Source organism: Apus apus, chromosome 17 (assembly GCF_020740795.1).
Source record: "Apus apus isolate bApuApu2 chromosome 17, bApuApu2.pri.cur, whole genome shotgun sequence".
NCBI classification, from domain to species: domain Eukaryota; kingdom Metazoa; phylum Chordata; class Aves; order Apodiformes; family Apodidae; genus Apus; species Apus apus.
Window position 1 is genome coordinate 8,285,878 of NC_067298.1, and position 251,687 is coordinate 8,537,564.

Here is a 251,687-nt window from a genome sequence, read left to right on the forward strand (position 1 = left end):
CCGCTGCTGCTCCGAGCTGGCCCGGTCCCGCTCCCTCCCGTCCCCATCCCCGTCCCTCCCATCCCTGTGCCCGGTCCCTCCCATCCCTGTGCCCGCTCCCTCCCGTCCCGGTCCCGTCTCGCGCCGCTCGCGCCCGCCTCGCGCTCCCCTCAGGGCAGCGCCCCCTGGCGGCCCCGCCCCTGCCAGGCGCGCGTTCCCGCCTCCCTCTCCCTCCCTCCCTCCCTGCCTCTCCCTCCCTGCCTCTCCCTCCCCATCCTCCAGCTCTGCCCTATTGTTCTCCCTTCCCTCGCGTCCTCCCTCCGCTCGCCTCCATCCCTCCCTCCTCCTCTTCGCCGTCCCTCCCGCCGGGCTCCCCGGAGCTGATGTCACGCTCCCGCTGAAGGCGCGGGCGATCATGGCTGCTGCGGCCGTGGCCGTGCCGCCGGCCTCCAGCTAATGCCTGCGATGGAGCCGGCGAGCCTGCTGCGGTTCCTGCGGAAGCTCAAGGAGGTTTTCGATGTGTGCGACGAGGATGCGGACGGCTTCATCCGGGTGGAGCACTTCGTCGCCCTGGGGCTGCAGTTCGGCCAAGGCGATGAGGTGAGTGGGGCGACCCCGGCCCGGCCCGTTCCTGCCCGCCCCTTTCACCTGCGGGTCCCTTCGTGCGGGCAGCGGGCCACGGCCAGACCCCAGCTGGGCCACCCGGACCCCTCCGTCACCCGTCTTCCCTCATCGCGGCCCAGACCGCTCCCTCAGGGCGGCTGGGGCTGCCCGCGTCCCTCGGGGGTCCCAGAGCCTTTCCTAGGCCGGCCTGCAGCCCCTTCCCTCAGGGCCAGCCAGTCGCCTTCCCCCCTTCCCTGAGTCCTCCCTAAAGACACCCCAGATGCCTTATTCTCTCAAGGGGTCCCGGAGCCTCCCCCTTCCCTCAGGGAGGCCCAGACCCCCCGGGCTGAGCTGGCTCCCCTGGGGTAGCGGGACCTGTCCCTCCCCAGTCTCCTCCCCTGGGCCGTCCCGGTACCGGGCATGCCCAAGGATCACCAACATTTCGGGGGGCTGTGTTTATTCTGGTAGCAACATGAGTTTTCTGCGTTCTGGCTGAGCTCCGTCCTCACCGGGGTACCGGGTTCTGTGGGGGTTCGGGAGAAAAGCCCCGGGCTGAGGGAACTGCAGCTGAGCTCCGGCTGGGGCCGTCACCGTGCAGTGCTGGGGTGTCACGGAAGGACCAGCCCAGGTGCACCCTAAACCCTTCAGGTGATTTTTTGGAAGTGGGGACCCCATCCTAGCCCTTCAGTGACACAGTGTAAGCCTGGAGTCACTTCTCACTGGTCTCACTGGAGCCGTTGCGTCAGCGGGACCACAGTCAATCTGTGACATCAGTGGAAATGAGAGTGGGCTTCTGGCCAGCGCCTGTGAGGGTCATGGCATGTGTTTGGTTTGAAACAGTTCCCTTAAGTGATTCAATCAAGGGCTGCAGCTCCAACAAAATGCAGCAGCAAGAAACACTTCCTTTCCCTAGGAGAACTCCTAGGGTTGGGACTAGGATAGGACTCAGAAAACCAGTATCAGCTGACCTTTCAAAGTACAACAAAACAAATTAAAGTGAGGAACCAAAAAACGGTAGTGTATAAAGGAATGCCAAAGAGGCAGCAAAACCAGAGTGAATTCACAGTAATTGTCAGAGCAAATTATTTTTGCCTTACTGCTGGTAATAATGAAACACAGCTGAATGAAATCAGAAGACCAGGAGACAGAAGGCTTAATGCTTGCATATAGTCGCAGGTTTGTTAAACATTTTCATAATGACAAGCTGGAGTTTCTCATTTTAAGGAGAAAAATAAGGAGGATAAATTATTAATAGTAGAGAGCTTTATTGATTTCTGGTTTTCTTTGTGTCTTGGTAATTGTATAATTTTATGTAAACTGATATTTTTAAATCCTTACTGCCAGATACACTGCATCAGAATTGCTTTTTGCACTACTGTGTCTATTTGGAGGCAGATCAGTGTTTTCACTTGCAGCACTGAGGAAGACTGGTCAGATTCCACCAGATGCTTTGCAGCAAGATGGCATTAATGATCATTACAATCCTTTTTGGTTTTAGACATTTCTAAGCTTACGAGAGGCGAGAAGGTTCTGTAGGATGCAGAGGAGGATTCAGGTGGTGATCTCATAAGCTTAGCATGGAGTGTATTAATTGGAAAATAGTTGAATGGAATGGAATGGAAAGGAAAACTGGAAATCTCAACAGAGATGGCAGCATAAAAGTACTGGTTATCAGTGGTAGTATCCAGGTTTCAGGATGGGCTGGCTGCTGGGCAGGCATGGGAGTGATAACCAGTGATGAGAAATGCATCCTTTGTGTTTTGTTTAGTTGTAACTGGCAGTGTTCAAATAAGATATTTGCAAAACTGGGACATAAAAGTCTTTGTCTATCTATCTAGCTATCTATCAGGGCTATAACAGAACATGTTCTGGTTTGCTTCCCTGTGTCTGTTGGCTACTAGTCCCTTCACTTCAGAGCAGCATGTGTTAGCTTAGTAAACGGGATTTGTAAATCACCAAAGAGGCTTGCTAGGGAAATACAGAATCAATGTTCCAAGTGCAGATTTACTGTAGAACAACCACTGCAAGGGAGCTAGTGTGGTTTTAAGTCTTGTTAAAAATGAACTTTATGTATGATCAATCACAATTGATGTTTGGGGATGATGAGAATGCATTCTCCCATACAGCAGAGTGCTTTCAACCTTGCGTCTGCAGGAATCTAGTAAGCTCTGTGCAGGAATGCATCTCATGAAATTAAACTGAGGAGACATTGCTAGAGAGCAGTTCCTTTTAACACATGACATCATATTTACTGTCATTGAAAATTAATTATACATTTCAACATGCTATGCTTCTTGGGCCTGATCCACCTCAGCTCTCTTTACATTCAAAATAAATGAAGATGAAAAATTGATTTTCCCTCATGTATAAGTTATTTACTCCTGTTTACATAGTTCATCTGCCCACAGGGAGGATCCTGTTCTGTAGCATAGTGGCCTGTGTTACCACAGAATCACAGAATTTTTTGAGTTGGAAGGGACCTTAAAGATCATCGAGTTCCAACCCCCCTGCATGGGCAGGGACACCTGCCACTAGAACAGGCTGCTCAGAGCCCCATCCAACCTGCACTTGAGCACCTCCAGGATGGAGCCCCGACAACATCTCTGGGCAGCCTGTTCCAGTGTTTCACCACCTTTACGCTGAAGAATTTACATCTGATCTGTAACCTAAATCTCTCTTCTTTCAGCTTAAAACCATTACCAACAGTAGCCCTGGGTCACGTTTATGAAATGAGAGAGTATCTGTCCCTTCAGTTGTGCCAGCCTGATACACACAGCCTTGCACTTCTTCTTTACCTCCTCAGAGACACCACCATCCAATGTTTGGAGTCTATAAATTCTTAATACTAACTTCATTAGGGTTCATGGCTTGGACTGTGTAGGGCATTTAGCCTTTTCTGGGTTTTTTGTTTGGTTTGGTGGTGGTTGGTTGGTTGTTTTTTGTGGTTTTTGTTTGTTTGGTTTTGTTTTTGTTGGTTTTCTTTGTTTTCTTTCTTTTCATTTCCTTTATCTTTCTTCATGGGGTGTGTGTGAGTCAACATGCTGAAATTCATCATTCCTGAAAGATAACTCTGTGACAACTGCCCCAAGGGAAAATGTTGCAGCAAGGCAGCAGCTTTCTCTTCAAGCAAAGCAGTCCTTATCTGCAGTCAAAATAATAAATGCTAACGTTTCTGAATAACTTTTCCTGTTTTACTTTGAGTGGGCTTTTGAGGTCTCGGTTTATAATAGCTTGACGCATTTTCTTCTTTAAAACTGCACCATTACTACTGTCCCTCATTCCATTCTGCCTTTCCCTTGCACACCAAAATCCTCTTCTTGCCGTGCAGTCATTGAGAGCCCCGTGCAGCAGGACACCAGTTGCCCGAGGGCAGCTCTTCAGGAAGGTGTTTGTTTGTGTAAGCGCTTCTATGAAGTTTGCCTTAAAAGGCGTGTGGTTCAACTAGAGGAAGGAAACAACCTGGCCGTGCTAATTTGGCACAGCCAGGGCCAGAAACATGTCTCTAAATTCCTGCGATGGTGCCTGAGTTAACGGCAGAGCAGGGCAGCTGCTGAGCACTGCTTGTCTGTACAAACAGCTGCAAAACTGATGCTTTTAAGTGGCACCTTGGCCTCTGTTTGTCCCATCTGCCTGTAGGCATTTAACTGAGTTGTCTAAATCTTCCTCGGTGGTCATTATTGAGCAATTGAACACTCAGAGGGTGTAACAGGACCCAAGGATGAAATAATTCACTCAGAGGTGCTTATCTCCACTGACAACAGAAACTCCTAGCTGAGACTTTCGATTGGTGCTTAAAAATCACAGGCTTAGGCTTTGCTTTCCTGCTGAGTGATCTCATGGCTCTTTGTGGAGAAATCTGAAGGAAGAAGTGAAGGGCTGTTTCCAAAGTGACTTCACTAGATGTGATGTACTCACTAGCTGAAGAAACACTTCACATAACATTGAAAAATGCCAAGAGTCACTTGCCATCTGGTTCCCTTTCACTGGGAAGATAGTTGCACTAGCATCCGAGTGTCTAGGAGCTTTTGAATGACATGTTCAGCAAGCCCCAGTTCTGGCAGTGGATTGATTGTGTGAATGTGTATTTCAAGGTAGTGCCAGTTGATGTTTCATTATGCCAGATTCTACTTAAACTCTACATTCAGTTTTCAGCAACAAGTGAAACAGGCTGAATGTGCTGACGACTTCTTTTTGAGATATGTAATTACCTTTTGGAGGTGTGCAAACCATACATGTGCTTAAACAGTAATCTTGGTCATGATAAAATCAACGGATGCTCATCAACTTGAAGCAGTGACACACTTCAGAGGAAACTTGACCAGCTAATCAAATCTATAGGCAAATATAAATTATTCTTGTAAGTGGACCATAATTCACTTGAAGTCAGAAGTCAACGGTTTACTAGTGGTGTAGAAGAGAAGTAACTGAAAACAAGTTAATGTATTTTATGTGAACAAATGAAACTTTCTGGCCAAAAGAAACTACTGAAATAGGGAGATGTTTGTTGCTAATTTTAGCTGCTTCCATTTGATGACCATTTCCATTCTGGGCTGAAATTAAAGGCATTAAGCTCAAGTGTTGCCCAGGTAGTAGACTGTGGCTGCTGGCTGAGTTTAATGACAGTCCTAATGCTCCATTTTGACTTGTCAGATGTCTCCCCAGGGACACCTGATGGATTCATGCTGTAAACACAGCCCTTCTATTGCAACAACACGTAACCACTTTGTCCTGTAAAGAGCAGGAGTGTAATTTCATTGCATGACACCGTGGAGTCTTTCTGAATGATTGGGGTGACTTTCAGGCTCCTAGCTGTAGTTTAGAATTGCATCCAGAAATTAATGGAATCACTGCAAATTTTTATCAGTGCTCATGATGACAGAGACTAGTTCATGCCGTCCTGATAATGTGCAGTATGCTCTGGAGTTACCTGCAGCCATGAGAAAAACAGACTTTGGCACTGAGACATGGCTTCTTCTCTGCTTTTCCTGGAAATAATTACTGAAAGAAAAAATAAATGTTTGCCTAGATGTAACAAGGATGCAAAGAGCTCTCCTATGTGAAATTGTTCTCTAGGTAGCAGCAAGGCTGCCACACATTTAGACGCCTTAAAACTATATTTGCTGGTGACCCAGATATTTCATATAATTTACAGTGACTTAGAAAAAATGCAGTTCTGAAATAGCACAGTGGTGTACTTAGTTTATGGATTAGTCAAGGTACAGTCACTGTAGCCTTCCTAATTCAATGCAAACTAGCAGTGAATATGTTTAAAATAGCCTTTTGGTATATCCTGAAACTAAACGTGTTTTTTAACACCTGACGTAATGCAAGCGTAGCCCTTACTGTTAATGAAACCTTTTCTGAAGCACTGTTCTCAAGAGAGAAGCTGTAGGGTTGCTGTGTGCTCATGGGTTTAATTCGTTGTGTAATATGTTGATGTTTCAAAGGTAAGAGCTCCAAGGGGGTTATCTATATGGAGTTAAGAACTGATTGTTGCTGTATTTTGCAATACAAGTCAGTGATCTGAAATAGTAAATTCTGGATGCCTAAAGGAAAGGCAAACCATTTCAGTAGCAATTCTTGATATCTAAATTACTGTGATTTATAGCTACTTCCGTGTTTGCATTTAGTACAGGTACAGTGATATGGTCTTACTAAATGCAAAAGTAAAGAAAAAAGTTAGCATCTTCTGTGTACAGTAGGGAAGGTAGCATATGTAACTGGTGAAGTTAAAGCATTCAGCTGCCTACCAAGACCAGGTATTTTCTGTGTAACTTTTTCTCCCTCTTCCTCCCTCTCCATGCCTGATTCAATCCATGCTGTTAAGTTGTAAAATTGGTATTCTTTGTCTGTGCCATGTGTGCATGTTCTCCAGAAATTTGCTCTGAAGGGAGGATTTCAGGTTTCTAGCACATACTGATTTTATTCCTCTAATATGGTTAAGCTTTCAGAAGTGGCTTACACAAAGTTGGTGCAAGGGGGGGGAAGTCTTGGAGGGGGAAAAAGCCACTGCCATGTAGTATTTGTGGGAGTGATCCCCAATACATACGTTTTCTTAGTTTCTAAATTGCATTGTTACCTACAGTTTAGCAGAATTGACTCGTGCTCAGCAGCAGTTCTTTTATAGCAGCAAAGTGGAAAGAGTAACGTGCCTTATAACATTTATATATGTGAGATGGTTTTTGTTTTCTGTGTAGTTGGCAATATTGTTTCCTATTAATTTGATCTGATTTTAATGCTAATATTCACAACCATTTAAAATCCCTGCTTTGATTTTTGTGTCAGGCTGTCTGCTCCAAAGCTAGAGATGAAGTTCTAACAGTTCTTAAAATATGCAGTACTTCAGGAGACACACGTGAGCTCAGACCTAGATACTTGCGCAGGCTGCTGCATAAATACCCACCCGTGTGCTGAACCTCGTTAACTCAGCGCAGGGTGTGATTAAGTACATGAATGATAAAAGAGAGCATCAGACACAATCACTAGTACTATGACATATGGTTTTACAACAGCAGTGTAAACCAAGCACTCTGTAATAGATCTCAGTTCCTTTTTACTCAAGATATAATTGAAGAGCATCAGTTGGAGAGAACACAAGTGTTTCTGTTTATCTATGAATGCTGTTTTCACATTTTGTGTGCTCATTTGGAGTCTATCAGCATCTCAGCACTACAGAGCAGTGTAACTGTCCCAGCTGAAGCTGATGTTTTCTTACTCTTTTCTTTGGCAAGTAACATCTAAACCCCATATCTGGTTTGTGTGTGAAGAGTGGAAAAAAAAAAAATCCTAAAATTTCAGAGTAGTATGGCAGATTATTTTTTCCTTACAAAAGTAGGAATCCATGCCTCTGGCAGGGAGGTGGAACTAGATTATCTTTAAAGTGCCTTCCAACTCAAACCATTATATGATAACTTCACATTTTGGGTATTTTCTTAAGTATGATATCTTAATTGTTTCCATTGAAGATCGATTTTGTTGACAAAATTGAAATTTATTTGGCAAACAACAAGTGAAAATAATCTCAAACATAGTATTTTGCTTAACACAAAGCATTATTTTCTGTTTTCTTCTGTGAAACCAGAAAAAGAAAAAAAAATGTTTTGATTTCCTTTACTTGGCAATAAAGCTGAAAAATCAATTATTTAGCAAGTTATCTGTTGAGCAAGTGCAGAGACTTTGTGAATGTAGGAGGAAGAGAAAACATGTTATTCAGTACATTTCTGCCTCATTGAAATCATGTTCAGTTTGCAGTTATCTAGTGCTGTAGTGAAAATAAAGCAATAGGTAAAGCAAAACCATGGATAATGCCAAGCTGTGTAAGGGTATAGAAGAATGTCATCTTTAGGAAAAGAAAATCAGTGAATTTGTGCAGGAAACAGGAATAGCTAAAAGGGTGGAATAAGATAACATGAGTATTTGTTTCTTTAGCTATTGGTTTTCACAGCTTGTGAGCACAGTTGCCTGCTCATTCCCAAATTTCCAGCAAATGAAGTCTGACTTCATTTACTACAGCCAAACATCGGTGAAACTTGGGAATTTTAGCCTCCAGCGTGAAGAGTAAATTGCATGTTTCATGCCTCAGTTCTCCTAGGGATTGTTTGAAAATAAAGAATTGAAGAATGTTTCGAGTCACATCTTCAAAGGTGCTTTGATAATGTCAGTTTTGCTCTTCTTACTGAGCAATTACAAAGCATGGAAGTTTCCACTGAGAAAAACTGCATCTTGCCTTCTCATCTGGGAATTGTGTGCCCTTTGCCAAATGCAAGCTCTTCTGCACAGTTGGATGCAGTTACTGGAAAGTGCTGTGATATTTGCTCTCCATCAGACAGTCTAAGGTGCCTTGTTCAGAGAATTAAATTGGTTTGAAGTCCGCTGTTGACAACTATCATTTAGGAAAGTGAAATTTGGAGGTGAGTACCTCTATAACTGCCAGGTAACCTCAGGAAAAGGTTAAAATATTCACAAACTACTTTGATTTTTGCCAAAAGTACAAGGCACAGATTGCTTTTTCTTTTTACATAGGCCCATGTGATTTCTCTTACTGTATTTTTCTTGTAAACCTGCTATGACTATTTTGAACTACATTTCTTCTCCCAGCAACAGTTTTCTTTCCCCCAGGGCATCCTAAATGCGTTTTGAGAAACTTGACAGTTCTGGTGTGTGGAAGCATTCGCTTGGTACTTCTGGCTTGTGCTCGGCTCAAAGGAGCCATGAGCGAGTGGAGCAGCTGGTAGAGATTGGTGATCTGTATCAGTTGTTCCTTTGGGGTGGGCACTGAATATTCTGTGCATTGGCACAGGATGGGCCAAATTGCTGCTCTCAGTCTGCTGCCTGGGGCCACCAAATGGCACCAGGAGGAGGAGGCACCATGCAACAGGGATATTTAATGCATGAGAATCAATGATGCCTCCAGGGACACATCATCACAGCTCTGCCTGGATGCAGTTGTTTTCAGGAGAATATTTGAAGTAATGCACGGTATTTTGGCCTTACTATGTTATTCTGCTGGTTTCTTCCTGCCTTCTTCAGGGACAGCTTAAGTTTTGGGCTCTTCATTGCTTGTGCTTTTGGGGGGTGGCTTCTGTTCAGGTGATGATGGTCAGTTAGCTCTAGCTGTGCTACAGTAAAATAGCACCTGTTTGGAAGGGAATGGAGCTTTGGAGGAGCTGGTCTAAGTGGTTATAAACACAAATCATTTACACAACATTTCAGGTGAAAAGCTTGCTTGCTTAAGGTGGTGGAATAATGCAGCTATAAATTCCCTGTGGGTTTATTGCAGTTGGCTGCTGCGGTGGCTCTTTAGCAGTATGTTCTGTTCAGTGGCACTTCTCCTAACTCGGTGCTTGCCATTCCTTGCATTTTGTAGATGTTGTGATGTTCTGTAACACTGATTCCCTGGATTTACAGTACAGGGTGAAAAGAGTAGGAGTGTAGACTCTCCTCTCATAGCAAGAAATTGCTAATGTCTCTATTTTGGGGAAGATGTGTGAAGAGACATGTTTAAAATACCTTTTATACAGGAGGAAGGGTTGCCATGGATAATAGCTGTGAAACATTGGGTCTGATTTCTCCAGCCCCCTTTACTTTTTCTGTGCTATGAGAATCAGGTTCATCTTCCAGACTTCTGTATGGCACAGGATGGCTGAAAGGACACTTGTGTTGTTGGCTTCACCAGAGCCAACAACAGTGGCTGAGCCCACAAGGACACCAAGCAGAGCATCCTCTGGAGCACCTTCTGCAGAGGCACAGATGCAAAACTGGCCTTTTATTTGAAGGATTTTGTATGAAGAAGTAAGACTCCAGAAGGGTGTTCTTGGCATGAATTGGGCAGAAGGTTCCTAAATGGAAGGGGGAGCCTCTCTTGGCCCTTAGATATTAGGAGGAAATTCTTCACTCTGCATGTGGTGAAACACTGGAACAGGTTGCCCAGAGAAGTTGTGGAAGCCCCATCCCTGGAAGTGTTCAAGGCCAAGTTGAATGGGGCTCTGAGCAACTTGCTCTGGTGGGAGGTGTCCCTGCACATGCAGGGGGGTTGGGTCTAGATGATCTTTAAGGTCCCTTCCAACCTGAAGCATTCTGTGATTCTTTGTTCTCTTCAAGCTGATTGATTACAAACAGGTGGACAGCAGTGAATGAAAATAAAGGAAATACAGGTAAAAGACATGAGTCTGTGAAACAGGGTATCAGTGTTTGCACTGTTTGAATATATATGTGTGTATTCCTTAATACCCACATGGAAGAACTGGTTTACAGGAGTAAACTGGCAGCCTGGAGTGGAAATAGATTTTAAGGCCCAAAAGTACATGCTCAAGTGCTCACTGTAATTAGACTGTGATGGCAATTTCAATACAGGACTGAACTTTAACCTTCCAAAACCTCTTATTTCCTTCAGGAGCTTGTGGGGCTATTTATGATATCAGTGATGTCATAGGCTATCAGATGGGGAGGAGAAGAGAAGCTGTCAAAGATTACATTTTGATGGCATTTTAAATGTAAACCCCCAGACTGTGTTTGAGGCTTCACTAATTCTGCTGAAAGTCAGTGACTCTGAAAAGCTCCAGTCATTAAAAAAAATGTGGCTATATTTCCTAAGTACAGCAGAGGCTTATCAAAAATTTACCTTGGCACTAGGGAAAGACTCCAGAGGTGCTAGATGCAATAACACATTGTTCTCAACTGAGCAATTTTCCCCACTACTGGAACTGGCTATTGTGCTTTCTGTTATTAATGAGGGAGTTTCGTTCCCTTTAGTTGAGGTATCCATCATATTTGCGGCTTGGCACTTCAGAGACTCGTATAAAGGGAGAGCTGATGTGAATTCCCATGAACATTTTGTGAAGTCTTTGTTAAATGGGTCACTACATGCCAGATAAGATAAGCAGCATCTGCACCACTTCTTAGGAAGAGCAGAAGGGCAGGTTAAGTGCAATGCTGAGCTCTGTGTCAGCCACTGCTTGAAATCAACACCACACACAATTCTAAAATACTCACCTTTGTTCAGTTAATATTACAAAAATAAAAAAGGTTTGATTTTTTTTTTTTTGTGCTGGATTAGTAGATTTAGGTCACAGGCTGTAAATGAGTGTGACTCAGCTATGTGAATACATCAGTTCGTTTGATTGTGGGATGAATTTACACTTTCAAAGCTTTTAATAGGTAATGAATATTCAGGGTCTGCCACATGGTAGGAGGTCTAAAACGAAGGCTTACATTGCTACAGCTTTAGCTCTCACTCAGCAAGTGTTGCTACAAAAGAATGTCTTGGACTGGCACATAGCAGTGCTGTTCTGATCCCTCTTTGCTGTTGCTAACAGGAATGCAGTAGTGCCGTACACTAACTGGGGGCTCTAGAAGACAGGTTTTATCCTGCTGTATTAATGCTCAGAGGGTGTTGTCCTCTTAGCACTATTTGTAGACATCAAATGGAGTTGCATTGGTGTCAGAGAAGGGGATCTGAAATCTCTCAGTGGCTTGCAGAAGAATCTGGGAGCAATTACTCACCCCTGCTCTATAGGCAGAGAGGCAGCACCAGAGTCTGTTTTTCTTCTAGGCACTTCTTCAGCACTCCTGATACTGACTTATTTTAAATGTCTTTGTTAAGCATACCCAGAATTGCAAATGACTTCTGAGAAACTCAATAAACTCAGGATTTTGTCTCCTCTTGGGTATAGTCTTCCTGTATATGAGCCAAGGGCTACCTCTTCAAGAGATAACTCTAAGGGAGCGAGGCTAGGAAATAGAAAATGGGGAACCAGAAGCTTGTTTTGTCATTAAGAAGATTTGAACCTGCATCTAAGCACATGCTTGGCTGAGTGTGTGAGTAGCACTGATTTCAATAGGACTATTTGTGGCCTTTTTCAGAAAATTGTCCTATTAGGTGGTTGGGAATAGGTGTGAACACATGAGATCATTTCTTCCTTTGCAGCACACGCTCTGCAGATGTGCTCAACTGGCAATAGGCCTCTCAGCATTCCTGCAAGGTGAAATTCTGAATAGCAGAGCAGGACTGGGAAAGAAATTAGGTTGCTGATCAAGATGTTCCAAAGTATATCTTCAAGGCAGGTCTGAGTCAACACTTGGAGATAATGCTGTCAGACTAAATGATAACACAAAATACTCTGACAACCAATTTGGTCTGGAAACAAACACTGTCTGTTCTTTGGCAGTGATCTCTGATTAAGCTCAGGCTGTAGTTGCCAACAGCTTGATGCTAGCCACTGTGACTCAAGCCATTGACTCCTCTTGTTTGCCATAAAACATTCAAATATTTAAATTAAATAAATTAAAGTGCAAGATAGGAATAATCTTTTTATTTGGAAAAATAAACTGCTTTATATCCATATTAAGGATCTCTGAAGATCCACCAGAATCACAGACAGCAGTGAGGACACTCAGATACATGTGCCACAAAATAAAATATATAAGAGAAGACTTTTGATAGGAGTACCCTCCGTCTACAGTGTGCAATTATATCTGACCTTTGAAAATAACCCAGGTGCAGAAAAGGTGCTTGAATACATCGCACCTAAGATGAGCTTCATATATACTTCCTGGTTTCCTGAGAGCTGTGCACTTCGAAGTAAAGAGCAATCAGATTAATCAAAATAAGGGAGAAAAAGGAAAATATATGCAGGAAATTCTCTGCTGACTCACCCAAGTAGACAGATTGTATACTTTTTTTGTAAAGTATCGCAAACTTTAAGGACAGAGACCTAAGACACTAAGCAATCTTACTGGTGTCTGTGCAGCATTTCACACAGTCAGTGAAAAGCACATGCTAAATGTTGCTCATCTTTTCCTTCATGTTTTGTTTCCTCTCCTGAGTAATTTTTTTCTTTTGCTACCTATAGCCCTACTTTGAGGCCCTTGGCAGGATTTATGTTCTGTTGTCTTATGCTTTTCTGCCCTTAAAACTTGCTTAGCTGTGCAGGTTCAGTGCTCTTTGTGAAGTTCCCTTCTTCTGTGGGATTTCAGAGGGAGCTCAGACCCTGGAGTTCAAAAACATGAACGGCTTTGTTTATCCAAAGCTGAAAAAGCATCTCTACCATCTAGATAGAATCCTCAAATTGGGGCCTTATCTGCATGTTGGGTAATCTGTGCACTGGGAACAAAAGGACATATGCAATTCCATCAAGCTGAATGACAGTAGGAGGATTAATGATAAAATAAACAGGTTCCTATTCACTACATGAAGATCTGTCAACATATTTTGACATTCTGTTACAGTGGTGCATTAGTCAGCACAAGAGCATATCGTGAAATTGTCATAGCTGTATCTGGCAGGAAATTGGCCGAATTACCTATAACTCTCATGACTCTTACTATCTTTAAATAGCTTTTTCTTATATGCCTTATATATCTTCCTAAATCAAAGATGGGATGTTGTCAGAAGCTGAAGCCTGAGCTGTGGCATCTCATTTTCTCCTGATCTAAAAAGACCGAATGTACATTACTGAAGTGTACGTAAAGTTGCTTTTCCATTTCACTGTCCAGTCTGAGTGTTTGTGAGCAAAGCTTCACCAATTGCCTGGAAACCAGATGGTATGGTCATCCACATCAGTCTTCCCTATTGCTCTTTATGTGTATGTTGCTCAGGCCAAGAGAGCAAACCCAACCCTTATGTGGAGTCAGACCATACCCTACACTGCTGTTCAGGGTTAAGTTTGTGTTTGCTTTCCATGGAAAGACTGAGGAGGATGTGTCAATGTGGCTGAGTATGACACAGTCCATTGAAGTTTAGATGTATCTGAGTGTTACCTTGATCTGCAGGGGCTCCTCTCTGAATGCTTGAAGTTAAAATGACAGTGCAATTGCAAAACCTTGCATCACTTGGCACCTCTGTGGAGCTCCACTGACTTTAGGAGGGCTCCCTGTGTCCCCAGAGGATGGCTACATCAGAGGCTAAGCTAAAAGCTACAAGAACCTTGAAGAGGAGGGGAAAAGGATTGGCCGTATATTGAGAAGAGCATCTTTTATCAAGGGTGGTAAGAACAGAGCTAAAAACTAGTGCAAAGAAAATGAATAAGCCTCAGAATCATTGGGATAGAATGGAAAAGAATAAGATACCTTTCCTAGTGTCTTTTCAGTATGTTTAAAATTGACTTGCATTTTTAAATTATGGAACAGATTCAGCAAACAATCAGTCCTGACACTTTCAAATCAGCTAAAGGGATCAGCAGGAATGCTAGTGGGTGACTTGTAGTGAATGCAGAAGGGAAAAGGATGTTCCTGCTCTTAATTTCTTGCTCAGGAAGAATAAAAACTTACTCCTAGCTCATGTCTACAGAAAGAGTAGACAGATCTTTACAGAAAGAGTAGATGTGTCTATGGCAGCAAGGGAAGATACCATTCTGATTGTATGCAAGATTCATAATTTTGTCTGAACTGTGCTTAGCCAAACCTGGACCAAAATGCCTGTGAGCTTTTAAATGCAAACTGAGCACTTGTTTCAATCTTTTCAGTGTCTTTGTCCTTGTGATAAGATATCACTGAACGTTTCAAACAAAAGCAAGGATGTTTCATCTTTGACTATTTTTGGTCTTTACAGCTGGAAATCCCAGAAGCTGCATACTCTGTTTTTTATTGGCATAAAAGAGAGAAGAGCAGGGAGAAGCTGTCTGTCCTGTGACACTCTTGAGAACACGAATAAAAGAAAACAGAGATGTTAGTGACCTCTTGGAAAACCACCTGGAATTAAATGAGAAAAATCCATTTGGAACTTTTATTCCCTTAGATTGAAGGACAGTTCAAGGGTCGAACTCTGTTCTCTGTTACTCTATCACTGGTGTAACTGTCTGAGCTGTAATGAAATTCTGATTGATGCCACTCTGAGATTGGAACAGGGCCTGAAGTGGTTCTGTTACAGCAAAAGGAGCTGTACCAGTTTATGCTTTAAAATCAGGAGCCCTCTTCCCAAAGCTGTTATGTAACAATTATACAGAAGAAACAAGTAGGTGATTAATAATTGCTGTTTTAAATATTTAAAGATCCCTTTATCTTGCTTCTTAGAGATGCAGGTACATACAGCCATAGTGGAAGAACTGCCGAAGCTCTTTGCCTGACCAGGAATTTCCTCCTTTTGTGCACAGGTGACAGTGAAAGGGGTGGATGGCAGCCCAGCTGAGAGCTGCTGTGCTACGCAGAAGTCCCTAAGCAGCTGGCTTCAGCCTCACTGCCCTGTGCAGAAAAAGCAGTGTGTGTCAGCCATCCTTTGCAAACCTTCAGTAATCAGTATAATTTTGGTCACATTCTGGTCTACTTCTGCCCCGGCTGTGGGTCCAGAGCTTCACTTCGTTCATACATTCATTGCTTTTCTGACTATGCATGAAAGTAGCAGAGCCAAAGGAGCAACTCCAGGGAACATCTGAGATGGCCTCTGAGATCACTGAGTCCAACCATCAACACAAACAAAAACTACAAACAACCACACACACTCCACTGGAAAACACCCACAAAAAAACCCTAACCCAACAACCTTGGCTACTAGAGCATGCTCTGAAGTGCCAAATCTACACATTTCTTGAATGCTCAACGTGCTTTCTCCCATCTTTTGTGAATTCTGGACATAGCTTACTACACATGTAGGTTGGACTCCAGAGCCAGGGCTTAAAGGCTGATGAACTGCCATACTAACATCACTTCTGAAAGAGGTTTTCTGTGCACATGGCAGCTCACTGGCTGTCCATGGAGTTGCAGACTTAAAAATGAGAGTACTCTTCTCTGGACTGCCATGGAGAGTGGGGAGCACTGGTGTGATCAGCTCTTCTGCTGGGTGAGCAGAAGCAGTAACATCTGGCTAAGGGACAGTGACAGACAGTTATGGTCTGCCCTTGCTCACTCAGTATTCAGACTGCAGCAGCAGTCCCAGGCTTTAGGAATATTCAGCTATTTTAAGGCCGTGTATCATTTTTTTCCACTTCTGAGAGTAAACATTTTATGTTGGTTCCATGGTTTTAGTGTCACTGCTCCTTGTTTGTGCTCAGCTTCAGTGGCCCCTGCTTAAAGTCTTTTCACTTGTTCCAAATCTTTACTAGTAAGTTATTAGCACAGGATTTGCTGCTGCCTTTTTTCCTGCTGTCAGAATTTGAACTTGCTGGCTCTGCTCTGTGCTAAGCAGTGATTTCTTTGGCATATTTCCTTTCTTCTTTTGGCAGGTCCTCAGTTTGTTCCATTCTCTTTATGAAGTGAAGTGAAAAATGCTCAGCAGAATTTGCAGTGACTTTGTCTTTTATTTAATCAGTTCTTTATCTTGACATTGTCTAGTGTGTAAATTTTGTCCTTTTGAAGACCAAAACTAGTTGATGTATGGCAGTTTTGTCACTGGGCTGAGCTGGCTGTAGATACCTATCTGCTCAGCAATTGGTATGTGACACAAGTTTATTTCTGGGGTGGGAAAATGGAATCAGAACTACAATTTACTGAGAGTATCTGATAAATTGTTCTGTTCAATAGTAATATGAAGTGTGATGTTTTATTGCTGCCACCTGACCTTCTGAATATTCCATTCTTGGGTTCTTACGCTTCATTATTTCCCCTGAACAGACCATGCATTTGCAATATCCTGTGCCTCTGCTTCCCTGTCTTATTTGCAAAAGCTGTAAAGGGCAAAATCCACGTCATTGGTGAGCTCACATACAGAGCACATAGCTTTCACTGGACAGTTCAGGTGCTGCCTGAGGATGTTGGTCTAACATTTTGGATAAGTATGTGGCATTAATCTGCCATATGGTGTGATACTCTGGAGAGCCACTGTTGAGCACCCAGTGATCAAAGCTCACAGGGACTTTTCAGGAGCCTGTGAAATGACAGATCCCATCAGCTGCAAGAGCAGAGATAAATAGTGTTTGCTGTATCATATAAGCCAAACTATCTTTATTGTATGCCATCGTGAGATGAAATTAAACCAAATGGTGTAATTCCAGCATTTATGACTGCATGATTTGCAGCTTCTGTGTGTTTGATTGTATTTTCTTGTGAATGGAGTATTGCAGAGACCTGTGTATCTCAGTGGACCATCCATGTACTGGGTATCAGAAGAAGCACAGTGCAGTTTACCCTGCACAGTCTGCCTGTGTCCTGGGTTGAAGTATGCATAAATCCTATCCACATACTAGGGGAAAAATAACACAAGAAGTCTGAGAAAACCTTTGATTATAGGGAAGGAAGTAAAATTTGTTGTTGTTGCTTGCTCTTATCCTAACTACCCAACTGTTAAATCTTGCATCTGATATAATTGCACACAGTGCTGGGAGCGTTGCTGTTGTGTTTCAAGTCTTATTACTCTAGTGGGTGGCTGGAGGAGATATGCACACCTAGCCAGGCTGCTCTCCCTGTGTTTTGCTACATCAGGGCACACTCAGTTTGCAAGGGCAGAGTTTGGGATGCAGTACATCTGTGCTGGCATTAGTGATATCTTGTGCCTGATCTGCTCTCCTCCTATCTGCCCATCTCTCAGCAGTAACCTGAAGTCAATGTCAGTGATAAAATACAAGGTAATTGAAAATGATAGATGAAATCTGTGTGTTACATCTGCTTGCACATTGTTACCAGGTAGTGTATAAACTTAGCTTTGCTACTTAGTGCAAAATGTGCTCTGTGTGCTGGGACCATTAATCTTCATAGACCAATTATATTGATTTATTCACTTTTCCTAGGACTTTACAGGAAGCCTTTTTCACTTATGCAGTAGTTGTGCACCAGTTGTGCAAGAATTGGAACATGTTGTAATTAAATGAGAATGGGTATGGGAAAAGGGAAAGAGCACCATTTCTCCCAGCATGCCATAAACTTGTTACAGGACCCCTGACTCAAATCTGAACCCTGGGATAACAGTCCAGCAGAGGAGGAAAGCTTGCACCCAAGACTTTGACTTTGCACTGGCTTCAGCAGAGTAGTTTGTTCTGAGGAAGCAGAGGGTAACATGTGAGTGTGATTTTTTTACTTTTTTTTTTAATCTAATTTTGCAGCTCATATAAGAGACCTCTAGCTAACAGGCTGGGGACTGGATTCCTGTTCCTGAATTAGCAGTTATGTGTAATTTACTTAGCATCAGGGTGATGCCCTACATCAGTTCACTGGCATTTTGTCTTATGTCAGAGCTCTCTTTCGTGTGATTATTGACAATTTCTGGCCTGTCCTCAGAGTGAAAAACATCCCTTCTTGCATGTTTTAGATATGTATTTAGGCCATGGTAAGTTTCTGTATATGGCCTGTCACCAAGACATTGAGGAGTGCAGGGTTCCTAGCAGAGCAGGACTGGAACCAAGCATTCCCTGGGCATTGTGAGCTGTTGGCCAGGCTGAAGAAACACTTTCTTCCTCATCCCTCTCTCCCTTTCCCTGCACTGGCTATTTTTAGAGTCTTTCCACCTCGATATGTCAGTTGTGAGAGCTGTGTTGCAGTAGATGAGAGTAAAGGCCAAATAGGTGCAAACCAGCCTGGCTTGGTGTTTCTAATGGGTTTTATGTAACACTGACATTTGCTGCTCACCCTATGTCCATGATACATACCACCTGCCCACTGTAGTATTGTTCCAATTTCTGAAGTGGAATAACATTTTATTTTTCAGTAATGAGACTCCTTCACACAGGACCCATTTGAATAGATCTAGGGACAGAGAAGCATTTACTTGACCTCTTAGGAGTTCTTGGAGGGCTGTAATTGCCTCAAGTCCTGAAGTGAATGTATGCAGACCTACGTATGTACTCACATTTGCATTCATTGCAGTAATGTCTAAGCATCTCAGTCAGTATGTACTTACTTTCACTGTCCTGGGGGCTTGGGGAGTGGACATGCAACAAAATTAATGACCTGTCCATGAGGAAAACACTGAGTCTGTGGCAGAGTTGGTAATTTACCCAGGTCTGCTGAAAGCTGAGCTGCTCTTTCAAGAACTGAGACTTATTTTGTATGGAAGGAGGTGCTGGGATGAGTGTGTATGTGTGCACCATCCGGACCATTTCAGCACAGAATTAGCCTTACTAATAACTTTCTCTTCTTCCTTAATTGAGTATTTACTTAACATTTGACCTCTTTTAATGTACTCAAGCAGTCTGAGTTGGCTTTCCCTAGGATTCAGTCTGCAGCTCTTTATTCAGGCAGAATTCCCTTTGTACTAGTTACGCTGACTCTGGAGCAGGGCCAGTAGCTCCTACCCAGGCTAAACCATGGCCTTTTAGACAAGGAGCAGATTTTTCCCAGCCTTGCCATTAGATGTTTTATGTGCACTTTTAGAGTTTTGCTTCAGTGAGGACAACAGCAGCATCTTGGAAAAAAAAAATAGAAGTCTATTTGTATAAATGACGTATGTTTGTTGTTAAGTTCAGCAGGGACAGAGAAAAACACATCAGGAAAATTCTTATTCTCTGGAGATATTTTTCCAGTGTCAGAGATTAAAGAAGCTTGGAGTACCCAGCTGTATGGTTGCTGACTTGACACAGGCAGTGTGAGTGCAGATGAGATCCGACTGCACTTTGTGTTGCTGTGTCTTTTTAGGGAGAGAAATTCCTCTCCCCTTCCCAATTTATTTCTCATCCCTTTTCTCTAAAGCTTCAGAGTCTCATCTTTCCTCTAGGGGCAGCTTCCTGGCTTTGTGGACTTGAGTGATGCTTCCAGTCTCTTGTGAAAGAAGTTGCTGGTGTTGCTGTGGTTTTGTGTCTGCCCTGTCTCTGGGGCAGTAAATGTTTCCATCATGTTTGCAGCATTCCACAGATGAGCCATCAGTGTCTGCAGCTTAAACGACCATGAAAGTAAAAGAGGAAGAGAGTGTATTTTTTTGAGAATAGCAATATTCTTCTCTGAGCAGATAATTTATTCAAGGAGTGACAGATTGTCTAGTCTGTCTGAGGCACTGGCCTGTGACTTGGATCTAGCTGTGGTTGCCACAGATTCCCTTTACTGTCAATATGTCATGTATCCAAGCATAAAATGAACCGTGCTGTGTTGGGTTTTAACTGCTAGGATGAGAGAGGCTATTGTCTGCACCTGAACACAGACACTCTTAAGGCTTTGGGCTGCAAGGCTTTAATTCAGCACTGAAAAGGTGAGTCTGCAGTTTGCTGCTTCTTCCTTTCACGTGGCAAAACTATTGGCAGATCTCTATAAAGCTGCTGATCTCTATCAAATCTCTTGAGAAGTCTCACTTCTCCTGCTGAGGGCTGTTGCTTGTGAGAAGGTTGACCAAGGGTGGAAAGGGGCTTGCTATTAATTAGCTTGTCCTGCACACTGACCAGAAGGTAGTTGGGTCCGCTGAAAGGTTCCTCTGTACTTCTTTGAGCTCTGGCCCTGCATCACAGCTGGCCTACACACAGTTACACTTGTGTTGCTGTGTTCCAGGACTCATGATTGTCCCTGGAATATGTCCTGTCTGCTATAGTGTCCCCCAGCAGAGCAGTCAAGGCCTAGTGTGGATCTTTTAACCCGTAGAAGGTTTGGTCATCTTCCTCTGGTGCCAACACTGAAGGCACTGGTGAGGTGGGCAGCACTTGCTTAAAAGGCCTTGCCATGGTTATCTGCAAGTGCAGCAGTAATTCAGTTATTGCAGTTATTGCAGCTTTCCATAATTCTCATCCGTGCAGCAGTGTAAATAAAGAGGGAGCAGTGAGACACATGATGGGAGCCAAAAGCAATTTAACCAGAAGAGCTTATCATCAAGATACAAAACACCCTGGAGCAGGGGAATCATCTCCTTTGCCAGCTCACAGCTCTCTGACTCCTGGCCAAATAGGTGGTGCCCTTTTTTTTCACTGACAAAATTTTCCTTTCTGCAGAGCCTTGGTGCTCCCCCCCTGATCTCATTGCTGGATGCAAACTACATGAAAGAGGTGTGCTGGTGCTGTTCTAAAGAGATGTGGAGCTTCCCTGTAGGCGAGGAGGGTTCAACAGGAGACCAAAAACTCTGCACAGAGAGTTTTATTGGCCAGGCTCTGGTTTGGTGGCTGTGTTTTGAGAGGAGTTTTCAAGGATTTTATGATGGCCCCTTTTAAAGAGGGATTCGTATTGCAGTGAAGAACAAAACAATTTTGTAAACTCTAGGCAAGAAATTATGTGTCGTGTTCTGTGGCTTCTCATCCCATTTAATTCTGCAGAGCAATGGAGGTGATGAACTCCTGTTTCCTGATATATGTGGAAAGATGCCCCTTGTATGCAGGTTTGGAACAGTCTAAGATGATAGTCCAAAACAAAGCGTGCACTGGGCAAAAACACCCAGCTGCTGAGACCAGCAAGTATGAAGGTTCAAAACAGGTGCCCATTTCTAATTCTCAACACTTCACTTTTGTACTGGTCCTGCCTAATGAGGTTTTGACAAACCTGGCTGTAAAGAGATTCATTCTGGACCAATGAAAGTGGTTTATATCATGTAATACAGGCAGTCCTGACTGCTGGACCATATCTGAATGATGGTGCCACTGGAAAATAAGATCCATATGGAGAGGTTAAAGTCCTGATATGAGACAAGTTTAAGTCCCATATCATAATGATGCCTTCCAGCATCTCTCAACTAAGGGGCTGTTTGCCAAGGCTTAGAAATGTTATGCAAAATCACTTTTCAGAGTTAAATTTCCCTGTGATTTTGGTGATTTATAGATTTCATGGCCATTAAGTTCTTCTAGGATGACTTTCATTGTATAATATAGTACAAGTGATTCCTGCATCAAGCCCCTTGGCTCTGGCTTTGTTCAAGGTCAGGTTTAGTATGGTGCTAAGGGAGCTGTTTCTCATTCCTCTCTACTTCCCTCACCCTGTTAACACTGTCTGGTGTGATGGGAGCTTTTAATTATGTGATGGCTCTTTGGCTGCCTCACTACCTCTATACCTCTTCCCTACCCGGTTAGCATTTGGTCATATAATAAAAAAATGCATCAATCTTTATTTGTGAGAAATGGGAATTCACACCTAGAAAGAACAGCAAGGCTGAGTTGTCATCAAGTGCCACATTTCATTGTGACTTAACCTAGACCATACTTGAATGGCAGTTGCCCTGTTGTAGATCACCTTTGGTCCAAACTGCTCCCAGAACACCCCAAAGCATCTCCAGGACCACTGCCACATTTGGCAGGCTGTGCAGCTCCAGCCCACTTCAGTTACACAGAGAATTTGCAGGAGCTATCCAGCTGGTGGGTTACACAGTGCAATTTGTCCAGGACACTGTGTTTGTCTCTAGTCCCTCCAAGAGTCAGCATTGGCAGGATGCCCATCTCTGTAATATCTGTACACCTCAGCCACAGGATTGTTATTCCTCCTGTTACAGAAAGTGGATGGATCCTGTCCAAACCAGAGCTATGGCAGCTGCTGGCTGTTCTGCAGGTCAGTCTGCAGGGTGAGGTGCTGCAGTGGGGGTAGGAGTGCCTCCCTGCTGCTCCTGAGGCACCAGCACTGCATCTTAGCACCACTTTATTTTTCCTTTGGCATTTCCCCTCATATATTGACCAAGATGCAGCCCTGAGGTTCCGTACCCAGACTCAGGGTCTTCACAGGGAGATTTTAAGAAAAGATGTACAAAAAAGGCATCTAGTCCATGAACATGTTAGGCAGAATCAGTTCATTAGTCCCCTCTCTGGGGAGTCCTCACACGTCAGGCCACAATCATAAAGACCTCTTGTAGGAGCTCCAATCAAAAGGTGAAAGAATGCAGAAATCACAATAGATTTATCCTGCAAGGCCCTCACCCAAATGCATCTCACTGCATCATGTTGGGTCTCAGAAGCCAGTCAACCACTAACAGCAAGACACGTACCAGCTACATCCCTAGTAAAAGCTGGTTGACAGGGACAGCACAGCTGGTGCACACTGACCCAGATGCACAGCACATTGACAAGGGCACATATGCACACACATACCCTGATTCTATAAGCAGTGATGCCACGATCCAGCTCATATTTCTGCTCAGGAAAATAGGGTTTTTTCTCTAGCTAAATCTCTTTCAAAATCTGCTGTTCCGACTTAGTCCCTGAGCCCAGCACTCTTTACAGTCCGTCTCCTTTCTGGGTATGAAGAGAAGGTAAAATCACTTGCCAGCAGAGAAAATTACCTTTGTGTCAGATATTATCTTTTCAATAGTGTGTTCATTGAGCAGAGAATACTGAGCTCAGTCCCTCCTTGAGATTCTTACAATACCAGTACTAATTGATAGCAGGTGAATTGGTCACATGCTAAAAGACAAAAATAAAATTCCATTGTAGCTGTGCACCTTTGTTTCCTTTCTCTTTGTGTTAGGTTTTGGATCTTGCTTCCAGTCAGCCTTCTAATGATTAAGAAGTTCTAATATTGCCCACACTGTGAAGGCTAATAGGGATGTATAGTATAAGAAATACTGTAGAGCTTCTAAGGCTGGAAAGACCTTTCATTTTCTATGCACACAGGCTTAGTATTTCATCTGTCCCTTTCTACACAAAAATGCTGGCTAATTATCGTTCCTTCCAATGTCTTTCCCAGTGTAGATCAAAGAGCAGCGTGGATTTCTACATGTGATTTTATACAGTGAAAATTTCCTTCTTTGCAGTTTGAGTGATGCATTTCTGTAAAGGGGAATTGTCCATGACAGGGGAACAAGATATGAGGGGATTTCTGGACTATTGCAATGCCTGGAGCTGGCAGTTGCCACAAGGCACAGGGGAGTTAAAAAGGTTAACACTGATGACTCTGAGTGCTGTGGGCAAGATCTGTCTGCCTGTGTGAGCTGACGCAGCAAGGACACCCTCCTTCTCTCAGCCCCTCATAGCTTTGCTCTTGGTGGGGTTCCTGCCATCCTCTCTCAGCATTAGCAGTCCTGACTCTGCCACTGCTGTCACAGCCTGCTTATCTGTGCTTCCCTTGTCTTGACGTCAGAGGAGTCAGCTGCTGTTCAGACCTGTCAGCTTCATTTCAGACTTGGTAATTATCCCACCATAGCGAGTGGTACTTACTGCACATTTCATCTTCTGTTTCTTTGGGAAGGACGTTCTCTCCCAGCCATGCTGTTCTGATATCTTTCATTCCATAATCATACCTTTCTACCCGATATTAGTGATCTTAACTAATGTATCTCCCTGTGCTGGATTCATCCAATACTCGTTCCTCCCAGGATTTGTGTCAAGGCATTAATTTGCCCTGAAATTTCTGTCGTTCTGTTTAATTTCAGAATGGGTACTCAGGTGTTTGTGTTTGCAGTCAGATCTCAAGACCTACAGTTCATCCTCTCTATCTGTGAGCACACTAAAATCCAAGCACATTCCCCTTTAACACTGGGGTTCAAAACTGGTATCAGGAGACCAGGCTGAGAGAGCTGAGGATGCCCAAATTGTGCTACCCTGGGCAGGCCACTGGCCAGCTCTCTGCCTGGCTCTCAGACCAGAATCTAAATTGTTTTTGAAAGCAGGTGTGAGTGAAATACAGCCCTGTGTTTTGGTTGCATATTGTTTAGTTAGTTTTATGCATTAAGGAGAGCAAGTAACAATGAAAGCACACAGGTGACTAAGTGTAACACTTGCTATGTATCTCTGAGGCTAAAAACCCAACCTGTAAGGACGTTGCTGACAAAGCTGGGTGACATGGTATCTCAGGAGTCTGTCATTGCACGTAGCCGTGTTTTTGACCTGTGAATCAGAGATGAACAAGTGGAGTGGCATCATATGGCTGGCAGATTGTTCTGGTCTTGCATAAGCTACACAGTCTGGAGTCATTGCCTGTGGTTCAGCACAAGCCTGGAGCAGTGACACTAGTTTTAGGCTCCGGTTTGGTGAATTTTCTGCAACTTCTGTTTGGCTTTTGGCACTGGGTTTTCACTGGTTTAGGGGATGTGTGAGCTGTGTGCTGTGACCTACCTACGAGTCATGGTTCAGACACGCTCTGTCCTCCCCACCCTCCCCGGCCTCTTCCTGCTGGTCTTTGGTATTTTGTTTGTTCTTTGCGTATGATAACACCTCAGTTAAAATGTGGCTGCAGATGTGTCAGCAAGGAAGGCACTGAGAAAGTGTTGCCTGATGAGCTGGCACTGTGTGCCCCACCTCTCTCTCTAGTTTTACTTCAAAAAATGATAATTATTCTTGGACTAGATCCCATTTGACTGATGTCTCACAACTGGAAGCCATGAAAACCATTATTCTTTGCAAGCTCCCTTTATGTTCTGCCAAGAATGATCACACACACTGCAAGCTGCAGAGGGGAAGAATATTTTCTCTGAAATTAATCCATGCTATATCACTTGTAAGTAAGCCTGACGTTACCCAAACATGGTCCTTCTTGTTGTTTAAAGGCGAAGTATGCTGCACACACACAACCAATTGCCTACTGCACCTTTTGAGAGCTGACTTTTGTAAGCTATGTTTGACTTACACAAATGAACGAGATGATAAAGGGCAGTGCTTCACTTGAGCTTGTTGCAGCCTTTGCTGAAAAGCCTTCTTTACTGGAAGCCTTGGTTTCAGTTCTGGTAGAAGTGGAGGAGAGGGTGTTAATGCAGCCCTGCTTATTTTAGCAAGTGAGTGAATCAGTGGTTTTAGGGAAACAGTTCAACACATTAACCCTTTGCTTCTAGAGCAACAACAACAACAAAGTTACTGTAGAATGAACAGATGGCTCTGGCAAATTTTTAGCTTTGCTCTCTGTTCCCACAGTGTTCCAGACTGTGTGGGATTCCCCATAGACTGTTGTGAGATTGGTGGGCCCAGACAGATGTCCTGTTTTGCAACACAGCATCAGAGGGAAGGAGGGAAACGGAATCCTGTTCAGTTAATCTCTGTTTAACTTTAAATGAGATGTTCTCACATATGAGATCATGGATGGTGAGGGAGTGTAGACAGATGTTAGTCTTGTGATTCTGGTGTTTGCTCTTTGTCAGCTGCTACATTACATTAGGAGGGACAAAATAAATTAGGAGTACTGTTCTAATGGTGTCTGTATAGGCCACTGATCTAAAGGCGTAGATAGCAGAGGAAAAATTCATCAGGATTTTGGTGGTCTCTGGCTTGCAGATAGGATATGGGGAAGTAGTTTCTGAGGCTGTGAACAGTCTCTTTGGGATGTGTACAGTTAAAGCAGAAAGTGAATTAATTGTTTCTGTTTACAGAAAACTTACAGACAAGCCAAATTTTCAGACTCGAAGCCTGCTGACCGAGTACCAAGGGACAATGACCGATGCTTGAAATAAAAATTCAAAGTAAATTCAAAGCCACTGTTTCCAGCAATGATGTATGTTCCTGCTTGTTTTGAGATCAGACAGCAGCTGATGGCAATTCATGGTGCTGTTTGCAGTGTTATGAATTATTTACAATTGATAGTCTGCCAGAACTGAATGGTGAGGGCAGGCTGTTTGCTGGGTTTGTGATTCCTAAATGCTGGCCTTCCACGTGTGACAAGGAACATAGTGCTTCGTGTGCTCTAGGGTCAAGTTCAGGGAGAGCATCAGGTCATGTAGTGTGATGTTCTGAAATGGTGACAGCACAGCTTTTAATCCACTTGTTCCAGATGGCTGTGGAGTGAAGTAGTGGAGGACCAGGAGCTGCAGAGAAAAGGGAAAGTGGGCTGAGGGAGAGAAGGGTGACACTTTTTGAGTGTGAAGGAATTACTGAGCCACAGCAGCGAGAGTCCCTCTTCATTTGTTACTCAAGGCCCTAGGATTGGGACCGGGGATGAAACAAACTGTCCTGTGCAACAGTGAGGGTGACTTAATGGAGAGGACCCTGACTGAAGAGCTCCAGCTTTCTGGATCACATGGATGCTAAGAAGGCCTGAAGGAGAGGCTGGTTTAAGAGCTGAGGTTGGTTTTCAGCACACATAGTGGCCACATTACCTGGCACTGCTCAGCTGGCACAAGTCCTGCTGCTGCTTTTCATACCCCAAAGATGTAACCTTATGCTCCTTCCCCAAATGTGGAACAGGCCAGTCTTAAAATCACGGTGAGTGCAGTTCTGCTGCTCCCTGTAAAAATTACATGGGAACCTCTCTAATTTCACACTCCAGCATTTACATATTTCATCTCCTTTTGCTTTTTTTTGACATTTCTTACAAATGCTTCAGGAGATCTGGCCCAAATGTCGCTGCTGCAGCACAGTCTGACCTTTCCTGCAAGTGCTTGTCTTGCCATTCTCACAGCTCCCAGGTGTTTCTTGCTTGCACTTCAGAGTAAGACATGCTCACAGACTCCTGCAGCATGAAGGTGAACCACTGAGACAAGTTGTTTATTTCAAGTGCCATCTTCTGGCTCAGACTTGGATTCTGCTGTAAGATCTCAGTGGATGGAGTAAGTGTGGAATCCCTCAGAATTCAATTACATCTAAATCTATCAATTTTTCTTTGTGTTAACAAAACCTCTTCTGTGCTGGTCAGTTTTTGAAGAAAATTAAGTGAGGTCAATAGAGGCCAGATTTTCTTCTTGCCTGGAAATGGAAGTAGGATTCAGTTCCAGTCAGAAAATCTTTGCTGGAAAAAAATACCTGTTTTGGCAGCATCAGTATGAGAAGTAGCCAGGAGTCCTGAGAGGATTCCTTGGCATGGTGTGCCCCTGTATTGAACTCACTTGCAAGAAAAGATCAGTGTCAATGAAGCTCTTCTGGGGTTTTTCAGTTACCTGTCTTCTGCTCTTCCTCCACTCAGTCTGCTACAAAAATCCTCTCTCTCCTGAACAGTCATTCAGATGCCTGATCACATAGAGCATGTGGTCATACTCTGAGGTACTGAGGATCCTGGGACAGCAGGCATGCTCATTGATGCTGGGAAGGAAATTAGCTTGAGAAAAGGCTAGCAGACATGCCCTTTGCCTCATTAGAGCAGCAGATTGCAGTGACTTCACTCCCCTGCAGTTTTGCTGTATGCCTGTGACTGGCTCCTTGCTCTGTTTCAAGCAGTATCTGAGTTAGTCACAGGATCCTGTTTTGCATCCTTGGCAGGATGGCAGGTGCTTTGATTTAGATGTGAATTTTGTCCCCAGGCAGTATGGCTACAGAGGACTCTGCAAGGCACTCTGGATTTCCTTTCTGCAGTGAAGGCTGGGTCTGTCCCCATATCTGCTGCTCTCATGTGGATGTAGGAGATAGGAGGGGATCTTTCAAAGATTCACTGCAGCAGAGCTGGGAAATGGAAAGTTATCTCCTGCAGTAAATTCAAAGCTACCCCCAACATAGATAGGGGTACCTCTAGCTAGCACAGCAAGAAACTTTGGGCTGAACACACTGAGAAAACACACTTCCTAGTTGCCGAGTTGGGTGACTTTGCCAAACTCAAATCTTTTCCTCATACCCAAATGTCACCAAAATCAAAAAGGTTATAATATTTCAGCAAACTCACGGTCTCTGCCTGCTTCACTCCTCTTGTAATAGTTAAAATGACTAGATGTTCAAAGAAAAATGCCCCCTTCTCTTATAAATTTTAGGACACTTTGAATTCAGTACAAAGACCAAGTCATGAAATAGTCTTCAGGGTTGTGTGGCAGGGCACCATCTGAAACCCCTGTTGAAGGAAATGAGCAAAGGGTAGCACAGCTGACTGTGTCTGTGCACACAGAAATAGTCCAGGATTTAAAACCCTTGCAGGTAGAATTTTGAGCAACCCCTGGGCTGGCTGTGGGTTTGTGCCTTGGCTTTGCTGACACCAGGATTCACCTCTGCTCTCCTCCTGTGTCTGGGCTCAGCTGAGTTACTGATCCTGACAGTCAGCAGATGGTTCTGCAGCAGGCTGGGTCTCCAAGTGTTAAGACTTTGACTCAGTTACTGCTCTCAGTTCTTTCCTGGGTAGAATTCAGTATGGCAGATTTTCTGCTGAGACTCTGTTCACTGTGTTCAGTCTGCATAGAGCTGGGTTGTAAATAATTTATTCATAGCGTTAGAGCTGAGAATCCAGCCTTTCATGGTTCCTGACCTAAGCCAACCTTCCTGCCTATAAAGTGTGTGCCACAGCATCTCAGTTGTTCACTTCTGTGTTGCAGCCAGAACTTCAATTTTGAACCAGGAGCTCTCTGGTAGAAGAATATTCTGCCTCACTTCATTGTCCACTGCTTTATACTGCTAATTTCAGCTCATTAATATGCATCTCTGCCTTGGTCAGTTTTGATTTCAAAATTGTTTCTTCACACTGAACCTTGTCCCTTTATTTTCATTGTAGAGACTCATAAAAGTGTTCCTAGCAGCAGGGGGACAAGTATCTCTTTGCAGCGCACTCAGTACAGCTAGGAAACCCAACCGAGGGGAGGCAAATGCTTTGGCTGAGGAGACTTGTTATTACAATGGAGAAATGTTTGCATTGAAAGGATAATCACCCATTCATCCAAGCAAGTTAAACAACACAGGCGGAGGGTTTGGTTCACTCTGATTCTTTCCCAAAACAAAAATGATTTATGTCTCTTCTCGAGACTGTTGGATGTCTACTGAAGGGTTCATCAGAGAGACCATTGCAGCTACTAAAAGAACCAGCTAGATTATTGAGCCTGCAGTTTATTTTTTTCTGTCCTTGTCCTCTTCCTACAATGAAGAACTAGTTTGCAATCCAGGCCTTGTTTTTGCTGTTCCATGTGATGGGGAGCTGCTCTGTGCAGCAATGCAAATAAAAAGTGTCTGTCACCAGCTCATTGTGGTGGCTTATGATGGTAAGCTGTGGAGCACATGGTACGTTCCCTATGCTGCCTGTAGGTATCAGAACAATCACATGGTCATTTCAGCATGGAATTTTTGTAGCAGTTGGTTTTGCAGTCCTGTGTCCCTTGCAGTGGGATCAGTAGAGCCCAGCACTGCCTAGAGATTTGAGGACTCAGGAGTCTGACTGTGCCCAGGGCTGGCAGTCTGTGTGTTCCATGGGTGCAGAAACAGGCTGCATTGCCCAATCCATTAATGGGGCTGAAGGGGTCCTGCTTCCTCCTTTGCTAGCAGACTAGCCTAGCTGTAAGCCCACGGGGTTGTTAATTGCAGAAAAGGCTTCAATGTCACAAAGCCTGGCAGGCTGACAAGCCCTTAACAATTCCTGAGGCAATAAATAAGCATTACAATTTCTGATTAATTGCTGAGAGCCAACTTTTTCTGAGAAGGAGGAGGGTAGGACATTATTTCTCTACAAAGTGAAGCAGAAAGATGGCTGACAATGTAGACAGCAGAGAAAGTTTAGGAGTAGTGTGATGGCAGTTTATTTGGCCACCGCGTCAAACTGAGCTTACTTTCAAGTAATACTTTCGGTCTTGAATTAACTAGAAAAAGCTTCTTGCCTTATCCCAGAAAGGTACTGGTAAAAATGCATGTGCACTACAGATTCAAAACTCTGCAAATATACAGGGATTTATGCATAATACATGCGTGTATATTAATGCACAAACTCAATGCAAGTATCCACCTAAGGGTAGTCCCAGTTGATCAAAATCCTTGTAGTCCCTGAGCTGTGCCGGGAGCCACATTGATTAGGGCTGACTGAAGATGAAAACACTAGTGGCATAAATTCCATCAGGCTGTTCTGTAAATTCTTCATCTCTTGCACTGGCATCAGTTATTTGTATTATAGAATCTAATGGAAAACCTGCAAAATTAGATTTAGAGGAAACTGGAAACTGAAGCACTTTGCTCTGGTGATAATTTCAGTTACTGTTAAGACATTGCTTAGACCTGAATGTGAACATATTCTGTTCCTCCATAATACACACACCCAGACATATAACATCTTATTTAATTTGACTGAAAAAATTTAATTGTATATGGCTGAGCAACTGGTAGACTAAAATAATTGGATCAACTTTGAGAAATAAACATAATGTGCCATATTCACTGGGAACACCCAGTGATACTCCTGTGTTTTAGCACAATATTAAACAGTGTAGAGGCTACCCAGTTGGCTGCAGGAATCTGTACATTAAAACCTAAAATACAATTTCTTGCCTCTTAGCAAGAGACCTGCAGTAAATAAGATTCTCTAAAGCAACCCTGCAAGCATCTGAAATAGTATTTACTTACATTGCAATGAGGGGAGCTTGCTGTTTGTCAAAGCAAGTTACAGGCTGATCTTGTAACCTAGAAGACTGGTGTCTGATTAGATTTTGTTGCTGTATTGGTGAGGGACAGATGCTCAGCTGGTGGCCACACTGAGGTCTCCATCAAAGCCTCTGGAGCCAGGCTGAGTTACACCAGCTGACCCATCTGCCATGTATTTAAGCTACTACAGTGGTCAGGAAGATTTTCAGCTGTAAAATCTTGCTGCTTCCAGCATCAGTGGCCTGTTTCATTTTGCTGTTTTGAATGCACCCAAAAATAGTTGAAAGAAAGGAATTTGTGCCACCATTTCATCTTTTCCGTTACATGTATTGTTTGTGAAGGTGGGCAGGGTTAACAGTGACCCAGCTTTCCTTTCTCAGCATGTCTTTACTTAATTGGTTTCAGTAAGGATTTCCAGCTAGTTTTGTATGCATTATATGCACACTACAGTGTCTGATGAAGTGGCTGTGCTTTAGAAACAGAAACATGTCTGCTGCTAGAAATTAGTGTGGCTACAGTAATCACTGATGATGCCAGATGTAGGAATTTGACCATGAGTTGCAGAATAGCTGACAGCTGGGTTCCCCTGCTCAGCCCGCAGGACTGGACGGGTTGAAGCCTTCTGCAATAAGAAAGTTTTAAGATTTCTGACTTGTCTTTGACTCTGAACTCATCATTCAGTGCCTTATTTGTCCTACCTACATCAGCTGATTTTTTGTATTTCTAAGAAAAGGAGAGGGGAGAGGACTTGGTGTAAGGATCAAATTGTTCCTTTCTCATCCAACATAGAGTTTTGCATACAAGTAAAAATGTCATTTTCTCATCCAGACTGGCTTGTTCTAAATGAGGCCTTTGGCTGTTCGTGGCATTTATTGGCACAGAGAGAATTTATAAGCACAGAGAGCATCTGAAGGCAGAAGCATCATATGCACATATTAGTGCATTCTCTGCAGGGCTTTAAGAAGCTGCTAGGATTTTGCTAGCACGTAAAAAGCAAAAAAAACAAGCACAAAACCAAACCCACCAGAAAATTGAGAAACTGGGTCATCTGGATTCTTTTGCAGCATATCTTTCCAGCTGGGCTTTTGTTGCTGCTCAGGCTGACATATCTGAGCTCGCACAGTAGTCACCAGGATTGTGCAGCATCCTACGTGCCTGCTGCCCTTGCCTCCAACACTCTCCTTGTTTATATCCCAGGGTGTCTGGAGGGCCCAGATCAAGGTCACAGTTGTGCTGCAGCTGACTGTGAGGTTGCTTACACCAAGAGGCTGCCCCTGCCTCAGTGAGGGTACCTGCTGCATACAATAGGCATGAGGGGACTTACACAATGGCATGCAGCATATTTATCACAGAGAGAACAGCCAGCTGGGGTATCCCAGCACTGTCCCTACCTCCCTGGACTGTTCTGCCTCTGTCCTTATTCTTCTTCAGCTACTTGTTTATCTGTTCCTTTATTCTAGATAACAGCACACTCCTGTCTAAACTGCTTTTCGTCCTCTTCCTCAGAACCCTGCTGAAAAATCTGCCAGACCTTTGGGGCAAATGCCAATTTGGTGGCTGTGTTTAAATTCAGTGTAATCTCATTTTATTTTGAGTAGTGATCAGAAAGGCTAAACCATGAGGATGAGATTATAAAATGAGAGATTAGGTCACAAATTCACCCTTTTTAAGTTCTTGAGATCCACACAGGAGAGTATTAGTGTGTCCCAGCTGTAGAAGTCTTGGTCAGAACACGTGCCTTACTCAACAGCAGATAACTCAACTGTAAGACATGATGTATCCTTCCAGAATGACTTGTTGGCTGATTCAAGTGAACATTACAGGTATTCTTCCACTTGGGGTCTTCAGTGGAAGATACAGACCACCCAAGCAACAGATGATGCACCAAGCTCAACACATTTTATTATCTTTTCTTTTAGGTGGAAAAACTGGCAAAGTACTTGGACCCAAACGATTTGGGAAGAATCAATTTTAAGGACTTCTGTCATGGAGTTTTTGCTATCAAAGGTATGTGCATATTTCTTAAAAATAATCCACTTCAATTCCATTAATGTTTCCCTCTTTGCAGAAAATGTGATGATCAAAGACATCCTCTCTTTTGACTGTGGTTATTTGTAGTGACAGGCAATTCTGGGAACAGGGCCAGTATATTTTTCCTTTCTGTGCATCTCATGTATCAATAGTGAGCAGTGCTAAGAGTTCCTGCATCCACAGGTGCTTGTGTATTAGTTTACTGTTAGTTTTTCAGAATAAATGTGACATGGTTTAAAGACAAATGTAGGAGAAGAAAGAGTAGCTTTGTGGTTAGCAGGAGGTTTCAAAGTCTGATACTTCCAGGTTCTCATCTGATTCTGCTGTTGATTTACCTAAGGGAGTTAGAGAGCCCTTGGGCTTTAGTTTCTCTACTAGGAAATGTAAGACTATTATACACTTCATGAGGTACCTGCAAGGTAAAGTTAATTCATGTTTTCATAGTACCTGGGGACATGTATTGGAATGAAAAGGGTTAATTGCAGGTTGGCCATGCAAGCCCTGAAGATAGAGACCAGGTAAATCAAAGCATCTCCTTTGCAAGGAAACACAGTCTTTGACAGAAGACACAGACGTGATGCTTTATGGCTTAGCCATAGGGCAGCAAAGCAAACAGTGAAGAGATAATTCTGCTGTTCTGCTGCGGCTCGGTTTTCCAGCTTCCCATAGGAAAATAATTCAGCCTGTCCTTTTCTGGACACACAGTATGTCCTTAGGGAAGTGCCAGAGTGCTGTCCCAGCCCAGAGGCTTTACTTCAGGGACAGAGTGAATGTCACAGCGATCCTGTGTGATTCCAGGAGAAGCCTCTGGAGAGTCTGCTATGATGAGATTATTATGAAGCCATAATGATGCAAGAATGTAATGCCAGAGCAATTTTAATTAAAGTTTATGGCAGATGAGGACAGTGTATAATTACATAAAATTACAGTGAGAAGCTGCTCTCAGTCCATGTTCATGGAGACACCTTCCAAAGTGACACTGACGTGTTTGAAGACAAGGCAATGGAAAGCCCAGAAGGAGAGTTAATACATTAGTGTGTAGACACTGAAGTCCATACTAGAGGTTTTCCTTGTCCAGGAAGTGCAGTAGCAAACTGAATTCTGGGTTAAATAAGACACAAGCTCTGTAAATCATCTGGTCTGAAGATGTGCACAGATGCCCAGAACATGATCACAAAGGGATAGATGTGACCCAGAAGAACATATTTTCCGTAATAATTGTGCCTGTGTTCACAGTGGGCAGTGCTCTCAGTGAAGGAGGGTCAGCCCATGCGTATTGACAGTTACTGGGGAGTGATGATGCCTTGGGAGTTTTCATCCTTGCTCACCTTGTGGGAACTGATTTATGTGTTCATATCCTAAGGTCTATTCCTGAAAAGATGTGACTGAATCAGCCGCCTCTCTGGAATACCGTGTACTCCAAGTTTATGAATAGTTTAAAGCCCTTATGTGGAGCATCCTATTGGTAGGGTCCAAATCATATGCTTGATGGATTTTAGTATGTGTAATTGAAACAGATACAGAGAAATCATCCAATTCTGCAGCATCACCTAGAACTCTCTCAGCACATCGTTAGCATTGTCAACACTTACACAGTGTCAGTGTCGAGCATGTGTAACTTCAGGAGCAGTTGTATCTATTTCTGATAAGACATTGTTATGCACATGTTCACCACATCTCTTTAGCAAAACTGGTTCTATTGCTCATCTCGCAGCATGGAAGTTTTATTGACCTTTACCTATCAGGCATGCTTTTCTTAAAAATTAAATTGGTCATATTGAAGTTCAGAAACAATAACTCTTACTGTTCAAAATGGAAAAGCTCCACCATGGTGTTACCTCTCCCTTTTCAGTGCAGCCACATCCCAGGCATAGCAGCAGGCTTGTTATGAGACAAAAGCAATTTGTCTTGGCAGCAACGGATGATAAAAATGATTATTTGACATCTCAGCCTATTGCAATTGCTTGGGGCTATCAGATTAATAGAGAAAAATTATATCCTACAATAAATAAATCCAGTGTTTTGGTTTGGTTTTGGTTTTTTTTCAGTAATGGAGTATGAAGCTGTGTTATTCTTAGCATTGGAAGCCAAATATTTAAATTCAAGCTTTACTATCCTAATATCTTGCAGCATTTCTTATTTATGAGACTTCAAATTAATTTGTCTCATAGGTGTTTGCCTTTGTAGTACACTGAAGAAATTTTTTGCTGCACAGAGATGGCTTTTTGGTGGTTCAGTGCCTTGATTTTTTTAAAGCATTAGGTTGGAAGCATCTAGGATAATAGATTCAAATCTGAGTGGTAAAGAATTGACCTCTGATTATGTCAATTTGAGCATTTCAGATCCAGGTATGGATCTTAGCAAAAAATTAAGTGTTGGAACCTGAAAAAATCCAAGACATCGGTGAGTTCAGAGTCAGCTCTGTAACTGTTTGGTAGCAACTCACCCTGCAAGAAGAAACTCCAAACCCTCAATCTAAAATCTGCAGCTTGGCCTCCATCCTCCACAAACCAGGGCGTTCCTCACTCTTGCATGGTACAATTGAAAAGTGTTGTGTTCCTTTACAAGCAGACATTGAGCCTTGTCTCCTCCTTAATGCTTCTGAGCTGGATAAACCTCATGATATATGAGTCATGTACCTCCACAGCAGCTGTTGGGACTATCAGGTGGAAAAAACAATTCATCATTTTCAGCTGCTGAGTAGCAGGAACTGTGGGGAAGGACATACTGAGGAGTCACACTAACAGCAGGGACTTTTGGAAGTGATGGAGAGGACTTTTTCAAGCGGAGGTATCTATGCTAGAGGGGAGAGGTGTGTTGGAGGAGCTCATTCCCACTGTGTCTCTGGGATGGAATACTGGACAGGCAGGGTGCTTTCTATTTATGGAAAGCTTTGCTTCTTTTTGCTAGTCCTTTCTGGATTAAAGGACTTGGCCTCAGCATCCATGCTGAGCCCCTGCTATCTAGGCTGCTTTCCCCACACAATGAGGCTCTGCCAGAGCCAGGGAGAGGCTTGCCATCAAATTTAAAGCTTTGCAGCAATTTCATTGGAATGCCAGAATATGAAGATTTTAGTCCTGCTGAAGCTGCCCTCTCTGTCTGCTCACTGCATGGCTTTATTTCTAAGAACTATGTCAGTTTGGAGAGCAGTGGCCATGAAATAGCACCTGTACCCTAGTACCTAGAAGCTGTGTCAAAGCCCATACAGCCTAAGGAGTGACACTGCTTACAGCCAGAACATCACTCAAAGGCTGAATTCCCATTGATTACAGCAGAGTCAGTGTGGGATCCATTACTGTTTGCTCAGAGGAGCCAATGGCTGTTTTTCCTGTACTGCATTTATTGTACTGATCCAGTAAATATTTTCTGCCATTTGTGATACTTAAAAGGCTTGCGTGGAACTGTTCTCTCTAATGTGCTGTGCAGGCTGGGAGGTTCCACAGTCAGATGTGTTTGCAGGACCAGGCTCTTGGTATGTTCTGCAGGCTCTAATTAAGTCTGACCTGGTCCTTCTATTTTAAGATTTCTGCTGTCTTTTCAATAGTCCCTCTGCTTTGATTTTCTACTAAAAAAACCCCAAGCTCCGACAAATAAAGGGTGAGCTCCCCCTACTGACCTTAGTGTTGCAGCTCACAGAGATGAGAGGGTACAGCATGAATACAAATTGCAGAATTAGAAGATAAAGGCAAATATATTCCAACTTTACATGGTTAAAACTTTGTTTTAACCATGAAAATAACACTGACCACTGTGTGCTAACGGGAGGGTAATGGCTTTCATAATGGGAGAGGCTGAGCTGTGTTACCACAGAGTCTCTCTGCAATAATGGATCAGAATCACTGTTTTTTCAGATGAAATCATGCAGCCTGTTTTTCTCCTGGACCAAGAGGGTCTTTTCTTAATCTTGTAGAAGTTTTAAGGACATTTAAGTTATGCTCTGATATGATAATTGAAAATACAGAGTTGTAGTTGCTCCTTCATATTCACTAATGCTATGGAAGAGGCACAGCTGTGAATTTATGTGCCTCCCCACCTGCAGCAATAGCAACCTTTGAATCTTCAAAATAGCAGCTCAGGCCATTATGAGCCTTCTAATATCCATCTCTGTGCTTCCCTTCATCTTTAGGCATCTAATTACTGCAGTTGGCTGGAAAGCTTCTAGAAGCAATCTTTATGTGAGCAGATAAAAGTTTAAAAGTAGATAAGTTTTTCCTAGGAATTTTGATGAAAATCCCAAGAATACAGATTTGCCCAAAGCTTTAAAAAATGTTCAAAAAGGGAAGTTGGCTGTTCTGGTAGCTCAGACTGTGACAGGTTATCTGGACTGTGAAAGAATGTGAAAACAATGTAACATGAAATTTAATGTGTTGGGTTTTGTTGTTTGTTTTTTTTTTTGCAAAACAGAGTTTTCCAAAGCAGAATATTTCTAGCCTTCTGTTTCAATTGATATTCTTTTTTAGTATGCTTTTATAGGTTCATTCACATGCTCCAAACAATTTCTTACAAAACCAGTGCTGAGTTTTGACATTCTCTTTTAACTAACTGCGAAGTGCAGTCTTATTCTGAGAAGAGTATTGTGCCAGCTTTGCCCTGAATTTCCAGTCTGGAGTAGGAGAGAGATATGCTACAGTCATGTAAAAGGAGTTTATTTGCCAGACACCCCTATTTGTAATATATCCCAATAGCTAAGACCAGAATAGCTGCAACAGCTCAGGAATTTCAGTAAAGCACAGTATAAAACCTCAAATGAACCCATGTAGGTTCCTAACAATATATCTCAAACTTAACAGGACGTCATAACTGGAGATGATTTGATGAATCTATCCATTCTTTTAAGAATAACTTACTGATAGGAGCAGTACTTGGGATGGCTCTAGGGAGAAGGATTGTCATATAAATGTGAAGAGCTGAGCTGTCCGGTTGTAAAATAAGCTCTATCTGTTTAATGAGCTGAAGTTGGTTACTCTTAAAAGTACTTCAGAGTTTTCTAAGACTCAACTGAATATTACTAAATACAGCCTGAAACCATAAGTGAGTCTAACACACCATTAAAGTTCCAAGGGCAGATGAAGTAAAAAGCTTATTGCTCTTAGGAAAAATGCCTGGAACAACTACATTCAATTAGGTAACCAGATTTGATTTCCTATAGTGTTAAAATTGCTTAATTGCCTGTGAAAATTGCCTAATGCAGTATGGGTTAAATCTCTTTCTTGGAGCATTTGCAGGAAATAACTTTGCTACAGTTGTGTTTATTTGTGGTGAGAATGTCTTTTTGCAAATTGACTGTTTGTTAGAGTGTGAAAACCATTGTTTTAAATTAAACTGAAGGTAAATTTGTAAAATTATCTTATAAGAGAAGTCATGTCTGGTATCCTAAGTGAACTGAAAAAGTTACAGGTTCATGTCTTCCCCTTCAGTCACTTGTAAAACACTTTCATGGTCTTTGCTTAGGACTAAAGATTATTTATCCTGCCTCTGGACAGCCAGAACTGTGTTTTGAGACTTTACTACCCTTTGCCAGGTATTTTCAAGACAGGAAAAATCTTGGTTGGCTGTTTTTGCAGAAAGAAAAGATAAATGACCTAATGGTTTTGTTGCTACTTATAGTTCTTGTTCTGCAGCAGACGTCTTCTGACCTCTTGCCATTTTATTTCACATTGCCCTGCAAAGTGCAAGTAATCCCAAGCTCATATTCTACTCCTTAACCCAGTTATGAACAGTTTGCTTGTGCATTTTTAATATTAGGATAAGTAGTTTTTAACTCAGATGATTTTGAAAGATCAGACTAGAGAGTGACTTAAGGCTTTGCTGAACAAGAGCTGATATTTGTGTGTATATGTCTGAGTGGTGCACAGAAGCTGCCTCTTGCTGGCTCATCAGGTGTCTTTAGCATGAGAAGAAAATCCAGCAGCTTGTGGCCACTCTTATTTTGTGATCTGATATTAAGTTATTTCTCCAGATTAAAGATTGTCCCTGACCTGTGTCCCCCTGCACAGTGACTGATGTAATGCAGAGCCCTTTACCAGAGTGTTCCCTCATAGAGGGCATCCTTCTGCAGAGCTGCAGCAGTAAATGCACAGTCCTGGCTTAGCTCTTTGCCTCCCTCCACTGCCTCACTAGAGTTGCAGTACAGCTAAGTCTCCTTGCCAGGTGCTGCCCAAAAATGGAGATGAGGAAATTTTCCCAACTGTATCAAGGGAGAGAGAACATCAAGCACATTAATATCTTATGATACAAGTAGGCATCCAAATGAAATATTGTGGCTTTCAGTTTTACCATTTCCTGGAAAATGAAGTTATAACAATAATGGGGCATCTGAGTGCAGGAGGCCCTCAAAGTACCCAGGAAGTAATCCTTTCTTTTTTTGCAATGGGTTATTTATGGACATATTCTAGCCTCAGGGGCATACTGCTGCCCAGCTTGAAATACCCATCATGGCAGTTCTGGAAGCCTAGACAAACATGTTTCTTCTCAAGAGTGGTGCTGGTAGCAGAGAGCAGCCTGTGTGTGTTTACTAGACTGCTTCCTGTGCAAATTGTTGTACAGTGCCTTAATATTTCTGTGTTGAGATTTGACAGAGTAAACCTTGATTTTTCATTGTTTTCAGTCTGGACTGTGACACTCTAATTTAGCTCGCTGGCATTTCCCAGGCTGCAATCCAAAACATATTCTGGTAATAAGAAGACACATGCATAGTATTTGAGGTGCTCCACTGTCCCCTCTATATAATGCCTCACTCTTGGAGTATTTGGAAAATGTATTTTATCACTTAGCTGAGGGAAGAGGAAAAAAGTCCTACTGCCTGTTGTCCGTGTGACACTCCTGAGATGCCAATGATTGCTTCATACCATGTGCTGCCTCTTATATATGCGTGTGTGTGGGAGATAGGGACAACACTGATCTCCCAAATGAGGCTTCCTCCATCTGGTCACCTTTCCTGTTCCTTTAAGTACTCATTTCCTTTTTAATGGACTCCCCTCCATAACCTCAAGATATCTTCACCCCTGTAGATGTTATTCCTTTATTTTAAAAACAAAATAGAAGATTAGCTAACAGTAAAAACCCAGGCAGTTCACACTTTCTCACATTACTCTGTTTCTTCAGGCTCACCTGCCTCATGTGTGGGTATCAATGTGTAATGTTGCAGCCAAATGCATTGCCTTAGTGATGTGACAGAAGAGAATAATGCAGCTTCCAAATAGGATAGTGTACAACACATACTGAGAAGGTTTCATGCAGTTTAGGCCCAAGGCTGTAAGCTGTATGTTCTAAAATAACCTGGCCTGATATCACTGCCTCCTGCAGCTCAGCATGTCAAGTGTGGTCACTGGTAATTAATGGGGAATGAGGCATTTGGTGATTTCAGTGTTTCTATATTTATCTCAGGTTTTCAGATAACAGAAAGACTGAAGGAAACCCAGATATTGATTTTTCCAGCTGTTAATGTGCTTGTTAACAAAAGCAAACACAGAAGCTGAAGTTCTCCTGTTGCAGTGCATGGATATTTGCTTGCCAAACACCGTACGCTCTGTGACAGAGCTCTTTTTGAAGGGGAATTAGGAACATTTAGGTATTGCCCTTTTATCACTTAGACCAAGGAGCAGCTCCACTGACTCTGCTCCAATGTGCAGCAGACTCTGGCTCATGCCAAGCCTGCAAATCCAGTGACTGATTTCAGAGTTGTGGATTGGTTGGGAATGAATTTATATCCTGCAGAATAGTTTACCAATGTAAGCCAAGCAGTGTTCAGCTTTCAGTTTCATTGCAGTGTAGTGTGTCCATGCTGAGAGTCAACATTAATGTAATTGCACTCGTTTAAGTGCCACATGCTGAATGTGAGCTGTGCTGAACTCCCAGAGCTGCCTTTCAAGGGTTTGTGCATACAGAGTAGCTGCAAACCTGTGCTTCTCTCTCCATTGTCCGTGCAATCTCCGGGAAGATAAACTGACCATTTGCTCTCATTTCTGTTTGCCAGGCTGTGAAGAGTTACTAAAAGATGTCCTGTCTCCTGAAAACTCTGGTCCTCGACACTATGAGCCACAGTATGTTGATTACTATTACCAGGTAAGAGAAGCCCTAATTCTTTCTCATGGTAGTGGGCTGAGGAAGCCTCTGGAGTGATGTGTAATTGGGTGATTGTAAATGCTGTTGTTCTGCTTGGCCTATTGACTCTTCCTAGATTCATGACTGTTCGTAAGTCTGGTTTAAGCTGCTTCTAACACAGCTGTAAGATGGTGTGAGGGTGTTTAGGACTTGGTTGGCGTTGCTTTTACATGCCTTGGTATTTGCTTAGGTTGAAGGGAGACATTGCATACAAGCTGGCTGGGACCATACGGGTGGAAAATACTGATTTGTATCTAATTAAATCACTCAAAATTTGTAGGTGAACAAGTCCTCAGAGACCTTCTGCAGATAATAAACAGGGACTCAACAGCTGCTGGGAAGCAAAAACAATACAACTTTGGTGACTTTGTATTTTGGGTAGTGGGCATAGCATGTTTCAGATCATTAAAGGTCTGCATTTGTATCATTAATTAGTGTCAGCTCAAGCAAGACAGTGTCAGTTTCCTTTAATCATCTCTTTGTCTCTCCTTCATTTTGTTTTGGTTTTAACCACCTCCACACATGGAAATTCTTAAGATTAAAGGTACAGTTAGTGTTGTACATTCACGTAAGGACTGTATGTCAATGGTGTTAGGAGACTGCAAGTGATCCTGAAATCAGTTAGGGAAACCATTTTACCTTCCCATGTGGTGAAGCGTTAAGAATAATACTTGCATATCGAGGAAAGTTGTGATAAGCATGCTGGTTTTACCCCACTTGGAGCTCTTTTACAAAACGATTTCCACTGTTCATACAGAAAGTATAGAGAAATTTCTTATACCTCAGTGCAAAAGATGTCTGTCACAAGATGGAAGGAGCCTTCCATGACTACTAGCAGGAGGACAGAATTTGTCCTCTTAACTAATTAAGAACTTTCTTAATAAGGAAGAGTTATCTGGGTGATAACTCTTTTTGCTTGGTGAAAATGACAGGCTGGTTTTAGTACCTGGGCTGTGGCAGACTTGCACCAGCATCACTCTGCTTGGTTCTAAAACCCTGCTTTTTTGTAACTGATGACATAGATGTTGCTTGGTTACCTTAATAGATCTCATAAACCAAACTCCCTGTCTTGCAATAGATTATTTAGGCTATAAAATGAAAAGCAGGCTCTCTGCAAACACTAAATGTTCTCCTATTTGTTACACAGACATTGCAGGCTGGTTGTGACACTTTGAAGGCACGTGGCATGGCCACTGGGCCTTTATTCCTCTGGGATTTCACATCTACTGTCACCCAAAGATGTGCTGCTTGAAAACAAGCTGTAAGACGGCTGCAAACTGCACCACCCCTGCCACCCACCCACCAGGGGAGCCTGAGGATGAGAGTTGCAGTTGCAAATTCTGATAGCAGATGATGAGACTCCTGTTTGAGTTCTGGATTTGTGCCTCTGGGAGAGGAAGGGGGCAGAGGGTGACCCTTCCTGGTCAGAAAGAGTTGATCTGGCAGTGCTGTGCTAGAAGCCTTGCTGATCACTCCTGGGTAGGACTTCTTATGTCCACCAGCCACCTCGTATGGTCCCTGCAGAGGTGGCACCATTGCAGTGGAGTCCAGCAGCTGTGTTTGCCCTCTTTAACTGGGCCAATGCAGTTATTTATGCAGCCTCTGAGCAGAAAAAGGTTCTTCCCCACCTGCCCACAGGACACATAAGCGATCATGGTGGGGAGAGGGCAGGAAACCTTGCACATCAGTGTACATACACCCCATGCTTTTCTCACAGCTCCTCTGCCCAGCTGCCCTCCAGAGGGCATCGTTTCATTTACAATCTCCAGGTCTTTCAGCTGCAATGTGGAAGCTGTTCGCTAGATGTCAGCCAAAGACTGGGAAAGGCCTGTGAACAGGCTCTGAACTTGCTTTAAGGATCCTCTGGTATGGCAGAGTTTTCAGGACAGAGGAGAACGGTGGCCTGGGTGGATTTGAGGTTATCACAACTTATGAGATTTGTTCCCTGTTCCCAAGGAAGTACATACTGAAAACACACGAGCTCTTCTTGCATCTCCCATACCCTGTTCAGTGTGAATTCTGGTGATTTGATCAAGTTTATGGGCAGCTCCCAGTGGCACAAATGGTAGTTACATCCCATCGTACCCATTGGATGTCTGTCCAATTCTCAGGTGCAGTCAAATTCTCAGGCAGCAGAAGGACAGAGCTGCTGAGATGGCACAAAGTGATACTTTAAAAGGGAATTTATCTTTCTTATTCCACCCAAGGGGTTTTACTTGCACAAAGGCAGGTACTGAGTTGGTTCATTGTTATGCTGTCTCTGTATTCATAATGTGATTTGCAAGGAGAAGGAGATCTATCCTTGACATGTTATTTCCCTTGTCCCCTGCTTTCACTTTTGTTTCCCCTCCCAAGTGCCCACTTCCTCGATTGTAGTTTTCCAAAGCCAGAAATCTAAAGATGTGAAGGTAATGCCAAGAAGTGGGATGAAGTGGTAGGAGCCATGGTAAAGTGCTGAACTGGTCCAGCTGTTTGTGTGTGTTGAGTCAAATGGGGAAGAAGAAACTGCCCAGCCTCCAGCCTTTAATTGCAACCAACTGGATGCAATTAATTTAAATTGATACATAAAATCTCTTGATACCAGGAGCTTGGGGCATTTCATTTGACATTTTCTAAATGATCTGCTTTTACTTTTTTTTTCCTTCAGTGTAAACAAGAACAAAAGCTGACAAGCTTTTAATGTCCAAAAACTTTGCCCAAAAAGGCAATTGTATATATATTGTATATGCAATTTAAAATGCAAAGACCATTCCATGGAAGGTTTCTAATGTTCTATAATGAGAGGCTGTGTGAGTGATGTTTCAGGTGAATGGAGAGCTCTTCCTTTGAGCTCAAGTCTGTTAAGGTATGATACACAGAAAGCAAAGAGCAGCACTTGGTTACTACAGAACTCTCAGAATAGTGGGAAATTCCCGCAGACTTCCATCAGCATTGAATCAGGCTGCAAAGAGTATGTTAGCACATACAGAGAAAGCTGGTCCAAAAAAACTTAGAAGGATGAGATTGCAGTAAGGAGTTAACAGTTATAGAGCCTCTCTGCTCCGGGACCTACAAATAAACCTTCCCCCTCTGTGAGTTAAGAGTCTGTTGGTTTGGTTAAGGTCTGTGTTGTGCTCTATTTGAGGCACTGCTTCAGTCAAGTACTGGTTATTAGTATAATTTCTGTCTCTTACAGCCTCTAAAGAGGTAATAGAAATACTATGAATTTGCCAGCAGCTAATTTATGGATCCTGAATTTTCTTCTCAGCATTTACTGCTATGGCCTCAGTTTTTGTTTTGGCTCCAGTTTGAAGGGAGACTCACCCTACTTCAGTGTGCAGGATTTGCTTTGTGGCAAGCATCTGCTAGCACTTCAGAGCCCTCAGATAGCCTTTTGGAGATGGTAAGCAACAGAAAGTCCACAGCTGAAGCATGTGTTTGAAAACCCAGACCCAGATTCAGCCAGCTCAAACAAAAGCAAAGTGTATGTGTCTAGTATTTCCAGATGGCTGGCTCTGGGCCTTCTCAGGCACCTAGCCAGCTGGAAGCACTAGCCACAGGACTTCAGAGGGAATTAGGCTGGCTGCATCTGCAGCTCCCTGGCCAAGATTTGCATTGCAGGCCCTGAGAAGCAGTGATCTGGGTCTAGGTGGTCTTCTGTATCAGCCTCTAAGTTTGGGGAAAGGGAATCAGCAACAGGCACTGGATTTTTCAGCTCCTCACTTGCCATATTTTGGCTGTTCAGATTTGAAGGAAGCCTGAGTCAAGATCACCTGGATAGATGACAGAAGCAGAGGCTGAATGGCAGATATTAGAGCCTCTCACCACCAGGTAGCAGGGTACCTACTTGAGTAGCTGCTTGTGAAGAGATAGACTAATTTTACGTGTAACTGTCTTTTCATCTGAAATCAATGCCCAAATGCTATACATGCAAACCCAGTGGAAGAGCGTGTTGTGAGATACAGTAATAGCAGGGTCCTTGTTTTGAACAAGGCTGTTTGCTTCTTATTAGTTGTTGCTGTATTGAGTTGCTGCTTTCCTTTTTTTCTTTTTTTTGCTTCACTGACCTGTACATAAGACAGTGAATCTGCCTCTTGACAAGGTACAGGATGATTGTGGCATGTCAGAGGATGAGCTGCCTTTTCAGTCTGTGTGTGTTCTCCTGCCTGCCAAGTGATTAATTACACTCTATGAACAGCAGAAAAATTGTTGAAACATGACAAATAAATTGTGTTTGCCTCTGGGATGGAGCTGGGGCTACTAGCTGATCTGCTACTTTGAAAATATTTTCAGTAGCAATTAGGGGTCCCCCACTGGCTTCTGAAATAAGTTTTTTTCCCCACTAGCTGCTTGAGGATATCTGCTAAGACCTGTGTCAGAACAGAGGGGGCCTTTCGGCACTGGAAAAAGACTGTGATCCAAAAAGGTTTTTCATCAGGCTGTAGATGTGTGTAGCATTCTGAGACACAGCTGGACTGAGGAAGGGTGAAGGGCCATTTGCATAGGTCTCCTTTGTTAGCTTGGAATTGCAGTTATTATCTCTGATTGAGCTGTCTTGTGCTATTTATTAAAAAGCAAAGCCCAGGAAAGCATAGAATATTTTAATGAACTCAAACTAGGTTATTTTATTCTGGTTGTTTCCACCTTAAATAAAGCTGTCCTTTTTTTTAATTTTTCCCCACTGAGGGGAACGCCTGGGTATAATGTTATAATGTTAGGAACAATAGTATCAAGAAGATCCTCCTGACAAATGAGGTCAATTACTTTGCCCAAGAACACTGGCCATTTGATGGTCAAGGTGGAGCCATTGCTTCAAAACACAGCATTTATGAGATGAAAAATACCAAAACTTCTGGTGTTTCCTACTTGTTAATGCAAAATACATCTTTCTTATGCTTTCTGTGATAACATTACCAGAGACAAAGCATCTTAGCTAAGTATCTTAGCAGAGGCAAAGCAGCTAAGACGTTATTAAGTTGGAACTACCTTCCAAGCAATAGCACTGAGGAAAAAACAGTCTGTGTGGTAAGGAGAAGCAACAACAAAAACAACAAACTGAAGCTTTTTTTTTTTTCCCCTGTTTCTTACCAGCCTCCAGTTTTCTTCACCACCCATGCTCTGTCACTCTTGGCTCCCACTGTGTTTTCAGCCCTGCAGATGATCAGTGTCTGCCTCATGTGTGAGAATTTCCCTCCCTGTGCTTGAGACTCTTGGGGTGTCTGTGCTGCACAGTGATCAGCACAGGCCACGTTTGCAAATTGCCTCCCTTCCCAAGCTGCTGGTGGGCACTCGGGTCCTGCTATTGCCGTGGAACCCACACTGTGATATGAGCTGCTCATCATGTCTTCTTTCCTCAAGAAGCTGGGAGAGAGGCTGCATCTTCAGTCCTGCAACAGTCAAAATCTGGGACATGCATGTCCCCCAGTTCTGCAACTGGAGAATGTTTGGGCTTGAGCCTCTCTTGGGAAGCAGAAGGTTCCCTGGTTTCCCTGGTCAAATCTAGAAGTCTGGTTTATATTTGGAGCTCCTAAATCTGTCAGATTCTCCTTCCCCTCAGCTTCTGCTGTATCCACTGGGAAATGAGTTCACTGAACATCTCCAGGGATGGCCTTTTGGGAGGCCCAGCCTAAGGACTGATCCCAGGCCCTGATGAAATCAGTAGAAAGACTTCTTAGACCCTGGTAGGAGTTAGGTCAACACCTTGTGTTTTCCCTGAGGTGATTTTTGCCTGAATCCCTCACTGGAAGAGGGGGAAGAAAAGCTGGATAAATCTCAGCCGTGCAGGTACAGAAAGAAAAAAGTAGGACTAGGCAGGATTATACACAGGCACTGATGGGAAGTTTATTGTAACCTCTAAGAGCAACACTCTCAGCAATTCATTTTTTCCTATTTTTTTTCCAAGCATCAGGAAGCAATATTAACTACAACTGCTGAGAAACCCCCAGTGAACAATTACCAAGAGCAATGAAGAGCACAGCGTGTCCCCATTTGGGACCAATTTACATGGAAGTTGCCTGCTCTCACCTGGCAATATTCTGAAATCATTTTTTTTATGTTTGTGCATACATGCAAAAATAAGTGTCCTTGGTACAAAACATCTGCATAAAAATACTGTGCCTCTCTGGCTGCTCAGGCTGATTACGAAGTGCTGTCCTGAGAAACTGCTGTACAGAGAACAAGCAGTTCTGCACTTAGGGCAGGGTAGGCATCTTCCAACAAAGTAAATGATGACTCCTCCAGAAACATGCATAAAAAGAGATTAAGGATTATTTTCTTTTTCAAAACCAGTTTGAGTTTTTGATTTGGGGGGAACGTTACACACTGATATTTTTAAAGAGACAATATTTTTTCCCTGACTTGTTTTCGCTCAGTTGTTGTATGAAACAGACGTAAAATACTACAAAAGAAGTGAACATTACAAAAGAATAAAAAATACTTCTTCTCTTTCTCAAAACATGTTTTGGGTTTTCTTTTGAGAGAAATCTGAAGGTTTGACCTCATCCTGAGCAGGGCCAAGAAAATAATTTGAAATCTAAGAGCTGTGAGGCTGGGAGAAATGTTTTCCCAGTCAGTTCTTGCCACAACCCCCCAAATCCAATCCCACTGTCTGAGGCCAGCAGGAGACTGCTCAGGGCTGGAGGGTGACCTGATAGAGATGTTGCTTGAGTTTCCATAGCCCTCAGACTGGAGAATGTCAGTGCAGTAGCATTTAGAATCATAGAATCGTATGTCTTGGGTTGGAATGGACCTCTAAAGGTCATCTGGTCCCACCCCCCTACAATAAGCAGAGACATCTCCAACTAGAGCAGATTGCTCAGAGCCCCATCAAGCCTGACCTTGAATGTCTCTAGGGATGGGACCCCCACCACCTCTCCAAGCAACCTGTTCCAGTGATCCACCACACTCACAGTAAAGAACTTTTTCCTAATGTCCTAGTCAGATCGTGCCATCTTTCTGCAGTTAGAAGCTGAGCTGTATTTGTGTATGTCAGTGGTTTTGCACAAGTTCTGCCAGTTTGCTGGTTTAAAGCACCTGCTCTTGCAGCTGAGCTACTGGCCTCCTGTAATAGAAGCTTAAATCAACAAGGGACCATACATTATTCACTTCCCACAGGGACTTTTCTGAGTCGAATTTTACCCTTTCTTAGGGCTACATTTGGCTGGGTGGTTTGAAACAGGTGAAAGTGTGACTGCCAGTCCAGCCATCCTTGCTGTGACTCGGTGAGAAAGATGAAGTTCCAGACATAGTGTCCTTCCAAACATCTACAGGAAAGTCACCTCATCCACTTACAGTTATCTGTGACTCCTTTTTGAGTATTTATTTCTAATCTGTGGGACAGGTAGTGTTTTGTGTAGCATTCAAAAGCTTTACCATTTGAAAGCCTGACATCAACCTCTTTGACAGAACCTCTTCTTAATAGATATTTTCTGTCATCCCTTTTTTTTCTTTCTGAGGCATTATCTTCAAGCTTTTAATCTGCTGATTTTCTGACTGAGCACAGTTTTGGGGGTGGCTTTTCAGGAATTGTCAGTTGCCATGGCAAAATATTCCTTCTGTTCTTTTCTCTCCATGGATAAACCAATTTAGGCACTGGCTCAGTCTTGGGTAGGGGCTGTGAAATGACTGAAAGCTTAAAGTTGTTCCCTTTCTATTGAGGAAGTTGTATTGCTATTGATTTAATCCTTCAGGTAAGTATGGCTTTGTGGTTTAGTTCTTTTTGCCCTTTGTTTGCTGAACTGAAAATCTATCCACTGTAATTTGTGGCGTGTCTTGAAAACAGCATTCTGAGCAACATAAGGAGAAGAAATGTTATGACAGCACCCACTGCCTACTGTGCTCCCATGAAAGAAATAAAGCTGTTCCAGCAGAGGTGGACTTGACTCTGATACATGGTCTTGTGTGACAAGATAAAGGTATCTTTGCCCTTCCATTCATACAGCTCATAAACTTGAAACTGCCTCTTTATTCAATTTGGGGTTTTGTTTGTTTTTTTATTTCCTATTCTGCTTCATATCTTTTCTTGGATATATCTGCTTGGATAAATTTGTGCTGAATTTATGGAAGATTTTGGGACACAGAGTGTTCTTTTTGAAATATTTTCAGTGGGAAGGCAGTGAAATTGAAATATAGGAATTTTTTTTAAGTAAAAAGCATTAATTTAAGTAGGTTTATCCTTTTTGTTTGTTTTAATCAGAAGAAACTTCTGTAAGACCTAGAAAAGCTGGTTGATAAAGCCAAGATTCCAGAGTATTATGGAACTCTAGAGAGAAAGTCAACCACACAGAGATTTTCTAGCTAAACAAAACCAGCAAAATGCCTCATTGCATAAACAAACCAAAATTATCTGACTGCTTCTTTTCTGCCTTCTACCCTGTCTGACCAAACCAAGAGCAATGTGTTTTTTCAGAGGCAGCTTTTCTCATTTTTCAAAACAAGAGCTGCTCACACTGCTAGGAATTTTCCCACTTACCTAAAAAAAATCCTCCATAGGTGAAATCTTACAGGAATAATTTCAGTCACACAGCTGCCACTAGACTGCCCACAATATTTTAGGGTTGAAATACATTATTTCAGTAGCATTAAGAATTGTCACCCAAGAGACCCATGCAATTCATGAACTTGCTTTTCTTAGTTATGAAAGCTCTAGGATACCTTTCCCACTTCTTTCATTTCACATCCAGCCCTTGCAATATCCAAAATCCCCACAAAACTACATGGACTTTTTCCTGCCCCCCACCAGGTTTTCCCAGCAGTGCTGGGACTTGCTTTGCACAGTGGGAGGTGCTGCGGGGGGGGGGGGGGCAGTTGTGGTGCTGTCCTCTCTCAGAGGCAACTGAGTTGTCTAAAGTTAAATCATTGGACTCAGCTGGACTCAGAGAGCTAAAAATTAGATCTTGGTTGTTTTGTCTATTTTTAGAAGCTGGAGAAGAATAAAAATGTGATTATCTTCTCCTTTTTTTTTTTTTTTTTTACATGCTGCAATAGAGAATGCATTAGTCTGGGTGCAGGCAGGCTTTTCCAGTACTGTCACACATCTGGGCTGTGATAAGCAATTTGTAACTGAACAGGAAGAAAAAGTAGGCCAGCCTACAAGAGAGTATCTAGGAATTACTCCTGAGGGATTTTTGCTACACTGCCTCCAGCAGCTGAAATAACAGCATAAAATTGCAATTACAAATTAAGAAGAGATACAGGCTATTTGACCTTCTTTCAATCAGGGACACAGAGGCCCTGTCTAGAGTAAGGATGCAGAGAATTTCAGCTTCTGTTGAACAACAGCGTGCCAAGAAAAGGCTGCTGAAGTTCATCCTCAGCTCGGAGGAAGAGAGAGATCATTTCTTTCCATTCCGCGTGGTCCTTGCAGAGGCTGGACTGGTTTTGGAGCTGTGTATGCTGGGGCAGTGCCAGCAGGTCCTGGGGCTGCTGCCAGCAGGGCAGTGTTTGGGAGTAGAGTGATGCAGTCCAAGAGCTATGGTCCGAACAGATGAGAAATAGGAAAGAAACTGTCATCTGTTACATTTCTAAGTTTACATAAATCTGGGCAAGATCAATTAGGCCCATGAGAGGCTTTGTTAATTAGGAGTTTTGCTATTTAGCTCACCTTTTTACCCAGACTGTTATTGTAATAACCCAGTTGACAAATCAGTTGGGGAATAATAGGCAACAAGATAATGTAGCCTGTTCAGGTGGATGTGTACACTGGATCCCAGGCTAGTTTTGGTACTTGGCATTATGATCAGCTACTAGGAAGGTTAAATTGGAATTATAATGGAGCCATGGCAATGTTGATACAGAGTTGACACAGATGCTGATGAGCATTTTGGACTGACAATGTGAACCTGGCAGTCTCGTCTCAAACCACGACTACCAGGAGGTGTTTGGAAAGGGATACAGTAGACACAGCAAGGTAAAAAAGGCTTATCAAAAAGTGTGATTCCTTGGAGCTTTTGCCAGCCTTTGTTAATAGGACTGTGATAACAAACAATTTGGTTTTGCGGGGGACTTTGATTTGTTCTTAGTTGTGCAGCCTGAGAGCTTGCAAGGAGACATCCAGACATGCCCAGTGTGACTCCTGTTCATTTGTTGTCTTCTACAAAAGTCTCTGGTCACTCAGCAGTGTTTGGGGCAAAGGCTTTGTCAGTATGTTTGTACAGCACCACGTAGAGCCAAAGCACAGTAATGACTGGAGGAGAGAAAGTTTGCAGGCTCTGCACCCTTTGAGAGATACATCCCAAATGCATAAATATGGGGTAAATATATTTCAGACCTTTGTCCAGCCATTTGTATAGAATAGTGCAATATTTAGGTACACTTTCTTGCCCATGGTAGAAATGTATTTGTAAAGCTGAGTACAAAGCCTCATTGAAAATGAGGGGGATTTCTCAATTTACACATACTGAATACATTACCACCTTCTTCCAGCAGCAGAGGGGACATATTTGGCTTGTTTTGGTCACAGACAGAGCAATAGACAGACCTCAAGTATTTTTATATATTCTCCACAAGAAGTTTCCTATGGTGGTAACTGTTCTGCATTTATTACTGGCATGTGTGTGTTGAAAAAATTAATGGTGTTTGTTGCTCCAATGAGTTTTTCATTTCTGTGTCCTTGAAAGCTATTGTCATTGAGGAGGATTTGTTGGGTTAACTGGGACATGTGTCTTCCATCAGGAGATGGACCATATGCTGACAATGCCCTAAGGCATGCTCATGGTAGACTATGGGAGATGGGAACCTATCCAGAACATGGGGGGCCAGTAAGGAACTGCTAAGAACTGTTGGTCAGATTCTTAGATTATGAAAATCAACCTAAAAGCATGGAAGAAATGAACTTGTGGTGTTTTTTCCCATCTTGTAAGCCTTGTTTTTGGAGTTTCAGAACTTAAAGTGCCTTGTCATTCTAGATCTCTAAAAGGTCTTTCATAAATCTTGGTATTTTAGACTAGTGTATTTCTTGGGATCTTTGCTCCATTGGTTTCTTGTTACACTTTTTGGAATATTTCATAGATGAGTTCTTATGGCAGTGTGTTCAACCACATTTTCTCTCAGTGCATTGTACAATTTCAATTTTTTAAGGAAATCAGTAATGCACAGTATTTTGTGAGACTAATAGAGAAATATTGCCTTTCATAAATATTTGTTTACCTCGGGACTCCTCAACACAAGCATCAACAACCGTCCCTTTGAGAATCACTCTTTGCAGGCTTATCTAGCTGCACATGTTTCTCATCTGGGAAGCTGTCAGTTAAGTGAGAGTAAATCACTGTATTCCTATTTCTGCCGTATTTTGAAACTTCACTTGAAATCTTTCTTTTTGTCTCATTGCCAAGTCAACAGTGAGATATTACAGGGGAGTTATGAAAGGGAGTTTTGTGCAGTAAATTCAGAGTTCACCTGTTGCCTAGTGCAATTCCTTGCCTATAAATTCTGAGTAAGACTTCTCAGATTACTGCACCATGACAAAACTTTACTATCAGGAGACATTCTGTGTCATGTTATGGTACTCAAATCAAAGGGGAAAGAATTTGTTCTCTGATACTACAGAAGATGCCCTGCCAAGAGTGACTGATACCCTGCTGGTTTATAAAGAAAAGTTTTACCAGTGAAATGTACTGAGTAACACTGAGCCATGTGCTTCATGAAGCAAAGTTCCGGGGCTGGGGAAAGTCACAGAGCACTTTCTCTGCAGTGATTGAAAACTACTTCTTTTTTCCCCATGAACAAAATTGTCAAATGTTGTCTGACTTAGGGCCAGGGCATTACTTGCTGTTCTGCTGAGTGACATCCTTCTGCTCTGGCTTGTATGTAGTCTCGTCAGATTACACGACAAGACAGTCTCTCTTGATTGTATTTGTATAGTGGGGGCTCTTGTGGGGCTCTTCCTTCGCCTCTCCCCTGGGAGGACAGGATCACTTCATTTTAGAAGGAAGAGACGGGAAAGGGAAGAAGCCATCACTATTAGGAATACATCAATATTTACTGTACCACACATTCATATTGAGTTTGACTTAGATACTTGCATTCTGTATAGACTTGCCTTTGTGTGTTGTATCTTCTTTCTTATGAAGCAGCTGCTACTCAAGAGAGGAAGGGCTCTCCAGCTCAAACTGCCTTAGGACACCCTCCCTTACCTGCTCTCTTCTCATCTCTGTTAGCACAGCTCCCTGGGACTGGCTTGTGCAGGTCCACTCAGGGGAGGCACAACATCCTTTCCCCACCTTCCACTTTCCGGTAGGCTGGAGCTGCCTTCACACTCCTGCCATTTCCACCAGAGCCAGTGGGTAACAAGAACCACATGGACCACAATCGTTTCTGTTTCCTGAGGTAATTCACCATCTGTAACTGCTTCTTAGATGATGTGGGGTCCCAAAGCTTCCCCCCTGCTGACAGCTCACTGCCTCGTAGGACCTATTTTCTTATGACATCCAAACAGTTCCATGTTGAACATGATTAATTAGAAGGGAGAGGCGAGTGTCAAGGATCAGTGTTTTAAGAGTAAGTCAGTATTTTAATTGATGAGGTTACGGAAATAGGATGTGAAAGGGTAACTGGTAGTTTACTCCCTCCTGAAATGGTAGAGAAACCCACCTCACATTTAGCAGAGGGAGGGGCCCTTCCATGACCTGTTCTTTACAGGACTTGGGGCACTGCAGGCCCCTAGCTAGGCTTGCCCTACAGTCACGGGGTGTCTTGGTTTTGCATGGGTGTTTTCAGCCTTTGCTACTAGTCTTGATGCAGCTGCAGGGCAGAAAACTTCTTCATTGGCTTTGTTTCCTTCTAATATTGTATATTCAGAACTATCTGTCCAGCACCAGGGTCACTGACAATACTGCTGATTACTTCACATCACTATTTAAATAGGATGAAAGACAGGGGATGAGCAACTGGAGATTATACACTTGGGAAAGAAATTGACTTACGGAACAAGCAGTCTGTTGGCTCTGGCAGGCTCTTCCTTAAAAAGCAAGGAAAGTATTCTTGTCACTTTTGGGTTGATCTGATTCAAGGAGCTTGTGCAAAACTATTCTTCTCAGCCTGTGATTGCAGACACCCAACGATGGGGCAGAAATTGATCCTCTGTTAAATTTGGTGTGGGTATGTTGGGAAGTTAAGTAGAGAGACCAGGCCTTCTCGAGCCTAAAGTTCACCATGCCTTAGTGGGACATCACTGAAAGGCCTTGTCTGGGCTGTGCCTTTCAGTCACAGAGGATTGCTCTTGCTTTAGCAAGGGATTTCTGTTCTTCTGTCGGTGTAGAATTGCCTGGGAATTAAAACTAATCTTACTTCAAAGCCAACTATGGGCTGTACGTACATGTTGCACTCCCCCATTCCTTGTATAAATGTGAACGTTGCCCAAAAGCAGTAGAAAATCAATGTGATGGCACCTCAGAAAGGTCTTCATAGTGCTAATATTGTCACAATTTGGCCTGGACTCATGAGCTTTATTGAACATCTGTGTGTTTCTCCTAAAGCTGGGAGTTTTCCCTGCAGCATTCTGAAAAAAAATTGATGTGAATTGAAAGTCTCTTGCCTCCTACAACAGATCTGCACCTGCTGTTCTCTGCTCCATGTCTAGGGCCTGGCATCATCTAGTCTAGCATCATCACACCCAGCTTTTGCCAGGCTGCCAACAGCCCATATGCAAGGGCTGGCCTCTGCTGTCTGAGATGCAATGTCTTGCAGGTCTTCCTCACAGTTAAGCTGAACCAGAAGTTATGTTTTTCCTGCCATGTCTGCATTTGTCGAGGAGACTTCTCTGTGGTTATATTTATACTCTTATCCACAAAGAGACTGTAATAGAAACAAAAGGCTTTTTTCTGAGGCTGCTGCGTAACTTGGTGCTCTGGAATTCCTGTGGCGAACTATAGGTTTGGCTCAACTATAGCTGAGTTGCATTGTCTTCCAATTTCTGTAGCTAGAAAGGGACATATTTCTGTGACCAGGATGGAGAGACTGATATAAATACTTGGCTAATGAACATTTGTCAAATAAGAAAAATTAATTCTGACTTCCCTGTTGATGTAAGTTGTACTTGGAGGGACTCTAATGCTAAACACAGGACTAGGAGAGAAAACAGCTCCTGTGCTTTTTGGGCAGGGCACCTGAACCAAGCCCTCCATCATGTCATGTTGCCCTCCCTTTCAGTAAACTAAGGATAAAACTATTAGTTCTGGCTATATGGATGGCAAGCTGGCTGGCAGGGCACATCCCCCTCACTATAAGTGCCAGCTGTGCTGAGCAGAATAGCCCCCTCCTCCTATCCGTTGACCACCTCCAGGGAACTGCTGATGAATTAACACGTGCCCCACAGTCTGAGAACAGCAGCCACATCCCTCAGCAAACAAGTCCAAAAGGGCTTGACAGTTAAATAATTGCCTCTGCTGCCTTTCTTTTAAGAAAGCAAGTGAAACTTAAATGGGAGTTCTGCAAAGTTTGATAGCCCTTCCACTCCAGTGGCATCATTCACAGTGGCCATTCAAGCTTCCAGTCTAATGGGGATCTGTGAGAAGGCATCAACTCAGGAAAAGTGTCAACAGCACCACAGGTCAGACAAGGACATATTATTATGCACCTTTGAAAACAGCCAGACTTCACATCTCAGCCCAGCATGCAGCAATCATTAGTCACCCTGCATAATCCTCTTGACCTATTTTTTTTTTTCCTTTCACAGTGGTCACATTTGAAAATACTGTCTAGAGCCTGTTGGGCTCACAGAAAGTTGTTAATTGGGAGCTGTCTAGCTCAGGGGTAACACAGAGGCAAAGTTCAATGCAGTACACTCAGTGCCAGGGCTGCAATGTTAAGTGTTCCCAGGGAGGTGATGGCCAGGAGGCCTGGGGGTCACAAGTATGCACAGGGACTTGTCCAAAGGGGCTTGTCACCTGCGCACTTTGGTTCATCTGGAATTACGGGTTTGACAGGATGTGGCCCAGCACAATGGTTTGAATGTGAGAAGTGTTAGTGGCATTTACATACAGGAGGAGGAAGACACTTAGTTGGAACAGTGGACCAGCTGGTGAAAGACTTGCCCACACCTCTGTCCCAGGGAGTTGGGTGAGCCCTTGTCACTAGAGGATTTTTAAAGGGCTTGCCACCCCAGTTGCTTCCACCTAAGGATGGTGCAGAAGATGTGCAAAGCAGCATAGTTCACAGGCTCTGTGCACTGAGGCTGTTGCTCACCACCATCTCACAGCAGGCTGCTCTCAGTTACCCTGGAGGGACAAGTGTAGGGTGGCCCTGCAGATGTGGAAATTATCTGCAAACTTGGTACAGAGGCTTTGTACTTCTGATAGATTTCTTCTGCATACCATATATCTGTTAAATTCTTGGAGTCAGCCACAGATGTAGATGAAGGAATTAGCATTAAAACAATCTGCAGTGCTCGCTCCATTACTGTGCTATCCATGTGCTTTGCAGGCTCTAATGAATTCATGTCACTGCTTCTCTGGGAGCTAGAAAACTTATTCATCCCAAGTTTGAAGAAGATAAATTGAGCTGTTCAGTGATAAGGCCCAGATAGGTGGCAGAGTCAGATTGGTTTCCACAGAAGCCAGGTGACTACATAGCACTGAGGTCATGGTAGATGTCCATGTAGGTGGAATTGCATACTAAATTTCACAGGCTAATCGTGTCTTTTCCTTGTTCTTCTGTCTGCAGAGCCTGCCCAAATGAAAGGCAGAGTGCAAAGCAGGGCTCCCTAGCCTCAGCAGGGGAAAAGATCAAAGCTCTGGTTGTGATAGTGCTGAAGGCCAATGCCTCTCTTGCTTACCTACACTGGTTTATGAAGCTAGTGGCCTAGCAAGATTAGTAGATGTCAAATGTACTTTATAAAAGCAGTCAAGGGCAGGCAGCATTAGAAGTTTGCTGCACCCATGTACAAACAGGCGTGTTCTAACTAATTAGGTCAGGCTGTATTCTGCTAGAAGGAGCTAGTGTGGGAAATCTTGCCTCTCCCTAGCATATCAGCCTTCCTGCCCTTTCCTGGTGTCTCAGGGCCCAGAGGTGTATGTGTGTTACCCTCCAGTCCCTGCAGGCATCTATAAAAATTTGCAACACTCAATTTGGGGCTGATGGTCATGAATTGTGGTGCCTATGCTTCTGTGCACCAGTGGCAAAAAACTGCTCCTCTCCCACTGTAAGGTTGCAAGCATGTTGTCAGGGGTGGTGCAGGTAGGACCTCACTTGGTACTTGCTCTTTGTGAAGCTGTTTCCTTGTGTATTTTGGACATGCTGTGACAGGACTGGGCTGTGTCAGTCTGCCCTGCATATTTTGAGCTTCATTAAATCCCTGGGTACTGAGTGTTGCTGTCTGTGCTCTTTTGCTCTTCATTTCTGTAGGGATTTAGGGCAGAAGTGCTTTGTGCTGCCGTCATCATCTTGTAAGAAGCAAAGAAGAAATGCAGTGTATTCCCTAGATACCAGTAGAATCGTATCTTGACATCATACTAATTAATCATCTTGTAATCAGGTAATTATTTCCCTTGCAGCTGTCTAATCACCATTTAGTAGCCTAGACTTCAGCCTGCAAATAACTAATATTTTCAAGCAAGGGTTTAAGGAAGAGGAAAAGAGTGGGCCATGACTCCTGGTTTAACCCCTCTGTCTTCCTTGAATTACTCCTGGAATTAATTTGGTCCACCAGTTCTTTGTCTACTGAACCATGCAGCAGCCCTAATTATTGCCATATTGGCAACAAGTGAAGAGTGTGACCATCTCCACTGCTCAGTGTAATGGACTTAGCTGCTACACTACAGCTGTTAATGTGCTCAGAAGTACATCCATATGTTGGCTCCCTATGAGCTCTTGCTAACCTAGCAGATTATGGCTTTAGCTCATTAGCTTGAGCCATACTTTTGGGATCAATATAGAAGATGCTCTTAAAAGGTAAGGTTATGTATGTTGAATCTTTCCAGGGTAGAGGAGAGATTTCCTTGTAAGCCAAGGAAGACTACAAAGATAAAAATGACAAACCAAAGTCAAAGCTTACTTAACATTCATATCTTGAATGTGTTTTAATTTCTATCTCCAGCTGATTTACTTATATTTGTGAGATGTCTTGTGTGTGTGTGTGTGTGTGTGCATGCGACTTGCTTCCATCCACCAAAGAAATTAGACTAATTAAAAAAAATTAACCATATTTGGAAGAAAGACCAGAACTTCAACAATATTAAACTCTTATGTTTCATAAAAATAGGCTTTTGTATGGGTATAGTTAAAGCAAGACAGGTCTTCCTTCATTCATATGACTTTACCAGTGTAGAAATGATTTAATACATTGACACTGTTCCCATATGTGGAAGAAGGCTGATATAGGGCACTTTTCCACTTGTGGATCTGTGTCTTGGGATGGTAACAATATTTAGGCGTATGTATTTTGGGTTGTTGGTAATGGTGTCCCACAATATCTGTGCCAAAGTTATAAAATTAATCCTTAAGACATCAAACAGCATATATACAGCTACCACAGTGTTGGCCATTGATGGACACAATGATGAGTTAACATCTTCCATTTTTTTAAAGCCGTGTGACCCTAACAAAGAGGTAACTTCATGTCTTAGTGTCAGATCTGCCCCAGACAAATTGCAGCAATTTGCTCATGCTGTTTATTGCTCAGCTGTACCCAGCTGCCTCTGTACTTGCTGCATGTTTAGCCTTCAGCTTTGCATCTCTATTCATGTGTCCAAACCATCAGACTTTGCCCAGCCCAGCCTCAGGATGGACTTGCAAACACTGAGGAAATGGAGTGTGTTTGATTTTTCTTAGCTTGTTTTCTCTCCATTATCTATCCTCCTGGTGATAAAGACTGCTATTGTTGACCTCAGAAGTGCTGTGATGGGTTTTGCTGTGTAAAGGACACAAAAGGAGGAACAGTGTGCAAGCTCTGCTCTCAATAGCTGACCTCATGGAGCTTCTCCCTAGAGAAGCCAAGAGAAGGGAAATGGAGACCACCTAAATAGCAGAGACTCTCCAAGAACATGTGCTGAAAGAAAACCAGCTAAAAATAGTGTCTAAGGTGAAATGGGAATAATCTGGAGAGAAACTAACAAAAGTTTCTGAAAGAAAACCCTGAAAGGGAGGAAGCTGTTTTCAGAAGCAATCATGCAAGTTGGAAGCAAATATTGTTCATATGAAAAACTGCCACCTCCAGTATGTTCTTTTGGGATGACTTCATGTCCTTCCCCAGCCCTGCCTTCTCCAGTTATGCTGGGATTCATTCTTACAGTGTGGTGTTCAGTTCAGGCTTTCTCAGGATGGAATTTTTTCCCAGATTTTGGTCGTGTCTCAAGAAATGGTGCTCCAGTAGGTGAAGTCAGGCTTTGCAGGAACAGCCAGACCATGTAATTTCTCCCTTGCTCCGTGGTTAGGCAGTTCCCAGGTCCTAAAAACATGGCAAGGGGGTAAAACATTTTTTAAAATAGTGGTTTTCCTTTGCATCCCTTCTCCCAGTGCAAATGCATATCCCCTCTTGTTGTCCCTCTGCTATAATTTCGCTATAACCCTCAGCTATAATCTGCTGCTGGGGGTTACCAGAGCTATTTACAATGCAACATGTTTAATCCGAAATTGAAAAGTCTTTGTGAGCTGAGACCTCAGTGTCATGTGGTGAATATCTTAGATGCAGAAAGGGATCAAGGTGGCTTCTTTGTTACTACTAGTTAACACAATCTATTGTATTTTCTTTAATTGCCTTCTATATGTGTCTTTGTATCTCCTACTAGGAAGAAGTGCGATGTGGAAACAAGATAACTTATAAATAGCTGTAGTTTTGCTGCAGCACTAGGGGAAACTTCAGCTATAGTGCCGATATAGTGCGTTCTGACAGGCATTAAGGGGGCAGATTGAAGCCTTTCTGCTATACAATGCTGGGCTACAAAAGCAGCATTAGGGCCAGCAGCCCTTGCTAGGCGGGAGTAGCTGATCGCAGATGCATCCCTTGGCTTTCCAGAGCATCACACAGCGCGCACAGCCATCCCCAGAGGTGGCAGGAGGAGATGCGGTCCCACAGCCGCAGACACTGCTGCCACCAGGTCCTCACCTCTGGGCTCCAGCTGGCCGTGATCTTGCTCTGGGTATCTTTCAGCTTTTCGTTCTTGTGATGGCATTTCTAGCTGAGACACTGATTGCCAAGTCCAGTGGTAAAGTTGTTTTTCCAACAAAGTTGAAATGTCCAATTTTAACAGCAGTTTGGCTCAAGAGAAAGGAAATTATGTCTCAAGTTCAGAGCATCCCTTTTTGATATCTTTCAGAGTGTAAAATTTCAATTTAGTTTACACTGGGTTTTTAACGAATTTGTTTAATTGCATAAGCATTTAATAAACATTTAAGAAACTGATTGACCCCATTAAAAAAAAAAAAATCCTTTAGTGCGAATTTTCACATCTTCTTTTAATTCTTTTCAAGAGTATCTGAATTTTTCTCTCATAGTTCCTACTTTCAGCCTGAGGCTGGTGAAACACAGGGCAGCTGTCCAGTAAAGCAATCTAGGAATATAACAGGAACTATATTTCATCAGAAATTGTTCTTTTCCATTCAGAAGAAGAATGGCTAATGCCTGGTGCTTTTCTCCTAGCTGTTAACAATGCAGTTAGTTTTCCCTGACATGTTTAGAAGAATGCGACAAGAGCCCCAAGACATCTTCTAACAAAGAAATGTATCACTTGGCGTTTTTACAGTGAACTGAGGCTTTTCTGGGTTACCCAGGTCAAAGTTAAGTAGTGGGTGTGACTTCCATTACCCATCAGGGAGGAAACAGAAGGAAAGAGTCAGATAAAATCGTAGTGTTCTAATAGGGAAATTTTCCCATGTAAGGCTAAAAGCTTGTGCCTGCTGAATTTATTCCAGACTTCAGGCCTGCTTTTAAAAAAGCTTAAAGTGTGAACAGATAAGGAGTTAATTTACCTTCTCAGATTTAGACCTTGTGAAAGATTCATGGAAACTGTGAGTGGGTGAGATACATTTTTAATCATGCTCAGCTTATTTAATTGTCATCTTCGTCTGCATCTGCTGTGCAGCGTGGAGCCCTGGTTCGCACTGCACACCCCAGGCACATCCTAACTGTGGGAGAACTAACCTCATCCCCTGCCCTGTAGCCCCTGGCTCTCAGGAGAAGGACCCTGAGCTGCAGCAAGCCCCATCACTGCTCCTGCTCTGGGCACACTCTGATGCCAGCCTTGCTGCCCAGCTGAGCAGACCCATCCTGCATCTTAGCCTGAAGCTTCATTCCTGAAGTGGGGCTTTCTAATAAGGAGTTGGGATATCTGCAGGGAAACTCCAAATAGAGCTACTGAAATAAGAAGTTACACAGATGTAATATATTCCCAAATTTTATGGAGGGTGGGCTACATCGTGCCCAACTGTGCAGTGATTTGACCTATAAGCTGAGCCTCAGCTGCTGGAGAGTGATGGCCCTTCAGCATCTAAAGGACTGTCTCAGATGTTTCACTCCCTGGGGTGCCCATAACTAGTGTTATTAAATGATGATCACCTTTTTTGCAGAACTATTCACACTTAATCTCTTTTGGGCTGAAGGATAAAGATGGTTGAATGCTGCACACCACAGGGCTCCATGCAAATACAGTGCCAGGAGCAGGCAGGGGAGCAGTTTATTCTTTTCCCTCCAAAACATGTCTCAGAGAATATAAAGAAGAGTGAAAACCCATTTGCAAAACCAGAGTTATCTTCCCTTGGTATTTCCTTGACCTTACTGCCTCCTTTTGCTTCCCACTCTCCTTTACAATGCTATTATTTCAAATCAGGAACTGAGGGCCTACTGGGAAGGTAGATTTAACTGGTTTACACTAGCCACACTACATATGGTCTTGTACATTGAGTTAATTTTAAGTTCCTTACGTGCACATAATCGTAACTCTAGGAGGAAATAAGAGGATTAAAGTCTATCCTTCCTGAAAACTGTGATCTTTTCAATGTTTGGCCCTTCCTACTTTGAGCAACCCTCATCAACAAAATAAGGGTCTATAAAGTTCCCTTGTTGCAGGAATCTGAATGTTAGAATTTCATCTAGTTTATGATTAACTAATAAGAAAGGGCAGGAAATGTTTCTTTCTACCTCATTAAAAACTGAAAGATATGGAAAAATATTACCTATCCTGATTCAAGAAGTCATTATTAGAACTGTTTGTAATCCATAGAAAAGAAGTATATAAAAAAAATCTGTCAGATCAGTCATACTGATAATTTTGCTTTGATCTGACTTCCATAATGTAAACATTTTTATTGTTATCAACTTACCTGTAGAAACAAAGATGAATGTTGAACGAGGAAGCTGGAATGCATTCAGGATTGGCTGTAATGTAGGAGCAATGAAAACTGGGATTCTTAGGTGCCTGTTCATCCCTTCTGATTTTGCACAGGCTTCCACAGGATCTGTGAATCTTTTCCATGTTAATGGCTATTCCATATCTTAGTGGTATTAACATAATTAACAAATTCAAAAGGGTAGGAGCCCAAAAGGACACCTGTTGTACTGGCTTGAGAGGGGGCAGAGAGGTGGTGGTTTTGCGTATACGTAATTTGGCTTCTGCTGTCCTTCAGACTTTTGTCTTCATTTCACCTGGCTATTTCTTGCTCTCTGCATCTTCACACATCTTGTATTTTGGACTGTAAGATCTTTGGGATAGACCTTATACATTTGTACAGCATCTGGCACTACAAGACCTGACTGTCTGGGATCTGTTGCCATAATGCAAAAGTTCACATGCATTGCTGCAGCAGCTGATTTGGCAAATTCCCTGTGTTTTCAGATGGCAGGAATCTTGCAACTGCAGGTCATAAAATTTTGGCATAGCAGATTCTTATAGTTGTTCAGAAAGAACTGATTCCACTGCAGAGTTCAGCATCAAAACTGAAGGCAGACTTCAATCCTGCCACCGTTTCTGTGATCTCTTTTGAGCAGCTCAAAGCAGGGGTGTGAGCCAGAAAAATTGTTTCAAAGGTAAGACTAAGGTAGAGAGTTTGTTACAATTCCAGATAGTAAATATTTTGTTAATAAGCAATATTACAAACTGTTGAAAGCACTGCACAGACGTTTAGCTTTACCTGAGTCAAAGAAAACTATGCTGTTCGCAGGCCTGTGTGATGCCCCTGGCCGGTGCTGGAAGGTCCTGTTGAAAGGAGCATTTGATTAGGAATGCCTTAGCCAGAGAGAGATCTGGAGGCTTTGGAGTCTGCCCCGGGAGTCTTGGCAACGATCCTCAGTTGAGAGTCCTCATCAGCACAGACACAGTGTGTCCCAGGTCTGGCTTCACATCCCACTTGTGCGAAGGCAGGAGAGAAAATTTAGCTGCTATCAAGTTGGGCTTAGGGGCCTAGAGAGACTTCCCACAACTGTTCTCAGTAAGTATAACTTTAAATTAAGGAAAGATATATTTTCTTCCCCCAAAAGGCATCTTTTGTTAAGTGTGTTATAGATCAGGGATGTAAATCAGACTAAAAAAACACAGTTAAAATATACAGAAGTCTGCTTTCAATTAGGGTGAAACTAGCCATTAACTGAACGGTATGAGATTGAAGGAGATGAATCTTAGAAAACCTTACAGCTTGGGAAAGCAGCGCCTGTACCCTCCCCCTTTGTCAGCTTTTTCTTTTCAGGAGCGAGCTAGTTGCAGTGTGTGCGGTGCTACCTACAGCCAGGCTGTGTGTGTGAGAGGGGCCGGCACAGCCCCGCAGCCCTGCCTGGCAGGCTCAGCTCCCTTCCCGCACTGCTGATGCAGCAGGGTGGTGCGGTGGGTGGTGCGGTGGGCAGCGAGCTGTTTCCACTCCTTGTGCACCAAAGACAAAAGTGGTGATAAAGCAGTGTTGTTTTGAAGATGAGGACTTCAGCTGGGCTGAGTTGCATTTTCTAAGATGTCTGTTTTCTTACACAGAACTAGAATGTGCTGTGAGCTCTTGTTCTCTCTGACCTTTTCTGCTTTCTGAAGTGTTTGTGTTTGTTTTTAGTGGAGTAAAAAGTGATTGTGGAAATACAGGCCCTGCAGAGGTATCCCAAAGCAGAGGAGAAGGCATGGCTGTGGTTGTATGACTGGTTTAGGATAGGGGTGTCTGAATTAATCCCTAGCTTCTGTCACAGCCTTTCAGTATGACCACAGGGAAGGGAGCTGATCTCCCTGCACACTGTAGCTGCCACTGTCAGAGTGAGCCCACACAAAGCCTTCCCTGCCCAGCATGTGCTGGCATGGGTTCTGCCTGGGGTGGGTGGCATGACTGGCTGGTGCTCGTGGCAACCCCTTCTCTTGCCTTTGATGCAAACAGCAATCAATGCAGGTATTTCTGCACTGCGGGTTTAAACATTTCAGGGCAGAGACATGCACTGACATGCGCACCCTGTGAAGAAGCATATTCATGCAAAGGATGTGTCAGCCTAGAGCTGAGGGACTCGCAGGCACAGTGGAGGGCTGGGCTGGCTGCTCCCTGCAGGGGCTCGCTGTGGTCCTCTCAGGAAAGGCCTGGGTAGTGGTGTGGCTCCCTCACCTGTAGTTGTTTTCCCAGTTCCATTGCTTAAAATGATATCCTCCGGAAGGCAGCTTGTGGAGCTTCTGTGAGGCAGCTGCTGGTGAGGTGAGTGTCTGCTTGTCATTTGGTGAGGGGCAGGGACCACAGTGTGCCACCCATCCTGACATGGCAGCACTTCTGAGCAGCTCCTTTTGTGGGGATGAAGGAGATTAGTCAGAGTACAGTGAGTGAAGAATTCAGATCTGCTCCTCTGGGAACAGTGAATCCTGCAGTGTGAGGAAGAGAAGTCAGGGCTCAATTTATCGATGCTCTTTCATCAGGCAATTGTACAAATGCTCTTTATGGGGAGGACTGTGAATTTAAAGAAACTTAGTTCCTGTGAGTTTAAAGAAACTTTTTTCAAAGGCTTCACACATCTGTGGTAGCAGCTGATGGTCAGGCCAGATCCTTGTAGCTTTGGTTCATTGTCTGAATCAATGTGCAGTTCAAGTAGAGTCTGTTGTACTTGACTGGCAGCCAGATGAGACTGCTCACCTCATCAGCTCTCCTGCTGCCCAGAACTGCCCGCAGCCGGGCATCCACAGGGAGCCAGCTGTGGCTCAGTCAGTAACCTTTCAGGCTGAAAAGTGAAAAGGATTTGGCTGGCCTGGCTCTCCTCTTCCAGTATCATTTAGGAAACATGAGACCAGAATCTTGCCATTTAAATCAGCAGGACTCACTGAAGTCAGCACTGGGACAGTTTGTTTTAGCTGAGAGTCTGGCCTGTCATTGTTTAAGAAAGAATAAAACAGTCATGGCAAGTAAGAGATGCATCCCTTTGTTCCCTTGTGCAGAGGATGTTTCAGGTGGCGTGTGAGGAACTCCTTGCGTGTGATATGTGTTTAATTTGATGGTTTGGGCTTTCCAGGGCCTCCTGTCTTGGAGAGACACTGTGTCTGTGGATTCCACAGCAGTATCTGTGTGGATATTCCTGATTTCTACCTTGCACTTTTTTGTGATGATCTCAAGAGTATAGTATTGTTTGGTTTTGAGTTGCTGGGCCTGTTCCTTCAGAGACCTACAGAGAACTGCTGTGTGTCACCCAAGTAACCTGTGCATGTGAGCTGGCTCAGAGGTGCCAGTTGCCTCTGAGCTGTGCTTCTGCCATGACTTATGGTGAATCATTCTGGGAAAGGTGCAGAGTAGCTCACATCATTATCATGTCTTGGCCCAATTCACTGTAATACTTGTTTCTTATGAGGCTGCTTAAGGACTCCTAACCCATTTTTTCTCCTTAGAGAAAAATATATTTTAATAACATAAGCCAGTGTGGATATTATTTGCTCATTCCAGATCCATGCAAAGTATGTTTCCGACAGTCATTCCTCTCAGTGTGCAAAACGTGGTCCAGGAGGAGACTGTCCATGAGCACAGAGCCACCTCCCTCGTCCTTAACGGAGGGTGCTCCTGTGTGTTAGATAAGATGTCAGCCTTGGTCAGCTCTAGCTTGGACTGCTCTGCTGAGTATTTAGGCCTCTCTGTCTCCCTTGCCCTTATCTTTCCCCTCTTTTCTTTCTGTTCCTTCCTTTATTCTCCAGTAACAGTGCCACCTAATTAGGTCATGGATTGTTTCAACTCAAAATCTTTCAGAAGGTTTTCCAGTACCTTCAGGTTTTGTTACTCAAAGCCACTTATTTTGCTTGCCCACTTATTTTGCTTTCCTGCTTTGTGCCTCACTTAACTGCTTCTAACACTTAAATATTTCTTATTGACACGGCTGCAGCAGCAAAAGACGTTAGCTCCATAACAAGCTGCTGCTGACTCCTCAGGGAGCTCCCAGAGAAACATTTTACTCTGAGATAAATCTGCTTTTCTGCATTCCCTACTGTTTTATTAATAGGGCTGTTTTCATGAGGAGAAGATTCTCACATGGAGCCTTCTGCAGCTTTAGCTGCTGCTCCTCCCTGAAGCTCAAGCATTGCCTCTTGATTGCACAAGCTGGTGGGAACACATCTGGGTAAGAATAGACTCATTGCTGCTTTCAGGGCAACACCAGCCAAGCAAGGGGTGAGCAGCACATGTTGAGACCTGGGAGTATGGCTTTTAGATCAGATGAAAAGACCTAATCCAAGGTCTGGTTGGCCCTGAGTTTTACTGTATCCAGACTCATTTAGCTACCATAAGGTGTTATTTTTCCCTACAAATAAGTTCAGTTAAGCCATCAGGAGTAATTCCAAAGGAGGTGCTCGTCAGTATAGGCAACTGCAGCATGTAAACAAAATCTAGGAATCATCAAATAGATCCCATTCAATCTGCAGCCAGAAGTTTGTGGCAGGATGGGCTAGGACTAGATGCAGACCTTGCAGTGGGTATTTATAGTAGATTCCTACCTGCTTCCCTCTAAATAAAAAAAATGTCTCCCATTCTCTAATCCTAGCTTAGAAACATGCATTTTAATAAATGGTCCCAAATTATGGTTGTGAATTATGGTATCTCTGAATATTCTTAGTAGTTGTGTAAATATCTAGACCTTTTAACAAGTCAGATGAAAGAAAGGCTGATAATTCAGAATGATTAAAAAGACTTCAGCTTTTCTTTAGAGTTAATTGAGAGCAAAGAGTGTTGCTCCCACTCACTGCACAAATTTCAATTAGGCTGGTGGCAGAGCTGGTCACAGTGACTGAATCTGGCCTGTAACAAATTATTAAGGGAAATCTTTCCTGTTTCAATCATTGAACCTTATTAAATCAATTTCATACAATGTTTTAGTCATTGTCTTTCATTCATGCCCAACTAAAGCTGATTTTTCAGCAGTAAGTGGCAATGGAGTTTGCATGCTGGAAATAAGAAGACTGGCTTTGCCTGGTCACATGCTGCATCAGATACTGTCCAGAAATTCTCATATTGGGGTCTGCTGTAGAAAAGAGGGGCAGGAGGTGCTTCCAGCATCTTCACCAAGCAAGGTACCAGGGCATCCAGGTGAGATGGAGGTGTCTAAGTTCTTAGACGTTAGTAAATATCTCGCTTGGGATGTTTTGTAATGTATTTCAAGGTGAGGATCATGTATGGCTATGGAGGGGCCACCTTGGCTGGCTTTTTTCCTGTGATGTTTTTCTACATTGCTTGCTAATTGGGGCTTGGCAAAAGAATAGAAAGATGCTGGAAGATGAGAAATTAATGAAGGAGACAAGAAAGCTATATGTAAAAGACATAAGAATGAGAGGCCAGTTTTCCAGGGTAGTTAGGATGTCCCAGATCTGAGCACGACTCCTGTCTCAGGAAATCTTGCAAGGTAGGTTATTCAGTAAAATTCCTGGACTACTAGATGACATCTCTTTTCTGGTGCATTTTTTTTCTCTAATTTGTATTCAAGGTTTGTTGTGCCACCTCTGATTTTTTAGAGATTCACTTCTCATTCCTTAATCACCTTAAGCACTTAAACCCAATGGGAATTTGGAGGAAGTCCAAAGATTCCTGCTGTCTGCACTTGAAATGGGTCAGCCTGCAGGAGCTCATTGAGTTGTCTTTTTCTAGCAGGATAATCTGTCAGGTTTCATGGAATAACAACTGTCCTGGTATTTTTTTATTATTATTATTTCTTATTGCTTCATCTCCCTCCTGCAGGCAGTGCATGAGAAATAAGGGACCCAGGCTGGCCTCCTGGAAGGAAAGGCATGCTACCAGAAAAGTAGATCTCAGGTCTTTATAGAAGGAAGGGTCACATTACCAGCTGATTAAACAGATCTGTCAGAGCCTAAAGCATAAAGCACTGAGCCCAAAGTCGTAATTCAATAACTGTCTTAAGAGGAGCCTGTGTAGCCATGGCAGGAGTTCCCAGGTGACGGCAGTGTCTGCAGCCTCAAATGGGGGAGTCCCCTGGGTTTCAGGTAGAGAAGCTCACTTGTTGCTGTTCCACTTAAAATTACACTTTATAGGAGGGACTGAGGGGAGAATGGATCCCACAGCTCTCAGCACACTCAAGTTATTGAAAAGGGTGGTGGCTCCTACTGGCACACCTTTAGCTGCAGCTGCACAGGCGTTTGGCCAAGCCCAGCGGCCTGCAGCCAAGCAGGGAGGTGGTGTCCACACCTGGGCAGGGGGCTGTGGGGCCAGGTGCCAAGGGGGCCCTGTGCTGCAGCTCCTGTGCAGCCTGTGTCTCTTCTGACCTGCAGTCTCTTGTCTCCTGGCTGCCTGTACCAATGGTCACATGGTGCTGCAGCGTGGCCGTGGTCTCCTGGAGGGGCTGTGCCACATCTGTGAGAATGCCTTGAATATCTTAGAGCTTTAGATTGGCACTAGGTGTCTGCATTCAGGCAGTTGAAGCCAACCTCCGGTCATGCTGGACATCAGATAGGGATGACTGATGACACTGATCCATCCTTGGGCTGTCAGTGCTGTGTCTGCTTGCCTGGGGCTGAGCCACCAGGAAGGAAACAGAGGGCAGACACCCCCACTTTAGGAATAATGGACCGCAGGAGTCCTCTACGGACACTGAAATTATTCCCTTAATTTTCCTTCTGTCTAATTGTAAGATGTGTGATTGCCATAGGGGGGGACCACCTACTGTTATACCACAATTTGAAAAAGCCTTTGAACTTGTTTGTCACCCAAATGTAAAATAGAAGCAATTCAAACATGGGAGAAATGAAAAGGTGTGGAAGACAGACATGTAAGGCTGGTCTGAACATCCTCAGAGTCAGCTCTGCAAAGGGGGTGGAAGAGAGGGAGGGCATGTTTATCTCTGGAGTGGAGGGCACTTTTCCCCTGAGTCTTACATGAGGTCTTACACCAGATTTGCATTTTTTATGTTGTTTTCAGATAAAGCAGTTACGTCTGTAGGACAGGTATAGGCTCTTCTGGCAGAGCTCATGCTCAGTTATGTATCTGAAGCGTTTACTCCATATCTGTTGCTGTTCACAAGTGCATGAAAATGCCAACACAGAGACAACACATTTATTCTCTGTGAGCCTGAAATACAAAAATTATTCTTAGCAAGGAGGGGCTGGCACCATTTAGAGAGCTGCAGGAGCAAAGCAATCTGGTAGGACATGCTTTCCATTCCTCTTAAAGGAAGGTTTGCTGCTGATGTTGATAGATTTTAGATCAGGCTTTGACAGAGGTGCTGGTGCTCACTGGTTCATTGTGAGCTGCCTGTATCTGGTGGCCAGCTTGCCATAGCACATTTGGATGGCAAAAAATCAACACTTTTCCCAGGAGCAACAGATGAAAAATTGGTTTCAGCTGAGGAGCTCGGTGATGCACTTTATTCCGGCCTTGGGGAGACTTTCAGTTTTGATGTTAACTCTGATTTAATGATAAAATGCTAATGTCACTTGGGAAGGAAAGACAACTGGTCCAGTCAGCCGCCCTCACAAGTAGCTGCTGTGCTGGGTGCTGGGGAGGCAGCACTGCCGTGGCTCCAGATTGCTGCCCATGGCTGTCATTTGGCTGAGCAGCACTGGAGGAAAACACAGATGTGGAAGGAAATGCATCCTCTGTGCAACAGCAGAAAATTAATCATGTGCAATACTCTCTCCCTGTAGCTGCCTATTGTTCAGGGAGGAGGGAAGGAGTGAAGCCACATATGTGAGGGAAATATTTTCTGGATGAGGATAATTTTAGCCCTGTGCACCATCCATCCTGGCAAGGTACTTAATCAGAGTCCTGGGGTGGCATTGCAAGAAGTGGGGAAAGAGCATCCAAGTCCTAACTTTTAAAAGTTTTCTTGTCTGAGCTTGGAGAACTCACTTAGAAGTAGTTTTAGGGCTGCAGACCACTTAGGCTGTATTTCTGCTTTTTAGCAAAGCCTTGAAGTGTTTCTTTGAGCTTTTATCACATAAATATGGAAACAGATCAATAAAAGGGTGGGAAGTAGATGCCTGAATACCTCTAAGAGTCACAGCCTCTGTATGACAGATTTCTCTGCAGTGAAATGGCAGCTGCCACTCTTTCTTTTCATGCAAGTATTACGAATTTACTCTGATAGTATTCAAGCCATGTTGCCCTGGTAGATCTTCCCTTGTTCTCATATGTTTGCCCTGCAGCTCCACACAGCACCTCCAAAGGGCTGGCTGCTGAGCAAAGCTTCCCCTGGGGCAGTTTGGGGAGACCAGGGCGCTGTTTGTTCACAGAACAACAGCACTGCTGGTGAACCGCCTGTGCCTGCTCCCTGTGCAATATCCCCTGGTTTCCCCTTCTGGTGCTTTCTGTCTAAAACTGAGTTTCTATTGGAATAAAATTATTATATATAGAAACTCTTGGAACAATCCCAGAAGAAACCACAAACTACAGATATTAAGTCCTGACTGCTTCCAGTTAAACACAAACAATAGGTCCGTTTTACGTCAGCTGGCATTTGTCAAACTGTTATCACAGTTTATGTTTACCACAGTGTTCTTTTGGGAACCAAAAAGATGGCATGTGTAACCTAGTGAAATTACCACAAGAATCAAATTCAAAATATTTACATTGCTTACAGTGAAGGTTCACAGTGTGGCAAGGTCATTTCACTGTGCTGGGCTTTTGGAGGGGGTTGGTGTAGCTGTGCTACAAGTGTTGAGCTGGACAGTAAAGGCATGGCAAAGACAAAAGTGACTGGAACCCAGTGCACGTGCTGATCCTGCTGCTGAGGCTGGGTTGCATACAGCCACATCTTCTCATTGCTGCCCAGTTTTTTCTCTCTGAAAAATAATGTCAAAAGACTTGACTTTATTAAAGACATTTGCATTTATGATATTTATAGTGCAGAGCCAGGTTTTCCTACTGAAGTAAACTGAGTGAATCCATTCATTTCAATAGCAGAGCCTGATTCTGAATTAATTTACACTAGAGTAATTCCAGGTTAACTAAGCTGCAATCATTGCACAATCCCAGTTACAAGAATATTCTTGGGTGCTGGGGAAGGAATAAGGCAAGGTGGATGGACAGGCACCTTGCAGGTGGTCAGACCAGCACAAATGCTTACAGACCTTACTCTGAAACAGGAACATGAGGCTGGGAAGAGCTTGTGATTGTGTGTCTGCATATATAGACCATCACTACTCTCACAGCCAGAGGATTAAGGTTTTGTGTCAAAGAGGGAAGTTTGATAAAAAGTGCTGATGAAGGCCAGGCTAATATCCCGGTACAGACTAAAAATACATTACATTTGTCATTGGGAACATTTGCACTTATTAATAGCCAATATTAAAAAAAGCCCTCTGAGTCCATCTGTTACAGTTTCTGATTTGGGCACTGAATGTTCAGGGTACTTGGGAGGTTTTTTAATATCCTTGCCTTTGGAAAGATCTTATTAGTTGTTTTAAAAATGATGACTGAATTTTTTTGAAATTTGTTAAAAAAACTTCACTTGTTCATGTCAATAAATAAGGACAAAATCTCACTGTTACGCCACTGTCTTGAACAGTGGCTGAGGAGTACTGAGATCAGAACTGGACACAAGTGATGAATCCAGCCTTATATCAGCATGATTAGGAATACTGGTAATATCACAGTAGCCCTGGTAGGGAGACACAGGGCCAAAGTGTATCTCTTCATGTGACCCATTCTTTGCAGTGTCCTTTGCAGTGTCCTTTGCAGTGAGGAGAGGACACAGACTGCCCCTCTGGCTTTGAGGAGCCTGTTGCTGTATCAAAGCTGCCATCACTTGTGTTGTTCCAGGCAGCAAATGCAATTGAGGGTGAGCATCTCTTATCAGTAGTTCCCATGCTAGTGACTGGTTTGTCCCTTTGATTGACAGCTGCGCTAATGAGGTTATTGTGGGGATGCAATCAGTGCACAGAAATGTTTTTATGTCTTGTGGTCTGGGATCTTGGGCTTTTTGTGTCCCGAGAGGCTCTGTCTCTAGTTGGCTGGGCCAGAGCAAAAGGCAGAACATGAAATGACTGTACAAGAAAAATGACTGTTGCATTTTCCTCTCTGCATTAGGTGGTTAGTTTGCCATAGCCCTTGTCAGAGCTATTTGCTATAGGATCCAGACAGGGTTTTCTCAGCCTTTTTATGTACCTTTGGAGTGAAAATACCTGGGTACAAGGCAAGTCCATTAGTTCCTATGAACAACTGGTTGTTCATAGATGCTCTAAGTAAATCATATTTGCTGCTCACATTCTTGATATTCACTGAACTCTGTTGACTTAGCTCTTGGTTTTCATGTAGCTGGCTTATCACAGTACAGGGCTGTACCCCAGGGGAGCCTCAGAGTTGGGTCTTGGCTTATACCAGAATAAAATACTGAGAAAGTGTTCTGATGACTGGTGGATGTTGTGGAGGAAGAGGCCATCATCCTGGTTGCAAGTTTTGGCAAAAAAAAAGTTTTCTGGATGTATCTTTTCTCTTATATTCTCTTGGTTTTGTCTCACTAGAGGTGTAGAAGGTTCCAAAGCACCACTTTCACCATGCAAAAATCTTGGTTTATTTCTTTTTCCACTTATCAGCATCTCATTATGCATCTGTGAGTTGCAAAAAAACCCTCAAACCAAACCAGCAGTGGCTACCAGCTCCTGTCTCTTAGGGACGAGATTAAAATCCACCAAAATGAAATGTCATGGAAAGTGTTGAGTTGGCATTCTCTGGTACTACAGAAAATTGACTTGCTGTATATTCCTGCTGCTGTGCAAAACTGGTGGAAGTACCTGGCTTGCTAGATTTCAATATGAATGCAAACAGGTGATGAATAGGAACCACAAATCATGGAGGTAAAGAAATGTGCTGGGGGTGGTCTGGGTTGATGTTTATACTGAATTGTTAAGGTTAGAATGCAATTCATATTTCACCTGATAAGACTGTCCATGTGTAGCTTTTAAATTAACATCTGTATGTTTCTTGTGAGATTGGACTTCTCTCTGTAATATCCTCTGAAATGCTTTGTAGGCATTACTTATAGAAAGTAGCTCGGGTTTTCCACCCATATGTGAATATTTTGGTTGTTGCTATTTTTAGCTGTGTCCAAGAATTAGAATTCTTTTTCTGGATAGAACTAATGGTTGAGCCCATTCCTGACTTTCTGTATGACCCAAGATCCTAAGCTGAAAATTAAACCTGAACGAGGCATATACAAATTTGCAGCAGCTGCAATTTAGATTGAGATTATTTTATTAACAATTTCTGAAACATGCTTAACCTGACAAGCCAGCTCCTCTGCTCGCAATTGTTGCGGTGTCTCTCAGACACAAGGAACTGAAAACATCTGGTTCCTCATTTGGTGGAGCCAGGAATCTGCTAAAAAGTGAAAGACAAGGAATGTAGCTGAGTGCCACAGTGTCACCAAAATGCAGAGTGACAAGAAATGGACCAGTTCATGTCTCTGTTGCATCCATTGTGATCTAGAGGCTGCAAGGGGCTGGGATGTTGGAGTCTGTCACACTGTGCTGTGACCTGTGTGCAGAGCCAGGAGGGTACTTCTGTGGCCTTCTGTGAAAGAGGCCATGAAATGCAGCAGAAAATAATGTTGCAATAAAAATAAAATAAAATAAAATAAAATAAAATAAAATAAAATAAAATAAAATAATAAAAAAAAACAACCACAACATTTTTATCAGAAAAGTTTTCTTTTGAGGAAGAAAAGTGTCCATTTTAGGACAAAAGAGGGAGGATCAAACATCCTACAAGCTCTGAGCCATGATCATATGTTGCAGGGTCACATTATCAGTCTAAACACTGTCCTGGATTTGCAAATCTCTCCATAAGCACAGATGTGCTTTGGGCACAGTGGGCTTATTGTCCCAAGCGAAATCGAAGGGAGGTCTGAAGCAATGTCTTGTTGTATAGATGTTGCTGCTAAAAGCAAATTCTCCCAGCAAGTAAGTGCAGATTGTTTCTGTTATTGATTGCCACGGTCTCTGCTTCATTGAGACCACATGGCCCACTTTGTTTTTGTAGCTGTCTTTTATTAAAACTGACAAAGAGGTATCAGCGTTTGAAAAGATGAGTCTTGAGAGTCCCCTGGGCAGCGTTTCCATACTGTAAAGTGATACTGGCACATTTGATCCACAAATGCTTTTAACACACTAATAAAACAAATGCCTTCCTTCCCAGGGTGGTCTTCTACACTACAAAGCTCGCTGGTTTTGTCCATGCTTAATGTGCCAGACCCCAAAGAAATGGAAAGAACCTGCAGTTTCTTCTGTCTTAAGCTGTGCTCTCAGGATTTGGTCCTGTGTTGTAAACTGCAGAGAAAAATTCCGATGTGTATAGGTTTTCAAGGTATATTTTGCTGCTTCATTGAAGGCTCACAATATGTTTTATATTCACGTGAGTTATCTTCATTGTTTTTCAGTATTGCTGAGACTGGCAGTCAGAAAGCTTTCAACCTTATTTCTGGTGACCAGCATTTACAGTTCTTACTCCTCTCCCATTCTTATAAGACCTGACTTCGTAAGGAGCTTGTCAAAGCTCTGTTTGAACACACGAAACATAAGAATTTTGTTTTGGCATTATATTTGAAGATAACAAAAAAATATTAGATCTGAGACATTTCACATTAGGGCCTATCATGAGTGGAAATGTTTGACCTCAATCTGTCTGTGTAACAGCTCTTGATCTGTAAAATGGGAATACCATCTTCTCTCATTTTGAAGAGGCTTTATGAAGACGAATTAATCTTTGCAAAGCACTCAGATGTCAGAGTGATGAACACCACAGAAAAGCTTTGGGAGAAATAAATAGTTCTGTCTACGGAGCAGATTGTTAGTAGCAGCTGTAAATAAGACATGAAGCTACACTTCGATCAAGGAGACTAAAGCAGGTATTGAATAGTTGCTGATAAACTGAGCACCATGCACCCTGTGTCCTGAACAAATCCAGACCAGTGGGAAATAGTGTGTGATTGTGTGATTAAAGAGGTGTGTCAATGCAAACAAGCAATAAGTGAAGTTGCACCCATGAGCTCAGTACAAGCTTTTCGTTGCTTTAGGATGCTCAGTTCTGTGACCTTGTTGTTAGCCATGTGTTATGTGAGAAATATTAGCCCCTGGTGAGCATGAATTATTCTAGTCCTGGCCAGCTGATTCTTTTTGTTTTCCTTCCCTCTACTAACCATATTATACAGTGTAGGGGCTAAAATCATAAAATCAGTTCATGAAAACATGCTCAGAGCTGAAGTTACTAGAATGTGTGTCATCAGCCAGCAGCCTGTCTTTTACAGACCATGAGAAGCAGAATCATGCAGAGTGGCATGACCATCAGAGGGGCTGTCAGAACCTCCTGCTGTGTCCACATCTCCAGGCTTGCCTCACTCCTGGCCAGTAAAGCCTACGGTCACTCCAGTCTCAGAGGGAGACAGCTGAGAAGATGTGTTTCTGTCTTTTTGGTGCAACACAGAGTTTGTTGGCTCCACCTTGGTTTTAGCTCTGAGTTGGCTGAGGGATGCTCACATTTTCCTTGCTGTTTTCTGTGCTCTAATCTCTGCAGTGAATGTGCCTGTGCCCCCAGTCTGGACAGTCCTCCAAGTCCATTTCTAAAGGACAGGGTACATGGTTTTCACTTGAATCTGCTCATGTAACCTGTTGTTTATTTTTAAATTTTTTTATTATTTGGCATATTGACAGAGGCTAAATAGAACAGGTTTTGCACTTAGTGGGTTTTTTTTTTGTAATGCTTTTAACAATGGTGCTTTAATCATGGATTCACAGATACTATTATAAGACACCTTTAGAGCTTGATATGAAAACCTAGTGATACAGTTGCAACGATGAGCAAAAATTAAACTGCTTTTCTGGGAGGTGTGCTTGTCCTGTTCCACTATCTGGCCTTCAGATTCACAGTTCTTGACTTACTGTCCCACAGGCTTGTGGAGAGGAACACAGAAGATCTCTCCAAATGCAGCCTCATTAAGCAACCAAAAAGTAACCTACTGATGGCAAAGAGATTGCAATTAGTTCATCTCTAGAGAGCGCCATGGCTAAGTCCCCTGAAATGTCTTTATGCTGTAAGTGCATGCAGTAAAGTTAGGTCCAACTTCATTACAGGCCCAAGGAACTGATGCTAGTGGGCCCTTAGCTGACCTCATTCTGCCTTCAGAGCTCTCATCTGCCCAAAGACCTTCTGTCACCAGCCCTTCTTTGACCTGTGCTGTTTGATCTGCCAGGCTGCCTGCTGTATTCCTGAGGACAGCATACAACAAGCACTCTGCTCTTGTTAATGTTAATGGGGATCAAAGGGAGAGCAGACCCCCATGGTATAAAGTCTGCTGCTGCTTCCTTAGTTGCTAAAATCAGCATCTCTGCAGATGCTTGGAGGTCTTGTTTTTTGGGAGTGGGAGCAAGGGTTGAGCTGAGCCTGCTCCACCTGGAGTAATGTTCCATGGCAGCTGTAGTTTGGAGCTGACCTCCTCACTTCATTCAGGTATGCAGGGGTAGGAGGGCAGGGAGAAAATTGCAGAAAGCTCTGAAAAGGCTGTCTGCTGTAAATGCAGCCTGCTTCTTCCCCCTCTAGTCTTCAGCTCAGCAGCTCCACACTTTTCCTGTGTGCATCCTATCTTAGCCTCCTGCTGACTTCCCTTTCAAAATAATCATGGTGTTATCCCAAAAGTGGAGTCATTTACCCAGGTGCAAGATTCCAGTATACACACAGAGCAGAGGTTATTTTCATTTATTGCATATTTGCTCAAAGGTGGGGTAGTTGTCCACCAAGCGATCCCCCCTGAAGTCACAAAGCTCAATACATTTATACACAATTAGTTTGCTCCACCTAACTAATACGTATCCATGGTTATTGTACTCTGATTGGTTAGTGAATTTCTCACTTCAATTTAAAAGTACAAAACACACAGAATTTACAGCATGTGCTTGGTGGGTAGGGGTCTTCACTTGGAGAGGGGTAGCCTAAGCACTGGAGGTGTGGTTTTCATAATATAATGATATTATAAAGATACTATAATTATACTATAACAATAGTATAATTATATAATAATGATGTTACAATGAGCAGAGGTTAGTCGTGTACAACGACCTTAGCAATTTTGCCACATTTGAAGCAAAGCACATATTATCTTTTTCCTTCTTCTAACAGCAGGGTCTTTGTCTCACAAAACCTTTGTAGCTTTTTATGACTCTCTTGTTCTTGCTCAGGGAAAGACTGCATTTTCTAAAGTATGTGAATGGACACAAACCTAGTCAGGAGAGAGTTCATTCTGCACTCCTTCTGTCCCCTTTTTCGTGCCTCAAAGTCTGTCTTTGCATCTTCTGATGGGAAGATCTTTGTGGCAGGGACTATGTGCTCCCTGTGTTTCAGCAGAAACTACCTTAATTTGGGCTCATTCTTGGTTTGTTCTGTCATAATAAAAGGGATTAATAATAGTACTGCAGTAATTCACACAAGTCTTGTTGCATTTGCTTCAAAGGAGGCACTCCAAAGTAAGTTGAGAGTAGATCTAGAGATGAAGATCCAACCAGCTGTAATTACTAGTCTGCAATATTGCATTTTGAAGCACAGCAGTTACATGCAGTAGTTACTTGGCCACCTTTTATTGCAGGGGGAAAACATACACAAAAAGTATTTTTACATAAGTATCTGTGCAAAACAGCCACCAATGTTCATCAGAGGGAGCATGATTAAAGGCTCTTGAAGCATGATTGGAGTTGCCAGTTTTCATGGGATAATTAAGATGAGTCTTTGGTATATGCATTCTAGTAATCTCATTATCTTCATTATTAATTAGTCTCTGTTCTTCACCTTTCAGCTCTAGTTTCTTGTCATTAGGATGACTAGCCTGTGAGTGATGTGTTAGTGAGAGTCAGAGGAATGATTCTGCCTCTGGAAGAGCAGAGAAGGTGCCAGCCTTTGTTCAGAATAGCTCCAGAAGAAATTGCAGTGCCTTGTAGAAGATCAGCAGGTTTCCCTGCCGTAAACCCTTTCAACAATGTACCCTGCTTGGTGTTTCCTGGCCAGGAGCCCCTGGTTTTGGCAGGCTCTGGCTGCTGCTGGAAGTCAGCAGGATTGCTATTTAGGCACTCAGCTAAGTATTTAGCAATCTTCCTCTAAGCACCCAAATATTAATATTTTGCCCAAATCTCCTCTGGCATGCTTCTGCAAGCACATTTTCAGGATGCTCAGCATTATTCATCTGTGGCATCTGGCAATACCAAGCCAGTGTAGTCATCTTTCTTTCCTGTGGTAATGGAGAGAAAAGTCTACTCTCCATTAACAGAAAGGTAGCTGTCTCTATCCTAGCCACAAACCCTGGACAGAACTAAGAGTACATGTACTTGGCAAACGCCACTGTGTACAAATGGGCATTTGGCAGATGGGATTTAGGAAAAACAAAGTGAATTAAGATAGAAACTTAGTGTGAGGGAATGCCTTGCCATTTCCAGGCACCAGCTTTTATGGTAATGAAGGAGCACATCTCCCCTTGTATGGTTCTCCTTTGAAAAGCAGGAAGCTTGCTTTTGATGGAGTCAGAAAATACCATGCTCATGAGGGTCTCAGTGTGCAGATCCTATTCATGCAAACCAAGTATGAAGCCTGGAGTGTATTTCAATGCCTGTGGTCATCTGAGCTATTACTGACCTGCACAGACTCCTCAGCAGCCTGAAATTAAGATGAGAATAGACCTCCAGTCTCAGATGGGAAAAATGTATTGTGCAACATCTTCTGTGGTGCTGACTCATTTGACTTGCAGCTGCCAGTCTTACCAAGCAGAAGCTGTTCTGGGGATTTCATGCTGACATGCAGCCCCTCCTCCTCACCTTGCAGCTCTTAGGCATGAAGCAGTGAAAGGTCTGTCTCACTCCTGATGGTTCTCATTCCTCCAAGAGAATGCAGTGATGGCCACCTGCCCTCCCTCAGCCATGATGAAGTGCTCTGCTTTTCCCTTTGTAGGAAACAAATCATAACTAATGTTAAATTATCACTTTACTATGAAATATGTAAAAAATAAGGTCTTTGTCTCAATGGAGATCAAAGCCAGCCTATAACAATCTCTACTTAATTAGACTTAGCTTTAATGACGTGAGAAACTGACCTGTATTATAGTTATGGTTATTACTTAGTAAAGTTTTTATACAATCATTCCTTAATAAGAAGTGATTGTCTAAAACCTGGGCATTTTCTAAGACCTTTACTGAGGAACACTTCTATCAATGAGACATTAATGCCTTCTCAATTATTACTATGTAATAAATGGCAAAGCTCTGGGTAGCACACTGAGTAATGCATTCAGCAGGTGTACCTAACAGTTGTGTTTATGTTCTTAACATCACTATTTTAGTATTAATTTTAGCCGTTGCTCCTTTATCTTTTCAACATTTATTTTACATTTTGCGTATTAAAAGCTGCTGAAAGTATAGCTGTGTTGGCTAATCATTCTGTAAGTATCAGGAAACATTTCACAATGTGCCCTAACGCTGCCTGATCAGTGTAGCAATCCAGACGTTTCTTACTTGCATCTTTAAGGAAACCATTAAAAATGCATTGTGAAAGTAATTATTTTATTTATGATCATTATTTCTTCTGCAATAACCTTTGACATACAGCTATCTCTTTCAAAATGAATATTGAAAGGAAAATAATATTTTACAAATCTCCTGTTTAACAAGCTGTGAAGTTGTTTCTCCCCAGATCTGTCTTGTAAAAAATTGTTTTTCCATTAATATAAATTAATGAATAGAAGGAGGTCTGGGAGGTGGTTTTGATCCCTGATACACCATTCATTATCAGCTTCTGCTCAGCTTCCCAGGAGAGCTCCCGAACACGAAGGCTGGGAGCCCAGGATCTGCTGGGTCCTGTGGGGGGACCTGCCCCGAGACCTGCCCTGCTGAGTCCCAGGGCCCACGGACACAGGGGGGCTGCCTGGCTGAAGGTGCACTTGGCTTTCATCTGTTGCAGTTGCACTTCATTACACTAAACCTAAGGCATCCCCTGTCCCTCCAGTGCTTCTCTGTTCAGCAGGGAGGGAATTATTTTCATTTTCTTTTGATGAACTGGTTAAAGGGTCAAGTTCAGTGAATTGCTTTAAGCTTTGCATATAAGAATTGTGACTAATGAATTGATATTTCTTTTATCTTCTCTTGCTTTTTGAAGAACAGTATTTTCCACTTAGAAGTTGCTGCCAGGGATGATAATGGAGGCAGGCTTAGGTGGTACCTGGGGCAGGGGACATGAGGCTGGTAGGTGGGTTTGAGTGACGTGTAGGCTGGTGGGCTTGTCACTGCCCACTTTGGTCTGTTTGCTTCCAATTTCCTTATCCTCTGCTCCAAGTAAGTCCTGGGCCTCTCCTCTCTGGGAGGTGCCCTTCCTTTGAACGTGCTAAAGTCAAAACAATTTGAGGATAGAAGTATAAAGTCCTTAAATGATCTTTCAGTCAGCATCTAACTCTATATGAGCGCTGAAGTGCAGCACAAACAGCTTTGCGTAACCCTTGTGAAATACCCAAAGTTAACTTTAACAACAGGTTTTGAATAGGTCTGGATCCAGTGTAAGGGCAGGGACTGGGGATTGTTTCCTTTTCCAAGTATTTTAGTGCCTGTATGATTGGGAGGGAGGTGCTTCTCTGTTGCCTCAGTCCTGCAGGATGGTGTTTCCTGGTGTGTACTGTTCCTCACCGTTCACTCCGGCGACAACTGTGACAGTGGGTGAGGGCAGGGCTCGGCTCCTGGGCAGCACCTTTGCAGAAAACGCTTGTTTGAACACCACCCTCTGGGTCTGAGTCCTCTGCTGCGAAGCCACAGAAACAGATTTTTCTTCTTTAATTTTTTCTTCGTTAGCACTGACAGCCCAGCAAACAAACAAAACAAAACAACAAAAAAAGGAAGTTACACAACTTCTAAGAAGTGAAGTGAATTAAAAATAACAAAGTCAGTGTGAGTATTTGCGACCTTTTCGTGTTGCTTTCCAATATATTCTAACTCAAGGGATTGCATCCCGGGCCAAAACCAGACGTGGGCTCCCTCACAGGTTGTGTTGCCATCACCACCGCGGGCCGCCCGTGTTGCCGTCCCCCGCTTGCAGTTGTGTGACGACACCCTCCTGCTCCGGGACACCCTGGAGCGGGGTGCACACCCCCCCACACACACACACACCCCCGTTACCGAGGGCCTACACGGTGGCCCAACACCCCCCCCGGTGTCGCGTAGCAACGGCGGGGCGGGCCGCGCGCGCTGCCAACGGTCGCCTGTCGCCGCCCCCCGCGGGGGCGGGAACGGGGCGTGGGGACAGCGGCGACCGAGCGGCGCCGGGCCAGGTACGGGGCAGGCGGGGGGGGAGCCGGCCGGCACCTCCGTGCGGGGTGAGGCGGAAGTTCGAGGGGGTGTTTGGGGGGGATACCGGAGGGATTCCGCGCTGCAGCCCCACGGCTCCCGCTGCCCGGAGGGGCAGAGCGGCAGTCAGAGCCCGGGGGGCTGCGGCGTGAGGGAAGGGGGACCCGTGGGCGGCTGGATTTGGGTTGCGGAATTCCTCCGGGTTTGGTGTGGGGGGCTGTCGAGGAGGGAAGGAGGAAGCATCTCGAGAGACCTTTCCGCTGCGGTGTTCCGCGTTTGCACGGGGCCTTTTGCAACCTGGGAAATAAGGCAGGTACAGAGAAAGCGTGCGGGGCGGTTCGGTGTGTTGGGTGTTTTTTGTCTTTCTTGTCTGCCTAGGGAGGGCTTTTTTATTATTATTATTTTTACTCTGGAGTCGTGTGCGCTGAAAGGTTGGGCTCGCTGTGGAAGTAAGCAGGTCGTGGTGATAGCTCTGTGATGAGGAAAAGGCAAAACCTCCTCTGGCAGCCAGGCACGGGGATCTGGGGGGTCAGGGAATCCTGTAGCAGCACTCGGATCTATCCCCTGGAGACGCCCGAGTATCTGGGCTTTAAATCTTTAAAAGGGGAAGAGGAGAAGAGAGTGCATTTGAAGGGTGAATGCAAGCAAGGGGCTTGTTCTGTAATTATTTTCTGTGGCACTGCTGATGTGTTTGGATTGCCATTACTTATTGTTGAATGTGTTTAATACCCAACTGTGGTTCTGAATGAATTTGCTGGCTCTGGGATGCTGGTGACATAGCCAGGAAAAAATGATTTGTGGTTAGTATGTGGCTGTCATGACAGTCTGTTCTGTAGCTACAGATCTTGTGTGTAGCTCTCATGTGGGACCTGTGTTGCTCTAATGCAGTCGGTGAAGTGGTCCTGCCTCTTAAATGAGGAGAGTTGGGCCTGTGCTCCATGTGCTTGGCAGCTTAGGAAGGCAGTTCACAGCGGAGATCTTCCTCTTGAAGCTGCCGATGATGAGAGCATAGGAGATGTTCTTGGTGTGGGGCTGTTTGTCGTGTCTCTGAGATGGGACAGGCAGTTTTGCTTTCTGTTATGCCGAAGTGACCTGTGGCGGGATCCTGGAGCAGGCAAGCGCTGTCCTCACTGCCGTGCTAGTGCTGGATTTTGGGTGGGGGTTTAATGTTGCTGCTTTGATAGTGACAGTCTTCATTCATTCTGGCAGATTTACAAGGTTAGTGGCTTTGGGGCACAGATCACAATTTATCTGGAAGAGACCTCATGTTATTTGTCTGTTCTAACTACTTATGTTAAGGAGGGAGAGTCAGATGAGAGAACACTTCTGAAATAGGTTCAGAATAGGCTCCCTAAGTGTGGACTTTCTGGTACCTGTATTCAAGCAGCTATACCAGTATAATTTGTGATTCTCTTAGTCTTTTCTAATATGCTGTCATAGCTGCTCCTGTTAAAAATACTCTTACCAGTCAGATGGTGTTCTGAATGTGGGGTTGCTCCCCAGTAATGGCATTGAATTGCCCTTCCCTAAGAATTGCTTGTTTTTCAGTAAGAAGTGTGAACTTGTTGGTGATGCAAGTAACGTTTCTGCCTGTGGTCCTTGTGATTTTTGGGGAGGGAGGAATGGCATGATGTCACCACCAGATATGTACAGTAGCGTGGGCTGTTATTTGCCCAACTGGATACAGGAGGAGATTGTGGAATTTCTGCTTGGCCGCATCTGCCCAAAGTAAGAGGACCTTGAGCTGTTCCCGATGCTCAATGTGATAGCCTTCAAGCAGTTGTAAAACCTCTTTTAATGGGCCTCTTTTAACTTTGTTATTTGAAGAATTACTGCAAACAGCAGCAAGTCTCCCAGAAGCCACCTGATGTGCAGATGCTTCTCAGCTGTGGTTACTTTGTCAGGGCTCTTACTGGCACTGTGGTTGGGGGATCTTAGCCATGAGCAAAGGCTGCAAAACAAAACACTTCCCACGCTAAAATGGCAAGCTTTGTTTCAGTTATTGATTAACCAGTCCTGTTATATGTGTTGAGCATACCTTGGGCTGAACTCTTTCTGTCTTTTGGATACACTGTTACAGTGAAATATTTTAAATTGTTATAAAACTAATAATGGGTTGTTGCTGAACTAACCCTTATCCAAACAATAATATTCCCAAATGCTTGGGTAGCTGATCTCCCAAATTCTGAATAGCAGCATAGTAATGTAATTCCTTTTGTTCTTTCTATAGTCATTTCAGTTGATAACTGCACTGATCAGGCTCTGTAAGTGCTTCCTGACAACACAAAATGTGCTTTGGGCTCATTGCAGCTAATAACTGCAGTTTAAGAGAGGGGTCTCTGGATATGGCTCTGCTTTGATTCGTGTTTTCAGTGTGCAAACTAGTGTTGTTATAAATTATTTCTACTTGGTCCCTATCTGTTTTATCTGTGCCAGTCCAAAGGTAGAACTATCTCCTGCCTACGCGTAGCTGTGAAGTCTAAAATAAGCCATGTTTTGTATTTTACCATGTAAGTGAATAAAACAGTTTGTTGACTGTGCCAGAGTTTATGATTACTGGGTTCTTAATTTGTGTTTGTCACGTGTTGAGCACTATGATGTGCTTGACAGCCCTTCTACAATTAAGTGTATTCACTTCATTGTAAGAAAAGAAAAGAGCAGGTCTGTGAAAGCCTTTTTTTAATTTTTTCATAGAATGGTTTGGGTTGGAAGGAACCTTAAAGATAATCTAGTTCCAACCATTTCTTTAAAAATAAAAAAAATGCCTTTTATAAATAGATGAGGAGACTGGACATTTTTATAAATCAGTGCTTGCAAACTTTGCTGGGTAAAGGCTGCAATACCAGTTATTTTCTACAGCAGAAACACCTTAATCTGGGGTTTGCCAAGCCATGAGCTGAAGAGCAGCCAAGGTCCTGGAGCTCCTTCCTCTGACTAATGAAGAGCTCTTCAGAGCTACTTCAGTATTTCTTAAACACAAAGTAATTAGTTTTTAGGTTTGTCTGCATTCAGACTGACCAGTGAGCTCTGGGGAAGTATTTCCATATAAACTAGAGCAAAGCCACATCCTTAGTGCTTTCCCTCTGCTTGCCAACAACTACTCATCATCAAGCATGGCTGGATTTCTTACTCTGCTAGGAAAACTCGAGATGGTTCTCTACCTCTTGGGGTATGAAATTGCTCCCATTCCCCAATCATTCCTCCCCTCTGGAGACTGCAGCAAAATCTAACCCTAGTGGGTGGGTAGACACACTGCTATGATTTGCGAGGCAAAAATCTTATTTTTTCTTAAGATGTCTTTATTTCCCTGTGTTTGCTGCAGGCCAAGCTTGCAGTAGTATAGAACAGAAATGCAAATATTATAGTTTCCAAGTTCTTTGGGGGAAGGGAGTTTGACCAGGGCTTCTGTAAATAATTAGCTAGACATAAGCAGAACTGTTCCTGCCTGGGGCAGCTTCTTCCTGTTCTCCTCACTGTTTGTGCCTAACGGTGCTCCAGGAGGTACCAGGAGTACCCTTCTTGGCCAGCCATGGTCTGGAGCAGCAGAAAGGCTGCTCAAGGAACTCGTCACCATGTGCCTGCAGCACCCACAGACAAGTATGATGCAAGTTTTTGCTGTTTACTGAGTACTTGACTGTGTGACCTTGAGGCGCCAAGGAAAACAAGTTAGTGTGTGAGCTCAGCTGTCCTCCTGAGCAGCAAACACCAGTTTCAAAGAGCACCCTGTAACTTACAGACTTGGTTAATTAAGGAACTGAACTGAGAAGCTAGTGCTGGACTATGCTTTAGGCTTAAAATACAGAAATTTGTGTTAAGCTCCAGCTCTCTTTGATGAGGTATAGGTGTTCACCTGTAGTATTGCTTCAAAATAATGTAACCTGAGCTTACCTCTGACCCTTGGTCTTAAGGCTGGTCTGTACTGGGGTGTCTTTGGAGTGCCTTTAGCTGTGAACTGCAGCTCTGTGTTTCCTGTGCACAAACATTGTGACATCTGACCTGTAGTTGGCTGTATGGCTGCCAGGGCACTGCGATCTTCGTAGTTTTGTCACCAATTGTCCATACCAACATTTTTACTGCCCATGATGTACTAGAGGAACTTTTACTGGCCCTATTACGCACAGGGGCAGGCCTGAGCATCAGTCCCAAGTAAGAGTTTGACATTTTCTGTCCTCCCTCCCTGTTCTGTCTTTAAAAATAGAGAGATTGTCTCACCCCGAGGCAACTTCACATCTCTTTTTTAAAGTACATGAAAGAGAAGAGAAATCGTATTGCAGCTCAAAGCTGAAGTGCCCTGGTCAGTGTTGGAACAAGGTGTGATCTTGTTCAGGAAATGGCCTGATGGGTTTTGTTCTGAACTCCATGGCTGATGTGCTGGCCCCTTCCATGCCAAAAGTGAAGGGAATGTACAAGAGTACAGTGTTGTCCCTAACACTGCAGACTAGGGTGTTTTCTTCTTAAGGGATGCTCCCAGCTTTGAGCCTCCAGTGATAACTGATGAGTGTACACCCAGTACAGTGGGAAGCAGCCCAGGGAGTGATGAGATGCAACTTCAAAGTAATGGGAAAGAGCCTTTTTTTTTTTTTCTTCATTTTCTTTGGAGGATCAAATAAGCAATCTGCTAAAGTCTTTTAATGTTGAAACTTTCAGAGCATAAGCAATGACCTGTGAAAAGGAGTGCTTTCTAGACCCTGTGCATGATGAGGTCTGGCACGTCTATTACGGCCAATTAAAGTGACAGGTAGCAGAGTGTAAACACTCCTGACTCCTGCCGCTCCCTGGCTGGCTCCAGGCTGCATGCTGCCTTTCTCCTCTTGCCTTGGAAAAGGCAGTTTGAACTTCCTATCCAGAGCACAAAGCAGCCTTTCAGAACCTCTGTGCCCTCTGCTTGTGTGGTTCAGCGGGAACAACCCAGAAACTGAAGCTTGGTCTTTCAGTCCAAACCTGTTGTTTGAATTGTAGGATTGTATGAGATACAGATGCAACATTGCCAAGGAAAGAGAGACTGGCAGTGCACTGCAGCACGGGCACAGCTTGTCCTCTGGGGACTCCACCAGCTTTCCAGGATGCTGCACTCCATCCTAGGTTTGGATCTTAAGAATAAACTTGCCCCTATAAGTCCCTTCCAGTATCCACAGCAGTAATATGTGAAGCTTTGCCTTATACTGAGCTTCAAATCCCAGATTTGAGTAGGTATAGAGAGGAAGCTATTGCATTTGAACAAATCAACTAAAATAGCTTAGTAAAATAACTACACTTTGAACACTCATCTTGAACTCTGAGAGATCTTAAACTCCCAGATATGCGAGGAGACTTGGTGTACTTCCACGCTGCAGCAGGAGATGGTTGCAGTTTGAAGGGCTGCTTCCTCCCTCCCTCAGCCGGGGCAGCCCCTGCTCTGCCCTGTCCGGGCACGGCTGCGGGGCGGGGGGACGCAGGCTCAGCTTCCTCCTGGTGGCAGATGCAGCATTGTGGTCTCGCTTAGTGCTTCTGCATTGCCCTCCTACGTGGTTTCTCCTGTTTCCAGTCAGATTAAGTCAGCACCTCCCCACCTCTGCCTGACAACTGAAAAGGAAAGGAAAAAGATGTTGGCGGAGAATTTGTGCTTTAGAAAAAGTTCATAGCCCACTTGGTGTAAATATGCAACTGTTTGTAGAGGGGTGGAGTGTTTCTAAAACACATTGGTGAGAAGTGCTTCACACCCTTTTTTGTTACCCAGTAATTAACAGAAGACTTGCGTTCTGATGCAGTGACTGTTTAAATAAAGATGAAAGAGCCTGGATTCTCTCTGTGATGGGTGTGCACCAGTAAGTAACATTCCATCTGGGACTGTTGAGCTTCACACACCTCCCCAAGTGGTGCCTCTTCCCTTCCAGTTGTGGTGAGGTGACTTTTCCTGCGCTTTTGCTGGGAAGAAACTGGATGGGGAGGGTGCAGGAATTCAGACTTTCATCTGTCCCACAGCTTGTGGATTCAGTTTATTGGGTGGGTGCAGGTCGGGGGCATGATCCTGGTGAGGGGGAGTACCATGGTATTTCTTGTTTCTGGTCATGTGTGATGGTTCCAGCTCTTCCTAATCAAATTGCCCAGGGCTGGAAGACTTGGATCCTCTTTTCTTCCCTGTGTCCTCTGGAATACTGGGAGGCTGCCTACATGTCAGGGGTGCTGATTATTTGGCTGTGATGGGAGTGAATTTTAACTAGGCTTGCTCTGCAGCATGGATGTGTTGAAGTAGGCATGTCATGTAGCCTGTCAGCCAAATTACTAGCTTTCAGCTGCTTTATGTGCATATTTTAGGGATTGCTTCCAACCTGGGAAAGACCAGCCAGGTCACTGCAGGGCAAGGCAGAGCTGTATTCCCATACCCACCTAATGCTGTTGTTGCTTTCTGCCCCACAAGGATCAGAGGAAATCCATGGGAAACACTGTCTTCTGGCTCTTACTTCTGTTTGGGGTGGCTGTGCAAAGGCAGGCTGTGCTTACTCATCTGGGTTCAATGCAGCCACACAATTGCCTCTTTCGAGGAAGGGAATTAATTAGTTTCTGTGAAGTGGCCCTGGATCTTTGGGCTGCAGGTGCTTCTATAGAGCAAACTGTTGCTGAATATTCAACAGTTGCTATACAAGTGACTGACCAACTGCCTGTGAAGTACTTGGAGTTATCTTGAGCATCCGATTAGATAAAGTGCAAAGTACAAGTACTTTTAGCTTTAAAGCTACCCGCAGCTATGTTGTTGGTGATATTTTAATGTGTTGGGTTTTTTTTTTCTACGTGTGAATCTTCGCAGATCATAAGCAGCAACTTCATCTCTTTTGACTCAGGCAACAAAGAAGGGAACTGCTTAGCAGAATGAGAAACACAGTGATTCATACTAAGTCGTCAGAACTCATTCTTTTACTGGTTTCAGCTAATGGCAAGTACACTGAAAACAAATGACTCAGGATAGAAGTGTCTCCTAAGCTTTAACATACTGTTTAAATTGAAGTTAGCTCTTTTAAAGCTACCACTTCTTCTTGCCAACCTCTAATTTAGTACATGAAGTGCTGCAGATACCTAAACTGTGAAGGGATAATTTGAGAGGGTAAGGTGTCCAATCAGCCTTTTTCTGTTTGTTGTTTTGTGTTGTTTGGTTTTTTTTGTAGGAGTTTAATTTCCGTAGGTGTGGTCTGTGAGCAGCTTATGCTAGATGGCGTCATTGAAAGTATGGTCCTGTAAGAAACTGTGATCACTGAACAATTACACCTTCAAATACTTTATAGCTTTAGTCAGTAGTGTGTGAATCTCTTCATATTGTTTACTAGGAATGTGCCCCAATTCTGTGGTTGGAGTTGCTTTCTTAACCTGTATTAGATTTTTTAAAAGCACTTTGCCATTTTTCTTCTATGGGCTATGTAAGCCACAGAAGGAAAACTTTATTTTAAATGTGTAATTGTGACGATTGCACTGAAGGCTGGTTTCAGGAAGGGAGCTGAAGAGACACCTGGGAGGTATTGGTTTGTGCCTGGAAACACTGCATTATTACTAGTGATTCTCCACCCCATAGCTCTTAAAGCTTAATAGCAAAGCATGTAGTTCACTCCTACAGAAAACAGATACACAGGTTTCAACACAATGGCTGTCACTGGTCCTATTTCCTGTACATCTTGCTGAAACTGTGATCTTTAGCACTGGTTGTGGGTGGACCTTGAGCACTTAAAAGTGTGAATAAGCAGCTGATGCACCTGTGGCAGCAGAGCTGAGCTTCCCTGGCAGAATTTTTTGTCATACTGCTTACTTTGAAAGGGCTGAGGTCTTCAGTGTGTGATTTGGCTGCCAGGTACTCAGAAGAGCAGATGAGGTGTGCTTCATAAACATCTCCTTTCCTCGCCCAGCTCTGTGGGGTAGGTGCCAGATTTGCAGAGCAGAGGGGGGCTGGCAGCCTGGGAAGTGATGTGCTGTGTGCTGTCCTCTTTCCCTGCTGTGAGGAAGCAGCAGAAGGCAGCTGAGGGGAAGCTCTTCAAAGGACCTTGGCTGGCCCATGTTCTTCGTTTATCCAGTCCACATCAGTCCCTGAACTCCCCACAGCTTGAAGATGGGATCAGCAGAAAGGAGGACCAGCTTCCAGGAGGGATTCCAAGTCTTGCCACTAGTGAGTCATCTCAGTAGCTGTAGAGCAGGTGTTCAGGCTTATGATGGGTCATTGCCTCCAAAAGACCATTTCTTTTCTTTTTTATTTAATGGGGCTTAGAAGTGAGTTTAGGAGCAGAACAATTACACTTTGAAAAAGAATGCGTGGTGCTGAGCAGCACAAGTACAGTGCAGCCTGTGCTGTAGCTATAGATGAGTACTTTAATACAAGTAAGTATGTGAAGGTTATGTTGCCAGAAGGTGACAGGAAAAAAAAAAAAAGATGACACTGCACATTTAATTGCTAATGGACTTTTTTAAAGGAGCATCTAGGCTGCTATTGTTAGAAAAAGCAAATGTGTGGTGTTACCTACAGGGAACAGAAAGGGATTCTTTCATGATCTTCTTGACCTCTACTTTCTTGTGTTAATTTGTTTAATGCCAGTGAGATTTTCCTGCTGTAAAAACTTGCTTAAGCAGAGACCTCTGAGAAAGACATGCTAATTGAAAGGGCTGTGCAAAAGCTGTTGTTTTTTTTTCTTTCCTTCCCTCCTTGATTTGCCAACTCCTGCTTCAGGGATCCAATGTGCCCTGTGCCCCTCTTCCTTCCCTTTTAGCTGAAACTTCTACCAGCTGGTGCAATTCCGTAACAGCAGTCGGGGGTTTATGGCATTAAAGTAAGAAATGGGAGCACTGTGCCTGTGGGGCATAGCTTGCAGGAGGAGACTTTGGGGAAATTTTAGCTAAACAAACACTCTTGGATACTTCTGAAACATCCTAATTGTTCTTAACAATATTTACTTTTTCAACACTTACTGAAAAGTTCTTATTGCTTATGCTGTCTCTTTGTAGATGCCAAGGTACTTTGCAAAGAGCGATAGCGTCATTAAACCTGCCTGCTTGTGCGGAGGCAAAGTGCAGGTCAGAAGATGTGCTGAAGAGCCTTGGGGCTATAGCAGGGCCAAGGCAGACTCCACAGCTGGTGTGACCTGCCAAGCTTCCAGTTCCCTGTGGATATGGGGTCATGGCCGTGTTGAAGGTGCTGTGTCTCAGAGCTAGAAATTTGATTGCATGAGGCAGTGTGGCTTCAATGAACATTACATGGCATGGACCAAGAAGAAATCCTTTTGAACACCTCTTAGAGCAGTACCGAGGGAAAGTTCCAGGCTTAATAAGACTGACATGGAAAAGTGGGAGAAGGCATATACATGTGTGCTTATTATTGTACAGTGCTGAAGTGTCTTACTTTTATTACTTGTCTATCTGGAAGACCTGTTGAAAGATCAGCTAGAAAAGCATCCAGGTATCTGCTCTGATTATGTACCCAGAAATTCAAACACTGCAGCTCAAGCTGTCCTTTCAACTGCTTGGGTGTTCATTAGTGGAGTAGGTTTGAGTAGGTGGGCGTTTTTGAATTTCTTAAATCTCTGTACACTAAGAGTTTTTACTGTCTTATAAACGGGTATTTCAGGAAAAAGTGGACAGTGAGACCTGCTTTTCTAATAGCAGTTTTTGCAAATCTTTTAAACTTGCAGCTTTTGGCTGACTCTTCTCATGTTGGGGTGAAAAAGGCACTGTGAAAAAGTGGTATCATCACATAGAATGTCACTGGTTCTGCAAAAGGGGATTTAAGCCACTGTGGTGCTAGCACAGGAGTGTCCAGAGGCTGTGGGGGTCACTTGTAGCCAAGCTGCTGCAGGTGGTGCCTCAGTAACAGCATCCCACTGGCCCTGCTTGCCACAGGGGCAGCTGGTGGTACCAGGTTGTCAATGCCTTGAGATTCCTGGGAAAGGGTAACAGTTGGGCCTAAATATGAGGTAAGCTCTGGGGTGGAGCTCTGAATCATAGCATTTGCAGGACTTGCTCTGAGTCGTGAGTTGTTTGTGTCACACTGGATGGGAGTTGTCCAAGCAGTATTGTGTTGCTATGTGTCAACCAAAGGACGGAGTAAAACCTTAGCCTTCATTTTTTCAAATAAGAATTGTTACTTGTGCCTCAGGGACAAGTAAATAGAAAACAGCTTGCCTTGGCTATTTTGAGTGTTCATGGGACAAGAAATGCCCCAATGCAAGAAATGTTCATGGGTGGGTGGGAATGAACAGCACGAGCAAAGTGTTGCAGTAATGAGAATGATGTCTTATTTTAGTTGATACTTAATCAAGACGTGTGGTTCCAGGAAGCAGGAACAGACAGCTTTATGTTTTTTTCCTGCTCTCTTATACCTTTGATTGCCACCAAGACTTGCCATAGATGTTTTAACACCTGCCAGCTCTTTTTTCACCTTAAAGATTTTTGCCCAACCTTGAAGGCAGAGTAAGCTGTTAGACTTATCTGACTTGCTTTTTTTAAAAATCGATACTACATTAAGTCACTGAGAGTTGGTCCCATGATTGTCTTCTTACAAAGGGTGCTTCTTCTTATAATGAAAAAGTCTTTGAGGATATCTATTACTTCAAGTGCATTTTGGTAGTAAATTAGGGTGAAACTGACAGCATTTTATACCTGGGTGTTGTGTCCCTGTCTCCTATAGGAGAGACACCAAGTCAGAGACAGTATCTGAGCCCTTCTGGAAGGTGCAAGCTGGCCTTTGTAAAGCAGATCAGGCTTTTTGGTTTATGGCTTTTGTTCAGCATCAGTCTTGCTTACCAGGATGTACAGAAATTGGGTTTTGCTTCTCCTGTATCCTCTTAAGTGCCACGAAGGATGATCTGAATTGCCTCCCAATTCTTCCTTTGCCAGGGTGGTGAAATCCCGGACTGTGCCTACTTGGACAGCGAAAGCGCCTACATCGAGTCAGAGCTCTTTCCTGATGACTACACGATGACTCTAGCACAGCAAGAGGTTCACCATGAGTCTGACATGGACAGTGCTATTGAGAGTGCCCAGAGCTCGGAGGCCTCCGATGTGTGTCGGAGTGAGGAGAAGGACAGTGTGCTCGGTGGCCTGTTTCTGCCCGGTGACAAGTGAGTGGTGATTTTGCCCCATGGAAGCCCTGCTTTGAGGCATGTGCAAAACAACCAGGGAGGAAGGAGCCTTTATGTCACAAATCCCTACTGTGGGAGGCTGTGGATGCTTGAAGGATTTAGAAACTAACATCCATTTACAGTGTAGGGGAGATGGATGTCCAGGTCCTCTAAACGGCTTAGACAGTCTCAGCCCTGGGGCTCCTTCTGGCATGTTGTGTGAGCACTCATGGGACTTGCATGTTGTGTGTTAAGTGAAAGTGTTGGGTCTCTCCAGAATGGATCACTTCATTAGCATCCACCAAAACTTAGGATCTTCTGTGTTCCCATAACTTTTATCTGCTGGAATTAAACCAAATACTTACTGCAAAGCAGTACAACATGGGGAATGTTGCTTTAGTCTTTTGCACCTCTAGTTATCTGAAGATGTGGACTCTGTGGATTTGCTTTGCAACTCCATGTACCGAGTTAATTCTGTTTGTTTCTAATTTTCCATAACCTTTAGTGTGCAACAGTAAATTGTGTTTAACACAGGGTGTCTTGGCATGTGTGTATAACCATAGCTTGCTGTTAACACAAAGAGTGTCTAACCCTAACTTGACTCTTCCCAGGTGTGTGCCTGGGGGTACTGGTAAAAGTCGACTGGGGGAAAGGGACCCAAATTGATTTAATCCTGCTTTGAACTCTGTTAATGCAGAACAGAGTTTAGCTGGACTTGCTTTGTAAGCTTCTGCCCTGTTTTCCCTATTTTTGGCTGGTTGTCTTGGTTTGTGCCTCTTAAGCTTCCTTCATTGCTAAGGCAGTCCTCCTTCTCTCTCCTGGGCCTCCTCAGGTGCTCTCTGTGCAGCCTCATCCCTACTCTCTTCCTGAATTTCTCAGCTAGCTGAGATGTGTCCTTTTCCCATTTACCTGAGCAATCCCAGAGACTTTATCAAGATAATTCCGGTTTTCATCAGCTCTTTATCAAACTAGTCTCCTTGCTTTGCCATCCCCAGTTCTTCAAAGCACCCATCCTTGCAGTGAATTACTTTTATCCATGCTGTATTTGAAAGAAATTATCTTTCCTCCCAGCTGTGCCATTCAGGCTCTTGTGAAAGGGGTGCATTCTGCATCCTGTGCCATTCTTCTAGGGTGACAGGAACTGCTAAGAGCTACTGTGCTACTACTAGTCTTGGTTTATCCTCCAAGGCTTCCTCAGCTTTGGTAAATCTCTGGGAAACTACTTGGGAAGCTTCATGCTGTAGTGTTAAAAGACACGATGGAGATCTTTACCTTAGCTAAACCATGATACCTGCTTGTTGAAGAGGCAGATGGGTTGTGTATCAGATGTGTTAGCCCTCTGTGAAGTCCTGCTCTGAAGAACAGGAAATAGCTCTAAAAAAGCCAAACAAACCTGAAAGCTTCCTTCAGAAAGACTTTGTATGGGGTAAAAAAACCCCACTTTTAGAAACTCCCTCATAAATGACTGTGATTCCTAGACACTTTCCAGCCTGCGGCTGGTTAGGAGTTCAGGATCTATCCTGAGGATGAACTGTTTCAACTCAAACAGTTTTAAGGTTTGGCAAAGCTTACAAATAACTACAAATTAAAAGTTCTAAGCAGTGTTACCAGGCAGGTCCAGCAGTGGTGACTGCATATACCTGCTGTAAGAGAAACTTAGCCAGGCAATGCATGAGGGATAAGGCTGCTGAACTCATCTGCTGGCAGGTCATGGTGTTCCAGGGCTATTATACTGAAGAGCTGATGAAGAGAAGCATAGATTATTATCCCAACTGAGGACTCATTATTTACCTCGATCCCTGGTGGAAGTTCTATGAGAAGCTTCTTTCTAAATTGACTCGGTGTAACAACATTGAGATTAAAACAGCAGTTGCAGTCACACAGATCATAGTCACCCAAAACCTTCACAGTATGTCTGTGGCACAGCAGCTCTTTATGAATAGATGTTAGTGTGATGTGTTGAGCTTCTCACTAATCCATTTCCCAGCCAAGGAGCATTGTTAGATAAGTTTGATCTATTTCGAGTATGAGTATTCCTATCTTCATGGACTTCATCCTTTAATAATGTGCCAGGCTTGGCTTGCCCTAATTTCTGTTAATGTGAATTAGATAAATGAATTGCAGGTTATAAATGGATCTCATCAAAGCAGGAGAAACAAAAGAGCATACATCTGAAATGTTGGCAGGCTTCCTTTTCTACTAATTGCTTCTGGAGGGAAGGGATATGCAAATAATGGTTGCACCATCCACCCAAGGAACACTGTTGCATCTCTTTTTACAGCTTACAAGTGTAGTATTACAGGAAGAGGAATCTCCTTGTCTCCAAAAGTGCAGGGCATGGTTAAGAGGCTCAAGGTAAACCTAAAAGAAATGTAGGAGGCAATATTGTTGAGCTGCTGGAGAAGTGCATCAGCTGGGAGCTAGGGTCCCGTGGCTCAGCTAGCAGAGTTGAAGATATAAGCACTGTGCACTGAAGCAAAAGGAGTGAAAACTTAACCCAGTGTGCACTAAGTGTCAGCAGATTGGATCAGTGCCTTGTCTGTGTTGCAGAGAGACAGCAGATTCTGCTCTGTTAGTAGCAACACTGATGTGTTGGGCAGCTGCAGGGCTTCACAAGTGCAGCGTGTGGTTTAGACCTCAACTGTGCTTTTTCTGTAGGGAGAGCTTTGTTTATAGGAACTTGTATGTGAATCTCCTGGCTTGTCTGTTTGAATGCCTTACTGAGATGGGAGTGAGCAAACCTCTAAAATATCTGCCTCTGCAAGACAGGACACTGCGTGACTGGACTCTGGGCAGGAGAATCACCGCTCACCCTCTACAGGAAACTTGCTCCATTGTATCAGATGTGATGTCCTCAACACTGCTCTGCCACCTGCTTTCCTATGGTGCCTCTGCTGATCTGTTTTCCTATATGCCTCTCTCTTGAGTTCACAGAGTCCTGCTGTTCCCTTTCTGTTTGACTTTACCTTAGGTACTTCTCTGGTTGTAAAGCAGCCTTTTCTTGTGGTCCCTATCTCCTCTAGAAGTGACATTTTGCCACGAGGGAAGGAGAGGTGGGAACCCAGCCTGCATTAGGTCACATCAGTAGCTTTAGGACTCTTTGACATGCAATGATCTGAGGGAGAGGGTTAATGGGGATTACTGGGAAACTGCTTCTGGAATAGAGCAACAGCCTCTGCCTTGTACCTGTTCCTCTCACTATCCCATGTGTTTCACAGTTGTCTGCAGTTCCTGCATTCAGAGCAGATGTCCCATAAGCTGTGGTATTCACCACCATGTGAAAATAATGACTGAGGATTGTTGAGGTGTGCTCTTGAAAGTGAAATGGTTTGTGTTTATCTGACCTGTCTCACAGACAGCTTGTTCATAGATTCTCAGGATCTAGTCTTTCAAGGTACTATGTCAATTGCACATCAGATATTTAGCACATTGGGTTTTTAGCGCAAAGTGAGTGGGTTACAGCTTCCAATGACGGGACGAGCTGTAAAGGTGGAAGATGCCATGTGAGGCAAGATGCTATCAAAGTTGGCCTTCGAGACGTTTTGACCTCTTGTTTCAGGTCAAGTCCTCACAACCCTTCTGCAGCATCTGACCTCTCAACCTATTCTACCGCCTCTCTGATCAGTAATGAAGAACAGTTTGAAGACTATGGGGAAGGAGATGATGTGGATTTTACTCCCAGTAGCCCATGCCCTGATGATGAGACCAGAACCAACGCCTACTCTGACCTTGGCTCATCTGTATCTTCCAGGTTGCTCCTTATTCCTTAACAAACAATTTCTCAGTTTTGTTCCTCTCTGAGCTTGGGTGACCATACCAGAGTTTACACTGGTTACATAGACTCACCTTAAAAAAACATTTTATTGGTTCATTTTCTGCCCTCTGATTGACAGTCTACACTTAATAATAAGGGCTATAGTAAATATGTTGTTTCTGATAACCTCTGTTGTGTTCTGTTGAAAATTACTGGGCTTTTAGAGATTTCTTTCTATTGCAGACAGTAGATTTCACAGTTAGAAGCTAGCGTTGGAGTTACCTGCTGGAAACCAGCTTAGTGCTGTGCACCAGCCCTGATGCTGAGGAGGGAAAACCTGCAAGAGAGCTGTTTTCTCTTTAGTATTCTGATAATACAAATCCTTATCACTAACCTGTAAGGTGAAGTGCTGTGTATGGACAGGGGTTTGTTTGAAACAAGCATCCATACTGACTTTTAATATCTTGGAAAACATAAGGAAGTAGCTACTGTCCGTTAGGAGCTGCTACAGTCCACCAGTTTCCTGGATGTCACCTCAGTCTCTAGCTCTTACATCCTCTGACCAAGTTAGTTGCTGATTTTAAAATCCTTCCTCAGGCTTGGGGGTGAGCAGGGCTGGGGAAGAGTTGAGCATGAAGATGCTCCAGGATTTGTCGGCTTGGATCAATAGCACATGAAGGTCTTGTGCTTCATTGCTATCACTGGACAAGCTCACTGCATCCCCCTGTTCTGCATGTGACCCCCATGTGCTACCCCCTCTGTTTCAAGCACTTCTGCAATCCAGCCCTGCCCCCCTGTCATGCATGCCGAGCCAGCAGCCCTCTCCTCTGCCCCTCATGATGATGGCTTGTGTCCTCCATACACTATTTCCTCAGGTTTACACAGCTTTTTCCATTCCCATTCCTTGGGCTGTGTGCACTTCATGCTATGATTGCTCTGTGTTATGAGTTCATTTTCTCTTTATCATTCCAAGAGCTACTGTTGTTGCCTCTCCAGACCTATGTCCACTTCTTCCTTTCTCCTCATTCTAAGGTTCCTTCTGTCCTACCATCTGAGGGGTTGTTTTTGTGAGTGCTTCTTACCAGACCACTCTGTTTTTCCATCTTCCTGTCTTTCTCTTGGAGAAAAGACTCTTGAGGTTGCATGCCAGGCTCTAGTGGGAAGATGGGCAAGATGAGATGGGGACACGGCTGATGTAGAACATAGTGATGTAGCTGCTTTTGCTACATGCATCACATGAACTCTTTACCTTGTCCTGTTTTTTTGGTCACCCAAACTGGTTCTTTCCACTGACACCCAGAACACTTCCTCCTGTAAAGCCCCAGCTCAGACAGGTAGACTGGCCCTAGGCCTAGCATTTTCCATCATCATCTCTAAGTTAGATGATCTGCAGTTAAGAGGTGGTTCCCAGAGTCCTTCTTCTGTGCTTCTGACACACAGTCAAGAGGAAAACCCCTTGTGGGTTGGTTACTATAGCCAGTAACGTCTCTCGTTTCCTGCAAACAGTGCTGGCCAAACACCCCGAAAAATGAGGCATGTTTATAACAGCGAGTTACTGGATGTTTACTGCTCCCAGTGCTGCAAAAAGATAAATCTACTCAACGATTTGGAAGCCAGGCTGAAAAACTTGAAAGCAAACAGGTAAGCAGCCTATTGCACTGCTTTTAGCAATGCCCCTGAAATCAGGTCTGCCATGCTGCTTAGTGCAGATTTACAGTTATCTGCCGTTTTCTCCAAGGGGGAAGGAGTTACCTAGCAGATCCCTAGCTATTGTGTATAACCTTACATGCACCTCTCCTAAAGCTGTTGGTCAGCAGAGGTACTTCATTCCTATGGGATTTTTCTTCTTGTCCTAAAGGGAACTTAGAAAAATGATGAGTCCTATGGCAGAAGTGACTTTTGGGCTTCTTTGCAATTTCAGCTTTTTCCTTACATTTCTGTCTCTGCCACTCCGTCCCCTTCTAAACTGTGCTGAGCACTTGGACAGAATCCAGTGCTTCCTACGCTCAGGTAGGGTTTTTGAAGGAAATTATTTGGTGGTCTTTTAGCTCCCCCTAGAAACTGAATGTGAACCCTGCCCGTCTGCCTAACCCTGGGCACAGAGAGCACTTACATGTCAGCACAGCAGCACAGGACTGGACAGGAGCAGTGCTTCTGCCCTGGCAATGAGTGTAACACCCAGACCATGACCAGCGAGGGCTTTGGTAATTTTGTGAGTGAGGCTGTACACACCTGGCTGAAAGACAGTGATGCCCTGACAGAGAGGAGGGGCGTGTACACAGATGTGACATCCTCATATTGAGAGATATGGCTGGATGTTTTGATTTGGTTCTAGTGCTGTTGTCTGGAGTCTGGTCTTTTCATTTAGATAATACTAGTCTCTGGCTGCAAAAGGGAACTGTAAAAATAGAAAGCATCTCAGTTCCTGTGCTGAACTGGGAAGCATTATGGAGAAATATAAACTAACTGTTTATAAATCATCTAAGAACTGGGAATCCAGAAAAAATGTCCATCACTAACTCGATGTCGCTTTGTGGTGTTTCTAATGTTAGTTTTGCTCTGATTTACACTGACAAATCTCTGTTAAATATAACAGTATTTGCAAGTTGACTTATTAATGATCACAGTAATCTGTGACTCCACTCATCTTCACATTGTTGGTAACTGCAGCTTTTTATTAAGTTGTCTAAGAAAATGGTTCACAGAATCATGTTTTTACTTCATTAGAAAACGCAGTATTATATTTCGTTGTGCAATTCAGCTGGAGTTTAAATTGAAAGAGTCCAACACTGATGAAATAAGTGTTTAATTCCCATATAATTCCTTTTGTATCCATGTAGCCCTAACAGGAAAATATCAAGCACAGCCTTTGGAAGGTAAGAGTCTTCAACTTCTTTTTATGAATACATACAGAACAAGTTGTGTAACAATTCCATAAGTAAGGGTGGGAAGAGAGGGGAGGAGTAAGTTTAGGAATACAAAAATGTGCCAAGACAAGTTTTCAAGTGCAGGGGCCTGTATTTGGATAGGAGTGTTACAGAATATAAAAGCCACTGCCAGTCTTGGAGCAGGCCCCTGAATTGGAAAGAGCTCTGTTAAGAACAGATAGTTGGTTCCTTGTCTGCTAGCTTTGCTCCTTTATGGTGCTGTTCCATCAGTCCAGCTATTGCTTCTTGCACCTTCATAACATGGGCCTTTTTGTTGCTGTAGCTGAAATGGAAAGGAAAGGAAGAGCATCCTTTAAAAAGGACACACAGAATTGTTATCTTCCTTTGAATGACCGACCCCTGGCTGGGGAGGGCGGCAAGTTTCAAGAATATTTTAGATCATCTCCAGTGTTATGTATTCTGACATTGTTCTGTAGTGGAAACTGCTTGAGATTTCTTTTTTTCCCCCTGTTTTTTAAAGATCTTAGATTTTTAGATGAACCAGGGTGCAGTGGTGACCTGCACCTTTTTTTACCTTATTAGACATTTAAAATACGACTTGGTGCATCGTGTGAATAAGGCTAGGTAGTTCTTAACTATGTTAATGCTGGTGGCAGATCCTATCAAAAGAGACAAAGAACTCACACCGTAGAACTAATGTCATTGATTATGCTCAATCTGACTTAATTTAGCTATTAGCTTCTCATAAGACTTGTGCTTAAGCAGTTGTAATTGTCACTGAAATGATTGCAGAGATTTTAGCATTGGATGTTCTAAGTGCAAAGCCAGGCTATAAGACAGTGCACAGACTCTTTCTCTTCCATCCTTATCAAGCAAAATAATTACCCTTCTGATCTTTCAGACAACTCTTCCACAACAGTAACTTCAGCAGCAGTAATGGCAGCACAGAAGACCTGTTCAGAGACAGTATAGACTCCTGTGATAATGATATAACCGAAAAGGTGAGAAGCTGTGTGCGCTGCGACTGACGTACCCAGCAAGATCCTGCATCCTCTTGCTCAGTTACCGGTGATCTGAAGGAGCTCATTCAAAGTGTCCTTCATATTCCATTAATATGACTTGGCTTCACAAAAATGCAAGAAGTGTGCAAGTACAGATCTAGGCATTGTATTAGTAACTCTTTACTGTGTATTTGCATTGATCACCTTCAAGGAAGATGCAGTGTCTGCAAAACTCAGAATTTTAGAGCTTGATTTTGCTGCTGGCTTTGCAGGGAAACACATCCCCTTAACAAAGGGTAGCATATCTAAATGCCAGTTAGGAACAGTGAAGGGATGTGTGAAGAGAGATTCACACTCTCAGTTGTTTTCCACTTCCCCATCCAGGTAACATACCTAGAGAAAAAGGTGACTGAACTGGAGAACGATAGCCTGACAAATGGTGACCTGAAGAGCAAACTGAAACAAGAGAACACACAGCTAGTTCACAGGTAATGAAGGACAGAGTCAGTTTACTTTATCATGTTAGAGAAGAGCTAGAACATAGTTGGAGGGAGGGAAGATCTCTACCTGCAAAATATGACCAAGTCTTCTGCCTTAATGCTGACAGACAAAATAAGATAAGGCTTCATCTGAGAAGTCCAAGTGGGACTGAGTTTTCAGCAAGCAGAGGCTTTCCAAGCAAGTTTATTAGTACACAGATGTTATTAACTTCTGCAGAGCAAGCTCCTCCATTATGCTACCACTCAATTTTTTTTCTGACATGTAGCAACAGCTGAAGGTTGGGTCATAGTCCCAACTTCTTGAGACTGAAAATGAAAGACTAACAGATGAACTAATACTATTTGATGCTGTGCTTATTGGCAAGATTAAATACCAATACAGATATTGGGAGAAGCTAAATGCCAAGAGAGATGGTGAAGTAGAAGGAAATAAAGGAGTGGGGAGGAAAAAGAGAGGCAATTCAGTTGAACACTTTTATTTTTTTAAGTACTTGTGAAGCTGCTACTGAAATGAAATCTGATTTTCTTAGAGTTCATGAGCTAGAAGAGCTATTGAAAGACCAAGAGACATCAGCAGAACAGACTCTGGAAGAAGAGATAAAGAGACATAGAGAAGCATATAGCAAGTATGAAAAAGAGAAAGGCACTGAAATTGAACTGCTAAATACAAGGTAACAAACATCTTGATGTCACCCAGAACAGAGTACAAATTCTTCTTTTCTTCATCTTTACTTTGCATGTAAACATAGGCCATTCACAACCAGACAGTGCACAGATGGTTACAGGTTAGTAGTTCTACAGAGTAGCTGTGCTGGTTTATGTTTAATGCCCAAAAGCTGGAGGATGGTTTACATTAATGCTTTAATCTGTGTGGCCCATGTAGACAGCTTAGCTGGATATTTGGCATGGGTTCAAGGAGGAAATTGTGACCAGCTGTAGCAAACATTGTGCCTGCATTTGTTTCTTCCAGCCTAGTTATTTTAGGTACCTCTTGTTATGAATATAAGAATCTGAGGGGCAGTGTAGCAATTCTGGCCCTAAACACAAAGAAACAAACAAATCGCACGATAGCTCCTGAGAAAATGTGCTAAGATTAGAAAGATTATCTTGTTTGGTCTTTCTGTCAAGTGGAAGTGAAATGACTTTTTAGAGCATGCCATTTGACGAGGCACTTACTGCAAGAATTTTGTCATTGACACAGGGTTCAGCAACTGGAAGAAGAAAACGGTGAGCTGAAAAGCACTGTCACCCGACTGAAATCACAAACTGAGAGATTAGATGAGGTAAAAAATCTCCTGAGTGCTTGTGCAATTTAACAGCAGCTTGATTTGTGTAAGAACCAACTCTTAGTGATTGGCCCAGTTCATTGGCTTGCCTACCCTAAACAAGAATATTGATGAAATTGGAACATGGGTCACCTTTAGTGGCAGGAATGCCAGTTTATGAGCAGCTATGCCTCTAGATTGGTGGTGTAAAACTGCAGAGGGCTCAGGCACTTGCAAGAAAGTTATGAAGTTCCCTGTTTGTTGTAGGAAAGGCAACGGATGTCAGACAGGTTGGAAGACACCAGCCTGCGCCTGAAGGATGAGATGGATCTGTACAAGAGGATGATGGACAAGCTGCGGCAGAACAGACTGGAATTCAACAAGGAGAGGGAAGCCACACAGGAGGTGGGTGTGAAAAGGGCTGTAAGACCAGGCAGTCGCATCTCGTCTGCATGGAAACCCATTTGAAAAAGAATAGGCAGGATGAACACTGAAAATACATCACCTAGTGAATGTATTTCTGGATTGTGTTTCTATGGAAGGGGTACCCATAGAGCAGTGAGTGCTGTAAGAACACCTAATGAATGGCAATCCCTGACCCAAAGGGTTTACAATTCCTGAGAACTTGCAGCCTTGTATGTGTGCCCTAATATTTCCTTTACTATGTTTAGAAGGGGAATTATACCTCAGACATGAAGCTTGGAGTTCAGAGCTGCATCCAGCTCTGAAGTGGTTTAAGTGTCCTGTGCTTCCTTAGAAGAGCAAGTGGCTGTGTTGTAGGAATGTGCTTGTGTCAGAGTAGAGACGCAGCACAAAGATGACTGCTGGCTGGGAGGGCTGGGGGGACATGGCCTGTTTGCATGCCCACAGCTCATTGAAGACTTGCGGAAAGAACTGGAGCACTTGCAGCTGTACAAGCTGGAATGTGAGCGTCCTGGACGTGGGAGAAGTTCTTCATCCAGCCTGAGTGAATTCAATGCCAAAACCAGAGAGGTGGAAATGGAGCATGAAATAAAACGGCTGAAGCAGGTGAGCAGGGAAGGGCCCCTCGATCCACATGAAAACTACAGCCTGTAGCTCCAACCCCTAACACACTGCCTTCAGATTTTGTCCCCCCCTTCCCACACAAGCACGAGACCTGCATTGCCTCTGTCTAGGACTGCTTTGCACAGGCAGTGCACATTGTGCACAGAGGAAATACCTGTGACTCCTGTCACTGATGTAAGAGGGTTACTATTAACTTGCAGCCCTGCTGTATGTCATCCAAGCTACCCGTGATTTTAAATATTTGCTTATTTTTAGTGACACCTTGTAGAAAAAACTTAAAAGCAATGCCTTTTCATCCTTAAATAGGAGAATCAGAAACTTCGTGACCAAAATGATGATCTTAATGGACAGATTCTAAGTCTTAGTCTTTATGAAGCTAAAAATCTCTTTGCAACGCAAACAAAAGCCCAGTCACTGGCTGCTGAAATTGATTCTGCATCAAGAGATGAGGTAATATGTTTTTTTAATCAAGTACTACATCAAAAAATATGCTGTTTTCAGTGTAATTAACTGTCAAGGCTGAACTCTGTGAAGCTGACAAAAGAACAACAGAAAAAATCTGCTTTGCTAGAGAAAAGTGTTAGAAGAATGCTTTATATCTAACAGTGTTTTGGATGCTTCTTGAACTCTTCCATTTCTCTCTCAAAAAAATGGCATTAAATCTCGGTGAACTGTTTTACAATGGATTTATTTTAACATCTTGTCTTTCAGAGGGTATTGTGCTATTATGACATTAATTTAATAGAGAAATTACCATAGCTAGTTACCTGAACTTTTACTCTCTGTTCCAGCTTTATTTCTAATTTACTTCAGTAACAAGCTCTCACTTAGATCTAAATTTTAGCTATATATTCCCTGTAGCAGAGCTGAGTTCTTGGAGAAAGAAGGTAGTATGCAAGTAATAATCTGGTAATGCTTTGGAAGATATTACAAGAGACCCATTTGTATATGAGTCAAGCTGGTACAGCTTCCTTTAAGCTTCAGGACACGTAGTGAGATCAGGCCAATGGATATGTAAGAGCTGCCAGGGAAAAAAGGTTAGTGATGAAGGAGATCAAAAGGAATTGTTTCTTCTAGACAGAACTTCGCATTTCTTCTTCAAGCGAGGAGTCCTGAGAGAAACCTTTTTATTACCCAGTCTGTACTTGACTGACCTGACCCCATCTGCCTTAGCTCCTGGGCAGTCCCTTGCAGTGAAGTGTGTACTTGAGTTTCCCACTGAACAGAGCACTGTGAAGGAAGGCTGTTTAATTGTTTAACTCTAATTAGGTAAAAGCTAATTGGGCTTTTGCTATTGTCAAGACAAATTGTTCTTGTCCTTCTGAATCTCATGGTTCTGGCTCATGCAATACCCAGCAGCCCCCCTCTAAAGGAGGACATTGCCTTGCAACTGTGGCCCACACGTAGTAGACCTCACTGACCTGCATAAACTTTTCCTGTTATGCCATTTTTCTTGTATAATCAAAACAAAGGGAAGAAACTGCAGATCTAGGGTGGAAATTTTGAAGGCCATTGGAGATGGACACCCACATTGCAGCAGCTTTAGGAGAATCTGGAGCTCTGACACTCCTGGGCAACTTTGTCAGTTTGGCATTAAACATGCAGAGTATAAAAAGCAAGCGGTCTTCATCTTTGGAGAGTTTGAAGGGCCTCTCACAGCTCAAAGATCTAGTGAAATATATATTCAGAAGAATATATTCAGTGGGTTGTTCATGAAGAGTGTGTAGCTGTGCTGTTTTGGGTGGTGTTGGGTTTTTTGTTTGTTTTGAGTGTGCACATGATGCAGAGGCAACCCACATTGTTCCCAGTGCAAAACACTGAAATCCTTGTTCTGTTCAGCAGCCTTTCATGCAAAGTGCTTTAGATTTCATTAGATATGAAAAGAACTGAGCATCACAAAACTCGTGCACTGAGATGAAGAAACCCATCTGTGGTGTGGATGCAGAATACATTGGTGTGTTAGATGGGGAATTTGTTTCAGATGACCTGCCACAAGGTCCCTGGTGATGACTGTTCACCACCTTCCTTCATATGAAAGATCTTGAACATACAGATTGTTGATAGTAGAGATACAGGGAGGAGTTAGAGCTAGAACACAAGGAAGCTGGTGATCCTGAGCAGGTGCTAGTCCTCTGCTTGAGTGAATTCCATGCTGTTATGGAAACTAGTGAGAATATTTCATGAGTAACTTTGAGATGTTGTGTTTCAGCTCATGGAAGCCCTTAAAGAACAGGAAGAGATAAATTACAGGTTGCGACAGTATATGGACAAGATAATTTTGGCAATCCTAGACCACAACCCATCTATCTTGGAAATAAAGAATTGAAAAGCATATGAGAAGGAAAAGCAGCAACTGCCTGATATTTCTGCACATACCACTGGATCTAAACAACACTCTGATACTGTAAATTAATCTATAAATATATATATACACTATGTGTGAGCGTGGGTGTGCGGGTGTGTTTATATGATGTTTGGTACACTGTTACTTGTCATTGGATTGGCTTGGTTAGACTTTTTCCATGCACTTTCAATACCTGTGATAAGATGGATACTGTATATTAATGTAATAACAATATAACTGGATCATGCCATTTTAGATACTGGACAAAATGACTCTACCTCTAGTTGTAAAGGTAAAAAAGACAATGGGAAACATATGGATGTGGCTCTAACTTTAGGAGCAAGAATTGTTCTTTCGTTCTTCCAGGAATTTGGGTACCAGAAACCTATTAACTTACCCAGGTTCAGTTCCTGACTGGTGCTGACTGTGTAAATTCCTATTTGATTTTGGTTTGGTACTTAAACTACACGTAATATAAAACAAACTTTGGGGAAAAGGAAAGACACAAAAGGGAAGAAGAGGAAGATATTGCGGAATAGTTGCTATTTGTGAAAAAAAAAAACAACACACCATCCACTTGTTTGCCACTGGCAGCACAAAGTGCTTTTTATGTAAGATCACTTTGGAGCCTGCTTTGGGATGCTCTGAGCCAGCCTGCTCTTAGGTGTGTGTGCATGTGTGGTTTTCTTATGCCAGGGTCCCTGTAGCATTGAGGCTAAGAAGCTCTTCAGATCTGTTCCCCTATTTTCAGGGGTTTATCATGGGTCATTAAGATGAATTATGGGATCCTGCCCCTTCCTCTCACCCTTAATTTTAAAAATCTCAAGGCACACGTTTCAGTTCTTACAAAAAAAAAAAAAAGAAAAAAAAGGCACGAAGTATCCCACTTTGTGGGGAGGAGGAGTAGCCCTTGAAATTATATGTTGAGTTGCTTTCCCACCCTAGACACACCACCCTACTTTCAGATGGCATTTTGTGGGCAAGCTGTGGAAAGGACTAGGGGAGTCCTGACACAGGGGTGGAGAGAAGCCTGGTGTGGAGTTACTTGTACCTGTAGGGCAGTAAAAAGAGCTTGGTCTTGCAGAAGTTGCCAGTCCAGATCGAGTACACACATCTGTGTAAAGCTCTGAACAGGGAACACATCCTGATTTAGATGAGCAGTTGTGCAGGTGCTTAACTTTAAATGTGTACTGTGGCTGCTCATAGAAGTCAGTGGGACAGAACATAAGCTTTAAAGTTTGAGTGTATGCTTAAATGCTGCCTTAAATAGGGATGGACTTCAACATGTGCCTGTGTTCTCCTGAGCTGGATCTGCATACTGTAGGGCTAGGACCTTTTTAATTAATAATGTAGTTTATATAATGAGCTTATGAAATTGTTTTGGTAGTTGAATGCTTAAAAAAAAATTATTCCGTGCACTTTTTTAAAAGTAAAAATTCCACACTTTTAATTCACACTGGCACAGAAAAATCAGGCCCAAGTATCTGGCTTTCCCCGATGCATAGAGATGTTTCTTCTATTGAATACACTTCCCAAAAGAATGTTACAGTAGCAATGACTGTGCTTTTTGGTGTATTTCTTGCTGTTGGCAGTGTCTTGCCCCTAGTATTCTCTTGATGTATCTTGGTGTGTATATGTGATGCATTTTTCCTGAATTTGAATACATACAATATGTATTCAATTATGGATGTAAAAAAATATATATTTTTCTTCAACCTCTGTGCTCTTGCCTTCAGTGATGTGTTACTAGAGTGATGGGAAGGGAGTGAAGTACTGAAATTGGGCTTTCTTGAAGGCAAGAAAATAAAAACAATTTGTTTCTATGTATCTGCATTAGGCAGGTGTAAATAACTGGAAAGCAAAAGAGACCAGAGCAATAACTATGGGACACAAGACCCCAGTGCACAAAGATGTCTCTAGGACTTCAGTGCTCTGGGAGAAATGGTGCAGTCTTGTTTAAACTGTGAAGTCTTGGGGCTGGTTTCCTGAGGCTCTAGGATAATCTGAAGGGTTTAAAGACTACTCCTTTGCCACCTGGGGATGGTGTAAAATGTCCTGTGCTAAATTGCAGCAGCCTCTGTTTGTGGAGAAGCAGGTGGAACACCACGGACACCCCATGCATGCGCCTTGCCCACCTGCTGCTGCTTCTGGATGTGCCACCCAGAAGGTAGGAGAGGATCAGCTGAGCCAGCTTGGTGCTATGTGCAGTCCCTACCTACAGGACTCTTCACCTGCACTTCACTGGTGGCATTGCCCTCTGCATGGTGCTGTGGGTGCTGCCAAGGACTTTGCTCTTTTTATAGGCCACAGAGGACTGTTTCAAACTGTTGGGTGGCTGTTGTTAACCTGCTGTGACAGGGCTGGGTGAGCCAGCAGCCCTGCTACTGGAGCCGTGTTTGGTAAGTTACTCTTCTGTCCTGCTGTCATGCAGTGGTTTTAAAGGCAAGTGAAGCTGTTGCAGGTCAGACTGGTGATGGAATGTTTTCCCCTGAATATTTTTAAATAAATTGGACTTAGCTTCAAAATCTCAATAATCTAAAACTGTTCCTGTGGAACATCAGCAAATGTTGAAGATTATTTCACTGAAAATAATGCTGAGCACTTGAGAAGCAGATTGCCTGGCTTACTTCACGGAGACCACAGAGCCTGTGGACGTGAACAGAAGACACAACTGTAATGACAGCCAAGTTTTAGTCCAGGTAATTATCTGAAAGAGGTAAATAGTCACTACTATTGACAAATAGTCACTAAATCGGGCTGAAATCCTGAAAGCAGTGTACTAGCCAAGGGAACCTAGCAGCGGATTTTTCTAAAGACTTGCAGAACTTCCTTTTTAGCTCTGCACCCAACTGCTTTAGAAGCTCTTCCTTCCTTCAGTGTTTGCATTCGAAGAGTTGTCTTACCACCGTGTTGGTGGTGTTCGTAGCTTTGTTTTATTGCATAAAGGAGTTGTACTGCTCCTGTAGGGCCCTCGACACGGTGCTGCTTTCTGTTGTCAATCAAATACGTATCCAGACACTTGCTGTGTTTGACAAATGTGAGGTGCAGGTGGGAGCCAAATTTCACTGGCAGATATATTTTCTTCTGAGGTATGCACCTCTAAAAATACTAATTAGTAATTGCAATCTTAGCTGGAATAACTACAGTAACTACAGATATTAGACCAACTTGTCTTACAGTCCAAGCCTTGGAGAACCTTTCTATCCCAGAAAAGAAGTTGTCAAGTTTTATGACATGAAGGCAACTTGGTGATTAGGGACCACCTGATGGGTCACTTGGGCAGGGAGAAGAGTAATCTGATATCAACATTGCAGAGTGCATATTTTGATCAAGTGCCAGACACACACATTGGCAGAGCAGAGAGGAGATGTGGGAGATAAGGAGGCACCGGTTTTAGTGTCTATTCTCTGATAGTTCCTATTTATCTACTGTGGGTTTCCTTTGTGCTCACAGCCCAGCTGGGGAAGTAGAGTCTGGCTCTGTGTCTGTGCTACTGTTGGTGGAACAATAGCTTCACTTCCCCGGGTAAATAACTTCAAACACAGAATTGTGTCATTCTAGCAATAGTTAAATGCAGAAAACATTCTTGTGTCAAAATTGTGCTTCTCATTTAACCCTTGGGGATGTAAACACAGTCCAAGGTACTGTATCTTGATCTGCTCCATAGCTGACTGTACTGCAGGTTCTGAAAAGCTAAGTGATCTTCTGGTCAAACCAGTTGCAAACCACTGCAGGTGTTTTGTACAGTGAAAAAATTACTTGCTTCTGACAAGAAGCTGTCCCCTGTCAGGCTAATCCCACACACAAGCTACTGCAGGAAAAATATCTCTTTCAGGACTTGAATTTAAGAGTACCTGAAATGTAGTCTCTCAAGATTTTTCCAGTACTGTCTGCTTCCCTCCAGACATCAGTCTTCAGCTGCTGCCTAATACTGGTTTTGGAGTGTGATGCTGTTTCAAAACTACCTTGACATCAAAAGAGTATTTTTCAGCTTTTTTACTAACTTCTATTGAAGACTCAAGCTGGTTGAGAATTTGTCATGTTTCGAAGTGCAAGAGTGACAGACTTTTTAATATGCAAATCTATAGCAAGTCTCAAAAAAACATATAATCCAGTACACTTGCAGACAAACCTTCCTTTTATGGTCTTGGGAGAAATTCAGATGTTTCTCAGCCAGCTCTGTGGGAGCTGAACACAGCATTAATAATTCTCAAAGATAAGTGGCATCAACAAATATTTTGCTGTCTGAATGCAGCAACTCAATGTGTACTTAGGTAGAACTGCATTGCTCTCCAGGGAGGATCTTGGCCTACAATATTTGGGCTGCCTAATTGGGCTAGTAATTGAAGGCTTGGAAGCTGACACAGAAACACACATTGTGGCTGCCGAAGTCAGGCACTGCTCAGCAGTCTCTGCATCCTAGTGCTAATGGCATGTGATGAATCTAAGAACTAGGATTTACAAATAAATGAGTACTCATTTTTCTTTAATGGCAGTGAATATACAGTGGTTTTTTCTTAAAACAAATGCTGGATGGTGTGGTCTGAGGGATTTTTTCCAAGGAAGGAAGGAAGTATCAGCTGATCAAACACTTGCCAAATCAGTGGCTTGGCTTATATTGACTTGAGTGAAAACTGACTCAAACTTTAACTGAGCAGTTCCTGGTATTGGCTCTGGTGTCAGTAGCAGTGCTTGCCTTCTCATGATGTCATTTGTTACTCAAGGAACATTGTGAAGGAAGCATGAAAAGTGATGTAGCAGAGCTGATTTTAAAGGATATAGTTGAGCAGTTGCTGGCGTTTTGTTCCTTTGCAGCATCCTCAGGGTTGTTTTCTCAATATTTTTCAATCCAAAATATTGATCCTAGGAGCATTTTGCTGTTGAAGGACATGGCGTGGTGTGGGTTTCTTATTTAATGAATTGCTACATATGCTTTTAGAGTTTGATAAGGACTGCACTGTTAGGTCTCAATCCTGTAAACCTGCATAATGCACTGGGAGTTGCTCTGATGTGCAAGAGAGTAATTTATTTGTGGGATTCTTCCCCAGTGTGTATCCTCTTGACATTTACCCTCTTGGTCTTGACCCCAGCCACTGGTCCCACTGTCAAGAGTGTGTGCCTTGGGGCAGCCACTTGGAGCAGATGGGAGGGACAAACAATTTTCTTGGCTTCAGTACAGCTTTAGCTACTGAAATGAAGAATTTTAGCCCTGTCTTTATACCAGGCCAGTCCTGTCCACACCTTTTGTGTGGTCCTGAAAACAAGCTGTATCACATCTACATGACAAAATGATGTTGCTGTTTCTCATTATGTGCAAGCACGTGGGGTGAATAAGCCTCTAGTACATCCAGGTGAGGCAGCACTGGGATGTCCCAAGTTTTGCCTTGATTCTGTGTAGCTGTCCCTTATGTTTGCCAGGCACAGCCCTGCTAGTTTAGCTCAACAAGCATCCCATATGGATGATGAGAGCAGCCCTTTAAGATAGAGACATCAGCACCTGGGGTCACTATACAGTAGTTTGTCACACTGTGGAGCCAGCTGACAGTGCTACATTATGTTCCTTAAGCTTCTATTTATTTTCTTTTTTGCTTACTGGTTTAAGCCTGGAAGTTTTGTTCAACTGTGAGAATAGTTCCTATTCCATCATGTAAGTAGAGAGAGATTATTTAAAGCTTAAACCTAATGCAAACATATGTTAACAAATGTGGACTTCTTTGGTATCATTTGGACACCTACTGCTGGGGTGTGTGTTTCTTTTTTATGTGGGTGTTGTTAGAAGTGCAGGTGTGACCTCTGAGCTTCCAGCTGTTGCATCCCCATTCTCAGCAGAGTGACATTCACCCTGGCAAACCCTCCCTTAGCCCGTTGTGTCCTGGTGAAGGGCAAGGAGGTGATTGTCCTGGCAGGGACACGTTCAGTCATCACATGGGAAGGGCTGCAGCAGGGTTACTCCTCCACCCAGGCAGCTGCAGTGTGGATCTTACTCTCCCCAACATCAGCCCCATACTATTCCATACCTTATCCATAGCTAAATTACTCTTGCTTTGGAGAAAGGATGTCAGAAGGGGAACCAAGAGTTGAATGTCATTTCAAGCCTTTAGTATGCTACAGAGCAGTAAGTGTTGCACTGACAGTATGTTTAAATACTGGGATATTTTGAGAATTACTGCTAAATCAGTTGTGGGGGTCATTTGTTTTGCTTTGTTGCACAGACGGTACTTCATAATTTTTTGCATGATTACATATTTTAGTACTTGTGCCTTTTACTTCTCTGTTGTGAAGGTACATTTTATTTTCACATTTTATCTCCTGTTTTGGGCACTTTTTATATAGACTTTTTTTCATTTGATCTTTATCTCTAGTTTTCATGTGATGTACATGTGTATATATAAAATAGATCAGTTTGTATTCATGTGCCTCTGAGATGTAAAAAATACTCATTTTGTACAGGTTTTTTTAGAAGCACTAGGTCATGTTCTAAATTATGTAGCAAATGAAATTTAACATAATTAGCAGTTCTTTGTCTTTTAGAAATGTTGTGTCAGATGGCTGGTCTCTTTTGTAAGGTAATGTCACATACACACTCACCAGATTTATTGTTCTGGTATCGTTATGAGACAAATTCTATCCACTTGCTGGTTTCAGTTAATTCAAAATAATAAAACACCTAAGCAAATGTTGCCATCCTGACTTGAAAATTATTGGTTTTATTCACACTAAAGCAAATTTGCTTCTTTTTATACTTGAAATGGACATCAGACCAAAATCTCACTTGAACATATTGCCAATTTCAGGTTAAATTCAGTTCTGGGATTATTTTTGTGGGAGTGGTTTACTCTGCCTATTGAAAGGGAAAGAGAAATAGCATTACCAGTTCATAGATCCTCCTTCTTGGAGAGGGGGAAGTGCTTTGGATCACTTGTTTCCTCCTTGCTTCTGTAGTAGCTTTTCATGAGGATGGACCCTGGATCTGCCTGACTGGAGATCTTGCTCCAGCAGATTTGAGCAGATTTGAGTGACTCACTTTTCATATTTTGGCAACTGTGGAATTAACTTCCCTTGGGGGTTTGTAGCACAGCAGTCCTGCAGCATGTGGGAAGCTAAATAGCTGCATGGTAAGAGTGGGCCATTTGTAACTGACGATTGATGACCGGGTCCTGGAAACGTCCTTTCCTCCCACCAGCTCTTACTGACCTGGTGTTTTCATTTCTTGAGTGTTGACCCCCTCATCTGGTGAGATGCTTGAATTGTTCCCTCTCTTACACCTTGTGGTCTATCAACATCCACCAGGCCCTGGTAAGTCACAAGAAAGAAATCATCAATATCCCTTACATCTTCCAAAACACAGAGCTTTGATCTTTGAAGGATTCCATTCTCGTGGAGCAGAATTTTTTAATTCGTCCCTCACTTGACAGATTATAAAGCTGCCTTAGAAGTAAGGAGGTAGTTTTAATTTTGACTTCAAAAGCTGCTCGGTATGAAAATGAGCAAAGTCCACTCACTACATTGTTACTGAAAAAACCTGAAAAAGGCAGCCAGCAAAAGTGGCGTATGACTATTTTGAATCTTGTTCTGTGATTCACAACACAACTGAAGTGATGTCAGTACTGTTGCAATGTGCCATTAGACTATTTTCTCTGTATTTTCTTGGAATACTTTCTGGGGACAATGAAGCTGTCCTTGCTAATGTGGGTCTTTTCAGGTAGCTGTCATGTACAATCAGATATGTAAATAAATTATTTGCTTTCCCTGCATGACTAAAAAGTTGTCTGTCATGGGTGACTGAGTCAATGTCCCTCCTTGCCTGGCACATGCTGTGTAGACCCACCTGTTTCTGTGCTTCGTGTAGGAAGGATTGCACGGTTCTGCTCTTGCCTGCCTGAAAGCCAGCCTCACGAGCTCTGGCCGAGTTACACAGGTATCTCTAGGGAATGAGTTTGTCTCAGTATGTGCCTTATCTGATGGCCACAACTATGTTAAATTTCCAGAAGCTTTGTGGAGTACAAAATGCTGAAGCTCCCCAGGACTGACCCATTAATCTCAACACCCACAGCGCTCCCCTTTCTCAGCGGATGGGAACTCCAGCTGTGAGCTGTTTGCAGGATTTGCAGCCAGCTTTGTAATCTGACTTAAATACAATTATTTGCTGACCCGCGTGTCTAACGAGCGTGTGCCCTGACTCCTTTCCTGGGGAGCAGTGAGCTGTGGCGGGGAGGCCACAGCCTGAAGCCACGTCCCCAGGGGGGCCTGGTGCTGGTGCTGAGAGACCCCCGGGGCTGCAGAGAGGAGGTTCAGGCAGGGCAAGAGGCCCCCGGGCTGCAGAGAGGAGGTTCAGGCAGGGGGAGGGCTGTCCCTGCCGCCCCCGGCCCGCGCGGCTCCCGCTCGCAGGTGCGTTCGCTCGAGCCCCGCGGGGCGGGCCGGGCGGCGGCGGGGAAGGAGCGGGGCCCATCCCGGGGCAGCGTGTGGGGGGACCGGGGAGAAAAGGAGCCCCCCGGACTGCTGCAGGCTCAGCGCAGGACTTGCCGCGTCGCCATCACCACCGAAACGGGCCCTGCGTGAGGCGGGAAGAGGAGGATGCGCCGGTGCTGCCAGGTCCTCTCGAGCAAGACTCTGAGGTAATTATTTTTTTTTAACCTTCTGTTTGAGCTGCCAGACTCACTGGCCTCTTCTCTGGCCTTCGTTTTAACTGCTAGAGTGAAAAAGTAACCAGTAAGTGATGAGCTGTTCGGGTTCAAGGCTGTTTTTTTGCCGGTCTGCGTGGAGGGGAAGGCCGCGCCGGCGGTCGCTGCGGGGACGGCCAGCCCTGCCTCTGGTGCCCGTGGGCTTCTGAAAAGAGGGTTGGGAAAACGCTGCTGAGAGAGGTGCAGCCCCAGTCAGCCTGCAGAAGTGCTGGGTGCTTCTCACTGGGAAAAACGGGGCCTGTCTGCGGGGCGGCTGCCGGGGTGAAGCGGCTCCCGGAGCCGCGCGGGTGGCGGCCCCGGCCTGGGAGCTCCACACGGCCCCGCTGCCGTGGCTGCGGGGGGCTCACAGCTGCGCTTCCACGGCTGATTTCAGCAGCTTTCACGTTTTATCCTGAAAAGCTACTGCTACCACCTGCTTCTTCATCAGGTGTAAAAAATTAAGAGTTTTGCACAAGTGTGAGCAATGGTGAAGGGTGTGAAGCAGAGGAGCAGCAGGCCTGTGGTGTATTGCTTAAAATGTAGAGTCTAACGTGGTTAGCTCTTTGCATCCAGCTGGGCTCGAGTCAAGAGAGCAGGGTAACGGGAAGTTTGAAAAGTCAGTTCAAACCTTGCAAGGCAAATGTTTTCCTTTAAAAAGCATTTTGGCGATCTCTGAATGATCACAGTGTGCAAACTGCTTTGATTAGGCTGTCAGTAGTTTCTAAACCTAATAGATACATCTTTTACAGTATTGTTCCGTGTAGTTGCTGGGCATCTTTTCCCCCAGTAGGTAGAGACATTTGGGGAATCAGAGCAAAGACAGTGTATAAATAATCCATGGAGTAACCTACCTGCATGTTATCTTCTCAGGTTTTCCCCAGATTCCTCATGGCAGTGAGATGTTGGATATTCAGATTTATAACAGCAGGCTCAAAGCTGTGTATGCTAAACAACTGTGTACGCTAAACAACTTTACCTGAGAGACAGTTCAGTTTTGTTCCCATAACTCAGCCTAGCATGCTGTACTATTGACCTACTTCCAAATCAGTTGCTCACTGGTACACAAGAAATGCACATGGGTAGATAAATTAGCTGTTACTCTGGGCATAGAAGTACATCAACACTATGTATTTCAAAGTCTGTAATAGTTTCTAACAAATTATGCTGTTCTGACTGTGCTGGGGAGAGATCTGAAAACCTAGGGTCATTTTGCAGCCAGGAATTAAAGCTCACAACTCCCTTAGAGGTGATTGTTATGTTGCTTTTACCTTTTAGGGGGAAAGCAAGGAAAGGACATGGTGTTTGAAGCCAGACAGAGGTTAAATGAGACAGTAGCAAAGTAGGAAATAGGTTGCAGGAGTTCTGACTCCTGAAAACTTGGATGTTGGCAAGGGGAGCTGTTACAAAGAGGAAATACATCTCATATGAGCACTGAGTGAGTACATGGGCCAGCTCCTGTAGTCTGGCAGCAGGCTCTGATCTCCTCATGTCTTGGCAGATATGTATTGTTCAGCATAGCAGTCTCAAAGCTGTGGCTTTGATGCTTTCCTTTGTTCTGCTTTCTGCTCTTCATGGCCCATGTTACAATGTTTTCCTGGATCTGTGATGGCGGGCTTGGGATCTGGAAAGTGTTGCTCCACTGTCTTTTGACCCACATAATGCAGCAGGGACTCTCCTAGCTTGCATAATTCGGGGTGAGTTTTGTCCTTGGAGCCAGCTGCTTTTTGGATGCAAAAAGGGGTTAGAGCATATGACTAGTAAATTGAAGTTTGCCCCAGATGTATAACCATAACTATTTGGGTTAATGGTGATTTTAAAACAACTTTGCAGTGATAAGGTGTAAGCATATCTTCTGACATAGTGCTTAAACCCTCATCCCTCACACTGAGAGCTTTGTGCCTTAGCTTGCTAACAGAGGTAGTCAATATTTTGATGCGATAGCGTGTAACATAAGGCTTGCAACTTATGGTACAGGCTGTTTCTGAAGGGAAAGGGAGAAGAACGGATAACTGGGCTGTGGCACCAAATGAGGTAGAAGGAATTAAACTGCTGAAAGGCTGTGCTCACTTTTTTCCCTGTTGTACTGTAACAGAAGAAAAATGCAGGTTGTGTTTTGTGAAACACTGTCTCTCTTGGCCACTGTGTGTTTTTTCTTAAGGTGCTCAGGCTGCTACTTAAAATCTGAATGGTCACTGGGCAGGGTTGCTCTCAGCCCTTCAATAATCCCCCGGTCTCCTGAGTACTTGTCCTGTATGACAGAAAAAAACAACAACTCCCCAAGCCTCTCCTTCAGCCTCTTTGCTCCAAGCATGGGCTGAGGGGCCGAGCTCTGGCTGTGCACAGCACACATGTTTGGGGAGGGCTGCGTTGAAGCAAAGGAGCTGGCTTTCATTCCAGGAAAAGTGTGTGTTCAAGGTGCAGCCCTGAAGCCCCCAGGCCCCCGCAGGGGAGCAGCGGGGCCGGGCGGTGGGTGCAGCGGAGCTTTTCCCCAGCAGAGGACGGCCGGGCTCTTCACATCACCGGAGCTGCGGAGGGAGGAGGGGAGAGAGCTGCCAGGGCTGCTGTGTGCAGAGGGCTGGGATGTGGTTCAACACCGTCTGCCTGAAACGCAAAGTCCAGGGCCGCGGTGGGTACAGGACGTGGCTGAAAAACAGCCGCGAGTTCTGTAACCCCACCAGCTCCTGCCACCCTGCTGCTTTCGGCTGAGTTACTCTGGGCACCGGTGGGGTGCTGGCTTCCCAAGTGATTGTAGCATCAAAACAGTAAACTTTAGCATCAGAGACCTGCCTGGAAATAGTTGGCACAATATTGATATTAACACTTAAAAGTGTGAATACGCCTCAGGAAAGCAGGTGTTCCTCTTTGGAATGAGCTGTTCAGACCTCGTATGTTTTATTGATTTGTGGAAGGAGCACGTTGCAAAGGCAGCGTGTACTCTTGTAATAAGGATTGTGTAACTCGGATCTGGTCAAACAGACAGCCTGGGTACAAAATCCTAGGTATAAAGTAAAAAGAGGGATTGTATTATGTCAGAGTGGTAGTGGATTCTTACTGTGCCTGAATATTATTAGGTTTGGTTTATGTTTTTTGGAAGGCATATGTAAGTCAAAAAATAACCAGATTACTTTCTGCTGCCCGGCAATGGTTGGAAGCTAGCAACCAGGGAGGAAAAATTCACTGCAAAGCTAAATAATGGTTCTAAACCACATCCTTCAAATGCTTCCCTCCTGCCCTACAGCTAGTGGTGATAAAAATGAGAGCTGATTCATTTCTTGGGCTTTAACCAAGCATTAGCCATAAGACTAAATATTTGGTAGCTGGAAACCCAAAGGAGGAAATATTAATAATGTAGTATTGTATTTATGATTTATGCTATTATGATTTTACTATGTAAACAGAAGATAATGGGATTGAAGTAAAATGTGAAAATTCAGTCTGAATATCAGGAAATACTTCCTGACACAAACCCATGTTAGATTGCTTGATATTGTCCCAAGGGAAGGGGTGGAAACGCTGTTGCTTGGCACAGAGTGATGGGAGGCAGGGACAGCCCCAGCCGGGCCTTGCGGGGGTCCCACCGCGGGACGGGGCCGCGCCTCCTGCGGGCAGGGCTTGCTCCTGCTCTGGGGGGGAACCTCCCTACCCCCAGAACTGGGAGATGGAGCCAGCACCCTCTGGTTAGCAGGTGGCAGAGCCCGGAGAGCAACGGGGCTGAACGTATCAGCTTCTGGGTAGTCTTTTTTCCATACAAAATAGCTACTATTTGTTTCCTTGAGCAACTCCGTGTTTCTGTCGGGATGCACAGCTTTAGTCTCTCAAGAGAAGCAACAGTTGTTAAGCAGGAGGAAGAAAAACAGGTGTCCACCAGTAATTTCATGTTTGTTTGGGGTTTTTTTTCCTGGTGCCGGCGAAACCTGACGGGAAGGGTCAGTCCCGGGGGGACCGCGGGCGGCGCCGGCAGAAAAGGGACTTTCTGCGGGATCTCGCCGGAGGGGCAGAGCCGAGCTCCGTGGGCTGGGAAGGGCGGCCACAGCGCTCCGCGGCCGCCGCTGGGGGACGCGCCGGGGCACGACCCGCCCGTGCTCCCGCCCCGCCGCCCGGGGCGGGTCCGTAGGGCCCGGCCCTTTCCCGGGGTCCTGCTTCGCGTCCGCACGTGCCTGCCGGAACCTCCGCCAACCGCACCGGCGGGCGGGCGTCCCTGCGCCGTCCCACCGTGCTGCAGCCGCTGCCCTGCTCGGGCTGGGGGCCCGTCCCGGCGGGGCCCGCGCCGGCCGCGGCTCCGGGGCCGCTGCCCCCGGTGGGTTCCACTGGCGGCGCGGGGGTGTCGCTAGCCCGTCAGGCGCGGTGGCCAAGTGGTAAGGCGTCGGTCTCGTAAACCGAAGATCGCGGGTTCGAACCCCGTCCGTGCCTGCCGAGGCGGTATAGTTTGCTGGCAGCCCCGTCCCGGGAAGGCCGCGGATGTTGCCTTGTTTGCTGCCCCTTTTTGCTGTCGGCCCCCGGTATCGGAGATCGGCTCCGACGTGCGACCGGGGGCAGCCCAGCGCGGCGGAGCGGCCGCGGATCGCGTGAGACGGGCACTAAGACCAGGGAAGTGGCCGACGTCCCCGTGATGTCCCCCGGGGTGGCAGTGAGTGGCCGCAGCCCCCCAGGGCGGACGGGGAGCCGCGGGTGAGCTCCGAGCAACCCCTGGGCTGGCAGGACCCTCCTGCCCCGGTGTGGACGTGCTCGCACGCTTGTGCCAAGGGAGCAGAAACCACTTCTGCAGGAGGGGTTGCTTTTTCTGAACCTAGAAGCACTGAACCCCTCTGGCTTTTACTTTCTCTGTAGGTGCTGGTTTTGATGGAATTCTCACATACAGAGCCCTTAAACGGTAGAAGGAGGCCAAATCCTGGAATAACATAACACAGCTATGGAAAGCTTAGTGCAGTTGTACCATTTACACCAGAACTAATCTTGATTGCTTGGCTCTTAATACATAAAGCTGTGCAAAGCTCTGCACGTGTGTAACATCACTTTGATTGTTAGTGCTTTCAGACAGCTTAAAATATGTAAAGAGTAGAGTCATTACATTGCAAAATTGCAATAGTCATATTTGGGAAGAGCTGGGGATCCTTTTCCAAAAAAACAAGCTGCTCCTTTGATGCTTAGGAAAAGCTGGGTTTTGCTGTTTCATGTGCCACACTTAGTGTGGGACTGACAGGGTAAGAGGCTGGGTGTGCTTCTCAGTAGGTATTGAAAGTGTGTGTGTTGAGGTGTTTGGGGAAGTTTGCACAAAACAGTTGCACAGTATGTTATTAACGAGTCACAAAAAAAAAGGCCACAGTTCATTTTTGTATAAAAGCAGGGCATGCAGTTTAGAACTTGTTCAGAAAAAAAATAAGACACCATTTTACTTGGAAAATGTGATGCTGTCAAAATCCTGACAGCTTTACTACAGGCTTTTGAGGATGAAAGTCCCAACTTTTGAAGCATCCTATTTTGACTGTCTTGAGTTATTTTTTTATTTATTCTACAGCCTCTCACATCAGAATGTCAAACCACACTGTTCCTAATGATTCAAAAGCCATCTTGCAGCTTTTGCAGAAAATGTCAGAATTCTGTGGGTTTGTTTCTGGTTGAAACCAACTGTGAAACTGAAGTCCTCCCTGAAACAAGCTTGTCATCCCATAAACCTGAGCAGCTGAGTCTTCCCCAAATGTGTGCCATGATCCCAGGACTCAGAGCCAGTTATTTCAGTAAAGCTCTGGCATTGTTCTTCCCTGTGGCCATAAGGCATCCAGGCAGCCCACCAATTGCTTAACTCCAGGCTCTGCAGAACTGGAATAGTTGCTTCTAGCTCCGGGTGCCTTATGAGGAAGGTCCTTCCCAGGCTCTTTGCCCAGCTCCCAGAGCCCACAGAGAAGCTCTGTACCAGCGCTACTGTTGTGCACCTTTGCTCTTGGAACATGCTCACCTGCCTGAATCCTTTCTGTTCAGTAACACACAGTTCTCTGTGTACCATGTTGTCTTCTAGGCACAATGATCCCAGGGAACAGGTATTTTCTGCCACTCTTCAGGACCATCTTTTTAGGCCTATTGTCTTTGCCCAGCACAGCAGAGTCCTGTAGTTGCTCACCCTCAAAGTACAACTGAAAAATGATGTGTTGGTTGTAGTAGTCAAGAAAGTCCAGAGGAAGCCACGGAGGTGTACCTGTTCAGCAAAGAATGAGTGGAAGCCTTGCTATACATAACGCATTTCAACAGATCTAGCTTTCAGAGCAGTTTGCCTCTGAAAAGTTCTTGTTGGCTTATCAGAAGGAATAGAGCTGTGCCTCTGGGTGTACATGTAAGGTTTGCACCAGGGCAAGATGCTGTGCTGAATCAAACTCCAGACAGCCCTGGCTCAGGCAGGAGTGGGTGCTGCAGGGTACTAGAGGTAGCTGAGGGAATTCCTGCAGCAGGAGCTCAGGCTGTGAAAGTCTGGCCCCACAAGTGTCTCTGTCACCTGGTGCGTGTGCTGTGCTGCCTTACTTGGGACAGGAGCAGTCTGTTAACACAGCTGGAAATCAACAACTACACCCCAACTGATGTAGATTAGCAGAGATCTGCTCAAGCTAACAAGACTGTGTCAGATGACCCTGTGTGTGAGCAAAGTCCAGCCTAAAAAAAATGCATACAAAAAGCTCAGCAATCTAAGCAGAGCTGGTTCTGCTGCTCCCTCCTGACTCATCATGTGGGCACTGCTGGGGCTTTTGGTTCTCCTCATCCCCCTCTCTGTTGTCTCTGCCCCTTCACAAATTTTAGTGGGAGCTCTTGGCACAGCAGGGTTGTCTCAAGGCAGATGACATCTCTCACCTCCCAAATTCACGGCCCCTCTTCTTACTTACTTGGGCAATAAATTTGATTTTGGCTTTAATTTAATAGCTAAAGTCCTGAAGTGCCAATGAACTTCATGATCTGATCATAGCTGTGCTGGAGATGGTTTTGATTTGAGTTTTTTTCTGGTGGATGGGGGAGAGTTGTTTATTTTGGACACAAGTCCTGACCAAAAGCATAATAATTTTTAGGTGCCCCATTTGAGTTGCTGTAAGGTCTTTGATTTTACTCCAGAAAATACTGACCAGCCTCCCTCTGAATATGACACCTCTATTAAATGAGGAGTTATTAAATGAGGATTAAAATGAAGCCCCTTTTAGTAACCTAATAAAAACATATTACAATTAGTGTACTTGCAATATATGTTACTTCTGAAAATCTTGGCCATATTTAGATACGGAATTTCCTGGTCTTTCTGGTTTGACAAACCAGTTATTCAGAATCCAGACATCTTCATGACTCCTTTAAAATACGTGTAAAAATGAACCAATTATAACAGCAGCATTTCTGAATTGTGTGTATTTTTGAGAGGCTGGCAGCAAATGCTTGCTTTTGAAAGGTAAGATGTGGATGGGGACTAATAGCATAATGTTCTTTGGTTGTATTACAATAACATTTTCAGTGCTTTGCAACTCTCCTGAGTGTCTGTCGCGTCCTCCCTAGGGTCAAACTTCAGCAACTGAAAACCAGTGTGTTAGCAACACAGGAGGAGCTGTGTCTGTGGTTCAGAAATAGTGGTGAGGTCATTCCACAGCCCTGTGCAGATCTGCACAGGGCTGCGTGCAGCCGGGCAGGGGGATTGTCCCAAGGGCTGTTCAGACCTGCTTGCCCTCTTAATAAAGCATTGGATTGTCAGTAATACTGCTTTTTGGGTACCCCCCAGTCCTCCATGGGACTGCTGACAGTTTGTTGTTTTGGGGTTTTTTGAGTTTGTGTTTTTTTTTTCTTAAAAAAAAAAAAAAAGGAGGAAAAAAACCCAAAACAAACCCAAACAACCCAAGCTCTGAAACCTTGAACTTCGAAAGAAAATACATGTTCAGAGTTGTGCAAAGGGAGCGGTGTGCCAGGGCCGGGCAGGCTGCCGGGGCCAGCTGGGCCATGTGCTGGGGAGGGCCCTCCCTGTGCAGGGCAGGGGCTGGGGCCAGGCTGGGAGGATGCTCAGCCTGTGCAAGATGGGGCTGCTAGAGCCTTTTTTGCAGATTAGACATCTGAATGTACAAAGTATTGTGTAAAGCTGTGAGCGCCGGTGAGACCACCAACAAACAACTGGGGGAAAGCAGCGGTGGTAGATGAGGTAGGAGAACAGTATTTGCAGTGTTGTCTGAATCCCAAATATATGGCTGAGTAAATTAACCCATGAGTAAATAAACCCCATACTGTGGAAATCTTCACATGGCTACAGCAATGTGATTCCCATTTCCATTATGCCTGGAATTTAATGGACTGCTGAAGTCTCACCAAAAGGCATTTCTTGTGTCAAAATGAAAAATTACAGATCAAAAGGGTGACTTTGCAGACAAACATATCGATCTAGAGCCTGGGTGACACAGACTTCCTGGAAGAGAGCCCAGAAGCATGTCTGTGTTTAAAGTCAAATGGCTGTAGCCTTTTACCACTGATGAATAAAAAATGTTTCTGTCTGCATGCCGAGGCTAGAGCAGAAACAGAAATCACTCAATTTGTTCTGCTGGAGGAGCAGGTATGTGCTGGTGAATGGCAAGCCCCTGAATGCTGCGATAGTCAATAATTTTTAAAACAACAATGAAAGAGGAAATATGAAGGTTTTCTTCCCCCTTGAAAACTCTCTGGCAACTGTAGGAAAGACAAACTCAGTCTCCTCTTCTGTGTTCAAGGGGCAGAACTGCTGATGTCCCTCTCTCCAGAAATGTGATATTCCTCCATGAGGACCCCTGTTGTATTGTTGCTGTGGTATGGGAGTAGCCACTCTTAGAGATGAGGTCTAGTCTGGAGGATATTATTAAAAAATCTATAATTAGACACTAATGAAAAGGCCCAGGTGTGCTTCCCTGGCCAGGATGAATGAAGGGTCAGCACAGGATGCTGCTACTGCTCCTCTGAGAGCTAGGGCAGGAGGACTTTGTGAATGAGCTCTGCAGCACCCAGGAGACAGCGTGTCAGTCATAGTGTGGAGCACTGCTCAGTGCTTTGGTTTCCCAAGGGAACCCATGAAAACAGAATTTAAGTTGAAAAAGTGGTGCTGAATGGCAGTGACTGCTTCTGTGAAGCCCAGGAGGTGCCAGCGGAAGCTCCAGGCAGTGTGTCTGAAACAAACTTCAATTATTCAGTGAAGGAGGAGCAAGGGGGATGGATGGAGGATTTCTAATCTCATCTCCTCCACAGTCTGTTTTACCTCAGCAGCACAGCTCCTGCTGTTCACAGAAGGCTTGCTCCCTTCCTTTCTCTCTCAGGTGCTTACTCATGTTTCTGACTGTAAACTGCCTGAAAGAGATACTCAGGGCCCAGGCCTGGAAGGTTTGTGCAGGGGAGGTCTCTCGCCCATGTGAGTATGCTCTAGCATTTGCCACTGGGTGTAGTGAACAAGCTGTTGCAGAATGAAGGGCAGTAACATGAATGTAGCTTTTATTATGGCCTTGGTGTAAATTGGAAAAACAATTATACTGGAACTGATGAAATTATGTTTGTAAAGGCAGTGTGATGGGACCAGAGTCAGATGTTGGATTAATATACTTTCTGAACTACAAGTCTTCATATTAATCTCATATTATGGAGAACAATTTATTTTGCATTCAGCACAACACAGCTCCACTACCTGGTGATTGTGGTGACAAGGCCAGGTTTTAGTCTGGGACACCATGTCAGCAGTGCAGAAAGTGTCAACAACAGACAGGACAAGAGGCAGTGGGCACAAACTGAAGTACAGGAGGTTTTTACTGTGAGTGTGACTGAGCCCTGGGACAGGTTGCCCAAAGAGGTAGTGGAGTCTCCATCCTTGGAGATATTCAAAAGCCATATGGATAATGCTGGACAGAATTCTTTAGGTGACCATGCTTGAGTAGGACAGGGGGTGGACCAGATGACCTCCAGAGGTCCCTTCCAACCACAACCATTCTGTGATTCTGTGAAACTCCTTTGCCTTTCAAGTTTGTACTGCTTGCTGCTGCCTAAAGACCCAGGGCCAAACTTGTACCTGTACTAACAGCAGTGGCTTCTTCAGGGTACTGCTCTTTGTGGCTGTGCCTTGCCATCTCCTTTGTGGCAGTAAAGTAATTGAAACTGTACTGTGGAGCTGGTACAGTCACCTAAGTTAAAGAATTTAAACTGTATATAAATTCAAGGCAAGGACAACCTAATACAGAATTTAGTGTTTACTATCTTCAAAGAAGCTATAATAAACTTAGACTGGAAGCTCAAAAAGAGATGGAGTAATCAGCTGGCATTGCAGATATGTCAGAGGGTTCTTGGGAGCAACAGCCTGAAACTTTTGGATGGTATTGCTGAGCGCTGGAGCTATTAATTGATCCCGAATGGTCTTAGGAGAGAGATGGCATTGGGCACTTCGCACTGTCACAACCTAATTGGACTGTGCATCTGAATTGAAGGAATCCTAGTCACTAATTTAACTGGGACTGTACCCAAGTTCAAACACATATTTCATCATAGGATTAGGAAAGCTGAAGGCACGTAAGGCTTTACTGGCATGGCTGGGTTTAAAGCCCCATTTCATACTTGCAGTGGGAGGAATAATACTGTAGCAGCATCTGTAATTTTAAGAAAGCATCTTGTGTAGTGTTGTGAACACTGTGCCCTCTTAGCAGTCTCTGCAATGCCTTGGTGCCCAAGTGAAACCTGTGCAGTGAGAAAGAAACTCCCATTCCAGCCCCCCTGCCTCAGAGCCTCTCCCTGAGCTGAATTCCTGACTCCTGTCCTTTCGTCACTCCGGGCCCAACTGAAGGAGTACTTGCAAGCTACCAAATATAGAATGTGTGCAGCCTATTTCACAACTGGAACTTGCAAATGCTGGAGTGGATTTCATGGACTGAAGCCCCCCCTGGGAGGGTGCATTACAGTAAATAATGTTAGTGCATTTGTTTAATCCCTGGGGATTGTGGAAGGTAGGATTAAAGGAGGGTAAGGGGATTTCCCCATTGACAGCTGCTCCTCTCGCACAAATGCACACACACAATTTTTTTATATGGAACTTGTTCAGCCCCAAAGAATTTAAACTGCATATGGCACTGTGCATAACATGACCGTTGTTTCCACATCTGGTTACACATATCTGTCTCCCCCAGTAATTGTCTTTAATAGACACAATTGGGGATGAGGTAGTTGTACTAAGAGGAGACATAGCTCTGTGTTTGAACAGGAAACCATTATTTCTGAACTTAATCATAGCTTGTTAGTCCTGTGATTTTCTGTTCTTCCCCCATATACACACAAGCACATATGCTTCAAATATGAAGGCCTCATTTGTGGTGGGGCATTGTCTTGTAGTGACTATTTGCCAGAGGTTCCTAGGACAGGCAGAGCCTTGGCCCGTAAGCAGAGAACCAGACCATGTCTGACCAGTGACCAGAGGCTGGAGCTCACCGACACCATGTGTGTGTTCTGAGCTGAACAACCAGGTTGCAGTCAAGATCTCAGAACTGCAGTTTCTGTAAATCCTTAATGGGCTTGGCTGCTTGGTGCTCTTGCAGAGGGAGGTACATCAGGCGAAGCTAGGTTCTTGCAGTACACAGTATTTGCACATTTCAGAACTTTTAAGCATAAACTTGCTATTCCTATTTTTCTGATGAAAAAAAATATTATTTTTTTACCCTCTGCATGGATTCATATTGTCAGGTGAAGACTAGTGAATTTCAGCCTGTGCCATCAGTGGAGTTTCAGTTATTTCTCTCAGTACATTGTGTTCAAGTTTAACTTCTCTGACAATCCAGTCTCTTTGTCAACAAGGTCTGATGCTGAAATACTGAGCTGTTGGCTAGAAGCCATTCTCACTTACATGCTGCTTTGTACCACGCACTGGAAGGTTAACAGAGCAGTGTATCTCCTTGCAGAGAAGGGTATTGCATAAGCAAGGGCAGGTTTGAGAGAGAAAAACTCAGATTAATGCATGCAATTCAAGGAGACCAAACTGCATCCACAGGGTGGCCTAGTCAGCAACATGCAGTCCACTTTCCCACCCACAGAAGCTCCCTCCCCACTTCAGAGGTATAACGCCAGTCTTCCACTTTGTAAAGCCTTTGTGAAGGCCTATGAAGAAGCTAGTACATCTGGTTTGTGGCTCTTTCTTGTAAAAATGTTTTCTTTTTTTTCCAAACGGGGCTATTTTCAGAAGTGATAGAATCTATTGTTCTGCAGTTATTGTCCTGGGCTATCATTGGTCTAATGTTATCAATATATTAGCCCTTTGGCTGCCAAATGGCTTGAAACAAACTTCTTATGTTTAATTTTAGGATTGTGAAAGTTGTGATGCTTTACAACTTGATATGCTGGTGATTACACCTGAATTGAATGCAAAGCTAATCCTCTTCCCAGCTCCCATCCAGACAGGAGCTGTAGTCATGCATTCCCAACTCATGGGTTCTGCAAACCATTGAGAGCAGCCAGCAGGTATTTGTCAGAGGAGGTGAAGTCCAAAGACCTGACCTTCTCAGGTAGGGAAGTACCTCCTGACTTGCCTGAAATGTGCCTGATCCAGTTACCACCCAAGGTCTGTCAGTGGAAGTAGGAGCAGACTGCCAGCAGCTGAGCACATCTTGTGGGATTGGGCTCCTTCCATAAGGGCCCCTGCTGGGCAAAAATGTTGTGTGAAAGTCATGCCCTGCTCTCATGGAAGTTAAGAGGCGCTTCACATCAGCGCTAGTGGGGGCAAGATGAAGACAAGAGGTAACACGTATAAGGCTGCTGAAAATAGCAAATCAAACAGTTGGTCAGGACATCAATATGCCATCAGCTTAATTAGGAAGAAACTTCATTCCCTAGCTTGTACTCTTCCTTCCATACATGTAGGTACATTGTTTGCTATGAATTTGTTGTGCTCACCATTCGTCTGTGTTTGATACAGCCAAGGAGCAAGAACAGTATTTAAAAAAAAAGGGAGAATAAGAGGTTGATACGACTTGCAGTCTCTGTAAGAGTAACAGTCTATTTCTAAAAGCTGTTGAGACCTTTTCTCATTCAACCCAAGTAATCTCTGCAGCATCCATGCCCTTCACCAGAGAAAGGATTAGTGTCTTTTACAGGTTTTTTAAAAGTCTTAATTTCTACCGGTACTCACTGGCCATCACCGCTATAGGACAAAATTCCTGGATGATACCATTCCAGGTGGTCAAGAAATTCTTAATTTCCATATCTTCTGCCAATATGTCTTATTTCCAAAATGCTTTTACAGCTTCTTCCCTCTTTCAAACCCTGTTGCCCATCATCCACGATTCACTTTGCATTCTACTATTGGTTTTAAACAACATGTTCCTTGGCTCTAATAGTTCATCAGGCATCCAGCCAAGGAATACCTTTTTCTGTGTAGATGATGTCTCTGTGGTGTTGATTGAGAGCAGTGACATGACAGATGAGTTCAAGTTTTTTCTATCACAAGCCAGGTGGAGTCACTTGCCACATACATGATGAAGCTGGTACCATAAACTCTTGAGTACACAAAGACTTCTAGTGCAACATGCACACATGTGGTTGTCTTGTTTGGCTTCTGTATAGACACAGGAAAAAAATCCAGTGTAGATAGAAGAAATGTGCATGTGTCCTGCAAACCAAATTTTTTAAAAGGAGAGTCTTGGATTTTTGGTAGCTTTAGCCCTTGAAGCCCAGTTTGGAGCTTCTTGCTTGGCTGAGGTTTTCCTACCAGGTACAGAAGATGTGATGGAGACATTCCTATATGCTGGTAATCCTTTCCCACCACATGGGTCATCCTAGCCTGCATCCCTTGTGGGCTTGCTGCTCAACTGGATGGAGATGTGCTCTGGCTGTGATCTTCAGTGAACATCACCTTGATTGCTGACATCTCATAGAAACAGTGAGTGATCTCCTCTCTCTTTGTAGAGCAAAACCTTGCAAACTATCCCCTGTGTTTCTGGTGGTTCCAAAATGCTGCTGCAGTGGTCGCTACTTTGCTGTCATAGCTGGAGTAAGCTGTCCAGGGATGTGGTTATGCAAAGAACTGAAGCTTTCTGTGGTGTGTGTGTTGTCCCCTTTTCCATAGTTTGGTGTTCAAAGTAGAGGGAGGTGTAGTAACCTGTGGGCAGGGCCTGCACATGCAGGGTTGGTACCTAAAGCATGTAAAAGGTTCATTCTAAATAGTCCAGAAAGCTGAAAAATATGAGGCAGGTGAGGATGTGAAGAGGAATAATGTAAGAGCAAAAAGCAGGAGGAAAGAAAATTCTCCTTTTTGTGATGTTTCAGCTGTCCCTTCTGACTTGACTTCACATTGCTCAGGCCTTATGGTGTTTTGTTAAAACATTTTTTAACCGAGAGTGTATGTGAATTAGTGGGTCTTTACACAGCCTTTATAGAGTGTATACAGTGTAGAGCTGTACTTAGAATCATAGAACTATTCAGGTTGGAAAAGCCCCTTGGGATCACAGAGTCCAACCATCATCCCTACTCTACAAAGTTCTCCCCTAAACCACCTCCACCAACACCACATCCAAACAACCCTTAAACACAGCCAGGGATGGTGACTCAACCACCTCCCTGGGCAGCCTGTTCCAGTGTCTGACAACTCTTTCTGTGAAAAAAAATGTCCTAATGTCCAGTCTAAACCTGCCCTGTTGCAGCTTGATGCCATTCCCTCCTGTTCTGTCACTAATTACCTGTAAGAAGAGACCAGTACCAACCTCTCTACAATGACCTTTCAGGTAGTTGTAGAGACTGATGAGGTCTCCCCTCAGCCTCCTCTTCCTCAAATGAAACATTCCCAGCTCCTTCAGGCGTTTTTCGTAGGATTTATTCTCTAGGCCCTTCACCAGCTTTGTTGCCCTCCTCTGTACTTGCTCCAGCACCTCAATATCTCTCCTGAATTGAGGGGCCCAAAACTGGACACAACACTCCAGGTGTGACTTCACCAGTGCTGAGGACGGGGACAATCACCTCTCTACTTCTGCTGGCCACACTATTTCTAATACAAGCCAGGATGCCATGGGATTTCTTGGCCACCTGGGCACACTGCTGGCTCATATTTAACTGCTTGTCAGTTAGAACCCCCAGGTCCTTTTCTGCCAGACACTTTCCAGCCACACTTCCCCAAGCCTGGAGCATTGCCTGGGGTTGTTGTGGCCCGAGTGCAGGACCTGGCACTTGGCCTTGTTGAAGCCCAGACCATTTACCTTAGCCCAACGGTCTAATCTGTCCAAGTCTTTCTGTAGAGCAAGAGAGCCTGTGCACCTTTCCTGGTCATACGGATACGTTCACTGAGCCTCACGGGAGGATGTACATGGAGAGGCCAGGCACACAGGAGGGCAGAGCGGAGCCGAGGTGTCTGCATGGCTCCTTGGAGACCTGCAGGAGGGTGCTGGACGTACAGGGACACGCACGGGGAGATGTACGCGGCTGTGATCGGGTACCCGGGCGGGGTGCCGAGGGGGTGCCGCCGTGGGGCGATCCCCGGGCTTGCAGCGCCGCTGAGAGTCTTCCAGCGTTGGCACCGGCGCGGGGGAAGGGAGGCGCCGGCAGCTCCCCAGCGCAGCCCGGCAGCCGCCGCTTCCTCGGCTGGTCCTGCGCGGCCGGCCAGCCCCGCTCCGCTCCGCTCCCCGCGCCGTCCCGCTCCCGGCGCAGCCCCCGCCCCGCGCCAGCCGCGTCCGGCCGCCAGGGGGCGCCCTCCGCCCTCGGTGCGGCGCGGGGCGCGCGGCGGGGCTGCCCCGGCGGGAGGGGCGCGGGGCCGGCGGTGACCGGCGGGGAGGGCGGCGGGACCGCGGCACCGCGCCCTGCGCTGTGCGGGGCCGGGCGGGCGGCGGGCAGCCGGGGAGGGCCGGGGGTGGCGGGGAGGGCAGCCCGGGAGAGCCTCCAAATCTGCCGAGCTGGGCTGCAGCGGGAGCTGCCCGGCGCAGGGGTGGGGACTGGCCGCTTCCTTAAACGGCGCGGGAGCGGCGGAGGGGCCCGCACCGCCCCGGTGCGCCGGGCCGCCCCGACCCTCCCGGGACGTGGCCGCAACACGTGGAGCAAACTTTCGAGGGATGTGAGTCTGCCGCCGGACAGAAACTCCGCCGCATCGGGATTGCGCCTTAACGTTGCACGGAGCAGCTCGCCTTGGTCTGGTTTGATGGTTTTTGGGTGTTGGTTTTTGGCCTTTTTTTTTTTTTTAAGTGCTGCTTTTGGGTGTTTGGGGTTTTGGTTTTTTTTTCTATTTCTCCTACTTTTCCTCTGCTGCTTTTTAACCCCTCTGGGGCAAACGCCGCGTTTGAAAAGCCTAGAGAAATGTTGCAACGTCCCTTGTGGCAACGATATTTTTTATTATTATTATTTTTAATTTTGCCTTTTGCAAGGGCAAAGAGGAAGGGTGGAAATAATCCCAACGTGATCAATACCAGCTTAAATACCGTCTGCGAGCAACGCGGCTGCGGGAGGCAGGAGAACGGGGACCGCGGTCGCCCGCTGCTTCTCCCTGCTTGGTTGTAGTTCAGCCCGAGTCCTTCCTGTGCGTGATCCCAAGGACCTGCGGTCTGGGGAGGCACCCGCAGGGTCCCCCCGAGCCCCTTTCCCGTGCTCCCTCCTCGCTCACAGAAGGTAACGGAGGGGCTCGGGCTTTTTCGGCTGTTTGAACCGTACGGGGTGTTTTTGCTTCCCCTCCTCCCCGTGTATGAAGTTGCCGCAGGAGCGGGATCGGGCTCGGCGGTGCCGAGTCACGATGCACTGCGGTGCCGAGCCCGGGGGCTGCGGGCCCGGTTCCGGGGTGTCCGCCGCTCCGGGACCCGGGGCCGGCCGCCCCTGCCCCGCCGCGGGCCGGGCCGGTCGCAAGTTCGGGGAGGGAGCGGCGCGGGTCGCTGCTCTCCCCGGCCGGGGCGGTGGCTGCTGCCGAGGGGTGGCCCCGCTCCGGCGGTGGCCCCGGGGCGGGGACCGGCCGGAGAGAGGGGTTCAATTAGTAAATAGTAATAAGAAATCGCAGCCTGTGCCTGATGGGCGAGTTGAGGGCTGGGTCTTTGCGGGCGAGATGAGAGGTTTGTGTCTTCAACTGGCCTACAAAGTCCCAGTTCTCGGCTCCCAGGACCTGCCGGGCTCGCAGCGGGTGAAGACGGAGGGCGGCGGGGCCGCTCCCTGCGGGTCGTGGGGCCCGGCCCGGCCCGGCGGGCGCTGCTGGAGCAGCCCCGGCACCGCCGCCTTGTGCTGGGGCCGGCGGGTGGCCCCGGCTCGCCGTGGCGGGCGTAGGGAGAGGACGGGTCTGGTTCTCCGCGAACCGTAAGTGCATTTTTTTTTCTACCTCTGAAAGGGCCATAAACGTGCGCGGCTTACCGGTGCTGGCGGCCATCCCCGCGGCATCCCGGCGGACCCCGACCGCGGTCGGCTCCCGGCTGGCAGGACGCTGTGCCCGGGCCCTGCCTCAGCACGGAGCGACCGCCCGGGTTTCGCCCCTGCAAGGCCATGTGCATCCTTCTCACCGCTTCCACTTTCAGAAAACACATCTGTTTTCTTTTTTTAACACCCCTCTTTTTTTTTTAAATTTAAAAAACCCCAACAAATTAAATCTAGTCCCATGGATAGATAGTGACCTGGCTCCAAGTGATTCTCTTCTTATTCACCTAAGTGCTTTCCCTCCCCCACCCTTCCAGTGTTCTTTATTATTTGTCTTTTATTTTGATTCAGCACACTGCACTTCTGCAGACACTGGTTTGTGCCCCTTCTTTGGGCACAGTGTTTGCTTATATTGCATCATATTTACAGCTTCTCTTCCCTTCTGTGTTATGTTTCACTTGAAGTTCTTAGATAAGAATTATTTTGAGGGACCTCATATATATATATTTTTTAATGTGGAGATGTTTTTACTTCTCTCTTGTAAGATACTGACCTAGAATAAGGAAAAAGGCCAAGCAGCAACAGTACTCTCATGGCTAAAGTCTATAAAAGCAAATGGAAAATTAAAATCTTCCTCTGTGGTTTTTTGAGCCACTTGGAATTGAACTCTCTCTTGGATGTAGCATTGCAGAGTCTACATTCTGCGTGTGTACACAGACATGTACAACACTCCACGAAACTTTTCCACTCTGTTCCTCTGAGATTTTTGCTAACAAGCCCTGTTTCTAGTGCTATATTCTGTCGCATTTGCCCATAAAAATAATATTTATTTAGTGTTTCACAATTAGGAGAAATTTGCAAATGGTTTTACAGACTTTTGCATACATATTTTTTCTTCAGCCCTCTGTGCCCAGTCCCTTGTGTGCAGCACACTGACATGTACAGTCACAGCTACTCCGCCAACAGGCGTCGAGGCATCCAGACCTTGATAGATCAGAATTAATTCCTGTGTGCACCTCCTCAGTTGCCTGTCTGACTTTGGGGACAGCAGGCACAGTCAGGTCTGCCTTGGGCCTGTTCGTAGGTTCTGGTCGGGAGCTCTCCTTGAAACCAACATTTAAAGGAAAAGGTTTTGCACGTTTATTTTCCCCGCATGTCCATTTTTCCCAAGAACTCTTGTCTAGCGGCCACAAAAAGGAAAAGTATGTGAAACGAAGGAAGAAAGGCAAAAATACTTTTTGGAGAGAATGCTGTTAAGAGACTGTTCTGCTGGCCTATTTGCAGCCCTCTTCTCCCTGCAGATCTGTAGCTTGTAACAAAATTAAGCTGCAGTGAAATCACAGAAATCTGATTCTAATCATCTGCCCTGGAACAAGACAGAGCTACAAGCAGACAAGCATAGTGTAAAAATACTTTAAGCATGCAGAGCCGTGTCATTACCATTAAAGTCTGATGGTGTGAAAGGGGGGAACAGGGAGTGGATTGCTGTGCCTCTTTAGCAAGCTCCTTCCAACTTCTTGTACAACTTCTTAAGTATCATTGGGAAGCAGCAATTTTTGTTGAGGTTGTTTGTGTTGCTGTTCAGGCTCTTGGACTAGCTGGTAAGCTAAACTGGAGTTTTCCCTTTCACAGGAAATTTTCTTAATTGTGGTTTGCTTCGTATAGCTGGGTAAACTGCTGGGTTCAGCTTTTGCCAGTTTTAATATAATCTGGATTTTTTTTTTCCCCACCAGTAATTTGTTTCTTCCTGCCTTTAAGTAACTCTGGCAAGTTTTTGTCCCCCCATAACCCTATTTCAGAGCACTCTATAGCATTATTTGAGTTACTGTCTTGATATGAGTGCATCATTCAAGATACAGTTGAAGCCTGGCTTCTGTAGGGAGTGAGTGCTCAGCATTTTATGTTCTCAGGACTTGTTACATGTGTTCATTTGAGTTTCCAACTCCATGGTCACTTTTAGAATTTTAATTTTTTTTTCTTAATGGCATTTGCCAAGGTGAAAAGACACATTTTTTCAAACAATGTTCATCTGTTTTAACTAGTGTGGATGTAGTTGTTTATAGCTGCTTGAACTCTGCTGACAGACTTGCTCATAATAGGAATGTATTTTTTTCTCCATTCATCTACATTATTAGTGATTATTTAGCTCGTAGCCACACACACTACATTGACAGGCACTTCCCAACTTTCTTTGTGCCCCAAAGAACATACAGTGCAATGCAGATGTGTTTCTCAGCATCTGTTTTACACTGTTCAGTTTAAACATTCTCTCTGAATTAAAGTTCAGGCTGGAAGGGAATATTCCCTCATGCCCCAAATGACTTTTTGTGGGTCAAATTACAAAGTAAAAATATTTTATTTTTAAATAATATTGCTCTGAAGGCTGGGTTGGGGATAGGCCATGGTTTAGCACTTTCCAAATGCTAAAGATGGTTCAAGCTTCTGCTGCAAGTTGTGGACAAGCTCTTAAATTACTGTTCTAGCTCTGAAGCTCTCATAATGTCTTTAGCTCTCTGGGATGGAGACTCAATTATTTCCCCCCCACCCCAGTTAATAATGGAACTTTGTTTTATTTTCTCTTCTCAACTTTATGCCTCTCTTGCTAATCTTTCGTTGTGTACAGATATGCTTTCTTTGTCAGTCAGACTTGGCAATACTTAGCCACACTAAACTAGTTCTGGGCAGTACAGCAAGGCTCTCTATCAGGGCCTTTCCGGGGAAGTTTATTACACTGTAGGAGTGACATTTTCAGCCTTCTGAAAGAGTTGGTAAATATTGGGCAGGTTCTACTCCTTCAACAACAAAAAAAAGCGCCATATTTTATCTGTGATAAGGCCTGAAAGAAAACTATCTAGGCATTAAGGGCTTGAGTTGCTGGGCAGAAGGGTGGGGTTCGTGCAGGATATTCTTTGAATTGCACCGAGTGAAGTCAAATGTTTGCCTGCAATTTAGGAACTGCTGTTCCTCTATGTTTGCAAATAGAGACCTTCAAGCCAGGGTTGTATTTCAAGTTGGAGGAGGGCACAGAGCAGAGCAAGTCTGCGTGTCTGCGTTAGATACTATCAGGGGCAGGTTAGATTCAGATTATGCCTGGTATCAGCTCTGTTGTTCAGTAGAGACCTTTCAGAAAAGCCTGGGTACGCTTGTGTCAGAGCCTGGGACTCGTAGCGAGGACTACATTTTGCAAGAGTGAAGCATCCAGCGTGCACCCAGCTCACAGGCGCCTTCCCCTCCGCTCCTGGCCCCACGGGCAGAGGGGAGAGGAGGAGAGCAGGACAGCTTGGAAGAGGCTGCAGGGTGGCTTGTGGGGAGGCCCCTCTGAGGCTTCAAGCCCCTTCCTGCAGCCCGAGTGACACCTGTAAAATGAGAAAGATTGGTGGCATCTGTGGCCTCCACTGTGCTGTCTCCTGTTGCTGGGTGTGATCTTTGCTTGGTAGAGGAGATTCTGCTTTCTGCTGGGGTTCAGTTGCTTTGGGGGAGCAACTGACTAGAGGCTGTGTGCAGAGGGTGGTACTCACAGGAGGATTACAACTGCTAGGATCCCAAAGGGAGGAGTGTCTGATGCTGGGGTGGGGGAACCCTTCCTTGCTGAGGGCAGAATAGGTCTTGGAAATCCCATCACCAGTCTGCACATCCGTGTGAAGCTTAGTGTGAGCCAGCAACAGTGTGGAAAAGAAATCATGTGGCTGCAGACTGAAGGAAATGAGCTTGGGGAGGGACACTGGTCCCGGGATGGCTTCCTTTTCCCTCCCTAGCTGATGGACTACATATTTCTTTAGCACTGAGTAATCAAAATATTTTCAAGACACTGATTGGTAGATTTGGTTTCTTACAGACTCTTGGATTTTATTTTGATCTTAGTGGTCTGTCTGTTTGGGATGGTTAGGCTGTTGTTTTTTTCCCTTCTGTGGCAGCAGGCAACAGCCTTTTGTTCTTCCTCTTTGGCAGAAAATCCTTCACGGTGTCCTGAATGTCCATGTGGGTGGATGACTTGCCCACATTCCATGGCATCATGCAGGATTTGAGTATTTTCCCAATACAGATTTGTTAGTGATGCCATTTACAGGTTCAGGACTGGAGTCTTGACTCCTAGATCATGCCTGCTAGTGTTGTCATTAATTATTATTTTAATTACAAAGTAGCCTGTCTGACCAAGGCTTTGGAGTCTTGCTCAGACAGTTACAATACTCACTTGCAGTGTGGATGACTGACCCTGGAGGAATGCACACTGCTTCAGGCATTATTTTGAGGAGCAAACGTTACCCTGAACTGTCTGATCTGGTGACAGGATCAGTCCTGTACAGCTGGAGATAGCGCAAGGACTCTTCCTGTCCTTTTCCTGGTGAAATCTTAATTAAATGGAATAGTGGCACACCAGCTCTTACAGCTGTTTTGAATCTCTCTAAATGTACTACTTTTTTTTTTTTTTCAGTTCTAAGTATGGAATTTCCTCAAACAATAAAATCTGAAAGCAGATTTCATTCCGCAAGGTCTCTTTGCATGATAACTTATAAAACATGGTGAGGAACACAATTTAAAACACTTTAATTCAATCAGCAGCCTGTAGGAACTAATGTACAAGTGGCCCAAACGCCTGCTAAAATTAGTCATGGTTTTATGTTTTTTTGGAAAAAAAAAAAAAAGGAAAAAAGTGGCTCTGTTGTTTTACAAAATACAGGGGTTTTGACTATGATACTGTAAGTAGGGTTAAATTCAAATATGCAAGTGCAGTAGTTGAAGGAATAAATTCCAGAAGCTGTTTAATGCTCAGCTTCGTTACAGAGTGATGCTCAGGTTGGGTTAGGCAGAACTGCTGTATGCTGAAACATCTGGTATAATATCACATTTCCCCAAAATGGAATTTTCTTTAAGAGCAGCAGCAATTGCTGATACTCGAGAGGGTGGAGCTAGCAACAACCTACAAATGCTGGAAAATTAATTAAAAATTGTGTAGAGTGAAATATTGAGACTTTGCTGGGAATTGTGATTTTGATTATGATCTGTTGCTTAAAACATCAGCTAATTCTGAGAACTGGGACTTTCCAGACTGATTGGTGGGACAGTTTATGCTGGGGCCAGGAACTTGGCTCCTTGGCACTTGGCTTTTTAGTCTTTTGATGAATTCCAGTGAAACAAGTTGTGGCGAACTGATTTGGAGCTTTGGAGCCAGAGTATGCATGAAAAATCTTGTATGAAAGGAGAGATTGTTTCACAAAGAAGAGTTTTAATGTAGTTCAGTTAAAATATGCTTGATTTAAAACAAAATGCTATTTTGATATTTTACGAAAGATAAAAGTTTCCTTAATTCTACCATTATGGGTGTATAAAAGTAGATTTGAAGTCTCAGTTGCATTTAATTTTATTTTTTTTATTACAAAGATCTGCTTTGACTACAAAGATATTTCGTATAATTGTGACTTCATCTTTTAAATTTGAAGGAAATATTTCTGGAGGATAAAAACATTCCCATGCAAATGTAACAGTTGTACAGAAAGGTGCTTAATCACAGATGAGTTTGCCCATCTTAATTTACCCTGGCGATAAAACCAAATAAAATGTCATTTGTGAAAACACTTATCTGGATATTTACAGTATCTTTTTTTTTTCAGTGCTGTGGATTATTCAGCAGTACAGTACATGGTATTTTACATATTGCTTTCAATATATTAAGTGTCTGTTTCACATGAGCTATCATAGGCACCCAAAAATCAGCTTGAGTCTACATTTTAAAAGCCGCTTACATTTTTTTTTAAACAATTGCACTGAACAATGAAATTCAACTAAGTAACTTAAGCTGAATTTCTTAAATCTGAGTTAGTAAAGAGCTTCCAAAACTTCATCCAAAATAGACTGTAACAAAGGAACAGAACAGAACTTCACTGAATCATTTCAGTGTTTCTTAGCTGCGACTTGAAGTGCTACACTGAGATTAAAATTATGTTACTCTGAGTCTCAGCCCAGATTTACCTCCAGGATTCACATACTGCTTCATTGGAAGAGTTTGGTTCACATATAGCATATTTGAGTTGGTTTTGCATCTCCTTGGGGAATAAATTATAGCCTGAATGAGAACACACACACACATTTATGACATTAATGCTCTATGCAGTCTGAGGTTCTGCTTGCATTCAGCCTTTAAAACTAATACTATCTCTAGCCTCCTTCCAGAACTTCATTTAATGTCTGCATCAGTGGCCATTAAGGGCAGTGAGGCACAATGAAACAACATTTGTTTCTGATAGTGTTTCTTTGCAGACAACTTTGCAAACACAGTAATAAGCTTCTCACCTCAGAATTTCCACTGGAGTGAACTCTTTCCCCCCAACCCAGCCCCATGTGCGTAACTGCACATGTACAGTGAGTTGTTTCACATGCCCCAAATGAAAATGTAATAAATCCAGAGTAAGGAAAATGCTTATGAGCCAGTTTAAGGTGTTATGTAATGCTAGTTACATAAAGTTTTGGATGCCTTTACACTTTGAGATATTATTGCCTCCAAAAAGAACAAAACCTGTAATTCCATTTTAAAAGATCTGATAGGAGCTGAATCTCAAAATAGAATATATAAGCTGAATCTTAAAATATAACTCTGATTTTGGTGACTTACTAGTCACCATGATTTTGGATGAACAGCCATGAGCACCTCTAATTTTAGAGCGGTGTGCTCCTAAATGTTTGGAAATTCTGTAACTTTCTAATCTTTTCTCACTTTGAAGTGTGTTTTCCAAATGGAAATACAAGTAGCTAGCTACAAGCATTGCATTAATGCTGAATTATGATCAGTTGCTTGCAGGCAGTGAGCACAGGTTTAAGTGCTTGAAAATACACACAGTGAGGCTGTTGCAAAGCACAGTGGGCTGAGCTGGAATTTGGTGTAAATGGGCATGCAGTGGGGTTGCACCAGTTTATTCCCCCTTAAGTCCTGGCCTGATGGGCCAAGGACATAAGCAGTGGTTTTTAGGGACCAGGTGCAGCCAGGATCTCACCAAGGAGGGAGGATTTGCATAAGGGCTACCTGTGCCCCTCTTGCATGTGGCCTGTGCAGAGCACAGGAGATGAATGGGTTGGACGTGGTGACTGAGCTATTCTCTGTTCTCCCTTGAATAAATCCACACCTGGAAGGAAGCACTGTAGTACAGGTGAAAGAAATGTCATACATCCCAATACAGCTTCCAGAAATAATCTCCCTCCTGAGTGATTTCCACAGCAACTAAAGATATGGCCAAACTTTTTTTTTTTAATTAAATGTTCTACAACTTCACTATTTCAGGCATGGCTTTAAGTGTAAGATGCACTGCTGAGCTCTTACCTGACAGCCAGGAAGGAAGAGCTGGAAATACAAGTGAAACTGAATACACTGATGATGGTGGCTAACCTGAAGTCAAATGAAAAACAGCACCAGGCAGCAGGGTGTGGGCAGAAAAGGCACTGGCGATTCCACACTCAGCATATTCTTGCCAGCCAGTCCTGGTGCCTGCAGCTTACAGGCTGTAATGTCCCAAAGTGTCAGGGCTGAAGGGAAAATACTCAAGTATGCCCAGAGAAAGTATTGGAGTCCAGCTCTGGTGAACTGAAATCTTACTAACCACAGCAGGGGTAGGTTCCTGATTCATCTAGGCTGGACCTGAGTTAACTTCCATCTGTCTAAGAACGTGATTCCTTGGTCTAGGCTCTCTGGAGGCAGAGGGGAGGGGAGATGGCTCTAGGGTCAGCGTGTCACACTGGGCTCTTTACACCCTGGATGGTGGGGTTAGCACCCTCTGACGTACTGCTCTTACCCTGCTCATCAGGGGAAGTTTGGACAATCAACTTTTAGTCACACATGCTAAGTCTTGTGGCTCCCCACAAAATGTATGCAAACAGCAAGGTTTTAACCACGTATTTCACTTAACTCTTAGATGTGCTTGCTTTGGTATCAGGCCTAAAACTTGTTGGTATGAAGCTGTTCCTGCATGGAGTCCCTCGTGGTCAGGCACAGAACACCAGGCACCAGTCTGTGCCTACACAACTGATCTGACTTTCTGTCCATATGGCAGCTGAATTGGGTTTCTCTAACTTATGACTCCAAACCGTCAGTGATTTTAAGGCCATTAGCTCAATTGCATGTTGCCAAGTCCTGTCTAGTTTAATTAATTATATTCAGCAAATGAGGGTGGACCTGTGACTTTTACTCCTGTGAGGAGCTTCTGGATATACAGGGTTGAACCCAAAACCAGTGGGCATTCCCAGCCATCTCTTGGGGAACTGTCCTTCTTCCTGTTCTCTGGCGTGCCCTGGTAGCCAAAATAGGTGGTTCTCAGGAAGGTAGTGGCAATAAACAGCATGTGATTGGATTAGTTACAAGGAGCAGAGAAAATGTTTATCAATTATTTATTGTATCTGTTTGCTTCCTGGTAGAATGCTTCTTTCAGAGCTACATGCCTCCTCCTGCCAGGTTGTTGAAAACTGATTTGCACATGCTGTGCTCTAACTGAAGTCTCAGAGCTTGTCAATATGAGATGATTGTACTGGGTGAAGCTGGGGCTTGGGTTTTCCCCAGGCCTGGGAGGCTGCAGCTGGCAGCACACCCGGGTCACACGTCTGCCTCTTGTCCAGCCTGTCCAGCCTCCCTGAGCAGGGATTTCCTTATTCATCAAAGAGGCACTTGTGACTTGGAAAAAAAAAAAAAGAGCTTTCAGGTCCCAGTCTTCTCTGCTTGCTCCTCCCTGATGAATGGATATGATTTGACCTTCCTGAAATTATTATGAAGTAGGAATAAGCCTTTGCTGGAAAGGTGGAAAAGCACAGTGAGAAAATCCCCAGGATCATGAGCACTGTGGCTAATGAAATGTGAATTTACGTGACCACCCATAGCTGATGCATATTTTATGCTTGAGTTCCTTCATGTGATGAGTCCACTGCTAGCAGTGGCAATAGTTTTAATTATATGCTTAATATTTATTTTTTTTTAGGACTCTGTACACTGCTCAAATGTAAGGGAACTGATCCCTTAAGTGTGCAAATGAAATGAATGTCAGTTCTTACCTGAAGTTCTTATTCAGGCAAAGTAAAAAAACTAAGCCCCAAAGCTTTTTTAAAAGCTTGTGAATTATAATAATTAGTTCATGTTTTAATGCTAATACATTCTGGTACTATACATACTATTATCATACCTATAATCAGTATTGGTGGGAACATGGGGAGAATAGGTATAAAAGTTGTAATTTAAAAAAAAGTCAGAAAGCAGACTTTGGGATGTATGACTACAGGAGTATTTTTATATTCTTTTCACTTACGGAGCCTCAAAGAACTGGAAAATGGGGGAGCACCAGAATACCTTGTAGATCCACTTAAAGCTCCAGGTCAGCAGCATGCTTAAGCACATGCTTAACTTTAAGCATATGATTAATCACATCCCTGGTCTACAGAGTAATTAAACATGTGCTTATGTACTTTGTACAGTGCAGTACCAGCCTGCAGGCGTTCTCTAAATACTGGTGTGCCTGAGAAAGTGGTGAATCAGAAAGTCATTTTTGGCTGGAGTTTGGAAATGAGCTTAAAAGAGTTAGTTAGGCACCCAGGTGTCATTATATTTGAATAGCTATGGAAAAGCTGGTCTTGTTAGCAGAACCATGTAAGTAGCGAGGTGTGGCCATTTACCTTGTGGTAATGCCTTAGTTTTGTTTAAAGTGGAATGATCTAAAAATCCCTTTTACTTGGCAATTTTCTGCTGCTCTCCTATAACTCTTTGCTTCCCTTAATGCTGGCCAGACCAGATTCTGTTCCAGCAATGGCCAAGCTCCCCTTCTCTTTGTGGCTAAGAGACTTTGATAGGACTGCTGTGGCCAGACTGGACTGGTGGCCATGCCCTGGGTAATTTACTAGCCATCATGTAGCTGCTTCTAGCCAAAGCTCCTCCCTTTGTCGTTTTTCTCCTCCTGTTCTCTCTTCCTGTTCTCCTTTCCTGTCCCCTTCCTTGTGCCAGCCAGTTTAGTACATTAGTGGCCACACCAGCAGCTCCCTCTGAGGAGTGAGAAGCCACCCTTCTCTGGCTGTTTTGCCAACATGGCGTTTGACCAGGCAGCACTGCCATCCGCTTCTTTGCCAGCCCGAGCCAGATAATGGTCTCTTGCCACTCAAGGTGGGTGCAATGTGGTGGCCTCTAGAAGACTTTTTTGATGACTACTTGTTTTATTTTATGTGCCTGCAGTCAGTTAGCTGCTTTAATTTCCTTGTTCTCTGAGGCCTCTAAATGCTGGTGAGGTCACCCCAGTGAGGCAAGTCAGTGCAGCATCACACGTTACTACTCAAACTATTGGCCTCTACATTGCTGAAGGGTGGGAGGCTTGGTTTCAAAGCAGCCTCCATGGAAAAAAGCCTACATAATCTGTTTGATTATCCAACCTTGTCATTTTCAAAGGGACTCAGTCAAGATTAACAGGGCCTAAATGTACCATCTCCTAAAAATAACCCTGCCTTCCCAGTTCCTCTGCTGATGTTGGGAGTGGGAGGGAGGAGTGACACTCCAAACTGAGGATTGCAAAGGAAGTGAAATGTAAAATGCACATGGCCAGACCCAACCCTCGCCAGCACTGGAGGGTGGGTGCTCTTCACTTTTGTTTATTCACTTTTGGGTCCTGGTGCAGGGCACCCCCTGTGCAGCAGGGTCTTCCAGGAGACTCGCCTGGTGCCATGAGAACAGGGAGCTCAGCACGTTGTGCTGGGCAGCTCTCATTGCTGGAGACAGCAAAACTGGGAATGTCATCTGTTCCTTGGCAAAGAGAGAATTCCTGAATTTTCCTACTCTTGTGTATTTTTGTTTTCTTGTGGGTAAGGGAAGCTAATGAACCAGCTATCATGGGCACTTCTGGAGCATGTTTGGGCCTGCACAAAGGACGGTCCAATGAGTGTCACAGTTTGTGCTGGCAGGACCCAAAGCCCAGTAACTGCTGCTCTTGGTAACTTGTTCCTGGCTGACAACATTTCCCAAAGGCCAGGTGCAGTTGTGCTGTGCCTGTGCTGCAGCTTCTCTCACAGGCAGGACTGGCTGGGATGGATCACAGTCATGCATTAATATTCTCGCACTGCAGAGTTAATGTTTTCTTGGGAATTTTCATGTCATTTTCAAGATGGTGATCTGCCCAATCTTGGTTGTGAGAAAAAAAATCTGATACGTGCCTCTTTTCAGAAAGTAAACCCCACAGGTGGTGGTTTCTGGAAGCCTACTTTGCCAGCATTGCTCCAAAGCAGCTCATTAATTTCCGGGCCATGTTGGTATCAGTTGTTTTCTTGCTGTTGTGTCCACTGGGTCATGCACATAGAGTCAGCTCCAACTTTAGGTAGTGCACAGAGTTCTTGGAGCCCTGGGGCCTTTTCAGCTGCTCTGTGGGCAGCCCTTCCTCATTTTCAGGCTACCTAGAGCCAATGCTGCTGCCATCTAAAACCAGAGGCTGAGGCTTTTGTCTGGGCAGAGCTGGATCAGCAGCTGTTAAAAGGGCCAGAGTCTCTCCTGTGAGTGGGTGTTACTTGGTAATACCAGTCCATTCCAGCTAAGGATCTGTCCCTTTGTTTTGTGTACAGGACAATTTGTTTTTAATTTTTGTTTCTGAAAGGAAACTGTCAAGGCAAAATTCACACTTAAAAAAATGAAGGGAAACAGCTCTTTGTCCATTTCTAACAATCCCCTTCGATGACTAAAGCTGGAAGAATTCTAGAAACTGGAATAATTTTTTTACCTTTGGTTTGGTTTTGTGCTGCTCTTGCTTTTTCTGTTTCAAATCCAACACACCAAAAGCCTTCAATCCCCAGTCACCCACATAACACTTAGAGATCTGTGCTCTGATGATTAAAATCTGATTGTGCCTTATCTAGAAGTGGACATGGGGCAGCAGGGAGCTGAGAGCAGCTTAGGCAGTTTTCTCCTCTCCTAGCACACCCAGCCTTGCTGCCTTTGCAGTCTGAGAAGGAACAAGTAAAGCTTCTGTGGAGGGGTTCCCTGCAGCAACACACATCCATCCTCACTGGCCAGTGACCCGATGCAAGTAAAATAAAATGGGGGTGATGAGATAGCCTACCCAGGCTGAAATTTGCAGCCACTCCAATTACCTCCTTTTCTGTACCTGGAGTGTGCTGTCTGCTTGGGCAGGGTTCTGACTGCTGGGGACATTGTGGTCTTCCTGGGGTGGGAGTCTAATCAGACTTTCTTCCATGTCAGTACAGCAGCAAGTGCTGCAGGGACTTAGTCCTTGCCTGGGGCTCCTTCCAACTACAAAGAGTTGTTTATCCAAGAAAAAAAGAAATCAACTTTTTACAATAATAACAGCATGCATCTCATTTTTAGGCCTAAAAACTACGTGATGCTTATTACAAAGGAATTGATTCCTTAAATGAATGAAGCAGCCGTGAGTGCTGCTTCCAGGGTGGCAGTGCTGACGCTCTGACTCATGCTTTGCTTCTTCAGGCTCTGGCTTTTATGCTTCATTTAGGACACCAATGTCATTAGCATTCAGAGGGCTGCTGCTTTTTAAAATTTATTATTATACTTCTGTTGTCATTTTTTTGAAGTTACAAATAATATTTGTATCAGAATCATGGCTTATGTTTTATTTCCAAATCAGGGCATAGGGTTTGCTTCCTTTGGTCTTGCAAGGCTGAGAAGAAATTCTAAATGAAAATAAGGTGTGGCTTTGTACACTAATGAGAGGGTCTCTGGGGTTTTTTTTTGATGTCAGGTTGCCTGTTACTGCAGAGTGTCATCCTTTGGTAGGAGGGGTGAGGATATTTGTCTGGTGTTGCACATGGCTGGGATCTTTGTGACTGCCCCAAGCCTCAGCATTTCCACTGCATGTGGAGCGGCCACACCAGCCTGCCCAGTGTGTCCCTGGAGATAGCATGTTGGAACTGCAGAAACTGCAAACAAGAAGCTGCTCTGTGCAGCTGAAGGTGGCACCTCGGCCTCTTTGCTTTGGAGCTGAATGTTCACACACCACTTGAGGCCAGCAAGCATTCTTGTTCTTCTAGCCTGGAACAGGGAATGGGGAAGAGGGTCATTTGCTGAGGGATGCAGTGTCTTTGCTGCAAGAAACGGTTCCCTGCTCTGCCACTCATGACTTGAGCATGTCACAGAGTCCCTCTGAAAGGTGACAACACATAGCAATGCTTGCAGTCCCACCACGGGGATGGGGCCTGTCCCAGCACCCTACAGAGAGTTCATAGGGAAACAACTGAGCAGAACTGTGGGAATCTGCCTTTGGTTTCTGTTGAGTCCACCGCCATCAAAATTCAAATTAGTGATGATTTAAAAGGAAAGTGTTGCTCCTTGCCCTGAGGATGTGCTGGGCTGGGCTGGGATTTCCAGGAGGACTTGTAAGTAAGGGTTGAAAACTCCCAGCTAACTTTTTGGCATCTTTTTCAGTAGGGAACCTATAGATCTTTTTCAGACATTCCTTAAGCTGACTGTTGTTGAGAAATCAGTACTAATTCCCTAATTAAAATACCAGCTTTATTAATAAATAAAAAGCAACTGCTTCTGCAGTTGGGTAAGTGGGTGTGACCTGCTCCCAGTGGGGAGCTGGGGCTGCACTGTGTAAGTTCAGGACATGTTGTGCTGCCTGCACAGCCAGGCCTGGGCTCTCCACGGCTCCTGGATGAGGCACCAGTGCCCGTCTGCTTGCCAGGGCCATGGGCATGTGCAGGACTGGGTCTTACTTCCTGCTGCCTCACTGGTCTGGGCTATTTGAGGGCTGCTTGCAGCTGGTTGTGCCAGGCACTGTTTGGTCATGTCTGCGAGTGACAGACCAGCCACCTGGCATTAAGACTGAACTGCAGTGCAGTGTTTGCTCAGGAGGGACCCTGCAGGGATGGCAAAGCAGTTCCACACCTGCTGGCCATGTCATGGCTGGTCACCAGGGCTGGGGCAGTTCCTGGGCATATCAGCAAAGCCATGTGTGCCAGCATGAGATGGCACAGCCATGCTGGAGAGAAAGGACCCTGCCAGACCTCTGCCCTCCTGGGGACAGACTGAGCGGCAGCAAGAAAAATGAGGGACTTTCAGGGGCAGCTGTGTTTTACTAACCCAGTCATAATGCCCCTAAAAATCCTTATTGTTCTTGCAATGGTCAACTGTGACCTCCGGCACGGGGAGGCCTGGAAGGAGAGCCCTAGTGCTTGGGGCAGGGCAAGCCTGCTGTTGGGATAGCTGGCTTGCAGGTCAGAGCAGTGTTCCAGGCTGGGGAGGGTGTTTCTGTTGGAGCTGCAAAGATGTGTTGTTGACACCTGTGGTACAGAGCGTGTGCTTTGTATGGAGCTCAGGGCACAAGAACTGGAACACAAAGTGGGGGGGATTAAATCAGCTAAGAGCTTTCTGTCCCTGCTGTGTCTGTCTTGCATTGCCCCCACCAGACTGAAATGAAAGCACAGATGCTTACAACCCAACCCCAGAGAAAAGTTCCCTACATGAAACGTTCCTCCTTCCCCCTGCCCCATTCCCTGTTTCACTCCTCAACTTGCTCTAAGTCATCACAGGTCTCTGCTCATCCTTAGCTCCTTTCTCTGAGCTTTAGTCTCACTTTTCAGATCAGACCACGATGCAGTAATTGCATGCAAAGAAGCAATTTGTTAAAGAGAACCATAATATTCAATTATTTGCCATCTTTACTCATTCTAACACTTCATTTGCATTTCTGAGAGCTTCTATATGTTGAGTACAAGTTTTTCTTCTCATTGAACTTCGCAACAATGTTGAAAGCATTTATCCTGTAATGAGGCAACCTAGAGACATGGATAGGCAAATTAATCCAGCCCCCAACAGCAACAATCCCTTTTTAAATGTCTGGTTGGATTACTCATTACCTTATTGAAAAGGCTTTGTTTAAGGCTTTTATAATGTTTATAAGATAATTAATATGTTTATCAATTAATTCTGCTTTATATGCCTATGCCAATAGATTAAAAATGCATGCTCTTTTTAAATTATTATGACACTGACTACACAGACTTGCCTTTAGACACCACTTACCTATTTTTCATTGAGTTACATGGCTCTGGAGCAAGATTTACTCACTTGTTATTTGTTATTCTCAGGAGCATTTCAGCTGCTTTGCGTAGAGCTGAATTCATTGTAAATGAGAAGTGACTAGAACCTGCCTGGAGTCCCAGGTCTTGGTGAACTCTGGGAGGCACTGAGGTGCTGCCAGTTCAGGTACAGTATGAACCAGGAGCTGCCCCTGCTGTGGAATGAGTGTGTCCCCATGAAGTCATCCTGCCTAGCTATTGCAGGACCAGCTGCTCTGTGTAAGCCCTAAAAGATAATCCTTGTCCCGATTACTGTGTGACTAGATAAGATAAGACAATGGGCAGAAGAAAGGCATCTTATTGTCAGTTAAGGATGGGTACTGGTTAACCAGCTGGGAACAAAGAAACCTGGGCTGCTCAAGGCCCCACAAGACTGTCCCAGGAATGTCCTTCCCTACAGGCTGATTCCACCAACACAACACTTTTGGAACTGTTTCAGGACTTCTTGCTTTGTCACCTTTGATTTCTGAGATTGCCCCATCATAGGAAGCCCCAGACCCTCTGCTCCTCTCCACAGGATTTCTTCATCTAGCAACTCTCATGTCTTCATCTGATACTGAAACGAGATGGAAGGGCTTGAATGTTGCCTCGGCAAGGCATGTGGATGGAATTAGTTTGATCTGCTCTGATTTTGCTATCTGCCAAACCAACTAGACAGAATCTCCACAACTGCCAACAGGCTGCAGAGCTGCAACCTACTACAGAGGAATAATCTTTGCTGAAGATGGGAAGACCAAGAATGAGGGTTTGTAACTTTTTTGGATATGTTTCTATGTTACAATTTTTATCATCGGTATCAACACCATACTCAATAATATTTATGTGTTAAAATAAACACATTTTTGCTCTGAAATACTGGAATATGCCTCCCCAGCTTCTTCATGTCTTGGCTCTGCTACTGTGAAGAGAACCCACTCATGGAGTTTAAGGTCACAGGGATGAGTCTGAACCTCTTAACAGAGGATGTGCACAGAGCAACTCCTGCAGTTCATCCTGAAGCCAGGGCCTTGATGAATGGATCTTTTTCTTATGTGCTATGGGAACTCTGCCTATATAAATGTCTGACAAGCTGTTCCAGTGCTTTATAACCTTGTGTCTTGTACCTTATTGCAAGCTGCAATTTCCTGCTTATGCATCTTGTATGGCCTCTGTGGACGAAAACCTTCATGTATGTGACTGCATGTGGTGAATAGAAGGGCACTGTGGTTCGGTGCTATTTTCAGCCTATCTGTTTCCCAAAACAGCTCTCCCAGCCACACAGGTCAGACACATTCCCTCCAGTTTCCATACTGCCTGTCAAGAGTGGAGAGTAGGTGCAGCAGAGGTCTGCAGGGACACTTGGTACGTGTCCAGGAGCTTCTACACAGAATCCCTTGTGCACATCCTGCAGGTAGGATCCAGCCCTGCCTGCCCCTCTTTAACACTTCAAGATGTTCTCAGCAGACCCATGAGTCTGCTTCTCTATGCCCAGGCTAAGCTACTAAGTCTTCAAGGACCAATTTGGCTGAGTTTTATTTCTGAACGTTCAGATTAAGCATCTCCAAATTAGCTTGGAAAATGCAGAAATACCTAAAATAAAGCTGTTTTGAAAAGTACACACAGACAATCATGTTGTTTTTTTTCAGACTTGGTCTCAGGTGATGCCCTCAGCTTCTACTGCATTTAAGTTCCACCCCAGACTTCCTTGAAGTTGCCATCCCTAGTCTGTGCTAAGTAGTGTGAACATAAAAATGTATTATTTCCCTGAAAAATGGGTAACAGCAGATTAACTACACTTGAGCCACTCTTCGTACATCCAGACTGGTAATGGGGTTACAACAGCCCACAAAGAATAGACCCAAAGCAGCAAAGAGCAAAGGTTGCAGGGTGAGATCCCAACAGGGAAAAGAAAAAAAAAAAGAAAGAAAGAAAAAAAAAAAATTTAAAAAATCAAATTGCTCTTCAAGTACAAGCAATTCTACTAATGTCTTTCAAGCACCAGTTTTCCGGGCTGCAAGGAGGCTCTCGCTGCAGGGGACACTTTCTGACCTGTCCTGTAATATTACCAGCTGCTGTCAGTGCACAACTCCTGTCCAGAATAGTTTAATGTGGCCCATTCAAACAGAAATTCTACGTCAGCCACATCAATGGAATAAAACCAGTGCAGGAACTATATTGTGCAGGCAGATTTTTTTTTGCTTTCTTTTACTGAAGCTGTTTTGTTCTTTGCTGTAATTTCTGAGGAAGAGCTACCTCACAGGGGAAATATGGTTATTTACACAAACTTTTGTTACAAGTTAAGCATTTAATTTTCAGCAAGACTGAAGAAATCCAAGTTCTCAAGGAATCTTTAGCTGTAACATGTGGTTGTTGGGCTTTGTCTTTTTTTTTTTTTTTTTTTTTAATGGACCAGAATTGGCCATGTTTAAGTACAAGAACATTTGCAGGAGCTGGTGGGAAGGAGTGAGCAACTTCTCCAGTGGGATGGCAGGACTGACCTTCAGAAGAGCTGGACCCTGTTCTGATGCCCAGTTTGTATTGCCAGGGGTTCAATCGTTGATACTTGTACTTTTTAAAGAGGGAAAACCAAAACAAATCCCCAGCAAGAGGTGGCCAGACTTCCTTGCCTCTCCAATTAAGCACATAAACTGATCAGCTGAGTTAGGATCACTGACCATGCACACAGTTGCAACATCAAGTTTGAAAACTGTTCTGCCAGTGTTGCAGGATCTGTCTTCCTAACCTGAAAGCCCTGCAGACACAAAGTCCTTCTTACTGAGGCTGATGCTGCTTTTTATGCAGCTTAAAAACCAACCAAACAAAACAATAAAACAAAGAAAGGGGAAAAAAAAAAAAAAAAAAAAAAAATACGTGCTCTTTCCTTACTATTAAAGATGCAAGAAAAAAGAGCCATGGTCTTCCAAGTAAAAGAATGCTGTCAGGTGTAATGAGTTAAATCCCACATTATAGTTGTTGGTAGTCCTCTGGTCATGGTGCCTGTGACCTGACACAGTGTGACAAACATTGAAGGGATTCTTGATGACTAGTGTACCTTCCAAACTTTCCCTATTTTTTTTTTTTTTTTTTAAGTTCACTGTAAACTTCACTTACTCCCTCTGAATGTGAGCACAGACCTGTTCTTTAAGCCCAAGAGCAGCATGTTCAGCTACAAGAATGCAAACCAAGAAATTCAGAGTTACAGCATCTAGGTTATAAATTAGGGAACTGGCAAGCCCCTGAGATGGGCATGATGCATTTATGAGTCTGCACTTAAGAGAAAGCAAAGAAATTTCCTCTTCACACCCCGACTCTGCAGGCTGCTCATCTCCCTCATGAGAGAAGCTGAGAAGCACAAGGATTCACTGCACTCCTGAATCTGTTCATAAGCAATTTGTGTCCTCCTTAAATTTCCTGTGGCTTTTGTTCAGCATTTTGAAAGGAAAAATTGAAGACAGACATGTTGGTTTTTACAGTCCACAGTTTACAAATACGCTCCTAGTTCATCCATGACGATTCATTCACTTATCTCACCGACATCCTCTAATTAGTGCCAGCATATACAAGAGGCAGTTTTAATCATTACATTATAAAGTGGAACAGAAAAGAACTAATGCTACAGTAGGGCCTGATGACATTTCCAGTGCTCCAGAACATACAACAGGTTTTGGGCACCAGCCCATAGGCACAGCAGCCACCACATGTTCATACCAGACCACTAGCTACAATACAATCTGGTATCCATGTCTGGTGGCACAGATCTTGCACTACATGTAGTACCAAGTTTTTTGCTCCCTGACAGATAAGAAGTAAATCTATGGATCCCAGCATGTGCACTTCCAAGGAGTTATGGCTTGCTCTTTACTGGGGAAAGGAAGCCAAAAGAAATCATGTGAATCAGAGTCAAATACCATTTTTAGGAGTGGGAACTGCATGTGTATTTCAATGGAGATTAAAATAGCCAGGGACCGAGGCCCATTAATGATTAATGGTCTCTTTCTGTGAGCTGAGGACATACAGAATCTGGCCCTCCTGAGAGACACTCATGAAGTACAGTTGGGCCAAGCACATGCTAAAGGCATGAGCAGCAATTGGTTGGCTGGGCTTCAGTTTCCTTTATGTCGTGGCTCATCTTTGTCACATGGCTTGAATTATTCCCTCCTGTCTCTGATGTGTGATGTACACTCATGGCTCTGATCCAGCAGCAGGGCTGTGTGCCCACTGCCAGCCCCCTCCCCAGGCAGGCAGCCTGTGGGCTCTGCCATGAGCTCCCACACTTGTGTGCTAAGCCTGGTGCTGCAGCTGGAACAAGGCCAACCAAACAAGTATGTTAAAGCTGCTTCGTTTTTCTGACTCTGTTCTTGTTCACATTTTTGTGACTGCAGTACTTACTAAACCCTACCCATCACTCTGGCCAGGCGATCTCCTGATGGGAATCCTGCAGGTGCACGTAGGTGAGCTCAGAGGCCCTGACTTCACCCTGTCCCTATTAGAACACAGAGCTGGGCACCTCAGGACTGGCTCAGCCAGGTCCTGGAGGAGTAGCCCCATTAGTGACTGTCTCAGCAAGGTCAGGCCGCTCAAGCTCTGCAGAAGGGCTCAGGTGCCACTCTGGCCACATGGGTATTTGATGCCAGAGAAGCTCACAGGTCCCTCAAAGCTCCAGCAGCACCTGTGAGCGGGGAGGCCTCGGTGTGCATGGAGGGTGCTGGGGAGGCTGGAACCCAGGCAGGAGGGGAACTGGGACTTCATGCTCCACCCTCACTCTGTGTGGCAAAAAGCAGAGTCTTAACCTCTGCATTGGTCCCACCCTGGCTGAACCAGCACTAGGAACCACCATCTCAGCGGGTTTGTGCAGCTCTTGATTTTTGCTGCTAAACAGCCTCACAATAAATGAGTACAAGGTATTAAAGAAGGATGCATTAGTGGGAAAGATCCAGCTGAAACAAAGCTTAGATAGAAAACGTGAGTGCTGAAAGAGCAGGCACCCACTCCCCAGCCCTGCACAGGGTGATTAATGCTTTACAGAAACGCTGGCTCATTTTCAGGCCTCTGACTTGTCCCTGAGCATCTCTACAGCCTGCCCATCCACTGGGGTGCTCCCCCGCAGGAAGGAGGCCAACCAAGAAGCTGTGGCACCAACAACTGCAGCTGCCCCGTGCCAGCATCGTGCTGACACTGATCTGCCCATTAAGGATCTTTTCCTGCACAGAGACAAGGCGTAAATATAGAAGAAAACTTGAAAATAATACAAGTGAGGAACTTCTGGGAATTCCTCAGCTGCAGAGGAGGGTGAAAACTGTCAGCTATAAAAATACTATAGTTGATGCTGTTAAACAAATCATTATTTGTCAACAGGTAGCTGAATTGTATCCAATCTGCTGGCAGAGCCAAAACTGATTCCCCAACCCAACACTAGTGTACATTTAACAGCTGGCAGAAAACTGGCAACCAAGGCAGTGCTGGGCTGGTAAATAACCCAATGTGCCTCTGAGCAGAAGCCACATTATCTCATGGAGCAACTGCAGCTCATGCAGGAATGTGTTGAGCAAATGCTTGTAACAATCTGTGCACAAACAGACTTGCTTGATGAAAAGGTACTAGAAAAAAATGTTATTTAAATAAGACACAGATTTCGTAGGGTTATCAAAAGAATACTAAACTTCTTGCTCACTGAAACTGAGAGTCTGGTCATGATGAGTGAAATGATTCTATGAAATGTCCTATCCAGTTCTAAGATACAAAACACAAGCCAGAAAACCAACAGACAGAAATATTTTTGTATTTGTTTCACAGCTCCCAGATTCTGCTGTAGGATTTTCCACTCTTCCAAATGTTTTCTGAGGGAGAGACAGACACATACTCTGATTTAAAATTCTGTGTTGCTTCTAAGCTGATCAGACCACACTGTACCATCTGGGAGCAGGCAAGGTAACAAGTGAAAATGCCCCATCAGGGGATAATGCTTCAGGCTGGAGCTCAATGCCTTGTACAGCAGCAAATCAATGCCCTATGCTCTGTACTTAACACTGCTCTCGTTTTGTCTCTGCTCTGCAGGCATTTCATTTTTATCATGGGTAAGAGCAGGAATGTGTGTGTGGCTGTGAGCGAGTATGGGGCTGCAGGCTTGAGCTCAGTGCAAATAGTATTTTGGCAGGAAATCTGCAGGAGATTAAATTAGGGGCCTAATGGCCAAATATTAAAACATTTCAAACTTTGAGTTCCTTTAAATAAGCAGCTACAAAATAAGGAAGCAGTCTGACAAAATTAGCAGGTCCAAAGTGCTACAGCCATCCATGAAGGGTCACTTGTTTATTGATGCAGATTTAGGATGACCTTTTTTATTATTTTTATTAGTAACTGTGTATGTCAACATGCTATTTCCTCAATGCATTTTGAGTCCAGATTAGCTAAATTTTTAGGTGTTGGCAGACTCACTACAATGGAAGGGAAATGCCAATGGAATAACTTTAAACATGATCCAATCCCTGATGATTCATTGGATGTGTTAAAATTTCCTTTGAGACCGTGTAAGTAATGCAGGGACTGGAGTGCAGAGTGCCTGTGACTCAGCTCTCTGCAAGGCAACAGGAGGATGTCAGAATTACTCACTGGGACAGGAGGAATCTCATTTATCTATTTATAGGCAAGGCTGAGATGAGCTTGTACCATTAAAGAGCTGAGTTTGCCAGTTCCCATAAGGGGAGGAGAAGGGAAGGACCTTGGTTTAGCTGTTGAAATAAAAGCTTCATTTTCCTCCCCCACTTCCAAATTTGATGACTGGCCAGTTGGATTTTCTTGTACTCACTTGAGCAGGGCAGACCCCCCAGCCTGGGCCAAGAGCAGAGCAGCCTGTGAGCCCCTGGCTCTGCCTGGGGGCACCAGCTGTTCTTCCAGCCCTCCCAAGGGGCCCCGAGATCCATGCTCCAAGGCTGGGGAAACTCCTGCTGCCATAGGGGCATTACTGTGGCATGTGTCTGTCTAGGTATTTCATTAAAGATGTGCTTGTTAGAGGCCTGTGCCCCCTTTGCCAAAGCCCTGTCTACTACATGTTTGTCTTGTAAGATGCTCTCCCTTGGCTGGGCATTTTGACTTTTGGGACTTCAGAAGAGGAAAGGGCCCTGGGGCTGAGCACATCACCTGTCCCCAGCTCCACGGTGAGAGCCAGGGAGGTGCTGGCAGCCACTGCCAGCAGCAGGACAGCAGCCCCTGAAGACATTGTTTCAACTCAGGCTTGGGAGGTGAAAGATGGTGATGTTTTTGTGTAAAAAGCAAGAGTTCAAACCCCACAGCAGAATGTTTTAGTGGCGCTGTTTCTGTACTACAGCTGGCACTTGATAGCTCAGTTGGCCCTCAGCTTTCTCCATATAAAAGAGATCATCACTTGGTGGGGCGCTGCCAGTCTCAGCCGTTTTCTGACTGCTCCAGCTCTGGGAACACATCTGTGCTGTTGGTCTAGGCCATTCATTCCATTCCCTGCATGTCACCATCCCCATGGCTGACTCCCTACCTGTAAAGAAGTTACCTAGGAACACAAGGCTCTGGATTATGGACCCAGTCTCCCACTATTACAGTCAATTACATCATATCATGCTTTTTGGCAGGCTATTCCAGCACTTCAGTTTAAATTTCCAGCCTTAGCATCATCTATTCTTGTGCCAGCATCATAATTTAGTTTAAACAACTCTCTTTTTTCTCTGATCTTTACCTATCAGATGTATTTACTGAAAACAATCCTATCTCCTCTAGTCTTTGTTTTGATAAACTAAACAAATGAAGCTCTTCTAGTCTCCTCTTGTTCTAACCCTCTGATCATTCTCAGTGCCCTTCTCTATACCTGCTAATCTTCCCTGAACATGAATGAACCTGTATCTTCTAGGGTTGTGTTTGCCTTTCCATATCAGATCAGGGGCTCAGTTATCCCTCGGAGCAAGTTTTTTGCTGTTTTTTTCCCACCATCCTGCTTTTGTCATCTCCAGTGAGTAATGTGATATTCTAGTTATTAACTTCTAATGGCACATCTTTATACTTTGCCTATTCTATTTCAGACAAATTCTGTCATTCAGTGATTGCTGATTGATGTTCTGATCCTCCTCTGTATTAAAAAAGCCTATGTCCTCAGCAGATGTTCCTACATTCCTACTGCTATGCCAGAGTCATTAATGAAACAAGTAAGACTGGGCTCAAGACTGACCCTTGAGGACTTCCACTTATTTTTCCTTCCCACAGAGCTCCCTGTACTTTGCTTTAGCAGTTCTGCATTTGCCATCCACACTAATCCCCATCTTCTCAACTTCAACTAGTAATTTCCCACGTGGCATAGTATCAGATTGTTCACTCAATTCTGGATAGAGTAAATCACCTGCATTTCATTTGTCTAGAAAAAAAATAATAAAATCAGTCATCAAAGAGAAATATGAGGCTAAGCTGAACTCCTTTAATGTGCCAGTTCTTTCCAAATCCTGGGATGAAAATCTGCCAGTGCACCTTGATCTGAGCACACTGAATTCTTTAAACTTTTCCTTCCATCTTACATGTGATAATTTTCATTCCTTTATGTATGTTCCTACTAGAAATCCTGTCTTTGCCCCCCCGTTCAGTATGATCATTTCCACTGAACAGGTAGGCAAAGTGGGTTTTAATTCATTTTTAGACCATACATAGATGGTCTAATCTTAACCCCATCCTCAGTATATAATGACCACATATCTTCTGAAACCTTCTGTCATCTGTTTCATTTCCTTTTCAAAGTCTAATTCATAACTTTACTTCTGACATTTCTCATTCTGCCCCTATGTTTCCTGACCTCAGCAAATGGGGTGACTGAGGCAAATACTGCCTCCAGCCTTCTGCCCCACCACTCTCCTCTGAGGCCACCCTTGTGGCAAAGTTGACAGAACAGCTCAAAATAGCAGGTCCAGAGCTGCTGAACACCTCACTGGCAGGACAGCTGCTCAGGACTCCGTGGCAGGGATGATGGGCTCTATCAAAGAGTAGGTAGTCATTCCCTGCAGTGGTTCCCCTCCAGACATCTGATTGCAGTCCCTGGCTGCAGGTCAACTGAACACGCTCTTGCTGATCAGCCCCTCTTCCCAATCCTTGCCTGCTTCCCATCAACCCCAAACACATGGAGGGAGTTAGTTATTTATCCCACCAGGTTTGGAGTGTTTCCCTGCAGGGTTCATCCTCCTGCGTGTTCCAGCTAGTTTTGGAATCCAGTTTCCATCCCATTTGAGCCCTCAGCTCTTCAGTGAAGTTGATTCCACTACTGAATTCCCTTAATTTCTCAACACTTGCCCTTTTTCAATTAAATATGTTTGGTGTTTGACTATGGAAAATGCTGGAGGTTTGTCTCTGATGAGGTATATTTAAAAGCTCCTGTTTCTTAACCAGAGTCTTCAGAGGCTGTGGGTGACCCCCAGCTTGTGCTTTGGAGATGGAGAAAGAACCACATTTGCCTGTGTGTGTGAGACTGTAGCACCCAACACTAGAATTTTCACTTTGCAGACAACTGAAACCAAGTGCCTCAAGACCACATTTCAGAAGGTATTGCATTGTATGAGGAACTAGTTAAGCACCTAAGGTGAAGTACAAAGCTTCCTCACCCTGCTGAGATCACTGCAGCAGTCTAACCTTGCTTGCTTGAGAACCAGGTGTCTGTGCCAACCAGTTTGCTTTGAATTCTGTCTAGTTCTTGAAAAAAACAAAGCACATCCAGATTGCAGATCAACCTATGCCAGACAGCAGCAGAGACAGGCAGCAAAGGCCCAGCTGAGACTGGCTGTACAAGACCAACATCAGAAAAGAGGAGCCCTGCCCTCAAAACACTGAAAAAAGGGACTAAGTCCCTTTAAAAACCCAGGCCTTGCTGTCACACAGGTTATCTGTCCTGAAAGTGGGATCTGAAACTTAGCAGTGGGCCATCCACGTACTCCCTGATTTTCCCCAGTCCCTTAAGATCACTCTAGGATCTGGTCCTGGCAAATCCTCTTTACCTGCTCCCTCAGCTGCAGGATGGCAGCACTGCCCTTGCTTCCCCAACAGTGTGAGAGTGACACCACCATAGCACTAAGGCCATGCTGCCACCCTGGAGGTGGAAGTTGTTTTCCACTGCCAAACTGGTGCATGGGCAAACTCTGAAGAAAGAGATAAAACGGCACAGCAAAGCAAATTTCTCTCCTTTCCTCACCTCTCTGCTAATATACTTGAAAATTCTTGGGAGTGGGAGAAAAACGTGCCCCTCTCCCAAAGCATGTCTGCCTTGAATGGCCACTGCTCTGCTGGGCACCTAGTGACCTTGGCAGTGTCACAGGACTTGTGTGTTTTTCTAAAAGAGTAACCTCCTTGTGAGCAGGCTCTTTGCTTTGGGAAGCACAAAGCAGTCTTGTCTTCCAAGTGTCCAAGCCTTCTTTTCACGTCTGTTTATTCCTTCACTAGCATTTATTTTTGGCCTTGAAAGAAAAACCCAACTCCACATGAAAGGGATGGTGTCCAGTTAAAACCCACGGGCTGCACCACCCCTCTGCTCCCCCTTTGCAGGGGAAGGCAGCAGAGGAGACCAATAAAAAAAAAAAAAAGAGAAAAATCTATCACTTGTTGGGCACAAAACAGCTTTTGCTTTCTAGTGAAAAGGCAGCAGAGCATCCTCAGGAGTGCACAGCAAACAGGCCACAGCCTGGATGCCTGAGGCTTGTTTGTAATCGTAATAACAAGTCCAGGAGCCACATTTCCATTTGTCCTGGAAAGCCTTTCCAGCTGGAATTGCTCAGGGGAGTGAGACACCAATGTTCCACAATGCTGCATTCAGTCTGTGGTGTGCCTAACTCTCTGGCAAGCCCAGACCTTACAACATCACCAAATAATGAGACCATATCAGAAAAGACATCATTTTGTGCCTCTTCTGCACTGACTCCACAGCCCTCTTGGCTACTGGAGAGCCAGCACAGCAGGACAAGGCTTCTTGTGCTATGTGAAAAAGCTTGGGAGGGGCTGCAGGTGATCATGACCTCCTGAGACCTGTGCCAGCTGCACACACACTTCCTCCCGGCTCAGGGACAGTGCTAAACCAAACCAAGTGCTCAGGCTACTAGTGGCTCACACTCACCTGTCTGACCTTGCAGAGAAGTTCCCACAGATCCAGTGCCAGCTCTGGGTCCATCACCTCCCAGCAGAGACTTGTGACTGTGTGGCCTGATGCAGCTGCAGAATTGATGGTGTGTGTGGTCAGGGCTTGCATTCCTTTGGGGAGAGGCAGAGGAAGAGAGCAGGACCACATCAGGAGCTCTTTGGACTGGATCTGCAAGAGGAAACAAGCTCACTTTAGCAATGACTATGTTTTGAGCCACCCATCAGCATTCAGTATCCCACACCAGGCAGCTGCACTCCTATCCTACAGCACAGGGACACATCTGGGCACCTGAGAACGAAGCTATTAAAGCCCCCTGCTCTCAAGACCCATACGGCAGCAACCACAGCCCTCTTCACTGAAAGCAACAGGACTCCTCCACAGGCCTGATTAATCTCCCTCCTACATCAATCAGTATCTTCTGGTTTAGGTCCACTGACTTGTGTGAAATCAGAGCTGTCAGGCCCTGGATGTCCATGAGGGCACAGCTGGGCCAAAAGAAATGGGGGCAGCAACACTTGGACGTTATAGAAATGGAAGCCTCAGGAAAGACTGTGTCTGCCTTGCATGCCTAGCAAGTCTGCAGAGTATTCATGATGCACCACTCATGATAGAGTAAGTGCTTCTGGAGGCCTGGCTGACTTTGCCAAGGGGCACTTTGAGAAGGATAAAACAGCATTTTCATTGCCGAGACTCTTCCTCCAGTAATAAGAGGTGCCCCAGGGAATGCTGGTAACATATTGGCATTGTCTGCAGGGACCAGCTGAACCCTTACCCCTGAATACCACCCTACAAGGATTTGCAAACAGAGACAGCCACAGGTGGGCTGTCCTGCAATTAGCCATGAATAGAGAAAGAAAAAAAAATTAAGTGATTTTGTATTCTTTCCTTTGCATATAAAACATCATTAAAATAATTAGAAGAACAGATGCATTGTATCAGTAACTAACAAATTAGGAATGCAGTCACGGTTGTTCAGGAACCCACAGCCTCCTCACAATATAAATGATGATTATTTATAGCCTACTATGCAAGAAAATTAGTGCAGAAAAACTGAATGATTATAATGTAACACAGTCATCCCAAGGGAGAAGCCTCATGCAAGATGCATGCAGCCATTTTATTGCCTTGAATGACAAACCTTATTGTGAGTACTGTTTATTTTGTACAGAATGTCTCAGTTCCTCTATAACAAATAAATACCCATTGTATTCCTGCTGAATTTCATTGAAGTTACTCCTGATTTACACTGAAGATTAGAGGCAGATCCATATTACTGCTTTATGTATAAATCCCTGAGCTGCTTGCTCACAAGGATGTGCAGCTTGGCAGAAGAATGAGCTGAGAGCACAAGCTGGGCAGCAGAGTGGCTGTTAGTTTTGGTGATGCCACCACAGCATCTGGAGAAGCTATGAGCAGAACTGACACAAAGTTTGAGAAATTCTCTGCTCTTGAAAAGAGCTAACAAAGAAAACACAGAGGGTGGGAGGTAAGGAAGAGCCAGAGAAAGGAGCTGTACAACATCACAGGCAACCAAAAGAGGCAGGAGCAGGTCCCTTGTCTCTCAGCCCTCTCCAGCTTCAGACTGCCTTGTGGTCCTTTCTATTTCTGCATGAGGATGTGAGCATCTTAAACTAGAAGCCCAATCCATAAAACAGGTTTTTCTGATTTGTCAAGTAAACTGGCTTTCTGCTAATTGTGTAAGAAGATTCCTGCCCCTGATTACTACCTGTCTCCTGTGCTAGAGACGTCAGTCTCTGCACAGATCACAGCCTAATAAAGCAAAGCTCTCTTCTTAGAAAATAACATGTTTTCTATTCTTTCTGCTAACATTCCTCCTCACAATTGCCCTAGTTTAGCCCTATGATAATTTTATGATGCAGACCCAACATAACTCGCAGTACTTCCCATTATTGTGTGCCACAAGTGTTTACAGACCCATTTTTGTGGTAGGTACCAGCCTTTAGACATTCCACATTTCCTGTTTCACTGGAGCCAATCACAGGCTGCTCAGTACTGAAATACAAGTCCCTAATTAATTTATATATAATAAAGTACTCCAGTCATTGCAACGGTAACGTCACGGAGAACAACCCATTAGCAAAAACCAGCTATCTAGCATGGACAAATTGTTTTCTTTACATGTTTCCATCAATATTAAGATTCGTTAATCATCTTTAAAAACCCAGCCCAACCTCAAGCTGCTCTTACACCTTTCCCCTAGTACTAAGGATGTCTGGAGGGGACACCTAGGCCAGTCTTGTTTTCTTCCACCACAAGGAAACCTCCCTGGTATGCTGAGAAGAACTGGGTTTGCACCACCACAGGGGACTTCACAACTGGTCTAACTCTATTTAGACCTCTTTTTATAGAACCAGAATATAATAACCCAGTTTTAACAAAAAGAAATCAAGATTAAATTCAATATATTCTGAAGGAGTGAAAATTCCTAGCAACAGCTGAAAGGGAAGTGGAATTCATAAATGCCTCTTTTATCTTTATCAAATTACCATTCAGTGCAGTTACATTTATTAATAACAACATCCCTTAAACCACCTTGCAAAAATCCATTAGCAGAGAACTCTTTAAAATGTTCAACAGGCTGTAACAGATAATTCATCAAAAGCTAAAACAATTAAATACTCTAAGCAGAGTGGGCATTTTTATGGGCTATGAACCTTGCCAGAGGACTGTTATGGTATATTCAGAACTGGACTGTGTGCATAGCATAACTCATATTTTTCTTTATCATCTACATCAGCAAGGGACACTGCAAACTAATTGTGTTATTTGAGTTTTTCTTCATCTCACTTCCATATGTACTTGTCCCTGAAAATGCTGATGGTAATTTCAAAGTCATCACCTGTGGCATGTGCTCCATGCAGAGGTACCAGGCTGCTGCTCTGAATCCACCATGGAGAGAGGGAACCTGTGAGAGCAGATCCCTGCTGACACACTCGGCCTCCCCTCTACCAAACCCTAACGAAAAGAGCCCTTTCAGAATTGTTTCACTATCCCCATGAGGGTCAGACTTACCAAGACTGGCCTGGGGGCAATCACAGCATTGTTTTCTCTTTCAGCACACCCTGCATTTGCCCTGGAAGTTCCCGTATTTCCCTCTTTCTTGTTGTTTTTTTTAAACACAATTTAGATGTCAATCACTGCCAAGAAATCACTATGAAAGGACTAGATATCGAGACTAAATTCAGATGAGGGATTTTGTCATTATCTTCACACAACAAATTGCCAGTTTTGACTGCTGTACATACCCTGCAACCCCAGAGGTTCGTCCAGGTCCCCAGGGGGCAATTTCAGAAGGACCACTGCGTTGTCCTTCTCTCGGTTGCTTCCAGTTTGCAGCAGAGAACAATGATGGCACAGACAGCTCGGCACCGCTCCGCGCTCCGGCCCCAGCCCTGCCTGTAGCTATCGCAGCCTCCCGCGCCACCAGCGTAAGGAGATTTTTGAAGACATTTTCTTCGTCGCTGCAGAAGGCAGCTGGCGGCTCCGGGGGGGCTCTCTCAGGTTTTTGCTCACAGATCAGCCCGTGAAGGGTCTCCTTCTGCATTTGATCATTCCCTAAATTGGTAAAAAAAGCACCTAAAGCAGGGGTCAGCTGGTTTCTGCAGCAGATGCAGACACGGCAGCCTAATTGCTGCGCGGTTCCCTCTGCAAGCTGCGTGCTAACTGACCCCAGGTGAGCAGACAGCCCCGCGGGGCAGACGAGCCGCGCTCCTTCAGCTGTTCCCCCGGGCCACTCAGCAGGGCTAAATGGGGGCAAATTCGTGGCAGAATGTATTTTCTATAATCACACACGAGCCAACCTGTTAGATTATTTTCTGTCCCAGCTACGACTCTAGCTCCGAGCTTACTTTTGACTAAGCACAACTAGAAAACGCGTAATTGCACGGGCCAAAGCACAGAGATCTGAGCTCTGCGGCCACAGCTGCCTGGTGCCTCCCTGGTAACCTGCAGCTCTGGGGGGAACAAAGGACGTCAGCAACCAAGTGTTCATTCCCACCCCATCACAGCCCCACTGCAGAGTTTATGGCTTTCAGGCTGGGCCAGAGGAAAAGACTAACATTTCTTGGGTGTAATGACAGATTGTGTGGCATGAAACTTTGAAAACTGTATGTCAGAGCTTGAGCTGGTGAGTGCAACTGTTCCAGCCAGATGAAAGCAGCCCAGACTAATGCTGGTGAGACAATACTTGGCATCTCTCAGGCACAATCATTCTCGGCTGTAACATCTCCCTCCTGGTTCGTTTTCTGTTTTCTCTGCTGTTGACCTCCAGTGATGGAGGAAAGGGGCTGGATGTGGAGAGGAAACAGAGAAGGCAGTGGGTGGTGCAGGAGAGGGGCCTGCAGGAACGGGAAAGAGGGGGAACAGCTGTGGGGCTTGGAGGGAAATGGAGCCAGGGCAATGAAACAGATATGCTTCCCCTTTGGGAGGATGGGCTGAGCCAGTATGAACAAAAAAGGGCTGAAATGAAAGGGAGGAAGCCAGAGAAGAGAAGAAAGATGGAACAAGGGAGATCACAGAGAACAACAGGAAGCAGTGCTATGAGGACAGAGATGAAGGCTGGGGCTTGTTGTGTAAAAGCAGAGAAAAAAACCTTCAGGAATATTGTGCAAAAGACAGAGAAAAAAAAAAAGCACCCTATAAGAGTGCCAGCTCCCCAAGCTGCTGAAAGTGAGACTCCAGTCCCCTCACACCACCACACCACTGAGCAGCACCAGGGGAGGAGTTTTGGGGTTGTTTTTTAATTGCATGGAAAGGCTTTCAGTGACAGAACATGAACTCCAGCTTCTGCTGAAGTCGAAGGGATGTAGAGGTGCTTACAGCTGCAGAAAAACAGCTTGATAAGCCCATGAGACAAGATGCCACGTTAGCACCTTGAGAACAACCAGCCTTTCACCTTGTCTGACTTCCACCACGAGACCCAGTGTGATAAGACCAGCACTGGTGGGAAGAGGGCACAGGGAAGCCTCTGCACCCACAGCAGGGACACTGTCCCAGCTCTGCCCTGCCTGCACCACAGCAGCCATCTGCTTCATTCTCCCTGATGAGCAGAGTCCTTCATTTACGTATCTAAGCTTGAGTAGGGGTAAGAGGCATCCGTTTTGCTGGTTGAAGTTAAATGTTTGGCTTATTGGCATGGCTTGTTTAATTTGGCTCTTAGTGCTCAGTTGGTGTTATTAGAGAAAGCAATAAAAACATATTAAAACAGCATGGAGCGTGCAAGGCAAACCAAATAAAGCAAGGGGGTTGAGTATGGAGATTGCCATTCCCTCCTTCAATCATCCTCTTCTACATGAAATATGGAGTGTGTTACAGTGCTATTTGGAGGGGTGGAGGACCCGGTGGTCAAAGCACATCTGGGAAGTGTCAGATCTGTATCTGAGGTTGACTCCTTCCCCCAGTGCCAGGGTGGCTGCTGGGGTCATAAGTGGGGGCAGACATTTATCTCTGATGCAAAATGCCAATTCAGAAGTACTGAGCTCCCAAAACTGAAGGTTCTGTCAGAGTTTTTCTTCAGTGCGATCCTCCCAAGTGTCCATCCTCAGCCATATCTCACGCCAATCTACGAAAACCATCATTAAAGAGAAGTCTGTGCTCCACAGTACATCTAAAGTGTTCTCCCTCTCCAGGTTTGAGGATCATGGACCATCTGCCACCAACCCCATCAGCAGCTGCAGAGAAGGATGCTCTTTGGTCAACCACATGCAGCCTGCCCATGGTTTTGGTGGTGTCTATCAAAGATGACCACCAGAGCCAATGAATTGTTTCATGCAGCAACATGGAAGACTTAATCCCCTTTTTCCCTCCAGCTAGTGGTGGTTCTAGAAAGTCTTTGAAATGCTGCAGTCACCTCCCATGCATCCCTGCTCAGCTCCTTCCAGACTGAATTCTTACAGTTGCCATGTTTTTTTCCAACACATCATTTTCTTTTTACCACGTAATAAAGGGCACATTCTTCCACCATAGGCAGAGACTGAGACATATCAGAAATGACACAACTGTCACCTGCTCAGGCTGGTGGTCACTGCTTTCCCTCAGCTTTTGCAGCTCAGTCAGATTTCTTGGTTTCTGCTTTAGCCTTGAGAAAGAACTCCTGGAGCCCTGTGATCATTAATTTGCCTTTGTCATAACTGGTTTGAGCCACAGCTGGATCCCTGCACTTCTTCTGCACCATGAAAACCACAACTGCATGTTACATCTGAGCAAATGGCAAGGCGATTATTGTAAACCCTGGATTTCCTAAGGAACAAAACTTCATGTGTGAGCCCATGTCTGTGTGTATAAGCAGTTCCTGCACATGTCAGACTATTTTAGCAAGACAGAGAGGAGGATTTCTCAAAGCTCTGGAGTTCCCAGAGGTGCACTGGAGATGACAGATGGAAGATACAGACAGCGTTAGTATCCCCCGAGGAGAAGGCAGCAGTGAGTGTTCCCTCCACATCAGACAGCAGTGACGCCAGAGGGGTGAGCACTGCTCATCAGACTAGCTGATCATTAAATTACTCGTTAAACTTAGTGTGCCTGATCACCCTCCTTGCCACTCACTGCCCCTGAGTGTCTGGAGCTGGACCTGCACTGTGGTGGTTTCATTCACAGCTTTCCTCACTCAACCTGCCCAACATTCTGAGGCCTCGGTCTCTGGCCATGAGGGTACGGAGGTGTTACTGCAGAACAGGTAACAGCGATGCCAGCGAGAGGATGGAGAGGCAGGGTGATGGGTGCTGCAGTGGGTGACAGCTGTCCCCTGGGGTGTCCATTGCTCCTGGGCAGAGAAGCAGCTTTAAGAAAGTGGTACAAATCACAGGAACTGGATCACTGGCTTGAACAATGTCAGCATGTCCCTTTGAGGGCATTCACTCCCCCTACACCCTGAAACAAGTTATTATTTAACAGCAGACCTCGCATGGAGGAATGTTTCTGTATTCATGACTCTGACAAGTACAGCAATTGCTTACTATACTCTGAGCAATCTAGCAGTAGCTATAATGTGATAATTACAGAGAAATCTTCCTAAAAATGTATTTATGATCCATCAGCAAAAACTCAGCAAGCCTCTCCAGCTGGCATTGAGCATAAGAGTTAAGCCTAATTTGAGAATCAGATTTTGTGCAGCTGGGCAAAGACTCCTGTGAGGAGCTCTGGGGTAGGTGCCTTGCAGGGAGGGAGGGAGGGAAAGACAGGAAGTAGCAGAGAAGCAGACAGGGCAGGAGCCACAGGTTCTTCTCTCAATGGTTAACAACAACAGAAAACATCAGGCCCATTTTCAGGATGGATAAACTGAAGTTCTGGAAATCAGAACAGCAGTATTTTCTCATCTGTGAGTGAGATGATTCATTATTATTATTTTGTATCATCCCTACACACTAGAATAGCACCTGGAGGTTCCTGCAAGAATTAGCTCTTCTCTGTACTCAGTGTTAGCAAACTCCAGCTCATGTTCTTTGAAGAAGGATCTACAAGGGCTTCAGATGCTGCTACCTTATAGCAGAAACACCAAAAGCCACCCCTCTGCCACTGTAGTTCAGAGCCCCAGGGCTGACCTAACCCCATTGCTGCTATTTTAGCTAATCAGACTGTGAAGGGGAATGCCAGGGCACAGGTGTTTGTTTTCTTCTTCCAGCACTGTTGCAGCACAGAACTTCCCTGCAGACAAGCTGGATACTTCAGAGACTCTGAGTTACCTAAATGCTTTTGTGCCTCAACTTCTTCACCTGCAAAAAAGGCCAGCATAAAAACACCTCAACCTAGGGCTGTTTTCAGGCTTAGAAACCACTTTTAGCACCTTAAAAGAAGGTTTCTGTGGAAGCCCGAACTGTAATTTATTGCTTCAATTTAAAGTGTGTGTTTTACAATACACAGTCTGTCTACACCTCTACTTCTTACAGCTATCTCTCTAAAAAGGACCCAGCTCTGGTAGCTCACAGATTTGGCACAGCCTGTTGAATAAGCAGGCTCACCAACCTTCCCACAATACACAGTGCTTCTGTGTAACTTTGCAGGCTGTGTTTGACTTGTCTGAACTTGAACAGTCACCACTGATTGATTGGCTTCTAAAAATATCCACCCGCCTTGGTTTGAAGTCCAGAGTGCTCTTGTTCATTTAGATGGAGACCTTCTTGCTGGTCAGAGGCTAAGACAGACATCTGACACCCAGGCCCATGGCTGGACTTTGCTGGCTGCCTCCTGCCCCAGGAGGCAGGGGCAAAGGGATTCTGCATGCTGAGCAGCACCTGCACTTGGCACAGCCCAGCTCCACCACCTCTGACACCTCTTGGTACCCCTAAGAGAAGCAGATGGCAGGACTATATCCCTGGATCCTGTCCCTTCCTGCAACCCTGTTTCTAGACTCCCCCTGCAGCTATTGGCAATAAGTGGGATGAACTGCAGGAACCACAAGCCTAGGAGGTGCTGTAAGTGTCCCCAGAGCGATGGGAGTGCTCCCAAGAGTCAGGTATGCAAGTGCTGCCAGAGGAAGGCATGGCAGTGTGCCCTGGAGAAGGCTGCAGACTCGTGATTATTGCTACAAAAGGCACCAGGAGAAAAGCCAGGCCATGATCTCTACTGGAGGTGATGGACACGTTGTTTTATAAACCTGGCACTACTGTCCACACAGCATGCTGTGTTGCAGCTCCTAGATCCCACCACCAAACGCACTTCAAGAGAGAACTCCATCCTAAGGCATAGGGCTAGGGTTTACCCCTTAGAAGGCAGAAAAGGGTGGAGAGCATGGACACATACAGGAGCAGAGCAGTGGCAGCTCATCCCTGCAGAGATGCATTGACACCGGCGTGCCAGGGGCTGGTCAGGAGTGTGGCGGGAATGGATTTGCAAAAGGTGTAAAGCCAGGACAGACTCTGAATGCCACAAACCACCACAGGCGGTCTCAGGCCACACCAGTCACTCACCTGCTGGTGGGGAGGCCAACAAAGACAGAGTGCAGCCTAATGTATACACTGGATGTTGCCATGCTACTGAACATCTTAACACAGCAGGATCTTCGCTACATGATGTATTATAGCTGAACTAAAACCTAAATAGTAAGGCCTGCTTTTGGTTCTCTGAAGATCACAGCTAGACAGTTGGCTCTGGAATGCCAGGCCAATGGAAGAAATTAATGGTATTCTGGGCACACAGGGGACTGGAGATGATCAGTGCAGCCAGGCTCCATGTTCGCAGCTTCACATGTAATCCCTTTTGTTTGTGGGTTTCAATGGGACCCTGGCCCTCCTGTCCTGATGCAAGGTCTTGCAAAACCTGGTTGCTCTGAGGCCCAGAGCCCTCCTAATTTTCAGCTTAAGTGTATTCCATGACAGTTTATAATCATTCTGTCAAGCAAATACTTCCCTTCATTTATATAATATTCTTCTTTCTGTTGCATCTACAGAAAGCAATGCCCTCACTGCAGCTCAGCCATGCTAAACAACCCACACTCCTTTGGTCACTCCTGTAAATGTCACCTGTGGTCCCAGTCACCTCCTGAGTTCCACTCTGGATTTATCCTTCTGAAAGATGGATGAGAACTGACTGCAACTTTCCAACTGAAGGTTCAGCCATTCCCTGTGCAGTGGCAGGGGCACTTCCTCATCTTTTCTGGAAATATCTTGCTCAATAAACCCTATGATCTCATTTGGCTTTTGTGTTTAGTTTCAAAAGGAGCATAAAGCAGGCTCTCCAATATTTAACTTCATTTTATTTTACTGTTAGTTATCTGGAAAGAAGAGGGTAGTTAAACTGCCTTTTTAATTAAATTCCTTTAAATCTTTGAAAACAATAAAGAAAGAAAGATAGCAAACAAAGTAAGACAGAAGAATTACCATGTGTATGAGCAGAGGTATTTTTTCCCCGTAGCACATTTCTATATAAATCTCTTTTTCAGAAACTTGCAACATTTCTCAGCTGCTCGGTCTGTCTCCTGGGTAACCTGACACCTCACAAGAGGAGCCTTGTGCCTCTGCTCTTTAGTGGGACAGGAGTCTTGGGAACTCTTTTGCCATTCTCCTCTAAATAAAAAGTATTCCCAATTTCTTGAAGGTGAGAAGAGCTTGCAGTACTGCATCCTCTGTCTTTGCTACTCTCTGTTTTCATACAACTCATGGAAATAAAAGCCTCTGATCAGCAACAGCTCCATTAAACCAGGGGGCTTGAGCTGTGGTCCCTTCAGGCACACAGACTTTCTACAGGCCTGTGAAAAGCTGCTAAGAATTTACATGAGCAAGGAGATAGTAGATAGGTTTAGGTTTGCTGTAAAAGGGATCAAACCTGTAGCATCAAATGTGTAGAGCTCTATAAATTTTAAATTCAGAAAACACTGTCTTAGCTAAAATAACTTAACAGAGATCCTCTGCCATCAGCACAGCAGATGAGGCTGAGATCTCACTGCTTCTGATGGATGTGGGAGCAAGGGTGTCTGTCTAAAGGCTCAGACTCTGTAATTCAATGAAATCCATGGTGCAATGGTTCTGACCATAACAAAGACATCTGAGCACAGAGGTGCATCCTGACTACCCCCACAGATCAGAGTGTAAGAGCATGAGCCCCAAGACATCAGGGCAGCTGGGAGCATGAGTCTGACCAAGCTTGTCATCTGCCTCTGCTATGGCTGGCAACAAGTAGCACAGAGTGGATGTAAAACACTGCACATTATTGCACTCAAACTCACAGAGCTCTTAAAAAAATCATGACGGTAAGTCTAGAATTTGTTTGTCATTCTCATTGGAACTGGGGAACAGGGAAGATGTTGGTGTGCAGGTTGCTCTCAGGGACCTGCACAGCCCCAGGCACTGTGCCACTCTGACATGGTTTCTACTGTAGAAAGACCCCAAATCTCTCTCCAAAACTAGACCTTGGTGGTAGCTGGTGCTGTACAAGCACAGAGCACTTTTAATGCACATTCAGCCTATTTCAAGTACAGATTTCAGAAACAGACTGCTGGGCACTGAGGGCCACTTCACTGTCTACCACATGGCTCTCAAACATTGCCTGCTGCCTGCCCATTAGTAGTATCTACTTTATCTTCTCTGCAACTTGCCTATTTTTTTAAAAAAATGTTGTTATATTCTTTTTTTCTTCAAATAAGAAGACAATGTTTTCTGTGTCTCCTTCCTCAGACACCACTGCTCTCCCAGGGACCTCTCAAACACCAAGGCCAGGAATTGTAGGTTGCAGTTAATCTAAAATTGGTGACTTGTCAATTTTAATAGTTTTAATTTCCCAACTGTCTGCTTGGGTTACACACATAAAATGTTTAAATAGTATGCCTTCTTTCTCTCCCCACATAGAAAACCACTGTGTTTCCCTGCCCTCCTTACAGTATGTGACCTTTAGCTGCTCTCCCTTGCTTATCAAGTCAAGGAATTCATTCAGCTTCTCAGCAGCTCCAACCACTGACTCTCCATTCACATCCCTCCAAAGGCCCCACCAGCTCCTTGATGGGTTTAGAAAGATTTATACTTGCCTGCCCCTTCATATCCTTCCTCCTTAGGCTTTGATTTACCATCCTGGCTTCCTTATCACTCTATAGCACTTCCTACATGTTTGCCTTTATAGCATCTCATTTTCCCTCTTTGAAATCACCAATGAGTTGTGTTTCCTTAACAGCAGTGGGAAAAATTCACCCAGCAGAGAGGCCTTTACAGGGAACTGTACAAACCTGAGCTGCAGTGGAACGTAAATGGCATTTTGCTTCTGTTGCTGGCCCTGAGCACAGGAAGGAGTTTCAGCCCATATCAAACTTCCTTATGCAGTTCTCAGCCCCTTGCCTGCTTTTACATTTCCTGTGCATTCATTAAAGGAAAGCTTTGTGCCTTCCACAGGGCATAAGGAAATATGACCTTTTTTCGCCTATTTTCTTCGTGTCTCCCTCCACAAAGAGCCATTCCAACCCACCTTCTCTAGCATATACAGTACCACAGCTGTAAAATTTTGCTCTTTCCTTTTTTCCCCTCCTGGGGTTTGTGACCAATTCATTACACAGTTTGTGTTACCCCATTAAAAAAAAATGAGAGTAATGGAAAAATGTAAGGCTATGCTGGAGAGGGCTCTGGCTGGGGTGACCACCACCCTAAGGATCCCAACTAGGGTCTTCTGGAGTCAGAGATACAACTACCTGGTAGGAACACTGGATCAAAGGATGCCACAGAGCCCTCTCTGCTCAGCTGCTCCTTGGCCAGACCTGAGATTCCTGATCCTGAACTTTTAACTCAGCCTTTGAAGTTACTTTCTCATTTATTCTCCTATTCCTAAATATTTCCCTCTGCAGGGATTAAAGCTGGTAGTAAAATACCTCACAAATGTTTACAATCACAATTACACCTGTTCCTAGAATTTCACAGTCAATTGAGTCACATTATTCTTTCCATATTGGCCTTTCCTGCCCTGCTATCCAGATTGCCCAACCACATAAACCAAGCATAAGCTCTGCAGGTTACAGTTTCAGAGTATTCTTTAAAGTGTTTTAAACTCAAATCCTCCCCAAATACAGACATTCAAGTCAGGCAGATAATGGAACATCTTCAGCTAGCTGATCTGCCAAAGGGGAGGTAAAATGTTTTCTGTTAACATTGCCTCTGTAAAGGACTGGGATGTGTATGGTCAAGAACTCAGGCCAGCGGCCATAAGAGTTGCAGAATCCTAGATTAGATCAATTTTACCCAAACTAAGGGATTTCTACTTCCTGTCACAGAACTTTGATCCCTTGAGAGGGAATTTCAGTTACCGGTGTGACTTAACACTGATCTGGGTACAGCCAATACTCAGGGATACAAGATGCTGAGCAGAAAAATCAGGGGAAAATCGTAAGATTTCTTTGGCATTTATTCAGCCTGAATTTCCCAATAGAAAATTAAAAGATCAGGATTTATGGATGAAATTCCCCCATGACACAGTAAGTCTTGCCTACTAAGTAGGAGTTAAGGCACACACAGTCAGGCCACTTGGAAGCAGACTCTACAAAGTCTAGCTAGAAACAGGAGTAGGAAATAGAGCCCTACTCCTTCCCAGGAGGCTGTTGAGAGTCCTCTACTCCCTTCAAAATCACCTAGAAATCCCAGATGCTGTAAGGAGAGAAGAGTCTTGATTTGTAAAATAATCCTGGACAGAGTTCAGTTTCACATAAGATCACTGCCTATCAACTTTCAGCCCCTTTTCTCCTGTAACCTACTTCAGCTGTTAGCACCAAGCTGCAATAAAACTATATCCACATTCACTCAGAAATTATTTTGAAATGCCTTCATGTAAAGGGAAATAGTTTCACATCCTGCAGATCACATTTCACATGGGAACATCTTTCAGATTTCCAGCATATAACAATTTTTCCAATAAGAAAAATCAAGTCCTGTAGTAAAGGTTAAACTAATTGAAAGATTATGTTTGCAAGGATCTCCATCACCTTTGAATGCCCATGAAATGGGCTGATAAAAGACTATACAGTCTAGCTGCATGAAAGAGCTGACCAACAGCAATAGCACTAAAACTCTTTGCCACAGAGACTGGGATACCACAGTTATGTCCTCCTAGCTATACGGAAAATACAGCTTATCTCTTCCATTGGGATCTAGTAACTTCCATCAAAACATTCAACAGTTACAGCTCTGTCCTAAAAGTCTAATTGCACAACGCAGTAAAAATAGATGCAACATTAGCACTTACAAAGAATGTACTGCAATGTCAAACACCACTGCCAAAAATACACAATGGCAGGCCTTGGTCCTGCAAATCTAGTCACTCTGCTTTTTCACACATTTGGAAAAGCTTTTCCAAAATCAGTGAATATCCATAACAGGCAAGGGCCTTTTGCAGGGCGAGGGGACTCCTTTACTTGCTCTACCGGTGGAAAATGAGATCTGCTCACTCCCATATAACCTCTTTCAAATAATATTGAATTACCTACAAGTTACTAAAATTAGACTAACAAATAAATTACTTTGTAGCTGAGCTGATAAAATGTGACTGTTTACATATGATTTAATCCTAGAACTAAGATTAAAGACTACTTCAAACAGAGCCTTTGCCCAGTATGTCATATAAAATTCTGTTTGGTTTCAGCAGAGCTGAGAATGACTTTAGCAACCTTGTTAATCACAGATTAAGAACGGAAAAGATCCTATTTGGCACCATGTGTGCCATTAATAACAACTGGGGATGCAGGGGAGCTGCAGAAATGACCTAGCTCAAACGCCAAGGAGAAGCTCAGAGCGCTGGAGGTGTGCCAGGCCCTGGGCATGGCAGGACAGGGTGGCACTTGAGCTTCCACATGCTGCAAGAGCAGCCTGCAGGGACAGGAGCTCTGTGAGATCTGCCTCCCTGTCCCATTTCAGCTCATTTCTCATTCCTGTAAGCCTATGCTGGATCCATTTAAAAAGCCAGCAAATATCCCCGGGAATCCAACATTTCCTAAATAAGTGTTTTCCAGCCCTAATGAAGTCCCCTCCCTTTTTGATGGAACTGATGCTCCTGAGACCACCTTCCCCTTGGCGAGGGCATCACATGCATTTCCTTAAACACAGTTCCTGTGGGCTATGATCAGCACCCAGGGGTGTGGGCAGAGGCAGAGCACAGCAGAGCTCCCCATGATGGCACAGCCAGAGCAGCTCCCTGCAGAGCCCATGGAAACCTGTCCCTGCAGTGCCCAAGGCCAGGCTCAGGGACAGGCACCTGGGCCCTTCTCATGAGAGCCACTGCCTGCCAGCACCTCACCTGGACATTCCTGTACCTTCTGCCTCAGCTCTCTCCAGGGAACTCTGCAAGTGCTCCACAGTACTGGTACGGCCACCCCCTACACTCTACCTCTCCTTCCCACAAGTATGTTTCTGCTGGGATGGGAAATGAGCTGCTCAGTTTATGCAGTGTCTGGTCCATGAGAGACTTGCAGGCACTATCAGCAAACCAGATCTGATGTAGGAATATGTTTGAGTAGGAACCAGCCTCAGGCCTGCAGGGCCCCAAGCCACTGAGCAAAGCCCTGTAAGGTCCTTTCCACTCATCTGAAGCAGAGCACCAGCACCACAGGCTCTCCTACCAAACTGCACATGGGCAGAAGAGAAAATCTGTTAGATACATTAAATGTTTCTAACTATAATTTTTAAGCACAACCATAAAGGTTTTGCCTGAGCAGCCCTCTTCACTTTCACCTCCCATGCAGCCCCAAGGTCACCCAAAATGGATCAAAGGGACTCTGCACATCAGAAAAGTCTGGTTACAATCATGGCCCCAAGGATAAGCATTAGGCAATGAAAAGCTTTCCCACCAACAATCCACTACAGTAACCTTTCAGGCCCATTTTTCAGGATGCATTTCTTGCTCTGCAAAAACAGGGTCTATATAGGCAGCACATGGTACATTAGGGTGGTGCCCAAGTCCCTAGCTGGCATGGACAGCTAAAGCTCATTTCCAGCATGAACACAATGCTGAAGCCAGCACAGCAAACCTGACCACTTATGAGTGAATTATATCCCAGTTTGTTATAGGAAAGGCAATAAAATGGGGAGGAAGGACATTTATTTCCCTGTGATCTTTCTAAATTATGTTTGCCATAAATATCTTCAAGGTAAAATGCAGAAGAAAAGATCTGGAACCCTCCCATCTGCTATGCAGAAGATAAGCTGTGATTCAGCATGAAAGTCCTGAGTTCTTCCTAGTTCCCATTACCACAGTGCCCAAATATCCCATTGTGAAACAAAGTCTCCCCCAGAGAGGTGAAGTGCCAATGCACAAAAAACACCAGGGGGTTTACAAAAGAGAAGCGCAATCCTGGCGCCTGCTACTCTGAAAATGCTGTTCAGCCAACCTTTGAAAAGCAATTCTGAAATCCCTCTCATCAAAACAGAAGCTCCTAAAATCACTCCTCATATTTTATAATGTTGGTGGAATGCTGCAGTGGAATTCAAGCTTATGGTCCATATACTCCATGCAGCCTTTAGTTGCTGCAATTTAATGCATGCTTACAACATGGACAATTGCAGAAATCATGCACAGAATTCCCTTCCTGCCTATACTGCATGTGTTTTACATGGTTTAGTTTTCATCATATATTCTGTGCTATTAATGCCTTCTGTTTCAGTAACATATCCCAGATGAAGGGCTCAAGAAACTTTAGAAACATAAACGAAGTTGAAGGATACCACCGAGACAGAGAGAACCCCCTGTTCTGTAACTACTTTGTCAACTTCAAGCTGTCACATAACTACTGAGTGGTGCCTTTCTGCCCTTGGATGAAGCTCATGTTCTTCTGCAAAAGGCTGGCAGGCCGGTGCAGGACCAGACTGGTTTATCCCTGCAGTCCCTCTGGCAGACGCTGGGGAAGTGACTCTCAGGTCTCTGCCCTTTCCACAGCGTACAGCCAGGGCCTGCATGAACTGATTTTCTGGAAGGGAGCAGAGCTGAAAAAGCCACTGCTGTGCAGCCAGCCCTGATCCAGCCCTTCTTCCCCTGCAAGTCCAGAGCACTGCTGAGCAGCCACCCTTCTTTCCCTCACAGAGGGCTTTACCAGCATGCTACTGCCAGGACCAGAAAAAAAGGGCATTCTACTGAAGATGCTGTGAAATAGTAAGAGTCTGAGATCCAGGACTGTGTGGCTGACAACGATATTTTCTTTGCACAGAGCTGCCATCTGTTCCGGTTTTCCTGGATACTTCTTTTTTTTCTTGTACAAATTGTGCCTGGTAGAACTCTTTATACATTTGCCTAGGATTCCTAGATATCAAGCAGTCAGGTTGAGTGCAGCAATTGCTGAGCTTCTGGCAATCCTTCATTTGTCACATACACAACACACATGTGGCCCTGGAGATCTGAGCCTGCCCTGTGCTTCTGAGCACAGTGTCTGAAACTACCATGCATGTGTGGATTAACTGCACAGAACACACTCGCTGGATGCTTCCTGGAAATGCCACATCCACTGCACCAATAAAGGTCTCTGCAAGACTAATTACCTCAACATGCCTTTTAGCAAGTCTTCTTGTGCCTCAGTGTGTCAGTGGGACCACGCTGTCATAAACCTACCAAGTTCTGCAAAACCCTAGAACAGATATTACTTCAGCAGAATTAAAAGGTCACCAAACTCAATCACACTGGGTGTTTGTCAGATCTTGTTCCTGTGTGTTGTTCCCAAACATGACTCTCTTTGGAGGCTTACCAGGCTATCACGCTTCTAACTGTGCCCCCAGCACTCAGACATATGTTCAGCTTTGCTTAGATTTGACTTCTTGTTGTGTTATGCAACTGAGCTTTACTCAGTGTTATCTTTTGATTGACTCCTCCACTATTCCCCTCCCAACATACTTATCTGAGGCCAATGACAGCCAGCAAACACTTACTAGAACTCCTGTCTCTGGCAGCGCATTCTGGCAGTAAGTGTTCTCAGGCAGTTTGAGAAGTGGGTGTCACTTACATTAGCTCACTCTAAAATCTTGACTCACCCTTCATGCATATAATCCCTCCTGCAAATTCTAGGCCACGGATTTTAACAGTTTCCAAAGTAGGTGTGAGGGCCGCTGGCTGGGCTAATTTAGTTCCTATTGATTTATCTTGTCTCCTTTCACAGCAGCAAATTGTAAATGCTTCCTTTGCTTCACTTGGTGTTTGCTCCCTGTGTGACAAGTCTCTAGCACTGATGGAATGTGTTAGTGAAAAGTGCCTTGATGTCTGTTTTCAATAGAATGAAGACAGAGACATCATCTAATGACAGTCCCACCCTGGGAGAGCTGCCTCACTCTACCTGTTTACTCAGGGAGGAAAGCTGGGCCCTCTGACTTGAAGGGTCCACAGTAAAAGACCCGAACTGATCTCCACAAGAGATAAAACAAACCTGTCCTTAGGATTGAAGGCAAAATTAAACTATTGACCCCTCACAGCCTTTTACATCCCCCATGGCAGAGGCTAAACTGGTTACAACCATTAATTTCTTTCTTTGAAGTCAAAATCAGTTGTTGCAGGCTCCTTTCGGTCAGCAGCAGAATGCATCCTCCAGCAAGAGCCCTGCCACATACCTTAGTCCTTCATGGCTTCTACTTTAAACTTTAAAATCCAATTTTACCTCTCACTAGAAACAGCTGGAAACTAGTAGTTCTTGTTTTGTCTCTAGTTGAGCTCCTATTGTAGAAATACAAATGGATATCTTCTTTTGAAGTTTGTTGCAGTTTTAGAGGAGAGCCTGCTGCTCAGGTTCACCCTGACCCACCACCTTCCTCCAGGGCTTCAATCAAGACCTTCCAGGTAACACTCCTGGTTAGCTGATAGTGAGTCCTTACGTATTTATTCCCTCCAGACCTTGGTGTGGCAGCTGGAGGCAAACTCTGGGACTGTGCAAAGAGGAAGAAGTGCTACTCAGGAAAGTGTGTGCTGTGTTGTGTCCAGCAGCCAGGATATCCAGGCAAAAGCTGAGGAATTCATATCGGGACCCTGTGGCCCATACACTGGTTTGAGTGACAAAGCTCAACTGGTAGGAATATGTGGCCAGAAGCTGGGAGGCAGATGGAAGAACAGGATCTCCTACTTCCAGCAGCTGCAAACTAGAATGTGGTTCAAACCACATTAAGTAATCATGCTTGAATTCCTGTTCCCAGGAGTCATTTAGGCACCAACCTCTAAACCTGCTCAGGGGTGGAAGGGGAAACAAGTGTCTAACTTGCTGTCAGTGGTGTGGCAAAGAAGTGGCAGTACAGAAATGTGATTCAGGAAAACTGACACTTCAGCAGTTTGAGTAAAGGCATATCAATCCAGCCTATTAGATGCACATTTAATTAGGTCTTGATCCAGTCCTGAGTTCTCCCTGTCTCACACCAGAAATGCCCGTGTTCTAATTGCTTTTAGTTCTCACTCATGACCTGGGTACTTATCACATATTTTTTGCAAATACAGCATGAAGCATTCCCTCCAGGGAAGGGGACATTTAGATGGATCCTACAAAGAGCATACATTTTCCTCTTTGGTTATAATTATGTATTACCTTAGTGTTGTTTTTCAATGAACAAAACAAGTGACTTCATCTTTATAATTACACATTTGGGGGGACAAAAAAGTTATAGCTGCCTTTTGCAGCATGTTTCCCTGCCTCCTTCACTGGGAATCCCAGCATGTGCCTCTGAAACAGATACACTGGGACTGGCATTTGCCAGACTCAAATCCACAAACTTCTGCTTGTGTCAGTTTGTGAATTACAGACCTGATGTCTGCAAATGACTGGTTTTCAAAGTGAAGGAGCCCATCATCTCAAAGGCTGAGAAATAAATATATCATAAATCAGCATATGTGGATTTTATTTATAAAGATCTAATTAAATTTTGTTCTGTAATTTCAATATGCATTATACATACACAGTGTATATTTTTTCTTTCTCTTTTGGCCCTAAATACAAGCAAAATACCTTATAATTCTCTTCCTCCCTGGTGTGCCTAGTTTTTGTGCTGGTAATGTAACATCTTAGCCTTTGGTAGTCTCTTACAGTGCACTATAGAATTTTTATTGTATGTTACAGTCTGGTTTGGAGATCATCCAACAAAGTGATCTGCTTCCTTTTAAAAAATAACAGAACATACTGCATTTTTCATAACGAGCCTATGGCCATGCAGAAATTGAAGCATGGAAAATAAAACCAGCATTGCCAGCACCAAGCACTTAGCAGTCCTGTCCTAGGCCACAAAATCGTGAGCTTGCCTTATAGATCTTGAGATTTCAAAGAAAAGCAAATTTGGGTTTCCTCAATTTGTCCTTCTTCCTTTTAAAAATGTTGGTTGTTTTCAAGCTATTCTGTACAATCACAAAAGTTGTCAGTTTACCTTCAGCTTTAAAGAATGCTGAAACTCTCACATAATTACAGGATATGAGGAACCAGAGCTTTGAAAAACAACTGTAACAACATTTGTGGTAAAATGGCAAAAGCTGGTGCTGCTGCAGGCTGAAATCCACTACCTGGCAAAGGGCTGACACGTCCTCATCCCTATCAGCTCTCACTACTGAGATACTCAGAGAAATAAGCAGGAGCTAAGAGTGCCCTGCACACGTGCAGCAGTTGCTTGTTCCTACTGCCCTTTGAAAAGTCCAGACAGACTTTCTGCCACCAAACCAAACTGCATCTCCAGTCAGAAAAGAGTATTTCAAATTAATATGAAATATTCACTTAAACCTAAAATATAATTTCCTTTAGCAGAATATTTGATTTTATTATTTTTTTTTCATCAGGCAACACTGAAAAAAGGCATTACTGGTAATTCCAAACCAGGCACTGCTTCCCCTTGGTTTTCCTGAACAGCAACTTTCAGAGTAAGAGGTGTGCTTGTGGTGCTTCCAGTGCCTGATAGCCAGTCTCACCATGCAGATCCATGTGCTGGTTCAGCTCTCATGGACTAAGATGTCCATGGACTTGCTTTAAGGAAAGGCAGTGGCCTGAGGTCACTGAGTGCTCGACTAAGCCACGCTGCATGGCTGGGACTCACCAAGTGATTGGAGCTGCACAAGGGGATTTTGTGCCGTTGTAGTTTTGTACACGAGAGTTACATGGAGCCTCCACACCTCTACAAGAGACTACTTAGTTATTTTGTTTGCTAAAGGGTAGAAAGATGCAACATACCCAAGGCAGTGGCACTGTGACAGCTCCTGCAGGGACAGCAGCTTGTGAAGGGCTGGGCTGGATTCCATCCACCATCTGCACCCAAATCCCTGAAGTTCATGGGATGGGCCTGCATATGAAAGGCTCGGGCTTCCCTGGTAAAACAAAAGCATTTCATTGTAGTCAACAGGCCAGAAAAACAAGCATTAAATGATGGATTATCTGTCTTCTTCAGTCCAACCTCAGGCAGGACTCAGGCAAAAGGGCCAACTCTGAACTCATTTCAGGCCTCTCTATCCCTTTCACATACATTTGCTGCTGTTTTGTTTCCTTCTGTGCTCAGGGGTGCAGCCAGGGGTGCAACCTGCACATGGCCTGGCATGTCCATTACGTGCCTACCACTCATGCACCCAGCAAAGTGCGTCATACAAAAGTGTGTCAGATCTCACCCAGGCACAGCCTGTGTCACTCTTCAGCTCTTTTCAGCTTGGAAGTTGTCTTGGTGACCAAGGCAGTGGTGTCTTCACCAAAGCATCCAATCCACAGTTAAAAACTGGGCATCTGTGAACCAATTTTACTATGCAATGTCAAATACTCGAGAGCCAGCTGCACAATGCACAAGAGGAGCCCCTCCTCACACAAACACCCCCACAGCACATGCAGGACTGCCTGACTCCAAGCACAGATCCATTTTCAGATGACTTTTTATGAAGTACATGAATTAAAGGACATCTTGCACTGTGGCATTCATTGCCAGTAGATGGACTGTGTGCAGCTGATATATGCTTTCAGTGTTGACATGTAAGGGTTGCATCGCTTCAACAGTGATAGGAAGGTGTTGATGGGATAAAGCCCACCCTCCCAGTAACTCCACCTCTGTAACTGTAGCAGGCCATGAGCCAGCCAGGCTGTCACTTTGCTCTGTTCCACATTCCGAGCACTAACACTAAGAAAGTGCCTAAAGACTCCACTGGGATTGCCAAGACCTCACTCTGTGCTGTGTGGTGTTCATAAGGTAAAAGGCAAACCTCATGTGCAAGCTGGCCAAGAAAAAGCAGCTGGGGAAAGACAAGCAGGATCAGATGTATTTTAGATACCTAATTACTACTGACAAATCACCTGGAGTTTGAAGGATGCACATTCACCTGCAGACTTGAGGCCTCAGTGCTGACCCCCCAAGATCCCACAGAGGGATTCAGCAAAGCATGGAAAAGCAGGCCTGTTCCCTCACCCCCTTCATCAAATCACACTGGTGTGAGCTGGACAGGTTCACCTCAGTGAGATGGAGGCAGCAGGGTGGAGAGTGCAGCACCTGATGGCACAGCTCTCCATGCCATCTCCAGGGACCCTGCTGGCCCCACAGGGCACTGTGTCCTGTTCCCAACAGCTGACAAGGGCCTTTTGCTCCAAAAGAAAAAAAATAAATAGCATGGTTCTCTGTGAATTTCAGTTGTTCCTTAAATATTCCTTTACATCTACATCAGGTCAGTCTGACACATAAAAGAGCCGGTTTGCAAGGCAGCGTATGTGCCATGCAAATGTGATCAATCACACAAAGCAAATGCCCAGCTCCAACAACCACCTGGATCCAGCAATGGCAAATGTCACCCCTGTGCCAGCAGTGAGCCCACAAGCCTTCTCACCCAAGTGGGGCAGGGTCTTCAAAGCAGGTCACAGGATCCTGTAAGAGACAGGCCTTGTGAACATGATCCTAATCCCATATCCCCAAACAGTGAGTGTTCAATGCAAGACTGTTTTTTTATCCTGAAAAAACAAATCAAGTTCTGGCCAACTTTTAGGCCAAAGCAGCTCCCATGTCCATGGCCAAGCTGCAAGACTCCAGAAAGTGTCCTGTGCTCACAGGACACTCACAAAGCCATGACATTCATTTGTACATGGTGGCTAAAGAGCCTGAGAAGGCTGTGGGTCGGCTGGCATAGTCTGAACTCTCATTCCACAGCACATTGAGTGGACAAGGGAATAGATTGGGGCCAATAAGGAGCAAAGAACTGTTCAGGAATGTCTTGCTGAAATAGTAGTCCCTGGACTCTATGAAGATTTTGTAAGCAGCACTGTAAACAGTTTTCGACTAGGCTTTAGCCCCCAGCTTGTAAGGACAAACCCACAATTAAAACAGACTGCAAAACCAGGGAAAACAGCAACAAAGTGCCACAAAACCCCTGAGAGGAGAAATTCTTCATCCTGTGTCTGGACAAAGACTGAACACAGATGTAATGGCAGAGGTTTCTGCCATTACAGGCTCAACGGCAAGGTTTCCCACCAGGACCCTGTGGCAAGAGGGCAGCCCTTGGCAGGAGCCGGTCCTGTGGAGGCTGGGGCTGGAGATGGTCACACGGCAGGCTGGGGACAGCCTTTGGATGTGCCCTGGGGACAGGCAGGGAGCTGCCTTCCAGACCAAGGCTTGTTCTACAAACTGCTCCTGTGCTGTGTGGGCTGCACCCAGGTCCCAGCTGAGGGCAGGTATCTCAGGCCAGGGCTCAGATCTGATCGGGTTGGGTGGGACACAAACCTTCAAAAGTATTTCCAGCATTACACCACCCAGCACCCGCCTTTCACTCCCAATATGTGAGAGGTTCGACTTGTATCCTCATAACCTCTGCTCTAAACAAAGTGGCAAAACCATGAAGTAAGACAAAAGCAAATAAAAAAAAATCTGGATGGTGAAAGATCCCATGTGTGGGGAAAACACACTATTGACCCAATAGGGCAGGGAGCAAAAATTGCAGCTAAATTCATAGCTCGGGACAGCATGGATCAGCTTGGTCTGCAGCAACACATTTAGCCTCCTGGGCCACAAAATCTCCTTTTCTGAAAGGCATCACAGAGCACTATGTGCAGTAACATGTCCAGCAATACCCGGTGTGAGGATGGCAAGGGTAAATCCTCCCTGGGGAGGAGCCAAATGCTCCAGAAGCACTCACCCATGGCAGAAACAGAGCCAGGCACTCTTCACAAAGAGCTCTCTTGCTAATTGAGCAAGCGAAGGCTTTTTGGAAGAAAAACAAATATATCTGCAGACAGGCTAAAACAATAAAGGAAAATCTGAAAGGCTGAACAAAGGGGCTGGAAAGTCAGCGACAGAAGTTAAAATCCCAGCAGCAGTTGCCTGCAAGAGGGCAGCGGAGGCTGCGCAGGAGCCGGATCCCTCTGGCTGCCTCCTCCCGGCCAGCCCCAGCCCCTCACCTGCCCTGCCGCGGGGAGAGGAGCCGCAGCAAGAGGCTGCAGAAATCAAGATGATGTCTCAAATAGCAGTAAATCATCAAAGCTAGAATCTGCATCTAGGATTTTAAAAAAAGACAGAAATATTGAAGCTGTGTGCTCCCCTTGGGGAGAAGCCAGACGCCAGGGAAAGCTGAAGCTGTAGGGGTCTGACCCATGAAGAGAAGCACAAGGGTGACCCGGGGACAGGAGGTGGCTGTGCAGGGACCCATGTGCCCCCGACTGTCCCTGCCTTTGGAAGCAGGAAAGTTATGGAGCTGCAGAATTTACTCTTTCTATGGTTCAACCAGCTTTAAGTCCATGGAGCTACAGGATAGGGATGTAAAATCCTGAACCCTTCAGGATATGTCCTGTCGCTGCAAGGTGATGGCTGGTGACAGCCACTTGGCAGGGAAGGTCCCACCCAGCACTCCATTATGCACTGATACCCAAACTTGCAGAACACCGGGATTTGTCACTGAGAGTATGACAGAACAAATCACATTTCTCCAGAAGAGACCTGTCTACAGGTTTGCCATTTTCTCCAACACAAACAAGCCTTTCACAGATTTTTAAGGAGGATTATACCAAGATCCTCAGCTTCAAGGAAAATTCAGATGTGCCTGAAGCTGTTTACACTGCCTATGTTGAAGCAAGATGTCTGAGTGCGGGGGTGCACTTACATCCCTGCATTTCCTCTAATGTCAAAAGAAGAGATGGGCACCTTATGACACGGACACAACCCTCAGAAGCATAATTAATGCAGCTGCTTTCCTCCAGCCATAGAGGAGCTGGAGGAGGGAGATGGGTGCCCAGCCTCGTGGAACAGAGCCAAGCAAGCAGCCCCAACCTTCCCAGGCTCTGGAAGCAATCACTTAATGCAGGAACCCCCATGGACCCTGGAGTAACTGCTAAATTAGATGTTAATTATTCCCTTGATGTTCAGTTCTTCCTGACACGGCAGTGAGAACTGCTGCCTGTTGCATTACTGTGGTGCTGCTGAAGACGCTTCAGTCAAGGGAGTGGTTTGGCCTGATTAACTCAGACTGTCTCTTTTCACATACTGTAGGCCAGATTTGCATGGTAAAATCCAGAGTCATTCCTTCGAAACAACACATTTCTTAGGTATGACTGAAAACTATTGGCTTATTTCAACAGAATTATTCTGGATTTACAGCAATGCAACTAAAAGTAAAGTTAGACTTTGCCTGTCTTTGACAATTAATTTGGAGTAATACAGGGTGTGATTTTTAAATCACAATAGTTAATACTGTTTTGTGCCTCAGAATACAACTGAATTAGAACAAAGATACTTTGCATTCTGGAATAAAATTGTAGGATTTAGGCACAGGTACTCCAGGGTAGAGTAGTATTTTCTTGTTATTTCATAACTCTGGAATAACAAGTATAGCAGTGAGGATTTAGCAAGATGGCCTTTCTACCTTCTGGGCATCAGAGAAACTACTCACCACATTATTTTTTTTTTCAGACCCAGTTGGCTCTCCTGAAAAGAGTTTCTGTTCATAAATACAGTGTGAAATTCTACGGGGGTCACCTGCACCATTTCCTTTCAACATGAGCTTTTATTGCTAAACTCCTGATTTATTTAAACTTGAAAAAAAAACAAAAAAACCCCACAAAAAACCACAGAAAAGAAAAACAAGCATGTGTAAGGAGTATGACAAGGTTTTCCATACATGCTTTCCCCATGAGTCAGGGTCCATCCTGTATACTGACACATCCTGCAGACTTGCAGTGACTTGTGGGGCAAAGCCGTAGGTGTGCACAGCCCAGTCACGTGGAAGGCACCCAGAGAAACCAGACAGAAAACTAATCACTCCAGGAGCTACCAGACAGGGGACACTTTCCCAGGAACTTTTGCCCAGGTTATCAGCATGCTGCTCATTTTGCACCACACTATGAAAACTGCCCATCTACAGAAAGCAGCTCCAGAAAGCGGCTCCTTGGTATTGGACTCAGAACATTTTAGAGGAACTCTAACAACTATGCAGAGGCTGCAATGGCAATAACTGTAACCAACATTGCCCTGTGTATCTTGCAGCACTTCTGCTGAGACTGGGAAACACAGGCTTGTCTAAGCCTGAGAAGGGATTCTAAGTAAGGTTGTGTGTTCAAAGCACAATGGCTATTCCTCCACACTTGGACACATTTATTCTAGAATAAAATGTGAGCTGATACTACCCACTTCACCCCTTTGGACAGTTTAGTTGCACTGGCTTCCAAAGCTGACTAGGCTAACACAGAACAACGGTCTATTTATTCCACAATGAGTTATGCAGGAATATAGATGATGGAATGAGTCCATCCCTAAAATTAAATCCAGAAAAGCACACATTGAGTTGCATATATTAATAACCAGTGTATATCATTTCAATGCTCAGAAGACCAAATGGCCCTACTGATTAGGACAACTTGGACGGCTACCTGTCAGCAAGATTTCCACCCCTAAAATATCACTCTCTAATCTGAAAGCTAGGCAGTTATTTTCCAGTGGCTCAAACTGTGATTTATAGAATAGTGTGCCAGCCCAAACCTCCTGAATGATCTTAATTAAACTCTGAGGGTGAAAAATTAATCACCACACTTATTTTATTATGTATGACCAGTAAAAAAAATTACTTCAAATTTACATAATGTCTAACTGAAAATTATGTAATAGTAACATTGAGACTTGGATTATTGTTAATTATTTAACTTGTCTTTTTATCATCAGGGAGGAACAGGCAAGATTTCAGCACCAAGTTTCTGCACAAGACATCTAGGGGAAGGGGCAGCTTTGGCCTATTTCTGCCTTTTCCCACAGGTGGACAGGCTGTGTACCTGCTCTAGTGCACTGCAGTAATGCCAAATGTCTGCTCCTCCCCCCAGAGATAGCTCTTTATCAGCACTCATTCTCAAAAAATACTTTTACTGGTAATATTTAACATACACTGTATGTCACCAAATGATGTCCAAGCCAGCCCTGTATGGAAACTGCTGTTCTGGGTGCTGAGCAGGATTATACACGTTTCTCAAACAGGCAAGAAAACAGGATGGGACAGGAGCTGCCCTGCAGGTACCTACCCTGCAGGTACTCCTGGAAGAGTCCCACTTTGTGTCACATTTATGTGCTCAGGGCCCAGCTTTATCATCACCATCTGCTCACTTTGGGATGTCCCTGGCACCTACCTTTCCCCTGCAGTGGACACACAAGCCCTGCACAGGACTGCTGGGATGAAGCTGTTTCCACCCCTTGGGTCCCTCCAAGGCACCTGAGTGACAAAATGAGCCTCGCAGCAGAAGGCTGTTAACAGCCAAGCCCCTACCCTTAAAACAATCCCTCCACATTCTGTGTGTCATCTTGACTTCTCCCTGGGGGAAACTTATCCAGGACATCCTCATGGACCTCTGTGACCTCCTCAATCCATTGCAGCATCTGACTTACTGAAGAAACAAGATCTCCCTCTGAGGAGATGAATAAACTCCTTCCTGAGCTATCAGTGCTTAAGAGAAGTCAGGGATAGATGTGGCCACGAAGAGTCTCCTCAGAAATCTCCTCCAGTCTTCTCCCCACGCCCCATCCCCAGCGTTTTCCCAAGACACACCCTGGATGCCTCTGCCAAGCGCGCGCCCTGGGCTGGGGCTGGCAGGCTGCGCAAGTTCGGGGCCCATAAATCACAGAGCAGGACGTGCCGCAGCACTTGCTGAGAACAAAGAGGAGCATATTGACAGGTCTGTCTGTAGTATCAATACATCAACCCAGAAGAGATCCCCCAAGGTAAAGACAACAACCTGCTTTATCAAATTATTGCTTTAATGAGCCAAGATTGCAAATAAGAGACAATCACATGGGCTAATGCCTTAGTATGAAACCAGATAAAACAGCATATGGACTGGCATGATCTCTGCAAAACACAGCAGACTATTTACACTGATTTTCCTTAAGAATACCAACAAGAAATGTTGAAATTTAGAGAGTATCCCCAAAATTAGCCTCAAAAGGAAGCCAAGGAGTGCCTGGTAAACTATTAGCTGCTGCACTGCATGTGAAAGCTAAACTGGAAAATTATTACACTACAAGAGTCATTACTACTAGTTTCATAATATGCAAGAAATCATTGGCCCATGATGACATCAACCAGAGATTAGCCTGGATGCTCGATTCCAGCCCCCCTGAAATAGCTCCCAGCTGCATGGTGTAACATTGTTCTTCATGTTTAGTGACACCCCACCATGAAGCCACAGTGATGGACTCCCAGCTACTGCTCTGGGCTCACACACAGACAAAAGGCACTGCCAGCTCGCAAGAACTTGAGGAGATGATTTAAAGAGAGCAAAAAGGTTTTACCATCACCTGCACATACTGGCTCTGGTGATTGTCAATAATAGAATAATAATATTAATTGGGAAACTAGTGCTTCTGTAATTGCTGTGCCTGTTCCAACCTATACTCACTTTTCTCTCTCAGTTCAAATACTACACTGACAGGGCAAAAAGTAGCCTTCTCTGCTTCTGCCATTACTTTTTTGAACAGCTGTCTCAGCATTTCTTTATTACAAAAGGGCATTTTTTACTTCATATATTGGAAACTTTTTGTTTACTGAAAACTAGATTTTTAATGAATTAAAACTATTCAGTCACCACCTTCATAATGGTTGGTAAAACAGACAATGTTTTTAAAAACTAGAATAAAAGGTAAAATGTTTCATTTCAGGACTTTAAGGAAAACAGGCTTTCCATTGAGTTGCCTTGTTAGATACAGTAATGACTGCTTTTTAAATTTTGAGGAAAAAAAAACCAATAAATCTAGAGCTCTTCTTTACAAATCTCAGAAGAGGGAATGCTCTTAACTCTCAGATAAGGAAACTGAGGCAGAGAGTGATTAACAGAAGAGGTCAGAGATCACAGTGGCTTGGAGATTCCAGATTTTCTGGCCATCTACTACATTACTGACAGGATCACCACACAGAGAAGGTGTCATTTATAAGTAGTCCCGCTTGTAGGCTGCAAGTCACCAAGGTAACTGTGCATGGGGGCTGCATCCTCACACCACAGGCAGCACTTCTGAGTTTTCCTAAGTAGATGATGAGTGGGAAGGTAACAACATAAAGTAACTTACACACAATCAAATCCCCTCATTTGTTAGCCCCAAAAGCTAAGCCTCACCTTATAACATGCAATGTGCCTGTGCTAAAGTGCTACTGGACCAAGGTTCAAGCAGCAAAAATAAAGACCTGGAGGCTCAGACCTCATTGGACCTAAAACCAGGAAGAAATCTTAGTCAGTCCAGTATATATTTATATATCAGTCTTCAGAGACCAGCAATGCTCAGTTGTCCTCATGTGTTTGTGTGCCTGGAGAGAGGTTTCCAATTACAGAAATTTATTGCAGGGTGACGCTAACAGATCTAACTTCTTGAGAGAGACAGTGAAGTCCAGGACTTTCTGGCAAGGAGCAGAAATGTCAGTATGAGAAGCTGATCGCTTACTATACCATAACTTAATACATCCTGTACATGTTTGGGAGGATGTTTTTGATGAACTTGCAACCCAAATTAGCAAGGAATTTCTAGCATGTGCGTGGTCTTCTCATACATCAGGTATCAAGATTCACCTTGAACAGGGAGATCATTCCCTAAGCATGACTCCATTTGCTCTAACATTGCAATTTATGGCTCCAAGGTGCTTGGAGGGATGAGTGGAGAGGTGGGAATGTCCACAATTATTCAGGGAAAGCAGATACTATCGGACAAGACCGCACCATCAGTTTCCAGATCAGCTCTCTTCTAAACAGGACAGCAGAAACAGCTGCCAGCACTGTCTGCCTCTTGATGACCAGGATAAATAAATAAAAAGGACAGTAATATCCTGATATCCAAAATGCAGAGGACAGTTTTGGAGTGATTCGGAGTGCTGACTGATCCCAGTCAGTAAACTAAGCCCTTTTGTAAATCACTGCAAGAGCAGGAAGCAAGGTTGGTGATGTTTTGTTTCCAGGAAAGCAAAAGACTCTGCAGTGGCAAGTTAAATATTGCAATGGTGGACTTAGATTGCAATGGTGGACTAAAGCATTGCAATGGTGGATCAGAGGGAGATGAAACAGAATGGCTGACATGAGTGTTGCCAGTTTAGAACTCAAACTGCAAAGAAGAGGATAGGTTTAGGCCTACTGCTTCATTACCTTACTGTAGGCAGATCCTGTTTACAAGACTGATGAAAGCAACAGCTAGAGAAGTGAAACTGTTTACTTGTAGCAAACTGCTGATGCTCATAGCTTTTCTCTGTGTGCCTCTCGTGTTGCTTTCCCATCTGTCCAAAGATAGTCTTCTGTGACAGCCAAGATGTGGAAGGCTTTTAAGCAGGAGTCTCTTCCCAAAGGGCACTGTGCAGTGCAATTTGGCCTTTCCATATCACTGGCACTCAGGATATAGAAAGTAATAATCTTTCTGGAGATTAGACAGGAATCTGTACAAACTCAGAAACAGGGAGGGAGATTAATTGCTGGAAAGAATATTACCAAACCTGTATACCATGTGAAGTGCATGCTTGTGCAGGGTGTTTATGTATTTGTGTGTGTACCTTTACATAGTAGGCTTGGTGGGTGGCTGTACATAAAATCTGCCCAGAATTTCACAACTACAGTTAACTGTGTGGAGGGCAAAGAAGGCTGGGGGGAGGGAACAGAAGGATTCATCCATTTCTTCTACAAACTGGATGGCTTGCTAATCTAGTGAATTCTCACTGACCCTACTGACCTAACCTACAAATCTGATTCCTGATCCTCTTCTGTAGCCAAAGGAAAGTCCATAAACATCCTTTCTGCTTCCTCTTCACTTCCTTATGTGGATTCAGATCTAGAGCTGCTATAGCGAAGGACACAAAAAGCCAGAGAGAAAGAGCAGTGATGTGATGACAGAAAAAAAAGTGACAGGTGTGACACAAAGACCAACCTGCAATTTTTTGGCACGGAAAAGGCACCTCAGGTACTGCCAGGGCCCCACAGACTGAATATGCTTTGAGGAAAGCAGCTGAACAAGCAGACATCAAGGTGACAATAAAATACATGCTCCCCTCATACAGTACTAAGTGAAATGCTGGTCACCAAAGTCCACGGGAATTTTGCCATTTATGTTGCTGGTCCTGTATTTCTTCTGTTAACAACACTGAACAGTCTCAGTACCTTACAAAGTAGAAACATGCCTAAGGCACTGCTAGTGATGAGCTACATTGCTGTAGGTGGTAACTAACTGTAAATAAAGCTGTAACACTTTGGACTTTGCCCACAACAACGTCTTTTCCTGACTGGAAATTCAGGCTTGATACAAAGCAGGGAGAACACACTGACTTTTAAAACCTCCCAGGGCAGACTGACATGGAAGACCAAGCTGATGCCAGGAACACAAGTAACTGACCTCTCTGTCTCAGAAAATGTTATTTGTGCTCTGCAAAGATCCAGTGTATTAAAATGTATATGAGCAGATCTGGGGGAAAAAAAAAAAGAGTAAAATCTCTGACATCAGCTGAAAAAAGAACACGTCAAAGAACAGCTCCCTGGGCCTAGGGCTTTTCATTCCTTCCCACACAGATCTTGCTGATTTGGTTTTGGGAGTTGGCTTCTGAGCCCACATCTCCCAGATCACTGGACTCTCCAGGAACCTTCCGAACACCCAACAACTTTACAAAGACACCAAATCTCCTATTTTGCAAGGGAGATCTGGGGATAATCAGACTGATAAAGTTGTATATACCTTCCTGCTCTTGCTCACAGTCTGGACTTTCTTTTCTTGTGACAAAGTCTTCTTTTGTTTTATTTCCCAAAGCAGGACTGCTGGAGCAGCCCAGCAGCTAGGTGAAGCCAAGCCTGGGTGCTGACCTGGGGAAGGCACAGTGACAATCAGAGCTGCCCTCAGAAGTCAGGTAACAGAAAGGAGAGAGGAATCGGTTCCAAATATCTGCTTAGGAACGCACTTAGTTTCAGTTTTTAAATAACAGAAGTGTTAGTAAGGACACTGTTTTGACATTTCTAAAAGCTAGCAGAAAACCCTACAGACTAATGAGGTTTGACATGGTGATCCCTGAAACAAGCCTTTCTTTTCTGGTCCATACTGCAAATTCATGCACTTCTAGCTTGTGACACTCAGAAGAGCAGGAGGGTTTCATGAGACAAGTTTACCAGATGTCACACTGACCACGAATACTTCTTGAACTATGTGAGCAAACCCCTCAGCCTAATGCCAGCAGTACACAAACCTATACCTGAAAGACATACAGGTGTTTAGATCTTCTAATCTGAGCTCCAGATCTCACTCAGAGCCATCTTTGGCTCCTCATGCATCTTTTGATCTAATCCTTGTCCTGACTTGTGTTGGTGATATTGCCACTGGCAACAGGCAAAGTCAGGAATGTAAGAACAAAGAAATGTAGAACAGGGAGACCATCCAGGCCATAAAGCCCAACTTCATGAAAAACTCATGAGCCTGGAAATGTATCTGATTCTTCTATCCATTTCTTCTGTCTTGTCAAATAGAAGTTGTTTCATCACCTTGCAAACAGACAGGTACAAACCTTTCCAATTTGGTCTCTGACATTCCATTTGTTGTTTTTTTTCTTTCAGTAAAAAATCAACGAGACTAAAATTAATAAATTTTCATTATTCAAAATAACAGAAAACTAAGTTATTGTTAAAATATTACTTCCTAGGTTGATGCTGATTTAAGTTAGCAAGAGTCAGAGTAGATGGCATCTCAAAGCCAAGGTTAAAATGAGCTATTATGCCCAGGAGAGCTCCACTGATTTCCGTGGCCTTGCACAACCACCCGACTCCTGAGCATCAGTCACACACTGGACACCACCAGTGGAGAGAGAGCACTTAACTGGCCTGCACATGCCTGTTTGTCAAGTCAGTAAACTATGGAAATACTAACACCAACTGTCCAAAGGAAGATTAAATAAGAAAAGATGCACTCTCTCAATGCCACGAGACTCAAGATACTATAGAAACAGATGCCGGTAAAGCAGACAGAAAAAGCAACACCTATTACTATTTACTGGGAACACTATTTTCTGCTTCTGTTCCCATCAAAGTTAAGAGTGGAATTCCCACTGCCTGGCCTAAGGATCAGGTCCACTATATATTTTTAAAAGTTAGATCACAGCAGCTTTCCAAGTCTCTAGAAGGTTTTTATGATGCTGCCTAATTAATTCAGAAGCAAATAGATTATTTCTCAGGAGGTGAACAGCAAAAATTATTTTAAAGCTGCTTTTAGGCAAAGTACCAGCGAATAAGAAAAATTTAACTACTGGTTATGTCAGCTTTCATTTTCCAGATCAAAATTCATTGTGTCAGCTCCTTTTCTTTGTTGTGATTGCTTCAAGACGTAATGAGAACCCTAAATGTGCAGAAAAAGAAGGTGCTGCTGCACAGAGCAATGCAGCTCCAGGTACCTGAGATCTACATTTTACTGTACTTTCCCCCACCTATTAAATATCTTCTAAATGGGGGTATGTGGGGGAGAGCAAGGCAGTCAGGGAAACAGAAGACAAAGGTACTTTCCCCTCATTTCCAAGTTGCCTTTGTATGGGACAGGACATCTTTTCACACGTACACTTGTACAATGCAATTGATATTATGGGTCAGCTATTTAAGTAGCACATGGCTGTAACCCCTTAGACTAATTTCTGCATAAAAGAATAATAAAGGAATCCTTATCCAGAGGTTTTGTCTTCTAAATATGTAAAGATAGGGTTTTAGGGATAGCAGAGCTGCAGATAAAGTCCAATAGTAGGCCAGCAACAAAGCTAGAATTAGCCAAGGTCCTCTGCTTTTCCCTCCTGACAGCAGCTGCCTCCATGTTTGCAATCACTGTAGCTTAGAACAGATCTGCTGAAGCAACTGGAACTATCCTTGTCTACATCAGTTCTGGTTTTGTCCTGGGAAGGTGGCAAACATTTTTAGAAATTATGACTGGAACACCAGAAGACCAAAAAGGCATCAAACAGCCAAGTCCTACTGGAAGTCAATAAACCCGATTTCCATTGTATCCCTTGAAACAACTCAGCTGAGATGCAGAGCGATAGGAGAGCTCTCATCTTAATACATCATGCATTGGCAATTTAGAAAAGCTTACTTAGTATTAGCTGTGTGTGTAAGAGGTTTATGCTTCTTAATCCCATCTAAGCCTTCTAAGACACTGCTTTTTAATTCAAGGTTTTACAAGGGAGAGTGTTAAACCCTGTCCTGCACAAAGCAGCAAATGGTGCAGGGGTAGAGAGCAAAGGACCCCATGGAAAGTCCAGCATGGTGCAGAAATCAGCTTTGTGAGTGTGCTCAGGGCTCTGGATGGGCAGAAGGGAGAAGTGGTGGGCACAGCACAGCCAGTCTGGATCCTGCAAGAGCGGGTAGGGATGCTGCAGCTGCCAGGAAGAAGCAGGCAAAAGCCCAGGGTTCTCCCCCCAGGAGGTGTTACGTGTTAACTCCAACAGCTTCGAGAACACATAGGCTTGGAAATAGCCAGATGATCAAGAAAAAAAAAAAAAAAAGGATCTGACTAAAAGTCTTTTACACTTGGCAATATTTTTCCCAATGTGCTGCAGTACTGCTGCAGGGCCTCATCAAAACTGATTCACTCTGCTCTGCCTGAAGGATGTGGGAATCATTCCTATGCAACAGGACTAGCAAAGGCCTCTGCATCATTCAGCCCCACTACACTGACAGCCTGGTTGGTTCTCTCCACGCACAGTATGAATTTCACCCGCAGTGATAAAAGCTCAGCTTCTGGAAACCAAGAGGCTGGGATAGTAGTGTGTCTCTGCAGCAGGCTCTGGCTCCCAGCAGCACAGAGGTGATGGTGCCGCTCCCCAGCCACAGGCCAGGTTGACGGGAGCACAGCTGCTCAGCTGGTTTTGCTTTTGGGGTGGCGGGTGTTACGTGGGAATTTTGAAAGCCTTTAAATATTCAAACTTGGGCTTAGTCAGTCAGATTCAGAATGCTCTTAGAAAAGACCAGTGTTTGAGAGGGCTGGCTCAACCTCCTGTTTTTCTGGGATGCCCTCCAGGTACCTGAGGACTGTAAAGAAGAGAAAAGGACAGAGTCAATAATTCTCGCGTTTACAGGACAAAATTCAGATAAGCCTGAGCAAACCAAGCCAGCCATGCACTCTGCTGGGGCTTAGCTGCTTCAGTCCTCAAATATTTTTGGCTGACGGCTCCTTTGAATTCTAACGCAAAATTATGAAGCTTGCTGTTTTAAGAGGTTTTGCAAATCTCCTTCCTTTAATTCTCCTCATGTGCTCTTTCTGGGTGTGTTCTCATTACAACTAGGAAAGACCTGAAGATCTTGTTTCCAGGCTCTTCAGTGTGGGGCAGATTTTAATTCAAGTCATAAGAATGTGAAAACCGAAGAGCTAAGGTTGAATAATTTCCTTACTAACTTTACCTAGTCTTCACTTAGATCTTAGTGACTCTACTGATTTCGGTATCTTTTCACAGCTACAGAGCCAAAATTGTATTTGAGGTGAACATGCTGAAGAGAAGGTATTTACAACATTTTGTCACAGAGCTGTCTATATTTTAATGTATTTGCTGTCCTTAGATGGCCTTGAAGGAAATAAAGGGCTGAGCTAACATCTGTGGAGTCAACAGGAATATTTTTTTACTACAGTAGGTTTAGGTCTATAGAGTGAATCAGGTACCGTGGCAGTAATAGTGAGAGTTGTGACCTCAGTCAGAGATGGCCAGGGACAAAGGATTAACCCCCCTTGTGCAATTCACTGACCCCTCAAGAATATCTAAGAGACACAAAACTCCTTTGCAAATATCACACAGGTGAAGTGCTGTGCAGAACATGGAATTGTGCACAGTCACTTTTCATGTGTCCTCCCAGGAAGTCTAGGATCGGGTGGGGAGATGGAGAAGACAGAGAACATCATTGGGTGAGGCAGCTTTCAGTTCTCTTGTTTTCAAAAAATAGAGAGAAAAAAGGAAAAAAAGAAAAAGAAGCCTGCCTGCTGAGAGGAGACTCTCATTTAGTCATTATTGTGGAAGCTCTGGATAAGTCTAAAGGAGATTCAGACAAGGACATCTACTTAGAATTTTAGTTTCAGAATGTTCACAGCAAACTAATGCAAGCAAAGACTCATTTCTGTTACATTCAAGAAAGTGTTTACGTTGGCAGAAAATTTATCTCTTCGAAGTCTATTAATGCAGCATTACAAAAGACAGAACAGTAAGTTACTCAAACTGGAGATCAAACCTGTTTACTTTGATGAAAGAAATGGTTAAGGGCAACAAAGGGTGCAGCAACTTTTGACAGGCCAATACGCTAAGCCCAATCCTGCAAAGGCTTCCTCTTCTGACGAGGTCAGAAATCTAAATAACACAAATGATACGATATGCACAGCAGCCCTGTTATTTCTACCTGTCGTTAGGAATAAAACTGATCAGGTCATTTGTCAAGGTGTAGCAATGCAAAACAGAATGGCATTATCTTAAATGACAGGTAAATAAATAACATTTCCTATCAAGTTGTTTTTTTTATGTTTTAGCCACATATTGTCAGTCACACTGGCTAAGCATATAATGGTTAGTTTGGAATAGGTTCTCCTGGGAGCACTGGACAGCATGGCCCCTTAAGGTAGTTTCTTGCTATTTTCTCACTCGCAGTCTCCCTTAGGTGGCTTCTGGATTAGCCACGCCAGGACAGAGACACTTGGGCTGCCTCCAGGCAGGACAGCCTGCTTCAGCAGAGCCTGTTCATTTGTGTGAATGTGACCGTGCTGCTCTCAGCAGGCAGCTGGAGCGTCTCTGTCCCACATTCCTGACACCGGGACACCGCTCCCATGTGCACAGACACCCAGGCACGTTGTGTGGAGTCAGCCTGAACAGGAATTGCCGGCGCTGAGCCAGAGCTAATAATGCTGGCGAGACCTGAGCTGACTCCTGCAGTCAGGAAAGCCGGAGCCAGGTCAGGTCCAGCGCCGCACCACGGCACTAGCCACGCCCGGAGCCAGCAGCGCTGGAAACGCGGCACACAGGGTAGCTCAGAGCCAGCAGAGCTCAGCATCCACTAGACTCCTATCATGCAGACCCGCCTGGGTATTTTCTACTGCTCTTCCCAGTATTCATATTATCTAGTTTCTCTCCTTATCTGAACTATCCTGGCCTCTAACATGTAATGGTCAGCTGATCAGGTTTGAAAATAATTCATGACAAAATTAAAATACTCTGATAAGTTACAGCCAATCTGCAATGCAACAGTTTTCAGCCAGATAGTCAGGCTATCATGGTCATCTAGTCTGATCTGCTGATTAACGTGGGCCACAGAATTTCCTACAGCTGCTTGGTAGGATTAGCTCTGAGCACTAACAGTCAACAAAGCACTAGGCCAGTGAGCTTCTCTTGTCCCCCACATGTTGGCTTGAGCAGTGCAGCCAAGCAGGATGGGTCTTTTTGCCTAGAAGACAGCATCACTGTCATGCAGGATTGCAAGAGGTGCAACAGGCTTCCATGTAACAGGAACTGGCTGGGAGCTGTGGAAGGGCATCAGCTCCAAGAGCTGGTGCTGAGCTCCAGCAGCCAGCTCCCATTGGCAGGGGGCTACATCACAAAGTCCTGCCTCCATTTGTAATTAAATCAAGGGGAGTTTTGCTTAAGTAAGGGCTGAGTCAGTCATGAGTCAGGACTCAGGGACTTGGCCCAAAACACACATACATTTAAAAATAATTGCCTTTAGTGCTTGGATAAGTATTCAGCAGCACTGGGGAGATGTGAACAATTTTGGTCCAGTAGGAAGATCAAAGAATGCTGAAAACATCCATGTTACCCAGCCTCATGGGCACTGTCCAGCTCAACCACAGGACCTGTTTGCTTCCCAGGGTGAGAACCTCAATCCATGGGTGTCAAAGAGTGAAATCATAGCTACTCTTTGATGTATTTATATGGGTGGAGATTCCAGGTCATGCAATGAAATGGAATTACTCACACCCATTTGTTCCCAAGGATTAAAGCCTTTATCTTCATATTCTCAGCAGGAATATCATCATGTTTTGGGAAAGAAACCCTAAGATCTGTACCAGTTATATGCTACTGTTCTTTTAAATATATATATGTGGTTAGCCTTCAGGATAGAATACAGCAGCATAAGAGCAAACGAATTAACAGTAAAGAACAGCACATGACTCTGAACAACTGAATACAGCCTATCAGTATGGGCCTGATCTGTTTTTCCTCACTCCCACAGAGCACTCATTACTTGTAATCATATGGGAAAACTGCACCAGCAAAATAATTTATTGTTAATATTCCTATATTTATTCTTTTCTGCCTGTGATATCTTGCCCTAGCTTGAACAGCCCCAGGCACATCTATTACACTCATCCAATGGATACAGTTCCTTATAGTTTGAAGGTAATGAGTAGATCCATGAAAGTGTTTGCCTTCTTGGTACCAAGTTCATATCTTAAATGATGAGCGTGACCCCAAACATAAGTAACTTCAGGAACAAGAATAATGACTCAAGTTAAGAGGGATCAGCTATTCTGTAATAACTTTGTGCTTGCTCTTTCCCCATGGCAAATGGAAAGTAAGCCAAAGTATTTTCCCCTTCCACAAAAAAGGGGATGGCTGCATTGCCTTTACTGGGGTAAGAACATGAACAAGGCAATTGTGGTGAAAAAATTTGACATGCAGGAACTTGCTACACTGCAGTAACTCACCTAGATGTCAGAGCACCTTAGCACAAGCAAGACTCAGAACCAGTGTAGGTTGTAAGCTGGGAATAGAAATACATCCTATTGGGCAGGTAGAGCTTCAGAACCTCAGCATTTTTGCCACAGACCATACAGATGAACCCTTGTGCTATGTACTAAAATGGTGCTCAACCATTTGGCATTAAGGTAATTAGTTGCTTTGGCGACATCTCCTTGTGATGCCTTGGCTAGCTAGAAGAGGTGTGAAACAGAGCAGCTATTGGTACTAGTTATCATTATTTGCCTTCAGCAGGTGCTGAGAACCACACCAGAGAGTGCTAGTGCTGTACACAACAAAGCAAGGAACAGACATGCCACAAAGAACTGAAGTGAGCAGCATGTGTCAAGTCACTGTTTAGAAACATCTCCTATGGTATCTATGTGCTTCTCAGTCATTTAGCAAATCAGACCTTAACCATAGCAGTAATAGAGTATATAATTCTATTTTTATTCCTCAAGTCAAGCCATTAGACGAGCATCATGTATCCACTGCAAAAGAACATGGTGCTCCTGGTTTCAAGTCAAAGTATATCTTGAGCACACCCCATGCCACAGGGGCTTTACTCACTATTCAGCATTTTGCACATGTCTAAGAGGACCTTAACAGGGGATTTCATGCTCTTTTCCTTCATTGGACAACCACAAATTGTACTCATCTGCCATCAGAGCAGACCACTGACTATAGGCTCAGGAAAATGCTTTCACAGAGATCCCAACAAGTGCCTCTTCCTCATCCTGACATTACTTGGGTAATCAGCGTGACCTGGTTGTGATAGTGAGAGGGCCAAGGACTTGCAAAAGACTTAAGCACATGCTTAAGACTGAGCACAAGAACAGCTTTAGTGAAGTTAAACACATTTATGAGTGATTTCATAGAGCTGGGCTGAACTCTGCAACTACTCGGCATTTTTGTTGATTGCATCTGCATCAATAAAAGAACAGTTTCAAGAACAAGCATCAGCTCTGTGTTATATGGAAGGGAAAGGTGAAGAGAAGAGAAATCAAAGAGAAAAGCTGGTTGCTAGGGAAAATCAGGGTCTGAAGAAAGACTTTTTGGCTGTTCCAACAATTTCAAAACCTCCCCAGCTCCCAGAAGGGAGAACCCAAGTGAGCTGCCTGTTATAGTTGTGACTCTAGTGCTCACAAAGGTCAGCCTGGCCACAGGAAAATGCAGGTACAGCCAAATGCCAGGCATTTGTTTGGCTTTAAGAGTCTCTTACTGCTTTAAAAACTGCAAACGAAATGCAGCACGAAGCTGGAGCACACCAGGGCTTGAGCTTCCTCCAGCAGCACAGAGCACATGGGAGGTTGGCTGTGTCAGCAGTGCTTGTGGCTCGCGGAGTTTAAGGCCAGGCATGGAGCTGGGCTCCTCACCTCCTCCCAAGCCATCACCCAGCCTGCATCCTGCTGCAGCATGGGGAACATCAGTGAAGACTCAGTGACTCAATTTCATCCACAGTAAAGAATAGAGGACAGGACAAGTTGCTGATCTGAGATGTGGCACTGGGACCCGATAAGCAGGGCCAGGACTCACAGGACCTGGTTTTTATTTCTGGCCTTCTGGATGACCATGGATAAAAGTTCAATTCCTTAGTTTCTTCCCCAGTCAAATGAGGTGAATGGTACTGACCTTTGGGAGGGATTCCCAAAGGTGAGTGCGACTGGCCGTGCTGCTACACAGTCCTGGGCCAGCCCTCTCCAGCTGTCCTCCCTCAGTTCCCACCGCCACAGTCAGTGGCAGGGTGGGGATCAGCCACCCCCCGCCCGGGAACAGCCCAAACGGGGGCTCCCGTTTGCCACAAGAGGGAGCAAAGTGGCCGGCTGGGCACTGCGGGGAGAGCTCAGCCCCCGAGCTGGGGACTGCCCTGGCTGGGGACCCCTCATCAGCCCCCGGCCTCTCATCACACCTCAAGAAGGTCAACGAGTGGCACTTCCAGCAGGCAACAAAATTTCTGCGCAAAAAAAGGTCACACAAATATAGAACAGGCAGAAGAATGAGCCATGAAAACCAATCGAGCAGTGAAAGCTGATCAGCATCTCCAGAATTCACAACCGTGTCTGTATAAAAATATATATGTATAAACATATACACATCTATATAAAATCTTCCACTATCCCTTAAGGCATTTTATTGTTTTGTTAATTCCCAGGATGTAATCTGTTTTGCATTAAGTGGGATGTTAAGCATCTAATTGTCAAGTGCTGATAAACCATGGGAAATTTTATAACAAGATAGGCATCAGCTGAATGGAGATAAAAACACATCAGATGTTAGGATGCGATTTCCAGGTGAGATCAGTGTACACACTTGTGAATACCAGAACCTGGGGCATGCGAGGGATTAGATGCAGAAGTGCTACAGATGGAAATGAACAAATTGAGGAGTTCTAGATCTGCTATTCCCAACTTTTCCACATTCCCAGCTGTGCACGGCACTGACAGCTTGCACCTGGGCTGATGTCGTCATTTGGAAAAGGCCCCAAACTTCATGCATTTCATGTAAAACCTGTCATTTACACCTACAAGTACCACAGCATCTAAAAATACCATCAAGTACCGTAAGTACCAGAGCAGAGACTGTAAACATGTTTTTCTACCCCCTTTTATCTGTTGAAATGAGACATATTAGCATGGCACAGGCCACTGCAGGTCCTGGGCACCTTGGTTTTACTATTACAATTCTTTATTTGTCAGTAGGCTGTTGAGCAACTTTGTCTGGAGTGGCACAAACACAAGGGAAAGGAAAGTGTGTCCCCTTGGTGCTGGTGTTTGGGTAAGAGCTCCTCCACCAGACGTGGCATTGCGTCACCAGGTCCTACTTATCTCCATGACCTCCTGATACTCACTGCTCTCTGTCATGATTTTGGAACAGTAGAAGCAGATGCAGAGATTGGGTTTTGTGATACTAACAAACGTTGAGCTTTTTAACCTCAAGTACTATTTGTTTTGCTTGGCACTTCCTCTCTGACCAACCACACTGGGACTGATCCTCCAGAGCAGCCCCGTGGTGAGGAGCTTCCAACCAAAGACTCGAAGTGACTGTGAGCCTGGCCCTAACCCACCCACTGTGAGATCTCCAGCTCCTGTCTGGTGAAGCTCCACAGGTGAAGGAAGTACCTTGGAAGCACTGTGAACTTTCTATATCTACTGGGAGCTAGAGAAGAGGAGAAATATGCTCCATCTGCCTCCAGCACCTGGCTGGGGCCAAGGCCGGCCGCTACAGCTGCCATCTGAGCTCGGCAGTGACAACTCGCCAGCTTGTACTCTGTGATGCTCACACAGGAGAAGGAATCAAGAACCACCAGGGAATCCTCAGCAGCTCCCCCACAGTTTCAGAGAGCAGCAACAGGGGAAACTGCAGGCTGGGGGAAGAGGAAGGAGGTTGAGAGCTCTCCCAGCACCCTCCTCCCCCGGGGGACTGCCTTCACTGTCCTGTGGCACTCCCAGCCCACAGCCAGCTGAAGATACCACAAAAGCTTTAACAGGGAAAAGGAGAAATCCCAGCTTAAAGGGGAGTCAGGAGTTTTAATTCACTGAAACAAACGAGACACTGCTGTTCTCTCTGTGCTATCACCTAACCCCAGCCAAAACACCCCCTTGCCCACCCAGGAATGGCCACAGCAGGTGCCACACAGGCATTTCAGGCCCCTGGCTTTTGGTGCCACCTGCAGTAGCACTTACTACTCTCAGAAGCAGCAGCTGCTGTTGATGGATTCACCAACAGACCTTCCAGGGCATTCAGCAACTCCAAAACAAGCACTTAGCACATCCTGCCATTCTTTTAAATAGTGCCAGCACAGAGGAGAGATTCACATCCCAGTTTAGTGTGCTCCAGTGCTGCTGAAACTGAGGTGTCCTCAGTGGCTCCTGCCCCATCAAGAAGTTCTGCAACAAATCAGTCTCCATGCAGTGAAGGGCTCTTTACCTCCTCTCTGGGCTGCCCTGGCAATTTTCTTCTATTATCTAGGGACTGATTGGAATGTCTTTCCTATGCACAGTTCTTTTTATCTTATTACATGTAAAAGAAGACTATTTTCAGGTTCCTGAAATTTCCTGATTATACACTATTAGAAAGCAATTGGCAATAAGTTCACACCTAGTTCTCAAGAAGCTGCTCTTTCTCCTTTACTTTCTTTTCCTGTTTTTGCCACAGAAGGTGGGAGAGGAAGCCGAGGAAACATTTTAAAATTCCTACATATTGTAAGGGCAAAAAGCAGTTGTCATTTCAGAAGGTATTTTTAAGAAACATTCAATTCATCAGTTGACAGGAGACTCTGATGTGCACAGTGCTGCTGCAAGCAAGGTACCAACACAAACCAGTGCTAAATTGTACATAAAAATAAGCTAATATTCCCAGCTGAATCAGAGCTGCCTTCAAACCAGGGCTCTGACAGTCCTGACTGGCACTCAGGGCTGGTGACTCAGCAGCTGCTGGTGACTCAGCACCCACGGAAATCGATGGAAGCGCCTCCAGCATTTTTTTTAAGAGCTGAATCAGGCCCTAATTGCATTTTAGCCTGGTAAGTGAAACGCACTTCTGACAACTTCACTTTGTAGCTTTGAGTCATTTTTTGTGTCTGTTCTAAACTAGCTTCAGCTGTCTCTTGACAAAGACAGCATTTCCCCACTGGCTTCTTGACCCGAAATGGGTTGAATTTCAACACTTGGAGCTATTTGAGCTCAGATATTGTATGTGTTGCTCTCAGTTACTGTAGGGATCTGAGAGAGTTTTGACATGAGATCCTTTGGCTTGAAATCAGCTTTTTTGAACACAAACCCTTTTTTTCCTCTCTATCTCTCTAGTTTTTTTTTTGCCTCAAGGTGGAATGTACGTTCTTTGGGTCAGAAAGAGCTACCTGCTGCTATTAGGACTTCTAGTACATTGTTATTAAATCATTTAACACACAATCAGGCACTGCCACAGCAAGTTTAGCATGACATATTTGCTGATTTGAAGCAGACTGCACAGGGTGCTGGATCACTCCATGGCCCATTCCCTGGACAATAATCCCCATTCTCTCCATTTACATACACACCGTCTGCTAGTCTAGGTGAATTTTTTACTGGCAAATAAAATATCTTAGAAGTATCTAAATGCATCCCAAGCTGTAGCTATTGAAAAGCGCTAGAAAGGTTTAATAAATTTGGATTTCTTGCTGGCCTTCCTTTCAGAGTAAGCCCTCTCCCATCCCCTTCCCTGGTGCAGTGGAGGTGTACATTTGCCTCTCAGGCATTGGCCAGTTTTCTCTAGGATTAAATTCTTAGTGGTAAAAGAAGCTTGCTAAAAAATGTGAGGGGGAGGGAGGAAAACTATTAAGTTGCTTTGTAACTAGTTTCGTTTTGCTTTATAGCTGCTGGAGTTTGTGGCTGCCTGACTGCAGCCCAGCTCTGTATCTCATCCCCACGTACCACCCATGGGAACCTCACAAGCAATGGCTCAGTGCTGAGTTACCCCAAACCAGTTCTGGCAACCCCACAGATTGAGGACAAAGTCCTGCCACAGTGGTGGTGGACACTTGAAAGCCACACATTGGAACATGCTGCCCAGGGAAGTGGTTGAGTCACCATCCTTGGATGTTTTTAAAAGTCAACTAGATGTGGCACACGGGAATATGGCTTAGTGCTGGACTTGGAAGAGTAGGGCTAATGGTTGGACTTGATGATCTTGACAGTCTTCTCCAACCTAAGTGTTTCTGTGATATGATAACTGAAGCCATGCTGAAAAAATACCCTCCTGAGTTACTGACCACCAATGGGTCTGAACAGAGATCACTGCAGACTTGGCACCAGTTTTTGCTCAGCCAGGAAGGGGTAGTAGCAACTGGCAGGGCAGATGCTGCCTCTTCTGGCATTTAAATAAGCCAGGCCCAACCTGTGTGTGCTGGGCAACCCCTTGCATGGATGCCAGCCCTGCTGCTCCATGCCAACACTAGCCACCCAGCACGCATGTAGGAAAAACACAGCACACCCATACTCAGAGTCACAGGCTCCAGTCCCAGCCGAGTCAACTCAGCCCCTAATTTTTGTTGCAGAGAAGATACACAGAATCTGATGGAGCTTATCCCATGTGTACGGGGCAGGGAGCCCCTCTTTGGCTTCCAAGAGCAGGTAAGAATGTCGAAGTGATTGCCATCTTTACACACGGCCTACTTACTCACTAGACCTGATCACCACAAGAATTCAAGACTCAAAGCCTCTCACTTCAGTAACACGTGGATGCTTTTACTGCTGGCTGCTCCTGTTAGCTCGAAGAGTCAGCGCAGCCTTGGGGAGAAGAGTCCTTCCTGCTTTCTGCTTATGCATCAGCAACACCTTGGTTAGACACTGCCCTGAGATGCCACTGTTGTACCCACACGATGTAGTACATGGAGCCGGGGGAGAGGGAGCTCCAAGAGGGCTATAAGCAGGGTCTGCCTCCCCTTCAGTTCCTCAAAATCATCACATGGATACATCTGGGTAGTAAAGGACTAGCTCTGGGACACATTGTGGCTCTAGGCTACAGAGATGGCCACCTGGGAAGAAGAGTCCTGTTTCATCCCAGGGCCCGTTGCAACAGCGTAAGTGGGCAGGCAAGATGACGAGTTTCTCACTCTGGTGAGAACAGGAGACAGAAGGCAACCACACTTGGAGGCAGAAGTGATGCCAGTAGGAAGGCAGAAGTGGATAAAAACAAAGTGAACCTTCTTAGTTGACTCAGGGGCAGAAGTAGGGACAAGACAATATTCTGCCAAGGGCTCCATTTCACCCAGCACCACCTCATGAGGACTCAGATGGAAAGAATTTCACTTGTGGGCAGGAGGGCAAGTCAGATACAGTATCTCAGCACACTACCCCACCCTTCTTTAGGCTTGTCCTACGGTTTGATACGCAGTGTGCAAATCTGGAATGCATTCATAAATAAATGTCAAATCCTCAGATATATTGTCAGCCTTAAAGAAAATGAGCAGACTTAATTAAAAACCCCACTGTTTGTTTGACTCATGACCTGAGTCACATCTCCAGCCTTGCTGCCTTTTATATATTTAACACACATGCATAGGAATACAAGAAAAACTTCAAGAAGCCAACAAGATGATACTACAGTGTTTGAGAAAATCACCTGTGAGCTGTAGCAACAAGAGGCTCAAGACCTCTGAGGAACCCCTGTGCAATGTGCTTCTGTGGTAACAATCCACAGGCTGCCATTTACTGAAACCACAGGATGCTATGAACCCACATATCCAATAATTATGTATTTTGCTGCATTTCAAATATTTTGCTCCATCAGGTAACAGCATAGGCCCATTAGGATCAAAATGTCTATTACTAACAACCTCCTCACAACGGGCTGACACATTCAACCCTTAAAAAATATAGTCAATGTGTTGCAGATTTCTTCCTGTTTCTTTGACCTGCTATGCTCCCACCTGGCACCTGGTGTTAGAAGGAAATCAGTGCTAAGCACCTGCACCACAATCCATTCTCATGGCTGGCCATGTCCCATTCCTCTCTGGCTTCAAAGGAAAGGCTGAGGGCTGCAGGCAAGATGCCAACTGACAGGGCCGGCTGGGCTGTGCTCACCGGCGCCGCTGCCCGTTCCTCCTCCCGGGCAGCCAGGCCGGTCTCTGTCCCAGCGTGAGGCCCCAGCTCCTCTGCCTCCGAGCAGCACCTGCACAGTTTGTGCCTTTCCAACACGGATAAAAGAAGCTCCAGAATCCCACTCCTGACCACAGCTGACGAGAGACACCACCACCTAGCCCTCACACACTGAGGACATACTTGCCAATGTTATTCTGTGAGAAGGCTTCATCCAAGCCACAACAAAGTCCACAATTTCCATGGGCTTTGGCTGAGTCTGTTTTAAAACCCTTCCTTTTCCAGAATAACTTCATTCTGGACCCATTTTGGCTTGTCACAAAGTCAGTGGCAAACATCCAGTAATTTCAGTAGTAGATGTGTTTTAGCAAAGCTTACCATAAACAGGGTGAACTCCCTGCTAAGGAAGACTACAGACATCACCTCCCCATCAAACACACAAAATAACCCTCTGGCTGGTGCATCCTGCTGCTGGTTGGTGGGCAGCAGGATCTTAGGAGCTCACCAGCAGTCCTTCCTGCCCCTCTACAGCATGGTGTCCAGCAGAGCAGGCAGACATACAGACTAGATGACCTAGCAGAATCTCCTTCAGCCACATTTTCTGTTTTTGAAGGGCTCCACCATGTTACTGTATCTTGTTTGCTACTAACAACATTTATCATTAAGGACTGGTACTACAGAACAGGCATTTACACCTGATGACAGGCATACAGAACACTGAGACAAGGGGCCAGATGCTGCTGTGGTGATACCCATCATTTTTCCACCATGGCAGCAGACATGTAAGAGCAAGCAGAGCACACCTTCATAATTTTGCAAACTAGGCTGTCAGCCTTCAGTGCCAAAAATCTACCTTTTACAAAATGCAACCTAAACACCACATCCTGGTAACATCTGCACTGCCTACTCATGACTATGTTTAATAAAAAGGAGCCATCTCCTTTTCCAGTAAAGCAATGTGGTCTGTATTTAGGCCCACGTGAGTAGTTTAGCACCTCTCTTCCACTGCCTTTTTCAAAATATTAGAAAACTTGGTCATAAAAATTCTACTCTGGAGTGGCATTTAGCAGAGACACCAGCTTGGCTGAAATGCAAACATCTTTTGGTAGTAAAATGAAAAAAACTCCATTCAAGCACTGCAGTGGCTGCACTGTGATAGCAGTATAACCATTCTCCCAGGAAGGTTATTTGCCTTCTCATCTGTTCTACCAGACACAGGCCTATGCAGCTAAGGCTCACCAGAGGGTACTGGGAATTTTTCCATCACCTTTCAATACTCAATCAAAATATAACTCACTGCCTAATTTTCATTAATTTGCTTTTTTGCTGACCATGATTTTACCTAAATCATGTCTAAGTTCAGCAGGCCAGCTCTGCTCTAGTACAGCACATCAGCATGAGGTTTAGTCCCAGGATTTAAGAATGGACTTAGAAGCTTGGCTGATACCAGAACTGAGCATCCATTTTGTTTATTTTTCATGACCCTAACGGTCCTGGAGCTGCCTTCAGAGATTGTCTGTTCTGCAATACTGCTTTTGACATGTGGAACTGCCAGCCCTTGTTGGCAACCACAGCAATCTCTCTCCACTCTGGGAATGCATAATTAATTGTGGAATTTGGATACTAGTGGATGCCCTTACAACTTCCAGACTTTCACTGGTGAGAAAGCAGAGGCCATAAAAGGACTTGCTGAGGCTATTTCCTGCTTAGAAAATGGAGAAAATAAAAATTCAGAAATTCAGCCCGGTTTGGACCTATTGAAGACTGAAGGTCAGGCTCTATCCCCAGCTACTCCACTGCCCATCCAGAACACATGCCGAAAAGTTAATGGAATTACTTCAGACGTTCCCCAGCACGGCTGAGATCTGACACTGGCCTGCACTGTCTGGGGCTGGAGATATTCTGAGCCAGACTCTTCACCCTCAGCCTTGGGAACATTTTTATAATGGAACAAGATGTTTGCAAAAACTAGTCCAAAGGTGGCTTCTCCATCTGTAAATATGTCAAGAGCGAATTGGCAAGGCGACTTCTCCATCCCTGGAATGCGCAGGAAATAGCTGTGACTATACTTATCCATAAAACAAATAGCTTCATTCCCACCACCAAAATGGTCTGACATGTCGTGCTCACAGTAGCATTGATAAAGGCCATAATACACCGTATGACCCATAAACGGCTTTTAAATCTCAGCCCGAGCGTTTCATTACAAGGTCATTAAAAGATGACTGTTCCCTCAGCCTGGCTGTGGTCACCCAGCAGAACAGGAGGTAATCGGAACCACTTCCCCAGTCTTGTATAAATGTGTAACGTAGCAGTCAATGTAAACCTTCGCTTCAGTTGCCAGTGTTGCCATACAAATCAGCGCGCTAGACTTGGCAGCAGTTCAGCCAAATTTGGCCCAAGCTCTAAGCCAGTTCGTTTCACAGTTGTTAAGAAAAACAAATCTGTATCATGAATGTGCTTCAGAGCACTCAAATTTCTGTTTTTTTTTTTTTGGAAAAGAAAATTCAAAGGGCCAGATTCTGCTCTGATTTTCTTTGGTGCAAACCCAGAGTAACTCCACAGGCTTTGACTCTTCCAGGTTGATGCTGGTCTACACTCAGTCACAGCCTGGCTTCCAATCTGACATAAAGGATGATTAAACTAGGAAAGATAAGGCTTTTCTTGCTATGTAATTAGCATAAAAATATTATTTCCAGGAATTAACAGCATTTTTAGGAGGGTTATTGATTTTGCTGACTTCTATGTCAGAACTTTTATTTCAACAATCTTGTTAAAAAAAGTTCATTAACTGATGGCAATACTCCACTCTGGATTAAGAAAAGACAAGCAAGAAAGAACATAATTTGGTTTTAACTTTGAAATAATTTTCTAATTCATATCCACTGAGGATAAAGTATTTTTTTTGACTTGTGGTTTGTTGGCTTTTTTTCCAAAACTAACTATCTGTGAAAAGTTATCACTATCTTAAATTTGTGATTTTTTTTGTAAGGCGAGAGATACTGCAAATTCACTAGTTGTATTATGCAACATCAGAGAAGGGAAAAAGTTAAATATCTGACAGCATAAAGTAATTTTGTTTTGTAAGGGATTTTAAGAGAAAGCAAAACTGGATCAAAGCTACGTTCAGTACTACAGCATGTTTACAGTGAGCAATTTATCATTGTTCCATTAAATGGGCTAACTTCAATAGTCAATAAAGTAGGTTTAATTTCATTTAGAGTCTGATTAATTTCAGTAGTGATGACTGGATCCTATTTGAATTCACATATACTTTAATCAATATAATGTTAATTAACAGCCTAACACTACACTTTGTACACCAGCCAGCGACAGCCCTACCCAGCGGCAGGGGACTCTGAGCAGAGAACCAGTTACAGCCTCACCATAACATCCAACAACCTTATAAAATACCTAATTATGTGTTTCCTACTAACTGCAACTGACATCCAGGAAATGTATTTGCTATAGTTTAGCTGCTCACAAATAACAGACTGGCTGTAAACCGTGCTCACTTCAGATGCCAGCACTGAGCATCCCTCCTTGCAGGGATGGAGGCTGAGGGTTTGCCAACCCAGTGTGCCACAGCCAGTGAATACTCATTCAGCTCCATCGTATGACACAGACACAGCCCTACTTTAAAAAGTAAAGTAAAACACAGTAAAGAAGCAGAAACTTAGAGGAAGACAATGGCAACCTGGGAAAGCAGTGAGGATGCAGGACAATCTCACCAAGGCATTTACAAGGCAAAGACACAAAATCTGAGAAACACCAAACACAGAAGTTCAACCATTAGAAATTCACGGCACTGTAGCTGTCAGGAACTTGTCAGAGCATGGGCTGGGGAGGGAATGAGAGCCCAGCTAAATCTCAAGGGGCTTAAGTGAAAGGTATTTGTTGTCAGTACAGTAACAAGAAAGCCCTGTGAGATGAAATATCAGATAGTGTGGTACTTGTGTGGAGTCTGTCAGTAGCATTTGTCACAAAAGATACTCAATAATTTGGGCATGTATCATCTCCTGGAAATGAAGCTATGCTGGAAGCATAAAAGAGCAGTTGCCTAAAATAGGGTTTTTTGCACAGCAGTTACAGGAAAACAGGGAATGTGACAGGCCAGTGCCCACCATTTGCCTACTGTGGGGCCACTGGGTGGGAAGAGACCAGACTGTGCTATCACATACCCTCTGCATTACATAGTCTCCTTTTTAACTCAATCAAGCTCCATCTTAACAATTAAGGTATTTCTGCCACCTCCCCTTTTGCTAAAGGTGGCTCCAGAACCTCCCTGTTCTGTACTTGCAGACTGTCCTCTAGTTTCCAGTTAAATTTATCCACGGCCAGTTTATAAACACTTGTCCTCTGGCCAGAACTAGGGTACAAACTGATTCAAACCCACTGAAATTAATGGGGGTTTTTCCCCATTGACTTCAACGAGCCTTGAATTAGGCCCAGTGTGTGGACAAAAAGGTTTAGGGCCATTTTTGTAAAAGGAGGGGTTTGTCCTGTTGATTTTGGCCTCTCTCCCCAGCCTGCTGTGAACTGTCTGCCTCATTTTAATGCTGTATTCTCATTCTGCTCTAGTGCAGAACTCTACTGAAATCCAGGCTGGTCTTGCCAAGTTGTTATTAATTACTGTGGTTCTCGAGGCTCAGTCCGGCAAACTGATCTGGATGAGCTCAGAGGTCTCTCTTCAAGGATCTCCTTTCAGGATCCAGGCTCTAGGGCTACAAAACAGAACACCAAAGGGACGGATCTGATCTGGCTCAGCTCTGCCTGCCACCCCACTGCCACTGCAACCCAAGCGCGCAGGCCCAGCGCTGCTGTTTTGGTTGGAAAGCAGGGGCCAGCAGGGAACTAGTCCCGTCCAGGCAGCCTGGCCTTGACACAGAGCTTTCCAGGCCAAAATAACCAGCCTTTTTGCTTGTAAGAGTTTAAGCACAATTCAGCTGTGCTGGAGAAGGCACAGCTGAGCTCTGCTTTTGAGGACAATGGGGAGAAGCCCCATTGCACTGCGGGGGCTGCAGGCCCAGCCAGGGAACTGGGGCATTTGACTTTTGTGGCTGGAGCACAGAGTATTCCTTATCCTAAGAAATGGCAATGTGTTGCACAAGACTCATGTGAGGTCAGAAATATATCAATATGTGGGCAATTTATTGTATTTCCAGCACTGGGAAATCCTTCTTTTATTACAAAATTGGGATTTGATTAGTCTGCCCTGCCTTCGTTACTGAACCTAGTACTTGGTGGTACCAGGACCACATTAAAAGCAAGTTTTGGCTACATTTGTGTTGCTCATTTTAGCTGAATGGTGAAAAAAGCTGGGGAAAGCTGCTTTGCAGTGGAAAAAGCAAAATCACAACTAGTTATTTTAAAAAGTTATGAGCTTTTCAGTTAGACCACAGTCATTTTATAAGGCAGATAGGTCAGGATGTACTTTACTCCCTGAACCTGAAATGTTAAAACAGTCAGGTATTTATACAGAATTATGTAGGATGAGTTTAGATCTCCCTAATCTAGCTAGTCAGATGCCTGTAAAAGTAAACAGGAGCCTAAAAAAAAAATTACATCAGCCATAACTTCTTATTCTGCTCCAGATTTGGCAGGTAAAAATCAGCAAGAAACCAACTGCATTATGCTGCCTGGGCTCTGCGCCTATTTCCCATCATGTAGGGAGCCAGGCCAAATCCTTGACACAATAGCAATTTTTGCCCAATGCCAACTATTCCCAGCCAGGCAGTGTTAATGCAGAGCTGTCTCCTGAGGTCATGGAACTGTAATGACATCCAAACTGCAACGACATCCCTGCTTTAGGAGGTGAAATGGCTGTTGCATTGTGAGACCGAGTCACCAATTCAAACAGAAGCTGTCAGAAGACAAGTTACAGTGACAACAGAACAGAGCACCCTTAATGGAGTCACAGCTCATGCCAAGCAGCCTGAACACATGGACCAGTGGCACCTCCAGAGGCTGGAAAACAACTGGGTCAGAAGAATCGCTAAACACCCCAATATCAAGTATCTGTGTGAGCAACTGTGAGTCATGTTAAGTGACAAGTGGCTTCTATTTAGATGTGCTCCACTCAGTCAATGCCATGATAATAAAAGCATTTTACTGCACTACATCCTTCCATGGGGAAGGATGACATCTGACAACAGCACTGTAAAGGGTTTAGCTGCTAAGATTGTTATTCATTGCAAGCACAGAGAGCTTTTCCTCACCTTTATAGTTGATCATGTCCTTGAACAGTGGGTGGAACAACACTGGTTAAAAAATACACACCTACTGAGATGAACAAGCTAAAAAACCATAAAATTATGTCTTTATCTGCCACTAACCAATGTGCCCTGCACATGTTCTTTCTATAAAGGCAGAGTCTTGTCTTCATGCTAGAGCATCACAGCAACAGAGATGAACCTGCTCAGCTGGGAAGATACCAAATCCTTTCTAAGTAATTCAAAGTCAAAGTGTCCTTAAAGCCCGTTGTGGATGAGTTATGGTGCCTTTGAGGTGTACGAATGTGCTGGAGCAGTCAGAAATGCAAAATGCAACACTGCTGAGCACCTGTGTCCACAGCATGCTTGGGCACACTTTGGTAGTATTAACTATGGGTATTATCATCACAAACCACAGGACAACCCTGGCTGTGCAAAGTCAGGCCTGTGCTAAGCCCTGCTCAGGGCCACAGTGCCTCCAGCCTCCCACAGCTCACTGCTGACTGGCACCAGGAGTGCTTTTACCTGGAAGGGGTTTAAGAGGCTCTGTCCCGCTGCGAGGCAGACAAGCCACAGCAGGACAGTACAGCTGCAATTTTGGGGAGTTTTGCTCTCTATTTTTTTTTTTAACATCGTTGGTGTTCACTTCTTGTGCACATTTTAAGCACCATATTATGCAGCACAGTCTCTGTGATGCTGCTTCAGACAATCTGCTCTTTTCAACCACTGCTACTAAGCTTTCAGGCTGCCTTCAGCAAACCTGTTCACATAAGCCTTACTACAAAAGCAATATTCCTTCTCATGTTTGTCCTCCCAGTTACCTCCCACTGTCCTTCTGCCCTCCTGTATCACAGGAGGTAATGCTGGAGCAGCCCAATGTAACACTAACAACAGGCCACACAGCCCATGGCACAGAGCACTCTGATTTACACCCCTCTGAAGGGCAGCATCTGTACAGACTGGATAGAGGGGAAATCAGGTTCTTCTACATGTATCCTGGCCCTGGCAGCAGCAATTTGGATTAGCACCAAGCTGGCAATAGAAGAAATGTCCTCACTCTCTCTTACTAAGGGATGCAATCTATATTCTTTTCAATCAGGAGGAAGATAAAGTAAGTGTTCTTAGAGCTTTAGAGAAAGTGGACTGAAAGTTATCCAACTGTTTAAGAATTACTTTAAGAAAAATCCACAGTAGCAGCTCCAGTGATGAGCCTCTGCAGAAGTCAAAAAGCATTGGCAGAAAGCTCCTAGTGCCTGGGGAGAGCTCATGTGGTGCCCAGCTGCAAGGGTCTCCTCAGTGTACAGCCCTATCTTGCATGTGGGCAGCAGGACTGCTCCTCAATGCCATGAGCAGATTACCAGCACCAAAACAAATGCTAAATGCATGGTGTGACCCCACAGTGCCTACAATGCAATTCAAGATAGCCTAGTCTGCAGAGATAGAGGGGTAAAAGGCTGCACACAGGGAAACAGTGAAGAATAGCTGGTACCTGCAGGGATCTGTAACCCTCTAAGAGTTGATTCACGTGTCTATAATCTACTTCCACATAGGACTCGTGGAGGTTCTTTGCAAAGATTAAGCAAGAGTATTCCACTTTATGGCAAAACCACCTCCACTCGAGCATACAAACTAGCCAGTTGAGCACAGATGCTGGCCCAGGCAGGGGTGCAAGAGGCCAGCCCATGCTGAAAGACAGAATGGACAGAGCATAGCAGAACAGAGCAGGTGGGCTGCTCATGGCTCTTGCTTCCAGGGCATGGTACCCACAAGGTGCTCCTCTGCCACTGGTTAGGAACCTCCACTCCTCTGCTCTTTCTGCTCAGCTGGCTTAGATGGGAAACAATTCCCAACACCAAATAAGCCTTAGGCAGACAGCCAGGTTTGTAGGCCCCTTGCCGAAGGGCAGACCATGCTTCTGCTTTTCAAAGTGCTCTGTGATCTTGCACTTGCAAGATTTCTAAAGGCTTTTTCTTCCCACTGCACATTAGCAATTCATTGAGCAGTTTCTACAGGTCTGAAAGGGAACAGACATAGACTTTTAACATACTGAGAGATGAAGAGGAAGAATTGCAGGAATTTCCCTAAGAGACCATCATTAAGCTCAGAGCAACTGACTTCAATAGCCTGCTGCACTCTCCCAAAGATGGCCCAGCCAAAGGGAGCTAAGATGGTCACAGGTAAAAAACTGGCATCTCCCATGGAAGAAAAGCTGTGCATCTTCCAAAGCTTCCAAAGCACCTTACGTGACTTCAGGTAAGTCACTGCTGTTTTCCAGTTTCCTTCTCTGTAAAGTGCTGATAAAACTTCACAAGAGGCTCAATTCATTAATTCTGAATGCATTCAAATACAACAAAAAAGATTATCTGTAAATACGCAAATCCACAAACAAACCAGTATTAGTGAGGGAGAAGTCATGGGTGGGGCTGAGAACAGCCAGAATTTGAAGTCTCCTGCAGCCATCTCCACCTCCTGCAGTTTCATGGAAAGTCTGTTCTGATACACTCAGTGCTCTTGCTGTGTGAATTTTGTTCAACACACTAATATTATTTCTAATTTTACTAATACTGGATACAAAATCATCTGTACTCATGAAAACCTGCAAGTTTACAAGCTCTCACACATATAAACAGAAGCAATTCCAAACATTGTGCTGTATTTAAAAGGCTGCTTTGAAAATCTGGCTGTTAGTATCACCTTTAGTTGCTAACTAAACTTGTCTGGAGCTTAACCACAGGCCACACAAAAATAGTTACAAAACAGTTTTATGACTGAGTGGAAACGGTGTTGGTAAAGAAGCACGCTCTGTTTTTTTCACTAAAGTTGAAATGTAAAAATAATACAATATGAGCTCTGTAAGCAGATTCTTCATGGTAAATAAATATGCAGAGATGCAGAGAATGCTAAGTGATCATTTTTAGAACATTTATTTTTGGCAGGATAAACACTTTCAGACCCCAAGCAACTTCTCTGTGTGTACAGAATCTCCAACTGTGAAAAGAACACAAATAGCAGAGTTTCATTTGTTTTAATCAGGATTTTTTTCATGACTGTTTAGAATAAAGCTGGATCACATTTAGAGTGGCTTAGAAATTCATTGTTTAGGCATTAAACTCCAGTGGTAAACATCCTACAATATGTGTATAATACAGCAACTATTTTTGTACTTCAAAGTCTTCCCTCATAATTTGGGAAGGTGCAGGATACAAACAACCTCTTCTTTTCCTTTCTAGGGAACAGTGGTTTCATTGCTTGTCTTTACCTAGCAGAGATCCCTGCACCCAACTCCATCTATTCACATAGAAATTAGGCACAAACACCCAACAGCAAATTGCACTTGAGAAATAAAACTTTCTTGAGAAACAGGAGTTTAGTGGGGGGACTCTACAGTCCAAGAGCCTTATTATTCCCCCACTCCTCTGGGCACAGGGTTTTTTTATACAGGAACTCAATGTTGACTCTTCAGGATTGAATATCCTGCAGATGAGGAAGTCTGGGACAACAAGGACAGATGCTCAGCTGGTATGAAAGATCACAGCTCCATGGCCAGTGCACAGCTGCAGTCCCAGCTACCATCACTCCCTTCTCAGAGGGGATGACTTTCACCACTTTAGAGAGAGGAACAAAAGTTCAGGAGCAGAGTTGAAAAATGGATCTTCATATTTGGAGCAACCTAGTGGAAATCTAGCTGCTCAACACTTCTGAAAACACCCATCTGACCTGTCCCTCATTGAGTGTCCAAGGAACAAACAGCCAGTATTAGTAAAGAACTGGGAAATGCTGGCTTGCCAAGGTCACGTAAGTCTGTGGCAGGAGAAATAGCAGGATCATCTGGCTCTTCTGTTTCTCAGCCACAAAACTTTCTTTCTCCCCTAACAATTACATATGTGGGTTTCCTTAACAGTTTCTTTTTACATTCCTGTTTAAACAGCACAGGGAAAGGAAGAGGAGACTTGATGTGGAAAATTAGTTTTGGAAATGTTGAGCAGTGTGGATTTGCCAACTTCTGTTCCTCCAGTCAATTCATTGTAGAGGCTCACAGCTCTCACCAAAATGCTATTTTTAGTCTGTATGTCAGATTTCACAACTGAGACTGACAAGATTTTTCTAAAGGCCTTTCCCTGAGAATTAAAAAAGAAAAACAACATGGAAATTCTGCTTCCCCCTTTGTGCTGCTGAGGCTCTATTTACAGCAAATCCAGGGCAAATCTCCAAAGGGACCCAGCCCCACAGGAGTGGCCTTTTCAGCAAGCACCAGGACATTCCTAGTATGAGGGAGATGTGTAAATCTTTTACACCTAATGAGACACGTAGAGCCTGAAAATATTCTGGAGAGAAGCTCTGCAACAAAACAAAGCACAGATGCAGAGTGGGGCTTTGGAAAATGCAGCTTTCTAATAAAATCCTTCAGCTGCTGCCGGAGCTGCCAGGCGGCTCCTCTGGGGCAGGGGCAGCAGCGCTGAGAGCTCCTGCTGCTGCCCCCGAGCAGCTCGGGCACAAGGGCTCCCTAGACCTTCACCACCACTTCTTCACACTGCCTGGTGGTACCCACTGAGCTGTAGCCTTTACATGAGAAGGCCAGAAATGAAGAGGTGCCACCTTTGGTGACACTGAAGCACCAGCAAAGCCTCAGGCAGCAGCAGCCGTAGTCTCCGGTCTGTTAGCTGTTGAGCACCTGCTGTGCTGATGGACACACACATTAACAAATTACAGTTTCTACATGGGTATTTCCTGAAGCTAACAGGTGTCCAAAGCCAACTTCCAGCCCTGCTTGCTATCCACATATAAGGAACTTGAAGCAGGTTTCACTTTTATGGTGGGTTTTTTTTGAGAAAGACTATGTAGTTAAGATCTTTGCTATGGGTATTTTGATCAGACCAGGGAGGACATCTGATCTGCATATAAACCAATGGCTCAAATAAACACACTTCTGAGAAGACTTTGCTATTGCAATGTTGCCAAGCATTTTCATTCCACATAGATATGTGAGATTGTTTGATGATAATGCAGATTGCTTTGAATATTTCAGGGCCATTTAACCATAGGAGGCTTTGGACATGTAATCCAGCTAAATTTCAGTCTGCAGATCAATGTATCTAGATATTTGATGGCATCGTTGTACAGAGAATACACAACGTGACTGTGCTAGCTGAGGGGGGTGAGTTCACACAGGTCTAACTGAGTGCAGAATCTACTTCCCAAGGGTTTTCTGGTGCTTCCTGAAGCTGACAAGATTAATTTAGTGATTTGGAAATCTGTTGCCAAGACCAAGTCCCCGAAGACTGCATAGCAATAGGAAGATTAAAAGCAGATGGTTCAGCAACCAAGGTTTTATAGTTAAACTTTTAACAGACTTAAAATTCTTGGGCTTCATATCATCATCTTCATTCTTTCCTTCAGTTCAGCATGTGTTAGTATCTTTAGAGCACTTCCACAGAACATGAAGCCAAGCACATCATGATATCAATAGGTCTTCAATAAATATATATACCTTTATGACAGGCTTAATAAGAGGTTAAGAAAATGTTGATTCGAGCTCAACTGAAGCTCTATACTATTAGAGCATCTCCACATCATTGTTAATTTCCACAAAAGGATGCTGGAATTTAAAATATGAAGAGAGAACATTTCCAGGAGGGGCTTCAGCAACTGAGCCTGCTAAAACATGAGTGAAAAGCTGTTGCAGTTGCCAAAGAGCCTCCTCCATTAAGGTGAGAAATGTGGAAAGGGTTAAGGCTGGCTCCTGGGAGCTGATATCCACACCCTGAACTGAGTTCCCATTCCTGCTGGACCCACTGGACCCCTCTGTCAACGGCAGTGGGAGCAGGGGTGATACAGACCAAGCTATGGCATCCCCAGGCTATCTGCTATGGAGAGGAGCAAGGCAGGAGCAGCTAGATGCAGTAACAGTTCTGGAAGTTACCTAACAAACTTGTAATTTCTGTCTGGCCCAGCTCTCTCCTCTCCCACTGCCCTGCTATAGCAGCAATACAGCTTTGGCCCCTGTACCAGAGCCACAGCTCTTGTCATCATTGTGCCAAGGTCCCTATTTCGGGTGAGTAAGATTTAGACCCCAGCAAGTCCAGCTCCAAACCTCAGTGCACTTGAGTGATCTCCTCTCTAGACCATTTAGTCTCTGGTGCTAATCCTGAGCACTCACAAGAGTGGGATAGAAAATGAGGCATGTCCAAGCAAGAATGTGCCTGGCTGAATCCTTAGCAAATCGCTCCAAACTCCCAATTAACATCAGAAATGAAGACAGGACAAGTGTGTCCCATTTGTCTACTAGAAATCTTCCCTCTCTGCAGGAGTGTCAGTTAAAACAATCCTCAGACTTTCCTGGGTACCTGCTGTGTCATGCCATTCTGCATGCTGTGGTGAGCCCCACTTCACCATCTCCATATGTCACTTTGAAGGCAAAGTTAGTTGCAAGGACAAAAAACTGCACCTGCAAAAGCTGAGGAGGCCAGCTTTGAAAAACCAAACCCCAAAATGCATTTGAACACATGAATATAGTGGCCAAACCTCAACTTAAATCTTCCATATGAAGTGCAAGGAATCGAATAACCATCCAGAAAAGATGTCTGCAAAATAACTTGGCTCATGGTATTTTCATTTGGGTTAAATTAAAATAATTGTAAATCTTCAGCGCACAGCACGAGAGCTTCATTCTGTGTAACACTGTACGTATCCCATTAAGCTTTATACTCAGTTCAGCCCTAAAAAAATCCTTTGAAAACCAGACTAAATTGCTTTTCCTTGGGCAACCAATTGCAAAACTGCAAGACAGCAGAATAAGCTTCGTGAGTGAACTTTCTCCACTGCAGCTAACCAGAGCTAAAAGAGGCAGGGGAACACAAGGGGGAGATTAAACATTCTTCGGAACAAAGTGGAAAAGCATCATTACACACTGATCTCTTGGAGCAGTGTTAAGCCTCAGCTGTGCATAAATTAGAAGCCAGTGCCTAGTTGATTATCTCACACATAAACATGGTTTATCTAATGATCCATTTGTAATGACTTCCAAGTTTTGACTTCCTGGGCATCCTGGAGGTGTTGGGCCTCAAAGGCTCCTCACACACAAAGAACTGAGCCCAGCTGGCTGCAGCTCTGCTCTGTGGGGAGCAAGATACTTTGGACATAACTTGCCAGGCTTTTTGCTAAATCCAGAGGATCAAGAAAAGCAAAGATGAAAAATCACCTCTATTCACAACCTTGTTAAATCATTGCTCATCACTATGGATCAGATTTTGATTACATTATCAGAAAGCTCAATCCACACACTAGAATGGGAATTTACAGCACAACATATGTGCAGTTGCCTGTGAAAACCATGTTAATTTTCCTGCTGGTCCTCTTCTCAGTTTGGATCATTTTTCTTCCACCACCCTGTCCTGACAACATGGTTCCTAAGGGTATTCACAGAATGGGCATAAGCAAAGCATGGGAAGAAAAAGGGCTTTGGCAGACCCTGCTTTCACTATCCACGTTCAAGGATGGTCCCAAGTGGCTGAAATAAAAACACTCAGATTTGTGACAAGACTACTTGTCCCCCTTCCCATACACAGCACCATGGCATCTGAAACCATGGGATGATTTCACAATACAGATGGTACTCAAAGGTATTGTCCCTGTGGTACTCCTGAACCACCAACAGATCACCTGAGCTCTGGTCTTCATCCAGTACAGGAAGCCCTCGTGGAGGCCAACATACACTCTGCCCTGTGCAGCACAGGAACTCCTGCAGGATCACCACAGGCCACTGTTGCTGTGTGCTTCTACCACACAGGGAGCTGCTGTGGATCTAGCCTCTAGCTCTGAGAATGAAACATGCCAATATTTCCTGCTTCAGTCCTGAGCATCAGCCTGAGTTCTTCTGGAACCCCTCAACTCCTCCTTTCCACAGCACTGCATTTCATAGGCACTCAACCCAAACCAGGTAGAGCAGAGTCATCACTCAGGCCGGGGTCTTAGTGAAGTTCCCATTGACTTTGCAAGGCTTGTAATTAATCCCTTCATTTCTCCAGTCCAGCTGTAAACAAGGTATTAAAATTCCCACTCTACAGTTGTGTTGGCACCAAGTGCCAGCCTTAAAGAGGGTTTAAGAATCTTTGCTAAATGTGGCACAGAAGGGCAAATGTTAATTATTAATTGGCACAGTTCTGCTCATTAGTTCTTGTAAAGGAAGAGTTCAGAATAAGTTAAACTCCAACACATGAATTTATTTCCAGAGCTCTTTCTGAAATTTCTCCTTCATATTGGTGCCAATAAATCTTACATTCCAGCCATGCATTTCTGATAGATACAGGCATAAATTCTTATTTCTACTTGGCCATATTCATGACAAAGAAAAAGGGAAGAATAAAGCAAAAGCTGCAGCTAGCATTTATCTATCTTTGTCATGCAGACTTCCTTCTTGTTACTCCTGCGGCTCTCATATTTAGAGGCAGCCAAGCTCTCCACATGCAGCTTTAACTGAACACCTATCCTCCAGCATCCAGCTGCAGTGTTCAGCTGGGACCACAGCTGCAAATACAAACCATTGTACCTTTCCTGAACACACACAGCAAAGCTAGTGTAGATAATACCTTGTACTGCTGAAACAAGAGCTATCCAAAGATTTCTAAGTGCTTTACAGACATTCATAATTTAAGACAATCCCCATCCTCCTCAAGGTGATACTGGATCTTCACTTTGCAGATGAAGAATAGAGGAATTAAAGGATTAAGGGATTGAGGGGCACAGGAGAGTATGGCAGCACGGAACAAGGTCCTGCACACAAGCCCCATACATTGCAGCAACTGGACTTTTGTGATGGTGTTTGCAGGCACTGTAACCATTGCCATATGTTTATAAAGTTTGCTTTGTCTATTTCTCTGTTTTATTTCCTAAACTACTCTCATCCTCTTCTCTGATCTGAACCCTGCTGTTCATACTGGCACCAGTTACATGGTCCATGCTACACTGTCCAGCAGTCAGTGGTGACACTGGAAACCAAGGGCATCTCCTCTTGCCACATCACTCAGGCATGATCTGCTTCAGTGAAACATCTACAATGTTGTACCTCTTTTCTATACATTAGATACTATTAATAACTTATTGAATATAACTTGGTTTACTGACAGGCAAAATATACCCTGCTTTTACTCTGCCCAGGCTGTATACTTTCTGACACTGTACAAGTTATGGCTTTTATGAGATGAGTTACCCTTTCCAGGAGGAATCTGGGGTACCAGCCTTGTTAACAGGGTCTGTTCTAGCCTAGGGTTTTCATTCAGACCAGGTTCTGTTTACTAAATAACCCTTGAAGTTTCAGACCCTGGTTTAAAAGTTTTGATTGATGCACACAAAAAAGTTAGATGAGGCACTGTCTCTCCTGATGGACCTCTCCCTGAAGACCATGAGACTGTGGAGTTTAAAAACAAAGATTTTGCTCTTCCACTTCCTGCCATGAAACATACATTCTCACTCTATAATTAATCCCAGTGAAATTAAACACAGCAGCCTAATGGATTCACCTGCTGTGGTGCAAAGCACAAGAAAGCTGATTGAGTATAGAACTTCAGAGGTGCAGTTGGGCTTTTTTAATGTACCTCTTTAATGAGCAGCTTGTAAATGAACATCACAGAGCACAGGTCAGAGATAGAACAGTAAGAAGAGGCTCAACACCATCAGCCAGAGGTGCAGCCATGCTGCTGTATGCTGAATTATAGATGAGAAAAGCTAATGGGAACACAGACTGTCTCAGGAAAAGCCAAAACCAAATACAAGGCTTACTTCAGCCAAAGTATAAGCTGACAATAGAATCCAATTTGCTTCTGAGCTGACCTAAAACAAAAGGCTACACTCACACACAAGGAAAAATGCTGGATGAGAAACCAAACCTAGAAAATGCCTCAGGAATACAATGGTTTTCCTTGCTCCAAGTCACAGGTGTAACCAGGGGTAGATACCCTGAGAGGATACACAATATATGCCCTCAGATTCCAGTGCCTTCGAGAGAGAGCAATACTTGAGACTCTAGAAGTTCATGGAGCTTGAGAGCAGGGAGATCCTAAAAGACAGAACCCTCACCACCAGAAATCAAGGCAAACTTAATTCCTCAAGGCTATACTAGCACTGTGCTATAGACAGATTCACCAGGTAAGCCACAGGCTGACAACCCACATTCAACTGCAACATGTAAGACTGAATTCTGGATGAATATACACACAAAGTGATACTACAGATACTGGAATTGTGCAGTAGGACTGAGCTGGGACAAAAGTTGAATAATATTACAAAGACAAAATAATGGTATTTTATTCATCAAAAGAGTACAATACAAAGCTGAGATTTTACTGGTGTGATTTAGTTAAGGAATTAGTCATCATTGCAAAATAGCAATTTGAATATCCTAGTACAGGACACGTAACAAGAAAAATCATTCAAAGCTTGGCTGCATTTTAGCTGCATCAACTGACGTTGTACAACACAGTATGACATCAGAGAGCAAAACTTGTTCCAAGCAAGTATTTATACAGTGCTATTAATTGACAAGGATTTGGTTTAATTGGTAAGTAAATTGAGCTGGAGGTGGCTAAAGTAATGTCTAGGAACCAAGTTCACTGAGGCAGAACAAATTGTTATACTCTATTTTGTATGTCTACGTTTTAAGCCTTCCAGACACTGAAGTAAATGCAATAATAATGCAGATGGTGTCAAAATAATGAGTTTGGGGTGAGAGGATGAAGCAGTGACTTGTGCAACAGTATTTCACCAGGGAAGCAGAAAGAAGCTAAGAGAGTTTCTGGTTGGAAAGAGGTGAGGAAAACTGGATCACTGTGATAAACTAACTGAAATCCTCCAGAAACAACAGCAGCAGTTTAGATATGCAGGATAGCTTTACCAAGACCCAGTGAACTGCTGCAGTTCCCAGAAAACTTAGTGGAACTGTAGGTAAGAGTCAGAGCTCCAGAAGATGGTAAAAAAAGGCACAGACAGACAAACCTAGATGTTTCCTTAACTTCCATGCGGCACTCATTTGAACGGCCAAGGTACTGTAGCACCATCCTTGTTGACAGAGCTGACCCAGAGACAAGACCAAGAGACTGCTCTGGCAACATTAACACATCCTCACATGTAGTGAACACTTCCCTCAGCATCTCTGTTAGCAAAGTTTTACTCCTCCACATCTCCAAAATAAGCTGCAAATACCATCTGAACAGATCTATGGGCCAAGATAATTCACACTAGCTGGAAAGCTGACCCACCTATTTAATGCAAGGGAATAGCCATTACTTCTTTCCTGCTCTACTGACTAAGATCCACCCCACCCTACTCTGAGAACTCTGAGGCGTTGGGATATCAACCACAGAAAACTGAGTGGAAATCCCCAGGCAGGAATAGAACACATGTTTAATAAATGGCTCTTCAGAAAAGATTAAAAAGAAAAAAAAAAAAAAGAGGGGGAGGAGGAAGAAAGGAAAAGGTTTGTAGTTGTGAGATCATGAGTCCAACCATGTAAGTGATGACTAAGTATAATCTTGTATTTCAACAAGATGAGAAAAACATGTTTTAAAACTGTTGAGTCTGGTGTTCCGAGCCAACAGATATCTTTTATTTGCCTGCAAGTGACCGTTTCAACTACAGTTTTCCTCCAGCCTGTGGGTCCACAACAATGATTAGAGAGTAGAAAATCCCTGCTACTGGCCAGCTGTGCTCCCAATTACCTTCCTCAACTGTGCCTATAAATGTAATTGTTTCCATGCAATTGCATCAAAATGACCTGCTTACTCCTCACAAAATTCATGTATCTGTAATCTTTATAGGTAAAAATCTCTCTTCTGCACATGTATGAAAGTACTGTGAGAACAGAGTACATTCTTCATTAACAAGGAAATTTGAGAGAGCAGGTAACCTCAATACAGCAAAACTGTGAAGACTGCAAAGCACAGGTAAATTACGTCCTAAAATGTACAATACAAACATGGGAACAGGTAAGAGTTCAGTGCTGCTGCTGACTGTAGATATCATGAATCAGCATAAACTGCAGGGTCTACATAGATCAGGCAGCACAGCACACGTGAATACGGATCATTGAGCCCAGATGACATCTGTAACAGTTAGTTACCATGGGGCACTCTGCCTAGGGATAACTACAGTTCACCCTGGTGGTGTACAAACTGTGTGGAGAAACACTGTAAAAACACACGTCCCAGTTCAGGTCAGAGCAGAAATGTCTCCTGCTAACCGAGAGGAAGTGCCTTCCAAACTGAGGAACGGAGCACTCTCTCCTGTCTCAGCTCAGCCTCTCCTTCCCAATTCAGTTCATGTTCACTCCTTATCATGCCCCTTTTCTCCTTCCCAGCTCTTCCACCAAAGGCTGAAGGAAATAGTACTCCAAATTTCTATGCTCAATGAGTGCAGTTTCATCCCAAAGCAGCCCACAGAGCTAAGTACAAGCAGAGGCATGGAAGGATGTTTTGGTGCAAAGTGCCCTCATACAAAGTGCAGTTTGGGTCACAGCATAGGAAGGGAAGGAGAAGACTGCAAAGCCTCAGATGGCTAGAGGACAATATTTGGCAAGAACCTGGGTCACCTAGGAAGAAAATTTCTTCTTTAAGACAATGGTTCAGTTTCAGAACGATGGTTTAAGCCGTGGTTCGATTTCAAGATGGGTCCCATTAAAAGAGAGACCATCAGAGAGGAAGAGAGGTGAGAATTCATCTCCTTTGCTTTTCAGAGAAGAGCTAGAGAAGAGGAAAATCAATTAAATGTAACAGCCAGTAAAGTAAGTGAAATATACTGGTAGCAAGCTAATGTAAGTGGACCTTTGTACTAGGACACAAATGCAACTTCCGCAAAGATGTAAGTGAACTCCCTTCATTCAAGGGCTGCCGTAGGATGGACGTTTCCATTGCACTCCCTCCCTGCCCCACCGGACCCACCACCATTTCCTGTCAGGCCCTTCACACGGCAGGGCAGTCCTGCTCCTGACAATGACTGGGGCTGAGGGCTATTGTAAGCAAAAAATAAAATATGGTCCCATTAAAAATTGTGGATGATAGCAATAAATTCCACATTTTTGTAAATAAATATCATGTGTTTGTGCCAAACCAATTTGGCTTGTTGGCAGAAGCTAACAGTGACACATAAATCTATTTTCCCTATTGCTCAACAGACCATCTCACTCTGCCAATCAGATTTTGCAATGGAAGAGGTTTGTTCTTTCTGTCTTTCAGTCAGCACCTTAAGTGGTACCTGCTACCCATCTTCACATCAATTGAAGTCAATTGAAGTCAAGGTAGTCCTGAGACTGCTTGGGGTCTCCTCGAACCACTGACACCAATGAAGTGATTTACAAGAGCTGCCCCAACACCTTCCAGGAGTGGTGTCACTGACCAGGATCTCTCCCCTCTCCTGCAGCCAGACCCAACAGAACAGATACTCTGTAAGCATCCTTGCCACCACGGCCACCCCAAAAAAAACATCCTACTCTCCCTGTTGCACAGCCAGGGAAAGCTCTCCCCTGGCATCTGTGGCCCAGGGTTAGTAACAAGGAAGGACCAACATCTGAGCAGAGAAAGGTCAAGCCATTCAGACAATACATCCCTGTATTTTCCCAGCTGTATTTACTTTGTTTTACTTCACTGATTTCAGCATAACATGGAATTGTACAAACGGAAAACCAAAGCAAAGATGTATGGATTCTGGCTGTTTAGATGCTTCACAGATATTTGCTGGCCTGATGTGGGAGAAGCATCACTACTTTATTGACCAAGCTTGCTTTTGTTTTAATATGGAAAATTTCAGTGGCACTTCACTCCATTTGTCTTTTTTTCTTCTTTAGTCATATGATAATGTACACTTATAACTGGTGAATCATCCCCCCGAAAAGTCATAAAGAGAAAAATAGCTCCTATGGATGCCTCAGCGGTCAATGAATCACTGACGACAGGTATAATGGGAATAATTACATACTGCTGAGAAACTGTACCCAAAGCCCAGCTCAGAAGGCTAGTTTAAAAACTTCTGAATTGTGCAGTTGGATCCCAGGTTGCCAGTGCCAGGTCAGGAAAGAGCCAGGAGAATTTCAGATGTGTGTTATTGCAAGGAAATAGCCTCTCCAAGTGTCTGTTATGTGTTGACAAATTGTTTATACTTAACCAAGCAATAATAATGAACAGTCTAAATAGACATTGATTTTTTATGTTTTTAATTCACTTTTAGTGGGAAAATATCCTGGCAACAGAAATATGGATGTCAAACTTTGGATGCCAGCCACTGCTTTATAACTATGCTATTTTAAGCAATAATAAGTATTATTTAGTATAACAACATATATTTTTAGGGTCTAATCCTGGAAGCTCCTGCTCCAATGATCTCTAGTCTTCCAATCAAAGTTTCTGGGATTACACATAAGAGCATGAATTCGTAGCAATGTCCAGACAAAAAGAGGTTTCAGTCTCAATGCAGTTTGCCTGCTGCCTAATAGAAACAGTCAAAATACAAACGTGAGGCAATTGCTCCAGAACACAAGTGTAAAACCCCTCTCTAAGCCAGCTCAAAGAAATGTAGCAACTGCAAGGAAATGTGTCCATTGCATCAAGTCTGACTAGAGAAGCGGGCTTTGATACCCTAGTGCAGTGACACGACCTATTCTGAGGCATGTGTCACACAGAGTAGGCAGGACTGCTTGACAGTCTGCCTCTGCTGCTGACTCCACCTTCCAGCTGGATTTGTATCCTGGGCTGAGCTCAGCCTGACTGCCAGCTTTTGCACATCTTTAATCAATGCAGAGCCAGGTTCCACAATCACGCTTGCAAGCAAAGACAGCAACTATTTTGTAATCAGATCTGCTGAAGCCTGTTAGAGAGAAAAGACATAGTGTGCCTTCTCACAGGAATGTACCTGTGTCCATTCCCATCAGTGTTCGATGTGAATCTCTTAAAGTGCAGAATTCCTCACACAAGGAAAACTAGCAAAGTGGATTATGGATTCGCCAGATCCACTGTGTGCAGCTTAGACCCTGCCATCTGCCAATGGCTAACAGAGGTCTGTAAGCACCAAATACGCTCTTCCTCCCAAATATCCCAATGGTGCAAGGAAATGGTGATCAGCACCATGCTGCTCCAGTCACAGCAGTACAGAGCTGTACACCAGCACCAGCAATCAAGTAAGTGAAGCAGTAACTACCCACACCTGGGAGGAGAACATGGCTACAGGAACTCCTTCAATGGAGACAAACAGGCACCTTCTGAGAGCAATTAATCTGATCCATTTTAGTTGTCTGTCTTAGGACAAGCTGAATCACCCTCTAGAGGTTCCCATTTCTCCTTGTCAACGGCAAAGGGAGCACAGTTCCAGCCATGACCAGCTCAAACATAAATGTCTGATTTCTGGATGCCTTGAGTTAGAGCAGAAATATCTCACCCTTAGCTGGGAGAGTAGTTGAAAAGAGATGCGTGGCTGCTGTAGCTTTTCTGGGAAATGTGAGATATTATATGACCTGTTAATTTATTCCAGAGTTTCCTTCTATGCTTTAACAATACCGTTCAGTATTCAATTCAAGTCATAACACTTAATGGCTCGTGGTCAGCTAAGCTTACCCTGCATTTCTGCGCCAGCTTAAAAAATAAACAAAGCTGTATCTCCTGAACAGCACAATTAGAGGGATTTATCCTGCTCACACCCCAAAACCCAAACCAGAACATAAAAATACTATTTCATTTCAATTCAGAGAAGATAGGATAGCCCTTTACAATCTGCTGTAGAAGACCGTGATAGTTGAACAGCTTGTTCAGATGAGAACATCACTCTTTAGGGCACCGCTTCAAATTAACACTACTTTCACTTAAAAAAAGTCTAGTGGCCTCATATAAGATTGGAGATGCAATGTGTTAAGTGACTTGTTTCCAACACTGAATTAGCTCAGCTAATAATGCCAGTCTTGTACTCACGGAAAGTACAATCGCACAGAAAAGCTTTGACTTTGGAGGATGCTTTTAACAGGGGCTAGCTATCCTACATGAAAGCAACATGGCATCACCACGTAGAGCCCCTCCTCTGTCAGCTCCCTCTGCAGCTCACTGGAAAAGAGTTGACTCCACTGCAGAGTAAATTCCATGCTGCAGATAATCACTCTAGTAGGAGATAACCCCTGTTCTGAAGAATTTACAACCGAAATCCCCCACACAAGGTGTGGCAGGAGGCACAAAAAGAGGTACAGCAACTCTTACAAAAGCCAGATGGTGGCAAGGCTGGGAACAAGATTTAATACCTAGCTGGTGAAAAAATAAACCAAATTACTCAAAAAACTCAACAACTTGCTGAAGATGCTCCACATCTCAGGCAACTGGAACAAAACTCAAGCCTCTTCAGCCTAGACATACTCCTCTCCCTCTCAATGTTGCCAGCTGTTAAACCAAATTGAGATTACAGAATTGTTTGAAAGTAAAATACACAGAACGTGCCATGCCAAACCACCCAGGTAAGGTCAGCAGGAGGCCCTTCCTGGGCATCTACACCTCACAGAACACCCGTCTCTTACAGGGTCTATGCACGCTCAACTGCTTCCATCACAATTCATAAAAGTAGATTGTAATTTCTTGACCCCAAAGCAGCTCTCTAGACATACCCAGTCTATGAATCTGTTGCACGGACCTTCTCCATGTGCTCAGCTTCCTGGTTTAAAAGCCATCAGCCAACTTAAATGTCTCAATTTCTTCAAAATCCTATTTTAATTTAATTTCAGCAAATTGCATTGTAACTATTTAAAGCTGGTTTGCTGGTTATGTGCTTTCAAGAAGAGACTTCAGAAAGTTTCCATTTATCCTTGTTTCTCTGCCCTTCTGCACCTTTCCCACCAGCTGCTGGAACGCTGTCTGCCATCCCACCTCCTCCCGCTCCCACACTCCACATTCAATGGGCTCCTCTGCAGTCAAAAGCTTTCTCCTACCTACTGGTGCTTTTATGAAAGACAAATAATTCCTGTTTGCTACATTCCAAACGGAATTGCTTGGTCCTGCCTCTAAAAACGTACTATCTTTTTTACCCTTTGTGTGAAATCTGGACCACTATGACTTAGGATGAAAGTGCATTGTTTAGTAGATCGTGCAATGAGACAAACACACCACAAGCTCGAGGGGAGGATGGTATTGCAGAAACTGAGAAGAAAGGAAGGAGAGAGAAAAAAAAGTATAATCCTCTTGTTTCTCCCGGTTTTACATGCATGCTGTGGTTGTGAGGAGATTCCCGCTTCCTTCAGGCCCAAGCACCTGCCAAGGAGGCATGTGAAGCATCTGGTGTGCAGCAGGGAATGGACAGGAGGGGACCACCACACACACCCTGCCCTGCTCTCCTGCTGGGACCACAGACAGAGGCAGGTAGATCAGAAGTTTTAACAGATCTGTTTCACAACACCTATTACTCTAAAATGGAAGAAAGGGAAGGGGTGAAAGAGGTAGAGAGGAGATCAATAAATTCCAGTGACAGGGACAGATGCAGAAAAGTGAGAAACTTTCATTACTGAGAGCCAAAGGATTTCCTCTGAAATCCTGGCTCCATGCACAAAGCTGCTGAAATTCCTCAGCTTGCATTGACTGTTGTGTGGCCACAGCACAGGCAAACCTCTGTGCCTCAGTTTCCAAACCTGCAAAGGTAGGAATATGAGTATTTCCCCTGCTTCAGCAGGGCTTGTTGAGGCTTGGAGGTTTGCAGCGTGCTACAAGATCAAAGGATCAGAATATTACATATTCAGCACAGGTCCATGCAGTATTTGCAACATCTGGAGGTGGGGCAGGTTGCTCAGCTTGCAAAGGAAAGCAGGAAAACAGAGATTTCACAAGCCCTAATATTGCAATTAGTTAGGCTTGAACTCTGCAAGATGGGCATGCAAGGCTGTTATCTCCCAAAACCCACTTACCTCAGAGGTACCAAAGTTTCAAGATTTGCCCTAATAGTACCCTAGAAGGGAAGACACTGAGCTGGCTCTTCCACTTGTGAAAACACAGATTTTTCTTAAGTTTGTGAGTTGCCTCTCAAACATTTGTCCCTTGCACCCTTCTCCCTCTCTTCCTGTGGCCCTTCACTCTTTTGGGAAAGACAATATAAATCCTGGCATTCACACTGCCACAGGTTGTGCTGCCCTGAAAGGTCTCATATTTCTATAGAAGTAATGATTATTTTATTTGTCACAGTAGGTCTTTCTTACAGCAGACACAAACACAGAAGAAAATAAACGTATTCCAGGAAAGCACAGAGATGATCTCACAATTACAAATGTGAATCAGTGTATTTATAAACATGTACAGGCAAAAAAGTATGATACAGATCTCTTGTTCCTGCTACCATGAAAGGTCGCTTAAGTTAGACCACTTGACTGAGGACTGCTGGTAGCAGATGGACTCTGTTTTTCTTCCTCTTCTGCCTTCAGAAACATGCTGCTGCCAGGACATCCACAGCAGGTGAGCTTTGTCCTCCCTGGAGCCTGCAGTCCCCTGACCTCCTGCCTCCCACTCAGATGAGGGGTTTGCTGTTCACAGTAGTCTCAGGATTTTGACATTTCCTAACTCATGTATCACAACTGCTCAAAGTGCACACATCTATCTCGCTGAAACCAACCTCCTGCTTGTTAATTCTTCCTACCCACCATACATACCACAACATGAGACAGCACTGACATTCCCACAGACACTCACATGTACGTCCATGGATATCTGGTCTGGTTTAGGGGCTCCAGCTGCCACACCTCTCTTCTTTAAATTTAAGTATCTTGAAATGTTTGGCAGTAAAGTGTTTCACAAAGCGTAAATGTTGATCCAGTGCTCAGCACAATCAGTCTTTCCCTTGACTTCAATGAGCTTCACAGGACTGGGCCCTGAATGCCTCGCACAGCTCTGAACACACAACAGGTCACACAGGCTCCAGCCAGAGCACTCAGCACTTGGCAGGCCCAAGACTTGGTCTTGCCAATGCAAGCAACCAGGACAAAATGGAAGCAAAAATAAGGACAGGCATTTTTAAATAATGCACCCCTGATTTAGGGCTGAGGCACACACAGAAAAATTTGTAAAAGGCACAGAAAATGCAAATAAATAAAATTGCAAAATGCAGCTGCCAGGAAAGGCTGCGTTTGGCTCTTTTGAAAAGAGCACATTATCAGAAAATGTGAGCAAACTGTAGAAACCTAAGGAGGAACACTAACATGGTGGAAATTACTAAAACTTTTACATGTGTATTGCAAGAGTATGAAGCCTTGCATAAAAAATAAAAAGCAAACAAGAAATATCTTGCTTGAAAAAAATCTAAGAAAAGTAGTCAAATGAATCCCACAGTAATGCCAGCATCACCCAAGATTGTCACTACAGAAACAATGCTTGTGAGCAGATAACAGCAGCTCTGGACTTGACTCAACAGCAAGGACAGCCAAGATTTTATAAAAAAAGTTTCTCAGCTGATGCAGACAGCAAGTAAGATTTTTTGGAAATTATGCCAAATGCAAGAGGAAGGATGATGAAACCAGATCTGAAAGAACCAGGGAAGAAATTTACATGGATACTGTCCGCAAGTTTGACAACAGAACTGAAAAGCAACACCCTCCACTCCATGCACACACAAAAAGCCACAGGTAGCTCTACACCCCATGACCTGAACTGGTCATCTCCTGGCTGGGATGATGCTGGAGTGCTTTATCACTGAGGGACCCAAAATGGAACAAGCTACACAGTGCCTTAATCTGCTATCTCAGTCAGGCAGAAATAGGTATTCAAAAGCTCAGAGACTACAAACGGAAAGTATTGAGACAGGAAATAATGCAGAAGCCCTTTGCACTAATTAACAACTGTATGTGCCTGGTATGAGGTATGGCTGGTCTCACCTGAAGTCTTTCAAGCTGAAGTACTCCAAGGGTCCCATGAGTATCTGGAATATTAGAAATTCATTTCCTTCTAACTCTGTGAGGTCCTTTTTGATAAAAGGAGCTTAAATTGAGACTGGATGTTGTTTGCAGAGATATGCTCCAGTTCAGCCACATGTTAGTGGCTGTACTGCAGAAAGCACTGGATGAAATGCCACAGGCTGTAACATGCAGGTGTTCAGGCAAAAGAATCACAGGGGTCCCTATGGCTTGAAATCAGTGAACTGTGCAGAGAGCAATTAAACACTCTCACAATTAGAGATAGCTTTGGTTTCCTTCGCTGAAAGCCTCAACATGCAGCTGGTCACCTCTTACTCTGAAGTTTTGCTCAGCAACCCTGAGCATGAAGACAGAACAGACTCTGATGTATAAATGTGTGCATACATACACACACATACAGACATATGGCCCGTGTGACACCATGAAGGCAAAAAAGAGAAAAGACGTAAAGAAGGAGAAGAGCTCATGGAGCATTTGCAGCTGCTCAGAACATGTGTACCATGGCTCACTGACCAACCAATGCCATGCTCTGTGGTGACGCTCAAGTCAGAGCTTCAGCAAAAACACTCAGAAAGATGCTTAAAAATCATGTGTTAACATGCCACCCTGAGTAACAAAGGCCTTAAGCATATACTTAGAGCTTTCTTATGCTGGGTATTTGGAAGTATACTGAGGAGCCAAGGAGAAAAGGAATATGCTTGTCTTCCTGCTAGGTCTTTTAAGGAAGACCAAAGAAAACCCAGACATCATTAAATAGTAATATGCTGTTAACATCAACTAGAAAAATGCACTGATAGAAAACTGTAGAGCATGGAGATTTACAAAAGCTATATGCTATGCACAAAAAGGATCCTGGATAGTCTAATGAGTACAAGGGAATGTAGGACTGCATCTGCATTGCATTTCTCACCACAGTGTTCAATGAAGAACTGGTGTCCTCATCTGCAAGAAAGAGAAACTGAGGCAAGGAAGGGTTGCAAAATGCCAAACCAGATGTGGGAAGGTGCCCTGCAACACTGACTCATTGATCTCTGCACCAAAACACCAGCAAGAGGAATTGTGTCCGAGCCAACATCCCATGTCACTGAGGCTGATAAGAAGCCAGCGATATCATGGTTTGCTGTGATTGTGATCATGTGTCAGTCTTGCAGATACCTAGTTTAGTACAGAAGGTGACTATTTCTTATTTAAAGTTCAGTACAGCAAGCCCACACATCTTAGAGATCCCAAGGTCTCATCTGGAATGAATCAGTATCAATTCAGACTTTATTTAAACATATTGTTTAAATACAGTTTATCCCTCTTGATGCTGGGTTGAGAAGTTCAGTCTTTCAAGTATACTTTCTTACACTGACATTTTCTTCCATTTAGGAACAAGTTGAAAACACATGAACACAGAATTAAATGCTCAGATACCTCAATCCTATTATCAGTAATCTGTGATGCTTTTCACAGCACATTAAACTGATGTGTCTGTGGAACTGTGCACCCCATGCCACAGGAGTACAGTGGGGTCTGGGAACAGCTATGGGATAGGGACCCTATAAGCTTGCAGCATACTGTGCCACATGCACAGGATACACAGCTTGAGCATCTGGAAAGAAAGCTCCCAGACATCCTGAGCCAGGAGAATTAAAAGCAAAATGTATAGCTCAGCTATATCTTTTAAATTTTATAACATTCTGTTTTTCTGTGACAAACAAAATCTTCCTAGAAACTCACAGTTCAACTTCATATAAATGTGTCCTCCAAACAGTGTTATTTGCTGTTTCTTCTCAAAATCATCTCCCATTGTTCCCTACATTAATTCCTTCTTGATGAAATACCTAGTATGGTCAAATGAACGATGAATGGCAAACTTTCTAAATTTGAGAATAAACTTGTCCAGGAGTAAACCTTTTAAGGACACTTCAAGGAGATAGAAGCTTAAATCCCATTTTCAACAGTAATCTAAGGCCAGATTGCAGGGCTATGTTGGCATCTAAAGATTTAGAACGGTTCCTATTTTTATCCAGAATAGCCATATACTCTTCAAAAATCCAGCTGCTAGAAACCAAAGGCTGTGTTTACACTGACAGAGAGGAGGCCACAGAGATCTCAGAAATAGCTACACAGTCTGATCCATCCACATGCTGAAGGAGAAAACCACACAGGACTAGAGGCTCAGGCTTTGCAAGCCACATAACTGTGCTAGCAGGGCTTGAACAGCCCAGGACAACTGCCCAGTGCCTCAATTCTGCTTTCCAAAGCTGGACTGCCTGTTGCTGTGCCTCACTGGCCCAGAGTCCCTCTGAAATGGGCTGTCAAAGTCTCACCCCACACCCACCAACCTCTTTCTCTCCTTAGTACAACTGAGGGTCATATCTTTAATAAAAGATCTCTAATAAACAGCTATGAGAGGGTTTATATATATTTATCAGCTGTTATGAACATCGACAGGTGTGAGTTGTATGTTGCAGAATCTCATCAGTAGATGCTCTCTAGCCCAAATATTCCAGGTATAGTCAGTTGTTCTCCAACCACTTATTGATCGATAAGATTTATTAAACATAACTGGTTTTGACTGTTTACAAACCAAACTCAATTTTAAAAGGAATGACTGAGAGGGCTGTGAACAGTACAGTGCTGTGAAAGGTCCCAGAGAGGACATACTGTGGGGGGGGGCTCTGCTGTACCAGTGTTGGGGGTGGTTTTGTCCTTTGCAGAAGATAGAATCCCATAACACAGGTGTTGTTGTACACATCAGCACCCAGGTCTCCTGCAGCTCCCTTCACTGACAGTGTAAAAATGCCCTTATGCCTTATCCAGTGAAGACATCATGAATGGAGGACCTGCTCAACTGCTCTGGGGTGAGCAGATCATACAGTTCAGTTTATCCCCACTCAGCAAAGCAAACACACAAATACTGAGGAGCAATACGACTAATACAATCATGCCTCAAATTAACCATGTGCCTAAGTGTTTTCCTAACTGAATCTGGACTGCAGCCTGGGACCAGCAGAGCACCTTCTGCCACCCCTGAAGAGCCAGTACCTCTACTGATTTTCACAGCACTTTTCCTCTTGAGTAAGCATTGGCAAAATCCAGCTCAAGAGTACCACCTAGCCTTCCTACAACATTTTACAAACGTTAACCAGTGAGCTCAACATCACCAAATTAGGTAGTTGTCAATTCTTGCACCTGTCTACAAAAGACAGATTTAAAAGACTGATTGATGGCTAGGGTAGCTCTAACTCCACCATGACATTAAGGACTGCAAGAAACACAGACCATTCTCCCGTGTCCCACACAGCCTGTGCTTACAAGGCAAACTCCCCTCCCCGCCCTGCTCCCGGGCTCTCTCCGGGAGCTACGTTCGCTCGCTCGGAACAGCCGCGCTGGAGCTGAGCCGCCGGGACTGCCTGAGTCAGCACGGGATGCTCAAGCCTTTGCTTGCCGGGAAAGACACCAGCGTCAGTCCCATGGCTGTGGTATGCATGCCTTGGAAGAGCAGCCAGCTTGCTAGAGCCCTTTTTCTCCATAATGAGGTTTGTATGTTTCAACAATAATCACAATATAATGTAGCAGCCTGCACCTAGTATTTAATAACCCCCAAACCCCTTTGATTCATACACAAAGTGACACCCCGCCCCTGCAAAGGCTCACTATGTCCACCAGAGACTGCAGTCCCTTCTGAGCTGAAGCAGAACAAAACATAACTTCACACAGCAGTATTTTAACAGTTAATCCTAGGAAATAGAGGATATGAGCCCACTCCAGGAAATACAGGGCATGTCTTACACTGGTGGATATCTACAGTCAAAAGTCTTCCCACATAGCCTGGTATAAAAGCCATGACAGAGCAACACCTACAAGGTGTGCTGCACTGGCTGCCCCACGCTGGCCAGAACCAAGGAGGCCTGAGCAACACTGGTTTGTGCCCTCTGGACTTGCTGCCTGTAACTTCTGATTGCTCAGGAAACCCTTCTCCAGTGCACAGTATAAACACACCCAGAGTTATCCAATCTGGAGTCAAGCCAGACCTCTGGCATGAAAACCCTTTTACTAGGGAGAAGGAAAAAAAAAAAAAAAAAAAAAAAGAGAGAGACAGAGAGAAAGGAAAAATCAAGATTATCAGAGTGAACAAGAAAGGACACATTGCAAAGAAGACCTGGGTTTTTTCTTAGCTCCACCCAACCCTGGTGATGATAATGCTTTGTTTGCCTTTTTTCTCCATTGAGATGGTAAATTCTTAAAGACAGAGACAGTCTTTCTGTATTTCTTTATAAAGAATTTATGTATCAGTCCCAGGGATTAGCAATGATAATCTTTAATGACCACAAATCGCTGTGGCCCATTTTATTAATCCTCTGAGGATGGGCCTGTCAAATAAGTCCAAAAAGAGAACTGAACTAATTACAATGTATAAGATATACACTACAATATCTCTCCATGCCAGTTTCTGCCCAGTATATCCAGGGAGGAGTCAAACCCCTGTATTCTTGGCTGAACTTTATAGAGTATAGAGGCTGATAAAAGAACCTTAGTGTGATTGGGAATCCAGTGCCTTTCCTCCAGCAAGCTCACACTTGACAGAGAATTATGAAAACAACAAAAAACAAACCAAAACAAAAAAGAACACCCATAATCAGAGACAAACTCAGTAACACTTCAGAGGAACTAAGGCAGCCAAAAGCCTCTTCTAACTGGGAGCTTTAAAATAAAAGTAGGAAGTCCAAGGCAGGGCTGACTTTAAATGTATGCCTGGGGCACAGAGAGGAGGAAAGGCAGGTGGAAAAGAAGAAAGGTACCAGGAGTGGGAGGGACTCATTGATCAGCATCTGTTAAACTCTGAGTTTCTTGCTTTCCTTTTCATCTCTGAACAGCAGCATCAAGAGGAAGTGGCAAGGGATGTGGGGGAGAGTAAAGGAGCAGCAAACTTCCCCTAAGTCCAGGCAAACCTAGACCCCAGAACAAGTCTTATTGTCAGATTTTTTTCCTGGGGCCTGCTTGCCTTTCTCCAATGGCTGACCACAAACCACAGCTCCTTGGACTTCACTCATCTGCTGCAATTATTTTAGCATAGTCTTAGAGCTAAAATGTATTAATAACTGAATTCTGTATTTAAAAGTTTTTTCTAACCAACAAAACCCTGGCTCAGAGAAGATTCCATCCTGTATGTTCTCCAGGAGAAGTGGCATCATGAGTGTGCAAGCCCTCTTTTTAAAGGAAGTTCGGTTCCTTGCAGCCATCAGCTGACCTCTCTTCAGTAACTATGCCCTGGTTAAGGGTGTCAAGTCCTTCAGAATATCAAGGCCAGACTGCTCATCCAGAGGCCAATGCAGCCACCAAAAAGGCTTTCATTCCCTTTTTGCAGGCTTTGGCTCAGGCCATAGAGAAGCAGCTCTTTGCCCTAATGTCTTGTGACACCTATTTCAGCTGCTGGTTATACCTCCATGGTGTTCCCCTTCCTCCTACACAGCACAGTCCTGCTGCTGGGGCTCCCAGGGAGGCAGAATCAAAGCCAAACACTGCTGTTCTGAGATCAGTGCAGATGAAATACAGGTTTGCCTGTGTGCAGACTAAGGATCCAGGATTTGTTTAGGAAAATTACTCTGGTTTACTTCACATGTCCATCCCTATATGCTCTTCTTCCAGTTGAGATAATTAATGTTCTTGAGGAAACACTGATTGGTCCCTAATATTCCTTCAGTCCTGTAGAAGGAAGCTCATCTTGGTTTTGAAATCAGTCCTGTTCAAGTAAAGTGTTTGTTTGCATTTAAGATCTTACTGATGTTAAGATGAATAAAGGTGCTTGGGACTGTCAAGCTGAAAGCTTAATATCTTCAAATTGCTGCTCAGGTTACTTTTGAAATATTTATGTAATGTACCTTTCTTTTCTGGCAAATTACCATTAATGGGAAAGGAGCTTAGAATTACATAATAGAAGCACGAAAGTCCCTTTAATGGAAACAATTATTCACTCTAACCTTTTAAAATATATTATTTTTCCCATAGTGTCTTAAAAATACCTCAAATTCCAGCAAAATGTTTCATGTTAATCTAAATTCTGATTCCATCTTACTGATTTTTCTCAAAGCTGCTGCCTTGAGGACCCAGGCAAAGCAATAGATAAGCACTGATTTCACTCTTCTGACTAGGCACTTGATGTGAAAAACCCTTTTGCTAATGTAGGTTGTTTCTAAAAGGCTGAAACCACTTCAGTTGTAAAGCATACTATCATGGTCTCAATCCAAAACCTACTGAAGCCAAATGGAAAAAATCCAAAAATTGCTCCTCAAAAGGGTTAATAAGTCAACAGCGAATATTTTCATAAGGAGTTACTAAATTCTAAACAATTATCATAGTCAGAAAGGTCAACAGGCTTTCTCTTGGCTACCTAAAATACTCAATAATAAGTTTATTCAAACTTCAGGGTTTTTTTAAAAAGCATCCATTTGAAAGTAGTGAGTTCTTAGCGAAGTAATGAAGAACAAAACACTTCCATGCTGAAGTGCCTGTACAATGCCTCATCCCCTCCTTGAGGGGTGAAGTCTCCCATTGAAACCCATTTAAGACAACTGCAGGAAACCAGGGAATCTAAATTATAATGAAGTGGGAGGGTAGTTTGGAACTGTTCCAGCAGGCAGAACATTCATGAGATCTGGGATAATTTTCCCATATTGCTGCCAACTTCCCCCTTGAGCTGCATACCCACCTGTAACACAGACATGCCATTGCTTCTCACCCGCCCCTCTTTAGACTTCCAGTTCTTTGGAGCAGAGAAAAATAGATAGGATGGAGACCTACAAAGGATAAACTCTCAACACTGAAAGGCTGGATGAGAGAAACGTAAGAAATTCAGCTGTATGCTAAAAAGTTCCAGGTTCAAAACAAGTTCTTGCACACATGGATATGAAAGCCAGTATTGTTGCCTTCTAGGATGGCAAAATTAATGTGAAGATAGAAGAAAATAAAGTTGTTGGGGAAAACACTAAGCACTGCATCTATTAAAAGTACACTGTAAATAATCAGGCAAACAGCCAGCTCAATACATGCTCTACTTTCTTCCTTAAGCTGACTGCAATGAACAGTAGGATGCTAAAATGGTATTTTCATACGAAAACAAAACAAAATAAAACCAACAAAAAATTGCACCCCTCTCCCCAGGAACTGCTGCCTGTTTATAAAAAACAAATCCATTAAAGCTCTTGGAGAAATGGAATACTGTAGTCCTGTAAACAGTGAGCAGGTAAGAGCAAGATCTAAAAGCTGCGTAGGACTCGAATAGAACTGCAGCTCTTTAAGAGTCGAGTGCAAGTACTTACCTTTCCAGTTATTGGTTTCAAATCAATCTCATATGCTCTATATTTACCCAACTGTACTTGTGCTTTGGCTTCTCTCAGACTGCAGGATACAGAGACTTTTTTTTTTTTTGTAAATAGATGTCTAGACAATTGTCTTCAGAGCAGACAAAGTGATCACACAGGAAATTCAAAAGAAAACTGATGTGGGCTGCTACAAAATAGAGGTATTCAGGACAAGGATGGCCACTCTGTTCCCTCTGACAAAGGCTCCCAACATGGGATGAATGGCCAACCTGCAAGCTCCAACCACCTCCCACCACCATCCCCCTGGCTTTGCCCCCAAGATGAAGAAAGTCAAAGGAATTGTTCAGTTCTCATCTGAGCTCCACTGAAACCAACACAAGATGCCCCATGAAAACCACCACTACATCAGGGGGTGCAACGCCAAAGAGCAAAATCACCCACATGGGTCTCAGTGCTAAAAGAGAAAATCAAATGGAATTAAGTGTAGTCCCCAGTAATCTGTAGTGACCTAGTGTAAAACACACTAAATTGAGCTTCTGCTCCTCTCTTTTAAACACAGTGTGTACTAACAAAATAGATCTTTGAATCACCTCATGATTCACCCTAGCATAATATGAAGCATTAAGTTACTGATCTGTTTACGCCGACAGGTGACATATGATAGGAGCAAAGTTTCAAGACCCAAGAAATAATCTGGCTACGTAAATAAAGCAGGTATGAGCTCCATTAACTTATTTTCATAGTAACCATGCCTCTATATGAACAAATTTTTTAAAATATAGAAGTATTTGAGATCTTTTTGGAGCTACACTAACAAAACAAGAAGAACTCTGATACTTATTTTATGTTCAGATTTTTCCTTTTCTGCCTCAGGGAGTATTAGAGTCAGGATGGGCAAAAATCTATTTAATAAAAACTGCCCAAGTTGTCCAGTGTATAAAATCGATGTGTTTTGTTTGTTGTTTTTTTCCTCCTTTTAAAATTTACATATTATGTAAAAATGTTAATGATATTCCTCTATTATGGAAAAGATATATAGACTTCAGTAACATTTGTAATGAAAAAATTTAAATTTAATTTCTCAATGAAAATATTTTCCAGTGAAAAATGTCTGTTTCTTTGTGTATTATGCTTTCAAAACTCTAAAAACCACTTAGGAAGTTTATCTCAAATTCTCAAGCCAATCTAATTTATAGTAGTGGTCTTAAAGACATAAAGTCTATCTATAAACAGAAACATTGCTAACTGTGGAGCACTTAAAATTAAAAATGAAGTATTTAAATCCCACAAGAAAGTCCTATTGTTTTAATAAGGGCACCAAATTAATATGACCATTTTAAGGCAAAACTGATTACTCAATTGCTGCTGTCACCCAAATGACAATATTTTAAGAGACTCTAGGAATAACTTCCAGAAGCAATTGCTTCATCTTCTATAAAAAGTCGTGCAAGGCAGCCAGTAGGACAGTTTTCAAATCAGAGCAGCTGAAACTCCCAAGGCAAACCTGAAAAGAAGATTTCTCATGGACCTTTTTAATGGCCCCATAACTTTTCTTTCTTGCCTTTTTTGGTCTTCAAATAGCACGTATAATTTTTTACTGCCAATAAAGTCTACTGGTATTTTCATGGCTAATGGTCACTCATGGTGGAAATCAGAGCCAGGGATTAAAGAGGATGCTACTCTAATAGTTACTCCCCCAGCCAAGGCAGGGAGCCATGCCTGGCGTGTTCTCCTGCAACAGGTATGGCCTGGCTGAATGAGACAACAGAAAGCTTGCAGGGAGGGCTAAGGTTTGGGGGCTGTAGTTTATTAACCACAGTGTGCCACATAGGGTGAAATTCATCCTTTTAACAAAAAACATGCAAAAAAATTAGATACATATCAAGTACCCTTTGTTTGGAGAGCTTAAAGGGGGATGAGTGGCAGGCCAGCTTCCATTTCATCTGATGAGTCAAATCCAATTAATAAAAGAACTGCAAAATTGGAGTAAGGGACAGAAAATCCTCATTTCCTTGCAATAACTTCTAGAGGGGCAGGCAGGACTGCAGTCCTGCTGCCAATCACATGGGTGCTCCACACCAGGAGTGCCAATTTATTAATTCAAAAAAGAAAGTAAAAAAGATTCTGTTAGAAATGATCGTGCTTTAAAGTCTCCAACTAAGCAGTGATGTGATAACACCTGTGCTCCCCTGTAGCTTTGGCATTTTTCTTTCCTTTTCTTTATGACATATTTGCTAAACTTTCTCAGTCTTTTCCAGCTGTGCCTGTTTCTAATTCCTGAGACAGCTGAGTCCTGCCTAGGGCACTATCTTAGTTGTGACAGCAACAAAAAAGACAAAACCCATCCGGTTATCTCAGGAGAAGCATTAAATGATTTGATCTTTAACAAATTTGAAATATAAAGATTTGAAATGCAAAACATACGGTACTAGTAGTGTGTAAACAAAGGAATCATGACCAAGCATTAAGGCAAGCAACTGCAAGTCATCCCCGAGTCCCCAGCCTGCCACTGCCATGCTGTGGGACAGAGCCCAGGGGCTGCTTCTGCGGGCTTTCTCCTCCAGTGCCTCAGTTTCCCTGGCAGGAGCAAATGCTTGCCAGGCACCTGGCCACGTGGAGAGTCTTGGTCAACACTGAGAGGCAGAGAGGAGCTGGGGTAGGAAATAGGTGGAATTCCTGAGCCCATTGAAAAGGCTGGCAGCAGCAATCCCACAGACCGTGTGGAAACAGGCGCGTTGCTTTGTTTACCTCAAGCTTTATTTTTTAAAGCACCATGACAGCTCTGAGACTCCCTCTGTCTCAGACTAATCTATTTTCCCCTCAACACCTTGCAATGAGCTGTCTGCCAGCTTCCCCAACCAGACCAGGGGTCAGAACCTCCCGCAGGGATGTCCCTGGCTGCTGAGCATTGGATGAGCCATACAGGAGCAGCAGGATCAGCACGATCTTGACCCTCCAAGATCAGTTCTCCATGTTCAGGAGGGCCCCAGATCTCAGGCTCAGTACTTGGCACATTCTAAAACTCAACACATGTGCCTGCAAGAAGTCCCACCTCCTCTAGGAGCAAGGCAGCAAGGCTTGGAGAAACCAAAGCAGCTGAAATGAAATACTGCTTTGTTTGCTGGCACTTCACTGTTGTACAGGTTTGAAATGGGAGATTCCCATTTCTGCATGACTCTGTAAAAAAAAAAAAAAAAAAACACAACAAACTTCTAAGGCAGAACAATGAGAATCCTACTATGCAACAAGGATTCATGAGCCTTGTGTTAGGCTGGATTTCTCTCATGAGCATTTTACCAATATTTATAACACCAAGCATTTTAAAAGTCATGAGTCAGACTCTTAAAGTCACAAACTGGGACTTTTTTTTAACATCTCAGTAATGTTTTCAAGTTCCTATGAAAACCACAAAGGCAAGAAACTTAGTGAGGCTTTTTATATGAAAACTGAGTCTTAAGCAACATCTTAACTCTAAGTACTGGGACTTTCCAAATAGCACTAATTAATGCAGCACTCGAGATAAGATCCTGAGAACTGATACCATAATTTTTTGTAGGATAAACACTAATAGAATTAATAATTATTATAACTAGATGTGGGGCTTCAGAGACCTCACAAAAAAATCACTCATAAATGTGAATACTTCTCCCAAGTTTTGCTTAATCCCAGTTTGTTTTCTATTTAGATTGTAAACTAGCCTGGGCTGACTCTTTCCCTACTATTTATTAAGCATCTGGCACATGGGGATACTGAACCTGTTTGGAACTTGTGAACACTGACTGACATAAAACAAGAAATTCCAGTGTGTGTGTAATTTTATTTTGGATCTCAAAATACAGGCGGAAGTTCCCTGATGAGAACTATCAAAGAGTTATTGTGCATATGCTACTTTTTTTATTACAGAAACTTCCATTTTCTAGAGGTTTTGGATTTATCAGAATACAGCCAAGACAAGATTCCCTCCCTGCAAACAAACAGATCAAACAAAACAAACCTCTGCCATTTGGGATTTTACGGACAACAACCTAGAAAAATGTGCTTGAAGCAAAATGATTTTCTAGGTGTTTATGGCTCTTCTTGCACAGCTGCCCCTTAAAAAATAGGATCTAACTTGTGACAGGGACCTCTAGGTATTAGCACAACACCAATTAAAACCAATAATGACATAATTGAGCTTTGCTGGCATAGTACAGTGGGTGGAAAGCTAATTATGTCAAGTAGATCTGAGCTGGGGGATGTGGGCGAAGGCCTGGGAGGAGGCACAGGGTCCAGCACGGCCACAGCAAGTGGGCACAGGAGGCTGAGCCCACACTCTGAAGCTCAGCAGAGCCAGCTGCCCTGCTCCTGCCAAGGCACCTGTCGGCCCTCCCAGACCCCCCTCACTGCAAGGCAGAAACAACAGGACAAATCCAGCTCCTCTCCCCTTTCTATTTGGCTGGGCAGAACTGATCCTTCACAGTTGCTGTGACGTGGCACCCTGAACTGCCTATGGAGCACACACAGTTAACAGCTCAAGTTAACAGTTTAACTTGAAAGATTCTAACATTTCCCAGTGATGGGCAGAATGCAAACAGCCGGGTTTACTAATTAGGTCATTCTTTATTAGACATATTTGATTGGTGTTTTGGGTTCTCTTAAAAACTGCTGCCTAATGGAGTAATTCTTAATTAGCATACTCTTGTCATGTAGAAAGTCATTATTTCGTATACAGGATTAACACAATCTAAATTAATATCTGATATTTTTCTTCAGTAGCCACACAGTCTCAAAGCAACAAAGCTCACAGACCAGCTCCCTGATCAATTTCAAATTACATATCAGTATCAAAGGTAGAAAAATAGGGCTGGCAGCTCATGCCATCAACATCCTCTCTGCTACTGCAGCCCAAGAGGAATCAGAGCAGAGAGGAAAAGAAATTGGTACCATTTAGGGGACAGAAAAGCCTATGAGTGAAGTAAGGAGCATGCCAGGTCCTCCTCCTAGCTTTTTCAAGTCCTTAAATAAGAAATCACAGCCCATGCACTGCTGCTACTGATGACATCCAGGAAGAGTCCCTCCTCTCAAAGCCTGGATTTCAGCTGGGAGAATTCAGAGCATTTCCATCCCTCTCCAACATACATCTGTGTTTATTAGTTTTTTGCCTGCAAGACTGACAATGAGCAACCCTGTTCACATATTTTCTAAAAGACAGCACAGTTTGTTTATCTGCCAGCTATGGGTGCCAGTATTTAACATGTCTGGGGTCACAAGAAAATAAATGGACTTACTGTGTCATATTTAGATCCCCTTCCCATCCCTCACCAGTCCCCCAGTGTCTTTGTCTCCTTTTTGCTGTCATAGGGGACTTGCAGCACACACAGCACTGTGCCCTTGCCTGCAGTCACTCTGATGCTCAACAGGCATATTTTTCAAGTATAGGGTATTTTTTCAAGGAGTTGCCCATTTATCATCCCAGAGGAAAAGGTTCTCAGTGAAATAAATAAGGATTGGCCCTTCATCAACAACTGAAACAGCTTTTACAGTCTGACCAGAATCTGTCACTTCAACCACTTCCTCACACAGAAGCAATGGAAGAATTTTGTCAGATGTCAGGACTGCAGCCATTTTTCTTCCTGGCATAGGAACCGGCCTGAAGGTCCCCAGGATGTATTAATGGAACAACCCTGACTTATTTCCAAGCATTTGACTCTTAGACCTGCAGCCGAAAGCCCGACAGGAGTGAGTTTTTTCTCAAATTAACTTTTATACACATAAGATATGAAGAACCCTAAAAATTAAAATCCCAAGTCAGAAAGTGTCATGTCAAAAAAAATGGCCCTGGCCGCAGGTTTGCACTGTGTGCTGCCCCACACATGGGGGCTGTTCTGCTTTGGTGTTCTACAGGGTCCAGCCTGAGCCAAGGAGCACAGGACCTGCCCTAGCCCTCCCAACCACTCTGCAGCAGGCAGGGATGCCTGGAGCACTGTCAGAAATGCCTGCTGTTTGGATATTCAGCTATAGAAGAATAAAATGTGTCAGAGACTTCATTTTACCATTCTAATCGAAGTGTTCTAAAGGCCTGTCAGTCACATCCCTCTAAACTAAACTAGACGAAGCATTTAAATGTCCACTCTTCCTTCTAGGCACTCTGGTGTCAGCCTACAGGCCAACCACCAGTGGGAACACGATAACATAAAAATGCTCTGCATCAGGTTTTGAAAGTTACTTACAAGAGCCAGTGTCCAGGGGGGAAGGAAATTCAGCAAACAAAGTTAATAAAAACATGCTCAAACTGTCAGCTTCAGCACAATATTTAATGTGGCTGAACAGCATGGGATGGTTTGGGAAACCTGGCATCAGCTGCAGCAGACATGCAGTGCCTGAGTGAGAAACGGATGAAATCTCTTTCTGGTACACAGCAACTTGCTGGGAAACATTTTGTTTGTTGGGAAACAATGGCCACTGGATGAATCTTCTGTCCAGTTTTGGCCAGTGGAGGGGCCTGAAGACAACATTAATCCTTGGCAGGCCTTTACATGAGACTGCAGAGTCCATTCTCTTCATGTCCCAGCGTAAAGAGGATCACCAGGGACAGCCTAAGTGAGTCCCCCACTTTGAAAGGACTTCCAGTTTGGTTGGAGGAGATCTGGACATCTTTTACACAGAAGGGGACCAAACCTGGGACTCCCAGGAGCTCAGCCTCTTAATCACTTAGTCCCAGTACTCGGGCAGCTTTGCAAATCTTTCTTGCCCTGCCTCAAAAGCAACAGCCCAAAAATGAAACATCTTATGTGGGGTGGAGCAGTAAATGGAACGTCTTGTTGGACACAAAAGGAATTAGGGAGTTTTTTTCCCACTTTCACTTTCTGGTTGTCAAGCATGAAACATGGAGATTATTAGAAAACTTAAACATTCAGCCAAACAATCTGGCACTGTTATCTCCATCCTTGCAAACAGCATCAAAAGATCTTTAAATGGTGAAAAACCTGATTTTTTAAAGCTAAGAACATAATGTCATCAAACCAAGAGTCCGACGAAAATTGCTCCATCTACACAAATTTCTAAGGCGACTTATGAGGATTGGCTTTAAAGATCACTGCAAGACCAAAACCTTTATCTCTTAAACAGCCCCATTTCCTTAAGACATCCAGGAACTCAAGCAATCTGTCATCTCTACAGTCATTTGAAAAATATGTGAGGAGAATCATTATATTAAAACCGAGATTAAAATGGCTGAAAACTTCTGCTGCAAGCATTTTCTGGTGGGGGGAGGGAAGCTATGATTGAACAGAAACACTAAATCCCTGCTAAAGTAAATCCCCAGCCACGTTTATGATTCAGCACCATCTGAGGATCCTGGCCCCACAGTGGTTTCAAAGGAGGTCAAAGAACAAGTCTGAGAAGCTATGTACCAGTTTCCTAATAAGATTGCCTTGTCTCACATTTCTGCTGATTTCTTTCATACCTTCAAAGTTGTTACAGCAGCTCATAAAGAGAAAATAGAGATTAGACACAAGCCTTTGCCCTTGAGACCATCCCTGACCTCTGGTTTGCCATTTACATTTATTACAAAAGAGCCTGAAATGTTTTTGAGTCACGGAAAAGCATCTGATGGTTACAGAGGGTTTTGCACCAATAATGCTCTGTTCACTGGGTTTCCTCAGACAGAACTTTGCAAGGATATTGAAACTCTCTCAGTCACAGGCAATAAACACAACTATGCCAAAGTTGGGAGGAGGGGAAGGAGGGGGATGGTTCCTTGCACACCACTGTTCTCTTATCCATCTGGAATTAGGAAAGCATGCCTGGAAAGAAGAGCCAACAGCTTTGGATAAGTCAGCCCAATTCCTCGGCTATGACATATTCATTGCATGCACGCGCAAGAGAGAGAATGCAAGTAACTCGTGTCTGTGTTCAGCCATTATTTAAAATAGAATAAATTAAAAGACTGACCAAGACAGTAGCAAGAGACTTCTTTAAAGGATCTGCTAATTAGCCTGATCTCAGCTGAGCCCTCCTGCAAGAAGTGAAGCAGTCCTGAGTTCAAAATCAGATTTAAGAGGACTTGAGAGTGTTCGCATCTGGTAAAATCTGACCCCAGATCAGTGCTTCCCTGCAGGCTTATGCCATTGAAATAAAGAGGAATTACAGTGGAGACAGAAGTGTGGTTAGCTGGGAGTCATAGCAATGAGAGGACAAGAGTGAGTTGCCATGGAGGGTGGGCTCTTGAAAAGGGACACCCAACTCTGCCTCCCTTCTTCCCAGCTGCAGTTTTCTTCATTAAACTAGCTATAATTCGTCCTTGCAGAATAGCTATAGCTTCCTTTTTATCTGCCACTCACAAACTGCCCATTACTACCACATGCTGCACAAGAGCCTAGAGGAGAAAGACAAAATGTTTCTCATGAGTGTTCATATATTCATTTCCATTCAATTTAAATGTGAGCTTCATTATGACCTTGTTAGCACCCCCTCTCCTGTTTACTTTCCATTAACATTCAGGCTGTCAAACTTTATTAGCACAAATGACCACAGAAATTGTGAGCTGCTTGAATTCTCGCAGTTTGAAACATATTTAGTGGGTGAAATTCAATCTGTCCAGTAGGCCAGGGAGCTCTCTGCTGTGCCCCAGTCTTCTGCTGACTTGCAAATTTTTGAAGTGTTCACAAGCAGAACGTGATGACAAGAACAAGTCTCTCTGAGTTAGGGAAAACAGAACCAACACACGTGGCTCCCAGGCAGCAGGCCACAGGTATGCTCATTCTGGACTGTCACTGACTGAAGAAAATGTAAAGGGGAAGGGACTGACTTTTCCCCCCCCACCAAATGAGAAAAAAAAAATAATTACAAAACTAAGGAAAAGACGACCTCAAACACAAGGATATTCTACAAAGAGATAAAAAGGGGGGGAATCAACTAAATTATATTATTCCTGCAGCTCTGCAAACCACACTAGCATTTTGTATGCAGCCCACAGTCACCTCTATTTTGAGAGATGACTTCTTTCCTAGCTAGATTTCTTGTCCCCTGAAGAATATTATAACATATGGTTGACTTTTTCACATAATACCTAGTTCACAATCTCACACAAAAACTTCCACAATATATGTCATTTTGACATGGGTTTAAACATGATAAACAGTGTAATACAATCTCCAGCTGTTTGAACAATTCTAGTCATAAACTGCCTCACTACACTGTCATCAGGCTCATTTCTGCATTGAGCCTTTGTTCTCTTTTATTTCCTACATTGTTTCCCTTCCACTCTGAGACATTTTGAAAGAAAAATGCATAAATGCAACATTAAAACCAACATTCCCTTGGATCTTCTATCTCTATGCAAAATGTGAACCTCACTTTCATTTTTTATTAAAATCAGAGATGGGAAAAAAAAATGTGGCTTTTTTTTTTTTTTTAATCTGGTCAGGCCGTTCTTAAGTATCATACATAACTTTTCCAGAAATACTTGTATAAAGCATTGCAAGGGTGGGAGAAAGTATGTGAAAAGAAAATCCAGAAAAAGTAAGCCTAAGTTTTCAGTTTGAGATATCCAGGTGAATATTTGGCTCACTTTTATTTAAAAAAAAAATAATTAAAAAAAATCAAAAAGCTTTTGAACAAAAAATTTAGTTATTATTTAAGTTGTCATAGAAAAAAAATTACCTTGTTTTCAATCAACTGCAGTGATTTCTTCTTAAATTTCTTTAGTGTGGCTTAGGAGTTCAGAAAAAATGTTCCCTTTTCTGTGCAGTTCTAGTAATATAAACTTAACATCAAACACTGAAGCAGATGTTGATTAGAAGAGGTTAAAACCAACTGGCCTGCTGTTTTCTAAGCCCCATTACTGGAGATTCCCTGCACGGGATTGTTATGAAATCCTACGTCTCTGGTCTAACAACACACAGTCCTGGCAAAAAACTCCACTGGTGTGAAGGCTCTCGTGATGTTGGAAAATTCTGGAGAATCCACATTTTCCTACTGTTGTTTAGGATGGCAGAGGATACACTGAAACACTGAAGGATGAGAGGAAACAAGACGGCAAAGATGAGACCTATAAAGACAAGCCCATAAGTGGGTGTACAACAGGCTGCAGTTGCAGGGGGTTTATTAGAAACCCTTTCCCATCAAGTTACCAATTTCTTTACTGCTCCAGCATGGCAGCAGAATGGATTTAAATCCCTCTCTGCCAATCCAGGTGTGGAAGAATATATTTTAATATCATCAGAAACACAGGGAGAAGGGAAAGCAGTATTTCACTTCATTAGTGTGCTTTAAAAAGGTAAGATCTAAGATAAAAAAGAAGGGAAATTTGGGTAGGTAAAGGAACAAGTTCCCCAGGGAAACCATAGAATTCCCATCAACTGAGATATTTAAAATTAAACTCAATAAAGCACGAGAAAGTACACGGTGCAAAACTGCTCTGCACCAGCAGAAGGATCAGCCACATAAAGTGTCTTTTTTCACTCCTGGTTTCTGTTGTCTCTTCTCACTCATGTCCAAGTGTCCTGGGAGCATCTGCTCCCACACAACATTGCTGTCACTCCTCAAGCAGCAAAGGGCAGCTCCAGTTATTTTAATTGGTTTAGCTTAATGTTAAATTCCTATCTATAAATGCAGATGGACACATTATTATAGATTTATTTGTGCTTAGCAATGACTTACTCTGGGCTAGCTTGTAACTTTACACTTTGCTCCGAATAAGGATGGTCACTGTCCCGCTGCTCAGCACTGAAGAAGGAACTGGGGCCTCCTGCTAGTTCTTGCCCTTTTCATTTCCCTCTGGCCAGGAGATGCCCTATCAAGGACAGCTAGCAAGCCCACGGGACAAGGCTTTCCAAGTTCATGCTGCTCGAAGTCACCTGAGATTTAGTGACAGTCCCTGAGCCAGGACCAAAGGAACAAAAGACAAGGAACAACTGATAACTGGTTCTTTTCACTGTGCAAACTTGGGGCAAAACTCGGGTAGCTCTGGTTTGCAAATATGATGGGGTTATTCCTAGTGTAACAGAAAGAATTACCAAAACCAAATAGATTAAAAACTATGTTGGCTCATGCCAGGAAAGTCATTAATATAACTAAATACTGTTGACAGTGAAAAAGATAAAAATCACATGTCAAAGCCGGGGAGGATTTGATTAAAGATGGCCCAACTGATTCAGCAGCAATTAAGGCTGCTCTTCAAGTGGTGTGGTTCATTCCTGCCAGGAAGGAGGCAGCAGGTCCAACTCTCCTCACTTGCACCAGACTTACACTGGTGAAAGCCACCACCTCTGCTCAGGCTGCTGCCTAAGCTCAGCACAGAGCTGAGCAGAATCTGGCCCAAAAGGCCTGTGGCAATTGTATAGGATCAGATAAGACACCTCAGGAATGCAGCACTGAGCAGAGCACTTCAGTAATGCTTTAATTTCCATCCTTGGCTTACTAAGTCCCAGCTTTCATTAAGAGACTACACAGTGGTTGGAGAAAAAGTTTTTACATGAATTAGTTTAAAGGGCAGGAATTACATTCGCATTTTAATGGTGTGGAAATGAATAATCTGAACAGGGAGCAACAAATGTGGGAAGGGCTGCTCCATACTTTCCGTTTACCAAATGAAAATAATACTTTATTTTCTTACTTAACTGTCTCTGCAGTTAGCTGGCAGCAACCTGAGAGACACTGAGGCTCCAGCCCTGCAAAGTGCACAGATGCCCTCTGATGCAGTGTGAAGGATCATTTTAGCATTTGTACAGGGGTAGCAAACTGGGGACTCCAGCTGAGCTCAGACCTGGCTGGGCTGGGCTTTGCCCCACCATACGATGCTATGATTCAAGAGTCCAGTCCTACTCAGCGAGTGATGCAGCTGCAGGAGAAGCAGGTAACAAAACCCTTTAATGTGGGAGGCAAAGCCAAGCCATCTGCCCACATTCACACTGTGGCTCCATCAGCAGGCCCTTTCCCAGAGCAGAGTCCAGGTCAGATTTTAGAAAATGCATCAGAGGACCAGAATGAATCACAACACTTTTCAGGATAATCTCATACTGTTGAGTCTAAAAGTTGTTTACAACTAGTTATTAATTCCAAATGCACAGGTTACAAAGTTTATACGCCTTATATATAATACATAAACTGAGATCCAACATGTGCGGATATTGCAGTGATCAATGGCAGAGTCAGGAACAGAAGCCAGGGGTCCTGCTCCTGTGAGAGTTTGTTCATTGGATAAATACACGTTTGCATGTTTGTTTTATACCTGAATAAACTAAGGGAAACAACACCTTTGCCTGAAGTTTCACAATGAGTTACTGCAAAATCCTTGAAAAGGACCCCAAGAAGAAAAAAAAGCTTTGCTCTAACACATTCTTACTGTATATACTTCATTGCACACACAAGTCATGTACTGACTCTGGCAGCCCAGCATCCATCCAAAAGAACCATAATAAGCCTCTGCCTCGGTCACAATCAAAGCTTTTTATTTTTACAAGGAGAATCCCACAGACTAAGAGGCCATGATTACACATCACTTTAATCTAGCAGAACATGCTGCTGCTGAAAGAGACCAGGCACACACAGATACTGGCTCTCCTACAGTAGCTGGTAAGAATAAGCCACCAGAAGGAGAAGAAGATCTCAGACATGGGGCAGTGGAGGCTCTGTCCTTACACTAACCAAGGCAACCAGATTCTCCTTGCAGTTTGCCCCTCACAGCCAGCAGGGCATCAAGCTCCCCACTAGCCCTAGGAAGCAAAACTGGGCTCCAGAACCAGTGCCAGGGCTCTGCTAGTTGCTGTACAGAGTTTGAGTTGGATTGCAGTTGCTGTTTCTAATCTACTTGTGAAATGCAGCCATGAACCTGCTTGCAACATAGGACCCTGGAGTAAAAGGTCCTGGGTGAAGCTGGTCTATTACTTCTTTATGTTTCTGTAAAAGCTCTATTGGTCTGGATTGATGACATTTTACCACACAAGCTCAGGACAAGAAACCATAGACAGCTGTTGTATCTTATTTGTGCCTTATTTCCAATCAGGCTCCTGCCTGAAACCTCAAAACCACAGTATCAGCCACCTGGAAACTCCCAATAGCAACCCACAGGGCATTGCTCCTGGTTTAACACTAATGAAACATGAAGTTGGACTTATGCCACCCACAGAGCTGATTTCTTCAACATTTTGTACAAAAAAACCTACCTACTGACTTCAGCAGAAGTTGTATACATGTGTGGTTGCAAAATCTGAATTATATTTCCCAGAAATCAGAAATAGAAACTTGTGTCCAGCATCAGAAATACAGTTTTGTGGTTCTGTAGTCAACCAACCTGCAGGTACACACGTCTGGTAACCAACCTGTATGTACACATGCCTGTATGAATAAGTGAACAACCAGCTCCCCTTCACACCTGCTGATCCACAGTTTCTCTTTGAAAAACAATGTGGTGCCATCACATCTGGGAAGGGGGATTGGTTGGTTGTTTTTTTTTAGTGTAACTTGATTTTGGTTACACTACAACCTTGAAAAGAAACAACCACAAAGAACCTGCAGAAAAAAACAAAACAACTCGAGTATGACTGCCTGTTCCCCAGGAAGCTCTCTATCACAATAGATTAATCTACTTTGTGAAATTAAGGGAACAGGGACTCTTCTGCAGTTTGCTAGCTCTCCAAAAAGAGCATCCCACTCTGCAGCAACGCCACAAAGGATGGAAGAATGGGTGTGTATGTAACAGTGCCATCTGGTGATGGCAGTATGAGCCATAGTCATGTGTTTTGCACGTATGCATTTACATGACATACTCAGTACGTATTTACTGTGATGGCTTGTACTGCAACCAGTATTTTATTTTCTTCCTAGTTGTGGCAGTGGTCTTAAGGTCACTGGTAAGGACATAATCTAATTCTACCACCACTTTTTTGTTGTTGACAGATGCTTTATGCTAAGGAGTGCTAGACTGACGTGCCTCTGGGGTGCTGATTCCCTTCATAAAGGTGCATTCCTTCGGGGGGTGAAGCCTCACCAGCTGAACATCAGTCTCATGATAAAAGAAGCAATTTTGAGCCAGCACAGAGGCACACCTGAGAAAGACTCAAGAACACAAGAGGTAAAAACCAGGTACAGCTCAGTTTACTTCCTAAAGTTCCTCCCTGTTAAAAAAGTGATGAACATGAGCTCTAAAACTACAGGCTATGAAGGAAACAAAGAGGCTTGGGGAGAACGGCAAAGTGATCTGGAACAGACAAAGGGAATTCGGTGTTTACAAAGGGCAAGGACAGGAGCAGCAGCTACGTGAGCTGGGAGGATGTTCTAGGGTCACACAGAATATGTAACTGATGGTTATTAATCTCTGCAAGAGAAGGAGCTCTTCTTTTGTGCCATCTGTTTTGAATTACTGCCCCACTCAGCTCTAGGCCTAAATTGCACAATTCAAACTCAATTCCAAACCACCCAAAGTGCTAAAGGTTTTGGAAGGCACAGGAATGGGAGTATTAGGCATAAATT

General features: G+C 44.1%; 2 protein-coding genes, 2 long non-coding RNA genes and 1 other non-coding gene across 14 annotated transcripts; 4 read left to right on the forward strand and 1 right to left on the reverse strand.

Annotated features, from left to right (window-relative positions):
- The first annotated feature begins 256 nt into the window (after positions 1-256).
- On the forward strand, positions 257-107,331 carry RAB11FIP4 (RAB11 family interacting protein 4). 9 transcript variants are annotated; one of them, XM_051634605.1, is made up of 15 exons: positions 257-579; positions 32,918-33,005; positions 41,005-41,093; positions 92,594-92,817; positions 96,377-96,568; positions 98,078-98,212; positions 99,412-99,447; positions 100,361-100,460; positions 100,845-100,948; positions 101,491-101,631; positions 102,162-102,243; positions 102,493-102,630; positions 103,096-103,254; positions 103,579-103,722; positions 105,482-107,331. In XM_051634605.1, exons 1-15 carry the CDS (start codon positions 436-438, stop codon positions 105,596-105,598), a joined length of 1,893 nt encoding a protein of 630 aa, XP_051490565.1. In that variant the 5' UTR covers positions 257-435; the 3' UTR covers positions 105,599-107,331. The 9 variants fall into 9 exon arrangements, with proteins under 9 accessions (XP_051490565.1, XP_051490566.1, XP_051490567.1 ...); XM_051634606.1 differs by lacking the exon at positions 98,078-98,212; XM_051634607.1 differs by lacking the exon at positions 96,377-96,568.
- An 11,283-nt stretch (positions 107,332-118,614) lies between these two features.
- Positions 118,615-118,686, forward strand: TRNAT-CGU (transfer RNA threonine (anticodon CGU)). The gene has a single exon. It is a non-coding gene; the product is annotated as a tRNA-Thr (tRNA).
- On the forward strand, positions 118,644-119,274 carry LOC127391649 (uncharacterized). The gene is made up of 2 exons (XR_007891099.1): positions 118,644-118,944; positions 119,104-119,274. It is a non-coding gene; the product is annotated as an uncharacterized LOC127391649 (long non-coding RNA).
- Positions 119,275-130,133: 10,859 nt separating this feature from the next.
- On the forward strand, positions 130,134-148,217 carry LOC127391647 (uncharacterized). Of its 2 annotated transcripts, none has more exons than XR_007891096.1 (2): positions 130,134-130,374; positions 146,632-148,217. It is a non-coding gene; the product is annotated as an uncharacterized LOC127391647 (long non-coding RNA). The 2 variants fall into 2 exon arrangements; XR_007891097.1 differs by lacking the exon at positions 130,134-130,374 and adding an exon at positions 131,251-131,517.
- LOC127391645 (uncharacterized) lies at positions 130,493-131,627 on the reverse strand. The gene is made up of 2 exons (XM_051634623.1): positions 131,572-131,627; positions 130,493-131,133 (listed from the first exon to the last, which is right to left on the reverse strand). Exons 1-2 carry the CDS (start codon positions 131,585-131,587, stop codon positions 130,742-130,744), a joined length of 408 nt encoding a protein of 135 aa, XP_051490583.1. The 5' UTR covers positions 131,588-131,627; the 3' UTR covers positions 130,493-130,741.
- Positions 148,218-251,687: the final 103,470 nt, after the last annotated feature.

Bases quoted from the DNA above. Each gene is read 5' to 3' on its own strand.
- RAB11FIP4 (XM_051634605.1), top strand. From the start codon at position 436: ATGCCTGCGATGGAGCCGGCGAGCCTGCTGCGGTTCCTGCGGAAGCTC. The intron at 580-32,917 runs GTGAGTGGGGCG...CTTTTCTTTTAG, and splicing joins AGTTCGGCCAAGGCGATGAG to GTGGAAAAACTGGCAAAGTA. The intron at 99,448-100,360 runs GTAAGAGTCTTC...CTGATCTTTCAG, and splicing joins TCAAGCACAGCCTTTGGAAG to ACAACTCTTCCACAACAGTA.